General features: G+C 37.4%; 1 protein-coding gene across 1 annotated transcript; it reads right to left on the bottom strand.

Moving 5' to 3' along the window:
* Positions 1–10,966: 10,966 nt before the first annotated feature.
* Positions 10,967–130,269, bottom strand: TTC29 (tetratricopeptide repeat domain 29; the record flags this gene model as incomplete). Its single annotated transcript, XM_084285767.1, has 10 exons — positions 10,967–11,004; positions 56,188–56,419; positions 60,687–60,810; positions 66,318–66,409; positions 81,940–82,025; positions 82,931–83,143; positions 100,992–101,177; positions 111,805–112,028; positions 126,222–126,305; positions 130,178–130,269. 10 exons carry the CDS (start codon positions 130,267–130,269, stop codon positions 10,967–10,969), a joined length of 1,371 nt encoding a protein of 456 aa, XP_084141893.1.
* Positions 130,270–233,261: the final 102,992 nt, after the last annotated feature.

The following is a 233,261-nucleotide window of genomic DNA, read 5'->3' as shown; positions in this document are numbered from 1 at the left end:
TGCTTGCGGGGAGCCCCCCGCGCCCCCCCGCCGCCTTCCCCCGGGCGAAAGCAACGAGGCGGTAATGAGAGCGCTAAGCAGGGCTGCGGGGGGGCGGCGCTGACAGCCGGGCCCCGCAGAGCCCCCCCCGGCGCTGCCCCCGGGGACACCCCTGGGAGCCTTTGTCCCCCCCCCCGGGCCTGGGGCTGGGGGCACCCCCGCCTGTGCAGGTGACCCCTGATGGGTTTTGTTGCTCTGGGTGCAGTTTGGGGGGGAGCTGCTGCCCCGCTGGCAGCTCGCCGGGGTGTAAATTTCGCTCCCTGCCGTGCTGTCCCAAAGCTGTCTCGCTTCGAGTGCTCGCATCCAAAGCCTAAACTTCTCGTGGCATATTTATGTGGCTGACATTTTCATTCACTCCCTTTATTTCTTCATGCAGTTTTGCCAGGCTCCGGTGGTGCCGGTGTGCTGTGGGGCCCTGCACGCACCTAGCGCCGCCCCACGCAGCCACGGGCCCGCTGCCAGAGCAGGGGCACAGCGCGGGTGAGAGGGGGCAGGAAAGGGGGAAAAATGCACCAGAGGTGAGTGGCAGCGTATTTAACCCGTGTCCCAATGGACTGGATGCTTTGGTTGATTTCTTCTTTTTTTTTTAAAGACTTTTTCCAGAGTTTTACATTTTTTTTTCTGGGCCTTCCTGGCAATTCTGCGCTTCTCCCAGCCCACGGTGGGGAGGCCGAGCAGCGCTGGAGCCCAGGAGGGCGATTTCCCCTCGGATTCATGCCCTCTGCTTGGATTCTCGGGCGTGCAATAAGGCACAAACTCTGACCCCTGCTTTTCTCGGGGATGGGGCATTAATAAAATCTCTTGCCTGGGGCAGGTACGTGTGTGATTTTCTGCCTTTTCCCTGGTGTGGGGCACACATGGGGCCTGTCCCTGCTGTCAGCTGCCTCGCTGCACAAGGGCTGTGGGGATGCAGTCACGTTCAAGCTCTTTCCCTCTCTGTTATGCTTATTTGAAATAGGCCAGAGGATTTAAAAACAGAGGTGGGGAGAGGCAGAGAGAGGCACAACCACGCAGGCAGGCAGGCACACACGGTGCGACCCCACCGGCCTTCCTGAGATGTGGCCGTGAGGGGAAATGTCCGACACCGGGGGAACCTCGTGTGCTCTGTTCTGCCCCGGGACAGCTCCTGGGACAGCTCCTGGTACGGCTGTCCTCACCCTGCCCCTTTTCCCTTAGGAGTGCTTTAAGGACCCTCACCAATAGCTCTAGAGGGTCTTTGGCTTTAGGAGAGCTCTGACCGATGTTTAAGTTTAACCAGGACAACTCAAAGGTTAAATTGCAAACAAAAAACTCACTGCAATTTACTTGATAAAAAGCAGCAAATACAGCACCAGGGCTACTTGGTTCGCATCCTTAGAAAAGACCCCTTAATTCACACACCTGCAAAGCCTGAACCTCTAGGAAGGAAGCAGGACCCCCAAACCCACTCCCAACCCCCAGATTCCTCCCTCCCCAAGGCTGGTGGTGTCCCCAGACGCCAGCGCTTTCCCGCCCCGTGGTGCCCGGGCTGCTCAGCTCAGCTTCATGCCAGACCTCCCCGCGGGCGAGCTGAGCTGCAGGACAGGCAGGGGCCTTTCAGCTGGGCCTGACAAAACTGTCTGAGGCTGAGTAAAGAAAACCTGAAGCCATTTAGCACATAACAGCACCCTGCACATCTGAAAGAGGAAAAACACCTGCAAGGACCAGAGAAAGGAGCAATATAACAATTATTGTGCTTCGGTTTCAGAACAGGCTTTCTAGGAAGAAGGCGCTGCTCCAGCTCTCCGCTCTCTCATCATTTAGAAATGACAAGCCTTTCCTCGACCCAGGGAAGTGCTGTGCTCAGGCTGAGGCCAACTATGATGGACCAACATCTCAGAGCATGTATATTTCTTTATTTCGAGGTACCTCAGAGCGCTTCTGGCTGGCATTACATTGCATCTCAATCTTATTTCTGGCGAGGCAGAATCACTCTCACACACTGTAAAACAACATTGCTCCTGCACACTCCAGGCAGTGGGCTGGAACCGAAGTGCATACATGCAGACGGTTCCTTTTTGTGCCCACAACCTCTGCGAGGCCAGCTGTCTGACACGGCCCCATGCATTAGGCATTGTGCTGCCCTGCTGACACCCCCAGGTCAGGAGCACTCCCCTCTTCTAAACCTGAAAATACTCCTGGAGTACAAAACCACCAGAAGAATGTCAATTGCAATTACAACCCTAAACTAAACGCACAGGATTGCGGCCTTTTCAGCATTGCATTTCTGTGGCAAGTTTCTCCATTGTGCACCCACCATTCAGTCATGTTGGGACAATTTGTTAAATAATGTAGAGGCACTTCATCACGGCGCAACATTGGAGGTGATTTACAGTTTGGTCTTTTAGCAGCACACCTGTAAATTGCTATAAATAATGCTAACCCCTATTAAGGAGACACCAGGGTGCTTCCAGGCTGAGCGAATTAATGGGGAGGCAGTTGTGAACAATACTGGATAAAAGCATCACCAGTTCGTGGCTGATATTCAGAGCCAGTGGCGTGCCCCACAGCCAGACCTGCAGGCTGAGGTCTGTTCCCCAAGGGCAGAGCCTGGCAGTCAGTCAGCTGAGTGCTGGTACGCAGAGATCAGTGTCTCCCTGGGCATACCTTCGTTTGTCTCGAGGGCATAGCGTAACTTTTACTAATCAGCTAATTAATTTAATTAGAAATAGCTCAGTGCAGATGATCTTCTCATCTATACTAAGTCTTCACTCAGCACGTGTACCGGGTTAACAGTGAAGGAAGGCTATGAAGCAGGTAGACCAAAACCCCAGGCTATTTCACTGTAGAACACGTGCTACTATCCCACAGCTTTCTGACACCTGAAAACCACTGGGCACACCAGCTGTGAAGTTGAAAATAAGCACAACTAAACAGAACTTGCCCACTTTCCATGTGCACAATGCCGATGGCTTACCTCCCTTCTCAGCAGTACCGAACAGTTTCATTTCTATCCAGCAATGCAAACAACAGCACAATCATTTTGGAGATGTGACTCATATTCAGCTAGTAAGAATCGTCAGACAGTCAGGGAAGCCTGGTTCCTCGTGAAGATGCTGCTGCAGATGCCATTTTTTGGCATGTTTTGTGAGGGGTGGGGAAAGCTTCTGCAGAACCCCATGTTAATTAACATTGAGAAGACACAGGTGGACAATCAATGTCACCCTACTATCACCCCACTAAACCATGTCCCTAAGCACCATGTCCAACCTTTCCTTAAATACCCCTAGGGACGGTGACTCCACCACCTCCCTGGGCTACCCGTCCCAACGCCTGACTGCTCTTTCTGAGAAGAAATGTCTCCCAGTTTGGACGTGGAAGAATGTGAGAAAAGAGGATCGAGTTCCTGACCAAGGAACCAGTCATGACAAAACAGAAAATCACATGAAAAGCATTTCCCCAGAAATAGGTGATTATCGCCCAGGGATGCAAAAGAACAGCTGAAGATGGCAGAACCATGTTAAACCATGAACTATGCTTTCCTCATAGGTTCACCACAAACACTTGCATGTCAAAGGTGTTGCAAATAATTGACAGGTAGAGATTCAAAGTACCTGAACACAGGCAAGTGTTCACACAGGTGCCCTGAGCTATGCCTGGGATTCGGCTGAACCCACCCAGCTGTATTTTTGAGGTGTGAAAGCCTCCTCCTGGCTCACCAAGTTGATACCACCACAGGCTCAGCAGGCTGCAGCAGTGCAGCTCGGGAGCCTGCCACAGGTTTCACATGCTCCTTCAGCTGACGAGGGCCACTATATATTTCCAGCATCTTTTTTCCTTTGAAAAAATAGTTAACTCCACTCTCAGTTACAGTCCTGCAGATATTTCACTCATGTCTGATATTAAGAAATGTACAACAGGGACTGCAGAAATGAATCACACCATCAGATGGTGAGATTAAACCCAGCAGCTTTCAAGGGGCAGTGTATTGTCTCACTGATGGAAACACCGCAGCTCCCTACAGCGGGGTGAGGGATTTGGGAAAAGCAGAGGGAGTGACTAAGACAAGCATACTTTTTGCAAATATATTAGTTCAATTTTTTTTCTTCATTTACTTCCCCCACATCCTGGCTTTCATTTACTTTGCATAAACTACCAAGCTTCCCAGTACAGGTGGCCTCAGGAAGTGATTTTCCAGGCAGGTTCCACTATGCTGTGATTTTCTAGTCAGGAAGGAGGAGGAAAACAGCCTGGAGCAGGACTCAGAGTGAGTGACCGCAGCCAGCAGCAGCGGCTGAACCTCGCCTGCTCTGAGGCGCTTTGGTGTGCGCGTGTGCAGGCCAGGGCCGGTGCACGGGGGTGAGGTGACAGATGGCTCCTTGCCCTAAAACCTTTCAGTCCAACAGGCTCCTAATGCACTTAAAGTACTCACCGTGATCCTGGGCATCTCTCCTCCCTGTGCCGGCCACCCCTGAGCTGGCTCGGCCTAGGCTGGTTTTGTGTGAGGGCTCCCAGCCCCGGCTGTGGAGCTGCCCTGCAGGCAAGGCCATGAGGCGCGCATGGGGCTCCTCCCCTTACACCACACAACAGCTGACACAACTCTGCCTGCCTTGCTTCTGTAGCGCTTTGGTGGCACGCTGTGTACGCAGCCACCGCTTAAAAACAAGCCTCTACCACCAAGGGAGCTGCGGCTGGCCCTGGAAGCCTCCAGTCTTCCAGGAGCAGCTACTTTGTACAGGCCTGCATGGGCGCCTGCTCTCCCCTGGCTCGGTGCACATCATCCACACTATTGCCCCTGGCAAGGGGACTCGCACCCCTCCCTGCCCCTCACGTGGCTCGAGGATATTAGTGCTGGGTTTCAGTGTGACGGGAAGAATTCAAAGCGCCATAAATCCTGACCTCCCTCTGATTAACTGTCCCCATCTCGAGCAGTTGTTTAGCCATTTCTGCCAAATGCGCTGCAAAACGCGAGTGCATTGGTGATGATATCGCTCTCCCACAACAGAGGCTGGGAGAGGCGAAGTAAAAGCAAAGGCTCTAATTCATCAAAATATTCTAATACCACAGAGCTCCTTTGAGAGCATCACAGCTCCACACAAGTGAAAGCTCATTGTAATTCAGAGCATAAAAGTTGAAGGGCCTGCTGTGGTAGAGCGAGGCCTGGAGACAGAAGCCAGGTAATCCTGAACTTCCCTTATCATAAATACTTTTTGTTTTAATTTGCGCTGTGAGCCTGGCATGAGCCTGGTTTGCCCAGAAAGCACACAGCAATGTCAGGGAGAGTGATTTCCCAGTACTCACGTGGAACGGGAGAGTGTCCAATTTTCTGAGCCAACCGATGCTGAGGAGCCAGGAGGCAGACAACTCTTATGAAAGAAAACTGGAGAAAATAACTTTAAACACCATGCTTCAGGGAGGGCTCTTTGAGGATGCTTTTAGAAGCACCACTGTGGTCAAGTCCAGATTTGAGACACCTCATTTGCAAACAGTGATCCTGTGGCCAGATGGAGCAATATTTTCTGGCACAGTTCAGGAAGATTGGGGAGCAACACTGTGAGAGAATGGGTCACAGTGTAGGGGGCAGGAACCTGCCTGAGGTGCTATATCTCTGTATATGGATATGTGCTTCCCTAGTTGGAGACTACTCATGCCAGGTATGAAAGTTGGTGTTGGAAGCAGCTGATCCCCAGAGACAAGGCTTACCTCTGTTTGGGGTAGGAGATATCAGCTTGGAGCCAACTGGGAGCCAGGAGCTACTGCTGCTCTCAGATGTTCCTCCTGAGATGCACAAGCCCCCTGTGCATCTGGGTCTTCCGTGTGCTACTGAAAATCTGTTCTTCACTGTTCTTCTGTCTACCCATACAGATAGGCAAATTACAGAGCTGATTGGGAGACTGGATAGCTGCTGGAACAACTTCAGACCTTTTTCTCTTGTCTCACTCTACAAAGAACCGAGTGGTTCTTCAGGGTCTGCACACTCTCAGCTCCCACAGACTGCAGGCAGGGCCCTTTCCAACCCTTCGGATCTCACCTGGATTAGCTGTGCTTGGAAGCTGCTCGTCTCACAGTTGTCTGCCTTTCACTTGGTGGTAAAACAAACAGGTAACTTCATTGTTAACCTCGGTGAAACAAACCTACTAATTCAACACAGAGAGGGACCAGGGGTTTCAGTTACTAAGTTGCTTTCTCACCCATGGAGATTAATTTCTGCCAGCCAGCATTGCAGCGAACAGATATGAATCTGGCACTCACTTTGTCTGTCCTGCAGATGAGTTGGGACTCAACAGCAGGCTTTCAATCAAAGACACACTTTGACCTTTTTCTCTTTCTTCTCCTCTGCTAAATGATCTTGTGAGCTCGTTTAACCAACAGCTATATTGGACTTTTATGCTTTAACATTTAAAAGTAAACCTTAAATGTTTAGAAGGAGAAGTTTATTTCCTAAGGTTAAATTCCTGGCAATGTGCTTTACCTTCATAGCTGCTGGGCTTCTTTATGCTCGGGATCACTCTTCAGCAATATGCCTGTGTCAAAAGAAGACTCAGACATGGAAATATTCATTAACATGTTTATTTGTTTAGAAATGTATAGAAAATACAAAGATATTATAGAGAAATGATGTCAAACAAGACACAGTTTTTTTAATTTTTTTTTTTAAAAGTCCTCATTCTCTTCTTTGTAGTTGTTGTCTTCAGAAACATTTCACGAACTCTCAAGACAAAATCCTTGATGTGCACCATTTCTGAAGGCTGCTGAGTTCTGACCTCGTGTAATAGCCAAGTCTTACATACCTACATATGACTTTACCCTATTTCTTGCATTTTTACATGTATATCATTGTTTCTTTCAGTTAGTCTGCTTTTTCCTAGCAGGAAACCAAAATGTGGCTTTAGTAATATCTACCATCAATCTTATTTATTCCATCTATTTCTAGGTAATTATATATAGTGTATTTCTTAGTCTACATTTGGATGGTCTATTTAGAGATGATTGGATCCCTTCCAGAATAGCAATGACCTTTCTGTGACTCAAACATTAATTTTCCAAATGGGTTCACAGGTAAATGGTGAAATACCTTATATATCATCATAATTAACAAGATATACCTTATTAATGATTAGAAAACATGCTTTTCATAATTATAAACAGAATCCTTTCTGAGGTACAACCTTACCCTCTGCTAGGAATTGTTAATCAATACCATCAGATACATCTAACAGCAAAACCTTCTAAAATCCTATTCCAAAAGCAGTCTTAATTGCGAGGTCTCACATACCACAGGCAGACGCATTACTCAGATTTTAAAGACATCAATATTACCACTTCAGAACTATTCAGAGTCTGATCTGCTATAATGTGTTTGACAAGTCTCTGTTTTGAAACAGACAACTGGCATTACGGTCTACATTGATTTACCTGCTTTCCTAACTTCATTAAAGCCAACTATTCCTATAATTTCTTAGCGCACAGAAAAGCCTGCAACTTGGTTCTACCTCTCTCATGAGTATTCTTTTCTGATCATAATGTTTTGAAGGAAAGGGAATTAGAGGCTTTTTAGAAAAATGTGGAGGAACAGTAGCAATGATAATGAACCTGGCAGAGCAGAAAAAGATTCCGTTCCATATGAAGAGCTCCTTAAAGAAATCACAGTCTCCCTCACATAAAGAGAGGAAGAACCAAAGTTCCCTAGTTGGAACTAATTGGAGCTCTGATCTCACGAGTATCTGAGGAGCAGGACTATGTCTGGCAAGAGATCACCAAAGACAAGTGGCATTGGAAGAGGCACTGGTAATTCAGTCAGTGGCGATCCTTCTGAAGCAGCAGTGAGTCACTAGCACAGCCAAGCAGTGGTGAGAGCCGTGCTTTCAGCCAGAGCATGTGGGAAGTTAGGATGAGGCCTGTCCGCTAGCCATGGAGCTCTGACTGTTTCTAACAGCCGAGAGGCTCAATCCAGGAACCCATCCAAATTATAATGTACGGAACTACTCTCTGTCTAACCACCTTGCCCCATTGATTGGAAGTGGAAAGCACAGCCATTGTTTTTCCACTAAAAAAGTCTGCAAGGAGCAGAACAATAACTGCATGCTGCCAGCCAGACAGCTACTCGTCAGACAAATAGTTACTGGGATGAGAGGCAGGTACATTTAGCTCAATAAACAACATTTTATCCAGGAGCTTCCTGACTGAAGAACACAACTTGTATTTGCATCATTATAGGATGATAAAAATCCCCTTATTTTTATTAAAAGCTTTGTGACTAACAAGTATTGTTAGGAAGTATGAGAGAGCTAATGCTTTAGAGGAAGAATTCGTGACCATTTCCTCACCAGCATACAAAAATTATCACTTAGCAATGAGTTCAGATTTGCAAAGAATACTGATGATCATGGATGCTATTTAATATAGATGCGTAACAACTTTTGGGACGCATACGTATAATGTTTGGTTGTTGTAAAAATGTACATAAGGTTCAAAACCCATAAGAATTTAGAAACTTGCCCTTGAAAAAATGATAATCAGCTTTTCTAGAATGTCAGCTTGGTATACAGTATTTTTATATGTTTTTTCCTCACTACGAATGATAAATTCACATACCCTATTCTTTTCAACAACTTTCTGATAAAAGAAATTACAAATATCTAAAATCAGCATCACGTTAAAGAAGCCCTGCTATGTTTTATCAGGACTAGAAGAGTTTGCAGATTAATGTGATTTTCAGGTGTTATTTCCAGTTGCTGTATTGTTTTTCTAGTACTTTTGGTCTTTCACATCAACAGCATTAAAATATGAGGGGTAAACTGTATACTGTTATTGTTTATATTTAATTCATGGTCCTGTTCCCCTTCCTTGTATTCATTAAATGTTTATCTTCTTTAACACTCAGTAAATTTGTATGCTTAAGTATGTGCATAATTTTGTGTAGGAACATTCGTATACAAGTTTTTATCCTTCTAGAAACATTATAAATTAAAATTGTTGTCATGAGCCTTGTGTTCAGAAAATAAAGACCTCTAAGTAAAAGAATAAAAGTATTGCTACAGGTATTCGTTTACATTGTAAGCACACAGCATCTTCATCAAAAATGATCTAATAAGAGCTAGTTAATGATGTATTTTTCACCATGCCTTAACAGGGAGAAATCCTATTGTCACATGTCAACCAGTTACTCAAATCGCAACCCTGAAGAAAACCAGTGAATTGAGTTATTACTATAGCAAAAGCTATTGCTTGCTCAAAGACTGTCATAAAAACTGATTACAGGTCTAATGGACCTTGCTTCAAACTCTGACTCCGGAAACCTCCATTTAAGGACAGGAAAGATCAATTACTGGGATTCATAAAGCTTTGTTTATGTAGCTCAAAAGAAAGATTTTCTAATATATGAAATTAAAAAAGCTTGTATGAATTTTCCTAAATAAAATCCAAAGGTTCCAAATCCTACTTCGGCATATATTTTGTGAGTCAATAACCACCATCTTCTGTCCTTTAACTGTTCTTGGGGCCAGCAGTGACAGTGGCTGGGAAACGCCCCCTGAGAATGGTGAAGACCACAGGAGTCAGACTGCTGCGGGTGATGGGTGGAACACAGCCAGGAATGTCAGAACCTCAAAACAGGAGACAATTCTCCACACACCCTCCACAATCAGGGCTTCAGATTATTTATCAGAAAGAGTCTGAGCAGATTTTTACTTTTCCAGATTGTGTGAATGAACGCAGGCTTTACTAAAAGGTAAATTTCATTTTCCATGTTGAAAAGGTGACATACAGGTATTCTGCTAGATGCACTTTCACTATTAAATATACTCATTTCAGCTGTGCCTATAGATTGATGTTTCACTTGAGACAGTCAATGGCATTTCAAATGCTTTGGTTGTACAGATTTTCAGCAGTTTCTTAAGTGTGCTCAACCAGATTTTAAAGAAACTTAGTTGTGTTTGGGTCTGACCTGCATTATAGACAAGATCAAAACTGCACCACAGTGGGCCACCCAGGCTGGATCTATTCTGTTCATGTCATTGTTGAACCACAACTGTTAAGCACAGAAGCTAAAAATCACTGATAGTTCTAGATATAAGGCATCGAGCTTGTAGCTTTTTTCGTTTGTTTGTTTGTTTGTTTTTTCCTGAATGGGACAATAATTAGGGATTTAAAGCAAATATTCCAGACATTTAGAAATTGATCTTCCAAGGTATTGAGCATCTTGGATTCATATTTACTTCAGCAAGCATAAAGGATGTTTGGTATCTTAATGGAAGGATCTCGACACTTTGAAACACAATAAGCATTAGTGGTACAAACAACAGACATCCTGTTCTGTATTATTCTTTTCCTTTTGTATTTATATCAATGACACTAGCTACTTTTCATAAAAAAGATGAGGCCACCCTTAGACAGACGAGAACTTAGAGCTCTCAGGTATTTATACTGCACCACTGTGTACCCACTTAAATGACAGAATTTCCACCAAAATCCTTACTTTGTTACATGAGTCTTCAAGGATCTTCCAGTTTTTATAATAGACATCTATCAGCTTCTCTGTAAGCAAGCAGGTGTTCTCTGTAATGAAAAAAGGCAAATAACAAATACCAAATGTTGTAAGTTTATACTTGCTGATATCTACGTATTTTATGTTTGACTTCAGCATCTGGTTAATAGATTTGCTTTTGTCTCAAAGGCTTTTTTCTTTAAATTAAAAGCAGTTACAGGATCAAAGGCAATTAAATTCCAAACACAGGAAAAAGAGTAAAAAATGTGAAGGAAGTGTGAATTTGTTCCTTTATGAACAAGAAAAATATTGTTACTTAGACAAAGTAAACCAGCTGATATACAATTACCTGTCAAAATCAGGTTAAATTTTGATACCAAATGACATTTTATGAAAATCATCATATTATTAGTAAAAAAGCGTACAGATTAAGAGCAAATACTGTACCAGGAATTACCTAGAATTTGTGTCTCTGGAAGAGGCTCACAGGGGCTCTGAATCACTTGTTTCTTTATCAAGCTCTGTTATTACAAAAACAAACAAACAAGAAAGCGTGTTAGTGCTTTGGACTTAGAGCACTGTTGTAAGACAGTAAAAAGTCACAAGAGAAGGAAATCCTAGACAATAGATACAACTTTAGCTACCTAAGATACAACTCTGGATTACAGAACTGGCAGGGGCTTCTTAGTTCTCAAACAAGGTCTAGTTTTTCAGGATACGGCCAGGTGAGACCACTCTGATTTAATTCACTGAAGCAGCTGAGAGCCTCATGCAGTTTGGCAGTGCTGCCATGGGGTCTGAACTATGTTGTCCCATCCCAGCTTTACACCAGGATAGCATTAATGCTCTTCCCAGTGGAACCTCAACACTGAAGAAGTGGTGCAAGATCAGTGGGTGCCTCAAATCCAACACGTGACTATGTATGTATAGTACCAGATGTACTTGCAAGGAAATACACTTGAAAGTGTGTCTCTGACAGCAACGTGTCTTCCATTCTTGGACATATACAAAACCCAGTGGAGATGTGCGTGACAGATAGGGAATTACAGCATAAATTGCTGTTCTCATGCACCTTTTGCCCTTTTGCCTTCACACTTGGACACCAAACTGTCACTGTCTGATTAACAGTTCTATGCTCCCAGCAAATATGAAGTGTATCAAGGGTAAGTAACAGAATACTGAGCCGTAGATGTTTTCTTGGCGGTTGTTTGGCCTGTGCTAATTGGGAACAATAAAAGCATCTCATATTCATAATGATAATACATGTAAACCACCACAGATCACACCATCTAGCATCCTTCTGTCTCATTGTGTTGGGTGAAATGCAGCGCTAAGCATTAATATGTATTAATAGTATGTAAATACAATTAATCATAATAGGATGTTCCTGACATATTATCACTGCTGTTGATAAAACATAATTAAAAATTGTCCAGTCACATTTTCAGCATAGAAAGAATTGGCATCTCTGTTGTTCTTACAGTTTACATGACTCTATGTAAGAAATTGCTATACTTCTAAAAATCTCATTATTTCATTATGCTCCTGTAGTAGAAGTTCAAGCAGAGCTGTTAGTCCTTTATACAACGTAATTAGTGAGAAGTTATAGAAAAGAATGAAAACTGCAGTTACAAAGACCAAAGCTACAATGATCACTGGCTTCAGAGAGGACAAGAATTTTAGGTACCATTCTATCAAAAGGTTATAAAGGAAATGTAATGGATCCCAAGACTGCATGCCCATGAGATGAGAAAGCATTCAAATCCAAGGCATTTTTCAGAGACACGTGGACTTTATTAAACTAGAACTTCACTGAAAAGCTCCATAAGTTGATAAAGAAGCATGGCTTGGGGAGCTGAAAATTCTTAAAAAAAAAAAAAAAAAAAAAAAAAAAGCAATGTTTTTGAGTTGTTGACAAGAGAAGTGACAATGAGAATAACATGCAGAAGGTGACCCAGAAACTGTTTTTTCCCCGTGTTTTCCAATAAAGTATGAGGTAAGATACAAAGAAAATGGCAGGTGATGGGTTTGGAGACGAAGGAGAGGTTCTTCATGCACTGCCATCTCACTCTTGGAACTCCCTGCTGCAGCGTGCTGAGGATGCCCTGAATGTCTGTGCACTCAAGAAGAGACAGGGCAAGCAAACAGGAGAAAAGTCCGTGTCCTCTCCCATTTTTCCCTTATAGCTAGCTTGCTAAGGTGACATAAAATATTATAATATAACGCATCAAAAGTCAGGAACATGTTTTAAATATATTTAGGTACATATGCAACCAACAACATATTTGCAGCTGTTGTTAATGTGAGTGAACTCTTACTGTTTTGTCCATGCAGGAGTAGTAATTTATAGCAGTATTTTTATGTCTGTTTTCCTTTTATACAGTGAACCTCATGTATTTGGGCTCACTGCTAGCCAATACTGTATTTTTGTCCTAAAATAAAGAGAGAAAAATTAAATCTCACTGCATTCTTTACATCCTATCCATGATATGACAGGGTGCGCTAGATTATCCTGCTGGTGATGAGCTACAATCTATTATTCTCATTTAAAAGCTACTTGCATTTTAAAGGTCATGCAGCTATTTTCAGTTGTATAGTCTGTTGTATGACGTAATGGGGGAGGAATAAAGATGCAGTAGCAAATAATATGACTCAACAACACAGGCACGTCCCACACTTGTAGATTTTCCTACTTTTTTCTGTTTTGATAAATTAAAATCGATGCAATGCTTTTTTAAAAAACAGATGGGGCCTACATGTTTAGCCATGTATCCTGACTAGGTTCACTTGGAATGGAGGCAGTTGTACTTGGAGGTTTTATGAATATAAAGATTAATGAATTTGTACAATTTGGGCATGCAGAGCATTTTTATCAGGCATATTCCATTTAGCATAAGCAGTAAACCATATATAAGGGTTGTGTCAAAGTTTACTGAATAGGACCCTTGGTAGCTAATGTAACATTTCTCCAACAAATCAAAGGTATTGTTCTATGCTCACATGAATATACAGTAGCCATTACCTTAAATTTAAAACTCAGTGTGAGCAGCAAACACACTGTGGGGATATGAAGGCCATATTGTATCAGTGGAGTCTGCAGAGATTTTCTTCATATGGCTTTGCCTGGTTGAAATATATGTTGCAGTTGAAAGCTAAAGGGATTACTTTTGAATAGTCATCACAAAGGTTGATTATATTCGTATATCATTTAGCTGGACCCTGCAGGCTATTATTCCATTAGCTGTGCTGGCCCTGCACTGTCAAAAAGTTGATCATATAATGTAAAAAGGTTACATGCCTCTGTTAAGGTATGTGGAGTAACTTGAAACAGTAATCTTTTAAGAGCACTACGGCTTTGTACTTGAAGGTAGCTTGCATTTAAAATAAATATGTGCCAAATGGAATGGAATGGAATACATACCATGAACCTGCCTCTGCTTCCTGCTTTTCTTATTTTGAGTAGGCCATATGCAATTTGAGCAAGCTAATTGTACCAGGTAAGGTATTGACCACAGAGTATTTTTTTCAACCTCAGATCCAAATAACTGCACCCCAAAATAGCCGTGCCTTTAAGTGAAACGTTTACGGAAATTATGTTTCTGGTAAAAGAGATTTGTTGGTTATGTTTCCCTCGCACATACAAACACATGCACATTTTCTTTCACTGCTTAATAAAATGGATCTTCAGATGGTTCCATTATGTGGATGCCTTAATATTATTTTATGCTAAAACATGGACAGCACATTAGATTGAAAGCATCTTACTGTTCCACAAGGCAGAGTAATCACGGACTATCCCTAGACAGCAAATGCTCCCATTGGGAAACAATGCAAACAACACAGGCTAATGAATCATGGTAGTTATTAATCACAGGCATTTGTAGGAGCCACACATAACAGATGAACTCTCTCGACGAGGAAGGTTAGAAGGTGGGACTGAGAAAAGGACAGATCATCCAGTTGCATTTTAGAGTAAGTTTAGGGATGGGTATTTGCTTCAATACAATTATGCCTACGCCTGCTTCAGTCTTTGTGAGCAGGCAGAGAGAAACAATTCAGTCAGCTCGGTTCACTTGGCTTTCAGATCCTTGTAGGACAATTTGGCAAAAATAAATAAAGGCACACATACAAGACCCTTAGGGCTTATGGCCTGGTTAGAAAAGAGACAGTGCTTCTGTTATCAGACAAAGTTGTTTAATTCAGATTGTAAAAGCCACAGTTGGTTCTCCTTCCTATATACCATATATATTATTCAGGGCAATGAATGAATCTTTATGTGTACAAATGGGAGCCTTAAATGAACTACAGGAAGTACATTGAACAGGTAGGTTTCTCTGAATAAAGTCTTTACAGATAGGTAGAGTTATGAATGAGAAGCAGAATTTATTTTATATGCTTGTAAAGAGTCCACTCAGACTATGGCACTGTAAGGAAAGAGTGGTGTTTTTATGATTTGGATAAGAAAACTAAATGGGAATATAAGTATTTCTCTGCTTAGCAAGTTTTGTCATTTACTTGTTCATATTCAACAGTCCTCACACAACTTAACCTTCCTTTCTTTCACAGTTTGGACACATCAGATGTTTGTACAATGATGGGACTCTCTTGATCTCACATTTTACAGTTCTATTCATTATGAAAATTCTACACCAGTCTGTGACAATACACTAGAGCAGCATCTTTTGCATAAGCCATATATCAACTCGAAATAACAGCTCTGTCATGTTTGAGTGTAGGTCAACAACAAAAAGGCCAAAATGTGACAGTGTCTTTTGCTTGTCTGGAAGTTAGGGATATGCCACAAAACTTCTACACCATTATTTTTTTTTTTTTGGCGTGGAAAAATCGGATTTGAAAAACATTCACTAAGAAGGTTACTTCAAGAACCCTAAATAAAATAGCTACTAGTCTTTAGTTTATAGCTTTATCTTCATCAAATTTTACATGAAATCGAAACCATTAAAGTTTCAATAAGGCATCTCATCTCTGGCATATTCCAACCCAAGTTTAGAAGAAATTAAGGAAAGATAGTTTCAGATTTGGTATCCCTAATCTTTCTCAGTCTAAGGCAAAATTTTGGAAGCTGCCTGAATGTCTGCCCAGCTGGTTAATCAAGGTTTCCACAGTGCGAAGGAAAATTCCCAGAGGCCCAGGAAAGGCTTTCTTTTCTTTCACCCCCCACCCAGATGTAGAATAAAGATCACAGCTGGAACCTACATGCTCTCTTCTGAAAACAGGATAAGCCCCTGGGGAACTTCCTGAGACAGCCAAATTCTGAGCAAATGGGGGCTGCTCTGTCTCGGGGTAGATGCCAAACTGACCCTTGGCTACCCTGAGGAGCTGGTGAGGAAAGAACATACAAGCAGCATAAAAACACTTCCACTGCTTCCATCTCTGCTGTGAACTGTGAGCCACCACTGAAGATTGAGCCCAAAAGCTACTCAGAAATCCTTATGAAAAGAAATCCTTCTCTTGCTCACAGAACTGTTATTTCATATTCTTGAAGAACTTCTGCCAGCATTTTTGAAGATATTCCTACAGGCTTTTTACAAAAATGTGCATCTTAATGACATACGCGGAGACATTTTTAATACACGTCTTTAGAGTTATGAATGGAATCTAATCTCACCGCAAAGGGCAATGAAGCAGTAAGTGGACTGATGTTTTAGACAATATAATAACCACAACAGAAGCAGCATATTCCTGCTCAATTTGTGTGCAGTGTTACCGTCACTACATTTGTGTTTTTTGTTTGTTTGTTTGTTTTTAAGCAAGGTATAGCAGGTGCTCAGTAAATAAGCAAAATACGATGAACCACAGGTTTCAGACACAGCACTGATTCTGAGACCAAGTCACGTCCAGGTCAGAACACTGAAGAATTCCCTCAAATCACCCCAATTCTTGTCCTGTCTTGTGTGTGAACCTACTTTATGTACTTACTATGCAATGTTCTTGCATGGCTACACATAAAACCTTATGCCTTCTCCTCGACTCGTACAGACACACTGCATTAAGCCTGTTAAGTATTTGTTACAAAGGCCCAATTAAAAGCTAGAAGACAGGATCGCAGGACAGTTCATAACTATGCATTTTGTAAACACTATCTTCTACCCATTGAGCAAAATATGCCACTGAACAGAGGATCTCAGCATTTAAATCACTGGTAGTGTGTGATATTTATTTCTGAATATGCAGCTTGATGTGCCTTCAAAGCATCTGACTGTCAGAGAGTGCTTAGCACCCCTTTCTCTGAAATTCAGGTCCCTCAAAGGTGTCCCAAAGGGAGGGAAAGCTGGAAAGCAGATTACTTAAACACTTCCTCTTGCTTAATTATGTGTCATTAGCATACTGAGGATCAAATATAGTATCAGATTGCTCTGATTAGAAGTATCTGTGATTTTAGTTCTTTTTGCTTTTATCTCTGCGTTTTGACATGAGTGCTGTATGCAATTTTGTTGAGTTTCTTGTTTTGCAGATCTCATTCTTTATGTTCTGGCTTGGCTCTGCTGTTTTCTGGCCTCTAAAGACTTACCTACTCTTCCATAATTATATGTAAGAGCCCTTTTTCATGGCTGAGACTTCTTTATTTCAGCATCTCCAGTGACTACTCTGCCTGGTGGCTCACAAACTGTTTATTTTCTGAGGCCTCTATGCAACTTTTTTTTTTTTTTTTTTTTTTTTCCTGAGAAACTGTCTTCCAAGAGCTTAGCCAAAGGTATCTTTGGGTACAGAAACTGAAGCCAGTGAAGCAGAGAAAATCCAACAGTGCATCTGCTACAAAAAAAGAGGATGCCAGGGAGATTTTTTTTCTCCTTATCTGACTTTAGCTTTACATCCTCTAACACATCTTAGGCATGAGTGCACCCTCTCAGGCTAAGGAGATGTAGGGGAAACATCTGGAAGACTATGTTCTTTAAAAAAAAGATACAGAGTCCCTTACAGAAGTATCAATTTTCTTGTGAATGAGGTTTTCTAGGGAGAATAGCATTCTTTGCAGCAGCTCAAGTCTTCTTCTAAGATTGATACAAAGTGCTCCTACTTCTCTCTTCCAAAATAAATAAATAAATAAATAAATAAACAAATAAATAAATAAATCCTTACTACCTTCATATAACCAGATCCCCTCTCTCTCTTCCCCCCCTCCCAGGTACAGGCAGATCAGAAATCATGCAGTATTTTAGAGCAGACCAACGAATCACTTATCTTTGAATTGCTTTTCTGAGAAAACTCTGTTATTGTGAAGATGCCCTCAGAATGGGTGGTTGGTGCAGCCGCCACTAGTTGTGGAGGCCTTGAGAGCTGCCCAGACAGATGAGCGTTGCTGGGAAGCTGAACAGGAGGAATGGACTCCCTCCCTTCTTTCTACTCCAGCCCAAAGACTACTTTGCCTCCTTGTCCAATTTTTGTGGAGGCATCCTTTGGGCTTTCTCCCATGCTGCCTATAAATATCCATCAAGCTACCTGATTACCTCCATGCTCTCTTTTGCAAAGGGCTCATATTATTTTGATAATATCCAAGCAACTGCTTACTCGGCTGCTGATCATCTCATTTTCTCCTACTGCTATTCGTTTCACAGTATAATGACTGCAGAATATCCAGCTCAAAGGAAGTCCAGCTACCAGCCAGGTCATGCAGTACCACTCTAATACCAACAGGCAATAATGGCAACAGCTGGAAGTTAAGGTCCAGGTCTGTGGAGGGTACTTACATTCACACACGGCAACATGGGTATAACATTATGTGAAATACTTCCCACGCAGTGTCCCGTTGACACTTTGAAGGAAGTTTTTTCTATCAGCTTTCTTTGTTGCTTTTACCAACAGGGTGAGATCAGGCCTAGTTCTCTTCATCAGGAATTGGGAACAATACTTCTGTTGGTCAGACCAACACTGAGTGTTGGGTTTCTCCCTCTTCATTTTTGGATTTATGGACTTGTTCTTCCAGATAACTTGGGACAACTTGAAAGGCCACTACTTCTCCCCTCTTTACAGATGTGTAGAGAACTCCAGCTTTCAGACCAGTCATCTGGTTCTTTTGATGAGAAATAGATTCACATGAAAAAAAGATTACACTGAAAAATGGAAATGGATTTTCTGCTTTATTAGCAGTCAGCATAAGACTTGTGAGCTGCTTTGGAAAGTTATAGAACTACAGAGATTTTTAAGAACATATGAGTAGAAGCTAGAATTTAAAAATAAATGCCCTGGCTAGTCTGGGCCTGATCCTCAAGTGATACAACCCATGCAGCTTCGCTGAAGCCATGGCTATGTCAGCTATGCCAAATTGTCTCAAAACAGGTCTTTAAAAAAAATATTTGACTTCAGTAATTTTAAATTCACTTTGAATTATGCCATACTCATCGCCTCGTAACTTAAAAGATGTCACCCTGCCACTCCAGTCTTTGACTGAGTGACGAGGCTGGGATGAGAACCGATGAAGGATGCTGTCCTTCAGAGGCCTCATGCAGCTGCAGGAAGGAATGGGTTTCTAGGCCTGGCAGACGGAGAACAGAGATGGGCGATCTGGCTTCTTCTGGACCTTTGCCCCCAACACAAAGCAAAGGGAGAAAAGGAAGCAGTTACTTCCCTGTTGCTGCTGAAGGTTAGGCTGTTAAGGGAAAGGTTTCCCCCACAGCCCAGTCCGTCACATAGGCATTGGTGGAAGTTGGGGCAGACACCATTTCTGTTACAGCTGCTGCCAGTTTGAAGTGCCTTCCTAGGATGTGGTAAATCATGCAAGGTCACCAGTTCAGAAATAAGGAAGGAATTTTTCCCATGGAATAAGTCTAAGAGTGGCTGATTTTTTTTATTTTTTTTTTTTTAAAACTGTGTAATTGTTCTCACAATGAGGGAAATCTATTTCGAAGTTAACATAGATTTGTTATATCACGATTTCCCTAGCAAGTAAACAAAGTGAATAGGGGACTCCAGATGATTTCAGCTATCTGAATTTACTACTGTCCTAGGAAACCCCTTGATTGTGCCATAATCCCCTTCACGGGAGAGAGCAAGGGCTCTTTCAAATCAAAGCTGGATGAATTCCAAGCATTAGGTAGAAGACTGGGTAATGGTAATTTGATAATCCAACACTAGAGTGTACTCTGATTAACATCTGGTGCTTTGATAGGAGACCAGGTCTCCCCACTAAGACACAAACCTGCAGCTTTCCTCTTAAAATCCATGCTGGAATCAGCGCGTTCTGATCAAATCATGTTCCAACCTCATCACAAAGCTCACAAGGTGTGAAAGATAAATTAGAATAAGACACACCTGCTTGGAGTTTGAAGAGTCTTCATGCAAAGCCTTCTTCCAGCAGAAGGAATATTTCACAGGCACAAATCTTGAAAACTGCCCCTCTTCCAACAGTGGAGCCCTAGTTTGATTCTGGTGTGCAAAAATATTTATCAGGCATAAAACTAGAAACTGTAACTTGGCTTCTTTGGGTTCTGCTTAGATTTTACCTGATAATATCATGAGCTAGCTGAGCAGATTATATAATATGAAAGAATAAAAACACTAGCCTTTCGCGGAGACTTTGTTTGAGCTGAGCAGTGTTTTGTGGTGAACTCCACAGCCTGTGCTAGCATAGAGGCAGGTCAGCGCACTCAGCAACATGAACAACCATCTCCTTCACACGCACCTTCAGCGATCCCAAACTCAGCGTGCACAAAGGAGCAAGGTGGGTCATGTGGAAGCATCTCAGGCAGACAGCAGCGGGTTAGCAGTTTTGGAAAGGTTTACTTGCCTGACTAGAAATCTCTCTGGTGAACTGCTTGCCGTGGCTCTATTTAATTCTTAATCTTTGCTTCTCTGTTTAATTCCTAGCTGCTTTGGAGACCTGTTGTAACACAGCAGTTAAAAAAATATTCGCATGTACTGTTGGGCCTCCCCAAAGAGCACTAACTTGACACGTAGGCCATGACAGCTGGGCTTGGACTACTAAGAAATCTAATCCAGGGTTTCCATCATTTCAGTTGTTGCTTTTCTTTCATTACAGTTTGACTCAGCCCCTAATGGATTCAGCTTTATAAAATCAGAAAAAAGGAAAAGAAAGCAATTTATTCATGTTTCACTAGAGCTCACAGAAGACATGAAATCTCTCTAAAAATGCAAATTATTTTGTGCCACACAAGTGAGACTGGGCAGCTAAAGCTCTTAGAGGAAGGCTCTTTCCCAGGGCTAATGTTTTTATACCCTGTGATTGAATAAATCAATCCCTTTATTATCACATCTCTTTTTTTCTTGAGAAGAATGTAACCGAAGGTACCAAAGCACCCTTTTTAATTCTAACAAAATTGATTATGCGCGTTAATTTTGTTTTTAATCCCAGACATATCAAAATAAACACCATAAACATGTGTAGCAGAAATCAATCTCTCTTAAGCATCAAGTTGGTAAAAACAAGGATTTAGTAAGAATCCAAGATGTAAAAGACTAATGTACAAACTAAGCCCTTATTTATGTAATGTGCCTTTATACAAGCTCAATATAAACCTGAAAGAAACTATTTCAGGAGAGCAGAAATGGTTTACTTGCACTGCATCAAAAATGACCCCATAAGACCTCCTTTACTGAGATAGCCCAGATATTTAATGTGAACATATGTTTTTAAAGGATTTCTTGTCTTATGTCCAGTCGTTCTTGTTAATTCATGGGACAGCATACTGCAGATGTGCTCTTTTTTATGTTACATAAAGCAAAAATTACATTTAACAAGTGTAAGGTTGGTCATAAAAAATAAATAAAAATAGACTCTTAAAAGCTGGGAAATCACAAAGTGAGGCTATCAGTCATTCTTATTGAGAAGGGTGAGGACAATGTGAAATAAAACTTGCACGTCTATGAACAGACATTCCTAAAATGCCAGCACTTGGCTGTTATTTCATGTTCTCTATAGGTTGCTTTCATCAGTCCAATATTTCTTCCATTAGGGGAAGCTGCAATGTACTTTTTCACGAGGTGCCCTTTTTAGGCACTGACTTCAAATTCATTAGGTTAAAATTTTTAATTTAATTACTATCTGCAAGTTTGTGTACTTGAAAGAATAGGAAATAAAGTCCATGTTAGTTTTGGTGTGTTATACTTCTGGTTAAGACCTCTAACTATTTATTTGTTTTAACAGAAGTATTCTTCATTAACGTAATTGCAAATAAAACCTTTTTCAACGATTAGTTTTCTAATGATAATCCAAATCTACATATCCATCTGTGCACCTTACTGGTACATACACCAATTGTACCAATATTGTTGGTATTTACTCTTTATGGTACTCCTCCTTCTTGAGAGCAAAGAAAATAAGCAATATGTCTTCAAAAAATGAATGCTCTCTTCTATTTTTGACTGACACAGAAGATGCCTATCCTGCATGCAACTTTTGTAGCCAAGTTTTATTCTCCACCAAGCCTCTTCTTAAATTGGCGTAAGATGACATAGTCAAAAACTTACTAGAAGGGATTTCTAGTTAGAAGCTACTCTTGGAGACTTGGCACAGTAGAAATTCAACCCAAGACATGGAACCAAAATGGCTTTTAAGGCAGTGAGGTTAGTTTTTGTTTTTGTTTTTATTAAGCACACAGAGGACAAACAGAAAAGCTGTTCCTTTGGACCTCTCATCACCATTTGACACTATCTAAAATTGCAGTCTCACCTCATCAAGATAAACGAAGCCCACAATAACACATAAGTCATCAGTAAGGTTTTAACAGTTGGAATCTTTCCCAAAATTTGTCACTTCTAGAGAGGCACAATCCCAGCACCAGGCCTGTTATTTGCAAGATTCCACAAGGATTAATTCTGCTCTTCAGGTAATAATTGTCTTTTATAACACATGGGTATGGCCACAAAGGGGAAGGATCAGATTAGGCAGTAAAAATGCCAGTAATATGTGAGTGACTTGCACAGAACAAGACACTTTGAAGCACAACTGAAGGTCTTGTAATGTTACATGACACAGACCAGAACAGCTACACCCAGTGAGATACATCTGCACATCAGCTACATACTACTGAATTTTGGTCACTCTTTCTTACTATTCATTACTCTAGACACCCACATGAAACTCAGAAAGGGGAAGCATTCTGCAGTCTTCTAGGACATTCTCAGTTTAGACATTGCTAAGTAAATTCATATATTTTAAAAGGATATACTTCATAAACACATCCTTTTACATATTTACATTCACTGTTGTTGAATCGTACATCTATTATTGTTTGCAATGGCAGAAAGAACTCATTATTAATTATCATATGGAAAGGGAGGTTTAGTATGAAATTGGTTTTCCTATTTTATAGGGAAAACATGTTACAGAGCAATATTTACAACTCAGTTCCCTGGGAGTTTTTAAGTAATGATGCAACAAAACAGAGTATTTTATTATAACTTATTCTGAAGTTTAATTCCACACACAAGGAAAAGATTTACAAATGAATAAAGACTACAGCTATTGGAATTTCAGAAATAGTTTTAGCAGAGAAGTCTGAATTATGAGATGTGGGACATTTACTTTACTAAGAGTTCAGTATCTGTTTATGGACAGCTACATTTCTTAAGACAATGCTAATTATTTTATAAATAACACTTCTCCAAAGTAAATATCTATTCAACGAAATCAAAGGTAAACAAACAACTTAGTGTGTGCTGTATCACTGCCAAATTAGTGGTTCAGGTCTGGACTGAATCCTGACTTCGTAAAACATGGCAAGTCTCTTCCTTAACCAGTGGGTAGATTGGTTCTAAATAGTTTTGATTTTTAATAATCTGAGCTGAATTCTTCCATTAATGGCAACTGAAACACAATGATCCCAATTAAGTATTTTCTGTACAGTCAGATATTCTCTATAAAGCTTTAGGTCAAGGTTCTTACCTTGCACTTAAGCCAGCAAGGGAATTAAAAATGTTAAAAGTATATTTGTATTCCATCTCTTTCCGGCTGAACTAAGATTAGAATTGAACTTTATTTCTAAATATGTTATTTAAAAGAGGGGAAAGGTGGAGGAGGTGGGGGTGAAAAGCATACTAACAAGATCCTCAATGATCTTAAACCAGACCACTGAAGAATTAAGCTAGTAGAACTTCCCCTTTGATTTCTTCAGAGTGTTGCTTTAGTTCATAGTGAGAATAACATGAGAAATCTTTTGCAAAATCATAGTTACTTTTATTTAGTATCTGTACCATCCAGGGATGTTAGAAGCAAGAAGCCCATTCCCCGTAAAAGAGACAGTGTCATATATGAAGACCTTACTTCAGTAGGTTGATGAGGACAAAAAAGTGGACCAATGGGTTCATACCTTCCTTCATTCATTCCTACTCCTTCAAAAGTGCAGAAAATTACTGTGCTGTATCCAAATTATTTGGCTCCTATACTTAAGGCTTAGTTTTGTTACAGTTAAAGTACCTAGAATTTCTTATTTTTTAATCAACCGCTTTCTTAAAATATGTAAACATTCTTTTTCTTTTTAATTTCTCACATTGATCTCTAAGCAGAATCCTAGGGATCTTGCAGCAGAAAGATCTAGATTAAAAATCCTTTTATTGTGTATGTGTTACAACCCAAAAAAATGGAGAGGAAAAGACAAATCTGCTGTAAATACAGGAGAGCTCAGCATCTAAAATAAAAGGGATCTATGAAGAGAATAAGAAGTTTCTCTCTCAGAACTGAATCAGGCATCAAGGAATGTCTAAGAACTTTCTTTCTCCCCAGTTTGTATATTTAAATCTATGTCCTTTGAATTTTTAGGATCACAGTCCAATTGCAGCACTCTCATTATATAATCTCAGTCATCGAACTACTAAGTTCTACATAAGTCATAAAGTGTTAGATAAACTGTTGTTAGAATTTCTTCAGAACTTCACTAGTTTTAATTCCCAAATCTAGCAATGTGCCATCTCATAAATGTTTACTTATGCATCAACATTATCCTTTAATTTTAGAAGTTCTGCTAACTCGGTGTTTATTCATTGGCGTATGCGCGCAATTGTGCACAATCTCACATATACACAATCATTTCTACTAACTGTGGGAAATGGTGGGAACATGCAGTATTTAATTGTATGCATGTCTTATAGCATCAAACTTTAAAGGATACCTGTCTTGATGGTTTACTTTTTATTTTTAAATATTGCATTATGACGCTACTTAATTAACTTGAGAGCAAAGATGCCCTACAGCTGCAGGCAAGGCCTTAATCAATACAAAATGGTTATATAATATCAATCCAAGGTTATATTTTTACCTACCTACTTTCATGCATTATTCTTTTAAACATAGGTCTCAACCATATAGTCACCAGAAAATCCATCAAACTAAGGATGCTGTAGTAAAAGTTTAAAGCTAAGTTGGTGAAAAAGGAAGGGTATTTCTAGTCACGTTCTTTAAAATCTTGTAAACATTTAAAGAAGTTGTGACAACACACATCACTACATTTGTGAGAAAAAGTAATTTGGTAAAAACACAACATGCCAGCTTTAAACAGAACTTTGAAAAGCTCCCTCAACATACTGCAGAGCACACATATCTGAAAATTTCCAGACGTGCCTATTTCTGGACTTCTTTACAAACAGAAAAACAACCAACACTAAACAACCAACCAAAAAATTAGTAAAGGATCACAAGTTGAATTAATTTCTTTCAAGATCTCCCCTGCTTCTTTCTGCGTAAGCAGGCAAAATGCTTTGAAGATACAAGTCCTTCCTTTTTCAAGCACTAATGTCTTCTATTGTTTCAGTACATTTATGCATTCCACATTCCTTCTCTCCACCCCTCTCTCTCAAGTACCCAAAGACTTCCAGGACAGCTTCTCTGAACAATTTCTTCTGTTTGTTTCCTCCAAGAGATTAAAAATTTTCCTCCAAAAACTAATCAATAACTAATGCAGTGGTACTTGCCTAAGTAGGCACACAGCATAAAACGTCTCTAAGAGCAAACTGCTTCTTCCTCTCCTAATGTGATTAGGATGTTACTTCTGAATCCAAAGAATGACATTTTACTATCAGGTTAAACTTAACATCTGATAATTTAACTTCTGTGAACTGGGAGTGAAGACTCAAGTCCCCGTGAGGAAAGAAACACAGAGGAAAGATAAAAGAAAACCCTGAAGACAACAAATATGTGAACAGAAGGACGAAGGAAGAAAGAGTGGAAACAAAAAAAAAGATGTATTCGTCATTACTTTTTTTTTTTTTTCCCCCTTTCAAATAATAAATAAGATAATACTGTGAAAAAAAGCATGCGTTGCTAAAAGTTTAGTTAGCGCTTCAGGATGTATGCCAACACCTATTAGAAGCTTTCCCTGGGCTTTGCAACACGTGAGAAGCCCCAGAAGTCCCCAACATATAGTTTTTCATTAAAAGCAGAATTGGGACCTCTGTAGCCTGCCATGCCTGTCAGAAATCCCCTTGAATAGCACAGAAGAACAGAGCTGTTTTGCGGTCACTCTCTGTCCTGCCCCTTTGCCACCAATGCAGAAAGCTGCTTGCAGGTATGATCTAACAGCATCAACTGGACACTGTCACTGTGCCCACCAACAGCCAAAAACTACATATTTTTAACCTGAACTTTAATATTAACATTCACATTGCCATGATACCAGGGACAATTTTCTAAAATATAAAAGCTGAAAGATTTCAAGTTATTGGCATAAAAATATGACTTGGTCCATTGCTGCTTCTTACAATAGTAAGCAGATTTCAGGCACCACTTCTCCACAGACTGCATTTTTCCCATTTCTGTTTGTGTCCTTACAACGCAATAGTGGGAATAAGCATAGTTGCATAGTGTTTTTTTTTTCCTCTGGTGAGGAAAAAAAAAAGTTGAAAGAATACTCAAGAAATGAAATGTGACAGCAGGAAGGCTAAATGTATTCTTGGGATGGCATTCACTAAGGAAGACCGCCAGCAGAGATGTACATCAGCACCTTTGTTTTCTAGATAAGCATGAGAGGAAGAGCTCCAAATACACATCAGTAGATGAGAGTTAGAACAAACTGAGAAGTGAGTCAGGAGAGAAAATGGTATTTGCTCAAGAATTTTAAAGGATACAAACATAGGTGCTGCTTCCCTTGGCCTCAATGTCAGAATAATAGGAAGTGCCAAAAAAAGTCATTAATGAAAAATAATATACATTCCATGGGAGGAGAGACTAGAACTACAATCTGACCTCCATATTAGGTGACTTAGTTACAACTATAATAAAGAATATACGGACAGATAGGGGAATTAAAATGTTATAATAAGGGAAACAAATCAAGCTGGCTTTTGTAGAGGTCTCGTGAGGTTATAGCTCTTTTAAGGAATGAGTAAGAATCTGGATGGATGAATACTACCTGGCTGATTAGATTCCCCAAGTGCATCAGATATCTTTTCTGGATTAATAACTGTATAAAGGTATGAAATAAAGATAAGGATAGATGGACTGATTTGCACTATGAAGACAGATCAGTAGTGAATACAACAGGAATCTATAGTAGAATTTGTACTGTTAAATGTTAAAAAAATGAATAAAAATGTTAGTGAACAGCTAAGTGATAGAAATTACTGTTGATACAAAATTACACAGGGTAATGAAAATCAAAACTTTAAAGAACTTCAGAAAGATTTCATGACTGGACAATAAAGCATCACATAAAATTTAGTGCTGATAAATGCAAATTCATGCATGTGTGGAAAACAGTCTGTTATGCACAGGGAGAGTGCAAGCTTTGGTTGATAGAAAGATGACTGATGGTGGGATATAAAGAGATGCACATGTTTTTGTAAGTACCGTCACGAGGGGGAGTGGGAAATAATAATTCACTCTTTCTCTTGGAAAGAAAGTTGAGGGGCAACTTTTTTTTTTTTTTTTTTTTTTTTTTTTTTTAATCAAATCATGTAGAGTTGAGCCATGACATTCATTGCAATGAGATGTCTGCTCAAGTTACCCAACAGTTTGAAATAGACTGGACAAATTCATGGACAATACAAGAAAGTCTGTTTAACAGTGGGATTGGCATTCAAGCTCTGTGTCAGAAAGTCCCTAACTTGCAGGTTGATGAAAATGTGAAGAGAATACCAGACGGAAGTATCACTGTCAACTTGTCCCATCTTTTCCTCACCTAATAGCCACCAGTAGACAGATACTAGGCTAGATGGACCTTTGATCTGCCCTACTACCACTTTTTTTTTTCCCCCCTGGTATGCTACTGTTAGAAAAGCATGATCATTTGTGGAAACTACAGAAGGGTTAAAATTAAAAAACCTAAATAGGAATGCTTCCAATTCACTATTAAATCAGACGATTTACCTCTACTGTACACGATCCCAGGGTCTTCCTTACTCTCAAAATATGGTATTTTTGGCCATTAAAACTCATTCTATTAAACGTTACGTTTTCTGAGCAATAATGTCTGTTTGGCTTTCACTCAAAACCTACAAATAAATGATGGCATGTTAGTGCTGGTCTTTCCAAGATACCAAATGGCTATTTTTACTTGCAAAAATAACACTAATTATACCTGTTGTGTAAAGGCATTGACCCTTTTTGTACAGTTTTTAATCAACAATAGAGCATTGTCACACAAACACTGGACATTAAACTGATATCTCAACACCTTACTCAGGAGCTAGAGGGACAGCTACTTCAGAGAATACTCCTTGCTATATGTACTGAAATTGGGAACATGCTCTACTAGTTACTAAAAATCCCAATCGAAGCAATGATATTCAAAGATAGAAACACCTTTTCTTAGAGCAAGTGGAGTTTACAGGCTAGTCTTCAGCTTGCAGATCATCTGCAGCAGCCCTGTGGGAGGACAGTTTTTATAAATAAAATATTTGTGAACAGCAGTAGTCACAGCATTATTACAAAGTCCAAAAAAAGATATCAAAGGGCACTGTTGCATGTGTTGAGCAACAAGTCTTTTTTTTTTTTTTTTTTTCCCTTAACAGTTGTATACTTCTAAAACATGCCCAGAAAAAAAGAATTTTTAAGGTAGTTTAAAATACAATGCAGGACACCTTTTAAAAAAAACAAGTGACACTACTTTTGTGTGTATGTGTAATTAGTATTACCTACCAAATTAATTAAGGTTCTTACAGTTCTTGCATATTTTGCATTTGACTGAGGGTGCATTCTCAAATCATTGCCCAGGCCCTAATTCCTTTTCCCTCTATGATAGTGAAAGGCTAGGGGAAAGTCTAAGAAATACTTTTTTTTTTTTTTTTTTTTTTTTTAAAGAGATAGGAAAAATATCTCCTCTCAAATTTGGCAAACTCCTTTGCTGCCCATGCCTCACCACACACACTAGCTCTGGCTTAAGCTTCCTCATTCTTGGCAGAGTGACCTGAAGCAATTGTAGTAGCACCACGGAGACTGGTGATGGGTAGAAAGAAGTCCACAGGAAAATGAATTAAGCACTAGACTGTATCAGCTTGTAACCAAGTGTCTGTCAACTTTCCAGCCAGTGACTGTGCGCCTATCTTCATGCTTTTGACCACTATGTATCTATTGTCCTACTTGTGAAGAACTTGGGGCCAGTAAAGAAGCACTGGTCTACGAGGCCATGCAAAATGGTCCAATGGAAAGTGTTTTTAATTGAAAAGTTGAAGACTGCATAGTAATTTGCAATACGTTTTGAGGCCTGACAATGCTAACATTGTACAACTGATGTGGTAACCACTGCACTAAGTCCTCACTGCAGAAGTGGGAGAGAATTAAGTAGGTACAGGTTTCATGTTTTCTCTGGTCAAGAAAAACATCAAGGATTTCATGATTTGGGTTACAATATGGCAATGAAAAAAACTTCTTCCTGTGGTATTCTTTCCAGTATCAAACAGTTAATAGAAATTTGTGTTTGAATGGCAGTACTAAATAGTTCTTGGATAATATGCCTATAATACATTTATCATTTACATTGGGGGAAGAAAGTGATACACTAGAAACCTGCATAAATGTATGAAAACAAATTCATCAAGATACATCATTCAGCATGAAAGATATGCCAGCATTGAGTCTGCTAGGTAAGAAAAGGCAAGTAAAACAATTTGATATGCAATCTTAGTTCTCTGTACACAGAGCATTACACTAAGTTGATTCATGTGAAAAGCATGGATGAACCAAGAGCACACTTTGGGATTAAATATTACTACCAGACCTGCACTTCCTTCATTAAAACCCTGCAGGATTTTTAGTCCTTTAAAGTATTGTTACTGTATCACAGTCCAGACCTTCAGAGATGCTGATACTGGGACAAACACCTTCATTGATCTTGCCATTTCCTCCCACACAACATCATTAGCTTAAATCAAATACAATAGCATATTTTTGAGCCTTTATTTTGTATGATCACCAAACAGAAGTCTTATGAGTGGTAGTAATTTATGACAATCTCTGAGATTTTTCATGTAACACACCATGCAAACAAAAATCATTGTAAACCAATAGATTTGCATGCAGATTTGGACCAGATTTTTCAAAGAAAAACCTCTGGATCTCATGAAGCTATCAGTACCAGTATTTCAAAAACTTCTGTGAAGTTTTTTCTGCTGTACTAATGTACTGGTGTTCAGATTGTTTCCCAACAGTTATTGTCCACAACTGAGCACAACGGCATTGTTCACAGCAAGACTGGACATTAATCTCTCACAATGATGTGATTTTTATATGATTTAAAGGAAGTACCTACCTCAAGCTCCCCCCAAAAGAATTCCCACCTATTTTTGTGAATAAGGTGTACACTGACAAGGCTACCTTTGTGGCTTCAATAGATACATTTTTATCAAACATAGTTCCTGCTATGTCCCTCCTCTAGCAGTAAGTATCTTTAAACAAATGTATTCAAGAAAGCTTCCAAAATGCAGATTTTGTTCCCTGCATATATTTCAGTGTTGAAACAGAAACTACACAGAACATTCCCGGATTATATTATCTGAGCTGGGGGTCGCAGCCGCCTTGTATTCCTTTGGGTACGATGTGGGAGTTGGAGAAGACTTTAGCTGAGCATCGTCCCTAAACATTTTATTTTTAAAAAACAGACTTGTGTCTGTTGTTCCCTTTTCACTTACTCTATCTGTGCTGTAGTGTAGTATACATAATTTAACTAACCAGGGAATCTCTCTGGGCTCAAAACCACCTGCTGGCTTATATTAGCTAATTAATGGTGATTTATCCAAGTTACTAATTTGAGTGGAGCTGATTGCCTTTAGGAATTTTGTGAACGTTGTAAGAATTCTGATTATAATTATGCTTATTTGATGGGCAGTCTACTTAAAATACTTTTAAAAAAAATATTTGCCTGCCAGCTGATTTTTAACTATGCCAAATAAATGACTTCATGTTGTTTTCTACTTGAAAGCATGTATTCTGGTAGTTTGTTTACTCTGCTACTCAATTTTATCTTTGTATGGCTCCCTATAATTTTCTCTCATATTAGGGTTTATTTGCCTAGCTTTGAAACAATGACTGCTTGAAAAATAGTACTGATCTTGAACCTGCAGAGCTTAATCATTTTCACAAAAACTAATATAGCAGATTCATTTTAGCCAAACTTCTCTGTCATGCTGGCCTGATTCCCAGGGCCTGAAAGTGTGAATTTAATGGTGGTACAATGTCTGAGGTAAGAATATAATAGAAACCTCTCAGCAGTATATCTATTGGATCAGTGTAATTTCTTTTTTCTCTACTGGTCTCAATGTCTCTTAAGGCAATCTACTCTGCAGACAGCAAAGGAGGCTAGCCTTCTCTTTTACTGTGATCCCAGTGCTACTTATACTAAACAAAGAATCAACTCCCTAGATAAGGTACACAGTAGACATCTGTTAAACACATACTCCCAGAGGAAAGTTGACTCTATTAACAAATTTATTCTTTTGCTATGAATTTAAGAGGATACTACTACGAGGTCTATCCTGAAGACCAGAAAATGAAGTTATTACAATTTGGCGATACATTTTTGCTTTCTTATGTAGGGGATGAAGTTTTTTTTTCTTAACCATTTTCAGGTACTAAAAATGAGAATTAGTGTACTACATTCTCTAGGAAGTACGGAGAAGCTGGTGAGAGACATGCTGACTTCCAGTACACATTTGTAGGTGAAAATTTAACAGAACAAAAGTAATTCACCCAACTGAAGCAGTTGTTAGCAACACAAACCATGCATGAGGAATTCTACTGATTTGCACTCTTGCTGCACCTACTACCACACAAGCACTCAATGATGTGCAAATTCCTTCTACAGAAACTTCTGTGGTAAAGGAAACTTAGAATATGTCCCAGTGTAAGCATGCTCTCACAGATCCTTTACACAAACCTTTCTGCAAGAGCACTGCTTACTACTGATGAGATGGAGGAATCTGTATACAAGCTTCCTCAAATAAAGCCACAGTTAATTTCATTTGTAAAATTATACAAGTTACAATTTATAGGAAGTGTCTTTACCACCTTCAGACATGTAATGTCACATCTTTGACCAAAATCCAAGAATCATAAGATAATAAAAAATAGTCCTGGAATAACGCTTTTGATCAGAATCAACTGCACCTGACCATTTTTGACAGATACCTTTTTTTTAACATACACTTCAAAAATCACCAAAATACACAAATTTCATTGTCTCCTTAGGCTTCTTAACAATAAAGTGTATATTTCCATTGAGAGTAAGGGTAATCAACATTTCAAGTTGCTTTAAATATTTAGGTATGGGTTTCATCGCCTAATTATAAATAGCCAATATCAAAGAGATCTGACCTTAGGTTTCAGTAAGCTCTTTTCTCTTCCTGAATAATGAAAGATTTAGAGGAGAATTAATGAATAACAGTACTTTTCAGTGATTAAAGAAGCAAGAAAAAATATATCTGAAAGAAAATGATAGTTTCCAACATTTATAAAGCAAATCAGTAGCAAAGAGGGAAATAAATGCCTATCTGATACTGCACAACCTTCAGTGCCTCAGCCTCTCCAGATACTACTCGCTATGTGATTTTCTGAGTCTTTCCTGTGCTGTAAAGTATTGTGTGGTATGAAAATCAAACTCCACCATTTTCATCCAAGTTAGGCTGCCACTTATCGTTAGTTTTTTCCCCTCTCTGAATAGTGCTGAATGAAATAAACCAGAGAAATTTAGAGCAATTTTATCCACTGCTTATCTCACTGTTAAGGAAAAAGGGAAATAAAGGGCAAAGGTGTTACAGTTCACTTCTGCAGTTGCTTTTGCTCATCTACATCACAGTAAAAGCTACAGAGCTTTTGTCGACTTTTACAGCAAGATAACTAAGCTACTGTTAGTTTTTTCACTATAAAAAACACACCTTTTTTGGCAGGGAAGACAAAGCCAGCTCTCCCTCCAGTTCCTCTACAATCTTTGATCTCTTAATTCCCCTTTCTCCTTCCCCTTGATGTTCTGGTCTCTCTGATCTCTGTTCATCACTACCATATATGTCCGTATAATCTCCCACTCACAACAGCTTTAGGACAACCAGAACCTCATTCTTCATTTCTGGCAGACGTGCATTTCTTTGGAAATAAAAAACTAGGCAATCCTGTGGTCTTGTTTTAGAGCAGTTCATCAATGATGTTCTGCAGAACTTTTGATTATGATTGTGCAAATTCAATGAGCACATCAGTGAATCAGGACTGCGAACACCTGATCTACAAGATTTCACAATCATGAAAAATATGTAAAATAAAATACAAAGCATTCTTTGTCACATTATGTCATATTTTTAGCATTGTATCATTTATCCCACTCAATCGCTGGTAGTGAACATTTGAGTTTTACTTAAGTTGATAACGTAATGCTCAGTGACTTTTTTGATATGTTACCTACTGTGTGTTTAATAACACAGCCTAATTTTTCAGCAGTTAATTGACAAAGAGCATAAGCAGCTAAACCTAGAAAAGCATGAGATATATGAAGTACCTATATTTTGGATGCCATCACCAAGTACTAAAGCAAGAAATGAAGGTATGAGTTGTATACAGTAACCTTAAAGTTTGATGATCTCCACATTCTGAAAACCAATTTATTACAACATATTTGACATTGTGATATATGGAAAATGAATGCTTACTGATACTCCCAATTATTTTATTCTCTCAATTTCTACCCCCTAAAATTGAATATGCTGATTTATCAGGTTAAATATTATTCAGCTGAAGAGCCATCATAGAATGAGATGAAATTGTCTTCATATCTCTAACTCCTTCACAAAAACAAATAGATCTCGAATTCAAATCTCTCTCTGAGTATAGGGTAAGCCAAACCGGCCATCTGTAAAGTGTATCTTATTTAGGCTCTATTCACATTTAAAGCACCTAGAACAGTCCAGCATTTTGAACACAGACCATAATTCAGAAATTAACTAGGCAGCTTTGGATGTATTAATCATTTTTCAAAAAGATTTTCTTGTGTGAAAACACACTAACTCATAGCTACTGTCTTGTGCAATGTACTTATTAAAAACAGCACATCCCTGTAGCCCAGAGGGCTGACAGCTTCCTCCAAAGCTGTACCGCTGCTCTAAGCTAACCTCCAGGGGCTACTCGAGAGTGATGCAGCCTTCATCCTCTCCTACAGAGTATGAACATATCATACCCACAACACTCTCAACCTCAGCTATCCTGAGAAATGTTATTCCTAAGGTGGCTACTGAACTTCAGTTCTAGTAGAGAGGCACTTTGGCTAAGCAGAGAAGGAAAAATAAAACAAAAAACACACCAAAAAAAAAAAAAACAAACCAACAACGAACAACCACCACTACATCACCAATCACTTTCAAGAAATTTCAACCAATTTTATGAAAGAATAAGAGCATGGATTCAGTGCAGCTGAGGGCTTTTTTCCTCCTGTTCAGACACAGGTAACATTTGTTTCCATTACATCACTCATCTGTGACTTTTTAATCTCACGCGATGAAAATATAACAAAGAAATAAAACTGCCAAACTCTCAGCCTTACGACTGAGACGTGGAAGGCTTGCAGACAGCACTGAAGAACAAAAAGCACTGAGCAAATTCAGTTCAAAAAGACTGATCATATCCTGAGGTACAGCTTGGGCTTTTTTGTTGTTGCCTGTTAAAAGTGGCATAAAGTCTTTAGAGATTTTTTTCTCCAAAGATGACATTTCTCTAGTTTACTAGATACACTGTTTTACTTTGCATGAACACCCTCTTTGACATTAAGTTCAGCCTTCGGGCTAGCACCACTTATCTCTGTTTACAAAAAGCCCCCATATTTGACTGCCACGTTTATTAAGTCAAACTCTGAACCAACTTCTGTCTTTCTATAGCTCTTTTCCCCTTCTCTTCTTCCCCCAGAATGTAAGCACTCATGTGGTTTAAATGCTTGTAGGAAACTGAAACTATAAATACATTTTAACCACAAAGTAGTGCAACTCAATACATAATTTCAAACACTAGTCTCATTTTCTACATTGAAGTATTCAAATATTTAAAATAATATTTTAAAAACACAACACTAACATATTTTATATTTGCTTAGTTCACATTCAAGAGCCTAAATTTCTTGGGTTACAAAACCCTTAACAGTGGATAAAGGGAGAAAACACTGCCGATCAGATAGGATTTCTGTCGAATTCATCTTACTTGTTAGTTACCCGTGCCTAAAGTTGAAAACCATATTGTATTGAGATAAGAACACCTTTAACCTAAAAAAATAATTGCTAATGAAAAACATATTGTAACAGAATACTTAGAGGCAAGAGAAACAACCTTGTGGCTGCATAAGGACTGTTGAATGAGAAAATCTCTCTCTTTATTAACATCAGCCAGCGGATGTAAGCCTTTCAGACTCAGTATGTGTATACCAGAGTATTTTACCTTGGAACAGCTCTAAAACTGTGATTACACAGTACATTATTTGGAAAACCATAACAAGGGGAGACTGATTTGCAGGAAGAGCAGGGAAGTTTCATCAAATGGACTAAGAACAAGATAGTAGGAAATAATATCCACCTCAAAATCTTACTTTCAAGCTACTGTTGATACTTACACTACTACTTGTAAGCTACTCCTGATGCCTTTTAACTAGGATCTGTGTGCCACTCTCCAGAATGATTTGCACTGCAGCATTGCAACCCCCCTGACATATGTTTCTGCTACACAGAGATGCCATATCCAGGTGCCATAACTCATACATGATAGTTAATAGCTCCAGTGTTCCTCACAATACTAGGGCAGGGCACAAAAATGTCTTAGAAAGCATTCAGTAATTGCACCTCTCTTATAAGATGGATTTTTTTCAGCAATTGCAGAAAAAGAAGCATGTTCACCAATGCATGCATGCACACTTACAAGCGAGTACCTACAGCTCCAATTCTGTTTAGAATCAAACCATTCATTTGAGATGTTCTGAGGACTATACTGAATCACTGCTAGATACTTTAGCTCCCACCATTTCTGGCCAAAGCTGCCCATATAACCCTTCAGGTTCTAAGCAGAAAGGATGCTGAAGACACTGCCTGTGTTCTGCAGCTCCCTTAAGACAGGCTTTTCATTTGGGGGGCAATGCAGCCAAGGGAATAGCAAAAGAGGAAGCTGCCTACTTAGAATATACATGTTCTCTTGAGGATTTCTTTGAAAATGTACCTGAGGAGGAAAACGAAAATAAAAACTTGTGCTGTGTAGTCAGTATGTTCATAAAAATGCCATGAATAGCAACAGAATAGCAAGTCATATGAGTGACTTAGGCCCCAAAGAGATGCTGCTCTGGAAGAAAACACAGGCAGAAACTCAGAACTCATTTACAACTTGTAGTCCTGGCAGTCCAGAGCCTGATAAAGGCAAGAGGAAAAAAAAAAAAAAAGGGCCAGGCTGGAAAGTGAGCAAACAACATATGGTAGTGCCTGTGCAGTTCAAGCAGGACAAGGCGGGTTTGCCATTCTGTCCAGACACGGGAAAGGAGGCATGGGCAGTGGAAGGAGGGAAGAGCATAGGCTGCAGCTCTCAACTCTAATCCCAGAAGGCAAAAGTAGATTTCACCCTTCAGTTCTTCATAGCTTTCCTTCACATTAAACCTGAATATGAAATTGATTCTGGGCTTCTCAACAATAGGCAAAACTGAATATTGTTACCCGAACAATCCACAGAAAGACAAAATTCAATATTTCAGTAGCCTCAGAATGGTTTCTGCAGAGGAGAAGAGGAGGGATAAGAAGAGAAGAAAGAACTGCAGAACTTCCGGGGAGGAAAGGATAAGGGGATGAATGGTGGTAGGTGAGGACTATCTGTTCAGTTATCTCATAGTAATACTTGTTCTCCTTAAGCCAAGAAATATTTCGGAAAGCTATTTTATAAAAAACATCAACATCTTAAAGCTGACTTCACTGATAGGCAAACTGAGGCACAAGAAAGTTGAATGATTTGCCCAACCTCTTTTAGTAGATGAATGCTTATTGCCAAATAAAATGCTAATCAGAAACATCCTTCCAGTAACTGCATTTTTCTACTTCTATTTCAACCTACCACGGACAAAGAGAAGAGATCAATATCTATTTTCTCCTCCTCTTCAAACTCCACATATCTGAAATCTGCTATTGGGTCTTCCCTTGGTCTCTTGTGTAGACACAGCTCAAATCTGCCATTTATATTTTCTCTTGGTCATAATGTTCAGTTTGTTCAATCTTTCTGAATTCTTTCTCCAGTTTGTCTGCGTACTTCATAGAGCACGATATCCAGAACTGCTACAACAATAAATGGAAACCTTACCAGCACTGAGTAGAGTAGAAGGGTTACATCAGGAGTCAGCAGCTTTTAATATCCTAATATGACGTCTGCAGTTTTTAAAACAACAGTGTTGATTCTGGTTAAGTTTATGATTTAGTGCCAGATTTTTGTTTGTTTTTCCCATCACCCTCTCCTCACCCTCCCCCCCCCCCCCCCCCCCAACAAAACTGGGGTTTATTCCCATTTTATAGCTATGCACTTGATTATTCTTGTTTATACACACACACTAATGCTAAGAACATTACCACACGTTTCTCAATTTGTCAAGATCCTTTTGAACTGCAATCCATGAACCTGAATACTTATGTTCCTTTCCTGATTTTTGTTATCTGCAAATTTAATAAGCATACTCTCTATTTCAGTCTCCAGATAAGGAATGAAAATACTGGATAGCACGGGCTCAGATCCCTGTAGAAGCACATGCTAAACAGGCTTCCATTTTAATAACAAACTAAGCTTTTTGTAGTCTTTTTTTTTTTTTTTTTTGGTTTATTTTGTTTTAAATCACCCTCTTGATAGTAGATTCCTATAGTCCACACTTTCTTACTTGCTTATGAGCATAGTGTATTATGTCAACATTTTCAGAAAGGCTATGGGTTCTCTCTCTCTCTCTTTCTCTATTTAAACTTCTTTATTGAGAAGCCCTGTTAATTGTTTTGGCTTGACACAATTTTTGACAAATCCATTTTGTCTGTCACAGGTTTCTTTGTATTCTCCTAGCTATCTATAGAATATTTGATTGCATGTTCCAGTATTTTTCCAAGGCAAATTTTTAAGCTGATCTGTCTAAAATGCCTTGGCTCCTCCTCTTTCCAAAAACACACATCAGGTTTGTCTTTTTTCACTGTTCTGCAACCTGACTTAACCCCCACAAGTTTACAAAAATGGCAAATGGCCTTAAGATTTTCCCAGCCAGCTATTTAAGGATGGAGTTTCTCAGGCTCATCTGATTTGAAGATTCAACTCCTCTAGGTACTCTCCAGCCTACTTTCTCATGTTCTAGCCCTAGATCTTGCTCTTTTGTGGCTGCTATAAACTCCAGTTGCCACATGATCCCAGCTGACCCTTTCAGTGGAGATTAAAGCAAAAAAAGCATTAAAGCACGTTGGCCTTCTCTAGGTCATCTATTAAGAGTTTCTCCCCTCTGTTGTATAGCAGACTAATACTCTTCTTGATCTTCCTGTAGCTTATAACGTTGTAATAGTTTGTTATCCTTGATGTCCCTTTCTGGCTGTATCTCTGCCACAGTTACTCTAATTTTATACTTTATCAGAACATGAATCTTTTCTCCTCTGCTGCATGTTCTACTTTCTCCATCATGCTTCATTCTATATGATTAAAAAAAAAAAAAAAAAGCTGATATTTCAGTACATGAAAGGAGGCATTCTTTTTGTCTGCACCAACATATGCACTTCTGCCTGAAAAATGTCACACTGTTATGAATTTTTCAGTATTAGCAGGAATAGAGGTGCTATATAAACAATGCTTTAACCATTTATTGATTGGTGCTTCAACATTATCTGACTCTGCTAAAATCACAAGTAGATGACTAGAAACTCTTCTGAATGTCATTGATTTAAATTAGATGTTGCACCACTGCTGATTTTGTAGACTTGAGTTTAGGGGAAAAAAAATGGTGCTGTGAAACAAATCCACTGGAAAGAGAGTAATATCAAAATTAAACATATCCCAGCACTGGACTTTTGGCATGTTTCTTACCAGAGCTATCGAGAGGTGGGTATAACAGGAGCAGTTCCCTCAGGGCCTGGCAACAGTGAGGGCACCATCTGGGTTCTGTGGTCTCAGAAAGTGCAAGAAGAAGGGGAGGGAAGACTCGGGAAGGGGGAGGAGAGGGAAATGTTATGAAGGGAGATGACTGCCACAGCAAGTGAGAATAAGACAGAGGGAGAGGACAAATATTTTGCTACCTTCAGGGCCTGAAAGAGCTCCTGGTGTCTCTGTCCTTCAAACGTGAAATTTATTGCTTAAATCCCAGAAATTATTTTTTCCTTCTCCAAAATACGTATGAAAGAATACAGTAAGCAGGAATGAGGAGAAAAACAACTACAAACCTTAGCCTTTTAAAGCTTATTTAAATGTTTCAAATAAACTACTTCCAGAATAGAGTTCATCCACTTCTAATCCTTACGACAGTGAAACTATTCATATGGGCAGGGGTTACTTACATAAGTAGAAATTGCAATTGTGTTTCATAATATGCTTATGTCAAAACAAACTGGTTCCATTTTTCTGCATGTTTCAAGAATGTAATATGAAAGGATGAAGAAAAGGCTTCAAAAGTGATATTATTTCTGTTTATCTCAAGCTAGAAGGAAAACAAATTAATAATTTGCAAAGCAACCAGAATGCAACCTTGAAATGCCTCTGGTCATCAATTGTTGCAAGAAAGGAAAAACAAAATGCAAAAGAAAACCAAGAATTACATTTTACAATCAAGAAAAAAACAGCTTCTATACAGAAGAAATGTTTGTTTATACTCTGCATAGATGCTGTACAAGCAAAAACCTCAATATATTAATATAAATTGTCTGAAAAAATTTGACCCAATTTCATAAGACCAGCAAAAACAAAACAAAGGGAAGCATGACGTTTATGTGCTTTTTTCCTTTAGCACAACCATGCAAGCTGAGCTGTGAAACTGTGATGGAAATATTAGAGCTGTTGTGCCTGAAAAAACGCAGTGATCATTTCATTCTTCCTGTCTTTTAATGCTCCAGGGTTTTGGAGACGAATAGGAGCAATAAGTTCACTTTGCAGAATTAATGCTGTAATTCTTTATCATAAGAGCAGAGCATTACCTCAATCTGATTTTTCTACAAAATGGTTCAAAGTCTATTTTTAATGATGGCCCTAATTTGTTAACACCTTTTAAATTATTAATCCCCTTTATATTCAAGTAGTTATTGCATGTCATAACAATGTATCTATGCAGGGAAATTTAATAGTATTTTCTACATGTCAAGAAAAGGCTTGTTCTGCAAAATGCTATTAAAACTGATAATGAGCTAAATATTTGCCATAGCAAACACTGAAATTACTATATCAATCAACTTTGGGTTCTCTTATTCAATAAACAAAATTTAACCTATTAACTTTGCCTAATTTTAGGCAGCAAAATGCTTGTTTTCAGGCATATCTTGCCCTTGACTTCATATCTTTATCATCTGATAACTACATTTGCCTGGCCAATTAAGCTATTGCTTTGAATCAGATGTAGTAATATATGCCTTCTATTCCGTCTTGAATGCAGCTGGGTTACCAGATCCCGAATGCGATTTTCACTGAGCAAATTCTGACATTTTAAAGCACGCATATATCACAGTAAAATGATAAGTTATGTTCCTGAAGACTCCTTCCACATTAAAGAAAAAAAAAAATAATAAAAAAATCCACGGGTTTTATAAGAAAGTCAAAGGGTAAAATAAAACCTTCTGTTGCACATCTCTGCCTCTTCGAATTTCAGTACCTCCACAGCTTTGTCTATGTGGCAGGACGTTTGTGTTAGTATTTTAAGAAAATAACTCCCAAACTATACAAACTACATGCTAGCATCACCGCTGACAGGCACGTGAAGGAGAGCATCCTCGTTCGGGAGTATCTAAAGCATAAATCTGATTGCTGACTGAATACCTAAGGTCCGATTCAGTGGAAGAAAAGAGGCTGGTTTCATCTCTGAAGAGCACACAGGCTGAACTGGTTTATTGCACGAGACGAGCCTTGCCTTAGCAGCGTCTGCTGTTGTGTGATGCTCTGGCTCATGCCTAAGTGGCTATATTCACCACTCCTCGCTTTTGTCACAGCAAATCGGTGTGAGCAAGAGGGAGCAAAGCGCACCCTCTAGAGGCCAAACGCGACTCCTGGCACGACTGCGAGGCACTGACTCCCTAGGCCCCCCACCCCGGGTACCGCTTGGCTCTAGGTCACCCCTTGCGCACAAAATGAACGGCGATAGTCGTGAGACAGGTATTAAAAATAACACTTTTACACTGGTTTCTGGATATAAGACGTTAGAGAGTGTTCTTTTGCAAGTGCATCCTGCACAGAGTTGCTGTCCAGATTAGCATAGAAGTGCAAACAGAAAATGAACAAAATTTTCTTACCCTTGCTTGCAGTAAGGGCCACATCTTGCTTGTGCCAGTGTCCATTGTAAAGCTTATAATAATTAAAAAAAAAAAAATAAAAAAAATCCCTATATCTTAAACTCATATTGTAGAGAAAACAAAGTGCAGTCAAAAGCCGTGCTCTCCCAGTTTCGAGGGGAAATGATGTATAATACAATAACCTGTAGTTCTTCTAACCCTTAACATCATAGAATCACAATTAAAACTTCATTGATGGAAGGAAACTTTTTCCCTCTTTTCCCAGGAAGCTGTGGAGCACAGTCCTTCAGTCTTCTAAGTAACGATTGCTTCAGAAGCACTTACACCCTTGTGTTACCCACAGCAACATATTCTCAGGCATACAGGAAACCTCAGTGTAGTCCAAGTCAAATGCAACACCTGCCTTAATATTCAGACTATGAAGTTCTGTATATACTGAAATTACAAAGTCAGGGAAAAACATTTTCTGCTTAACTAAATGTAAATGTTTATGTTGGACATTAGCAAGTCCCACACATGCATCCTCAGAGACAAATATTTGAAAATGGTTATGGATAGAGAGGCACTGAAGACTCAGTGACTACGAGAACCTGACCACAAAGCTCAAGTTCACAGAAATCAGTAATGGACTGATTTGAAATGTCTCATTTCGAGGCAACATTCATAGACAATTGTCTTCTTTTCATTAGGAACAACACTCCGCAAAACACACACATACACAGTGACATCTCACAGAAAAAAACAAAACACAGTGCCTCTCTGCAGTGCTTGGAGAACACATAAGGAGAGGAGCTGCATCCTTTTTCTCAAGAGAGGGTCCATCCATCAGTCTGGAGCACTCGTAGTAGAGTGAGATGGCTGAGATCGGTAGAAGCAAATTTAAGAGGCATCTTTCTCACGTGGAGTGAAAGATGTGTGGAAGACCAACTAACCGCCTGGCTGCAGCTGCTTCCACAGGATCCTCTTTCTGTTCAACTATGACAGAGCCTTCTTCCCAAAGCACAGTCTCCTACAGAGGACTGCTTGCTGGATGCAGTTTGAGTGGGTTTTATTGATGATTTGATCTATTTGAAAATTAATGCTTTTTGTACTCTATTGTCTTAGCTATAGCTTCGGCAGAGGACAAATACAGCCTCAGAGATTTTTCATGAAAGAACTGTATGCAAACAATAGCCTTGCCAGCTTCTAACTGGGGGAGAATTGCATCCTCCGTAGGATGCAATATTTTACTAAGGGAGGCAGCAATGGTTAAAACTTAGGATAGAAAGGAGAGGTGACTTTTAGAAAAGAATTTGACTTGAGAACCTGGAGCTAGGGAACCACTGTAGATGAGACTATTAGAAGGCGGCTTCAAGGCCATAAAACAAACAAACAATCAAAAAAACACAAAACACCTTAAGTTGCAATAGCCGGAAAAATATGGATTGATGAGAAGGAAATAAAAGTATTTGATAAGGGCTAAAACACCATCTATTTGGCTTGTAAATATATTTTGTTTTCTCTTTATAAAATGGGCAAAACAGGACTCAGAACAGCTTTATGAGAATTGAGAATTGTGAAGGCACACAGCAGTACCATAATTTTCATTTAATTAAAGATATGGATTTAATTACTGAACTCTGAATGTGGAGAAAATCAGAGTCTGGTTCCTGAAGTATCTACACAGTCTAGAATAGAAAAAAAAAAAAAAGACTGTTCAGATCTCACATCTGGGGCTCTAGATGAAACATCTGCAATCATAAATAAGAACTTCCAACACTTCATTTTAGTTCAGTTGCATCTCTGGTAAGAGATGAAATACGAGTGGATTAACTCAACAAGATGAATTCAGAAATTTAGCTGCTTCCCTACTTCAGGAACTTACATAAAGGGAAGAGCCCTGAATTATGTAAGAGACTTTGAATAACAAAGCCTCCGAGCACTTAGCGAGACCATTTAAGAATAAGCAGCAACCCTTCCCTCTGCATTGGTTGATTTCTTGCTGGTGAAGCCCCTCGTCTTCCTGCTCTTTTAGAATAGATACTAGCCTACTGATTACTGAGCTCAGATGAGTGATACGGACTAATCCCACAGGGTAATACAACTGGAAAGTACATAAAAAGAAAACAGGATCCTTGCCTCTATCTTCTTCCAACAGCCATGCTCATAAGAAGGCACTACATTCCTTCATATCTAATCAAATACCTCGACTAAGTAACCCTAATAATCTTATCAGAAATCACCATATTTTGTTTTTTTTTTTGAACTCCAGCACATCAGATAAATCCTTTCTTCAAGGTAACTGCAAAACTGGAAGGAATTAATTTAATGTCCTTGTTGGATAGAACAAATACTGAATTTGAATCATAGACATACATAATAATAACAATTCACTTCAGATATACAGGAAAAACTTTTTTTTTCCTTCTTTTCTTGCATGATTTTACTCTTTATCAAAGATTGTTCATGCTGTGGATGCTGTGGAAAGCCCATCACCAGATATCTTTTTAGAACAGGCAAGACAAACTTCTTTTGGAAACGACATATATTGGCTCCTGCCTTGGGGCTGGAGTAGATGACTTCTTAAAGTCCCTTCCGATTACTATTTTTCTATGATCCTATGTTTATTGTTCTGGCTCATTAAATTCCACAGTTCTGGAAAAGACTAGAAATGATGCTGCCAAGGTGATTTGGGTATCTTCAAATTAACCCCACAGGCTTTGGCACTGAGAAATGGAAAGACTGCCAACTGCTCTTTGCATTTTCCCTAGCCTGCTTCTGATCCTTCTAATTGGCATCCTGTCAAAGTAAGACTGAACTTGTAAACCTCTGTGTTTAAATGAATCAAAGTCACATAATTTACAGAAAAAAATGTTAGAACCAGATAACTTAATAAAGTTCATACCTATGTGGAAACTGAATGTGGCTTTGATTGTCCCATCCAAATGTATCTCAAGGAACTAAAACCTCTGTCCCACCACCTTACCATATTCAACTCACGGATATTTGCATCTTCACAAGTGGTTAGATTCCAGCTTTCTCCATCAGATGTTTTTTTTTCCCCACTTTACAGACTCTGAGGACAAACCTTTTGCTAAGACTGTCATTAATATGTACCAAAAGAAACCCTGAGAGCATACTCAAAGAGGCGGGTGAAAGGTGTTTTACAATATACGGAAACAAATTAATTGAGTGGAAATTAATGTTAATTATACTAATAAGCTTAAATGAAAATATCACATTACAACTGGAATAAGACAACAGAGTAGCAGCCTCTTTACTCAGCTTACACTTTAAAAGGCTGCAGCACATTTGCTTCTGTATCAGCCTTATCACCTATGCTCAGCTTTAACTGCCGTTACTCATATATAGGTAAGCTGTACGGCAGTGAGAGCCCCAAATAGCAGGCTAAGTTACTGCACACGCATAATGCCTACCTCAAGAGTTCAAGGTGTCAGCGAGTCAATAGCACATTACACAATTATGCATGTAAGAAGTACTTCAGCAAACAGCATCAGAAGAAATAGCATACTGCAAATGCCATAATATTATTATGCCAATGAATAGCACACACGATCACAGTCTCTCTCTGCAAATATCAGATGTCACTGTACACAATTTATCTGCAGCAACGAGATAGCTTCAAATTAGCACTGTAAGGCATCCAAGTTTTCCTGAATTGATACTTAGTTCACTTAGGAATTGGAAGGGACAGAGAGGTGTCACCTGCGGTGTGAAGACCTCTTTCCAGCACTTCCAAAAGGCTTATACTGATGTCTTCTTTGCCCTAACCAAGGTGAGAGAGTAACAGACTCCTTTTGGTTTTATTCTGTGGTGACAAAACTGGCATGGAGAAGGAATTATACGGCAGTCTGCATAGTATTACTTTATACTGCAGATTGTACAGAGTATTACCAACTCCAGATGGCTCAGGCAACATGGGACTTAATTTGAAAATAAATGTTGCAAGAATTTAAATGTACAACTGATATGCAAGATCCTAACGACCTAAATGCAAGATCCTGGATCTGCCACAATGTACAACAGTGGGCCTACTGAGTCAGCCCAAACTGTATGTTTTAAAATAAAATCGTAGTGGGACTTAAATTAAAAATATAGCCTTAGCATATGTAGCCTACAAAAAAAAATAAAAAAATAAAAATAAATAAAAAAGCTGGAAGTACTGTTAAAAGCTTAGGGTTACCTTGCAACCTTCCAGAAGACAGTGGAGCCTGTGAGATGAATTGATACAGAGATGCATCATTGCACGTATGCAACGATGTGCATATATGCATATATCCTGTAGGTACAACTGAGGATCAGGGTTCAAAAAGCCCTGGAAAAAATCTAAACATCTGGGTGTAAACAACCTAGACCTCTTACTCAAATGGGGGAAAATAATCTGGAAATAATGCTTATTCTCTCTTAAATGAAAGATTAAAATGGATTAATCATTGACTTCATCCATTTGCCAATTGCTGACAGCTGTCAATACAGGGATTTGATTTCTTTATCCGAGCATCACAAACACTGCATTAGTATCTTCAGAGAAAGATCGTGACTGTGAGAGCTGCAGTTTCACTGCCCCAACTCAATTACTGCATTCTTGAACTGCAATGTATTCATTTGTGGGCACTGGGGCAGCCAGTGGGAGGGTATTGATTGGAGTATAATGTCATGTGTAGCAGCGAGAGTAAGATGAAAAGTGTTTTCTGCTTAATGGGTTGGTATTAAGTAGGTGGGAATGGCTTCTAATTAGCCAACAATTGCTGTGTTTCTCAGTTTCCCTCCTTTCCCTCCTCCTGTCGGTCACCAGCTGCCAATCTCTCTCTCCTTTTCCCTTTTTGTGTGGAGTTCATTGCTCACTGCAGTGAAAGCCTTTGTTTAAAAAAGAGGGCTCCCAGGGTCTCATCTGCCAGGGTACAGCTTGCTGCCTGCGATGAGTAGCAACTGTCAGTTTATTTTATCTCAACCTTTTCATCATTCTGCTGAAACTGGTCGAGTGAAACCACCTGAGAGACCTGAGGATTCAGTACCTACAAGTCATTAGCCAGGACTGCTCAGTCTCTCCCCACACAGCAAGTCAACTGAACACTGCTTAAAATGTAGTCCACTTTAACCCCGTATTTTCCTATGGACGTATTCGATCTCTCTGTGCATCGTCCTGATTTTAGAGTTCACCATCATTCCTTAAACATGCTATAACTACAACTAGCAAGCAATGTATTTTCTAGTGCTTCTCAACACAAATACTCAATGGATCACTCTTCAGAAATGCAAAATAGAATACCCTAAAATCCATTTATTAGAATACCTTTAATCTGAACCTCCCTCTTACCTGAACCTAGGTTACATCCCCCAGCATGAATGCCACACTCAGCAACTCTCCCAATTATTTCAGCCCCTGCTTACCCAGAAGTTTTGATAGTGCATCTCAGATGAAAGGGAGGAATTCTGCTCTTAGTTACACTCGTGCAACCCCCAAAAATCAACAGGATCTTAAGGGCATAACAAAAACAATATTCAGCCCACAATTTTGGGTATATTTGCAGCATTTCCCTCTCTTTGCCGTCAAGGTCCTCTCTCTTTGCATGTACATATAAATATATGCACATATATAAAATAAACATGCACATCCGCCTTCCAAACAGCTAATATAATTGCAGTACAATCATTAAAAACATAGTAAAGTATTTGAGAAAAAAATATGTTGTTTTAAACTAAAATCAAATAAAATTTATACAGATAAAATTTCAAAGTTGTTAGCCTAAACAATCTTGCTCTTGGGATCACAGCTAACCTGCTGCGGTTATTACTAGCAGTTTTCATACAGCAACAGAAGGGTTGCTGTCCCTCATGCAAACAGTGAGCTCTTTCAAGGTATGAAAGAGATAAGAATGCAAAACCAGTTATCCTCCAATATTTCAGTTGATTTCCTAATGCTCAAAACATTCAATGTTTAGTCTGAATTCCATTTGGGCTGCAGCATAACTGTGCATATTGAACAAATACCAAATATATATAATTTTCTTTATTATTATTCACAAAACTAAGCTAAAGGTACCAGTGCAGGTGAGCTCACTTCTGGGGAATGGCACATCTCAAGATGCTGTTCAGCAGACTGACATGCTCTGAAATCAAAGGGCTAGACTCCACATCACCCCCAAGTGACATTTTCCACTAGGAGAACAAGATAAGGAATTCAGGGGGCTGCAAATATTGCACCCAGGATAAAAAGTCAGTGGATAGCCCAGAACTACCAACGTTGTACAGCAGGCATTATTCTCCCCTCCTGGTTTTGACCAATTATAACACTGATTTTCCTTGACAGTAACTATTGGGGCACCACCAAAAGCTCCTATTCCTCAGACTCCTTGGGTGCACAACATGAGCAGAGCAAGGCTACTATACGGCATATTCACCCACCATTTTTCAGGTTCGGTTTTACATCAGCAATGGGTTGAATGCACATTACTATCACTTAGGTGCTCAGGTAAGATGTGTAGGCACAATCGGATGTGTCTAAGCAGATCTCACCATGTTTGTATGAGTTGTGAAGGCGTATTTCATACTGCCTAGTAGTTATAAAAAGGACATGTTGGAGTATCACCTTTCTTAGACATTATGTTATGAATAAACATCAGGTTTAGATGTGAGAGGTGCTGGTCACTTGCAGTTCCCCTTTCAAAAACTGTTGCAGAAGATTAATTCCCCACAGGAGCTGACACCAGCTACGTTGTGTTTGACTAACATCCAAAGCAACTACACTTCAAAAACATGCCAGATTTTTTAGGAAAATTAATTGTACCACTGTAGCAGCCATGGAAAAATATGAAAAAGCACTGATTCAAAACAATTTTGAATTGGCCTCCCCTAATCAAATACTCCATCTGATACTTATTAATGTCAGTATTACAGAATAACAGCTAGATGGTCAAAATGATGTACTTAATTGACACTACAGAAAATGCTGTATAATTACTTGGCTCTGCAGCAAGACTTGTATGAACCCTTAAATGGGAGTATTCTGTATTACAGATAATATCGAATGCTTAACTGAGTGAGTAGAAACAAGTGCATGAGCCTGGGGGCATGGTCATCTACTTAAGCATGCATGTGGATCTTCAAGCTAATTAATCACCTAGTTGTATACTTAAACCTGGTCAAGCCATTTGCACAGGTAATTAAGATCTCTTTATAGGCTATTTTGATACTTCACAATTTTCTATTAACTAGTTTACCAAGATGCTCAATATGAAGTGTGATTCTTTCCAGGGTATTCTCTGATTACCATGTAATAAAAACACAGAGGATGAAGAACAGCACCAAAACTGTAAGCACTGACACACAACTCTTAAACAAACCTATTGATCGTACAAGCAGCACAAGAGAGATACCTAATAAAGTTCAGATTGAGATGCTAGCTACTGAGTATAGAGGTAGCTGATGTTCCTTAAGCACTAACTGCAAACACACATAAAATTAGGGCTCAGAACGAAGGTATGGAGCCAGAAAGAGAGAATAATTTGCAATATAGAATTGAAGAATGGGAGAGAGAACAAAAGATAAACAGGGCACTGAACTGACAGGGAAGGAGGAGACAAAAGGAAAAGAACTGTTTCAGAAAAATCACAAAATATTCCTAATGATTACCAGAAGCAAAATAAAAAGAGGTGGATTTGTAGGCAAAAGAAATACTGTTTCATAAATACATTAATTGCGGAAGTATGACATTTCACTGTATTAAATAGATTGGCTCTCTCTAAAAGTAAATCATTTAAATCCAGACTATCTTCAAGCCACAGTCTTAATGAAAAAAGCAATTTGTCACTTAAATATAAGAGGAACATAAAAGAATATTCCTAGGCAGGGGAAGGCATCTCAGAGAAAAAAGAGAAAAAAAAAAAAAAAAAAAAGATGCGGAAAAGAAAGCTGGTTTGGGAGTCCAAGAAGGAAGGTGTTTGATAGGCTGGCCGTGACTCCTGAGATGACCTAAGGGTTCTGTTACAGAAAATATGCACCGAGTACAGTTTCTTTGTCTTGGCTTTGATTTTCTGTGTCCAGAGATTGTTGGGGAGCTTTTGCTAGGGATGGTTTTGCAGCAGAGAACTGTTTTTTTGTTGGCCTGAGGTCAATGTTTCTCAGTTGGCACATTTGCAGATAGCATCAATAAAAGTTTTTTTTATGAAGTCTAAATGACAACAACCCTTCTCAATATTAAGCAACAACAACAACACATAAAAGTCTGCTGTTTGGTACTTTCTGGGGATCCATTTTCCCTTTTGAGAACAAGAGAATAAGGTCACCAGAGACATCTCTGTTCACATGTGCTGCAAAGGAATGGGGCTTGTGATGGCACATGTGGAGAAGCCCTGGGGCCACATCAAAGTGTGCTGACCAGTTATTCCTCCTTGGTCCTGCAATCAGCTGGGAATTGCCAAAGCACAGTACCTGCCACCTGTTCTGCTTTATGACTCTTCTCTTTGTCAGTGCATTTCTTATGCTCTGGATTGCAGGCAAACCTCAAGCTGCCAGGTAGGTATCTCCAAATCAAGGATTCCTCCAGAAGTGCTCTAATGTGGCTAGGCAAGTGCTGCCATTTCTTTTGTACCATTTAAGAGTCCTATGGGATTAGAGTAGAACTGAGCTCCTGCCATGAGATTTTTCACTCTTTAAACTGTTAAGGAACTCCAGTTTTGGCAGGAGTACTGACAGAGCAGTGCATGAAGCTACTAGTTCAGTGCATAAAGCTACGCTAAAGGTTCTGACAATATACCTTAGTTTGAACACTGCTTTCAACATTTTTTTTCCACAAGAAAGAACAATTCACCTTGTTTAGGGAACCATTTTCTGCTGATCTAGAAAGCTTGCCTGAGAAAACACAGCTGGATGCCAGCAATGTTTAGCACAGGATGGCTCTAAAGCAAATGCAGGGTGCAATTTAGATATCTCCATAGAAAGTATCAGACGGCAGAAAAATCCAGATGAGAAACCCAGATTCTGCTCTGGTTGAGATGCTCTTATGTAACTCCAGATGACAAGAACACTCATAATCACATTAGACAGAGCGACAGTGAATTTTTTGAAGTTATAACACCAGACATGCAAGAATGTCAACTCTTAGCACAGACTACAAAGAAACTTCTCTGAGCACTGAAATGTTCTATGAACCCTCTTCTGAAATCCACAATATTGCCCATCCACAGATCTGGCCTAGTCCAATCCTGTGTGGAAATTATTTATTATTTAAGGCAGTATTTAGAAAGAAATCACATGACAAATGGTAAAATGCATCCCTACAAAGCACAAAACCACTGAATGTAAGCATCCCCCCTATATATTTTCTCAGACAAGCTTCAACCATCAGCAGTAAACAGAACAAACTATTGCACTAAGGAAAACTAACGTAGATGTTTAAAATGTGTTTTCAGACCTCTTTAGCTCTTCTCTTCACATCTGGTGCTTTCCGTAGTCCAAGCAATAACCACCCTCACTTTCTAAAACTATTGAAGCATATCACTAAGCTGAATCACTCAAATAAATGAAGAAATAAATTCAGGTAAGATACATGCACTACGTAAGCTTATTTTCCAAAACACATCTTCCTAAGCTGTTCCATATCATCATCATCATCTACATTTAAGCATGCTGTCTAAGGTATTTCAAATAGTTAATACTATCTATTTAGCAGACAGGTATGTAACGATATACTTAAGTATATTTTTTCCTGTTCAGAATTATCATTATGTAATTCAGAACATTGAACTAAAGAAACTGCTCTTTCACATCTGTTGTTACTGGAATTTGTTCAGGTAGTTCTTCCTACCATTTTTGCCAGCCACCTATCTTGATAATTACTTAAGGTATTCTGCGTTAATATCAAGGACACAGCAGTACAAAAAAAAAATTGAGATTTTTGAAGATTAAAAAGGGAGATATGCTAAAATTCAGCAACTGATGAGTGTCAGATGTGACTAAGAAGCACTAGGAGTTTAGAAAATTGTAAGGAGAAAAAAATTGATAGAAGCATTTCTAGGCTTTTTTTGTTTTCCCCTATTTTCCCAAATGCGTATATTTTGGCATTTCTAACCAGTGTTTTTCCAGAAGTGAGTAAACTATTCTATTTGATAAATTCCACAACGGTGTGCAGAAGCCATCCTCTGAATTCCAGCAGGGGACACTGATGTGTTTGAGCTACTCCTGAAAAAAGCTCACTGAGAACTGAGCCTTTATGCCTCTGGCACAGGGACAGCTTTGGAGTCTGCACTTGGTCACAGGCTTGCTTTCCATGATTTAAAATCATAGCTGTTATTTACCTAAGTGAACAAGTATAACTCTCTTCATTCATGTTCATTTGTATTTTCTGAGAAAACACCAAAATCCCTTCTATTTTTCATCATTTTTGGTCATATTAACAATGTACTCCGAACAATTAAATGAACTCTCAATTTCTCTAACTTTATTGACAAAAATCATAAGCACGTGGAACTTGAAGAAGAGCCCACTGAGGAACCTAGTTCCAGGCCTATGCAGAGCAAACAGAGCAGGCTGAGAGGACAGAGCGAGCAGGCCGCCAGGAAGCACAGGCACATTCACCACATTCAAAATAAGGGTCTGAAGCACTCCCATCTTCTGTGTGGCAGTGAATGGGAAAAGAATCATGATTTTGTCTGTTTAAAGTCAGTCTAGCTATTCTATCACTGACAGTGTGCACTTTTAATTATTGTTCCTCAACAAGCTTTTTACATAACCCACTGATATGCTATCAAGTGGAAAGGTTACGAGAGCACTGACTGTGGGTTAATTCAGTCTGCACACAAGCTTATATATTCACCCTCTGTACAAGCTAACTACAAAACAGAACTTACAAACAAATAAATGGGCCAAATAATATAACAAAAATGCAAAGAGCAACTCTGAGAGAGTGCAGGCATGTGCCCAGTTCTGGTAGTCCTACCTCAGTACAGTGATATGCCAGAATCCATGACAGAACTTCAGATATGGAATATGAAGGGAAAGGAAGCTTAACACAAGCCTCTACTTTTCTACTGACATCAAGAACTATTTTAAGGATGTACATCTGTGTAAGGTATAAAGCTTTCTAGTTTTGATCAGTATGCCATATCTCTCCTTCTCCCCGAAATGTTGTCATATCAACAAACCTGCTACCACCGATAAACGTTTACTGGACAGACAAAATACCATTTATAATAGACACTACTTTAGCAAATCAAAACCAATATTCACTAGGAAACAGGCATTTTGGGTACAATGCCATAGCATAACAGCTATTAGAATGCATTTGAGGTAACTGGCATCATTTATTAATGTGTGGAAGCCCGGATTTGCAATGTTAGAGGTATTTCTGGAATTAGCGTACTTCACAAAGATGAGACAGTAAAAAAGCAGTTTATCACATTAGGAAGCACACCATTCTAACACTGGGCAATATTATCAAAATGGCACATAAATTATGTGTTTGTGGTAAGTTATAGTAGAGAAATGTTAATGGAATGTGTTTAGTGTAATTTTCGATCTCACACCTCCCTTCTAATTTTACCATTCTTTAGGGATAATCCTTTTATTAATGAATGATAAAATCACACACAAACTTCCATCTAAAATTCATCTGGCAAGATCTCTTTTCTTCACCATATTAAGTTAGCTGCATCTTTTGCAGGAAAATAACTATGGAGCATCTAAATGAACTTCTAAGAATATGAATTGATAAGATGAGAATTTGACTTTTTATACAACAAAAAGGACCCACTCATATTATGTAATGTACCATTCCTTAGCTCTGTAAGAGGGAGATGGAGAAAGAATATCAAGGGATTACATGTATGGGAGTAAGGTTAAAAACTCATTGTATTGCATTTTCCAAGCTATAGTTTTAGCTGGTGCATGCATTTTAAATCACATGGAAGGCTGCTCAGGTGTGGAATGCTAGAAATAGTCCAGATCATGCTGAAAAATGAAAGCGTTAATGGTACAAGATAATTCTATTGATCATAAGACTGCAACTTATGGTATAGGTAAGACAAACACTTAAGCAGCGTTAAGTGCTACTATAAAACAAACCAAAAAACAAACAAACAAACAAAAAAACCAACAAACCAAAACACACACAAAACTCATAGTAAAATGTGTTAAGTTTGCAAAGTTGCAAAATTGTCCAAAGTCAATAAATATAAATTGCAGTCAAAAGCACATAACATTTCTCAAGAAAACAACTGAAGATTTTTCAGCATGAGGAAAACAAAATATTTTAACTTGAACTCTGCTATTAAAAATGTTTAGATGATTTCAGGCACCCAAAGTCTTTTGCAGAGGCAAAGCACTGCCAGCTGCAATAACCTGTACCAAGAGTTTCCAGACTCACAAAAACATAATTCTTGAGAAGCATTTCATTTAATTAATATCCAAAATTCAATCCAAAATTTTCCTGCCTTCAGATTCTTTAATTATTCTTCTCCCTTTTAGAAGATGACAAATCAGGAGATTATCTATTGAAAGACCTGTGAAGTATTTTCTCCACAGAAAATATTTCCTTTTTTAGGCTTTAAGGTGGAATCATGAGAATTTTTCCCTCCTGATACTGTTGATAATTATTTTTGTATACTTTTGACAAAACACAAAAAGATCAATAAAGTCTTATTTGTTCTTACAGTGGCATCTCACTATGGCATAAATAACTCTCTTGTAAGTGAAGTCAGGTGACTGAGTCAAAATACAGCAGACAGAAATACATTCTCCTGTGCATTTATCAACACTGTTTTCTGATAATCTCATCCCTTTTTCCATGACAACTTCAGTCAAAACATCCATTTTATTAATAAATGTTGAGGTAAATTGAGTAATTAATGGTTCTTCCTGCTTGGTTATTGAAATGATTGATTTAGAAAATAAGCCTTGGTTGAAAGATATAAGGTATCTGGCAGTACTTGAATTTAAATGTTATTGTTCCTCCATCAGCCTTAGTATTTCTTTTGCTTAAGACTACAGAAACTACTTTTATTTTTTGTCACAGAAAAATTATCCAGTCAGGACAGAAATGAAAACTTATTACTTTCCTTCTTCATTTCATTAAATTCCCCTGCAGATTAAGAACTACCATTGTATCTTGTCTTCAGCTATTTTACCCTCAAAAAGACTGAGAAAAATCTAGCAGATTATCGATGTTGAGCTATTTGAAAGAGCTAGAAATACCATTCTATTATCATAGTAGGAATTTCCAAAGTGATGAGTTCATCACAGCATGCACAGACATTCTGCTGGAAGATAGGATAAAGGCTGTACCTGAAACTCAGAGCTGGTAGATCTTAATATTGAATTGGTGCCAGGTCATGTTTTGCCAGACAAAGATATTAAAAATGTAGTGCCAGTACTAACTAGAGATTTGGCACACAAAACATGAAGAATGTTACAGATTGTGCTGACAGTGTGACACTATGTTTTCCTGGATGTAATCTGGGTATCATGAGAGTAAGCTTGGAGCACTAATGAGAAAAATGATATTGAACTGGAAGAGCTGCTAAATATGCAGTAGCCACAGGGTTCCTGGAGTTTACTGGAACTAAAATGAAAACTGTAATACCATAAGTAACAGAGGGTAAACTAGGCAGAAATGCTAAAGGAAGAGACTCTCAGCAGGCAAAACTTATTTCTGCTACCATGCTTGCCAGGACATAAAGGTTTTTCTAATCATACTCTTTTTATCCCTGATGTCCTGTTAAAGAGGAGCAAGAAACTTGAGATTAAAGGAGCACATACCATTTCACGATATAAATGAATACCACAACTAACTGGAGAAAGCAATGTGTAAAAGGCTGAATGGAAAACCTTGTCAGGTGCAAGAAGTAACGTACATGTTAACAAAGATCATCCTAACTATCTCTTCAGGGCTCCTGGTTTTTTACTGTTTACCATTGTCAATTTTTGTTGGTCTCGTATTTATTGCACCTAAAGCTTATGAACCCCATGTGGAACATGTAAAGTTGCTTGACATTGGATTCTTTGGCCATCTCTGATAGCATTCTTGCCATCTTCACTACATCCTGCACTAACGGTCTAGAAACTTACTATGCCTTGCAGGAGATATGAGCCCAGTTAACTTTGCCAGCCAGCAAAGTCTGTTCATGAGAATGCTGAATATCCACTTGTTCAGGAGAAAAAAAAAATCCCAAATATTTATGATTTTTAGTCATAATATATAGTCAATATATAGTCATTCAAAAAGAAATGCATTAAAAAAGAACTGCCCTGTTATCATCATGGGAACTCTAAACAGTTTTTATCTCTTCAGCATGCCAAAAAGAAAGAAAAATTTTACCAATGCCAAGAGGTCTACTCCACACAAAATTTTCCTCCCTCCTGTAGTTGAAACTAGGGAATTGGAGAAATCACAAGAGTTACTTCCCCTTTCCCCAATAAGGATGCCAAAAATAAAACAGAATGCTCTTCTGAATTCATTGCTATGTCTTCTATGTTAAGCAGAAATTACCTCTTACTTCAAAAAACAGAGAAATTGCTTCTGGATGTACTTGAAGAGCTGACTGCAAAGTAAGTTTTTTTTTTTTTTTCCTAAGTTTAAAATTATGATATTTGACTGAACTAACATATCACTGTTTGCCCAGAACTGTGATGTTTTAGAAAACAGTACTGAAAAGAAGTTATCATTCCCAGAAACTGTTTCTCCCTCATATATTGTATTTAAACCTATTTAATTCTGTCTTTAAAATAAGCACACAAAGGAGTAAATCTAACCTCCATTCAGTACAAGGGTAATCCAATAAGGTTAAACCCAGGAAATAATTTAATAAAACTCTACAAGAAAAATGACTTAACCATTGAGAACAATACAGCACTAATGTGTTTCATAACCAATGTCTTACCGACTGTGAGAGGGTCAGTGCACATGTCACTTCTGTTCTCCTTCCATGCCAGCAGGTACTTGAGGCTGACAGGATCTTCTGCTTCTATATAGCTGTTAAACGCCACCATCAGTTTATGAGTCTTCGCAATGCCACAGTAAGTCTTTGTTTCCCCCTCTAAGGGCAAATTATTTAAAATGCTTGCTGCCTCAAAAGCTTTAGTGAAATATTCAAAAGCTTTATTGTAGTTCCCCTAGTAAAGAAGAGGGAAGAAAAAAAAAAAAAAAAGGAAAGAAATAAAAGAATTGTAAAAACTGCTTGCAGTCACTTGTATTTACCTTGATGTTAAAACCTGCTCTCCTCACACCTGAGATGTCGCAGCTGAGAGGCCAGCCTACAGAATGACTCATGGCATGGTATTAACCAAATCACTCTCCCTTGGTGTTTCCTAACCTCTAAAATGCAGAAAGCAATGCTCATATCTTTTTCAGGAACTAAAATGTTTTTAGCTGTCTGTGTAGTATTTTGATCACGCAAATCACTGTATCAATGCTAAGTATTAACACTGATTTCAGTCAGGCCTTTTAGCAATTTTCACTGTTGTTTCATGAACAACCCTGTGGGAGGAAAGGTCCTAATTTACTACTGTGATACTAAATTTTAGAAAAGAAATCTTAAGAATGAAGAAATAAAACCAAAAAGATGATAATGAAATGAAGCACTGAGAAGAACAGAAATCAAAACTTACAGATTTATGAGAATGGTAGTATGCCAAAAGATAGGGATATTCCTGATCAAACAAAAAGAGAAACAATAGGAGAAATTTGTCAACCATTCCTAAATAGAAAACCCAAAGAGTTTATCTCTTTATCTGCAGCCTACAGAAATCTAGCATTCATGTGTCCAGTAATGGTTGAAAGCATTTTGAGTTGGTATCACATAAGGTAGCATGCAGTAACTTTCTGCTCTAGTATTCGTATTGTCTAAGGTTTAGTATCATACGGAAAGGATCAGATGACAATTTTGGCAATATACTCTAACAAGCTAAAAATAAAGGCTTTTGCAATGCTTCGAGGAATTTCAAAGGGACCTAATAACACTACCTGTGTGATTATGTGATAGCAAATGAAATTGATTCTTTAGAAAAAGATAGGTAACTTATGCTGCCTGAGCTATTAATAACTTTTACTGGATTCTCACTAACTCATGCTCAAGAAGAAGGCCTTGAAATAACATGGGCAGCTCTGCAGTGGCTGACCCTAAATGCAAAAGAGATCTAAAATTTATTAAGGTCAAACAAAATATTAGCACTCATCAAAAATACAGTGTAGAAAACTAGGATACACTCTTTATATAAATAAGCAATATATTAATAAAACTGGACAAAATAAATACGGGCCAAACAACAAATATAAATGAGGAATAGATGTACAATTGCTACCAGATGTAACAGAAGAATAGGAATTAATTGAATCTGATTGAAAAGCAGGAAAATTAAAAATAATTCCCGATAGCTGTCTCCCCTTAATAGATTATTTGTGGAGAAAATCCTGATCACAAGCTTACAAAGTGGAAAGTTAAATGCTCTTGTGGCCAAAAAAAAAAAAAAAAAAAAAGTCAACAAACAAGACAAGGGGAAAATAACATATCGGGAGCATGGCATTATGTAACTGTTCATCCTTTACCTTATTGTGAAGGAATCAGTTCTGGCTATTGTCAGAGCTAGAAAAACTTCTACGGCTATTCAGACTAAATATAGCTGGCCCTCTCCATGGAAGATGCCTCCTAGCTCTCCAGTTTATGAGGAATTCTGCTGCCCTGATGGTGCAAACTCCTGACTGAAAAGTGTTTTCAGAGCTGTCTTATCCTTTAACTCTCAGCTTGATTTAGAAAAATTAAAACTCCCTTCTGCACAGAGTAAAGAGGACAGGAGCACAGACTCCACTTTGATACCTGTTGCTCTTGATACCACTATTGGGGATCAAAATTTGTATGACTGTTAAAGGGTGTCTGAATTTAAAAAAAAAAAAAAAGGAAAAGGATAAGGATAAGAGAAATTCAGATTCTGTTTTTATACATCAGCAGAGCAAAATCAGGCATATGAGGACTCAGCAATGAATAAAGAACAATAAGCAGTAGGGTAATAATCAGAAACGAGAAACATCTACATACTGTACTCATGAAAACTATAATAGGTTCAGTGATACAATTAGTGAGAGGAATGCAGCAAATCAGACTAGGAAACTCAAGAAAAGTGAAATGCGAAATGACAGCGTTATACTATCTCCATCAGAGTTCATTCATATTAAGTAAGGAACCTGCTTAAACTGGGAGAAATCAGAGATACTAATGTATAATATAAAAACAGGCATTTAAAAAATGAAACATACTGGTAAACAGTCATGACTAAAAAGCAGGAACTTAGTGTACAGCATTAAGGAAAGACGATGGTGACGGAATGGTGAGATGACAAAACTACAAAGAAATAGCAACAGCATGGACAGAGCAAGGTGAATTTAGTCAAAGCCACTTTGGGGAGGATAGTAAGTTATATCCTTGGTTTACTAAAGGTCCCCAAGGATAGATCTGGATATAAATAGAGATATCTGTAATTTGATGATACAAATGGTATCACCAGGCGAAGTAACAGAGTGGAATAAAAATACCCTAATAATAGCTTAACTTAGATAATACTGGCTATGACAGCTGACACCAACCAGGCAGTGATCCACGAGAAAAAATGTTAATTAAGACTCAGTATTAGTAAACATTGCTGACCTTGCAGAAAAAAAGTAGTATAGAAAATTGAGAACTGTAAAACTTTTGTGAAATCTTTTTGTCTATTTAAATTCTATATTTTACATAGGTTTCTAAGTCTCAGTCACTATATATTTTTTCCCTTCTATTCCCCTAACCCAGTTCAAGGCAGCAAATTCTTAACTGAGAAACACAATTTAGGGAACAACCCCAAAGAGGTTAATTATTAAAATATCACTTCTCGTATAAATGATTATTAGCAATAGTGTCAACAAGCAGTGAAATATAAAAGTAGTTAAACAGAATTTTGTTATTTGTTTTTCAAATTTGGGGTAGAATATTTAAGGACAGTGTCACACCACCTTCTACTTCAAAGAAAGTTTCAGGTCAATTTAAAGTTATTTTAGCAAGTTTTCAGAATTTCAAACTTAGTTTTCAATGGAGATTCTACATTTATGCTAAGAACTTAAGCAAACAGAAGTCTCCAGCCTAACTTGGAGAATACGGAGTCAGACTTTTTTCTACTGCTTGTGCAAAGGGTCAGTAACTTCAGTAACTTCAGTCAGTGAGAGTTCTGCGTGAGAACAATCCTGAAAATAAAAAGACATTTGGGGGTAGTGTAAAAGCAAAGGGGCAAGTAGCCTGACATATTACACATAGAAAAGAAAACCTGTAAAAAATTGGGCAAAAGTTAGTACTTAAAAGCTAGAAAATGTGAGATTTACAGTTGCTCCCTGTTTGCCTTCATACATACACACTGAAAACAGCACTTTGCCAGTAACATGAAAGGTCCAGTTCTGAAAAGTCCAGCATGATTTGAAAGGGTATTTATTTTTTTTTTCTTCATAGTGAAAGTGTTTCCTAATTTCAACATCGTCCAGCCTGCAGAGCAACTTCTATCTATTACCAATTTTATCTAAATAATTTCATGTAGCACTTCAACTCTAAAATAGGTGGTAATGGGTTCAACATCAATCTTTCACTTCTGCACCTGTATTTTTAACTCTTTTGATTACAAAAGCCAAGTGCAAGTTCTGTGTCTTTGGAGGCTGCACTGCACTGAATGAACGGGGAAGCTGCTACCCAGGCAGGCTGCCAACAGAACTGCTGCTTCTGCAGGGTCCACCCAAGAAAGACAATTCAGAGACTGGCATGTGGCTCAGAAAGTGGCTCAAAAAACCTTAGGAACCACAATAAAGGGAATTTCTTAGTTGTCCCTACCCTACCTTAGCATTATCTGAATTAAATAAGCCAAATCAAAGCTGTCAAGCTAGATGGAGGTAAAAAGAACAGAAAACCCTTTTACTACTGACACAGATCTTTGCCAAAATATTTGCTTCTGGCACCCATTTCATAAATTTGGCTGAGAGAACGTAAAGAGGAAACCAAGCTAAGATTAAAAACTCCATATTCATTTACAGTAATAGTATAAATTCATTTAAAAAAAGGATTGTTTTCAATGTATGATATACACTGAAATAATTGATCCATGATTTTCACAACACTGAAAGTTTCTTATGATCTGAACTTGGAATTCTCATTCCCCCATTCTAGAATGATATCACATGTATTAAATATGTTGTGAAATTTTCACCCTACCCAAAAACTTAAGGCACGTTTTTAGTCACACATTATTTTCTCCTTTGGTAACTCTTATAAGATACAATATCTGGATCAAACTCTGCTGGTCACCTCATATGCAAAAGCAGATTTTTATGAGTTAAACTCAATTGTTTGACATCGTTACTACAGCCAGTACTTACTCTTTCATTGTAAATGTTCCCAAGCAATACACATGCATCCACCAGGCTTTGGCTTAGATGCGTATCCTCAGCAACCTTCATAAACTCTTCCAAGGACGTAAGAGTTTCAGCCACTTTTCCTTGACTAAAGCAGAGGACAAGGAACAAAAGTATTTATTCACCCAGATGGCTTCTCCAAAGACTGCAGATCTATCCCCCTATTCCAAATCAACTCTACTTTGTGATGGCTCATCTGCTTTATGGTGAAATACGGATTGTAGTTTCAATATGGGTGTCTAGACCCTACCTGTACTGAAACCAATGAGACTAATCCACATGGAATATCTGAGGGCAGAAACTCCTTTGAGAGAAACAGAAGTTTTCTTCAGAAAATTTTGCCATTTTTAAGGGCAAGAATGAAAACGTAGGTGATGATTTTACAGGGTTTTTGGAGTTTCCATTATTTTAATACTTTTCTTCTACTGAACAGCTGATGACATTTTCAGTACAACTGGACCTCACATCCTGAAACTGGACCTCACATCCTGAGAAGGGTAGGAAGTAGGAGTGCTAGCCTGTCATTAAGACTTTTTGTGCTCCTGTCATTTAGAGGTGCCATTTCTTGCTCTAGAACCCTGGTGGTACAGCAGCAGCACCATACGGTGCTGTCTCTTAAGTCTGGGCTGACAGCCTTCTCTCAGGTGTAATGCTGCACTTTGGCTGGGTGGATCAAAGGTTGCTGGAGTCACACAGGGCAACCTATAAACTGTGGATTGCAGGTGTCACCTCCAAATCCCAGAGAGATCAGAGCAACCCAAGGTCACAGCTGAATCCAAGTTGAAAATTGGCTAATGTACTTTGACAATAACATTTGCAGATTTCCCTTTTTTTTTTTTTTTTTAATAAAGCTGTGCACACTAACAATATAAGATCTCTGCCGTATGGTTACAAGATATAAGATAGACATCTGGGTTTGCCTTGTAAGTAAGGTACTACGCTCTTTTTCCCTTTAAGGCTGAGGTGTTACTGCAGCTGACCTCAATATTAGCCATGAACTTGAGTCACTAATGGAGGAGTGCAGCATGTTAAATGTCAAGCCACCAAGCCAGACAGAAAATACAGTCTCTTAATTAAGAAACTCACAGAAACAAAAGTTTCTGTAAGTGATAAAGAACTGTGATTTATTTTCTATTTTAAAACACCTTCAGGTTATATTCCTGCAGCAAATGACTGTCTGGGTTTTATTTATATTTTGTTTTTTATTATAAACTATGTTAATGATATGTGTTTTCAAAATCTGGCAGAAGTCTGCAATTCCCTGTTTTATGAAACAGAGTAATTATAATAATATAACAGAGCCTTCCATTGCACAGGAAACACAGTAAAGCATCACTGCAAATTTACAATATTGCAGTGATTATGTGACTGAAGTGATCTAGACTGCTACAAAAGGATGCTAAAACACTGGAAACTAACGTGTTTGAAGTATTCATGAATATGCTACTATAAAGCTTAGTTGTCAACCAGCAGAGCTGGATTTAATAAAATTTCCTAACTTATGTATTTAATATGAAAATATTAAACATACTTTACTGTAAACATTTACAAAATGTCAAAAAAAAATCTAAATTTTAGAATTAGAAACATATTTTTTCAAATCTATTTTTTTTTTTCCTAAGAAGAGAAAATCAAATGTTTCCCCACAGAAATCCAGCATATGATTTATATAAGTTAAAGGACAAGGTTAAAGTGTTAGACAAATATTAATTCCAGTTTTTCTAGTTTTCTATATGCAGTGCACAGGTGCAACTTGAAGAGCATATTATATGGTATAATCATTAAATCCATTCAACCAGACCTTTGAGAGTTAAAAACATATATTCTGAGGAAAAGGACTCCTCGGTCCAAGGAATGAGAATGAAACAGTGCAGAATATTTGTGTATCAAGGTGATTCCAGTTTCCAATTGGGAAAACAGGACTGTTAACACCCACATCCCCTGACAACTGTCCAATTATGTATATCACACTTGGCCTACTGTTTGCAGTAGAAGTAATCAATAAAGGATGTGGTTGAGTGAACATAGATTTTGGTTGAACCAATGCATGAAAACTTAATCATTTACTCAGAGTGCAGAAATCAAATAGAGCAGGGATGAAACAGCCACTGAGGGGTTTGTTGATTGTGCCACCAAGTTTGTGGGCTAGAGGCTGAAAGTAATAAAGCAAATGGAATCAGTGACAGGAGAAAATGTAAAAAGGTTTTCTTAATTTCATGAATTAATAGAAATGTTTTCATGTATTTTTGGTCACTTTTTATATTTCACATAAAAGCTTATGTTCCATGTGTAGAAAATATAAAAATTGCTAGGGCATATAATGTCTTTCAGGCAAACAAATCAATTTGATACGTATCGGAAAGATGTTTCTCAAAGCTAGAACTTCGCTTACACCAACTAGCAGTCATTTGGTACACTTCAACAAGCTTTTGAAGGAAGTATTTTTAAAAGCACTACTGCTTGAGATATTTAAAGTATGCTAGAAGAATTACTGGAACACTTTATCCTGCACAAGACCTGATAACACAATAAACAGGTCTTTCCTACTCAAATAACTAATATTTTATAGTTCCTTCCAAAATCTACATGTTATTTTATACAGCCATATACTTTCTATCTCCTTAGACATCACCTTTCTAAATGCATAAAATGCAATTTCCTATAGATATAGCCATTCATGATCCCACAGAACAGTTATGATGACTTCAGCAGAAGAGATTACATATCTACAGCAACTCATTTTCCAGTTTCATGCTAAAATGCCCTATGAGATTTTTACCCCTATTAGACTTTTATGAAAATATGCACCTTTTATAGGATTGCTCATGTGATTGAATTGGATGTATAAATCATTTGTCCACAAGAAGTCATTACCATGGTGGACACTGGCAGAATAAGTCAAGAACATGATGCTATTATGTCAGATTTTTCCCTGGAAAATGACATGCCTAAATGCACATGATAAAGATTTTCAGTTTGCCATGGTCTGTGGAAACATCTGCAGCAAAGATTTCAAAAAAAAATCCAAAGACATAGACAATTTCTGAGCCATCAGGGAGGGCTCAGCCACTTTTCTCCAACATGTCCCAGTCATCTTTTTAGATCAGGTTAAAAAAAAAAAAAAAATGTAAAAAGTGATCTAGCTGAGTCTGGAGACTGTGTCACCTACAGTAATTATTCATGCATTCATCCAATATTTTCTAAACTTTCCAGAAATTGACTCATTTGCTATATGTCAGACAAGTAAATATCCAAAAGTTTAGTAAGATAAACAGAAACTTGTATATTTAACTAATAATCTAAAAGCCTCTCTTTTCTTTAGCTTTTTTTTTTTTTTTTTTTTTTTTTTTTTTTAATTACATTAAACTGTTTTTTTTACACCCTCTTCTCCTCCAAGCAGTAAGGAAGAACAAACGAACTAAACCAGCACAATCTTATTTATGAAAAATTCTGCTGTTGAGTTTTGAAAAGTAAGTTTGTCTGGAAAAAACATCATATTAGTTTACAGAAAGTTTTCTATTAGGGAGCATTACACAGCAAAAAGGAATTAATCTAGAAGGACTGCTTAAGAGAAAGATAATGGAGTCACAGAATATTTAAGGTTGGAAGGGACCTCTGGATATCATCAAGTCCATCTCCTTGGCTCAGAGCAGAGTCAAACAGAGGAGGACCGTGTCCTGTGGGATTTTGAGTAATTTTTGAAGGATGGAGACTACACAACCTCTCTAGTTCACCTGTTTCACCATTCACCCTCACAGTAATTTATTTTTTTTCTTGTGTTTAAACATGATCTCATGTATCTCAATTTGTGCCCATTGCCTCTTGTCCTGTCACTGAGCACCATGGAGAAAAGCCTGGCTCTGCCTTCTTTACTGCTGCCTGAGAGATACTGGTAAGATCCCCCCTGAGCCTTCTCTCAGCCTCTTCTTTGAGGACAGATGCTCCAGTCCTTTTAACATCTCTGCAGCCCTTTGCTGGACTTGCTCCACCATGTCCATGCCTCTCTTGTACTGGGAGACAGAATGAATGCAGTGCTCCTGATGTGACTTCACCAGCCCGTTTCTGTAGCCTGGAGAGATCCCTCTGGATGGCTGCACAACCTCCCACCCAGCATATCAGCCTCTCCTGCCCTATTTTGTATCATCTGCAAACATGCTGAGGGTGCACTTGGTCACATCATCCAGGTCATTGACAAAAATATTATTCAGTATTGGTGTTAGTACTGATTTCTAGGATCCACCACTTGTGTTTGGCCTCACTGGGCTTTATGCTAAATAAATGCAGGTGCTCTTATTCCAGAATACCTAAATCAGAGAGAGGAAATTAATATACAGATATCTTGGTATGTCCTCTTGGCTATCTTAGGCCATCCTCTACCCAGACTCCTGCTTTTTGTAAATACAAGGAGCTCGTGAATACTTCTGAGAGCTCTGACACCTGACTTTTACTGTTTCACTGTACCATGGGAGCCAAGTATGTAAAGTCACACATTGCAACTTGCTGTCCCACCAACTACTTCTTTCTCAGTTAAGCTTAAGTCAGTTCTGAAAATTGGACATGGTCTTCTAAGTCTGTTTTGCAGCTTTTTCAACATCTTATCCTGTGTGCTTATTTAGGAAGCTCAGAATATGAACAGCCATGAACTGCATATCATAGAGATGAAATGAGCTGATTGTGGCTGATCCCTATATGCACTGAAAGGTCAACGCTCCACACAATGAATTAAATCTGGTGGCAAGTCCTCCTCAATAAACAATTTGCTGCTTTCTATCATGTGTCACATGCACTGAAGTCCACAAACATGTGACTAGTGAAGGATAAACTGCAACTTTCCCTTCAATATCTTTTTTTTTCTGATGTCATGATAATTGCATTATACTGCTTTATGTCAAAATTATTTGTGTAAGAACTTAGAGTAGTTACAAAATAATTCACCTGGAAGAAGTTTGTAATACCAAATGTTGAAATGAAAACAAAGACAAGCATCTTTTATGGCACTAAAGAACATGGTTTAGTCATGGGACTCAGTAGGTCAGTCTGATGATTGAACTCGGTGATATTGAAGGTCTTTTCCAACATATATGATTCCACAGTTCTATGACTCTGTCTTATTTGCAACAAATATATGTCTAGTTAAACATGCACTAAACAGAAATGCCTCCACAGAAAAAGTGAGGTAGAACAGTAAATGGAAATTTACAGAAGTCTGGAAAGATTACAGTGGGGCATCTACTTAAACATGCTATGTTCTTAAAGTTTTTCTTTTTTAACCTGGAAAGTGTGTCTAGATTTCTATTTTTCAGCAAAATCTATCCCAAACTTGTGAGAAAAAAATGAAAAAAGCTCTCAAAATACGGAAATAATAATAAAAAGCGCATACTACAGTTTATAGGTAAAGAAAAGCTTTAGATCATACACTTAAAAAAAATTGTACCAGCTTAAAATAACTTTCGATGAAAGGGTCACTTACTGCAAGAAGGGCACTGCTTAAAATTTAAGCAGTCAGTAATGGGAAGCGACAGACCTCTAACAATTTAAGTCTTTCACAGTTGAATGAATCTGCACTGACAGCCAGACAAGGATATGCTAACCTACCTTACGAGGATCTTGGCTATCATTTCATATGCTCTTCCTAGGCCAGAAGAATCACACAGTGCTGTGAAGATTTTTACAGAGGTGTTCAAAATCTGTGAAGCAGGAAAATAAAACTCAATAAATACAATGATAAGCATTTTCACATTTTTTTTTCCAATCTCTGTGTCCACATGAAAAACAAAATTAAAGTTTTTCCACCTACACTTTGTTTTTTAATTAATTGTAATAAGACTAGGTTTTTGATCATTACTCATAGTTGTTTGAAACTATGTAATAATTACTAATTAAAAAGATAAAAATTGCATTTAAATCCCTACATTTTGGTGCTTTGCAAAAACCAGAGATATTTCCTAATTCATGATATAAATTTCCTTATCCATAATTTAAAAGATTTCAAGAGGCTGTTTTTATGAATTTCTATGAATCAATACCTTAAGACTATGTTCTTTGCAATCAGAGTTGTAGCAAAATACACTGAAATACAATTTAATATTATTTTTCTTTCTTTAAAGTGTCACTATGAGAACTTTTTTTTAGTACAATTCAGATGCATAAGAATTGAATAAATTATAGGTTACACATTTAAACCAGATTGACTTAAAATATTGTAGATAATTTTGTTATATTTATGACTAATTATTCGTGCACACTAGCGATCTGTTAGTATTTGTTGTGAATATATTCTCATATCATGTGTTCTCCCATAACTGAAGGCTTACAGCTGCTGCATAAAAACATATGATCTTAATTTAATTTAACACTGACGTCACCTGTATTGCATAATTTCTCTTTTCATCCTTTCTTTTTCCAATGGTGATGAAGGGAGAATACATATAAAATTAAATCGTATTCTTTCCTTCTTCCCTTTTTGTTGCTTGACCCAACCTATTACACACATGAGAACACAGGAAATCTCCAAAGACTATCTATGGAAATCCTTTTTGCACATTTCCAAGAAAGGAGTAGTGAATGTCATTTACCAGCTTTGAAGGGGGATGGGAGATGCACAGGGACATATGACAGTATCCCACATGCCCCAAGATGCCTATTTATGCTGAGGTAAAAGATAGGGCACTTTCTATTAAGACTGCATTTGCTGTCATTGGCTAAGTGCATGGCTCAAAAGAAGACATCTTGCATGTGCTAACCCTATGGATGTCACCATTTCTACTATTGTTTCCCTTACTCAGATTTCCTTGCTCTTGAAGGTCTTAGGTGTATTGCCAGACAAGGCACTTATATTTAGTTAATTAAGCCCTGGGTTTACAAAAAGCATGGCTTATTAATATACAACAGATGATTTATCTTCCCTCAAGTACTTTCTTATCAGTGTTGTGTTCGACGTACATCAGCATTGCATCCTGTACTTGAAGGTCATTGTCAATTGAGTTATCGATGAATGATATGACAAAGAGAGTGAAGGCACTACTATTAGGAACTTGTCATATCAGTTCAGACCTGGCCCTAAACTGAATGCATACACACAGTTGTGAAGGCCTGCAGTCTGTCCTTCTGATAATACAGGCTGATAAAAGTAATGTGCCAATGTGCCATAGCCAGGACAGCTGAAATAAAAAGTTGGTTTACTATGTCTCTGCAACAGCTGCTAAAAATAAGTAAATAAATAAATAAGCAAACTCACTCATTCATATTAATTAATAACACCCATTTTGGTCCCAGCCTACTACTACTACACAAATTTGACATTTCATTATTAACAACGATGAAATAAAAATAATTAAATCATCTATATGAAAGGGAGGAAATCTGCAGATTACAATGGAAAATGTACTCTTTATGTCTTCATTGCAAATAACTCCTCCAGCTTCAGGTAGTAGGTAGGGACACAGAAAAGGACGCATTCTTGGTGGAAGGGAGCTGTGTAGTGCTAGTGCCCTTTAGGCTATACTTGCTCAGTATTCATTTATATGGAGGATGTGAAAAGGGGCCTCATCACCTAAGGTGCATGCCTCACCTTCAGCACCCAGGACAGAAAAAGAAGTAGAGCAGGATAAAACAGTGGATTAACATGTTAGCATTAGAGGACTTAACCCAAAGCCTCTTGTACTTACAGTACAATTTTGATTTAATTAAAACCAAAAAATTATAGAATCTGCATGCTGGCAAATCAAGTGGAATTGATGCAATGATCTCTGCCAGAATCTGTGAACAGCCTGAAAACACCAAATGGACACGAAAACATCCCACTTTATTTTCATGGGATATTAACAACCAGTCCATCTATCTGGGTTCCTATGAATACCATATAAGAAAAGACGTGCTTGTGGCAAGAGAGTTCAGAGTGGGCATGGCTGGGCCATTCATCTCTCAGTTCTCTGACAAGTGGATAAATACTGGGAACACTGACCGTTTCGATCTATTGGAATTTATATGCTCCCACGAAAAGTTGTTTGGGATTTAGACGTAAGTATAGCTCAGAAACAGGTTCTGAAAAAATATGTATATTCTTGCCAATCTGTGCAGAGGACAGTGACATCCAAAGAAGAGGTGGAACATGTCAATAATTAATGCTGAAAACTCCTACACAAATGTGCAGAGTGAATATGCAGTTTTACTGCATTTGTGGTCTTAGGGAATACAGCTGTCATTACAAAAAAAGGATGGAAAAACTGATTCAGAACAAGCATCTACTTGTTAAAGGAACATGCTTCTGCTCCAGTGTTACATAGTAAATATTGTGCATTAAAATGTCATCGTGGTAATTTTCCTCCTGGTAAGAAAATGCAAATAAAAATATAGAACATTGTGTAAAGAAATACTGAATGGGACTACATAAGAATTGGTATTATTAACATACATTTAAAGAGTGGGTTTGGGTATTACACAAATCTGGCTGAAAGTCAGACAGTTCACAGAGATTTAAAGTTACTGAAGGGAAGATTTATTTATTTATAATGTACCAAGAGTTTTGAGGAAAGAAGCTGTTGCAATAGTTTTATCCTGATGATGCTAGGCTCGCCCTGTTATAAAACTGCCATACTGTTTCAAAGACAGCTTGATGCTCCTACAAACTAGTGGGAAAAGATCACAGTACATATACAGTTGAACAGATAATAATTATGTATGTTTTGACTTCAGAAAAAAAAAGGTAAGTAACAAAATAAAAATGATAAAAGCTGCACTGATTATGGTCACAAATTACATTTTTGGCTCTATGTGGCCAAGCACAAGAACTGTCTCAAATTTCCTACTTTTGTATGTCCACAATGGAAACATGGGTTAAAAAAAATAAAGTGAAAATCAAACTCAAATACAAAAACGAACACTGGGTTTCAAGTACCTGTTCTCATTCATGCAGGATTTGGGAAAGTGGCAGAATGAAGACTTCAACTTTGCCTTGCATGTTACAGATAACTGTTCTAAATGCCATCCACTATTATTTTTGGCATATACAGGTAAAAGAGGGGAGAGGGAGGAATAATTTTTATCACTTCAAAAAAAGGAAATTGAAAAATCAAAAATAATTCTTGTTTTGCTTAGCACAAAAAGCTGGATATGGGTGCATCTGGAAGGAGGATAGCTACTATGGAAGCAGCTATTTGTTTACAAAAACAACCCTCTTCCTTTGCAAGTCTGTTGTGGCTACAATTTGTTATAGCATAGAAATAAAGCAAAGTAACAAGCTCTGCTTAAATCCTCAAAGCAGAACCTGTTTGTGGCACAGCTCTTGCACTAATTCTCTGGGAAGTGCTGAATTTCACATTTGCCTCCTCTGCCAAGAAAAGTATCAGTCAGATCTCAAACCTAAATAAATTTCCTTCTCAGTTACCTCAGCATTATGTTAGTGTGACCCTCCTGGGGTTATGCCATTAGCATAAGACAGAATCACAGAATCATCTAGGTTGGAAGAGACCTCCACGATCACCGAGTCCAACCTCTGACTTAACACTTACAAGACCTCCACTAAACCATATCACTAAGCTCTACGTCTAAACATCTTTTAAAGACATCCAAGGACATACACCAACCCCTCCCCAAAATCTCACCTTTTATTTTTCATTGTTGTCACACCTACAGCCCTTTTATATATATGTAAATATACAAGCACACACCTCATTGGCGTATACTGAGGACTCAAAAAATGGGATGTAGGCTTTGCTAAATCTTGATATGTACATCTGGGCATAATGGATGAAAGAGCAAAAATCGAAGGTATGAATTTATGTTGAATAAAGAATGTCTATCCAAGTCAACACAAGATTAATGTTCCTGCCAGTATTTTATCATTTTGGTAAAATACATTACTCTGACAAAAATGTGATGGGATGATATTGATTTATAATACTGTAACTTTAAAAACCGCAAAAACATAGTTCTGCTCTCAGCTTTGCACTTGATATTGTTGTCAAACTTTATTGGAAATACATTTATTTTGATTTCTGAAAATCTCTGTTTAGCCATTTCACAGCTGGTGAGCAGTAAAGATGCTTCTGCCTCATTTACAGATCTTGAACATGAATCAGACAATCAACCGCACCATTAGTCAAAGAGATCACTAGCTAATGATTTCTGACAGGCACTGCAGTAACAGGCCGGGGCCCAGCCTGGGTAGCAGCACCTGACAGTAATATTTCTGGAGCCAGCAAGAGGGGTTGGTAGACAGACAATGCAATCGAGTGAGACTCCTGGCCTCATACCACTTAGTACCTCTTACGTACTTTCAGAAAAAAACACATTGCCCTACCTGCCACTAAATAATCTTTTCCATACAGTCCAGTGAAAATAAAAGACAATAGAGCTGTATGCTTGGCATTTTGCAGTTTCACAAACTCCTTCCCTTAGCTCCCCCTAAATGCATATTTAAAAGTACAGTGAGGATTTTTAAACAGCTCATGCTGCAATTCTGACACTTCATCCACTCTAGATCAACAGAAAAATCAATCACAGGTTCTGTCACAGAGTTGCCCTCTGCATCTTTTGTATTATCCTGAATTCACTACACAGTGAATCTGCCAAGCTTTTGGAGGCTGAAGTACCTGCACAACAGAGAGAGGGCATATACATTCATTCAACTGCAGATTCTTTTACGAACCCCACTTATAAGGAGGTTCTATAAGACACAAAAGTATTCTGCAGGAAAACTACTTTGGCTTTAATTTCTTCTTCATATTTCTCAGGTTTCCTCCTGAAACTGCCATTTTTTATTTTTATTTTTATTTTCTTTCTATGCAAGAGACTTCCATTGCACATGGAGCTATAGGGCATTTTATTTATAAAAGAATACTAACACATTTTTTTTGATTTCTTTCCCCCAGTTTTCTGAATCTAAGTTTCCTGCTTTATAATCAGAGTTTACCCTTATTGTAATCATTTGGATTATGTTTTGATACCAGTGCAGTCTTAATCGCCACATTTCAAGTGGTGAACATGCCCATGGCTGTCCTGAGTAAGGTCAAAGACTTCCACAATACAAATCCAGATGTATCCTTATTTTGGCAAAAACAGTATGAGGGAGGTTAAACAGCAATAAGAAAATTTTATTGTTCATTTAATGTATTGATTATAGTAGAGTTTGTTAATCCCGGGAAAATAATAACACCAACGTCAACTGAATGGCAGGCCTCACCTTGCTAAACACTGAATGTATTTAGGTGCAGTGAGCATCCAGAAACAGTATGCTAGACTGTCTGCATGCTCACAGTTAAGGGATACTAAAACTGAATGCCATGTTGAGAAAAGGGGGAGTAATCCCTGATTTGGCAGAATTCTTCTCACTAGCGCGTAGACTTTTTGTTAGTACGTGGCTATTACTAAGGTGTTGCCTGGAGGACACACTCCTGGAGAATTAATTGCTCCATACACTCCTCTTCCTTCCCATTATACTTGGCCATCAAGTGTAATATTTACCCTGGTGCTCTACAAAGTTGCACAGCCATACATGCCTCAATTTACTTATGGCTATATCTGCTTGATGGATTACAACCCTAGGGAGGTTAACGTCTCACTCATTTCTTAATAGTCTATCAGGATAAGATCTAGGGTTCTAGGTCTGTATCAAGTATGTTTGTACACTTCACATAATATTCAGAGAACAGTTGTTTTGCTTCAGTTCTTAATGGACGATATGTAAATACAAGCAACTCATTAAAAAAACTCTCCACAAAACCATTTCAAGCTTCTATTGACTTCCATGAGGTCAGAAGTTCACCGTCAATGCTATGTTTTGCTGCACAGGAAACTTTAAAACCATGAAATGTACAGATGATTGAATAAATGTTAACTTTTGTCCTCATCTTTCTTACTTCTTCTGTATTACTGTTGTTAATTCTGGCCTTCTGTACCCCTTATAGTAATATTAATTCTGATTCCCTATATCTATGACTTTGTAGGAATGTAGTCATCATCTTACTATTTACTATACTTCACTTCATAGTTTTATTATAATAATAATAATAATAAATCAGCGAGGTCCTTTAGAGTAAAAACCTACCCAAACCTCAAAGCCAGGTATTCTCATTTATTATTATTGTACAATTTGAAGCCTTTACTGCAAGAGACATTATTCTAGTAAAGGTTGTTGCAATCTTTATTTAGTACTGGAACGTAATGTTTTTCCAAACCAGCCATTGTTGGCATATTTCTTCAAAATAAAGCATGGCTTAACAGTCTGAAGTGAAGAAGCTTCATCTGTTACCCTTTAACAGCAATATAAGAGGAAAAAACAGTTTATGTATCCTTTCCATCCTGACAGATGTGACAATAGCTGGAAACACTATGCCTGCCAAGAGCTTTTATCAAGTATGTTATAACAACTAGTAATAAGTGTAAATAATAAATGGCTACGATCTTATGGGAAACGGTGGCAATACTAAACAATTTTTGGTACTTGCTGATGGGAGTCTGCTAGTCTTGGAATTCCCTGGCTTCCCAGTAGAGTTTTGGCTTGACAATAAACAACAGTTTAATACTTTATCTAATCCCAGCCAGGAGGTAAGTTCAACAGCAAGCTTTTGCAGATGTTCACATCCAATAATCTATCCATAATTGATGAAACAGGGAGGTCAGATGTAATGGTTGCTACTATTCCAGCAACAAATAAATGGTTATTGACAAAACAAGTCAGTGTGGCGCTGAGTGCTGAGCAGTGACAAGCATGAAACAGTGCTGAGACAGAGGTAGTGATGTGAATACAGCCCTTCATCTTGAGAATTCCTCAATATGATGTGTGGCATGAGGGCCACTCTGACACATAAGCAGATGGAGGTGACTTGTAAAGGAAAAATGAGATTCTACAGGCACATAAAAGACAAAGGCAAAGGCGGAGAAAGAAATGAGAAAGGGGTGGACAAGACTGGATATTTGGGTAAGTGCAACTATTGTTCAGAATTGTTTTTGTATTAGCAGCACTGTGATCCAGATGTCTGGACTGCTTTTATCATGCTGCTGTGCCTACATGAATGTACCTGGCTGTCAGACTGCCGTAGCCTCCTAAGACCTTAATAACTGTACTGTATGCCTGTGCATGCTTCAATGCTCATTACTTCTTAGACAAAGTACCTATAAATATCCTCCTTTGTGCTTATTAATATCTAGTCCATTTGTGAACTAATATTTTTAATTGCAAAAAGTTTTCCTAGCTAAAAGCAAACAAACAAACCCTTAGATTTGCATAGCACTATGGAAAAATATTAGAGAAACTAGGAAGGTATGCAAAATATGTAAGTCAACTAATTTTTTTTCTGCATATGTATATAGAAGTCAAGCAAAAGTTCTCATTCAGCTGAAAACCTCATATTCTTTAAATTTTAACCCATGTGAGAAATGTAGTAAAAGAATTAATAGACTGTTTTTATTGACTGAATAAAACTTGAGTCATTTACATGCAAATAGTCACTTGAAATCTTTTGCATCCATTTCAGTGCTAAAAGATAGTATTTTTACAATGTTTACTGTGTAATATTCTAATATGAAAAACAGCAGAATGAAATGGTGGCCATTATTGCTATATGTAGTCATAAAAAGATTTCAGACAGAAATACTTTAAATATTAATATTACTAAAATCACTTAAAGCACCAAGGAATGTTAAATCGATTTATTTAGAAGTACAATTTATTTCACACTTTGCTACCAATTCTTTTGATCAGCTCTGAAATAATACATAAGCTGAAAGCAAAACAGCAAAACAAATTGCTTCTAGCAAGAAAGCTGCAAGCTTTAGGTTTTAAAGTGGCACACTTCAGTGTTTTAACATCTGAGGTTATTTATCTATCAAAGGGCAAGTCTGAAATTCTTCAAAATCAGACGACTGATCTGAGACCTCCTCTTCTCCAACCTAGCCATCAATGGTTCTGATCAAGCAAAGTTGTTAAGCATTTGCTTACAGCTGAATATCAGTCATCTTGATGAAGTCAACAGGAATAACCGTATTGAAATTTAAAAATGCATTTAATAAGTAACTTGCTGTAGCTTGAACTATACCAACGTGAGAAACCAATTTAATTTCAAAAGCCTTACTTTATAGAATTTTTAAAAGCCTGATCATTTGAACTAAGCTATATGAAGGAAAATAAAGCCTCTCAGATGATGAATGTATTTGTATTTAAGAACTGAAATTCCAAAGTTTGTACAGTGTGGGTGCCAATGCTCTGTTTCTAAAAACATATGAAAGGCCCGACTTCTCTAAGTAAATTATCTAATAGAATTAAAAATTTCTTAAAGTTTTTCATCCATTTACTGCAGCTCTAGTTATAATACGTGTAAATTCTCTAATCGACACATTACTGGCAGTTCTTAAGATCTTTCACGCTATTATTTCTCAGATAATATACAGCACTTAGATGCAACTATCTCTTTCCCTCAATTATATGCAGCATTTAGGTTCTTAAGTTTAACACACCTAAGCTAGAAATCCAGCATAGTCTAAAGCAGATGAAGTAAATAACCTCTGTAACATCTCTATAAAATACAGTGCTTTGTCTTTTCTTTCCCTAGCCTGTGGGAATGAAACAGATGGAAACTTGTATATCATCAGTTATTTATTTATTTTATTTGATACTGTAGGAAAAAAAAAAAAAAAAAAAAAAAAAACAACACAACATCTTAAGTAGAAAATATCTGCCTTAATCCTGTATTTTAAGTTATGGAAAACAGCAGTTAGAGTTTTAGAAAAAAAACTCAACACAGGTAAATAGATGAATTGTAACCCTATATCTCATAAAACAGACACTGTATAGTTGTGGGCACAATTTGGCTCCTACCTGGCCTGGAAAAGCAAAAGGAAGAGCTATCTCCACTGGTCATATCCAGCACACAGTACTGCTCCATCCTGTTAGCTATGCCAAAGAGGTAGGGGCAGAGCAAAGGCTCCATTCATGACTGCCAACTGCTCTGCCTTCCACGCCTCGGTGAAAAATGAATGGGAAGATATTGTTATTCCCTTGCAGAGTAGTTTGAGAAGATTTTATAATTTTGTCCTCAACGTTTGAGCATGCTCAGCATGTCAGAGCTAAGCAAACCTCCAGTAAGTGACATTTTGCTTCTTTTGAGTTCAGACACCATAATAGCAAGCTACAATATTATGGAAATGATTGGAATCTTATGAATAGTTCTCTTGATCTTAGGATAATATCTGTTACTACTATTTACTTGCTTCGGCACTAATATTCTCATTAATGTTGCACACCAGCCCCCTCCAGTTTTTCTGCTAACTCACACAGTGTGTGCACGCATGCATGGACACAGATGCACGTGTGTGTAAGGTAATAAAAAAATATATATCTTCATTTCATAATAGATGTCCTGGGTCAAAATTTTACAAAAAACATAGATAGAGTTCTAAGTTTGGAAAATGTCACAACTTCTAAGTTCAGGATGTTTAATATGTATATTTTAAACAATGCTACTTCAGAACTATACATAAAAGCAGTAACTTTCAGACCATTTTGGAAATAAAAACAAACACACAAACTGAACAACGTCCTCCTCACAGAGCCCCAAGAAGTGGGGTTTTAAACTCATATTCAGATTCCTGAAAACACCAGTGGTCACATAGTCCTAATGTTTGAAAAAGGTCTTATAGGTTTATTTAATGGAACGTATGGTCACATCTGCAGCTCACAATCTTCTTGCTCTTTTGGGGTGTATATATGATCACATTTGAAGTCACAGTAGCCGAGATGAAAGTCCACACTTCTACTGCATTTTGGTAGCCAGTCTTACAGAACATGAGATCCCATGAAGAGGAAGGCTGATAAGTCAATGTTGCATTTACCTTCACTGTTGCTATGGCAAGACATGCTAATGATCTGATAATCTTTTGATTGGCTTGTAATGCATGAACTAATAGTTTTGCTTGTTTTACATATTCCATTTTTTTTTTTTTTTTTTTTTTTTTTTTTTTTTTGTAATTTGACTACTGTAATTCTGCAACACTTCATTTAAGAGTGTTTTCTCACAAAGTGTATTATTGTGGTATATTTATCTTGACAAATCTCTAATTTACTGTGGGGAGCTATCCTGATGCCATTAACCAAGCAGAATATAATTTGAACTGCAGGCTCAAAAGAAAAATAATACCATGTTCCAAGGCAGTTGTAGTGGACACCATATCACCAAGGTGTGAGTTAGTCTGGTACACAGAAAAGTACTGAAAGAAAACAATGTCATTACATCTCAGAGCTACTTGCTATTTTTTCCCCTAGTTTTAATCAGGTTTTCAAGAAACTGGATCAAATAGGAAAATGATTATCCAAATTAAACCAACAGAAGGAATTCATCCTTCACTAAGAGACTGACAACTTCCATATCCAAATAATAAAATAAACTTTTCACTTTAAGAATTAAGTGCTAAATTAACAAAAAATTGATTGATTGATCAGACATTCACTTATTCTCTGAAGTTTCATCTCTTCTTTAGGATTCTCAACTCAGTTAATTCCTAATTTCTTACTTCCCTCAGTATTTGAGTCAGTGTATTTTGTCAGGGCAAAGTTCACCACCAGTACTAATTGTTCCCTTTTTTTTTCTCCATCCTATCTTCATCAATGCCTAGCAGTAGCGGAATCTCTCAGAAACAAGAAATTTAACGTTGCAAAACTAGCTCACTAATTCCAGACCCTCAAGAAGAAAATCTTTCTCTGTACATAATCCACTGTCAGAGTCAAGATCAGTCAGAAGTGCTTACTTTCAAGGCTGACTCAGATTTTTGTCTGGTCTTTTATTCCTTAGATATGAAAAATACAGAATTTATATACGAGTACAGTTTTAAGAACAATTAAAAAACTGATTCAATAAAAGCAAGGCCTCTAGAAATGTTGAGAGCTTTTCTTAAAATTGTATGCTAAATGCCTTTTCAAGCACGTGACCCTATTTGCTATGCTGAGAAGGTTATACTTCATCAATAATGGCTAAATATCCACTATAAATGGATAAAGGACAATCTGACTGATGAAAAAGAGGAAGTCTGAAATAATTTCTATTCAATACTGTCTTTTGACATTTTTTCTGAGCCTCCATTTAAGTGTTTCTTTCTGTAGTGAAAACAATGAAAGCTTAAATCTAAACTCAGTTTTCTATCCAGACACCATCCGCAGAAACATGTCTTGAAGTTCAGCCTCCTAGCAATGCACTAGAATAGTAAGCAAACCTCAAAGGAATGATGCTCACTATTCTCAGCCACCTTTTACAATGCATGGGAGAAAAGAGAATAACATGCAGTCTACTTTTTTGAGTACTTTTACTTGCTAAGATCCTCCTTGATGTGCAAATTCATACAGACACATGGGCATCATCTATATAATTAAATATAACAGATGCAATTTGATAAAATATACTATGTACAATCACTTTAGAATATCTGTATCCCAGATATATTTACTTACATTCTCTCTACTTGCATGAATTAAAACAAAATTTTCAGTTGTTTTGATACAGACTTCTTCAGAAATTAACTTTATGGTCATAAATCACCTCTGATTACTTTAATAGGGTCATTTTGAATGTGAAGATGCCTTTATAAGTTCATAAATTTTCTTGATAATTTTATGCCTGTGGCTTGTATACCATAATTCTGACAATTGATGCACGTGACATTATGTCATAAATTACCACATTATTTTGGCATGAGTCTCAGTGCTCAAGAACACCATCTCTATTATTTGAATATGTAACATATCTGAAAGGATACATATATGCAGGATTCAACATCAAAAATGAAAGAACACTTTGAAATAAACAAATGTTCAGAAAGGTACGAGAACTGGAATCTTCCTGATAATTTGAGATGCGACTAATTGAAAGAGAAAAAATCCTTGATGCCCAACACTTTGAAGCATTCTTGATTCTAGTATATATATATAAATATATATAAATCCCATATCATTAGGTTTCAATACCTTATGTAAGATTTCAAATGACATAAACGTGTCTCACTTAATACTGCACTTGTTATTTAAGCATAAAGAAAAACAAACAGTAACTTTCACTTTAAGGTTAGTCTAGTTGCAGAACTTTCCCTGATGAAATCTATAATGCTTAAGATAAAATCTATAGTATGAGTACTTTTAACATTTTGTGTCGTATTTGGGGGAAAATCCAATAGTCTTGGTAATGATATAAAAAAACAGATGATATAAAAACCATTATGAACATAGCCCACTGATACTGAACATAATTAGTTCTTAGGCTTTTAAACTTGCACATATTTATGTTTTTACATCTGAGAGTAGGTCCACTGAAATCAATCAAATATATCAAATAAAATTAAATCAATTTGTACAGATTATACACCAAATCAAATTATGTTAGATTATACAGCAAATAAAAAAAAAAAAAAACCTTCTCCAACAAAAATAGCCCATTCAATACAAAGTGACTGCATATTTTTGATGTAATAGGCTGCAGCTTAATCATTTCAACCTTTAATTACTGCATCAGATAATGAATATTTTGAACATATGCTTCTCCACTCTGGAAGAAGACATGAATGAAACAAGTTTATATGCATGCTATGTGTGTGTGTGTGTGTTGGGGGAGGGAGCAGCACACTGAACAGCAAAAGGAACCAAGTGGCAACAATTGGAGGAAATGGTATCTGTAACAGCTGCTCCTTTCAGATTCCCCTAGAAGGAGACTGCCTGAGGTGGACCACAGCACAAAAGGATAAAGAAGATGAAAACTGATGCAAAGCAGGGAAATAACTGCTGAGACCCCTGAGTCTACACCCGAGTAGTCCCAAGCTGTGTGGCAAGACCTCTTTAGCATGCTACAGAAGCTGGTGATGAACTACATATTACCATGAGGCAAACTGGCTCCTAGCAGTATTGTCTGCATGTTATGTGTAATGATAACCAGTAGTCCTTTGGGAGCAGGATGCAATGATTTCATCTCTGTAAGCATCTGAGCTCCCCTTGGATACAGAGACCATTAAACTGAGAACAGAAGGGTAAATTTTAGGCAATGATTTCTAATTGGAGAGTGAAGACAACTTGTGCTCAACAGTACTGTCAACCACTGATATTTTACTGCTGTCTATATTGATCACTGCTAAGCACAAAAGGAACTGAAATGTTACCCCTTTTTCTTAGTCCTATAATGTACAACATATTTTCTGAATGAAAGTACTTTATTGGTTTCTTATGTAGGATTATTGGAAATGTCACTATTTTAGAAATCCTTATTTATATTGCAAAATATTAATATTTTCATTACAGGTAAAATACCATTGCATACTCTAATAAAATTTATCTATTTATGTTTTGTACTCTAGAGAATTTTCTTCCCTTTTAATTAAAGCGCATATTGCTTTCCATACCTGTCAACTGTTTTTGTAAGGCTAAAAACAATAGGCACAACCTTTTATGTATACACTTTAAATTAACAGTAGTAAATTACAAAATTCAAGGTTCCATAATATTCCTTAAAATAAATATACAAATAAATTCTGTATGTTAAAAAAAAAAAAAGGAACTTCCAAGTGATTCCTGTAACTTTTTGGCAGGGGACATGGGGGAGCGATGTTGGGAAAGGAATAGCTATAAAATTTAAGGAAAATGGACCCTGAGGAAACAATGCCAGGGCATCTAATATTTTTGATACTTTCAAGGGTAGTTATATCCCTTTTATAGCACAGAGACTGTACAGTCTTGTTCATTAATGAATTTATACTGTGAAGAAGAGATCAAATGTGCACGATGGCTTTGTTTAGCCTATTAATTTGTCTTACTGCTCTTCATCATCCACGCAACTTATTCTGACTCTCAGAAACTTAACAAGAAAAGTTGATCAGGTAAAAATACCTTCACACTTGTTGGTCAAAAAACAACGCAGATGAAACTCAGCACAAAAACAACTCTATCCTAATCTGTCATACTGTATTTCTTGGGATCAAGTATCCTCTCTTTATATTTTACAACCCTTAGATATAATTTCATAAAATTTTATGCAGACTTCTCTTTCTGAGATATTTTCATGTTCAGCTACAGACTTGGACTGAAAGTGATGTGAGAGCAGATTCTCTGGCTTCTTTGACTAGAAATTCACTATCTACAACATAAACATTCTACTTTCCAGAATTCATTTGATTTAGAAGAAAAGGCTATCAGCTTTGAAGAATTATATATAAAGATGGTCAAAAACTTTTGGAAAAATCATATCACAATCATTAAAAGCATGTAAGGGCATATTTCAAGAGAAATCTAGAACCCACCCTACTCAGCAGAAGCCAAGTAAGCAATCCTTAAACTCACACTCAATTCACTCTATTACTTCTACTGGTCTCCTTCTGAGAAGGATATACAACCACACACACAAAAAAATGCTCTCTATGAAACATGCTCATTTATAAAATACTGAATCACTGCACAGTTAAAGAAACAAACAAAAAAAAATTGTCCAGCTGATTAATTACAATAATCATGGATAAAACATTCAGACAAATACATTTTCCCACATTTTTAAGTGGGTCATTGAAAACCAAGACCTCTCTGATGACTGGCACAGACAAGTCAAGTTGATGCTTATCTTTCTTCTCTCACTGACCTAAGATGAACTACAAGAACCCTCCTTCCAGAGTTGTCACATGCGGAATTCTCACTGTTTGAATTATCGTGTATGGGAGGCTCACGGGAAACACGTGAACAGGAACTTGAAATCACGCCTCAACAGAAGAGATTACATCAGCACTACAGCTTTTCACACCAAAAGTAATTCATATTTGTTCTACATATTCTGAAAAGTTCTACGTGTGGATTGACATAGTTTTAATTGTTGCTCACAAATGTGCTGTACCAAAATACATTTTTTTTTTTTTTGGGGGGGGGGGGAGGAGGGGTTGTTTTTAATAAAATCATAGCTAAATTAAACTAGGCACAATTATTTTATGTGTGTAAGAATACAGGAAAGAAAAGCTAGTTACATGTAACTTGAGTTGTCAATTTATATTATTTCTACAGAACCACGCCTGGAAACATGGACTGTTCTTGAACTCACTGGAACCAAAGTTGCTTAAGCCATTTGGATGTTTGTCTGCAGAACTAGATACAGTTATAAAAGGTCTGTGAGGCAAACCTCTACACACCTTTTCTGCTATACAAAACTCCTAAGATGCCAAGGAGGCAGTGAAAGGCATTGGGAAAATTAAAGCAACTTTAAAATAAACTTACTGATAATGCTGTCTTTTCTTCTCCAGCAAAATGATATGCCAAACTTAAGCAATATGCAGCCTCTCCTTCCATCTTTTTATCACCTCCTGAAGAATAGATTAAAGTTACAGTTACCAGTGCAGTCTTAGCAAAATTTCATTAGCACAGACAGGTCTTGCAGTTTATTAAACAACATGTAGATATTTACATACTACAGTATTTTTTTTCCTTTCCCTTACCTTTACCATTTATATCTTTTTATCCATCCAAAACAGAGCTGCTTCTATATAGATAATTAAAAACACAGGCCATAGATTTAAACAAAGTTCAACAAGAAAGTTCTACAAAATCAGGGGAAATATCTTTCAGTAAGTAATAAAAGTAAAGTAGTATCTTTCAGTAAGTAATGCAGAACAGTCAATTTAATGTGTTGTTCTCTGATTGTGAACTGTTTAATAATATAAAATATAATAATAAAAATTTTCCCTTCAGAACATGGGCATCTATTAAAAAATAATTTGTAAACAAAAACAAAGCCTGTAGAAATGAACATCTAAAAACATCTTTTGACAACTAAGTAGTAGTAAACTATCTAAAAAGTCTGGAAGATGGTGCTTATTTGCAAGTAATAACTAACTATGTAAAATGAAAAGGCAGACACCCAGCAGATAATATCACTCAAATATTGCCAAATCAACAGTGACTAGATAATAAAAAAAATCTCAACTTCCATCAGTGACCTCACTGTCTGATTATGGATTCACTGTTTAATACCATAATATTTTCCCACAATATCGGGTTTTTGGAATTCCTTTTAGGAATCTAAACCATTCTTTGTCGTCAGCAAGGTCTTTCTGCTTTAGTGAGATCTGGAAGCGTAATGATAGCAATTGCCTTTGACTTTCAAAGGAAATAATCACTCAGTTGAACACCTGACACTTCCTACTTCAATCCTGGGAAAATCATGGCATGCACATCAAATAGAGGAACGTGAAAGTTATTCTACACCTACCTGCTTTTGCCATTACGAAAGCTTTTCTTAGCATTTTGATGGCCTGTTCTTGTTCCTTGTTTTCTAGCATTTTGTCTGCTAGTAATGTATAAATTCTCCAAAGGTGCTCACATGCCAGTGAATTGTAAGTACGGCCTGCCTCATCCTTCCATGTTGAGCCCTCTGTTAATTGATAAAATGCTTCATAATGCTCAGCAGCCTTCATGACGTGACCTGAAAAATGTGATTCATAATTACAATCAGTGTAATCAACATTTTGAGAAGTTATTAGTGTATAATCATTTTTTATCGCTAGAAAGTAAATTGCATCCCAATCATTTCACAGATATTTCAGAAATCTTCAATGTCTAACTATATCTAAGGTGCTGGAACATACTGCCAAATTTCAGCTACTGGTAATATTGCAATTTAAACTTTTCACATTTTAAATTAGTTTTTCTTTATAGATGTTGAAGGTCTATGATCCCAAGGGTATTAAGACAGAATTTTCTAGAAAATACATCCATTACAGATTCATGAAGACAGCCTTTGTGGATCTCAAATAAAAAAAAAATAAAATAAAATAAATCACATGTATGCATAAGCCATCACAGCTCAATCTGTTCCTCAAGTTTCCTTTTCCATAATGAAAACCTGTTGCAATGTGGAAAACAGAGGTATCAAAACTGTGGAAAAGAACCTTTATTTAAATAAATGAATTGAAGAAAGACAAAGAAAAACAAAGAAATTTATTCAAGGATTATTAGTAGACCAACTCTGGTGAGTCTATGCTGTAAGATTACTGGAAGGGCATGAACCATTAACACATTAAGTATTGAGTCTGGAGTAACACACTTTAAGGTCTTCAAATATAAGCTACTCAAACATCTTTAAGGCGAAAGAAAGTTTAATTCACTTGAACATGCAATTAATTCCTCCCTCCCTTGCTAGCTTCAGCTAGCTTTTTACATGCAGTCTAGGAGATATCCAGGCTTTCTGGACAGTGGAAATTCAAAGCCCCTTGAAAGAACACGTTTTTTTTTTCTTATACATAAGGAAACAACGTTAGAGGAAAACTAGTAGAAAGCAGGTAAGCTAAGACCATTAGCATACAAAACACATTCCGGACAAAGTACCTTGTTTTACTAAGGATGTTCTATAGCAAGGGAGAATTGCGAAGGTAACCCTTCTTTCACCAGTTTTTGTGTGAGAGAGATGGAGGAGTTACATCCCGTGCATAATCAATATATCAATTATTATTTCTATTAAAAGCTGAAACAGGCAATTAACTAAGTTTGCTTAGATGTGCTTGCAGCTAACACCTCCTCTGAAACATGATCCATAAAAAATGGATACTGTTTTGTAGGCTTTTTACAGTGCTTGCATTCAAGTTACAAAAACAACTGGTAAAGAATTGAGAACCAAGGATGGAAGAAGGATCCTGTTTTCTATTTGTACGAAAGGAAGGGAGAGAAGTTCAGAGAACGGCCTGCTTTAAGCACTGTAAGGCAAAACAAGGCTAATCCCCCAGGCCTCCAGCCAACCCAACAGTACTCAAGAGCGAAGTGCCAGCTGCGAGGGAGGACATCCTACAGCCAGCCTTACTCGGTTCCGCCAAAGCAGAGGACATGTTTTGAAGAGAAGGCCCAAGATATTGGAAAAAGTCTTACTGCCACAGTAGGTACAAGACCCTGTAAACTGACAGGAAAACATGTATATATTTTTTCCAAAATATCACATACTTGACACAACACCAAACAAACAGAAATGCAAAGTGAGATTATCATGACCAAACCCAGCTTAGTTTAAGGATTGAGCGCTGGTAGATGGAACAGGAAATGGAGATGCAGATGTGCTAAACCCAGATCACTTTCCATTCTAAAGAGAATTCCAAATTTTATTTGGGTTTTTGCCTACCCAGATAACTTCTTAGGGCAAGTCCAACTCAGAAATCAACAGAATTGCAGTTGTCCAAGTTGCTGAACATAGATCTTAGACACTAATTGAAGAAACTGGTATTGGCTTTCTAACAAAGAATGGGAAGGTAAGTTCAACAGGTTGATCTAGCATTCTATCCACTTGGATACTCACAAGAATAGTGTCCTCCTTGGAATTCTCCCCAAAGTCTACAAACCAACGAACTGTGTCTTCCAAAGGATATAGCCATGCATTTATGTGCTCTAGTTTTACTACACCTGTAAAGGATTCTCTAGAATAAAAGAGTTTAATTCATGTATAACTCAAAAACTTCTAGTAAGAATAGGAAACAGTAAACAAATGAATGGTATCACCTGGACACATAATTTGAAACTGAACAGAGTATCTGAGTTTGTCCTAAGACACTTAAATATAATCTTTTAGATGGACATTCATGTTAACTACATGTGCATCCCTCAGAACTATTGTTTAGATTGTCAGGACGATCAGACATGGTAATTCCTATCCATGCTCCCTCACTTGCAACATCCCCTTGAGAAAGTTTGTCAGTTTGGAAATTGAGCTCATATATTCCATGTACCCCATAGTTCTTAAGAGCTGGCCTAACCATAAGAGCTTTGAGCTGGCATCCTTTTTGCCAGATCTCAATGAAAACTCTTTAGAGGACAGTCCATATACATCAAGCTTCAAAACACAGAAGTAGTATATTCTTTTTTTTGTAGCACTCAAATGGAACTAAATTAAAATACTTCATTAACTACCCATAAAGACTGTGATGTAAAAACCAATGCATTTACATCACAAAAATGCCAAAACGATGATGAAAAGAAAAAAAAAAAAAAAGCTAATTTTAAAAATATTTGCTAAAACAAGGGAGGGATGGAATTCCTGACCTGAAAGCCCTTATACAGATAGAAATTTGCTGACTGAAGACTCTTTCAAGAAATACTAGCAATTTTACTAGCAATTTGCAACCTGCAGACCTCTCAAATTTGTGGAGGGTAAAACATTTCAGATATCGAAATTCATTTCTCCATCAAAATCACCTGAAATCCCTTTTTCTCATTGGCAAATGACATACCATACTATTTACTTAATCAATAATATTTATGTGAACCTCAAATGCTTGTGGAAAGATAATGTCTTCAGGGGGATGGCAGGTTTATTTACTCTGATGAGTTCGTTCAGTTGGAATTGCTCTGGCCAGCACATTCTGATTTTTAAACTCTTAACTATTGTAACTGTTAGGAACAGGCAGAGGTGGATGCTTACTAAACATTTTGAAAAGCATTTCTGAGAATAAGAAAAAATAATCTGAGCAGTGACAACATAGAGTTTTAAATGACTTTTGTTGTCAATTAAAAAAAAAGCATAAAGAAAAATTACAAGAAAAACAATGAGTAGGAAAATAATTTGAAATAGGTTGTAGAATTATATCCTTTATATCTGTAAGAATTCAAAGAGAACATCCAAAATTGCTTCTAGGAAATCCATATTTGAAAATTCTACTTGCAAAATTTGACAGAAAGGAGTATAACTATTTTCAGTTAACAAAATTAACAGCAATTACATATTTATTCTTCCCACTGCCACACAGAAATTAGCTCAGTGCATACTAAATGGAAGAGGTATCAAAGATTCTCAAGATCCAGCTTTATAAAAGCAATCATAAAGCAGAAATGAAACTCCTACAACATATACACTATCACTAGTAAAGTGTTATAGTTCAATGGAACTCAGGGCATAACAAAAGAAACCCTATCTGAAATAGTTTAATCACATATGGGAAGTAAACACTGTCATAATGTAATTTTGGGAGTAAAGAATCAATTTTAAACAATTATATCAAAATGATATAATTGACAAAGACATGACTCAGCCAGTAACGTATCAAATTTTGGCAATGATGCTCATCTTCACAGCAACTATGTATGTATGAACAAAGATTTGTGCTACGGCTTTCATTGAACTTCGTTGCTTATAAGTCAAAAAATAGATTTATTCATTCAAACAAAAGAACTCAATGTAATTTCATAAATACTGAAGAGAAACATTTTCATATTATCTGAAACTTCTTTTATAATTCCTCTTCCAAAAACCTACTCCAAAGTATACATTTGTTATATCAAAATAGATATTTTCAGGAAATTTCAACCAAAATGGTGACTTCTATTTTGCCTTTTTTTTTTTTTTTTTTTTTTTTTTTGAGTAGAAAGATTGACTAGATATTAACACAAATGGGTTTAAATGTGAAGCTGCCATAAAAGCAGGCACATAAATGTAATTCTCCCAGCCGCTATTTTGATGCACATTTTTGATTCCATGAATATTTTATGAAATGGCCCAAACTAAAGCCATATAACATTCCTGCATTACTGATGCTTGCGCCCGTAAGCTACAAACATTAGAGGCATGATTGAGTGCATTAAAATGAACTCATTCAGCAGTGCATTGATTACTTGAAGGAGGGAAGAAAAAAAAAAAAAAAAAGAGTTACTCCCACTTAAGAAAACAGCACACAAACCTGAAGTTTTCAGTACAGAAATTAAAGATAGCAGATTTGAATAATACGGTATTGAATAAATAAATTCAGTGCAAAACTGTCTAGAGTTCTTTATACACAATTCTGACATTAATTAGGTGAGATGTTAATTAGGTCCACAGATCGCTTCCAGTAGTGCACAGGTAATTTAAAATGTCACAATCTGCAAAATGCAGTGACTGACCTGTTCTAGCTCCATGCCTCAGCAGTACTGAGAGCACCTAATGATTTCCTTTTCTACCAGCTTGTACATTTACCAATGAAAATAATGCCACATAAACAATTGCATAAAAAAGTGACAGATCTGTTAGGTACATTTCTTCAGCAGCACTGGTATTTGCAGAAAGCACATTTAATTCTAAATTGTAAACATTTGTTGAGGACTTTAGAAAACATTCCACTTCAGCTTAAAACAACAACCAAAAGAAACAATAAAGCTTTACATATATATTGCAGCATATTTTAGTTTAGAAGTAGGATATCTTTTGTAATCATTTCTTTCAACCATACCATGTGGACATAAAATCTGCTTGAAGCAACAGATAATGGTAGAAAAAAAAAAAAAAAAGGAAAAAAATGTTATTACCATTTAAGAAGATATAGGTTTACATTTCATTTTAACTGCTTGAACTATTTGTATTATTTTTATTTCTGACATTCAGTTATGATAACTATGCTAGCACTATTCAGGCTGAAATTGTTAAAAATCTTGCAGTTTCCAATGTGAGCCACTATCTACAGAGTTTATAAGTCTTCAACACGCACTGGATGGTCAAACAAAAAACTCATAATAACCAGAAAAGCAAGTTCTCATTCAGTAAGTAGCTGAACCACCCTGGACTCCTGAGGTCAAGTTAACTGTACGGAAGTCACTGGAACTGATCTTAGATGCAAACCCCAAGTTTATGTAGCAATCTGCAACAGCAAGACAAAATTATGAAAAAGATTTAGGATAAAACTTTCCCCTTCCATAGTCCTGCACTGTCAAGATAAACAGTTATTGTCATCTACTATACAGGAGTTGACAACATTGTTTAGAAAGATGCCACAGAGATTTTTAGCAAAATGACATAGGCAGTTAATAAGAACACTGTAACGAACATGCTTGTTCATCATAGCATATCCTGACCAATTTCCCACTTTGACAACACACCAGTAGCATAACTCTACTTATATAGAGTATAATATACTCCTCAGAGTATATATAAGAGGCTCTAGGTCAACTGAAAGCTTGCCAGAGCATTAGAAATCTTGAAGCTCGAAAGGAAGGAGATAGGAGGAAAGCTGAGCACCACACAGCCTGGGATATGGCATTGGTGTACTGAGACTGCAATGCAAGAAGATGGTATTTTATGCTCACTTGCCTGGGCCAAGAACTGCCGGGCTAATCCTTGGTATTGCAATGTAAAAATAAATAAATAAAAATATTATATATATGTATATATATATATATAATTTCTGTTGACACTAGTTAAGCAACTATCTGTTGTCCAAAAGGAAAAATAAAATCACGGGAATCCAGTGAGAGCTAGATCACTATGTACAGTGATACTGTATGTATCACTCTAATAGGTCCATGTCCTTCTTATTCTGGTGGTCCCAAAGCTAAACACCTTACTCCAGGTGGGATCTTACAAGAGCAGATAGAGACAATCCCTTATTGTACTGTATTACAGCATATCATCTATGTAAGATATTAAAAATGCTTTAAAAAGATGTTGTTTAAAAATTTTTTTTAAGGGACACCTCATAAACATACCACCACTTCTGGTGCCTGCTTGCCTGTCTGTCCCTAATTCCTTCCCCTGGTTCTGCTACAAAGACTGCAGACAAGGAAGGGATTCCCACGTGCTGAAACAACAGCTGCTTTGGGGATAGTTTTCTGTGGACCAGCAAGAGGAAAAACTGGATTAACAGAAGGGCACATTAACAGATGAAGAACTGCTGTGAAAAAACTTATTCTTAAAAGAAAGCATGGCAAGTACAGGAGGAACAGGCACTGGTGCAGAGGAGCCCAGAACAAATATCCTTCTCTCGCCTTTTTCCAGCTACTACACCGAATTAGAGAATTTTGTACCCTCAACATTCTTGGTTAGCTCCAGGCCTTCTTAAATTGCCTCTGGCTCTACATAAACCTTTCTAATATTCTCACTAGGAGACATACTGCTACTTCTCAAGACCTATTGCCACAACTCACAGTAAGCCTACAAAGAAAATCTGGTGTCATTACACGATTTCTCCTGAAAATGTATGTGCACACAGCTTGCATGTACTTCACAGAGTGGGACAAAACTGACAACATACGGACACACATGAAAGATGATAATAAATCAAAGAGTGATTTTACACTAAATGTAACTCTTAAACGATTCCAGAAGTTAGAAACACATCTATAAATACTTGCTTACTATCCGAACCACATTATTTTACTGATTTTCCCCTTTGCTTTAGACTTACTTAGCTTACTTAGGAAAGAATAATGCTTTGGGGATTTTCACAGAAGTTTAGGTCTGCGATGAAATCTAGCATCTCTGAAGACTTTGCAACACTAATTGTATGTACTGTTCCAAGACCAGTGCCCAAATACAGGGGAAAAAAGAAGAAAAAAAGAGAACAGGTCACATATGAGAATTCTACTAACTCTTCTGTTACACATCCATGTTCAAAGGAACCAACATTGCAAATTTTGTTATACAATTAAAATTCCTTTAACTTTTTAGGTTAACATATTCTATGAAAGCAGCATTTGTCAAATGTCTTCTTCTGACTTGTTTGATTGTACATAAATACTATTTGATATAAATCAACTGTAATCTAGAGGAGAACTTTGCAGACACAGTGCTGAACAGCAGCTGAATACTGTTCAGTGTACCCCTTTTAAGAGAATTTTTGCTTCCTGGTAACATTCAAGACTTCGTTTTCATACTTGCAAAGCATCAACAGAGTGCTTCCTACCTACAGAGGCTATATAAAATGCAAAATAAATTCAGAAAGCTCACAGTTTAGGGCTACAGCCTCTGATTATGAGCAGGCCTGCATTCAGTGAGATGTTTGAACTTCATGTTTCACGAATATTTCAGTGTTCATATGCAGGTACCAAATGCAGAGAGAGAGGTGAAAATGCAATGATGAACAGTGAAATATGACAAGTTTTGTGGTTTTATTCTTCAGGGCTTTTTTTTTTTTTTTTTTTTTTTTTAAAACGTTGATATAACCAAATGAAAACAAGTTATATCATTATTTATATATCCAAAAAGGATATATGATCATTATCTTTTAAATACAGAAGGTGGCACTGAAGCAGATTAGTTTCATTTGAAATTGCATTTTTGCTAACTCACATCAAATGCTTAGCTCAGTTTAAATAATTTTTTTAGTGATTAGGTTTTATTCAGATTCTACCCCTACTCCACTTACTTTCCACAACATCAAGTTATAAACTTAATATCAGATGCAATGCTCCCGCACCAGAGCTGTTGTGTAGATAATCTACTTCAAAAGGATGCTTGGAGCACCAAGGTTGGACTAATGACCTCCTGAGGTCCCTTTCCACTTGATTTATATGATTCTCTGAAGAGTAAGATATATTTTTATTAATAGTTCTGTAATGTTTGTTTTACATATGAATTCTACACATTACTGATAATGGCTGTGGAAATGCAGTCCCATTGACAATAGCTTTACTCCAATCAGTTCTCAGTTCCACAGAGAAGGCACCTCTGGAAATAGCATCTGCTCTATCAATTACTAAAAGGAAACACTCCTTCAGGAAAGTTTATCTAATGTGATGACAACTGCAGATTCAGCTGCAGTATTCCAAGACCTTGCAAAGCTTTGAAGAAAAAAAAAGTAAAAAAAAAAAAAAGTGAGTGGGCAGCTTTGAATGAAGCTTCATCTCAGAACTACTCATTAAGCAGTAAATAATTAAAATACCTGGAAAAGACAGGTAAAATACAAGCAGAAATGTCAGTAATAGACATGAAAGAGAAGAATTAAAAAAGCAAAGAAATAATTCATTTGAAGTTTTAATAAAGTTTCATTTGCAGTCTTGTTTAAAGATATATCAGACTTTAGGGATGTAACCTAATTACATTTTTATCCTAAGTTCTATTCAAAGACCTTGGACTTTGAATCTTTAACACAGATCAAACATAGTATAATTTACTCATGGCTATCAATACTTTAAAAAGATCTCTTCATTAGATGCCATAGTCTTATGAACACGCACATAAAGCAAACAGGACAACATTTGATACAACAAACTTTAATAAAGGACACAATTCTTATTGATATGTATATATAAACAATTAATGAGTGCTACACATTATATTCAAGTGCACATAAAATGTTTTTTCTAAAATATTTCTGATAGAATAGCTTTCAATTTTCAATGTAATAAACAGTAATATTTTCTTCAGTAATGTTAGGAACTATTTGAATTGAACTTTACAATCACCAAATACCTAAGAATACTTTTTTTTTTTTTTTTTTGGCATATGTGATAGAATTTATATGGAAAACACAAATTACACAGGTTAGAATTAGCACTATTGCGGTGCTATGAATATTTTGAAAAGCTTTTCATTACAAAGAATACAGACTTGTCCCTAGGTGTTATATTAAAACAGAAAGATTCTCCATTTGAAGAATGAGCATAGGAACATGGTAGTGTTGGTGAAAGGATTTAGCAAACCTGATTTTCTTTTCCTAATGCAAAGAATATTATTACGCACAAGGAAGTGGTAATAAATATTGCTTTAAATCAACTGATGGAGAAGCGTGAAGACATTTTCATGGTATTAATTTTCAGAAGTGAAAAAAAAGAACCCTGCAGAAGTCTTGCTGAGTTTTGTTACTCAAAACATCTTCATTGCCTACCAACACTTCTTAAAAAATAAAAATTATTTGAAGAATATTTTTTGATCAATTCAACAGGCCCTTTTTGTTTTCACATTGTGTTTTCATAAGCTTTTTTCAGACTTTCTTTAGAGTATACTAATTTGAACTGAAAACACACAATTTCTGTAACTTCAATTTAAAACAGTACCTGCCAATTCAATACTAGTAACAACTGTGTAATAATAAAATGTCATTTATCTGGGAACTACATTCTGTACTTGCACGAGGATGAGCTCAATTATTTAATAAGCCTTTTAAATCTGTCCTTCCCAAGAATCTATCTGGATTTATGGCTGCTTCTGTCAGCCACTGACTGACAGAGAAAAGCATTGTATCTGAAGTCTTGATCTCCTAGTAATTTTCTACTTAAAGCATTTAAATTATTTACTTATATTTATTTATACATTTATTTCTATTTTTTTTTCCTAGCTAACTCATGCATTCAATTCTTAAGCAATCAGAAGAAAATATAACTGCTTTATGAAATAGTGCAAATGCAGAATAACAGAAGTTACAGTCAGTTTATATGATGAAAAGTAAATGTTAAAAGTGTTTAAAAAGGTCAAAATGGACATGCAGAACTCTATTTCCATTAAGGAAACACTTCTTTCTGAAGTTCCCTAATGCAGAGACTCTTTTTAAGTGTATGTTTCTACATAAGCTCAAAGATAAAATTTAGCAATGGGTATATGCAGCCAAAGGTACAGGATTTGGAAACCTGTGAATAAGTTCTCAAATCTGAGCTATTTGTAAAGTCCTTTTTCTGAAAAAGTTGGTTGGGATCAATCTTAGAAATTAGCAATCTGGGATACGCAACTGGAGTGGGGGATATCATGTCAGATCAATGGTATTTGGTTACTTCTGGATGTGTTTTGTTATATAAAGAAGAACTAAAAGTACAGATAATCATGCTATGCGACTTCTACAGAACAATCACTAGAAACAGACATTTTTACTTAGTCTACAAAGGAAAAAAATCTATGTGACAATGCTGTCCCCCAAGTGGATTAGGAGTGAACTTCACCTTCATTTGTTAAGAATTGGTAAGAAGTCCACAGCAGTCAACAGCACATCCACATAAATCTTTCAGTTTATCACAGCACACACTGAATCCGACCAAGTGCAGGTATTACAGAAGCAAAAAGGAAGCGGTATTGTATAAACACAGAACAAGAAGTTGGTTCCAGCCTCAAAGGATATACAGTCTAAATCAGTAGACCTAACATTCACCTTGTTTAGACCACTGACATGTTTTGACCAGCACTCAGGCTTCCTATAATACTAATTTAAAGAAGTACATTGACATTTGTATCTTTAAATCCCTTTACTCTTTTTGGTCAAAACCATGAGACTCCCCAGTATAAAGACAAAGAAAGAAGAAAGGAAATAATGAGACTAATCTCTTCTCAAAAATCACAAATTTACCTGGCCTTCCTTACCAAGAGGAATCTCACAGATGCAAGGACAGGTTAAACCAAGAAGGCCTTTATTAGCTGAGCTGCTGCTTTGACTTTTGATTCTGAAAAAGAAACATGATCCATTTTAGGTTTCCCTCCTCCACTGGCAGACCTGCACTTGTGAATACAACAGTATGGACCTCTAGATACCAGCTATACACCCTACAGTGGAAACATAGCATTAAAAATGCAGGTTGGCTAGTTTATCAAATGCAGCAATATTGTTTGTTATCAGTAACACTTCTGCACCCTGTGTAGTAAAGAAATTTATCACTTCATAAATGTTGTCCCACTGGTTTATTTTATTTACCAGCCATTTCTAATTTTGCAATCGGACGGTAAAGGTGCACTTTTCATTTCTACATTATACAGCACAATGAGGATTTGCTGTTTAAACAGACTCGGCAGACCTGCAATACAGACAATGGTATATAGTTATCTTAATGTAGAAGGTGCATGTGGGCCATCCATCCCCCAGGTTAATTTTATTCTGGATATCCTTAGGAATCTCCTAGCAAAAGACACTACATGATAATATAATTAAAACAAATTCACAAAAATTACTCAAAAAAGCCTGAGAATTTTCAGAAGCAACTTTAGGTTTTGCCTTTATACATTTTTTTTTTTTTTTAGTACTTCACTTAGCAACATTAGCATTTTTATTTTTTATTTTTTAAATCTAAATATAAATTATTTCTGCCTGAAGGCAAACCAGTTGGGGAAATTTGCTTAAATGGGCATATTTCCTCTGCATAGATACTCATGAACATATGCTGAGTTTCCCTCAATTATTTATACATTACATTTTTTAATTGAAAAGCACTTGCCATAAACAATTAAAAACACAAAATCAACAATTACTTAGCGATGGATTAAATAGGGCCTGCTAAGAACAAGAAACAGTCAGTTTAGTTATTTTATGTTCCAAAGCAAAAATATGCCAGGAACTAACTTCAATTTGTTGTTTACCAAATAAACTCAGTAATTAATAGTTAAACTTCAAAAGCTTGAATCAAATGTCCATTAAACTCAAAAGGAATCTTTCCACCAACTTTTGCAATGCCCTGATTAAAACCTTTAGTTTCAACAGTATGGTAAAATGACAGGTAGAATCCTAATCCTTGATCTTAATCCAGATCTCGAAAGTCTATAAGAACCCTGCTTTCGTACATAACAAATTCATTATTTTATCAATTCCCTTGTGTTCAGTAGGCCTTTCCACCAGAAAAGTCTCTACCAAATCCTAATATATAAAATAGGCTGTATTTATTAGATGCAATTTTTTTTTTTTTTTTTGGTGGTGGAGAAATGCTCGGCTCTAGCATAGCATTGCCCTGACTGAAAACCAACAGGAGCTTAACATTGCTTACATTTAAGGCAGAAATGGACCAAGACTGAACACTTAAAAAAAAACTCTATTAATTTGCAGAACATGACAGGTTTTTTTTTTAAAATGTCTAAATATATTTCAGAAAGGACTAAGGAAACCCTGATCAGGAATTCTTTAAGATTTGGAATCTAAGAGCATATAAAGAAAGATGAAATAGGGTTTATGGATTAGCTGAATGCCATAGCTAACAGTTTTGCGTGCTGTACCTTTCTCTTACTTGTTCTGCCTGCCTTTAGTGCTTCTGGTCTGTAAGCATTTCAGAAAAAGTATTACCTACACTTTTGTTGATCCTTACGTGCTAGCAGAAAATAAATCCGATGACTAAGCCACCACTGCATTGAGATTAATGGCATAATTTTCACACATCTCGCAGTTCTCGTACCAGGGGATATGCAGTTTCTGGCATGGCACTGATTTACACTTGGAATTTGTTGGGGGAAGTTTTATTCATTAGACTCTACTGTGAAACTTACATGATTTTTCAAAACTAGTTACTTAAATGTACCCAGAAACATCTCCAAGCACGGCAGCCAACAGGTATGGAAAAGTGCAGCTGTTCCAGTAAACTCCTCGAAAACAGTGTGGATGCATGAAAACTGCCTATTAGGAAGTACTTGCAAAGCTCCTAACTGCCAAACTCTATGCCCATAAATAATTGCAAGGGAGGGAACTGCAAATTAGCAGAAACTAACAGCAAGTGTGGGACTACTAGCATCACTTTAGCACTATCCTGCACTCCTGTGTCCACCGACATCCCTGGATGCTCTTTGGTTTATTAATACAGGAACCAAACCATGGCCTGTGAATATCTACCTTCATTGCTAATGCCTGAAAGGTAACTGTTGAGATCCTTGCATCATTTGAGGTTGGGAGGATAGATACTCATAATAAGATCATAGTGATGATGTTTTCTTTGCTTCCTCCAGAGTTCTTGATGTCACTCTACCTGCTCCACTTTTTTTTACTCCCGTACTTTTTGTAGGGGTTTGCCTTAAAGGAAGAGTGCTCATGCATCTGTACTAGAAGAACACCATCAGATATGTTCATTAGTTACCTTTAAGCTTGTCTCACAAAGGAGAATTGCTTGACATTAAGGCTGAAATTTTGGTATCTGGACTACTGGCTTTAAAGCACTGGCTATATAGATATACATATGTACATACCTATACACCTATATACAAACACTTTCAATGGCCATGATGGTTGCTTTCAGAACAAGCACACCCTCAGATGTCTGTTTTTATTACATTTTTTGAACATATGGACACATTCCATCTGATCCTGTTACAACCTATTTGAAGTAAATAGCTCCTATAAGTACAAATTCTTTGTTTCCCTTTGGCTCCTGTTTTTACTCATATAAGTTATCTGAAATTTTCAAATGCATATATTTAAGTTCTACATCATTTCTTGCATGATAGATGTTAACTATTTAATACAAAACAGAAAGCCCTCAAATATTGTAATGATGAGCACTGGTAATATAAGAACACATACAAGCCAGCACTGGCCATTATTTATCAATACACTCAGCCTTTATTTCTTCTGTAAGATACAACAGTGCAAACCTGAACTTTTTAATTAACGTTAGCAGAAATTACACTAATAAGTTAGAACTATCATAGTCTGTCCTCAGACTATAATAATTTTATTCTGTGATATACAGAAGAAATACATGCATTTATAATGAGGATTCTGATTATTTCCAAAAAGACATCCAAAACACAAGAATAAAAATATTTTTTGAAATTCCTTTTCTTTCTTTTTTATTTTTATTTTTTAAACTGAGATTCTGCCATGAAGCCAATACCTACTTGAATGACAAATAGTGCTGGATTTAATAAAACAAAATACAAGAATATGAATTGCCTTTTCAATGCGCGTGCAAAAAAAAGTGACATCATGACATTTAATTACTCTATAAGAAAATGACTAGTAACCAAACTAATAATACTATATAATATCAGCTCCCTGAGGAAATACAAACTATGGGGTAAGTACAGCTAATTGAATGGTATCATAACCTGAACACTTCTGCAATAATCCCTGAGTAGCTTCTCATCTGGGTAACTCAGAGACCTAATTTCACAAATGCATTTTTTTAAAAGAGATAAGAAAACTCATTCTGCAAAGAACCACCACTGAAATCATGTCAGCTCCAAGCAGAATATTCTATTCTCATCTGTAGCAGGCTACTCAGTTATTACTGTTTTCTTTCCCTTATGTACTCACAGCTACTAATCATCTGCATCCAAATACGATGGCTGTAGTCTATACAACTGACACTTCAAATATTTAGCTTTGAAGATTAATGAACATCAGATTATATCCAACCTCTAGGACAGGGACCAGGCTGAAAGTCAAAGAACTTCAGATTTGATTACACAATAAGTACTCACATTTATTGATTCTCTTCTAAGGCAAACAACAATTTTTACAACAAGCACCTATTTAACTTCATACTCCCAAGCATATACAGATGACTTCCATTCGCAAATAAAATACTCACATTCATGTATGCGTACTATTAGATGTTAATATCTTGTACCAGTTCTTTTCAGTTCCCTCACTCAATAGAGTAAGACTAACATCTCATTCTTTTAAAATTTTCCTCTATTCCTGGCTGCATCATTAATCAATGGAATTAATAAGGATATGATGATTTAAATCAGTTGAAAATATAATGTAAATGTTAGACATCATTCACGTACATATAAATACTGGAATATGTGTTTGTATGTATGTACACATACACATTCCCATATATGCATATTCGTGTACACATACACCCCTATACATATATATCTATTCCTGTATATATGTATATATCCCAAGAGGAAGAAGGCATCTGACTCCTTCAGTTCACTATCAAATTAGACTACACCATTATAAATAAGTGAAGAAAAAATATTATCATACAATTTACAAGCTGTGCCTATTTGTTCTAAAATCAAAAATAGTGTGTTCAGAATTTAACACATGACACCATTAATACTTATGTAATTTTATACAATGCCAACTCAACATCTGCTCTTACAATTTTTCTGCACTCAAAACTTGCAATTTAATATTTCACCCTCTGAAAATACAAAGTGCAAGGAATACATCTGTCTTTTTCTCAGTGATCCCTCAAAACAAATCCTATGCTTTCTCTCAGTTCCTTGATTTTTTCCACCTCTCCCTATGGAAATAAAATATTTGCAAAAGACAGATGCTAAGGATTTAGTGGAACTTTACCCTGGACAGTGAGAAATGCACCTTGTTTTCTCTTTCCTTACCAATGTTACTACAAAGCTTTTCTTCTGGAAGTTTCTAATATTTAACACCAGGAAAATCAAATTCTCCCCCCTCCTCTAAACATTTCTAAGTGTATTTAATAACTTCACTTATATACTTTTCAATAGGATTGAATGCTTAAAGATATGTAAGTATTCAACAGTTTTTGCTTAACACATCTTAAAGGTAGGTAATGTTAAAAAAAAAAAAAAAAAAAAAAGTTTGGCAGTGGCATGGCAAACAGTTGTGAGTCACACTCTGTATGAGTCCTTAAAGATATATAGGAATGTTTGCTTTTATTTGCCATTTTATAATTTTATGTTACAGTAACTGAAGAACCATGTGAAAAGGTTGCAAAAAAATGAAAAATAAAAAAAAATCCAGCAACTTTAATCATTTTATTCTACTGAGGATCAGATAACCTAATTAAGCATATTTCACTCAAAATGAAAATGGCTTGGTTATGACTGGCTGGGCTTTAAGCAAGTGTTATCTTATCTACTGGGAAACTGAATCTAGCTTAGCTTCAATTCCTGGAATAAAACTGGAATAAATAATCAAACAGATTATTCCCAAGCATGTAGATAAAACATGAAAATGTATGACAACCAATGCCAATACATCAAGAGTGAATGTCATCAGACCAAACTTCTTTTTAAGTTAGTAAAGTTTTTCTCACTGTCATAACTTCCTCGTAAAGCATTAGGGAAGCATAGTTCACCTGTAACTACTGATAGGTGAGTGCAAATGGGTTGGGAAATCCTATAGATACACACTGGTTATCAGTAATTCACTGTCAGAACAGAAAAAGGCACTCAGTAAGTTGCCACCGGTCCCTGTCCTAGGTACAGTATAATACTTAGCATTTTTTATTAAGGATCTCTATTGCAGAATCAAAAGATTATTACATGTTCAAATGATATCAAACTGGGAAGAAAACAAAGCATGTTGAAAGACAACGTCAGAAGTCAAAAACAATCTTGACAATTTCTAGTAACTATCTACAAAATGCTCAGTGCAAAAATTAACAAACAAAACGTATTTTTAACAGGCAGGAATAACTGGTGATCCCAGAATGGCAAACAGAATAGCTAATTAACAGTTCTTCAGAAAAGAATTTAGAAATTACTGAAGTTCATGAACTGAATATGAGAATGCAACTTATGCTAAAATGAACAATGTGGATGTTATACATGAAAATACAAATAACCGCGCAACTTGGAAGAAAAGTAGTTCACTCCATTTTATCTATCACTGGGGTATGAACTCCAATTTTAAAACTGAATCCAGTTCTGGGTGTTGCAGGCAAGATATGACAGATACAACTCCAGTTCAGAGGAAACAGCATGAATGACTACCAGTCTAGAAGACATGAGGAAATATTACGTTGGGATTTTTCAGCTGTAAGAGAACATGGGAGGAAACAAATAAATAAATAAAGTCACAACAAAAGCTTACGGATTTTATATGTTTCATGTCCAAGTCTTTCCTGGGGAAAGGGGAAGGTAGGCCATTATTCAAAACATACCCATTCTGTCAGCCATTTACTAGAATTGCATTATTTACACAAAATATTTCAGTTTCTGTGGATTTTTTTTCCCTGAGAAAAGCCATTCTAGGTGAGAAATTGAGCATAAGCTGTGCTCAGGGTTGGGAACATTTTCAACCCATGAAGTAACACCTCTAAACAAAAAAATAATGACCGTGCAAATCACATTTGAATAAATGGTTAGGAGAAAAAGTGTATTCAGTAATTAACACTGGAAGATAGGTTTTATTCAGTTGCTTGAGTCTCTTGATATAATACAAAGATAGGAAGATCTTTTTCATACACATCTTGTTATACACAACACAACCCCTCTGCCATTAAAGGTAATGTATTATTTTTAAAATATGGAAACAAAGGTAACAGTTACCTTAATTAATACCTTATATCACTTTCAGAGATTCACAGTCTGAAGATACACAAATGGAGAAATGGAGCTTAAGGTAAGGTATAAAGCTGAAGCAAACATCACTGTGGCAGTCATATACAAATATCATGTGATCCTCAGGTAAGAGAAACAGAAGATTTTTTAAAGAGTACAAAAAAAATGTAGTCTGTTTTATCCAAGTGTAAGTTTTCCATCATTGAGGCAGGATTAAACTAAATTATATGTTCATACCTCTTTTAAGTCAAACTAGTTTGTATAAAAACAGATGCCACTCTACTTAACCACCTGTGGCCTGAAGCAGCATTACCAGTCCTTGTCAAAAATACACAAAAGGAAATACATTTAACACAGAGGACCTCTGTGCTAAATGGATGTTCCCTTTAAACTTAGGCTTTGGTTTTCATCTGACTGAATACTTCCAAATGTTCATGGAAAGTAAACAGGGAAAATTGGTCTATGAATAATTACAGACTTTGTCTACTTGCTACTCCAAAAATAAGAATTGAAATAGCTTTTAAACTTCTTTTAAATTATGGTTGCAAACCAATTTTACACAGAAATACAGTGCCCTTTAACAAAACACAAATTACCAAATAAGACCATCTTAATGCTGACACAACGTAGTGTTATGAGCTCAGTGACTTACCTTGTTCCTCACTGATGAGACCCGCGTGTGCGTGTGCTTGTGCTCGTCTTTTCCCGCCATCAGTTTTTATTAGTTGAGCAGTGTTAAAGCATCGTTCATGAAAGTAATTCCTTAACCATTCATCCTCAGGGTCATTGAAACAGTAGGCCAAGTTAAGCTGGTTATCATACACCTCCCCATAGTGCCCTTTAAAAACAAAAAATAGTCAAAATGCTAGTTTTCATCAGCTTTCACAAAGCTTACACATTACGGCAATCACGAGATAATGAAAATGAAGGAGTATTTATATATCCAGCACACAAATACTACCAAGTTCTCCTACATAAAAAGGAAATATGATAAAGGGAAAATGACAACCTTCCAAATTAGGCATAAATGAAAAGTTAGTCTAGCAAAACTGCAATGAATTGCTATCACGTGTTTACAAACACAAAACTTAGTTCAATAAAACACACAAAACCTCTATAAGACTCATTTAAAGACAGAAGCCAGAGTGAGCAAAAAGACCCACACATACAGTTTCTACTGGAGAAGTGTTTGAAGCACTGAGACCTGAAAAGACACTGAATGCTTTCAAAACAGGTCTGAGGTAGCAACCATGATGATGTAGATAAAGAACCAAAGAGAGCACTCTGCAAGTGCCCCCCACTAATTTCATACCATTTAAAATATTTAAAATAAGACTAACAAGAAATGTTTTGAGTTTTCTATCTACTTTCCCATTTTTATTACATTATCACTCTCTCAAATTAAGGACCAACTGCATTTTTACATCTTGGCCTGAAAAAGACAGTCCACCAAGGTATTGCTCTCAGTAAACAGGGAAAGCAGAGAAGATTTAGACTCTCAGCTCTCCTTTACAATCTGAAGAAAAAAACACATTTAGTTCCCACTCTAGCAGCCAGCTAAATGAATACATACTACTCCTCATATTTATAAAAACAGTGCGAGTCCCACCTCTAAGTAGCATTAAAAAATTATCAACAAATACATTATTTACAATTTAAAATTACAAAATGAGAGTGCCTATGTAATTTATTTCTCTCGCATATAAAACAAAACAAAAACAACCACAAAACCAAAACCACATGAGATTATTCAAAAGGCCTATTAATTTCGATTAGAGAACTTAAACTTACCTGGTAACTCTTATAATAGTGCTACTCCCTACGGGTATTGAAGAATATGTTCCCTACGTGATGCTGAAGAATCTATGAGATAAGAGAGCATAGCACGTATCTACATGTATATGTTTCACTGTTAAACTTACTTCTGGTACACTAAATGATTTTTCTTTCCAAACTCTGCTTATGTTAGATGTGAATGTAAATAATTCATTAAAATTCCATTGCAATTTTGGTTAGTTTCTTATTGTGTTTGTGGCTGTGAAGCACAGCCTGTTCTTAAAAACAATTCTCATGTAGTTGGGTAAAGAAGGAGTTAAGAACCACAAGTGCTGCTGCAGGTAAGAGAATGTTTGGATAAGCCAGATGTGTGAACAGAACGGCTTTGCTTTCGGGAGTTCTGCAATTTGTAAGCTTTGCTCAACAAAGAGAGAAAAGGGGAAAAAGAAATAAAAAAAGCTTCTCTTACTCCTGATCTGGAGCACCACACAGAAATAAACACGCACACAAAAATACATTAATACATTGATTTCAATGCAGGCATGATCTCACTCGAAGTCCAGATCTTTTCAAAGCACTTTAGATCTATGACATTGTATCAAAAACATTTTTATCAGAGGATGCAGTTATTTTTTTTTTCTTTTTATTTTTTAATCTACAGGAAAAATTGGGGAAAATCCAACTTTCCAGAAGGACTAATTTCATGACTGTAAATTCTATCATCAATATGAATCCCTTGCATTGTTTAGAACACACAGTGGTAATTACTCAGAAAAGTTGTCTAAACCACACAGAGGAGTGCTTCCTCAGCCTCATCTGCAGTATGTTCTGTCTCAAAAACTTCAAGTTTCTATTCAAATATATGTAAGTAACATAAAACCCTCATTCATCCCTCATGACATCCCTCATGTCATTGTGACTAAGTTCTTTGACTTCAGAATGTCTTGAAAAAGCCCTTCACTGTGCTTTGTGATGCAGTAAAAACTTTATTCTTCTGAAGGAATTCCTTTACCACCAAATCACATTTGCAGTCTTCAACAGGTTTATCTAATATTTGTTTCTTCTCCATTTTTATCTATTCTGCCCATTTTGGAGAACATCTACTTAATCTTCTGCATCTCTCTGAAATCAAGCTGAAATGGCTTTGCCTCCATTCTTGAGCACTCGCTTTTTTGTCTTCTGGTTTATGAACTAATCCCTCTCCTTCAATGGTAAGCAATGGTTTGGACTTAATATACAAGGATAGCTGTGCGTGTGAGTGTGTATTGCTGTGCGTGTGCTCATATGCATGTATATAAAAACATAAATACATGTGTGTGCGTATAAGAGTTGAGATATATAATTGGGATACACCCAACATAACCACTTCAGACATAGCTATATGTTTCCTAGAGTCCCTTTCCAGTTGGTGAAGAAAAGCAGATACTGCCTGGCTCTGATTTTCATCCCAATTTAAATATCCATTGTGGCACAAGATCATCTCCAAAGTAGAAAGCAGAGGTTCCCATGATGATTACAAGCACACAAACATAACCACTTAAACACGATAAATATAAAAGCTAATTATAATCACTAACTTAATCTAAGGTAATAATAATACACATCAGATATTGATTACAGCAGAGTGAAAATGAACTTAGAGGATATCAACAAATGCTTACGATAACACAGCAAAAGGAAAGAATTAGATTGTCATTGGGGAAGAACACTAGATACAAATTTGTTGCCTTTGAAATCTTTGCTACGATGTACCAAGGCACTAATGCTACATAAAATTATGCAAATAACTTCAGGTAGTGCCCTACAAATCTCAGGAGATGGAACTGACCTGAGGCGGACTATTGCTACTGCCACAGCTTTGATTGAATGAACTTTAATGTGACCCTCCGATGACTATCCTGCCGGTGAATAACAATGAGAAGTGCACAAAGACAACCATTTCTCTGTAATTGTCTTGGACAGTGGCTGACCAGATACGCTGGTGTCACAAGAAAATAAACCCCAAAAGATAGATGTTTAAAAGCCGTATTGTCTTCTGGATTCAAAGTCTCTCTGATTTACAAATCAAGAAATTCACTGAGATTATTCTGACAGTGGCAAAGCCAGTATGTCAGACTTAGCGAAAGTGAACTTTTATCTCCCCAGGAGAACAAAAATATTAGAATAGGTAAATACTGTCTTCTACAGAATCTCCCATAGGTAACTCAGTCATTAAAGCTTTGACCCCTCTGATTTTGTACAGTAAGTTCTCTGCATCTGCTAATAGATTACACGTAGAGAAATTTTTTATGTATATATTGATGTAAAAAAAAAAATCTGCACCACTTATCAGAGAGATAACGACACCACTGGAATATGATACCAAATGAACAGAAAGAACTCTGAGTCACACAAGCAATTGTAAAACAGTTCCTGCAAGACAAACTGTTCTTAAATGAGTAAAAAATTAAGAATGCACACAAATAAAGGTTCAAATGGTGTTCTCATTAATCTTTTGAAAATTACATCTAGTCCATGGAAGGTGAATCCAGGTTTCCCAGAAGACACGGGATTGAGAGAATGCTGTAAAGAGCAGCAGAACGGCTGCCCAAAATGGCAGCTGAGCAGAACAAACCAAACTTGATGGAGCAGATGGTGAAGTCTGATATTTTGTGGTTTTGGACATAACTTAAAATCCACTGAGAACACACCTTATAAGCAATTAGCCAGTGTAACATTTTTTCAATGCCAAATTACCAAATTTAAGGCAGTAATAATAATTCACAAAAATTGTGTTCAATTGTTTTTTAAAACAAAACGTCATCCCACGCTGCAATATTTATTTTGTACATTTTTGAACGTTTTCATCACAGAATTATAGAAAATTTACTTTCCACTTTGATTTGTACTTTTCAAAATATTTTATTTTCATTGTCCTTTGCAGTGGAAAACAAAACAAATCATGTTGAAAGTGGGTATCTATGCACAAAAGGAAAATATTCCTATCAAACTTTACTGGTATCTTTTTGTTGAAAAGAGATTTAAAAATCTCTTTTCTGCTTAGGGTTTATATATATGTATATATATATGTATATATATATAAATATATGGTTTAAACATTAAACCCTGTATATTAAACACATACAGGATTTCCTGCTCTGCATCAGAATCTCTTCAGGTGCATCTCAACTGACACGTAAGGATCTTTTCTTGTCATGCTTGAGCCATAGCCCCTGGTCAGCCCATTGAATAATATCTTGGTTTGTTCTTGGGCTATTATCAAGAACCCTTGGCAAGCAAAGGAGTGCATGGAGCAGATCACTCAGCTCTGCTTGTTGGCTGTGTTCAGCCAGACAACTGTTGAGTAGTGCAATGCACAGGGATAGTGAGGTGGAGGCTGAGTAGGAGTAACAGAATTGGTATGAAAGAAAAGAAACATACAGAAGATCTGCAAGCTGTGCTACTGTGAGTGGTTTAGTACAACTGCTGCCACATCTGTCTGTATGATCTCCTTTGTGACAGGATGTAGGAGATGAATTGAAAAGAAGTACAAGAGTGATCTTTAGAATGGAGATGAAAACAACATCCTGAAGAGATCCTGGCTTGGCATTTTCCCTGAAGAAGATGCCGTTGTTAACAGAAAACAGAACTTGTACTTCAGAAACTCACCTTTAAAATACAGGTATCAGAAATAAATATTTCAACATCTATCTCTGGCTGAATATTTTCTACCAAAGGAACCACCAGTCAGTCATTTGTTCCTGCCAGACAAAGGCTGTAGGGAAACTTTTCAACAGCTGATAACACTCCTCTTCCACTTCAGTTACTTGCTTTTAGTGAGTATGACTTAATTATAACTGACCATTCACTCTTGAAGACATGTCAAGGAACGGCCTAAGATCATTTAAGTCACTAGGAGCCATTTCTGATGTCTGAAAAAGACATCATCACTACTGGAAGTTTCATTTTTCTCTTGCCAGAGAGATCAATACCTGTGACTCAGTAGCAAGACTGCTGATGCTGTGAAGAATTCATATACGGAAAGATCCAGGATGGAGGCTCTTGGACTGATAAGGAGCACGAACAGCAACAGAAATAAACTAATAGTTTATTTCTACCTAAATTCATACATAGCAAAGAATCAGTCCCATTTTGTCCCATGGTTCGGGACAACCATGCCTCTACTAATGCAGCTAGAAGACCACACTTTGATTTCCTTTTTTTTTTTTTCTTCCTAGAAGTTTTTCCATAAGCCACACTCAGTGAGTGAAAACACACAAATGCAAATGAAGAAAGGTTGCTATGGGGTAGCATGCTGACACACAATCAAATTGCATGCAGAGCCTCCGTTTCTTAGATATCGTGAAGCAGGGCACACGCAGGGTGCAATCCCCTCCACCCCTCCCTAACGCTGCTAAGTACCTAAGCAGAATATACTCAAAGCACAATCTACACAAAGATGCTGGGAAATGGTCAGGATATAATTTTATCAAGTAATAATAAAGCTCCCTAATGATAGCAACATAAGACAATTCAACGGGTAATCTGGGACACTAAAAGGGGACTCCAAGCCACTGGAATGAAAACACGCCACTTAAATTAGAGGCACTCAGGCACTACTTAAAATGCAGAAATGCTGCCTCTGTTGAAGTCAGCTGGCTATATTTTGAGGTCTGGCTTCTTTCCAGAGCAGAATCATTTCACTTTCTGTAAGCTAATTGCAAGAACAATAAATTCCTCCACTGGTCTCTATCAACTGCTAGCTTTTCTCTTGTGAAACAGTATTAAGTAGATAAGGACAAATCTGCTTGGAAAACAAAAGTATTCCTTTGCCCATATACCCCCAAAACCACAGAGAAACTACCTCCACCAAGCAAATATTAGAGGAGGGTTTGGTATGTTTATCCTTTTTCTCTTCTCTCTTTTTTTTTTTTAAATGCACAATCACTTTTTTTTCCTTCTCTCCACAATAGCATGGGTAATACAGTTATTGCAATGTTTCAAGCCCAGCCTAAGGCATAAGCGTGAAATCTTACAGAAAAAGCATTTCACTGTAAAATGCTAAACTCTATTTTCAACCTTTAGTGCCTCAGACATAGAAAGATTTTCTAGTGTGAACACATCAAATACTCATGCTTTCTTCACATACTTTAGGAAAAGTCATCTTTTACAACAACAACAAATGATAATTCATGCTGTCAAAAGTTTGCTTGCTGAAGTGAGGAAAAAAAGCACTGTTAGCAGCTCCTCCTAATTGTTTGTGTCTGATATTCCCTAGAATGCAGGTCAGCAGCTTGTAGCACGCGCGCAGATTTAGCATTTGACATACCACAAAGGCAGTGCAGGCTCTAAGAAAGGCAGGTTGTAATTCCTATTATTCACTAGCTGCCCCAACGATCAGCTAATAAGCGGTGTCTTGCCCCTTTGAAGGCACGTCCATGCTGACTATTAGCTCTACACGCTGGATTTGCCACAGAGAACAGTCATCTGCTACCACGGTGCTGACTGCTCCATACACATCGCAGCCACTCACCTGGGGAACTTCCCATTTCTGCTCCCCTGTGCCAGCAAAGGAAAGCCAACGGCTGAGAGGAGCCTTCCTTTAATTGCTCCTGAGCTGTAACTTGCCTTCTGTCCCTTTCATCTGGTGGGGCCAGAACACAGGTAAACCAGCCCACGCTGGCAAGCACTGATCATATGAGCTCTTCGTGGCCTGGATTAGTCACCATCGGTAAGGATTCAATTAGGGTTCAGCCCCACATTTAATACACAGTTCAGATGTGATCTGAAGAGCAAAGCTTTACAAGCCCTTTTAGAATAAAACTAGGACTGGTGACCCCTAATTTGACAAACACTAGATTTGGCACACCATCCCTGACAGGCTGCTGACCCCAGTCTAAAATACTAGATTGCACTGTTCAGTGTCAATCTGCATAGCAACATCCTTTTTTTTTTTTTTTTTTGGCTCAGTGCTAACTAAATAAAGGTAGCTAGGCAATAATTTGAGGAGATGATTCAAAAAGCTTAGTGAGATTTTTAGGTACAAGCCTAACAAGTAAATTAGTAATGCATTTTAAAACAGTAAGACAGACTGTAGACACCAAGTAACAATTTGAAAAATCAGTTATATGGTAAAAGGTGTGCAAACAGCAGTTTAAAGCTTCTGATTTCACTTCTAAGTATTATTATCTGAGGAAAGGCAACACTCATCATCATAATAAACTCTTCTCCCAAACAGGCATGAAATCAGGTGCTGTTCAAAAACTCCAAGAGGTGAATTTCCTTTCTTCCTGCTGTTTCCCTACAACCCACCCAAACATGCAGAGATCTAGGGTCAAATTTTATCTGCATCTTAGACAGACAAAATGGATAAAATTAATTCTATTTATCCAGTGCACTTCTGTAGGGTATGGTCATCATTTGTTCTCAGCATGTCAGCAGCCAAAAGATACTTGGTTAGCAATCCTCGTTTTCAGATCAGGACGGGACTGTGGCTTCAAACTCTCTCTCCTGCTAACTTTCAGAACAGTCCCGAGTAGGGACTAGGGAGCTGTGGCTCTTCAAAAGGACAGTAATAACAACCTACTGACATTGGTATGCCTTTAAAGGACAATTATAATTTTAAGTGAAATTACTCTGGGCAGTAAAACCAGGCAGGCAATTGGGCAGGCTATTTGATGGCCTCAAAATATATATTTTCTTTTTGAAAAAAGACATTTTCAACAACATGTATTAAGAAATAATGGCGTACATCAGATGCTGAGCTATGTAGATTACTTTGGCATTTATCCTGCAATTTTCTTTAAAAAAAAAACAAAACAAAACCTAAAAATATACATATTTAAACAGGTAAATGCCTTCCCCTCCCTGCCCCCCCCTTTTTTTTTTAAACTACGGGGACCAAAACTAGTAAAGTAGAGGTTAGTACATGATAACAAATGATGATAAAGAAATAATTAGAAACAACTCTACTCTGAAGTCAGAAACATTTACATTACTTGCATCGAAGACAACCAAAGAGGAATGCAGTCAACAAGTATTGCCAATATTTCTGCAGGGCTCTTTGTTTGTTTTTGGAGGGGTAGGTTGGGGTGTAATGCTGTACCTAGGGCAAAATAAGTCTGTCAGTTATGAAAATGAAAACAGAGAGAACATTCACTGCTGTTTCCAAAGCTTAATGGTATGGACAACATAACATTGGTAAACAGTCACAATTTTTTAAATGAAGAAATAATGAGCATAATTGCTCTTTGATATTAACTTCCACATCCTAATGGACTGCCTTGATACATCCTGCCAAAGCAAACAATTTATGTCCATCATTGCAGAGTCTAAAATTACAGACTATCAGCAAAAAGGAAAGATTTACATATCCCACCAATAAATATGGAAAGTGGATCAACAAATACCTAACTTTCTCTACGTAACAACTCTGAAACTCTAAACTTTGGAGCAGCAGTTCTAAGCAAAACTCACAACGAGACAGCAACACTGTGATACAAAAACATCAGGTGAGAAAGCTAAAGAACAAAAGGGAAAGCTTTTTCCCGACATCAGTAATGTTTCATTTTCCACTTAGCACCTCAGGTTAAAATAAATAAATAAATAAATCTCTTCATGAAGTTTAAATTTATCAAAGAACGTACAAGTCATACAGATTTTTTTCATACCTTTACACCTGCAATCTCTTCACCACAACTGTTAGCTCAGGACAGCATACTTGAGACAGGTATGTTTTCAGCTAGCCTAATATTACTGACATCAGCCACATTGTAAAACTCTCACTGTTCACTGCCCCAAATGTTACTTTAAATGCTTTAAGCCGTATTTGGCTTGAACTGTAGTGGCTGAGGAGCAAACACAGGTCAGCTGCTGTTATGACTGCTATGCCGTAGTAAGTTGCAGCTGAAGGATGAAGCCAACTGCTGAACACCTTTTAAATGGTTTCAGCTGAAGTTGTCATGAGATTGTAAACCAGAGCTCCAACCAGTTTGATTAGAATCAGACAGCAACTGGATTAGTGGAACTCCTAAATTAGTATTTGATGAGCTGTGTAATCCATATGTTATCTTCACAGCACTACTAGCTCCAACAAGCTGTGATACAAATAGCATCCACCCCTTTGTCTGCCTCACTTAAAACAAAGATTTGTGGAAAGGTTTACACTGAAACTGGCAAAAAATCAAAACTCTCGCTATCCTGATCTTGCAATTCAGTCCAAATGTGTTGCTTGAACACTTGCCAACTCCATTGGCACATTCTCATTACTTTCTTTGCTTTCATTTTAACCAACTTGAACAGGCAAAGTGTGGAAATACTCTCTTCCAGAGACAAGACACAATCAGTCAGCTGATGGGCAGTATCCCATCTCTCACAGAGCCCAGCATACAATGACTGCCAATTTCAGTGAGAGAAAGGGCCTCTGCTTTCCACAGGGGCAAAATCAGCACAGTCAGCACCTTGCCTCTCTGGGAGGGAATTCCCCACCTCTATTGGCAAACAGCAGTTAATAATACAGAAAGAGATCTTGCACTGAAGGAACACAAAATATGTGTTCCTTCCACAAAAGATGATCTCCTTGAGCATCTGCTGGAAGCAGGTCCATCAAGAGGTGCCTTAACTACCACTTTTCGAACACCAATGTATTGGCACAATGCTTACGTACGGCAGAGTAGTCTGGGAGCAAAACCCTTTCATACTCCTGCGAACAACATGGGTCTGTGTTCAGGTTGTAGTCATACTCAAGATAAACTTGAATATTTCCTCCTATCACAGGCTGGCCAGGATTGTACTGAATTAAATAAAGAAACACAACTTTTTGCTTTTAGACTAAACATAAACTAAACATGTTAAATGAGTGGAAAGCTGTCTTTTCTAAAATTAAGTTTTCTGTTCCTAAATTTCAGCAAGAAAGCTTAGGTCCCAAACTCTCAAGCTTTATTTTAGATTTTCCTCTTTATAGCAATCAAAATGTAACTTGAAACAAGCCAACTATAATGAAATCAACTCTGCTATGAAACAGAATTGTAGTTAGAGCTTTACCTGCCTCCATTCCTTACAATTATTCCAAGGGAGAAAAACAGAGTAAGTTATGTTACTATTTACAGTAAAGCAAAATGATAAATATAAGTGCTCAGTAAATAGTAAGCAACAGAAAAAATACAGTAATTTGGAGTTATGTCTTCACTAATATTTAGTAATTCACAGGTGGCATGTTACATCTATGTGCTGTATTTTATTTGACATGTTCACAATCCTTTTTAAGTCAGTCACAAATCCAAACAGTTAGCAGACAGTGTATTTAATAAAACCAGATTTATAAAACTATTACTGTTTGAAACAGCATTTCACCTATTAAATTTTTCTAATACAAAACCAGCTAGTCAAATCAATAGAGAAAGAAAAACAACAAATAATGAAACTGTGAGAAAACATTTGAGGTGTTATCAAAGCTATAAATATATTAAACAGTTCTGATATTATAATGCACTCTCCGTGTGTTTTTTTTTTTTTCCCCTCTCCAGAAAACCTCTCCCGATATCTGCAGTTCCTAATCATTTATTCTATAAATACAGCTTAGTTGACTAAGGCTGAAATGTGCTAAGATGCAGTAACGTTTCAAATTCATACATGAAACAATTTGGAAGCTTCCCCCAGGCATTGGCGGCTGCGGCTCCCGCTGCTCTGCTACCCACAATCCCCCCATTTACCTGCTCGCTGGGCTGCCTCAGCCCTGGTCAGGAAGTGGTAAAGCTGATCCAGCTTATCAGGCTGCTCCTCCAGGGACTTCTGCTGCCATATGGCTGACCCAGGCCCTGCAGCCTCCCTCAAGGCATTCCACTTCTGTATCAGAGTGAAGAGCTCGGAGAAGGACTTGTGATAACCCTGTCGCAGCATGTCTATGCAGATGTTCTCCTTGTATGAATTCCTGTTACTGGGAATAAGAAAGACGGATTTTAAGCCTTTAAACCTGCATTCTGTTCTCCACCTTACCAAATAATTACAGATACTAAAACAGCTTTCAAGATGAGACCTCTGCAGTTCACCAGCAGGGAAGGGGTATATTTTTCCCTTCTCAGAAATCATTCTACCAAAATACAATTACAAATATCCTACCCTAGGGAAGTAAACATGGGAATAGTGAATAAATATCCAAATATATATTGCAAACATGTTCAGAATATACTGACATTTTTAGCTGGTACTGTTAAAAAAAAAAAAAAAAAAAAAAAGGTCGACTGATGGGAAAAAAGATATGTTTACATCAGTTTATGAAAACACAAATTCTTAGTTTGCTTTAAAACACTGCAGAGAGGAAAAGATGAAACATCCTACATGTCAAAACAATGTATACATTCAATAGTTTTGCTGTAGGATACAGTGGCTTGGTTTAATACGTCAAACAAATCCTGTGTCAGAAACACAGTTGTTAAATGTTATTTTGCTTCTCTTTAGCATATAACTTCAGCTGGGACTAGTTCACATCCTAATTTTAAAATCAAGCGATGCAATGATGAATTTACATCAAAATTATCCAATTCATAAACTCTGAAAAGATATACTAATCCAAAAGTTGTACAATCAAATATTCTCAAGAGTTAATATATCTTTTTAGATATTATTTATGGAAATAATCAAAATATTTCTTTTATTCAGCATGAAATGATTATTGTGTCCCAACCTGGAGAAAGCTGAGTTCAATGGGACTACCTGAAACACTGAAGCGTAAACGTAAATGTTTGCAGGAGCAGCTATCTAGTTTGGGAAAACAAACCCTCATCCCAGTAAAAAGACAAGGACCTAAATGTGGTAATTTTAATTTGTATATTCCACTTAAGTTTTCTATTTGTTTTTAAGACTGTCTTTTAAGACAGTCTTATTTAACTACTATTTCTTAGAGGCATTAAAATAAATATGGAATTGTGAAAACTGAGATTTGCAGTGTATGCAAGAAATTCAGATGACCTCATGCTGAACAATAGCCCAATTAGAATAGTATTTCTAGCCTAAGAAGAACTACTGCAGTTCTTTAACAATCCTAATTAGAATTGAGATTATGTAAAAAAAAAAAAAAAAAAAAGTCTTAGCTAGATGTCAGTCAAGTAAATGGTAATCTGAGGTGCAAGAACTAAAGAATCTGCATTATTTCAAGTTTAATATCATTATAAAAGAAAAAGCTATTAATTACTCCATAAATTCACATTAATCCTTCATTTGTATTTCTTACATTTTAGTTGCAGAACTGAACACAAAAAACATTACACAATTCTAAAAGGTACATGATATGACATAGACTAAAATACTGAGTGTATTTTTTAATGTATACGTATTTCAATATTGAAAAATGCAGTGTTTACGTGTACAAGAGAAAAAAACATAACTATTCTGTACCAGAAAAACATTTGCAAAATTTATCTTAGAAAAGTAAATGAGAAGTATCTTTAATCATTTACACTATATTTGGCACATACCAGGTTCTCAGTATACAGCTTCAAAATACCATGCAGATATTATATTAATAAGGTACAATATATTATCTACTCTGTATATGGAATGCTTTTTTCTTTTTAAAAATTCTTTTTAAAATGTGTTTTTTTAACAACAAAAAAATATATATATGTAAAAAATTCCTAGCATCTTCAAAAGGCCTAGGACTGAATCCTACAGTAATATCACCCAAAGCATTGGAAAAAATTCTAAATAGCAGACGTACATACATGCATCTTTATTTATCTATATGTGGTCTATACATTAGTATATGTGTGCATGCATTATATGATCAGATGTGTTAGAAGCAAAGAAGAAAGTAATTAGCTGCTAAAACATCTTAATAGTAACTGAACAAAACATCATTCCGTTCATTTTTAACACTCAATGCACAGTACCAATATTTGTATAAATACAAAAACTGTGTCTGTGTAAGATGTTACTTGTTGTGGATTAACGCACTTGATGTCAAAGCACATTTTCTGCACAAGACAGCATTATTAATGAACCAATACAGGAAAACAACAAATGCAGGAAAATTTCTGTTTAAAAATTAGTTTCACCATTCTTTTTTAACAAAAGGCCACGCAACTTAATATATTAATTGAAATAATGCTGAAGTTACCAAATGTACAGAGCACATTTCTTCTTTGCCAAAGATAACTGTGTTGATAACTCTTAAGCAATGAAACTATCTTGTGTATAGCCACTCAAATTTTAGAGGCATAAAGATAAAAGTTATCTCACAAAGCTATAATTAAAAGCAGGCAATACACAAAGAGACAAACAATACATTTGTTTCTTTAAATTACTACAACACATCAGCCACAAGTGCCTGATCACATGAAAGATACAGAAAGGCCAGAAATGAACGATAGTATGGGGATGAATGTTATTAGTGACACCTAAGAGAGAGCTTAACACTGCAACCGATTTCTGAAATTGGTTCAGTTATCCGAGTGGATCCAGATGGAAACACCAGGCTTCTTTCTCCAACAAGCAGTCCTTTTGAACAGAGGAGCGGTGTCAGTGACAGAAGAAAACTGAAAAGTTCTTAAAATATCTTTCAGTATCTTGAAATAAATTATAAGTCCTCAATCCTCAAAATCCTTTTCGTACTGCTTTTTATAATATTGTGCAGCATGTAAAATAAGAGATTAAACACAATGCCTCATGTTTTACATTACTGCACATTACTTTATTCCTAACATCAGTATCAAAAATGGATACCCAATTAAATGTATGTGATTTATTTTATAAAATCCAACTGCTAACTTTATGGTTCTAGTACATTAATAAACTAGTTTATGCTGAGCCTTTTGAACCTTACTACCACATGTATTAATTATGATATATTACTAAAACAGCAAGTTTATTTTTCTACATCGCGTCCACGCCGATTTTAGGTTTCCTTTGAACAATTATGTTACTCCGGGAAGCAAAATGAAAAAAGACTGGCCTTTCATTTGGTTGAAGCGGAGCCGTTCAGGAGGTTTAATGGTCTCTGGGGGCATCTACTGGAAAACTGGAAAACTGCAGGCCGGACAAGTTAATCAGGCAGCTGTCAGCGCGGTACGGCGCGGCGCAGAACAAAGGGAAGGCGCAGCACGGAGCCTGTTCGCGGGGCGCAGCCCGAGCAGGGCGCAGGACAAGAGCCCGGCTCCGCTGCCTGCGCTGCCTCCCGCTGCTCGCTGCCCCAAAAGCACGGTGCCAGAAACATGCCTGCACTGCGCGCAAGCAAGCAATTAAGCTAATCAGATTATAAGGAGTGCATAGCTGGGTAATGTTCCCCGTGTTTCATTTTGAAATTGAACTGTAAGGTGAATATAGACCTGAAGTCCTCTTTCCCCTTTGAACGACCATATGCGCATGTTGGGAGAAAGATTTCAAATGCACCTGTAAAGACATCTTATTAATAACAACAATATCTGTTTTTATGATCAAACAGAAGCAAATAAATCTAAACCAGCAGATTATTTATTTTTAAATCGTGAAAGCAACAGATGAAAGCCGATACTTAACGCAAACACAGAGGAACAGCGGATGCTCAGCACTGTCTGATTGCACACTCGTCTCCCTCATCCACAATCTCTCTCATCTTTCATCGACATCCCTGTTGATGTTACTAGATACTGGTTCATCCAGGTTGGGTAAAGTAGTGAAACGAGGTCACTTTACTGATCTGGTTGGGTATTCTGCCTTTGGCATACACCAGCAAAATTCTGTGCACTTGTGGGGTGGTGTGTGTGTGTGTGTGTGTGTGTGAATCAGCAGCATTTCCAATACCAAATAAATAAGCACTAAAGTTAAAGCTGCCATTTTATTAGGACCATGTTTTAGATGGCACAGGTAGAAGCAGCTATTGAATGTAGATCTGCGAGCTTGAAAAAGCACTGCTACTGTTAACATACAATGCCCTTTAAATGTACCAGGATATTGCTACAGGTATTTCACTTTACTTACACTACACAACTACTTATATAATTTTCTTTTATTATCATTGCTATTCAAAACCATCCAGAGCCATGCTGAGAAATCTGGCTTGAGCACAGGAACCTGATTCTGATCTGCACTTCCTGGTGCAAAAATCAGAAACACAAATCTTCACTGAGGCTAATGAAATTACGCTGTTGTTGCCACCTCAGGGACCTTCCTATGTTACCGTACTGTACTTTTACAAGAGTCTTAAGCAATGTGTGGAGATCAGCAGAGTATCATCCTACTTTCCCTTTAACTTCAAATCCTACACAACAAAGCTATTTGCTTTCTATCCTTTACAGAGAGAAAAGGAAACAGAAATTAAGAGGCCAAGTGACAAATACTGGTGTTAGGAATAATCAAAATAGTCAATGTATCATAACAGAATTTGTTATTGTGAGCTTAACTCTCCATATCTCCTGTCTGATGTGGTCAATTACAGACATGCAAAATAGGTAAAATGGCTACTAGTTTCAGACGCCACTTTTTTTTTTTTTTTTCATATTAAGGTTCGTATCTTTAAATTCTCTAGGATTTAGTTAGTACTATAGGTTAATGCCAGCTGCTGATTACAATGCAAGTGTACTGTAATTATCTCATTTTGTAAAGTACTAAATGGCATAGATTAAACAACGATAGTATATAAAATTAAAATGTATTAACAATGTAAAATAATTACTATACCAATGATTGTACTAATAAACTGTATTCAGATAGATTTCATCCACTTGGGATTTCCTCTGTAGCTCAAAAGTTAATGACTGATACAAATGCCTTAGATTGGGATGACAAAATTAAGAAAAAATAACCAAGATATTTTTGCTTACCTTTATTTAAGCAAGTACTAGTTATTATACTTATTGCCTATAAAACTACATGAAAAAATAATATAAATCAAGTATGTGAACACTTAGCTACTTTATGCTTAACTTATACGCATACACACACGATATAAATAGGGACGTATTAGAATTTCCTCAGTAAAATTTGGAAAGTGTATGCATAAAGTAAAACCAATTATACTATAGAAAGCAAAAAAGATAAGCGTGCCATAAGTGCTTAATATTTCAGGCTGTTCTGCCTAAGAATCAAACAAAGAGTTATCATTTATTTACAGCTGGACATCCAAAAAACCTTAAGAGTTTTTTAACAGTTGGTGAACCACGTCTGTAGTGAAGTCACTTTTGCAGGGCCCTGTTGAAGATGAGAAGTACTCATTTAGATGCTTAGTAAATATGGATGCTGAAAGATTTCACCAGTTCAGCATTCAGTGATGCTATGATCAAGTGTTACAGTGGTATTAAACCATTCACTCACACTGCTAGAAACCACACTGTCATGCATTTGCGTTGCAATCCACCAAGGTTAGGTACATACCGAACTTGAAAAGATATCCAAGTAGTCAGAGTATCTGAATTCAGTGGGAAAAAATATAAACATGAACACCTGGGTGAGTCTAGCCCTCAGTGTGCTGGTGTACTTAGCACGTTTTCACCACATACTGTTACTGATACAAGGATATTTAACTGCATGAGGGCACAACCCTCTTTAATCCCAGTTTAAAGGCTGCCTGCTTAAATACTTCTCTTTTAATGAAATATTTACTGGGTAGTAATATGTTAAATTGTAGAATATAGCAATCTCATTAAAGAAAGATATGAAAGTACAGTAAATGCTATTAAGTAGTAATAGACAGTAGCTTACACATGAGAATTTTTGATTACTAAAGCTGAGATTAATAGGATGTTTTGGGATGGGGTGAAAGATTTTAATTCCAAATTATGAAGATTAAATAGCTAGTGTCCTACTATAAAAAGCATAAAATCAACCAACCCCCCAAATGTTTTGTTAAGTGGTCCCTACTCCAAATAGCAAATAAAAAATATTGCATAACAATTTGTACATATCATCAGAAGTAGGAACATCTCCTTGAAAATGAATTATGCAAAAATTATTTTTTTAAAAAATAAGGAAAGGATTGTGGAGTTACATATTCAGAACTGTTAATGTAAAGATGAAAATAAAGTGTATCAGAAAATAAATATTGTACCCTACACACAAGTACAATAACTTTCAGCACAAGTAATGCAGTATTTTTTCATCTATTGCCTCGCAATCTGACTATTGTCAAACCACGCTTTAAACTAAATCATGCAATCAAAGGTGGATGCATATCCTGTCAGTAGGATCCCACAAAGAACACACATATTGGACTCGCTTTCTTTTGTTCAAAGCTACACTGCCACTTTAATACTACATAAAATGAAAAATTAATCAATTATAAACATCAAAGGATGACATAGAAGAAGTATTTTAAAATGAATGTGAGTACTGTAATAATTAAGAATCCTCATTAACACAGAAAATGGAGATATAAATTTAGCAATGAACTTTTGGCATATTTTGTTCCTAAACAGAAATGCAATGAAAGCAATTAAAAAAAAAAAAAAAAAAGGTGCTAACCCTATAAAAGTGTTTCTCATACAACAGTGCACACACCTGTAATCATTACTTTCTATTTTAAGCACAAGAAGAAAAAAAACATTATCTTCATTAATCTTTCTGCTTTTCTTTCTAAATTAATTACGCTCATTAACAAAAAGTAATTCCAACCATATTTTATGGACAGTTATTTATCAAAATGAACTATTTTTTAACTTTCCCCTCCTAATTCAGAGCTGACCTAATGGACCAAGAGCCAGGAATTTCTGCAGTTGTCTTTCATTATCTTTGAAAAAGATAATTATCATTATTTTCTCTCTGTGTCATTTCAAGCTTAATCATCATCTTATGATTACCATAAAACACTATACAAGGCTATTCATTTACAATCATACTATTGCCATGAACAATTCCCAGAGTATTTTTGCATTTGTTTATGATGACCTACTCAGTCTCAGTACCAGAACTTACTCAGTAGTCTAACGACAAATAGACAGAGATTAAGTGTGAGGGAAAGAAAAGCAAGGATTTTACAAATTCAGAAGGATTCACTGTGAGAATTATTAGGAAGTCATGACTGCATCAAGGCAAATTGGACTGTCTTTCTTTATTTCACACTTTTTCATATGTTAGAGATGCTTCACCTTTGTGGAATATTTTAAAAATAGACGTCAGTTGTGTATAGCTTGTACATTATCTCCAGTACTAAATATTGTTGAACTACTGAGAAATGAAAGCACTAGAAAACCGTAAGACCAAACTTAGTAAAAACAACAAGTTACATAAAAAAGAAAAACTTCAGCTCTCTGTGTTCTTCTTTATTAAAGTATGTCATGTATTTTATCTTTGCAAGAGTTTGATGAGTTTTTGCAAGTAAAATTCTGTTTCCTCTATACTTGCTAATAGTCATGAGAATCTGTAGTTTGCACCTTCCCATTAAAAATGTATTGTATTTTTTGAAATTATTCACCCCGCCTTTTATCCAGATCATGTCTTTGAAAGGAGGAAGTAGATAATAAATGGAATAATTCATGATTTCCCATTAAATATGAAACTTTCTTTTGCAGAGTTTAGAAAATGAAGTTCTACATAATGTACAGAAGTTGATTAGAACTTTTTTTTAACCTTTTCAAGAAAAACCTTTCACATTACACAAATGTACAGAGAAGTTTCTTTAGGAAAGGCAAACCATTCACTTCCCACACAGTTCTGTTCTTTAGATCACTGTCCAATTACACTAAATCATATGTTTATCAGGCCTCAAATTCACAGAGATCATTCATCTGACCAAAAAGAATGTGTGCCTCTAAGTACTAAAATCTCTTTTTGAAAGTTGTTTAATAAACATTGAATCCTGGTCGTGACAAGTAAGATTGTTAGGAATTATTCAGACAGAAAAAAAAATACATATTTAAATAATATTGTGAAAGCAATGGCAAAGAAAATTAAAATTTATCATCTAGCTCAATAAGTAACTTGTGCCATCTCCCTTTCCACAAGCATCCTATCAGCAGGGAGTTTGGGATAGAGCCTTAATTTAAAATTTCTTTTACTGTGAAAGACTACATTTCTCTGCTTTTGAATTACATTCTTCCTTAGTTATTTTAAAATGAAGAATCATCCTTGTGAAACGTAAATGAGTTGACACAACATTCGACCAGTTCTCAATGTGAGTAATGTGACCACAGGTTATAAGGTGCTCTTGGGTCACATCCAAAGACTGGTATCAGCAAGAACAGCAAAATCTTACTAAGACTTGACTATGAAAGGCAAAGACCAGTTGACTTCTTGCTCCTTTTGCTGCTTCTTTAGCTGCTTGGAGCTCTCCACTCTCCCTCTGTCTTCTTAGTATTATACAAAGAAGGAATGGAAGCAGCTTCAATGAGTCCCTCACTATAGCCAAACACTGTGCAATCAAGGACTGAAATACAAGGGGAAAGCAGAATTTGCACTTACGTGTTAGCTGATCTATGTCTGAAATCTCCTTTTGCAAGCTTTTTGGTAACAGCATTTGCATCTTCTTCCTTGCCTTAGCTCCACACTAATAAAATATCTTTACTAGCTTTTATTCTTAGCAGTGCCTCTGTCCCTTGAGACCCTCACTCCTCAGTTTTACCTCCTAAACCATTTTGGGGTGGGGGAATTCATAACACAGAAGAGGTCAAATCCACCTTACAACACAGAATTCCCAAACCTACATTACGCGTGTCCAAATTGGGAAGCTCCTGTAAAGACGTCAGGTTGCTAAAAAGAGAACATGGCAATATAGTAAGCTGTCAATGAAAAAAGAGGACCCAATCTATTTGTTTAGGAAAAGATACCACAGGTAACCTATGAAGACTAGTCCACTAATTTATTTTGTGGAAGTGAAAGCAACTAGAAAATCTGGATTAATCAAAGACCCAATCAGTCATTTGTACTCAGCTTCCTTAAAGGAACAGGTCCATTAACACCAAGAACAATGACAAATACAGAAACAAAGCTAAAAAGGAGCACAGGAACTGTCATGATTTAAACAACTGATCAACACAGGACAAGGTCAGAAGAAGCCCAGTCTAACAGCAGGGTTTAGTAGTCTGTGATGGCTGTGATGAAAATGAAGACTGTGATGAAAATGAAGGATAAAACACTCTTCAAGCTAGGCCTTCTCCTCTCCATCAGCCCACAAATCCCATTCTTCTCCCTTACTGGAGTCTCTGGAACACCCTGGCTCTAATCAGGTGAGGAGGTTCCTTCCTCTCTAGTCCTGGAGGACAGATGGGGTTAAATATGCAGAGACCAATGGGTAAAACAGGACAGAAATCCGTTATTTCTTCAAAGTTATCTTGAAGACTTGCATATAACCCCTTGTTGATTTTCTGACATCTTTCTTTTTTTTAACCTGCTCTAACTAAGATTGACATTGAAAACAGCAGGAATTTGGTAGGGGAGGATAGTTAATAATTTGTCCCTTTAATTCTTTAACTGAAGAATGGAAAAATAATCTGTTATATAGCGCTAACATAAGATTCAAGATGGATACCAGGTCATTTTTGTTCTGGACTTGCCTTTTTTTGTATAAACACCGCCTCAGAAATTAGAAGATGTGGAAAGGTACATTCACTATCTGATCTATTTTACACTTTTCAAAATGCAATAGTTCCCTAGTGTGGGATTCAGCTGATAAAACATACATGTCTACAGCTGAGCTGCTCAGCCGGAGTTCAGTATATAGGCAACAGAGAGAAACAGGTACTTCAAAAGTATAATCCACCTTATTCTAAAGCAGTTGTCTGAAGATTCAAAGATGGGGTTCAACTAATCAAGAGATTTATTCTTACTTACTTCCATTGATTATACGGGGTGATTAACCTAGTTATTTGGATCCGAGTTAAACTTGTCTGAAATCCCCTTTGCTCTTTATGCAAAGCAGGACATAGGTTTCCAGAAGTAAAGAATTACTATTATAGTCACTAGTCATCATTCCTACAGCAAAAAATATTACATTCCAACTTTCTTATGTTGAGATGTTGTCTTACTCAAAGAAGCACCACTTTTCTATAGCAGTCGGAAGAAGAAAAAAAATTGTAAAAGTCTCTTTAGACAGACTCTAACAGTACCTCATATCTTGTAGCTCACTGCAGGCGATGGCAATCATTTGACTGGAAAAAGTAAATAAATGACAAAGCCCATTGTTTAAGAGGGCTGTTTAATACTCACCTGCCTTTGAAATTACCAGAAGCCTGTCTCATAAAACATGAAATTGCTGGGGAATAATTCCAAAGTTTGGAGGACCCATACAGCCTTTGGAGAATTACAACATTATATTTAATTAGAGAAAGAAAAGCAAAATAATACTTTTAACTCTTCCAGTCTCTACTTCTGGGGATAAGTCTGAGAATTTGAAGGCTGAGGGCCATGCTCCGGACATAAAAGCTGCAGAATTTGGAAGGTGACAGCATTTCCATAAGAAAATCTTGCAGAAACCTACGAAGAGTCAGACACCCACTTCTATACAATCTGCAGACCAGCCTTCTCATGAATTCTACGTAGAACAACTCGCCGTTATTCAAAATGCATATACAATAATTTGTCTCCTGCCTGAAAAAGTAACATCAAAGTATGTCTTTACAGAAAGAAAATTATCAGGTTAAGCTGTCCATAACACACTGCTCAACCACAAGACAGAAAACACAAACTCTACTGTTTCTGCTCATCTAGGTCAGCCAGTATCTTCTCTGTATAACTGAGAAGTCATCTGACTACCAACGAGTCCAGAGTAAGGACACTAGAAGTCTAATCCCACCATCTAATTCATAGAAATACATCCAGTAAAACCAGTAATGCAGTATTTTTGTTACTACCAACCACAACTGTTCCTCTCATCAGAAAGATTTCAAAATGTTTCTTTTTAGTCTTTAACTCCTTTTTGTTAATATGGTTTTATCCAGATAGTTTTAATTTGCATGAAGAGAAGAGAACTGTAACTTGATCTTTCTGGCTCTGACAAAAAGATCAGGAAACAAGAATAACATTATGAAATTCTGGACCATTCTAGGCTCTAATTTCATGTGAAGACTCAATCCTGGAATCAATCTTTTGATGGAAAATGCCTTACTTCACAGTTCATCATGAACCTTTTGACACTTAGATCAGTCATAAGAACAAATTTTAATTTTTACTGCAACCTGATTTCAAGCCATTAATGATTTGGTGAGTCAAGACTAAGAACAGTATTCAGGGAAAGCACCATGAAGGCCAGTGGAGTCAGCCAACCTTCTCACAACTTACAAAAGGCTGTGGCAAGAACGCGGTCACCTTCTGCATTAATGAGAACCTTTTTTTTTTCTTTTTTTTTTTTTTTCCTTTTTTTTTTTTTTTTTTTCAGCCCTCCCCTCCTCATTTCTTTTCCATTCATAGCTTCTTGCACCACATTTACTTCTGACTTCAGGACACGAGCTTAGAGAAAGAATCAAAACAAAATCAATAAAAAAAAAAAAACAAAGCAATATCTTGTTTTAATGTAATTGAAGTACTATCTTTCTTTAGCATTGTTTTTCCTTCCTCCTCTATCACATCATCCTGATACAAAAAAATACTACCAAAAAACCTCTAAATTTCCCCAACAAACAGAGATTATAACATAAATACACTTAGAGGAATTCTCATTTACTGAACTTCGGAAGAGAGAACAATACTGTATAATGGAAAAGTGACTGCAACATCTTTTTTCCCTTCAACTACAAAGTAGCTTACATAGTTTTCAAAGAATAACATGCAGCACACAATTTTAGGGAACAATTTTAATGAATACTGCTTTTTTCCATATATGTAATACTATGCTTAAATTCCAGCATTTAACAGGTAATAAACTCTTATCTGCCTAATTGGCACTGAAAAAAGTAAATGAAGTTTAATAGTAAGCAGAAGTGTGACTACAAGAACATTTTGACAAAAATAATTGCTTAGTAACAACATGGATGTTAATTTAATAAATTGTTATTAAATAATAATTTATTATTAATTTCCATAGGAGCACGAAATTGCTTGTAAATATTGTCCTTTCCAGTAAACAGTAAACAAACTAATTTTATAACTAGAGTACTAGGAGCATATTAGCTATTTTTTTTCCACCCACAAATTGCCAAGACTTCTCCCACCCGCATACCCTAGCAATTGTCAGCACAGGGGATGCAGAACTCACACTTGAGAATCATTAATCAGTACATCCTTACACTAATGAATCTGCATTTAAACATGCAGTACCACTGATCTGCACATGCACAACTGCAAATCAGTGTGGAAGAATTTGCTTTAGTTCAAAAAAAAGTAAATTTCTGTTAAAAATCTTGTTAACTTATTTTGTTGACCAAACTCCACGACACTATTGCACTGGCTAAAACTAGTGGCTTTTTGCTTTAATTTTAAAGCACTGAATGACAATTCTTCTGGAAAAAATAATAATAATAAAAAAAATATATATATATATGTAAACAAAAAACAAACACAAAAGATCATAACTCCATTACACAGTATTTAAAACTTAAAGTCTATTCACTAAATAAGTATTGTCTAAGTATCTCAACAAATGTACAAGTAATTAGGTGGCAAAAGAAAGACTCCCTACTCTTTTATACAAGGGTACAACAATCTACTTTTGGAATGAAAACTATTTTAAAGCTACACAACATATTATAAGCCCTTTCTCACACTTTTTTAATGAAAAAATCTTTTGTCTGTAGAGGCATACAAAACGTAACATTGATTTTGGTAATATTATTTACAGATATGGCATTGCCTTACTTTTAAATTGGCTCAAAATTACAGTTGATGCACCTAGTTTTTTACAAGTATATTAGCCCAGTACTAATGTAGCTGTGTAGCTGCTAGTTTGTTACTTTTTATTTTGTTATTTTTTTGCTTTAAAGGTTTACTGAACAATAGTTGTAAACTATATACTACAGAAATTTTGTAACTGCTGAGTTACTATCAAAACATGAAATTCTAAGAGTAACTAAAAACACAGACCATGAATGTAATCTTTCAAAAGGTGCACTTACAAATCTGCCTAGAAATAAACCAGAACGTATATGACATTTCAGTTTTAATCATTAAGAGGTTTTTATAACTTTGAAAAACAGCATGTTAAGAAACACTAGGGAAACTGCTACAATGGCACCCCACTTTGCCTTGGTATTGCAGGACTTCGATATTCTTTGAGCGTGGAGCAGATAAGGCTGCTGTGAGGCCAGGAATAGTTAGTATGACAGCATGATCAAAGTCTACACAGTCTGCTGGCTAAGTATAACACGGTAGGGTTTTAGGACAGTGCTAAAGTTATTACCCCCAGACTTAAAATACCCCTGGTATTTTTCTAGATTCTCATTTGAAAGTGCATTATGAAGGTTTGCAGGTACATCCTTAGGCTAGGAGGAAGAAATGAAGCATGCTGGCCAGCTGGTCAAATTCCTGTCTGATTAATAGAATGTTTCTAATCCACAAGGGTGATCTTGCAATATTAATTGTTAAGGAGCCTAGAGCCCTTGTATGTGCATCTTTTTATTATTTAAATATTGAAATAAATAAATCATCTCACTTAAGCAATTCAGATTTGTAAGAATTATTTCATTAATTTTGATGGTGCTGAACCCCAGCTCTGTTAAAAGCCCCCAGAAAAATAAGTCAGTTGGTAGTCTCTTGTAACATCTGAGTGTAAACACCTCAGCTGCAAGAAATCAAAAATTATATAGATTTCTTTCATTCATTGGGTTTTTAAATAACTAATTGTGTATTAAATGCTTCACCACAGAACTCAGCAGTTGGGCTTTGCTAAATAATAATTCAAAATTACAAGAACATGTATGTCTATATACTAAGCTTGTACCCCAGAGGAGATATTTCACAGAGGCTCAGAAGAGGAAAAAAAAAAAAAAGGTAAAAAAAAATAAGCACAATTTCAAGTATAATTACTGACACAATCTTAAATACAGCATTACAAATATGATATAAAACCTTGGTAAATACACAAATTAATAAGGCCAAGGAGTTAAATGCTTTGATACATTTAAGATCAGGAGAAATATCCATCATTATTTAATAACAACTTCAATTTTTAAATGCCAAGTTCCACTAAAAAGGGTAGGGCCTAGGGAACTTTAAATTTAAATGATTATGATGACTAGAAACAAAGGAAACAATAAACTTATGGATGTTAAAATGCCTCAAAAAAAAGCCAACTTACGCAGCAGCTTCTTGTTTTGACAACCCTTTGATATTCTTCGCCAAATAATCATCTATGCCATCTTTGTCTTTGATCAAATGAATCCTAAATTTAAATGAAAAAAATTAAAAGAAACACTGTGAGGTGCTAACATAGACTTCTGCAGCATGTATAATATATTAGCATTGCCAAGTAGAGCTAAATACTGAAATATTGACAGAGTAATGTATCAGACATTCTATAAACACATACAAATATCTTTTTAATTTTTAGGTCTGTAGCTATTTCAAATCTTTATTTCTGCAAGAAAAAAAAAAAAAAAAGAATTGGTTTAGCTTTCACAGACCTGGTTATGTGATATTTCTGTCTAAGCTACAAGAAATTGTGTTAGCTAAATCAATAACAATTAATTAGGCTACCCATATTTAATCTGTTTTCTAAATCAGAGCCATTACATTTTTGTGTTATCAGTATGGACCAGAGTGGTCTAATTTATTGTGTATTTCACTTTTTCAAAGAAAAAAAAATCCCCAAATCCAATTCAAATATATCTTCCTTAGTGCAATGCAGAGTTTTAAGTCTGCTCTCAGCTGTCCACTATTTGAGCAGTGCATTACTAAAAGTGCTCTGCTAGAGGGGTAACAAGTGGGCAGTGGCCAAAGAAATGGCACAATTCCTAAAAATTTCAAGGTGCTAAGATCTAATTTTAAAATTTGAACTATGTATCATTTAATCTTTCATTTGAGCCAACATCTCTACTCTGATACGCAAAAGATGCCTTGAATTTTAAAGTATAATATGCACTTCCTGACCATAAAGTGTATTTAAATACATTCTGATATTCCAACAGCAAAGGACATTAACTTCATAAAAGTAATGTGAATTTATTTTTGTTCTTTAAAAGACCATAAAGATTGTCTGGTTAACCAATCAAAGATAAAAGAAATTCAACATTACTGTTTCACATAAATCTATTACTTTCCTCTCTCTCTCTGTCTGTATTACATTGCTGTCTTTCATTATAGGCATGAGAGTAATTCTTTTCATAACATTCGCTAATGTAAGCATCCCGCTCCTTATTGCTCTGAGAATACCAGAGACACTTCATGAAGTTCATTTAAATGAAAACAAAAGAGCTAAGCAATGTAGAGATATTTTGATATGTCTGTATTTAAAGCAATGTAATAGTGAAAACTTGCAGCACAAATAAGGCATTTCAATTTGTTCCAGAATTTACTACTACTGAGACACACCAACAGAGGCTTGTGCTTTCAGGCAGCACAGAACACAATCCATGCAAATTGCTGCTGGCCACAAAAAACACACACCTCATAGATACTGCCATAAAAATTCAGCAATAATCAACATCAAAATGTAATCAATATCAAAATTTTCAAAATAGTGACTAATTAGGAAGACAGCATCATTAGGACAAAGATAAGGCAGTTATTATATATTTTAAACTGATGTAAAATATATGTTAAGATACAATAGTTTCATTATACCAGGTAACAAAAACATAGTCGCTCAGAAATACCAGTTTTCAAGTAAGTATAAGCTATTCAAAAAATGTACCTGAAAAATAGCATGTCTGTGTAATTAAATATGAACTATTTGGTAGAAAATGCAAAAACAGCTGAACTTTGTGCTTTAAGATTGCAAAAATGAGCCTTTTTCAGACCACAGGCACATAGAGAACCCACCAGATATAGAAGGAAAAATACTAAAAGGTTCAGACCCCCAAACTGAAATGTTCAACTCAAGATACAAATTTCTAGGCACCACTTTCAGCTTTCTTCAATTTAATCTATGCTGCAATGAGAAAAATAAACTCAAACTGGAATAAAGGGAAGACTTATGTCTTCTCACTATACTCTCAAAGATATTTAAATTGGAAGCAATCAGGAAAAAAAAAACAAAAACACAGAACCATACATGTACATGATTTAAACTGTTACCTGCCTTACAGTCAAGATAAAAATTCCTGAATTCTGATTGGGAACACTTTCTAACTTAATAAAAGAAAAAGACATATGCAGCCACGGTTAAAGAGAGCAAAAGCAACAACTTGCAAACTAGCTGCTGTTTACGTATGCCTCACCACAGCCTGTGTATCGGACTGATGGAAGTAAAAGACAAGTATACATAGGGGAAAAAAAACATAGTAGATAATTCCATTACCTCCAATAATCATTACTTAAAATATCTTGTTATATGCAATGAGAATTAAAAATAATAGAAGTAATTAATGTGAAGAACTGACTCTGTGACTTAGAATAGACATTGTTTCTAATAGAGGAATGAGTTGAGGATGGCACTGGCTAAGAAGCATCATTTCTTTTCTTCAAGAAATTGTCACTTGCTTCTTCCAAATGGTTTAGACTTATTTCTCCAGTGTTCAATTATGACTCACTATATTTCATAAATAGTTTATATAAAAGTATTCTCCACCTGTAAATTGAATCTTATTTAAACCACTCCCTTATTAAAAACAAACGTATTTTAATCCAAGGGACAGCTATTCCACAGTTAGCATTTTATACCATGCATTATTTTAACTATTTCTGTTACCAGTTTACAGAGCAAAAATAGCTACTGATTATTACTAGAAATAGACTTCACAATAAATACACCTGGCATTTTAATCAAAGAACAGTACAAAGTTGCATGAAATACGAAGGACACCAAACTGATTCTCACATAACTCTCTATCCCCACTGAATATTCTGTTAACTTAGACTCGAGCTTTCCCAGCATTTCCTATCGAAGAAAATGGCAGAGCTTGTCTTGTTCTAATCACTAGGCACCTACAGCATCGCCTCCACCATTACAGAAACACATTTCTTTTCTGCAGATAGGCACAACTTCTACAGAATTGCTGGAGAATTATCTTCTAGAATACGAAATTTCCTAAGCAAAGGAAAGAAACAATCCTAACTCTGAGGTAAGCTCTCCAGCAACATAGTTACCAGAAAAAGTGAGGGCTGCAGAACACGGCTCCAGCCATACAGATTTAAATTATTAGTTTTTTAATGTCTTTTAAGATGCACATAATTGCATTTTCTCATTCTATCAATGTATGAGAGAACATCTGCCAGTATGAAGCCCTGAATCCTAACTGCTTTAGACATGAAGAAGCAGCTGCTGAACTCACAGATACCCCAGACCCGTGAGCCAAAGGGCAATGGGGAACACTCAGACTGGGGAAAAAAAACAAAACAAACAAACAAACACAGAAAAAAATGAGAAAGGAAGATGAAGAAAATAGCCACAAGTCTTTCTGAAATGGAGGCAATTCCAGAAAAAAAGAGTATAGATTTTCAGGACTACAATTATGGATGATTAACTAAAGAATAGATTTGTTTTATTAAATAGTGGAGCAGAATAGTAACTGGGAGACCAGTACTAACTGGCAGAGAAACAAAAATGTATAACTAATAATTAGTAAAAACTAATAACTGGGAGGAGAAATAGAAGCTGAATGAAAAGCCATGCAGGCATGTGTAAGAGGATAGCTTGAAAGGATTATGGCATTGTATTTTACTCTCTCGATTATTAAGTACAAGATAATGTTTTTTCAAGACAGTTTTATTCATTATGTTTTGAGATACCAAACTGTTTTTTTGTTTGAATAAAAAGAAAAAAAAAAAACATATATATATTTTTTTAATCCAAATGAGTACATTTCCATTGACCTTCATTTGCACCAATGAAAGACAACACCTACTAATTGGAAATAACATCCTACAGCTCTTGAAGGGGGGTTGAAAAGTTAGGATGAAATATCAACCTTAAACAGAACACATTTACTTTTTCTTTCCTTTTAGCAGTGAAACTTTCTTAACAGAGGACTTCCTTCTCTTTGATTCTTGCATTTTTAAACATCACAACAAAGCAAGTGTAATTTTGCATATTGGCATAACTGATTGAAGTTATTCATGGTAAATACAATACTCTGAAAGAAAAAAGGCACATACCTTGCAAAGTCTAATGGTGGGCAAATGGTCTGCTCTATGAACCTGGGATGCTCCCATGGGCTTTGTATGACTGCTTGAGGCAGCACATTCATTTCAACTAAAACAAACACACACCACATTATTTTAAACAATGCCTTCGCAATGATCCGGTTTCTTTTTATGTCACATCCCAGTTAACTCTCTTTTATTTCCATTGCATTGCGTGTAATGCTGGGCTCCAGTTCCCCACAAATACTTTCAGGCCTCAGCTTTGTCTCATTAGACCATAATGCATAGGAACAGTTGCGATCTTACTTTCAAAGGTTTTCTCTGTTACGTTGGACTGTTCTTCATTTACACAGAGACAAGCAATGCAGGAGTCTTACTTGCATGTGATTCCCCATGCTTCCTCAAGCTACGCAGGGCCAAGTATTAATAATACTCCAAGTTAATACATAAGGTGAAGACAGGATCGAACATGCAGTGTGCTATGCAACAACAGGCACTGCATTAACATTCAAAATAACGCATAATTGCACCAGTAACAACCATTTGAGTAGAAAACCTAAGTAATACTACAGTTGCAACACAGGATTTTACTTAGAAGCACAAACCCCACAGTTAGGTAGACTCGTCTAGCTTGACATCCTGAAGTACATAAATGCTAATAGGACTTTTTTGTCATATAGAGCTACTGTGTTTTTTCCCCAAGTATTCAGCCTACACTTCATACCATTAAAGTTTCAGCTGCCAGTTCCTTCATTTTGCATGTCTGTGATCTGAGGACGTTAGCAGCAGGAGCACCCTTACTTTTAAATTTGGTTTAATGTAGGTATTGCATGCCCTGCTGGTAGGCCTCAAGGCACAAACTTTTAATAGGGATGGGAAAACAGAATATAATGGGGTGGGGGGTGTTAACTATTTGCTACATTTGATGGAGGGAAATTTCTTTTACAGGAAGAAATAGATATGAATCATCTTGATATGGAATGAGTGGTATCAGACTAGCATAGTATTTTATATATTAGCCTTTTGTGGAAAAAAAAGTCATTTCACTGCTGAAATATTTTGCTACAGCTATTTTGAAGTATTTTTTGTACTGTTACTTAGAATGGAGTAGCAATAAACAACTATGAATTGAAAGGATAACATAAAATGTGATATTTCCTTTCAGTCATTCTTTGAGGTTTAGTACTAAGGATAAGTTTGTTACAGAAATAAAGATATTATTTATAAATAATTCGCAATTAGAGGCAGCAACATTTTACACAAGTGTGCAATTGAAAGAAAATAAAATACCAATAAAAGCATTTAGGTAATTCATCAATATAAAAGATTATGCTTCCTATAAAGAATGTCAGGTTGGTATCCACAAGCAATATAGAAAGGAAAATCTCCTTCTAGGAAGATGCTATTGAGTGAAGAGTAGCAAGTAAACTTTGTAACAACATTGAAGCCCAGAGAAGAGGCAAAGCTCTCTACAAGCCTCAGTTTTGAAGAAATGGGTGGAAAAAAAAACACAAACAGACCAGGGTTGAATGGCAGGTGTTGAATTTGGCAGGCAGAAGAGCCAAGTAACTGCAGCAATGGGGCAGGAAACTTAGGGGTAGCAGCTGTAAGGAGGCCCAGAAAACCCTGTCAGCGCCACTGCAACCACCAGAAATATCTAGTTTTAACTAACAGGTAGGGGGACTTATGCATCTTATTTACTTAACCAAACACCTAGGGAATGCAACAAATGACAAAACAGCCCAGTTTGGCACTAAGGAAGCACTATCCCTAGCTCCTCCTGAAATCAGTAGGAATCTGCCTGTACTCTGGAATCACCCCAACATACACTGAAGCTAAAAGGCCAGCTGATGGGAATGGCATTTCCCGGTGTATTTTAGGTGTCAGAAAATAGAATCCCTAGTTCTTCCTACACATTTTTGAAGCATGCTTAAGTCTAACCAGAGGATGGGTATTTCCCAAGGCAGAGAACAGCCCAGAAGTGGCAGAGCTGCATCCAGCCGTCCACAACAGACCTGTAGCCAAGCTGCTTCGGTATACTGAAAGCACTGATTTGACTTATTAAAAAAATCACTATGTTTTAAAAGTCTACAGCTTTTTTGACTTAATTTATTCCAGGTAACCTGCATCGGGTCACAGCCCAAGGCAGCATTCTGTCCCCCCACACTCGAGCCCTACTACAGCATTTCCTAGCCTACCAACTATGAGCCAGGAGCATTTTTTTCCTCCCTCACTCCTTCACCCCCCTGCACAACCTAAACCCTAGCGCTACCTCAGCCCCTCAAATACAGAAATAAAGCCACTGGGCTTCCCAGGGAACGGACCTCTCCTCATGGTGCGGCGCACGGCGGTTACCGGCCCCCGGCCGCGAAATGGCGGAGCCGCCCCGCGGCCGAGAAGGGGACGCCAGGGCCGGGGCCCCTCGGGCTCGGCTCCAGTGCCGCGGCCTCGCCACGGCCATGGCAACGGGGGCGGGCAGCGCTCAGGGCCGCCCTCCTGCTGCCGCCCTGCTCGAGCAGCAAGGCCAGGTTTAGACCGTGTGAAAGCTGTGAGGAATGAGCGCAGCTCAAGTTTTTAGACGTTAACAGGTCTCTGATGTCAAAACTGCGGAGGGTTTCTGGAGTCCCAGCTCGTTGGATGGGAGGGGACGCTGGTGGTTGTTCCATCCAACCTGTACGAGCAATGCTCACAGAGAAGTCTTTGCCCATCTGCAGTGGAAAGGAAAGGCAGTCATTAGAAAATCAATATACTCAGGCTAACTGAAAGCTTCAGCTTCGTTGGAGCTCCAAGAGAAGCATATTTCAAAGCTAAATAAGTTTCTGAAGCTGGCAGGCGAAGAATCAGTGGCAATATCTTATTGATACTTAAGGGAACATTTATACGTAGTCTCTTAGGTTATATAAGAGACCTTATATAAGGTGATCACTTCCAGTGGACAAGCTTTTTTTCTTTCAGGATCTCTTGTCTTCTCAGACATACTTCAGGTCTTTTGAGCAGTTAAAATGAGCAAGCAGAGAAGCCTAGACCTAACCTCTAAGAGACATAATATGAAGACTGGGTTTGGGGAAAATTCTGTCGAGGAGAGCCCACAGCCTAATTTATTGTAGCAAAGGAACTTCCTTCTAAGGGACTGATCAGCTAGGGAGTCTGGGAGCTTCGAAGAGTTGGAACTACTGAGAAAGAACCAATGAATTTTTGGGAAGTGTGAATGGAAATGATGAGAAACCATGATCAGGATGCCAAAGAGTACGAAGAGCACAGATTTTTCAGTAGCCTCTGTTCTGCCGTTGGAAACTTGACCCCAGAAGAAGAGGTCATTTTTAGTACAGATTTGACCTAGTTTTTATTGCTAAAACTGGTTGGAAACCTGGCATGTCAAAATCAATTGTTACGATCTATTTTGGAAGGATCAAGTGGACAGAAAGCACTTCAAAAATGGCATTACCTGCTTCTGAGTTGATGGCAATCGGAAGCAAATGATCTTGAATGTTCATGGGTCAATGTTCTAATGGATAAGTCAGAAGTTGACGGAGTACTTAGCTGATATCAAATCACACTAGAGAACAGCATGACCTATGCCTTACCCATCTATAACATACCGGGAAAACACTCGTGTACTGTGGTGATTTTCAATCTGAGTGACACATGCTGGAGGTCTCATACTGCCAGTGTTAAAATGTACTTGGAACTTCAAAATATTTTAAATGTCAATTTCCTAACTCAAAAAGTGTTGTATCCAACACAAGGGAATTCTATATTAGACCTCACCTTGACAGATAAAAAGGAATTGATCACAGAACTAAAAATTAGTCATAGCTTAGGTATAACTGATAATGATTTGATCACATTTGTTATGAGCAAACAGAATTAAGTCCAAACCAATAATATATACACTTAATCCTTTGAATGGCCTTATTTTATGAAGGTGAAAACTACTATAAGTCTTTTGGGATAAAGAATTGAATTTGAGATGGTACAAGGTTAATTGGAAACTGTTTAAGTATGTTAGCCCAGATACCCCCAAAGTCATAATCCTAAGGAATACATATTTCAAAAAGCTATGTTGGTTAACAAGGAAAACTTCTATGAAATAGAAGAAATGGGGTATCATACTTGTGCACTGAAAGTTAGAAATTGTAGAAAATGACTACAGTCACAAGCAAAATATGGAACTGCCAATATAAAACTCAGTAAATAAATAATTTGGTAGAGGAGAGGTAATTTCTATTAACATGAGCTTCTGCAAAAAAAAATAAAAAAAATAAAATAAAAAAATCGATCCTGGCAAGCAGACTTTGTTTTCATAATGAAGCTGCGGGTTTCACATATAGATTTAATTAGACTTCAGCAACACATTTGACTTACCATACGTATTTTTGCATGAAGTGCTTCTATACATAAACTTACAAAGAAAACTTACAAAAAATGGGAAAAAAATGGCAGATTTAAAATTACTGTTAATGTTCTGGAATAATACCTGAAGTAGTTCACAAGCAGCCATTTTACACTATGGGTATGTCTGCTGTGTTAAACATATATAATTCATTTGACTAGGAAGCAAAGTAAGATTTCTTTTTTTATGGAAACATGTTCAAAGGATCCTGAGTGCCAAACAATGTGTAACTCAGAAAGGACACTCTTTAACAAAGAATCAAAGGCAGTCACTATCTGTGTAGTAACATGAAGAGGCAATATCCTTTCTGTGGTTAAGGATGAAACCAATTGCTATTACAGTGCTGTGTTGTAGCACCAATATAATTGGTCTAGAAATGTTTGGCAGGCAACTTCTGAAGGGGAAAAAGTATCTGTTCATGGAAAAACAATAAAAGTATTTTCACTTGCTAACAATTTTTGTTGTTTGTTCGGCTTTAATGGCTGGATGAAGATGTGATTACTTATATATTGTTTGTGCTTAGATGCAGCCATGCCAAAAACTTATCAAGGCATTTCTGGATAGTCTTGAATACTGCTCACAACGATAGCTAAGAATCCCTGCACTATTTCTTTATCCATACTAAAAAAAAAAAAAAAAAAAAAAAAAAAGCACTAAAGTTGATAAAAAATCCAACAGTGTAATGATTCTTGTATGTACTGAAATTTTGTAGGCTATCCCTCATCTTCAAAATCATAACTATCATCTCTCTGCTTTAAATGTACTGGAAGGAGCATCATATACATAGCTTGCTTTTGACTCCTGCCTAGCTGTCCATCTTCACCCCCTAATAGTTTTGATTTTTTCTGTTACCTGTTAACCTGTCTGCTAAATATATATATAATAATTGAACTGTCCCTACTCCTCCACTCTAGAAGAGGGGGAAAGAAAATGGGAGTTGGGGAAAACTGAAGTGATCATGGAGAAAAATATGAAAAGAGAAGAAAATGTCAAAGTGTCAAAAATGCAAAAATGGGGAATGGGACGGTAGCAACGCTGAGCATTCTACCAGGCAGCAGTCAGTGTACAGACATGTACAAAGTACACAAGAAGTACAACAGCTAGTGCAGGCTGCTGTGGAGACATGACAGGATGATGGAACAGGAATGATCTCTAATGAGGATTTCTTAATCAAACTTCCTCCTCCTCCAGGCTGAGAACCAGCATCAAAAGGAGGTCAGTGAGGACATTCTGCAGCTCTGTGAGACCTCGGATGGCACACTAAGCTAGGTACTGCTTTGGCATGAACTTTAACCAAAAGGTGACTGTGGCACTATGTTGTTCTTCATACCAGATGAAATACACAGAAACTAAGAAAAACAGAGAATTTCTGCAGTCAAATCTTGTAAGATTTTGCAGTCAATACTTCTAACCTAAATTTTAATTGTTTTGTGTGAAATTTCTTTAAAACAAGTAACTAGAAATCTACCACTTCTCAAAAAGGATAATCTTTCTGAAAAAATGATTATTTTTTTTCTATGCATCTTTTCCTTATACATGTGAGATGTAAACAGCATTTCTACCTTTCAATGTTACTATGTTAGTGAAATGTGTAGCTCACTGTAGTTATCATACGCCAAGGACCTCCAAAAATGTTTTTTTTGTACACACAATAGGAACCACTTCCCTAGGTATTTTACAATATTTTTCTTTCATAGCAGACTCTTCAAGACTGCATTTAGGGGTTTTACTCATAATCAGTCTGTGATACCCCTCTGGTTTCTTCAGAGATGAGCATGAGGAATTTTTGAATTAGTATGGAGCCCAGTTCTGCCACGTGTTGATCAGGTCCTTTGTCAGTCGATAATGGTGATTGGATGGAGTAAATGTAATAATTAGCCACGTTAAGCAAGTCTTACATTTTGTTCCAAGGAAGCCTGTGCCAGGCAAGACCTGGAACTGCTTTCTTTGACCGCAGTGAACAACTTTTGCATATAACAGTTATGTTTCCTGTAAGAGCCATCAGTTTTAATTTCAGAGCCAGTGGTAATGCACAACTAAAACTGGATGATTTGGCCCTTATTTTTTTCTTCATGGCAAATACATATTTAGATCTGAGTAAGTAGTATCACGTTTACTAACGATTTCCAGTGTTCTTCTAATGTGGCATTTGCATCCTGTTCAACCAGCCTCAGGAATGTGTCACCATGCATCTTCTCTTTTAGCTTTTTGTTTGAGTGATGAGTTGGAGACAACAGTGCCGATGAAGATCAAACAAACTTATGGTGTAAAAGTCACTGCAAAAATCTCTAGTCTTGCTGTTCATTATATATATTTTATGCATCCATATACTAGATCATTGTCAAGCGCCATTACTGGCATAATAGGTTTAGGAAAAAGCCAAATATTTGAAAGAGAATGCAAGTATCCAAAATCTTTACTTCATGGTTCTTGTCACGTTTCATATTGCTGTGGCTTTCAGCTAGTACTTAGAATGAAGTCTTCCACAGTAATATTAGAGCAACAGGATTAGACACCATCAGGCTTCTATTTATCAGGCTTTCCATTTCTCTCAGCTTGCATAGTTTAAATACTACAGTGGGAAACTAAGCAAAATAGGACCGTGTTAACAATGCTCTAACCTGCTGGTGAGCATTTATTTATATATGTTTTTCCATTAATTTCAAATGAAACCATTCATATGACTAACAACTTGGTAATGTAAGTAGCAACCCTTCCAGGTTTATCTCTAAACCAATAGGTGTAAGGGTCGATACAGATAGTAGGAGGATAAATATAATTATGGTTTACTAAAACAAGCAATGGTTATTTCATTAACAATCTAGTATGAGTGCTTATGAAAGTATGGAATGTGCCTTGATAAGAATAGGTACTAGGGAAAAAGGCATGCCAAAAAAAATAATTTTATTTTATTTTTTTTAAATTTTACAAGAGTAGCATTTCTTCAGCTATTGAATTAGGGGATTGAATGGCCAAAAAATTCTCTTATTCAGGCCTTATGGTTCTGCATGCCTCAAAATTTGAGTTTTATGTTCTTCAAAAGAGGGTAGAAACATTTATTTGTAGTCCTGGAAGTACCAGAGATACCATACTTCAATTTTATGGCTATTAGAAACCACAGTTGAATTCACAGAAACCTAACAAATTTCAGAAGTATCTAAACCACTAATTATTTAATCTGAGAGACATGTGTGAGAATAACAAAGAGGTGGCATTGTACAAAGGTTTTACTGGCATTTGTTGAGATCTTTTAATAAGCTTACCCATGAATGATGGGGCTGCAAGTAACAGTGCTTTCCAAAACTCAGGCTGTTAAGTCTTATGTTGTGCCATTGTAGGTCCTATATTCTACATGCATTAGAGAGAAAATTGCCCCAGCATTGCTGTTTTGCTGTTTATATCTTTTCTTCCCCTTTCCGCCCTACCTCCCAACCCTTTCCATAAACTGAAATGCATCCCATTAATATCTGATCCTGGTTTTGTTTACTTATTTTAGGTATTATTATTCATAGATTTATGGGTATGCCTCAGATAGATTTGCACCTACTGAAACATTTGCAACATTATCATCTTATATGGTTTACCTGTCTAGAATACCTGCATAAGAAGTTAATCAAACTACATCACTGACTCAGCTCGTAAGTACAACTTTTTCATCACCATAACGGTATCAACGTGACATCCAGCTTATCATCATGAATTATGGGGGAAAGGATAAACAACCCATTAAGAAGTTAAAGGCCCACAAAGGTGCAGTTTGATAAAGGATAAAAAAAATCCACAGGGTACATATAATAAGATCTCTCTCCCCTGAAGAGTGATTATTATCTTTCTTTCATGAGCGTCAAAGACCTGGAGCTTCTCAGTGCCTCAGGCAAGTGAGTTTGAAGGTCTCCTTCATGACTGAATGGAAAATAGTAATCAGAATTTAGGTTAAGACTGTTTATTCTGTACGGTATTTTTTAGAAAATGTTTTATGTGTAGAACTGATGTTAATAACTGATAGAAACAGCCACTGTATTAGGAAACTTTACTGTGTTTGTTGTATTCAGTATGTCATCGTCTATCTCATCTGGTATGTGTTGGGACAAGCTTTGTTTCATGGAGCACTGGGCTAAATAGCTCTGCCTAATACATTTATTCCCATTTAATTTCTGCAGTCTTCAGTCTGTAATAAATGGAAGTCTGTGCAAAAGAGTGGTGACTTACAGATAAAGATATCTTTATAACCCCAAGAGAAATATGTTATTCTTAAATAAGTTTTCATTTCCTAAGACAAAATATCCTTACTGTATTGTAATTAATTAAATATGTCCTTTTCATGCTAATAGAAGGGAGTAGTATTTACATTTTTTTTCAGATTCCTCTGAGTGAATTTCTTGATTCTACACGAGGTATGACTTGTGGCTGAATCAGGATCTAAATTAAAGGAGATACAGTAAAAATTAATGACTTAAGTGATGACAATAGAATTATCCTGCACAGTTCTCTTCCTTTTCTGTTACATTATGCCTAAGTTGGTGAAAAAAATCATTTGACATCATCAGAAAGATTGCCAGCGAAAGGTTCTCACATTCATTATTGTTGAAGAGTACTTTTTTTTTTTTTTTCCCCAATAAGCTGGAACTCAGAAATTTTGTACTTGGTCCCTGAAGATTGTTTAAACTTCTATTACACTAAATGGCTCTTAAACTTCTGTTACTGATTTCTAGTTCTGGTGACGCCCATTGATTGCTTTTCATCTTAAGTCATCTAAATCGTAAACAGTGACAACACTGACAAGTAACTACATATTATTTATAGATAATATTTCAAAATGGAGCCTAGCCTCAGACCTTTGTGCACTACTGCAGTGTAAATGATAAATAACAGTATGTTAGCTGCACAGAACAGATGCCTTTTGTGGTCAGTAGATCTGAAATTCTCTTTCTAGCTGACTTCTGGAACACTGTCAGTGACAGCCAGCATTGCCTTTGGCCTAATCCCTGTTGGCCTGTGATTTATATAACTTGTTCATGTAGAAAGTACCCAGTGGAGGCTTACCTACGTTTTAAATGCCTACCTATTGAGGTTTATAACTTTAAAGTAGCTGGAGTGAAAAAGGCATAGAAAGGTAGTATCGAGGATAAAAATCACTTGGTGTTGTTATGTAGTCCTATGACATTTAGTGTATCATGCCAGAGACAGTTAAAATCCTTCAGGGCTGTAAGTCTATGGATTAATGGATGTTTTTTCTCCACTGTAAACTCTTTTGTATCCATAAGGCTAAGAAATGTTGCTCTGTAGGTATAGGAGATGTTTAAATTGAACTCTGGAAACTGTTTTGGGGATGAAAAGTACCATGTAAATATATCCTTCCACTTTCAGGACTTACAGGTACTTACCTTCAAACTGAACTTGAATTTATCCATTGTGATAAAAGCATTGTATATATTAATGTAATTTCATATTAGTGTCTGTATCAAATTATTTTGTGGAAGTTTCTGATATATTAGATTGTTGTTATCAACCAGCCAAAACAGTGACACTGAAATTCTAATGGAGGCCATTTTAACATTCCCCATCAGTGACATGAATATAGGCTTCATTTATTAATTGTAGCTGATTAGCCACAAGGCAAACATTTAATTAAACCTTGAGAGACAATAACATTGCACATAAATTATCCATTTAAGAGCACATAGGTCTTTATATTTCATTAAAAATTGTTTAACCAATAACCATGCATCTTAAGCTCAATCTGTGTTTGCACAGATTTGAAGTCAGAAAATCCCCTAGTGCATTGCTGTTTTTTCAGACATTTATTTCTTGATGCATTTTGATTTGTATTTACTTGCCACTTGTTCATGCTGCTTTCCTGATTAGTGAGACTGTCACTCAAGTCATGTATTAACAATTGATTAAAGAAGTCCAACCAAAATTATTTACTTTTTCATTTATTTCAAAATAGTCTAAAAGGTACAATAGGTGCTCAAGGAATTGTTAAAAGTAGAAATCAAAACAAATACAATTTTATATAGCCATATATTAAAGTCTTCTGCTTTGTATTATTTTTGTCCCTATGCCACTATTTTCTATTCTTTTAGGACTGAGGAAATCCTACAATAACACATGCTTGTTGTATACATTTTTCTAAAAGCACCCATGCTTTGCTTGAGTTTGAACAGATCATTATCTGCTCTGTGAAGTAACTCTAAGAAGTGCAAGCACCCTCAAAATAATCGTGGTCAGGCATGGCATAAGCCTGGTGAGCAGGTCATTTTTCTTCAGTGAATGTTGTGTTCTGAACACTACATGTTCTGAATAATGTAGACTGAGGCAAAGACATCTGACAAGTAGTTGAGTAAAAGAAAAAAAAAAAGTAAATAAAAGTACCTGATAAAAGAGAAATATGGTTTTGCTAATATAAAACAGTTTCATTTTTTCATACAATTTTAAAACTTGCAGCCCAACCTCAAAGTTGGGTTGATACTAAATACTATTTTGCTATCTAATGGTGTTTTATAAGGAATATAGGGGAGCATTATGTGAGGTTTCCTTGATTTTTCTTCAGTGTATTTTTGTTGATTAAAAAAATACACAAGTATCAAAAACATTTGTATGTATTGGACAGTGCAAGTTGTCGTGGTTCTGCTCGAGTGGGCAGCCAAGCTCCACCACAGCCACTCTCTCACTCCCCCTCCTCAAAGAGGAATGGGGAGAAAATATGTGAAAAGGGCTCAAGGGTTGAGATTAGGACGAGAAAATCATGCAATAATTATTGTAACGGCCAAAACAGACTCAGCATAAGGAGATAGTAAGATTTATTGCTCATTACTAACAAGCTAGAGAAGTGAGAAACAAAGGAAAGAAACCAAAAGCACCTTCCCCCCCATCCACCCTCTTCCACCTCCTCCCCCCAAGCGGCGCAGGGGAACGGGAGAATGGGGGTTATGGTCAGTCTACAGTGCTTCTCTCTGCCACTCCTTCTTGGTCACTCTCGTCCCCTGTGCTGTGGGGTCCCACCCACGGGATGCAGTCCTTGATGAACTGATCCAGCGTGGGCTTCCCACAGGCAGCAGCTCTTCCAGAACTGCTCCAGATATGGGTCCGTACCACGGGGTCCATCCCTCAGGAGAAAACTGCTCCAACCTGGCTCCCCTACGGGCAGCAGCTCCTGCCAGGTCACCTGCTCCTGCGTGGGCTCCTCTCCACGGGCTACAGGTCCGGCCCAGAATCTGCTCCGGCAGGGGTCTTCCACAGGCGGCAGCCTCCGTCGGTGCAGGGCCACCTGCTCCACCGTGGTCTCCTCCACGGGCTGCAGCGTGGAACCCTGCTCCACCGTGGTACTCCATGGGCTGCAGGGGGACATCCTGCTTCACCATGGTCCTCACCACACGGACTTCTGCTCCGGCGCCTGGAGCACCTCTCCCCCTCCTTCTACACTGACCTTGGCACCTGCAAGGCTGTTCCTCACTCCCTTCACTCTCCCAGCTGCTGTGTGGCGCAGCGTTTTTTTCCCTGTCTTAAATATGCTCTCACAGAGGCGCAAAACAACATCGCTTATTGGCTCAGCTCTGGAAAACAAATTGGCCCTTCCCAAACATGGGGCAGCTTCTAGATCTTTCTCACAGAAACCACCCCTATGGCCCCCTGCTACCAAAACCTTGCCACGTAAACCCACTACACAAGTATTTCCTGAAAACAAATCGAAGAAGTTCTCATAAATGTCAGTGCCAGTCCATACACCTGCTGCCCTCTTTATCTGGATTTTGTCTTGGCAACACTTAGATGAGGGATTTTGCCTTTCTATTTACAAAGTGTCCTATTTTTAGGAGTACTGGAAAAACAGCTTCTACATCAATTGTGCAATGAAAGCACTTCTGAAAATCATTTCTGTAGGGTGCTACCAAAGTTTTGCCAACAATTACTAGGGATAAGATATCAAAACCAGACAAACTACTTCTTCATGAAAGAAATTGCCCAGCTTAAGGACATGAACGCCATCAAAGGAGCCAGTAAAACAACTAAACCTCTTTTATCAGGTGGACCCTCCAATATCCCAAGCCAACCTTTTTCTCTTCAGGTTTAGGAACAGGGACAGACTGTGACTTACTGCCTTATTTATCTTTTCCCCCTCTTTTGGAAAGAGTTTTATTGTAGATTTGGAAAACAGAGGAAAAACATCTAGAAAGCAATTATAAAAAAAAAAGTAAGCAGACAAAAAAGCTGAAATACAGTAGATTTGCAAACTGTCTGTGAAGTTAAATGTAGGTTACTCCATTCATGTACAAAGATATTTAGATGGCAAATGGAAACTAGCTGCTGTGAAGCGTATCACATTCATATATAATTGAAGCACCCCAGAGTAAAATAGTGAGGCACAATAGGTGACAACTGATAAAAACAAGAGAGGAAGTATAAAACAGGATACAAAACTCAGGGGAGTATAGAGAATATCTAACACTGGCTGAAGAACCTACAATAACTGTATCTAAATTACCAGATGATACAAAAATAATAACTGAGCTGCTGAAGCCAGAGAATTCAGTGAAATGCTGCCAACACACACAGCTTCTGTTGGAATGGTACTATGCAAACCAGCAATAAATCAGTAACATTTGTCTGATTTTCTTCTTTACCATGCGAAGGGAAGATTTTTACTGGTTGCAGGATGTGCAGAATGGATAGCACCAGTTCCCCAGCACAAGCCACTGTCCTGCTGTGCCTGGAAGAACAGCTTTACTCATTTGCTATGGATCTGCCTCAAAATAAATTGTTCAGTGATGGAATTGCTATTTGTTGCTGTTTATTGTCCCTCAATCTGCAAGGATATCTATGTATAATTTAAGGTAACACTGATCCAGTCAAACCTTACCCTTTTTCTGCTTGCTTATCTAATTAAAGTAACATCTTTTGGAGAATGAAATTAAAGACAGCAGCTGGCAGTGACAATTTAAGAGCATAAATCCTGGAAAACATATATTGCTATGGAAATGGGTATGCGTGCAGTTGCAGCAGGCTTTGACGTAAAAGCCTTTGTCTTGTGGTGTCCACATGGCCAAAACTGTTATTGTAAGTTCTTTTCAAAATGTAAAGCAGAAGTTTGTATCAGAGAGTTTCTTACAAATTGGGCTTTGTGAGAGCACACTGTTTATTGAAAATGCATTTTGTTGGCATTGATTCTTCTGTGGACAAACTTCTATCGTAACTGTAATACACTTGTAACTGTAGTACAAGTATGTAGCATTTTTACACCGGAATTTCCTCAGATTCAAAGAAATCAGGCATATTGTCTACCTTGCTCTATCTTGGCCATCGTTTTCACAAATATACAGGCTTTCTGAATTTTAAATCTCTCAACCCCAAGAAGGTGGGATGATGCAAATGACTCCTTGCTTGGGACATTACTGTGAATCCAAAACCTGTGTAACCATTTGTTACCTTTATGTCATAAACCTGTCAGTCTTTAGCTCTGTCCTGGATGTTGCCAGATACATGCTCCTACAGTGTGACTAATGATAATTTGTTTGAAAAATGTTATTTAAACAGCTTCAGTTAAGTATTTTTGCCTTGAAACAAACCAAACTGAAATTTCTGTTTATTAATACGGCTCAGCTGGGAGATGGGTTAAGGCAGTTTTCAAGATAATTTGAGTTTACTGCAAGAAAGATTAGAAGCTAACATCCATAATGAAATTCAGCATTATCTCCTGCTGGATGATACACTGTGATGTCAGCACCCGGCTGCCTTTGATCTTGGGATTGTTGAGAGGTCTCCACAACCCAATATAGAGGATCTAGCCAGCAAGTACCTGTGCCCGTGCTCATTGAAGTAGCTGGTAAAATCATAGGACTGCATCCCAAAATATGGAGTGTCTTGTGGCTGGGGATAGAATGGAAGGAGAGAGCTAGAGATGCTTAGTCTGGGTGTTTGGGTGCTTGTTTGGAAATGGCAGCAGTGTAACTGCATTGCTAAACCCTAGCTAACCAAGGAGGCAAGCGTGACTGATGGAATGTATTTGGGATAGTGGTGTTGGGTGGAGAGTTTGGAGAACAACTAAGTCGCTCCTGTTGGCTTTGCAGAACCAGCCTTTTCTGTCATAGCACCTTAAAAAGATCAGGGTTAAGACTCTTGCATAATATAGTTTTACAATCACCTATGTTTATAATTTTAATAGCCTTCTTCTTGTCTGTTCTGTAAACTTTGCATCCATACCCTCACTAGGACTTCATAGTGAATCCTCATGCTTCTCAACCTGAAGACAACAGGTGCTGTACTACCTTTTGGTCTCTGAATACACTCTTAGCGTGCATTTCCTGCACTCTCCCCTGAGAGTTGGGCCCCTGTTATCCAGCCACGTAGGTAGGACTCATTGCAAAGATCGCCAAGGGCTTTTCTTAGTAATTTTTTTCTCACTAAGTTTACATCACCTTTTGAAGAGGGAGAAAATTCTGTATCATACAGACAGGGAGTAGGCCAGCAGGGCTGCAGGGACACCCAGAACCACTGGAAGTTTACTACATGGCCAGAAAGCAGATGGTACTGCTTATGGCACAGCTGTGGACATGTGGAAGCACAAGATCAGCACTTCCATGGTGCTGCCATGAACACACCTGCCTTTTCTGCCTTGCCTTTGGGAGTAACAATTACCAAAACAAATAACCCAGAGTTATTTATTTTGTTCTTCCTGGGAAAAATTTAGTCAAGGTCCATTCATCTGAGATATCTTATTTATGTACATTGCTTGCTTTTCCATACAATTTTTTGTACCATAAATCATTCTGCGTCTTTCCTGCACATATATCCACAGTATTTTACTCATTATTTTCTTTCAAGCATTAGCATCTTAAGAGGTACAAAGAGCTAATGTCAGGTGTCAGTTTGCATATCCTTTTTTGATTCCAGCCTTATGCTCTGATTCAGGCATTCCCACTGCTTATTCCAGTTACATCTTTTGAACTTCCTGTTGCCATGTAGATAATTGGGTATCTTGCCCAATCTGTTTCTATACAGAGTAAATGTGCCACTCCTGGGTTGTAAGTACAATCTACGGTCAGTCCTTATGCAGTATTTATGCATGTCTTTCCAGAAAGATTATTCTGATGTTAATTTACGCCACTGAAGAGCAGTCAGCCATCACTAGTAAATTAAAACCTGTAGGCATCAGATCTGTTATTTCATATTTTTCAAAATGATGACAACTAACAACTAAATGATATGTGAGTAACACATCTATTCCCCACCCCCTCTCCCCCCCCCCAAAAAAAAAAAACAAACAGCGAAACTCCTCAAATCCTGTCAGTGACAAACAAGTTTGCAATTTTTATGGTTTTATTTCTGTGAACTTTCCCAGGGTTCTACTATTTATGAAGTGCCAGATACCTCGGGAAGGTTGGGGTTGATGTAATATGTAACAGTAAGAGAAAAGATCTTGAGACACACAACTTTTTCCACTTTGTTTGCCAGAAATTTGCAGGCACAACTAGTAGAAAATCTGAAACATTATAGATTCAATATATTATTTGGCAAAGACTGCTGCATATATTTCAAAATTGTTTCAGCATTATAGACCAAAATATCATTTTAAAATGTCCCAGTGGAATAATTAGAAACTGTATATTATACTATTGCCGCACAATTAGTAAGAAGAAACAAACTGTGGCCATGTAATAGAATTTTAAAGTTCTGTGTTTATTATCTAATTACATCACTGATCCTGTAATGCAAATAACCTTAGTAATGTGGCCATGCAAACCTCTTAATTTGATTTCCTTTTTTTTTACAGTTATGTATTCTTCATGTTGCATTACTATATGCACTGTTTATTTCCCTAATTGTAACGAGCACTTAATTAATTACACTATAACCTCTTGAATCTACAGGCCAACTGTTGCGTCTTTAGTTAATATTTTAAAGTTTCATCTTTTTCCATTTTTCCGTGTGTCTTTGATGTTTTGTTTCTTACCCTTCTTGTTTGGGTTCTCTGTGGAATAGTCTCAGAATAATCCTGCAGTTCTCTTTTATGACTGAAACTTTGCATTTTAACAGTTGTCTGGAGATACTTTCTTCCTTGTGAAATATCAGTTTTAATAACAAGAAAAGAAAAATGCCATAAATCTGCACTAACCACATAAAGCTGAAGTCTCTGAGAGACTGATTAACATTGAGACTCTACACAGGTTTTTCAATAATTAGAGGATGTGCTTGCATGGAGCTATGACTGCACTGGCCTTGATGCCATTTCCCAGGGCAGACAGCAATTATTACAGCCCACAGTAAATTTCCTACATTCTCTGCCTCCAGCCACTGAAGATCTTTTTGGAGTAAAGGTCTCTTAATTTTCTGCACTCTTGTCATCAGCTTGGATTAGCAACATGTTCTGCTTATTTTCTGCAGTTGGTTTAGAAACAACTGACAGCTGCTTTTCTGCTGCAGTGTTTTCTCTGCATTTGAGGCTGGAGAGATCATGATCATAGTTTTGATTACATTAACACAGCAGATAACAGTCCTGGCATTTTCAGCAGGGTGGCTAGAACCAAACTGTTTCCACTATCTTTGGGCTCAAGTTAGTAGCCCCCACTCAGCACTCACCAGCTTTGTGGTGTAGATTCTATTTATTTATTGTTCTCAGATTTTATCACTTCCATGTTTCACAAATGAATTATTCATTGAGGGAGAGGCTCCTTCTTCACCTGGTCTATATATATTCAGTGCTTATTTCAACTGGAATTTTATTGTATTATAAAAACACAATCTATAAAAGTGACTTAACAAATTTAGCATTAAAAAAAACCCAACAATATATATACTTGTTGCTAGTAAAATAAATGTTAACTGGTTAAATTTAATGGTTATATTGCTCTTTAATTATACAGGTGAGATCCCACTAGAGTTATTAGTATGGAGAAAATATCCAGATGGCTTTTGGTAGCAAAACATTGGACTGGGCTGTGTAAGTTATTGGAGCTATTGCTGTTTCCTGCAGAGTTCAGATCCCACTAGAAGAACTGGCAGATTTACATAGTGTGTCTTCATGGGGAGGTGTTTTCACCCCTCGTCATCTGGCACACCATACACTTTGCCTCTCCATCTGATGTTGTCAGTTCATGCTAAGCCTCTCCAGCTAAGCCTCTCCAGGATGTTGCAGTTAAATGTAGTGAAGGAACTTTTTAAGCAAGAGGAGACTTTAAACACTCACAGGATCTGCTGCACCAGACTGTGTGGGCACTTCTGATATAAATTCATACACATTCATCAATGTTTCGAGCTGACCTGTGAAACTTTTTCTGGGGCAGACTAAAAGGTGTGGGAGCCCTTAGCATCTCCTAGTTATTTTTCATCCCCAGCTGAGTCACAAAGAACAACATGTAAACACATGGAAACCTCTACATAAAGCAGAGCTCTAGCTCTCCCTGAGCATACCACAGAACTAGAGCCGTGGCTCTTAGCTGCTTTACGCCAGTTAGATATAAACTTTAGCAAATGTTGAGATGTTTTATATGTGAATACAAGGGGTGTTAGGGTTCTTACTGTGGCTTGGATATCATGTCAACATGTATGTGCAGGTTTGCTCTAAACAACTACTGAACACCACAGATGCTTGCACAGAGCTTTGTGCAAGCTGGGTGTAATGGAGGCAGACAGTAACAAGACCTGAACAAAGAATGCTCTTCAGAAAGAAGAGTGGAATATAACATCGATTAGAGAAATTATTAGAAAACCTTTAAAAATGAAGCATGTGGAAACTGAAGATAATGTTTCAAGAAAAAGAAGACAAAGGAGAGAAAGGTCGAAACGGGGAAGAGACATTGAACAGGTAATTCAGAGAAATGTTTATTAAAAAATATTTATTGAAAAAAAGAGATCAGGAATTGCTTAGGAAGGAAAGAAACTAAATTTAATGGAATGGGAAGAAAAAATGCATAACTAATGTTACTAGAAGAAGAAAAGTTAATTAAAACCTGTTTAGTAAACTTCTAGAGAGAAAACAGTGAAAACATTGTCAGGACAGGTATTGGCTGAGAAAAGAAGATTGAAAATGCAGGTAAATGGAACTGAATATCCAGTGCACTGATATCAGTGTTGCCAAGTACAGCAGCTGGCAGTTTTGAAGACAAGGTGAGATGTCTAGAACATATGTGACATGTGAACAGACTTTTCACTCTCAGCTAGTTTCACTAGGATCAGTTTGAGTTATGAGGTGGAAATATCCTTATGAAGGGAATACCTTCTTACTGCTGTACATGCTCCACATGTTAAAGAGATATTCAGTCAGGCACCATTTAGAAAGAGTAACTATTTTTTCTAGCATTTCTCTTAAGGAAGGAAAATATAAAGTATCCTATTAGCATATCAACTCAGCTAATAGCTGTGGCTGTGATTTGTGGATTTGGGTACCAGGGAAATTGTGCTCCATTAGAAGAATCCACTGATCCTTCTGCTTCATCCTTGTCTAAAAAAAAAACAGAGGAAAGAAGTAGATTCTGAAATGGAGAAGAGTCCTTTTCCTAAGCCAATTCACAAAGAAGAACTTACACTGTTGCATCCAGCGGAGATGAAAGGAAATAGACAAGTAGACAGTATGAGGTGAAGAGAAGGCCCTAGCGTTGTATGGCTTGGAGCTGACCTTTCCCAGACAGCATTGCAAGAGCATCAGAGGAAGTCTGATAAGCCAGTAAATGCAGAGGCAGCCTATTTCTTCCTGCCAGAGATGGGATGAGCTGAGCTTCAGGTGACTTGGTAATGTGACACCAGTAAGTCCCTCTTAGTCTAAGGTCTCAAATGAGATTCCATACAGAGCCCTGTTCCCAGTGGAAGGAACTTGTGCTCTGGCACTACACACCCTGGACATCACGCCTCCAAAGCTGTCAGTGAAAGGTATAATTCCTACGTACTGCAAATTGTTTCTCCAGGCTTTAAATGTTTACATAACAGTAGTTCCTAAAATTGATCCCCCACAGAAATATTCTTCTTGCAGAAACATTCTCTAAATTCTCTAACATTTATTCCCTAAACATGTTAGTTGTTATTCTGTACTTCTAAATTTTGTGCCACTAAAATGAATCCAGCCTTCAGAGTGGCCTCCTTCTTTAGGATATTTGGATCCTTCTCTGGATTTAAAACTTCATCTCAGCTTTGAATCATTTATTCTTAATTGAAAAACACAATTTCTGAGAATATGAAATATTGTTTATCCCCTCACCACTACTTTATGAGCACTGTGTACAGCCTCTTTTTAGCTTGGCTCTTTCTCCTTCAATATAGCATGTCGCCATCATTCACCTTCAGTGAATTCTCTCCACACTTTCTTGTCTAAACTCCACTGTAACAAGTTACACCCATGTAGCATTGCATTAGGCTGCATTCTAAGGTGCAGATAGGAAATCGTTAGCATTTCATTTGTCTAGAAGGAACATCGGTGATCTTAGCAAAGATAAATATTAGGTACTAATCTGACATTAATTTCTGCAATTACAAGCAGTATGCTTCACAGCTTTCTGTGTATATATTCCAAATTCCAGTGGCTCATACCCTTTAAATTAAAAATATGTTTTAAAATAGCAAATGAGTAATGTTCAGAAATGCAGGGCTAGATTCTCAGCTAGCATAAAACATTGCTCTGTTAGCTATGCCATTTTATGCCAGCTGAGAACATGGCCTATGACCTCCTTTTACTTATTTTATGATGTGATGGAAATAGAAACAGTTGAAATTAATGAGATTTTTAGACTTAAACTCTAAATAAATAAAGTCAGGAAAAGAAGTGTTTCTGAGTTTATGCCCATTAGAGAATGATTTTAGGAATACAGTATTTTTTACTTTCAGAATAGTTCTGAGTGCATTCCTTTTTAGTTTTGAAGTTATTGAGATCATCATTAATAATACAATAAAAATAAGGGGTGTTCTAAACAGATTAACGTATACATGTGCATTTTTTACATGCATGTAATAAGCCTAGCAGCTCATCACCATACTGTATGCCAAATTTTAATAGAATTTTAAAAGGGAATAAACATTTTTATTTGGGAGCAACAAATAGAAAGTAAATTTTAAAGAATAGTTTAGTATTCAACCATGTAACTGTATTTTGCTTTGAAAAGGGGTACAGACTTTATATAACTGCTTCAGAGCAGAAGCTGGTAGTAACCGGAGGTGTATGAAATAAATGTCCAAAGGGGGCAAATTGTGTCATAACTCTGCATTATGAGATGCTGTCTGCTCTTTCACAGATCAGAGACATGTTATCACAAATAGAAGATATCTGCTTCTGCCTGATTATGTTATGTTGTATATGTTATATATATATGTTATGTTATATATGTGGTTATGTTATATTCTTATGAGGATAAATAAGTGATATTATATAAACAGTGCAGAAAATGTTTAAGTAAATATGATATTGCAATACAGTATTTTAGGATAAAAAAGTTATTAACAAAATATTTGACCATAATGTTTTTGTTTCAGGATAGTGTGATAGCGCTAGCGACAGTGCAATTAAATACAATTAGGAAGAAACCAGTTTTCAGACTAGAATATTGAATGAAGCCCTCACAAAAGAGTAGTTCCTCTATTTTACATGGTCAGATAAAGTGATGTGCTCCCTGTAAACAAGAAAAGTACAATCTTTCCAAGGATCCCAGGAAAAAGATCATGTGGATTCCTGCCTTGCAAAGCTCGTGCTGCACCTTCCTTTCTGGGCTATTGTTTCCAGCACTCGCTGGCTTTAGTTAACCAAGGATGCTGGCACATGATAATGAACTTACGTCTTTATTTTACTGTGCAGACAGCTGCTCTGAAGTTAGCATGATATGGGATTCCAGGAAGTTTATTTTTTTAAGGCAAAACAGGTAATGATAGAGTTTGATGTTAAAATTGATGAAACAGACTATCTAAATAGACTCTTTCAGAAATATGGGCAGGAAAGAAAACAATACACCAGGGTAAAGCAGCACTCAAGACAGATTGATCAGAGGGAGCAGAAAAAGGTATAGTTAGAGCTGAAGACTGAATAAATCCTCAATCTGTCTAGTGTTACTCTGTAAAAGAACGGTTGTCAGTGACAAGAGTTAGGAATTTGTAGAAGATGGGGTGACCATGGTCACATTAAAGATACTAGAAAAACACACAGTTGAAAGTAGCTGAGAGTTTAGATTTTGTCAACAGGATACAACAGGATAAACAGATAAAAATCAGAAAAAAAAAAAAGAGGTGGAGAGGAGATACCATATCACAGATTGGGGATAGTGATATTTTTCAAATTCCACCTAAGTTTTGAATTTACCCTCAAAATATATAAGAGAAGATTTAAGAACTGTAAATAAACTTGATGGAAAAGTATGTTTCATTTCTTAAGCACCAAGACATATTCCCTCAGAAATTTCATGTCTAACAGGTAGCTTCTATGGATGTTTTCTGTCTAATTTCCATACTGTCTTTGCTCAGTTTACCAGCCAAAATAAGTTTTTGGTAATTTTAACAATGTAGATCCTGTCTAACATGCAAAATTATATTCTGTTGGTTTCAGACATCATTCTCAACAATATGAAACAAAATTCAGATCCAAGAATGCTTTTTGTTAGTGATGATGCCAAAAGCACAAGGAATGCAGTCAGCCTCTCCCAGGGCACTGCAAGTCAACACTCTTCATCGCTTTCTTTTCTGTGGATTCTCAGACGCTAGGACCAGCTACCTACTAAGTGCTGACATTGCACTGGAGCAAAGGAGCTACTGTGAATTTTGATAAATCCATGTAAGTAAATTGCAGTGTTGTCCGCTTCACTTTTTTTTTTTTTTTTTTTTTTTTTTTAAACGAACAAAGGTAGCCCTCACAATTGCAGATAGCACTTGTGTTGCTGCTCTCAGCAGAGATCACTCTTTCTGTTACACTGGAATAGTCTCTGTAGAACACAGATATTTGGAGTACTTTTCTTAGCTGTCTAAAAAGATCTGGGCATATTGCCCATGATTTGATGCATGTGGGGTTTGCATTCCTACTAATGCCAATTCATATTTTTTAAACAAAAGTATTTAATTCTGTAAATACTTGTAAATTTCCAGCATTCTTTCAGTATGTCAGCAAAATAACATGAAGAAATGAATTACAATTTAATAGAACTTCTAAAATGACCTCTCTAAAGTCCTTAATGTTAGGTTAGAATAGAAATACTCCTAGGATGTTCAAGAGCAACAGGATATAGAAAAGTAGGTTGAAAATACAAACCCATTTCTTTAAAAGAAATAGTATACCCTTGCTTGGAATGCTACAGTCGAATCTGACAAACAAATCTGAGGAAGATGCACAGATGAAGAGGGGACTCTGGAAGGCAGATAAAATTGTCTTATTACTGGATTTGTCCCTACTGTACCATCTAAAAACCTTTCAAATTTTTAAAATTAAGACTATTGCTCCTTATTTGTAGCATGTTAGAGAAACAGCTTATTTTTTATTCTGTACACACACTCTGCGTTGCTAAATCGGTTGCTAATTCCTGTAATTGAAAGTCTTATTTATGCTTACTTATTAGATACTAAGGATTAAACACTGAATTATCTGTAGTTTATATATTTTATTGATTTAATTAACTTTAACAATAATTGTATTTAAAAATTCTTGGCTATATGAAGGTTTTTTTTTTTTTCTAAGACTTCTGTCCTGGTGTTTTATGAGTGCACAGTGCACATCTTACAGTAAAGTTTCCTTAAAGCATTAACTCCATGTGATCAAGGCTTAGCTTTCTTTATGAAAGGTGAGGAGAAGACAAAAAAATTAACAAATTCCTAATAAGCTGACTATGTCTAGTTTAGTGTACAAACTTCACTGTGGTTTAAAAAGATGAAATCAATTAAATCTTTTTTACGTATCTCATAAAGTAGGGGTTATTTTTGGAACACTCATTTTTGGCCCTTCTGCAGTTCCCAGACAGAAAATTATTTTGAAAGGATTCATAAAGGTGACCTCTGACAGATTTCATTGTACTCCTCACTGCATGCTATTACACAGCACAGTATCACCTTATTTTTTTTTCCACAGGATTTTTTGACTGATAAGAAAATAAAGCATGCATAAAATCAGTACCCCATCTTTCTTAAGGGAATCATGTATACATGAGGATTGTATGCAGCTTTTCTCTGCTATTTCTGGAGCACCCCAACTTTATATGAGCTTAATTGCATTATTTAATTATTTGCATTCTATTTTGTTATTTAGTAAGCTCCTAGTTGGCATGAGAAATAATGAGAAGGCTTTCAGAATGCACATTAATGCAGGATTTTTTTTTCTGGCTGACATTTTCTATAGACCTACAGTACAAGTGTCATCTGGGAAAATAATATTTGTCACAAATGTATTAGCAGGAGGAGTAAAGTAAAAAATAAAATAAAATTAAACAAAACCAAGTTGTTGTGTATTTTTTCTGTTTTCTTTCTTTCTTTTTTTTTTTTTTTTTAAATGGAGAAGCTACATTTCCTACACCATTGCTAATATTGCACCAGTGACAGTAGGAACCACTTCATTACTGACCGCTCTGGCAGTACGCAGCCAGAGCTTTGACAGAACAGTCAGTGCAAGGGGCCATCTAATACTGTGCAATTCTGTTTGAGCCTGGAGATTTGAAAGGAGGATCTGCCATGAAAAAGGAGGTCCTTTCCCATGCTCCATCGTATCACTGAGACTTAAAGAAAACATTGGAGAGTGAAACAAATTGAGAGTTCATTACCGAATGTAAGGAACAAACCAGGTAAACAAAGAATCACAGCTTTGGCACCAGCAGGGCACTCGTCTGCCAGTCTTCCTGTGCACAGCAAAACAACTGGTAGACAACACAGACATCCCTACAGCAAAATGTTCTTATGAAGTGACCTTAAAGTGCTTATTTTTATACCTGGCAGCTTCTGTATCTCTGTATGTTGCCACAAGTCCTTTAAACACAAAACCTACAAGCTGCATCTCTTCAAATTCCCACCACAGTCATTAGCTGTTGCTCTATCACCAGTGGAAGAAAACTGACTAAAAATTAGGTTGGTATCGCCAGTCCAGATCTTTCTATGGAGACTGTCAGAGTTAAGAACTTCCTTAAGTCAGATGTGTTTTGTGGTTGAATTTGAGAGAACTTCTCAGCCTAGTATGAAACATAAACATTGCTGCATCATAGCAGAATCAGGATTTTACAGCGATTTCTTCAGCCAGAAGAGAAATGCCTCAACTTCTGAGTGTCTTTCTAGTGTAAATTACTGCTATTCAAAATGAACACGGATTATTTTACTTTGAACAGAGATGATCCAAATTGTGTACAAGTAATTCTTCTTTTAAAATATCCAAATCAGACACTACAGTGTCAGCTTTGTTGCCAAGAAGATACCTTTCTTCTCTCTCATCTATTTCTCTTGCTTTTAGAATACTCTCTTTTCCTTCCTGGGCTCTGCTTTTGATCCAAGAAGTCTCGCAGCTCAAAGGAACTAGCCTTCAGTTTGATGTTTTGAAACCTTGCTTGGCCTCAGCCAAGTGGATCTAACAGCTTGGACACCCCTAAGGGTAAAACAACGTCCAGTGGAGCCTACCTTTCCACCACTACTTTTCTATCCAAACAGAGTGCTTAACCCATACAGTCACCTGAATGATGAGGCCCTTTATGTTTAGCACCTTCTCTGGATAGTTTAATGTGAAGTAATTCCATTAATGTTTCATACTCTTGTTTCATTATTTTTTTGAAGGAAGATCGTAATATTAAATGTTTGGTCCCTTCTCTCTTATCAGTTCAATTAAGGTACAGGAGTTACATCCACAAAGATGTCCTCCAGCAAAACCAGAATTAACATCTGATATTTTGAGGATTAGGGCAGCTACCAAACTATAAAAACAAAAGGTTTTCAAGCTCCTCTTAGATATAACTCACAGAGAGAAAAAAAAAATGCAGGTATTATTCCTCTTACTAAAGAAAATTATTTCAGCTTGTTGTAATTATAAATTATTAGTGTGACATAGAATCCTCTCTTTAAAATAGACCTTTTGACTAGGAGAAAAACTCACATCAGGTCAGTGTGATAGGTCCTTTCTCAAGGATCTTTCAGCCATTGCTTTCCATGCAAACCTTTGTCTCTACTCTTACAGCATCAGCTCTTCTTTCCACTTCTTGACAGTTTTCTTTCTTCACACTTGAACCTAACTACATTGAAATCACCATGTTGCTACCTAATTGTTCCATTCCAGTCATTTTTAATGCTGCTTATTGACAATATTTAGTTTCTAAAGATTTCCCCTGATCGACTTAACTGCATGGACGCTGTGTTTCAAAGTAAACCATGTCTATGTATTTCTGACTTTGGATGATACAGTCCATTGTGCTCACCGTAACTTTATAGTTACATGATACAGTCAGAATGAACAGTCCACTACAGCAAGTTTTAAAAAACGGTAATTATGTAAAATAAGCATCTACTGCATGTGGAAATTGTAGTAGATGTAAAATTCCCAGGAAAGTGATTCTCCCTGTGTGGGGTCATAGAGACTTGAATGGGGACCTGAGAGCGAAGTGCTCCAATAGCACTTTAATACAAGCAAGGTTCACAAAAAAGCCAGTTTCACCAAGTCTTACTGCATACATGTATAATGCAGCCGGGTAGCGGTACCAACTGCCTGAGAGTCTTACAGAGGCCATGCATAGACTGTGTATTTCTGTCCCCAACCTCTTTCAGGTCAGAGGTTGGACTCGATGATCTTGAGGTCTCTTCCAACCTTGAAATTCTGTGATTCTGTGAAATCCCCACATCAAATGTAGCTTAATCTGGGACTGTGCCATCCAGCAGCTTTCTTCCACCACAGCTTTAAACAGGCTGTCAGAGTGCCCCAGAACGATTCCCTCTGTTTGTGCAGGGACACCAGAAACCTCAAATACTCTCTGGTCTCCCCCAGTTTCCTCCACATTATGCACAGTATTCCTTCATCCTATATAGTGCATGCAAAGATATAGAGTATTTGGTGGTGTTTTTCCTTTTTTTTTTTTTTTTTTTTTTTTAATATGCTGTGCCTAATGAGAGCATAAATTCCTGTGTGTATGTTACAGAGTGTTCTGTGTAATGCCAATCATTCCTTTGACTTTATTGCCATACTCAAGAAAAAAAGTTTCTGATTAACGAGTCCTTTTACCCATGTGAGCAAAAAACGAAGAAATACCATTTAAACCTAGTGAGTTGCAGAGACAGGCAGAAGAATCAGCATAGCGTTGTTCATGCATTTGACTTACTTAAATCTATCACATAACTAAAATAGTGAAGAAATACTCTTGCTTTACCTTCTAATAGAGCATTGTGTTGTGAAATATTTTCATCTGCTGAAAACATTTTTTTAAAGTATAGATAAAGGTTGTATATTTACAGAAAAAAAAAACACACACACACAAAAAAAAAACACAACAATAAAACACTTGCTTAAGCCTTTGCATCAATGCCATAATTGGAAACACTTTGTGAAAACATGTATTAACTCAGTAAAATACAAATGAAAACTGTATATTAATTTTCTCTGCCCTCCTGTACTCATGTTTTATTAACTTTTTAATATTACAATGTATCATGCTAGCATGTGCTACTCTTCCAAATAAGGTACTGCTTTTACTTGGTTTATGAAAATAAATGAGCATTTCAGATTAGCAGTTTGATATTGAATGAAAGCATTGAATATTTTTTTCTGATATTCCCTGATTGTTTCAAGGGCATCGTATCGTACTATAAGGCTGAAGATTCTTTCAGCTTTCTTCTGATGAAGTTGCTAATTCCTTTTAATTTTACATGGTATCTGAAGACTTTAAATTTTATTGTTACTATCACTACCAGATTCTAATATCATTGAGAGTAATAAGACTCTCAGTAATTTTTCTGAATGTTTCTCTTACAAAGTACAGTGATGACATACTCCTCCTCCGCCTCATTCCCTTCCCTGACTAGAATTTTATCAGAATACAAATGTTAGGGAACTCAATGAAAATACAGTTTAATGCAGCCAGTTAAATTGCCTGAGAGGAAACAGTGAATACAGCTTTTTTAAAGCCTTTCCCCTCAGGCCATTAACTAAGAAACTGGTCACTAACTGCTGGTAACAAACCATTTTGGAGGGATTATTGCTATTACCAGTATTCAGTGGTTTATGGCTACATTTTGTTAAAGACATTAGGAACTGTAACACGGATGGGCCCACAGTATTGGAAAAATCATTCTTTTCCCTTGTGATTAACAACAGTTTTTCTTCCAGTCAAGATGTCTTGAGTGTGCATGGTGGGTTCATTATTTGTCATATCTCTCAATGCTGTAAAATAGGCTTTTCATTATGGCCAGGATTCAAGTGAAAAGAGTGAAACTATAATACTGGCTTCTGCGAAAGTATGACTCATGTAGAAACTGTATTTTAACTATTTTCAAGAATTGTTGCTGCCATTGAGAACTGGTTGGCAGAGAAACATACTTTCCCTTCCTGTGATCAACTGTTTCTTGGTGAAGGCATCTGCACTGCTGAAGCAATAAACAAGGGGATGGTATTCATTTTATATAACTATGTAGTGTAAATTTAGGTGTAAGAAAGGTTAAGGGTTTTGATCACTGTTTCCAGCACTCCACAGTTAGTTTGGTTTCCTAATTATTACAGTTTGCATAAACCATAGTATTAGCAAGGATGGGTCAGCCTTACCATGATGGAAAGCGCAGAATCGTAGGTAGTTCAGTGTGGTAATTAGGAAAAGTTCTGTGGAGCTCCAAAAATCTTTCTTTTGTTCTTTTTTTAAGGAACTCTATCTAAGAAGATATTTTGACAGCTTAGTTGTATAAATGATATTGTTGAGTTAGAATACAGATTACAAACACGTTATTTGCATGAGAAATGTGTTTTTCACTCCACTCTATCTGCCTATCTTCTAATTTTTAAAAAAAAAAAAACATAGATCAGAACATATCATTAGCTATGCCTCTTAGTGAACCTGACTTTTCTCAAGAAATTTACATCTTTCTCTCATTTTCTGTTAAGGTTTCTTACCCTGTTTTCTCACCTAAAGAATTATAATGAGGTAGAGTGAATGAGATCTATGGGGAAAGCAGTGGACCTAGAGACTAAAGGTAAAAGGATGATTGATGGTATGAAATTACCATAAAAGTACAATCAGGATCAGATTTTAAAATGAATTTTTAAGCAGCCTAAGAGATACTCTTTGATTTGTAGTCTGGTGGAATGGATAATGTCTCATTCAGTGGATAAAGTTTCTCACTGTGTGACTTGAGCTTTTTCTGATCTTTCTGACTGGGAGTAAAATGGAACCAAAGCCTAAAGTGGTTTTTAATGCTGAAAATATCAAACACAATATTCTTAATGTCAAAACCTAGGCATAGCAGGTGAGAAAAGAAAAATAAATATAAGAAAATTATAGTGTTGGTATTATTGTGTTAGGTTAAAGCAGCTCTCTTCTTAAGCACCCACTTGATCTGTAAAGCTTTTTAAGCGCAAGGTCTTATAAGATAGGGTCAGATCTTTATGTTGATCTGGAAAAAAAAAAAAAAAAGAACACCACAAATATTTAAACAGCTTAATATTAAAACATTTGTGAATTTGTTAAAAAAGGCAGTAAATCCTACCAAAATATTCAACCACAAGACACATACTAAAATTTATGTCTACTTGAGCAACACATAAATCTTGTGATCCCTGTGTAACAAACAACAATTTACATTGCTTTTGAATTCAGTGGATCAATTAAAATTTTCATATATAATTCCATCAAATATTAAAATACATTTAAGAAAGTTTGAAATTGAAATTAGGACATTTTTATTCTGCTAATTTGATATGTACATGAAGCAATTAATTGGCTCTTTAGGACTGATATTAGAAGTTAATATGTTGTTGCCAGTCTTCTTTTGACAAAATTTTTGCAATTGTAAATTCTTGGAGTTTTTTTTTTTTTTTCCTCCCACTACTCTCTGGTTTTATTTATTCAGTTGAGAGGGTTTAAATATGATGGTAAAAATTTACAGTTGGGATTTTTTTTGGTATGGTAATTCTCTCTTCTTTCGAGTAAAAGGAAATTTTAATTAATTTACTTTCTACTATATATGTAATAAAGAAGAATGTGTATATCACTTATCATACATCCTCAAAGGATTACATTTATTGTATCTATTCCTTATTTTGTGGCTGGGTATTATGATATTAAAATTAGAGACAATATTTTAAAATAGTTTAGCAATATAAAAAAAAAAAAAAAGATTTCCAACAGTTGCTTTTTATGACAGTTTCCATTTTTTTCCCTCCTACTGACAGTTCCCATAATGACTTTAATCATATAGTCTGGAAATGGAGCAGGTTACTGAACAGCAACAAACTCACTGGTCAATGTCGGTGTCACTTTTCTGGGAGCAGGACTTTTTGAGCATCAAGGAACTAATTTTAACAGCCTGCTGGAAAAGTGTTAAGTGCATTAACTCCCTGTCAATCACATTTTTAGCATGCTGGCCAAATTATTATTATTTGGCTCGAGACATTCTATTGAAACTTATTTGTATGGTATTCTTATCTGTGTACCTTATGTGACTAATGATGATTGTTTATGGAGAGCTGCCTGTCCAATTATTTTTGAAGGAACACAAGAATGCAGAATGACTGGAAGCATCAGGTTTTTGCCAGAGAATGCCTCAGGTAAGAGGAGAATGGCTAGAGGCTATAAGGAATCACAAGAGACAAGTCAGAGTCGTAAATTGGGAAACTGACATATCTCATCTAATATACTTGCTAACTAGGCCTTTAAAAACCTTGACATTTAACTAAGTTTGTGGAAAAGTTATAGATTTTGTCCTTTTCTATTGGCTATAACTCATTAATATGATGAACTGAGGTGTTTATAATCATTACCAGCATTAGCAGACTAGCATATGGGATCATTTAGAGATCCAGTTAAGCACCTAACAACTGCTCAGTTGTTTATGTAGGTTGTGCCTTTTTCAAAGTCAAGTCAGTCAAAAATGATATTGCAAGTTATTTACCCTTTTGGTACTTCAGTGTATGAAACGCGATGAAAGAATACTGGTATTCAGCTGAGGCATTTAAATAATGCTTTGGAAGTCCTGGCCTGCTTAGAACAGACTGCAATCTTTACTGTAAAACAGAAATTTCTGATGGTTCCAAGAAAAAAAAAAAGGTAGTATAAAAACAAACTTCTCAGAGAATGCTGCCTATTAAATCAAATTGATTTAAATACATTTGGGACTAAACAGCAAAGTAAACTTCATCTTTACCCATTAATGTTTCAAGGATAATATATCCTGCGTAATTAAATGCATACCCTGCCCTGAGTCTGATCCTGTTTATACAGATTTTTATCTGGGTGAAAATGTCTGATTTCTGTGTAAAAAAAAAAAAATAAAAATCAAGCCACAGAATTTTGTGAACAACAAAAGGAACTCATTGCAGTATGAAAAATGGAGATGATCATATAAAGGTAGAAGGAGGCACTGCAGCACAAAATCCATAGCATTGTAAATGTTAATTTTTGCATATTTTCCTGTCTGAAGAATTAATTTAAAAACAATATACTTTGTAAGCAAGCATTTTTATGCTTAGGAATTGCAGTAATTATTAAAAAAAAACAAAAACAAAAAAAAACAGGGAACATGTGGAGGGAGCTAGTCAATGATGGTGGGGGAAGCCGGGGAGAGCTGTTAGGGATTGTTTTCCCAGGGCAGGAAACTGAAATTCAGTAGGAAATGGCATTTTGACAAGCGCTTTGAATTTCCAACCAAAATGGAATCTTTCTCATTTAGTGGAACTGGAAAGTAGTTAATTGAGACAAAAGCCCCGCCTTAATCTTATACAAGAGCAATTGTATTGACTATTACAGGCTTCAAGTTAACTCTTCCAGCACTAAAAATTCATTACTTTTACCTAAAGTACTTTGGAACATGAATAAATTATACTGTAACATATTACAGTAGGAGAGAAAATGACTAGTACTGTTCAGATTTTGTGACGCTTTCCATGCTACCCCCATTTTCAGCAGCTCAAAACTTTCTGAAAACTTCTGGCTGCCAGGTGAAATTCTCTAGCTTAGGTTTCTGTTGGATGAAAATTAGTTTTTGAAAGTTTGAGGCACTGCTTCCATTATTTCTGAATATGCATGAATTAAAACATGTGTCCCATTACTCAGACATTCTTGTTCCTTCTGCAGCATCCTGTTGCCCAAACGGAGGAATGTTGAGGGATCATTATGCAAAGTTGTGGACCACAAATCAATAATTGCATCTCTACCTTTGAACAGATTAGTTACTTTTGAAAATAATGAAAATCTTAGAGGAATTTCCATTTTTGCCTGGTGTGCTGCTGCACCCCCTTAGCTCTTTGTCCTCAGCAAAGTTTCTCCAATGCACCTCTAGCACATTTTTCATGTGATAATTGCAATGACCAGTGTTCTTTAACTGGTCATTTACAATCAACAATTACTTGGCAGTATTTTCAAGTATTTTCACTGGTCTGAGACTGCTCAAGGCTGCATGTTGGATTATTCTCAAACAAGACTGGATGTAGTGGAATGAAATCACAATGTTCCAGTAGGTGTAGGCTCCATGAAAAGGTACAGATGTAAGGAGTGATCCCATTGTGAATCACTTCACAGTTAGTTAAAGAAATAAGTGTAAGCAACCCTGAGAAGACATTTATCCTTGGAAAAGATGAAAAGAAAATCTGACTTTTCAAACTGTTGGTCCCAGCATCTTCAACTGAGAAATTCAGTTCCACGGTTGTTCTGGCAGGCATGTTTGCATAGGTAGCAGATTCCTATATGTTAGTATTTACATTAGAAACTTGGCTACGAATTATTCCCAGACAGTGAGGAAATTGTAGGCATATAATATCACTCAACGTCCACAGAAAAACAGTAAAAAATTTTAACAAACTGCCTGCAGGTAATCTGCAGGACAAGAATGATTGTAAAAATGATTCGGTATATAAATGCTTTAGGTAAGAAAGGAAATAATTCCTGTTTTAAGATACTGCAAATTAGACAAGCAGTCAAGACAAAAGGCAGGCAAAGCAGGTGTGAATGTATACAAAAATATTTGTGTAGAGTACTGGTCCCTTTACCCAGTAAATGTTACTGGTCACCTTCTTTGTGAACAGAGCACAAGAGGTATGTGAAGCCAACTGTGAAACCTCAGTCAAAGTGTTCCCTAGTCTACAGATACTGTCTTCAAAGAACAAGAATTTCACTACGAAGAACAACATATAGATATAAATACACAATAGATGGCTCTTGTTTCTGCCATACTGGTCTCTGTCACTAATACTCTGAAGAGTATTAGTACTTATATATGTAAAGCAGCTCTTACAACTCGCTCCTACTTCTGTCAGAGAATATTTTTCCTATTACTAGGAACTCAACATGAGGAACCCTTCGTTCCTGGTCAGTATAATTCCTCCACTTCCTGTAGGTCCTGTGGGCAGAAGACAGGAAATGATGGGTATCCCAGGCATACTTTACTTCCCTGTTTCCGTCTTTATCGTAACATATCACAATGCTTCACAGACCTCCTCTAACTCTTGATTAGATCTTATCCACACATCATTCTCATTCACTGACCTGAAATTCACTGACCTATTATTTTATTTTGATGTCATGCAACCAGTATTTTATTTCTGCTTCCTCAAAAATGCTTCTGGTGCTTACCTCACAAGCCAGAAGTTGTGTTAGCCTTGTCTTAAGATGTTCAGAGTCAAAACATTATTTGAAAACAGAAGATCTGGGCATGGTCACTGTCTGCCTGTCACAGTCTTTCCAATGCAATGCAATGAAATGCAGCAGATTGATTCAGCTATGGCCACTGGAGCTTGTAGAACAAGTGACATACACTTGGGTTTTCTTGGTTTTTCTTTCTTTCCAAGTCCTGCAAGGCTCCTTTATCATACAAACTTAATGACCCTTCAGTGCTACTCAGCTCTGGACATGGGGTCATTAATTTAAATCAAATGACTAAATAAAGGTGTAAAAGGAAAGATCTACTGCAACCACTAGAAACAAGCACTTCTGAAGAGATGATGTGGGAGGCAGAACATCTTCACTCCAGAGTGAATAAAAGGATGAGGAAGAGATGCTTTCTTTCCTCCTTAATGGGATTATTATCTTAACAGATGACACTTAGTTTATGTGAGCCACACTATGCCAAGTTAAAAATGACTTTTTATGCTGGGCCTAAACTTGCGGTTTGCCTCTTCTGTAATGCTGTAGACTAAAACCTCAGGCCTCACAGTGAAAATTCTAGCTCCAGTCCCAAGCTTCATTGCTTAGATAATATATCTTGTTCCGGAATTATTTTATAGCTCTTCTATCCTGCTTTCTATTGGCTAATTGATAGGAATAAGTGAGTAGAAGTTAATTATATGCAGTAATAGCAGTAGTAAATTAAACATGAGATATGAAATATTTTCACTACAGTAAGAGGTACAATCTGCTACTGTGAAGGTCAGGGAAGTTAGCAAAGAAAGATACTACAAGATACATACAGCATATGAAACAGATTTGTAAGAGCATTTTCTGGAAACATGTGTACATGACTCTTCCAGCAGCAAGTATAGTTAATAAAACAGCAGCTCAGTACATTCAAACCCTGCGAGTGTCTAAGTGCTCTAAATGCACTGGGCTGCCCATATTGTTTTCAGATTGGTGGTTCTGTTCAGCATGCAGGCTTAGCCCTGTGCTTGTAACAGCTGCTGACTTCAGTGGGGCCTTTAATCCTACACATGAGTATATATCTTTCTGCTTTACAATTCCAAAATTTATTTAATCAGATCTGAGACATGTGCATCGCTGGACATGAATGGAATAATTACAGAGAAGGAACTGGAAAAGCACTTGGAACATTTGTTGTATTTTTAGCAAAACAACACTTGTGGATACACTTATATTTCCATTTTCATGTCTTATTAGGGTCTGTGAGAAGAGAGCAACAGTGTGTAACCAGGTCTGTATAGGTCTTCCTTGATTCTGTCTTATATGAAGATTTAAGAGAGCGGAATGCAGAGTTGGCAGCCATGGCACCCCCTGTGGCTTTGTGTCTGCATGTCCAACCTCTGTGTGTAGAGAAGCTGAGCTGATGAGTTGATGTTGTGGCATGGGAGAGTAGAGAGACAGTGCGGGAGGCTCCATGCCTCCTGTCCCCTTTCCCAGCAATGCCCCTGTTGCACTTTGTTGCACATGTCTTTCAGTATTTTGGGTATGGAGAGTCATGGAGAAAAGTCCTGTTTGATTCGGTCCTGTGGAGCCTCAGAGAAGTGTCTGAAGGGACATACAGGAGGTTTAAGGTTGGAATTAGAGCTGAGATGTAAGGTGAGAAAGCAAAGAATTGAGGAAGAGAAGACCAGGCCTTTGGACTTAACAACAACAACAAAAGGAACCTCTTAGAGTATGACTAGGCAAGAGGCAACAAGTCTTTGTCCATAGCAATATCTGTGATCTACAGTTCTGGATTGTTAGTTTTGATACATGATACATATGATAGTTGTTGCATGTCTTGATTTTGACTCACTTGAGTTAGGGACCACTTTTAATAAAATCAGTCACAGTATTTTAATCTATGTATGTATTATCTACTGAATTGCTTCTAATTAGTTCTTTATGTACTCTAGCAGTTTCAAGACAGTTTTAGTCAGTGTTGGTATAACATGTCAAAGTAAGAAGTGAAAAGGTTGACAAATTCCTTCTAAATACTTACATTCTGCGCCGCATTTAAGTGTAAAGCCTCACTTTAAAAACAAGAAGTCCTTTGACCTCATGTGTTTTTTTACAGTATTTTGCATTTTCTATATATGCAGAACTTGAAAAAGTATTTCTGCTGAGCAGATAATACCATATTTAAAAAAAAAAAAAAAAGTGTTTGATTTATCTCATATATGCCATCCTTACCTAAGGAATCCCCTGGGACAGTAGCATCAAGTTCAGTTCCACTTTCCTGACTCAGTCACTAACTTGAAAGAAAATCCTGTTCTAGTCACATAATATTTGGTGTCTAGTAACTTTGATTTTATTTGTAAATAAATAAGAACACTTTAGAGAAATAGACATTATTTTTAATGGAATCAGTTATGCCTGAACATAGGCAATATCCTGTGCTGGATGAATGAGGCTGTCAAACTAGATGCAACACAGAAGTCCACTGTGTGAATGGAACCATAAATCTGATTTATTTTTCTCTTCTCCTCCTGTAATGGTGCGCCTGGCACTACTGTGCTTGAGAAATCTAGGCTTGGCCCCTTAAAGTAACTGTGTTGAACATAATGGTTTATAAATAACACACAAACATCTTTGCAACATCCAAGACAAGAATCAGCCGACTTCCCTTATTTTGTCCCAGTCAGAACCTCATCTCCATGCATTGTTGGTATATCTGCAAGTAATCTGACTGGTTTACAATAGGTTTTACTGGTAAAAACACTCTTAATAGCCTTCTTTTTGGAAAATAACTCTGGAACTCTGACATCTCCATTAGATTCATGCCCATTTTACGGAACCAATGTTCTTCCAACAGCCTCTTATGTTCTCCCTCCTTTTACCCATTTATTGCTAACAAAGCAGCCCCAAGAGCCAATTTATCTGTGTCCCAAATCATTATTTATGTCCCAAATAATTTAGTTGCATCAACTTTATTATTTAGATCAGAGTAATACTTAGTTACTTGTGCAATTTTATTTTTATCAACAATGAAGTAATTCTTAAAAAGGCAGTTATGTCTTTAAAACCTTCCTTCAGTGGTTCTGCCTTCTGTCTAGGAGATACAATTGCAATATGATATTCAGTATACTTGGCTATCTAGGAGGTACCATTTATTTTCTTTATCGATTAAGAATAAATGATTTCTCAGAAAAGAATTGTAGGAAGTATACATTACCTTTTCTTTCCCTAGGAAGAGATGCTTGCAGCAGTATATGGGAAAGGATACCATTTAATGTCTTTAAAAACTGTTTATCTATTGCAGGTTTAATAGCAACCTTCTTCTGGTAGTTGAAACCTTCTCTTATAGCTGCTCACAGACCAATGTTTAGCTGATACTGATTAAATCTAAAAAAGCAGCTGACCTCAGTTTTCCTTTACACAATTATATTTTCAATTCACTCTTTTAAAACCATTCTTTTCCTAACTCTTGTTTGGTGCTTAGCACCCTACCCTGCTACATCCCAATTTACATTTTTCTAAAGTTCCTCCCTCAAAAATAGCAAAAAAAAAAAAGATATTCCCACCTCCATACTATGAAGAAAACACATATTACCCATTTCTCAGGATGATCTACGCCAGCACAGAAGGGAAGCTATTTTAAAGCCCGTGCTTTTAGCCTTTGCGTGTTGGACTCAGCAGTAACTTTTCACCAACATCTGTCTGTCATGAAGCAGGAATGTATTGTTATCTCCATTGCTATTGACTGGAACAGAAGCACAAGAAAATGATTTTCTCCAGCTCATACCAAAGGGTTATCACATAACTAAGACAGAGCCTGAATTCCCTAGTCTTGGTAGAAGGCTTTAATTGCACATTACATAAAGTTGCTAACTGAAAGGATATAAAGTTAATAAAGCCTCTTTTTTATCATTACCTGAGGAGGAAAAGAACAGTTTGTCTTACTTTTATATTATACTTCTTATTTTACATAAGTCTGTCTTAAATTGCCTATGTTTTAGGGTGCCTGACTGTATTGGGGTTGATTGTGGGGGCAAAGGCAACTTTCTGAATACTGATGGAAAGGTGATTTTCAACTCCGCTTTAGGAGTGGCAGGTGTCAGCATGTCTCTGCTTTACACAGTCAGTTTGCACCTCTCACTGAGGGGGTTGTTTTGTGGATCTATCAAAAGAACGGAGCTGGGGAAGTAGTGTTGATGGCTGCAAAGCTTTTTGTGTTGGCTTATTTGTGGGTAGAATAAGCCTTCTCCTGTCTAGTGTTGCTAGTGCCCTTCATTGGATTCTGGAGATTGCGACTAATTAAAATAAGAATCGGGTAGTCATTTTTCAAAACAAATGGTAAGCCTATAAATAAAACATAACCTGACTGCGAAGTCATTATTGTAGGGAATTACTATGTTGCCATATTCATTACAGCATGCAATAAGATCCACATGTTTGTAAATTTATCTTATTAGTTCATTGGCATGGTTGTCCTCCCAGACAACTTTTCGGACTCTGTAAGTATTGTGCTTGTGTCCTAAATCTTCAAATTATAATCCAGGTTTTAATACTGACCATTGAACTGCTGATGATGTGCATTGCCTGTGGTGAATATAAACAGACTTGCTGGAAAATGAACACCAGTTGTTTTTTTAAAGGCATCTGGCAGATTAATGGAGCATCACTATTATTATCTGAGTGGAGGGCAGGACACAACTCAACATTTTCTCAAGTCTCTTGGGCCAAAATCTCTCGTGTCACTGTTGCCAGGCAGATGAGCACTGTAGCACACTTATGATGAGGACCGACCCATCATGCGATGGTCTAGAGCTTGTGCTGTGTCGTGTTATCATTTGAGATGTTGTGAGTGTTCGACAGGGTCACTTAGAGTAGACCTTTCATCTGATTCATAGATGCAAAAAGCTGTCTCGGTGAAAGTGTTTTCAGTGTCTAGACTTAGCTCTTCTGTGTTTTTCTGACTGCTGTTCTTATTGTGATGCCAGTTTAGGAGGGTAGTTGAGAAAAGCCACTGACAAAAACAGATTCTTTAATCATGTTGGTCTTGCTATCCTCTAACAAGACTGACAGTCAACAACTGAGTATGCAATGACCCTAAACCCTGTGGAATGATTAGCCAAAGGGTGTCATCAGTCATACACTCCTAAAGACTGAGAAGTGGTCTACTTAGCTGGGGTGCTGTTACCCATTTACCTCCAGTTACTCTTCTGAATTAGCCCAACTGGAACAGGACACTTTGAAAATGAAAAATCCACACTGTCATCTGTGTCATTTCATATGTTTGTAAGCCTGTATCTACTGAAAGCTTAACTTTGAAGACCACAAAAGATCAGATAAATACCACCTTTATAATTAATGCTAATAAAAAATACAGAAAAACGTAAAGTGCATCTCTTCCCTGTTATTTTCTTTCTGATCTAATCACAGAATCACAGAATCACAGAATCACAGAATCACAGAATCACAGAATCACAGAATCACCGAATTTCTAGGTTGGAAGAGACCTCAAGGTCATCGAGTCCAACCTCCAACCTAACGCTAACAGCCCTCCACTAAACCATATCCCTAAGCTCTACATCTAAACGTCTTTTGAAGACTTCCAGGGATGGTGACTCCACCACTTCCCTGGGCAGCCTGTCTACAAAGACAAAAACACATTTTTGTCTTTGTAGTGCTAGATGATTAAAAAGCAAGTTTTGTTTCTCTCCCACTGAAATGGAACAATACCTAAGTACAGTCAAAAGATACGTTATCCTTAGCATGCGCTTTACGGGTGGAAGACAGTAAGTAACTGCTAAAAGCCACATGTAATGCTATACAGCTTTGCTGCTTTAACTGTTTCCTCTTTCTGCATCTCTTATGAAGTATTTAAAAGATTTTACTGGTATTCATTGCCATGAGACTAAGCATGCTGACCATTTTCTATGCATAATCTGTATTTAGTGTTTAAGTGTTAAACTTAACAGCAACAGGGTCAAGTTAACACCTCTGGCTTTGGCATCTAAAAGCCATAAATAACAAACAACTGTAGAATTAAACTCTTCAGTGTATTTTTATCTCCCTTGTACTAGAGCAAAGCAAGCACTTCCCTGAATTATGGTGTAAGAATTCCCCCACCTTTTCTGCATACATGTGGGGTAATCTGGGGAAGCAGAAGGCAACTGGAACTTCAGCTGAGCCGATCTGAAGCCATACTGCTGAATAGTTACATTACTAACTGAAGTGTTCACTGACATTCTAGCAAACGCCTCTGTGGTGACCCCTTGGAGTGAGAAGGGTTGTCTTTTTTTTCTCCTATTAAATGTGATATGGGAATTTGTGTTGGGACTATATTTAAGAACTCAAATGACACTTTTTACTGAAAACACGCTGAATGGATTTAAATTATGTGATTTGAAAATCATTTTTTCTAGGCTATTTGTCACCCTTGCGTCAATTTTGTGTGATGAATCCTTGGGGAAGGCAAAGGAAGTAAATTGCAGAAAGGGAATGTGTAAAGAGCCCAGTACAGTGAGAGCTCTGACAGCCCCGTAGTCATTCAACTCACTGTCTCACGGGGCTGTTGTGTCCTGAGATCATGAGCACCACCAAAATCACCAGGCATGGGTATATGGGTGCCACTTGGCCAGATTCTTTCCAGGAATCATTCTCCCGCAGTCAGTGAACAGACAAGAGGGGTGAATGTCGATAATTAATTATAGTTTACAGTTCAACGCAATTAACACTTTAATTTGAATGAGTAACGTTTTTAATGTGAAGAGGTTACTGTGCAATCCCATTTTTATTTCATACTTATTGCCATATGCTGTATGTTTTGTTCTTTTAAATAGTATTAATATTCTCTTTGACTGCCTCATATACAATAGCACATCTCCCTTTTGATTTATAAAATATGCTTATGAGACCAAAAGCATGTACGGTATTAAAATACATTAGACAAATTGAGCCACTGTCAATTAAAAGACTCCTCCAAAAATTCAGTTTATGGGCTCAACAAAGTCTCTTCAAAAAGATCAGCCCTGAAGCTTCTGGGGGAACAATCTGGGGCTTTTTTGGTCAGCAGGGAGCTGAACTCTGAGCTCTCACTGCTCTGTGCGGTTCATAGCTGCCTAAATAGCTTTATAATTCAAGAATTTCATCTCATCTGAAGCGTCAAAGTAGAATACAAATAGAGAAGTGACCTTTAATCAGTAACCCAAACCATAAAACTCATGTATTTGGAAACAATCTGGAAGCTATTGCAAGCTTCCCTGCTAGCAATCCCACCACGGCAAGCAAGCAAGCACATCCTGTACTACCTGAAGAGACATCAGATTTAGCTCGGCTTGAATGCATTACAGGGTGGAGATGAATCTCCAAAAGGAAAATGTATATTTTTCTTTGCCAAATACGTGTATGAAGAAAATATTATTGGCTCCTGATATTATTATTTGTCCATCAAAAATAGTGAAAATCACAGTTTGCACACATTTTCTGCAAAAATACAACTTCTTTTCTATCAGGTATATTTTAGCAGAAGCAATTTCCTCATATCAAAAGGCAAAAAGTCAGGCAATCATTATAGTGTTGTCTCTCTGCACTTCACATCCTAGCAGCAATTGCTTCAACACGTTTTTTGTTGATTTTCACTTAAATAAAATATTCAGTTCTTTTTTGATGAACAAGAAAGCAAATTCTGTTAATGAAAAAATTCAAAAAGATCCCATTCAACTAATGCAACACAAACTACTTTGTAATTATAACAATGAGAAAATTTTCTATTACTTTTTCAGAAATATGTTTTGCATATTTCCTACAAAACAGATATACAAAAAATAATCCTTTGTTGCTGTCATGATACCCCGGCTCCAAAGATTCTCTGTATACTGGACCAACATTTGCATGTGGTGTCTGGTAGCTTTATTATACTGAAAAAGCAGGAAAAATACAGAAGGATGTGCAGTATAATATGAGTAGGAGAAAAGAGATTTTTAGCTTTCTGTATTTTCTTTGTGAGGCTGAGCTGGCAGCGTTCATGTTAATTTAATTCTGTGATTATGTTTCCTCAGTAAATATTTAGTCCTGCTGTAACAGATGATTTGGGACTGTGTTGGCAGGAAAAGCTTCAGCCTTCTTTTTTACTTTCTGCTGTTGGTCATTTCAGACAGCATTCAGGGAATGTGCATATTAACAGAAAAGGCACTTCAAGCGCAGAGCTGCTCTTGCTTTATGCTGCTGTGTGAGGAGCACCTTCACTTCCATCACTGAAATGCACAACTGGTTTCAGAAGGGCCCAGTCCCTTGCAGGCTCACAGCCATGTCTAGTTATTTGTTGAGACTAAGGGGTTCTGCACGCACCCTTCCACCACGTGGGCCTGGGGAAAACACAACTCAACAGGAAGATCCACATAGTGCCAGCCAAGGTACAAGGAAAAGAGCCGATCTGCAACAGACATCTCCATTTGCACATCTCTAAATGGGTACTACCTTCATAGAGCATCTTTTGTCTATTTTGTTCCAAGAAAGAAAGCCTGGATGCTCCAAGAGTAAGTGCTGATTGTCACAGTGCTGCACACACATCCTGCCCACTGGCTATCACAAAGGTGTACCAAACACGAGTGCTGGCCACAAGATCCAGTCATGAAAACACACTTGCTAAAGAATACATGGCCTGAGCATAGGCTAACGTACACAGATGAACTAGGAAAGATATTTGCCCAGGAGAAATTTCTGACACTTCAGAGTTTTGGTCTTGAACCAGAACAAGAATGAAGCATTTCAAAATTTGCTACTAAATTCCTCCAAGCCTGGGGGAGAAAAGATTTTGAACAATTAATATAAAAATATAATACATTAAAATAAAATATATTGTTTTATATAACAATATATAAAAGCATCCTACAAAAATAGAATATTAGTCTTAAATGAAACATAATACTTTATGTTACCAAAAATCCTAAATATATACTGATAGAATCACAGTGAAATAAGAAAATTAGAATAACTTGCTTTAATTTGTTTTCATTGGGGGAAAAAAAAAAAAAAAAAAAGTATTCCTGCAAAATATTTCATCTCTGCCCTTTGTTAACTTTTCCAAAAGAGGTTTATTAAAGTTTTCTCTCCTTCTATGCTGTTTTCACTGTAAAAAAATAACACACTACAATGCTTATCTTTTGTGTTTCTGTAACCTGTACCCTAGAAGCTCTTTGTGCACTGTCTAGCAAAGTGATCTTGGCCTACAACCAGTGCTTGTGTGCAACATGGTAATGCAAATAATACATTTTAAAACTTTTTTTTTTTTTTCCAAGTACCAACAATCTGAAGGTGATTACTGGAACTGTGAGAATATTCACATCCAGAAGGGCTGTGCAAGGTAGTTTTGAGAAAAGTAAAGTAGGAAGATATCCAATTAACATTCAAAATAATGCCTCATTACTCACAGCTCTTCTCCTTCCCCTACAAGTAGCAACAAAACAGATCTCATCTTCTCCCTGTGACATTTCATGTCAGTTAAATTGAGGAGTCTCCAAAGTTTCTCAGTGGGGTTTCTTCTGCCAACATACACATGCATACACAAAATCCACATAAAAATTAAAATTAAGAAGTGGAGAATCAATTATACAAGATCTCTACAGCAAACATGGATGTCCAGTTCCACATTTCATTGTGTGGTAAACTGCTGCTGGAGTTTCTCAGGAGGAATCATCAATATAACCCCAAGAGACCAAATGACTTTGCGACTGGCTATTTATCTCTATCTCACTTATGTCAGGAAATTTTGTACTAAAAGCATAACAAATGGTTCTTGAATTTGTAATATCTAATTCATGTGATATAACTAACTGCTCAGTGATATATTAATGTCAATCTCAGTTAAACTGGTCTAATTTTATTTCAGTTGCTACCAGAAATGAATGTCACCCATACAAACTGTATTCATTGTGAATGCATTGAGTATAATGTAGTATGATGTTACCTTCCAAAAACAATTTAAAATGGTTTTAATATATACATGTACATGCATGTTACTGTGTTAACCTGTACTAGCCCTCTAGCTAGTGAGGAATTAAACCAGTAAGATTAAAAAAAAAAAAGTATGTTTTAAAAGCTTTTCTCTTCAGATCTCTCAGTGTAAGAATGGAGGATGAAGCTGTGGATATTTCAGTGGGGGCAGTTGCTAATATACTGCTGCAAAACTGAGAAGGACACTGCAGCTTGACAAGGAAAGGAGAGGACAAATGGTCAAAGCAAATGTTACCAAAGAAGAATAAGCAAGAAAGGGCCTGAAATGATCATATGCTTGCTTGCCTTTCTATGGCATTCTGGTTCAGATGAGTTGTATCATAAACTGAATAAGGAACACAAATGTGGAAGAGTGAACATGTTTTCTGAGGGGAAGGAGAGGGGAATGTACCCCATGTAGGAAAAATGTATGTAGGCAAGGTATAAGGAACACCAGTGGAGAAGAAAGTGGGAGCCATGAAGAACTCAGAGGTTTACATAGAGACTGTAGGTCATGTAGCATGGAAGTGGAAAAAAGAACTCTTACGGGACAGGCCAGGCCAACAACTGAGAATGAAGGACATGGTTCAGAAAGAGGAGAAATGAAGCATAGACAAAGCTTATTTTAGTCGTATGAAAAAAAGGATGAAAATAGGTGGCAAATAGGAAGAATGAAAATTTAAAAAAATATTAACAGTCAAAGGATTCACATGGTAGTTTTTAAATCACGATTCTGATGTAGAGCATGGCTGTGACAGCAAGGGTGAAGTACAGGCTGCCTGCAGGATGCCCGCTTGCGTGCAATTGATCCACCACACAGACGCTCCCTTAAGCAGACTTTGTGTGTTCTGGTTTACAACTGAAATTTATAAATAAAAGAATTCCCAAGTCTTGAGGTAGCTAAATAAATTACAGATGTAAATGAAGCAAATGGTTCTCTCTTTTACAAGATCTAAAAGCTGCAGGCCAGTTTCTGTAAGTGCCATTGGCATTCAGAGGAGCTTAAAGCCAGTTCAAAGTGGAGATTCTGGATTTGCTCTGGCTTGTAGATAGATGGAAACTGTTAAATAGCAGTGTTAATATTGAAAAAGGGGTTAGACTTTTCTTAAGAAACTTGAAACAATAATACTGAGATACATGATTTTTTTCTTGCATGCCTTGGGCAGATACTACTTCTGAGCCTTATTTAATGCTTCAAATACATGTGTGATGTTTCAGAACTGACCATTTGGCTGAAAGATCAAGTTAATCCACACATCCATGACTGTGCAGCATCATGACTGTTTTAGCAGTGGGTTAACAAAGGATTATTACCTGCAGTCAAGATTTTCTGGAGACTACAAATAAAATTTAATCTCTTCTTTAATCTTAAAATCATCTCCATTCCTTCCACAAAGCAAGAGATTTCCCAAGGAATTGTGATACAACTTCCTAGGACTCAGGCCCTAATTTATGGGGACAGCTATGTCTTGTAGGATAGGATAAACTGGCCACCTGTGAAAAAGGTCAGATCCTGTTTCACTACATGAAAGCAAATAAATTTGCTGCAGGTGGAACGCTGAGATACGAAAATAAATTGTTAGAATCTTTGTTTTAATGTGAATGTGCCCAACAGCAACACCCAAACTCTTGTCAGTGTGATTTCAGGAATTATGATACCACTTCAGAAATGCTCTCCGCACTCTGCAGCCTTAATTTCCCTGCAGGTACCATCTCTACTGTTTTATCAAACAACCTTCAAGGCTTTTTTACATACCTCATTTGCATGTTTGCTGGTCTAATATGTTACCTGTTCTGTGTGTACATGGCCTTCATACTGTAGTTTGTGAATGATTATTTGCTGAACAGGGCTTCATAGTGTGTTGACCACAGCGTGCAAATGTTGTTTACATTTACATCAGTGAGGGCACACAGAGTATGAGAATTGCCACAATTTATTAAGTGAAACTTAGAATCAGATTAAGTGTATTCCACTGCGAGGCAGCACTAAGCAGCACTGCTGCCCTGCCACCCAAAGAGAAGCTAATTTTGTTTTCCATTTTATATTATGTTTCAGGGAGCATGTAATGTCTTTCATAGTGTGCTATATGTTTATCTCATGAAGGTTTACAGACAATAAGAATCAAACAGCGGCGTGGCTGCTCCAGCAAAAGTGCTAGGCTAAGTAAAGAAAATTTCCACTGTTCCTCTAACCAAACCTGCATTGTTGCAGACGTGGGAGCAGGTCCCCTCAGACCACAGGTTTGCCAGTAAACTTTGTGCACCAGTCTTGGATGTTTCCACTCTCAGTTCATGCTCATGCAGCAGAATTATTTAGACAAGCTGAGATTTTCCCGGTTTGGAATGGGAGGGAAAAGTGTATGGTGCTGCCAGGCAGAAGATTATATCTTCTTTTTGGTGGAGGTTTCAGGCTCTTCAGAGAGCTTGTGGTTGTGGCTGTCACTCTCTGCCACACTCAGAGGCTTTTTTTTATTGTCCCTGTCAGTTAGCAGCCCAAGGTTACTGCCAGCTCTCTGTCAGTGCTTTGATTTTTGTCAGCTATGGCCAGGTCCTTTTAGTTATCTGCTATCTTTTCAGCTTTGTTCAGCCTGAGCTCTACTTGTCTACTAATTAGCTCTTTGGAGATTTCCCTTTTAAAACTCACTATCACAGAGGACAGGAACCGTTCAAAAGTTTTGTGCTTCATAGAAATTCCATATTCATCCACATCCCATACAGCCATCTTTTTAAAATTAAAAGTGGCAGGTCAGGCCAATTTAAGGTATATAAGCAGCACAGCCTGTAAAAAGATACCTTTAGGTTCTTGATCAGGTATGTAGATGAATGACAGAAAAAGAAAAAAGGTTTTCACTGCAAGGACCAAGGTATACAAATAAAAAAGAAACTATCATTCTGTGTAACATATTCTCATTTTCTTTATCTTCTGGTGTGCAAATATTGTGCTAGCTGAATATAAAAGTAGCACAACTTTAGGGTACAAAAAAACCACACTGTAACAACATCAAGAGTGGTCTTACATCAAGGAGGGCCCTGAGGATGTCTTTGTTGTCAACTTCAGAAGAAAAGAGAGGAACAGACGAGGAAACTGGCAGAAGGAATAGATGCCAAAGAGAACTCAAAGGATTAGGTCCGGGTGAGGTGATCGGTATTCGAAAACAGTCTGCCTTCTGGCTCTGATCTAAGGGAATAGGCTGGCAGCAAAGCCAGAGGGCATAACAGCACAAACACACCTTCAGCACACTGCTGGAGGCTTGCCTCAGTGCCTTAAAAATTGTGGTAGCAATTAGAAATAAAGGTATATAGGAGCAATAGGTGAAAGTGCTCTATTTATGAATAAAAGTCCTCTTTTTACATAATACTCAGTCTACTCCTATCTTTTTCTCCTTCTTTTTTTTGCCACTTAGTACGTTTTTCTTGTGGTATCTCGTCGATGCTGTAAGTTGCGCCTACATTGCACTTACATAGTGTTAATGCCTGGAAGATGAAAGTAAAAACCTTTGAATATATTAATGTTATAACACAGATGTCTTACTTTTTATACTCTTTTTTTAGAAATATGGTGTGGTTAATAATGATGCAGATTGTGCTGGATGGATGAGCAGATGAAACAGGGGAATACAGATTAAATAAAAATTTCTTCAAAGCTTACGTTTGCTTCATAATTTAACTTCTGTACTTGTCATGATAGCAGTAGCGAGGTGCAACCACGCATAATCACATTGTTCTAAAATATCCTGGTGAAACAGAACAAACCTCATCTAAACAGCACTGCCACACTTGTTCAGATAACTGGAGAAAAAAGTAATTAGGAAATGTCAGCCCAGCTCCATGGCTGATGCTAATTAGAAATCTGAAGTTACAATAAAAAGTACACAAAACAGTTTTACAGTTGAGAACCAAACATTTCCTACTGGAGGCAAGGCTGCAAGAGAGGCCATTGATTAATCTGTCCAGGCCTCCTTTTCGACACACCAACTCCTGCAGGTTGGGCCTGAGCTCATATTTTTCTTATGCGTTGGACACCAGAAAGAAATATGGATTCAGCAGCTTTGGTTTTAATGGGGAAGCTCCCTTCTGCTCAGGTAGCTGCTGGTAGCCTGGGTGATGTGTGGCCTCCTCCAAGCACTCACTTGCATCTGGGAGCTGCTCTTGCTCTTTAGATTTCGGGCTCTCAGCGATCCAGGCATTACAATGAGTTCCCGCTATATAGGTCCTTATTCTGTGAACTTCTCACGTATTTATACTTCTACTATTCTTCAGAAATACCTGGAGTCTCTCCTCGTGTCTGGCCAGACTGACAGAATGACAAACATTTAGTTGTTTCTCATTTTTATCTTTTGGACTTTTTCAGCCTCTCTTAAAACTATCTCATAACTTCTCTGACTGACTGATTCTGAGAGCTTTACACATTTTTTCTGTTTCTTGCAGGTTGAAGATTTCACACATATCCTGCTACAATATTCTAATTCTGCTGCTCTCAAGGTTGGCTGGATACCATAAGCTTTCTGGTAATCTTTTAGATTAATCCAAATTAGGGCATTTGTTTCATAAATGTAACAGTTATTTTAGACGTATGCATTGAAAGCATTTTTGAAGCCACTTGTACCAGCTTTAAGGAAAATTCTGGCTTGTCATGCTCATTTTCAAATTGATTCACAATCTTTGAACTGCGAGACTGATCAGGTCAAACTTGCGTTTTGAAAAGGCAGTGTATGACTTCCCTAATTTTAATTCCATCGGGTTTGATATAGGATACCTGGTATTCTTTTTGAAGAAGCAACAGCCCAGATACTTTCTCATTGGCATCACATTATTTGCTTATGCCTACTTGCAGAATCCAGCATTTGTATGCTAAATAGCTGGTCTCTTGCTCCAAGGTTTACATACTGGTCACAACAAGTTGAAGCACTCACATCTGTATTGCATCTTTGTCCAACTGACACCTTAAATGTTTGGAAGCAATTTAGTCAGATAATTTGCAGATAGGAATAGTCTCTCAGTCTCTCCTTCCTCACTAGGAAAATGACATACTTCAGGTATGGGTAGCTGCTGCATTGCTTTATCCTTTCCAGGTTCAGCCTCTGTTCATAACAGACAGTAAGTGACCACTGTATAATACTGTTGTCAGTCACTGCTCATCTTTTTTCCCCTTACTTTGGTTATGCCTCCCCTGCTTTTTCTTAGAAGCAGAAGGACGTTGCAAACACGATCTACCTTGAGTTTTTGCTAACTTCAAATTAATACACCTGAGAATGCTGATCACCCATATATTTATCTCAAGCAGTCCTCTTAGCATATTTGGCTGACAGCATTAATATTCTTTCACAGCAAATTTAATCCAAATTGTCTGCCTCAGCCACCCACGTCTACTCTATGCTGTGCAGAGCAGGGTAATTGCTTACTTAATACAAAATTGCATGGTTGTGAGACAATCTGTACTTTTGCCAACTTAGATATAATTTCCTCAATTGCAGGGGTCTGTTACCGAGCTCATCTCAGTACCATCCTGTATAAATGCATTTCTCTATGCATATGCACTTTGTCAGTTTTTCACCAGCTATTCTGCTGCTTACCCATCTGAAGGGCTGTCTCAGAACTGACTTTTCCCGCTTGCATATACTGAAAACACTGAATGCATCAGCTGAATCATTTTATCTAGCTCTAGTACTGTCTGACAGACATAACAGTCCTTGAATCTCAGTAATCTTTTAATAGCTTTGTTCTGAGATGCACATTTTGCACTTTGACTGATTTTATTTCTTCTGTGTCTATTTCATGGATTGTTCGTCCTATTACAATAATGGAGGCAACACATAGCTTGCTGTTGAACAGTGATTAAGCTGGTCAAAAATTGGGTGAAGATTCACACAAAACTGTAATTACCGGTGTGTTTGCAGTATATGTAACTTGAGAATTTTCTGGGAGGAAATTAGGTTTAACTAGTAGGAAAAAATAAAAATAAAATAAAAAATGGGTGTATTATCTGTTTGCAGATCCATCCTATCCCCGTGAACCGGTATGTGTTTCTGCACAACTCCTGATGATACACCGTGCTTTAAGGCTGCATACAGTGTTATAGAATAGCCCTGTACTTCCCAGTCAAGGTTTGTGAAGTCTCTGACTTCAGTACAATCACTCCTTTTGTTGAAATAAAATGCTTTTAATGCTCCTGGCCATAAAGAAAAGTTGCACAATACGATCTAAATTAAATAAAATCACCGAGGCCTGCCTGAGTTTGCAGAGAACTGCATTAACATTTGTGTGAGAGAAAAACGGGTTCATTCATCTCACTGCTGTGCCAAACTGCATGTGAACCCCACCCCAGCAGAAGAACAGAACTGGCCCTCAAGACGGGAGTAGACCCAAACTACCACTCCTGTTACTCCTAAAAAACAAGGCCGTGGCTTTTGGGGTGGCGAGGGCCATGGCAGCAGGCCACAGGGCCAGGCCCAGCGGGTTGCCAGCAGGGGGGTCAGTGAGAGCTGCCCCCAAGGGATGACACTGAGCTGCAGGTCCTGCTGCCAGGTGCGATTACCCACTTCATTGCCGTTTATTGAGTGAAATGGCAACATTTTTCCCCGGGCATGGAACCCATGTTTGAAAAACAAAGGTGAATTTTAACTGTGAACTGAAAGAGATTCCTATTAACGCTTTTCTTTTCCTCTGCAGGCAAACATCTATTTTGCTGCAAGATGACTACTGAAGAAAAGAAAAACAGAAAAAAGAAAAAAAAATACCTGAAGACGAAAACCAGCAAAGCTCCCATAGGTAAAATTTTTGTTGTTTAGCCTGCCATATTTGAAGTACAACATGGGCTGCTTACTGGGGAAGCAAATAGCTGTCATGGGGAAGGAGATCAGATGAGACCGTGTTAACACGAAACATGCCTGCTTCCCAAGAACTTCATTAAAGAGAGTAGAGAGTATTTCTCAGGGCTTCAACAAATATTGAAAACCCCAAACCCATGCTTGAGGCATGTAACTATTAACATCCTTACTTTACAGAGAGGCTAAGCTAAGAGAGAAGCTTAGACTAAACATTTGTAAGTGCCCTCCAGTTGAGGGCCAAGCTTGTATTTACATGTACATCCATTTTGGATGTCCAAGTCTGGATTTCCTCTTGCTGTGGTTTTCTTCTTACAGACGATGCTGGGCTCCCACAACTACAGCTAAGACTGAGAAGAGTAGTGTCAATGCTCAGTGTCACAGAAAATTGAATTCAAATTATTTCAGGTAGAAGTCCAAATGTTAAAGGTTTCGGTGCAAGAAACTGGACTCTCAGCATCTTATCCAGGTCACTGAGTTTTGATTCCTCTAGCTCAGCACTCCTGCACCAGGAATTCACAGTGCTGCCACCGTGCATCTATGTGAGCACAAAAAAATCTTCAATAGGAAAGGCCAAAGGGCAAACAGCTGCTGCATAAATGCTTTGAAAGTTGGTCTCTGATGTGATGAATGGTTATGGGGACATCTACAGTCTTTCAGATAGATAAGAGCCTGCTTCACTCATTCTCTGAGCTGATCAGGCACGGATTACTCCACACTGAAATCCTGCAGCCATGGCTGGTGCTGTGATGAACCCAGAGGCATTGAGCCCTGCAGCATAGATCAACAGCACAGTAAAGCTATCACGGCTGTTTGCTTCATCTGCTCCAGACTGCAGGCAGAGCTTCTTCTTATCCTATTGCAAAGACTTCACAGACATACCCTAAACAGCGGCTGTTGTGTTACTCCCTCAGAAATTCAGAAATATAATGCTACAGATGACTCGTCTTTCTCCACTCATAGTGGGTTTCACACAAAGAAAGGAGTAAAGACCAAGATGGCAAAGACAGGAAAAAAAATCTGAGGACTGCCCTTGTGCACATGTAGACAGCTGCTAAATGTAGCTGCTACTCTCCACTAACTTCATGGTCATTTTTTTAGTCTTTCTGTAAACATTACAGCACAAATGACTTCTAAAGCAAGGCCAAGGACATGAATGTGGGGGCCTCAGCTCTATGCCAAATAATTTGTATATCCTTTTCTTCTCTGTAAAAATGAGTATCTTATTTTTTTCAAAGAATGAAGCTTCTCTGTAAGGTGAATAGTGCTGTGGGAAGAAGGCACAGCAGGAGTTTAAGAAACCTGGGAGTTTTCCACGTCACCAGTGCTGTGAGTGCAGCAAAATAATTGAGATCCCTGTAATTAATAAAATATGAAGTCTGTGTAACTTCTTACTTGGTATATATATACAACGATAGATTAAAAATGGTGATTTCTCCTGATTTGTACTGCAAAGTTAAAATGGCATGCTTTACTTTTTTGAGCAGTTAAAAGAAGTCCCTCAGTAAATACAGTACATACAGTTGACTGTTTTTTATTTCCTAAGTCAGCTAAACGTCATTCACGTGGCACTGCATAGCACGTAATGTTTTCACAGCTTTATCTTTGTTGGTTTGGTAAATAAGGAAAGGAGTCCTTCCACATTTTTGAAATGGCAGCAAAAACTGAAAATCTAAACAGTGGCATTGGCAGCCCCTATGTCAGACCAAATGATGGAATATAACTTGAAGCTGAGACCCCCATATCCCCCACACATTTCCCCTCTTGCCTTATCCCTGAGCCCATCTGCATTACAGCCTTCTGCCAGCACAGGTGTGCCAGGGAGCAATGTGGTGAATGCAAGCTTTGACTAATGCAGATGATGTGTTGGCAGCAAAGGTCATTTATGTAGCCAAAAACTATTCTAACTCTGCTTTCATCAGCCATGAATACAGTGTTAAAACAGAGGGGTAGGACGATAGTTTGGTTTTGTTGTTGTTGTTGTTGTTGTTTTTTTTTTTTTTTTTTTTTCTGCAGAAATGTCATCCTCATTTAGAAAGCTTTCAATACAGGCTTGATTTTTTCCTAGCTTAGAAGCAGCCTGGAAGAATGTATGTGGAAGCTGCTCTTTTTAAAATTTATTTGCTTGTTGGGCATTCCTTCTGTACAAAGCGTTTCTTGCACCCTTCTGAACTGTCCAACCTTATTGATCAAGCTGAGGTGCTTTCAGCCTGGAAAATTTGTACGCACCTGAGTTAGGCACCTCTCTGATGAATTAAATATTTTACCTGTCGTCATTTAAACCCTTCTGTATTTCACAGTTTGTTTCATAGGTCTATATTAGTCCTCAAGTTATCCATCTGCTCTCATGTGCTAGCAAGCATCGGCGCAAACTTGACCAAGGAACATGTCTGCACTGACAAACGCAAGACACCACAGCCCTATGCCTTGTGGTGGATCCCCTTCCAGATCCCAACACACATGCACAGTTGCAGGGCCCAAAGCCACATTTTCAGAATTTCATTACAATTAATACCCAGCTTCACAAATGACTGCACTTTTTTTAATTGTACTAGATATATTCAATTTCCTACTTAGTGATTTAACCAAGTTACCTCCTGCTTCTATGCTAATAGATAGATGGGATGAGATAAACTCAGCCTAATGCTAATTCAAATTAAACACCGTCCAACCTATGGCTCTAACAGAGAACTTGTGCACATGTTTGATAAGAAGAGGATATACCTTTTCCGGCATCAGAAAAGCATGTAGGGATTTCTGTGTACGGTTGCATGAGATAATGAACCCGTTCAGGAAGAGGAATTTTTCAATGTTCAAAACAAAATTACAATCAAGCTGACGTGTATGTGATTGTACTTCTACCCCTCCTCAGTGGTTTTCTTAATCATCACTGTACTCAGGAGGAAAGAGATTTCTGAAAGAAGAAAGGGACAAATCCTTTTTCAAACTAGAAAGAAAAAAAAAAAAGAAAGCCAAGCACTTTCACATTAATGTAGAAAATGCATCACCTTGCTGGCTTCCATCAGCATGTCATCTTGACAATATTGGTGTATTTTCCTGGGCAAAGCAGTTACATGCTAAGAAGGCAAAGGAGTTCTCTACTCAAACTTGCAGAATATTGAGATTTCGTATCTTCCATATTCACTTTTGGTAGATTACTACTTAAAAAACATTTTTGTCTCCCAAACAATGGAGTGGAACATGAAAAAGGTGAAAAGTATAATTAATATCAAGTAGGATATGTAAAAACACAACTTCCCTGTGCCAGAGAAGTGATGAGTTTCTACCTGGTCCCTTTTGGGCTAAGCTGTTTGATCAGCTTCCCTCAGTCTCTGTGGATGTCCTTATACTAGTTTAATTGAAGGACCCCTGTTCTCTTTTTATTTTTGCTCTATGAAAAATGCATTGGAGATGTCTTATAATGAACTTTGATATGGTGAAATGATAATAATGTCCTAATTATATATAAAAATGTAATTACACTTGCTACTATTATAGAAAAACTCCCTTTATAATGAAGTGTTATGTTAGAAAAAAAGATTTCATTATAGGCGGATTCCTTTACTTGTTAATTTGGCCTGTGATTCATCGCTTTAATATTAAAAAAAAATTCTCTCTAAGTTACTTTTGATGTTTCTCATTTACGGTTCATTTCTCTGCTCTGGCACCTTAAGATGCCAAAATTACAAACTTATTTAAGATATACTTAAAAATGCACTAGTTTTTTTAAAAGAAAGATGGGAAAAAAGGGGTAAGAGTCCTTTTTCTGGTAAAAGTACTTTGTAATAGAACATGGAACCAGGTTAAATATCTGTGGCCATTGTTTTGTGGACTTATTACCAACTTGCTGTTAAAACCATTTTTCCTCAACACACAATTAAGGAAAGATTGTATCAAATACCTAAAATTGCTAGTGAAAGGGAAGATAATATTGAAAATAGCCCATTTAGAATGGACAGTTCAATGAGAGAAGCATCCAATCGCTTCTGAGAGTTGCAATAAAGTGACAGTCCTGAACAAATAAGCTTTTTGTAATGGGAAACAGTATTTCCCAAGCTGAAACATTTAATGGCTGTGAGGTGACAGAACGCCCAACCAACTCTATTAAACTACATTGTTCCTGTAAAGGAACATCTCCTAAGATTTATTTTTTTAAATGATAAAAAAGATCTTTTAATAAAGCATACGGCTCAGCTTACATCATCCTTCCAAGTACTGAACGTCAGTTTCCTTTTGCATGGAAGTCCTGCTCCCACCCTTTCTCTCCTTCCTCCTCTTTGCTGAATTCAGGGTGGTCTCCCTAAACGGGATCTTCCTCACTGGCCAGCAGCTTGCAGGGCTCCAGCCCTTGCCAGAGTGCGAAATGGATCTGCCTTGCGATGGTGCATCATAGAAGTAAAATGTGAAGAAGAGGTCCCTGAACTCTACCAGAGGCCTAATGAAAGATAGTTTTTCCTTGCCTCATTTCTGTCTTTAGACTAACACAGCAATGACAACAGTTATTTATCTGGGATAAGCTCTATCTAAAGCTTATATCTAAAGCTATTGTATTCTGTTTGAAGTGTATGCTTCATCATGCTCTCAGCTCTTGCTGAGACATCTACACGTGTAGAACTAACGTATTGTTTTCTTCATAGTTCACATCCCATATCTGCCTTCCCGCCTGTATATAAAGATAGACTCTGAAGGTCCATCTCTTTGTGGGTTCAGTAGTGTCTTTTTTTTTTTTTCTCATTGCACATTCTTGTAAAGCTGCACAAGGCAAGACCCTCAAACCTGCAAATCTGTGAAGGTTCTTGCACAGAACATTTAGGTAAGAAAAGTTTTTATCCACATAATCAAAATGAAGCAAGGAAAGTTATTTGAATAAGGAAAAATCCAGCAACATTTACTCTTTAACAAATATGAAGAAGTGGATATGAAAACAAACGCTCTACCTTATTTGAGATCACATCAGTCCAACCATATATTTTTATGTGCCTTGGTGATAAATTCAGTAGTGTCTGTTATATTCATATGTACTTATTTATATTATGTTGTGACAGAATTGGATCTAACATTTTATTCTTATTCTTTGCTTTCATCCTGCCAATTTGAGGAGCTCCTACCAACAATAAAAAATAAAAATAATAAAATACACCGGAACACTGGAAAAGCCTTCAATAAAAAGCCACTCTTGCCATAAGAGAGGTTAGTGTGGGACAGGCAGCTGTTACAAAAAACTTCCCTGGGAAGGGGGCCACTCCACTGTGCTGTGTGACACTACTGTCTCACACTCCCAACAAGGCTGTACCCTCCTTTTAGAATGCTAGACAAGATTATTTCTTTTACGGTTAGAAAATTCACACTAAAAAAAATTATTCCAACCTGCAAACTTAAAATATTATATAGAAAAAGAAAAGCAGTCTAATAAATACTAAGCACGACTTGTTGCTACACTTTTGTCTATAATGTGTAAAAAGTCCTGATCATCATACATGAGCATTTAGCAGCCCCAGAGTATCCTATATTCAAAACACCCTCCCAATGAGTCCTTACAGCAGCCCTGTGTAATACAACTTAGTGAGTCATTTCTTCACAGTTATAGCACTATTCTCTCTTCAGAGGCAAAAACGTCAAGAGGGCTGTGAGGAAGGGCAGAATGGAGACTACAGAAACAGAGCAAGAGATGTAGTTTGCAATAGAGCAGCAAGTGTGGTTGCAGGAGATGCAATCTCGTGCGCTACCACAATGCAGAATTTCCCCCTCTTTTCTTCTTTGTTGGAGAAGCACTCACATGAATAACTGCAGATGAAGCACAAGGTGGCATTAAAACTGGTTTTATAGCAGAAAACTACTTAAAATTTTAATCACGAAAAAAAACCCTGAATTAATAAAAAGGGTTAATTCATTATGTCCCCTTTCAGCTCTGGGAAGAGTAGGTTTGGGTTCCTCTGGTGTTTTGATGGCAAGGAGGTATTTGGAGTGTTATTTCAGATCATATTAAAATTACTAGCAGATGAGTGCTGTATTTTCTGCTTGGTTAAAAGCACAGTGAACCATTTAATGAAAGCTAATTATTTCCCTGCTACTCCCAGCGATGCAATTTCTGATTTTGAACAGGTAACCAGTGGTGGAGGAAGTCCTTGCTGACAGCTGTGCTTATCCCCAGACCCTTGCACGGGTCACCTCACCTCGGCAGACTTGCCTGGCAGCTGAGCTGATGGGGCTATGGCAGGTATACAGGGCCAATGGCCACAGAGCTCAATGGGCAGGTGAAGCTAATTTACTGACAATACTTCTGGCAGTCCAAGATGCTAATGCCAATGTACAAAGCATTTCTTCTGTTAGCAAAGCCCCACATAGTAGAGTAATCACAGTGATTTCTGACAGAAGGCACACCTTTGAAGGCTTTAAGATCCTTGCAGCCTTTAAAAATTTCATTCTAAGCTAGCCAGTTGCAAGATATTTCAAAAGCTTAAGCTTCCCATGATCAAAGGCACTCTTGAATAACACTATTATGTTCTCCTCCTTAAATCCTGTCTACTTGGCAGTGTTGGTGAGGAATTCGGCAATTTCTTACTTCCACTAGTGAAGCATATTGAAACACGCAAACTGCACACGCACAGCTCCTCAACAGTGTCACATATTCTGTTGATCTACATCTCAGGATCTGACAATGCGTAGCACTGTGTTTAGGAAAACAGATTGCTGTTTATTCTATCATTTAATTTAGAAAGCAGGAAGGTGATTAATGTTCAGTAATGTAAAAAAAAAAAAAAGTAGTTACCACTTTGTTGTCACACATTTTGAAAGTAGCATCTATTTGAAAATAAAATTGGGGACCAAATTTTCAGTCTCTGACAACATTTGTTAATTCAGTTTTGCTTGCTGTCTTCTCTGCAAAGGTAGGCTGTATTCACAGCTCTTTGCAGGTGCCAGATGGTTTACCCTGTCTTCTCATTAGTGTACACAAACACAAATTTTACATTATAGAAACCAGATGTACGTTCGCATTGTTCACATAGCCAGTTTTGACAATAATTAATGCTATTAGTGACAAGTTTGTGGTAAACCACACAGCTCCTCACCTGTACTTTATCCATACAGTCTTGTGACTCGTTTTGACTTGGTACCTTTTTGGGGGAGGGAGGGATGGGGAAGCTGAAACAAATTGGCAAACACTTAGGAACAGAAGAACCGTAAGGAAGCTCCTCTGTAGCCCCATGTCCTTTCTATCACAGACACATGAAAACTACAGAAATATAGCAAAAGCAGAAGTGTTCCACAAAGTCTGATCAGTGTCACTCAATCCTCTTCCTTGTTTTCAATAAGACCTCTCCTTTGAAGAAATGTGCATTTGCAATAAGGTCTGTACAGATAGCAAAGCCAACTATATATATATATATCTATATATATAGATATAGATATATGTATATATAGTTGGCTTTGCTATATATATATAAGGTAGTAATAGCTTCAAAAGCCTTCCAGTCAATCCGCACTGGAGCAGGCTTGTGTCCTATAAAATTCAATTTTCACACATATACTCAAAAATATTTTGACAGTTCATTTATCATATTTCCAAGTAGACACATGCTGTAATGCTCTTAAAAGACAGCCTCTACAAAATGACCTTTTCTACTTACTATGTTCTACAGACTAAAAGCACTTGCCCTGAACTTTAGTTTTGCTGAGATCAATGAGAGTTGTGCTATGGATTCTAGTGAATCCTAACTTTCATTTTTATATTTATGCAACAGGTAGGATTTGCACCAATAAACCTTGTTTTATTTCCGCATCTAATAATAAGGTCAAAATAAACTGAGAAATCTTTAATATTCTAAAAGAGCACTTCAGTAATTTTTGCATTTCTCCGTACTCCAGATAGAGACCATCAGTGACAGCAAGACACAATTTATAATTCCTAGTTTGCTGAACCACAGAAGAGTCTTGCTACAAAGTCCCAAGGGCTTCAAGGTCATTCTGTTACCCAGCTATTATTCTTGGAAAACCTGGTCAGGAAGAGATAGAGGATAGGATAAGTGCATTTGGCATCCTGATGAAAAACTTTTATTTCAGGTGTAGCTTAAAGTAAAACTTTAAAAAAAATATTAAAAACTCAGTGGGACAACCTTCCTGTGTATCTTATGCCAACACCCATTCTCCCACCACAGCAAGGCAGGCTCAAAGCCGTAATCACTAGCTGTTTTTATGTCAGTTTCCTTTGGGGGGCCTTCTTTGTCACCATCAGGACTTCTCAGGCAGACAATCTTTGTCTCAGTCTCACCCCCACCCCGTCCCCTTTTTACTTCATATAATTTAATATAAACTATTTTATCTCTCTTTTTGTATGAAACATTGCTTAACATGACAGAATGTGCAATTTATCTGCTGAACCTATAAGATTACACATCTTTGCCATTACAAGAAATGCAATTTCTCCTCTTGCCTGGAGAGGAGGAAGAGAATGAGACAAAAAACAGGTATATTGCGGCCAACTAGTGGCTCTACCCATGGGATTAAGTTTTAGGAACAGCAAGAACAGGAAGGCAGGAGTTGTTCTCTCCAAGGAAATGAGCTATTGGGAAAGCAAGTGATCAGACCCAGCTTCCTTTCCTACACAGGTCTGTGACCTACTGCTATCTATTCATATTTTGCTGTAGTCTAACCCTGATCTTGGCTTCTAATTCCTTGGTTTCTTCAAATATAATAATTTTAAAATTTCGAAGTATAAGCAGCTGTGGCCACCTCTGTCAGATTTGAATCAGACCCCATACTCTGCATGCAAAATGAACAGCCAAGCAAAAGCATAAGCATTATCAACTGCTAGCATCAACAGGTTTTACAGCTATTAAGGTAATACAAAACGCAGCTGGTGCTGTTTTCATATGTATCTGTTCATTACAAGCTTTGACTTTTTAATTTTTTATCTCATCTGAAGCCATACTACGGAACATGTGCTGGTTTTGGATGTACCAGCAACCCCCGCTGAGCAAAATGGAGAAACAAACATCTAGGATGCTCCGCCAGGTTAATGCTCTGACATTTCATGTTTATCCCAGAACTGAGCTGTGTGAAAGGGAAACATGAGCTGTAAGTCTGTTCCTTAGCAGTTTGGAAAGCATATCAAAGAACACCTTCAGATGAGATGAGCAGCCTTGTTCAGCCATTAATATCTCCTTCATTTACCAGGACCAGCTTCTTCTTATAATACTACCCATGCAATTGTGTTTGTAACTGAACTCTTCACTGCGGTTTTGTGCATACAGGAAAGTCACCCACTAGAGGTAAAGCCTGCATAGTCAAGGATCACCACCTCTTTGCTTTTCCTCACCAAACAACACTGAGCACTGACCCAAATCTGTTGTAGCCAACAAATCAAGAGCTGTGAGGAAATGCTAATGGGGTATTTTCTGGCAATCACATTAAAGAGACTTTTTTTTTGTGCATATCCCTTCCAGCCCTAACAAACCACCACTGAATGAACAGTGCAGATAGCTACGAAGTTCCAACAACACAAACAAAAAAGCATGAAGGTTCTCAAGGTGTGGGAGCAATGTCAGTTAGCTCAGTAAGGGAGCCCAGTTCATTTTCTAAGTCCTGACGTACCTAAACACTATCAGTGCATACAGGTGACCCAGCTGTGCCAGACCTAAGTCAGTTTTTACTTTAATCTTGGAGTCAAAATCCTGAAGAAACATGTCAGACCACGTATGCCAGTGGATGCAGATCTCTCACCCGCCTGAGGTTGTTAAAGTGATAAAAAATCCCGAAACATTGTAAGCAGAAGCTCAGCAGTGCAGCAGACAGTCACACACATGCATGGCTCTTCAAATAAAGCTCTGCGGTCAGTGCTGGCGAGTCACCAGACACTTTCACACATTGTGGCATGGGAGTAGCACCCTCTTCATAGCCACACTAATGAACTTTCCATGACTTTAAAGTCATGACCCAAAGAATTACCCAGCCTGTGGGTGTTTAAGGACCATGACACTGGCTATAGATAGTCACTTGCTTTGCAAACAGTTTATTAACTAGGTTTGGAGTTACTAAAGCTGTTCATAAAGTGAAGTCCTCATAGCTTGATTAAGGGCAGCAAAATACACTATGAAGTTTGCAAAGAAGTCAGGTGTCTGATTGATCTCAGCTGTTTGACAGCTGGGAAAATCAAGCAAAAAAAGAAACATATCATAACGGAATATTATTTAACCATTCCAAAATGAGAAATTGTATGTTTGGGGAAGAAAAATATCTTACACTAAAAAATGGGGAATGAATGGGGAAGTTGTGGTATGGCCACATCTTGAGAAAAGAAACAACAGTCACCAGGATACATAATACAGCAGCTAATACAGCAGCTCCTGCATTTCATCATAGAGCTGCAGTGTTCAAGCAAGGGAAACTGCTTTTATTGGCAGTAAATCAGGAAGTCAATCAAGTCTGCACAGAAGCTTTGCTAACTTCTGAAGAGTTAGTCATTGTCCATTGCTTATTCAATTTTGACTGTTTCACCTGATGAATATTCATTTTGAAATGCTGGTTTAACATGCATGATGAAAGTGGGGTTGGGGAGGGTCCAAAACACATGCTGATCCCAAAACCAAGATCTTTTTTAGGAAGTATTAATTGATAATTCCAGTTGCAAGTAATTTCTTGAAGATTTTCACAGAGCTCTTTTTCTTGCTGCAAAGAAAGCTATCAATATGCCTGTAATAGACTGGAATGTCAATTCTTTTTAGCCAGAGAGAAGTCACAGAAGACAAGCATTCCACCCCAGTATCTATACAAACCACAGTCTGAGTCGCTACACAGCAACATGTCGTGAAAAGCAATATTTAGCTAAAGCACTGATCCTGCCATTTTTAAATTCTCTTGATTATTTTTTTTTGTACTTCTTATTCAGAATTACGGCAGCTTGAGTCCTAGTCTTTGGGGAATGTCTGTAAGACATTTCAGTGTCTGATTCTTCAAGTACCTCATTAGGGTGATGAAAAGCCACATGATGAAGGGGCAGTGCCATGCTTGAAGAGCTAGGGGTTCCTGTTGTCTTGAATTATTAACAAGTCAATATTTAGTGGACTGTTCCTGCCTGCCTGCCTACAGCAGGTGGTACCCCACTGCCTTTCACTTGGAAAGCATCTGCTTGCTCTGAGCCTCCCCAGAGCTTGCTACAGTCATTTGTTCGATTTAAGACAGACACTGTCATTATTCCGTGCAGCACTTCACAGAAATATTTCCTACTAAATGCTTGAACCATCTGAGCAGCACTAGGCAGGCTGCAGGCTTCATTAATAATGCATCCATGCTTATCAATAGATTTAGACAACTGGTATTTAGAAGCTTCTTCAGAAGGAGTGGTTTTTTTTTCACACCAGTTAGCTTCATTCTGTCAGCTCCTTGATGTAGACATTACATCCAACTGAGTTCTGAAAGGCAGAGGTGCTAAAATTGTATTTGAGCTGCTCCCTTGCTTTGGAGCACCACTTGACTGATGTACCTCTTAAGATCAACCCTTCTGTTGCATTATTCTTTGCTGGTTTCAGGGTTTTGGAGGAGGTAAGATTACTTTTATATGGAACAGAAATTTGCCTTTATCTTACTTAAAATTCACGGAAGCATTGGCTTTGTATTCTCAACAAATTCAGCTTCCACTAACACTTCCGTGGACTCTGCTTACAAACAAGAGAAGATTCAGCATTAGTTACCTTATAATTTGCAGAGGAGTTGCAAACCCTTTTATCAAAGCACTCAGGATACTAAAAACAAAGCAAAAGATATCAGACCCTTTTCAAAGAGCAGTGTGGACAAAGTAGCTATTGCCCAATTTAACACATGGACAAGGAAAACAATGATCTAAGAGAACAGCCTTGGATAGCAGTGTCATGATTATAAGGCAAGATACACTTGGATCCCTTCTGGTTCTGCTGGCAAGCCTTCCTTGACATCAGCTTTGCCCTGCACCACCCTCACTGGTGAATCCCACAACCTTCGGATGAATTTCTGCAGTGCAGTATTCCTTCTTGCTGGGCTGACTGTATTTGCTAACCACAAATAAATCTTTCTTTCTTTTTATATACATGTATGTATTTTTTAAATGGAGCAGCCAAGCAAAGGGTTAGAGAAACCTAATATATGCAGGTCTCATCTATACTGTCACCTTGCTTGTAAGTTTACAGAAGTCACTTTCAGCCATGTTACCTCTATCCCTGCATGAGGAGAAGCTGACGTTTGCTGAAGTTTCTGCTTATTCCTCTGTAGAGATACTCACCTCTAGCTGCTGTGAACAATCCAGCAGCTTTGCATTTTTCTGAAGACCTGGAATCTTTCTTGGTTTCACATCCCTTTGTCCCCAGTCCCCAGCCTGTGTAGCTTTCTTGGAGCTGGGCATTTGCTAATTAATGGCTTTCAGACTAGGGAGATAAGCAGCCTTTTCATTGACTTTCTTTTGCTTGCCATAATTCCTTGATTCTTCTCAATAGGGTTTTTTTTTTCCTCCCAACTATAGTGATGAATTAAATCAGAATTTAGCAGAAAGTATGGAGATATTAATAAACAATGGCAATGTCCAAAGGTTGCTGCCAGATTAATTCCAGATTGTTTATGCTATAGATTGGTTTTAGTGTAAAATTGCTGGTTGGTAATGAAATAATTACAAATCACTTTGTGTTTCTGGGCTAGTAAGATTCACTGCACATGCATGGATTAGTGAGTGCACAGGCACTCACATGCACATTAAATTTAATACCTCTTGGATCTACCAGAGTCACATCAACATGGAGCAAAACTACATGCGAGCAGGTCTCAGTTTTCCAAAGTTTAGTTTATTTAATTACACAGGCTACTGGCAAATTTAGGACCCAGTCCTGTACCTAGTGATCTGAGAAATACCCAGCTGGCACCAGAACTGGATGTTGCCTGTACGCTGTGCTTTGTGTCTAAACAAACACTTACTGAAGCGGTGATGTTGGCACATGACTGGAGGCTGTCACAGTCAGTCTCGGTGTTTGATGAAGTTCATGGGAAGTTAACATTTGTCCAAAAAGGCCAGAATTTGGCTTTAGTGAATAGGATGACTTTCACACTGGAAACAGGGGAAGCTGAGCTGCAGCTGCTGCTGTGCTTACAACAGAAGTTCTCCTTTCAAATATCTGTCAGGAATTGAACATGTAACCCAATTCGGTGATGCTCCACAGACAGAATTCTGATATGGGAAATAAAGCCTCAGCTCTTAAAAAGCTTTTTTTTTTCTAATAGCTTGATGCAAATAAAAGAGAAATGAAATTATTTCAATCACAACGCTTCAAAACAACATGAATTACAGGGGATTGAACATCCATGCTGAATGGACCTCTTTGGAAGGAGCTCATACCCTGTCCCTGTCCACAGCAACTAAGTCACACATGACTTCTCCAAAGATGTAAGAGTTTATTTCAGAAGAACAACTTCTGAATCAAAAGGCAGTTCAGTCTCTTTGCCTCTTAATTCCTTAATTTAGCTAGGAATTGCCAGGGATAACTAATTCTCATCTCCATCCCCCAGTAACTATGCTGTTGCCAAAAACTTGTTTAATAAATTAAGAATGATTACTTAAGAAGAAGTACTATAAGGTACAGGAAGTCAATGTATTAATTATGCCTTCTTTTAATTACTATTATTTTTTAATTCTGAAGGAATAAATTCCCTTATGCTATCATTATATCTGTCTAACAGGGTAAAATTCACCTTTCATGTGGAAAGTAAGTGCAAGACCTTCTGCTTTACCTATATGCAATCTTGATAGATACCTTCCTATCCTCAGTGGACAGAGAAAAAGCAGTTGACGGTCGGCATGTGCAGAAGCAAAGAAAGAGCAAAAAGCAAGAAATCATGTATAGTCTCTATTTCTACAAATTCAGTGCCTCTAAACTGTCAGGAAAAAAGGGCAACTCTGCTAAAGCAGTAGCCACCTGGGAATAGCACTGATCTCCATACTTTAGCTTGAAGATGGAGAACATCTAAGTCAGTTTGTTCTTCATCAGGATAGTACAATTCCTGTCCCACCAAGGAAAATGATTTCACCCTCAGGTGATTGGCTTGATTTTTCTGCCTGCCATCAAACCAGAATTAAAATTCTCACCTTTTATAGTCTTTTTTATTGTTGTTTGTTTCATGAAGGAAAGGAAAGGAAAGGAAAGGAAAGGAAAGGAAAGGAAAGGAAAGGAAAGGAAAGGAAAGGAAAGGAAAGGAAAGGAAAGGAAAGGAAAGGAAAGGAAAGGAAAGGAAAGGAAAGGAAAGGAAAGGAAAGGAAAGGAAAGGAAAGGAAAGGAAAGGAAAGAAAAGAAAAGAAAAGAAAAGAAAAGAAAAGAAAAGAAAAGAAAAGAAAAGAAAAGAAAAGAAAAGAAAAGAGAAACCAATAAAATAAAGCTGGTTTAATAATTTTTCTGGAGATTTTAAATGATACTCACTTTATCAAGGCTGATGAAAATGACAGTGGTGTCAGAGGGTAACAGGTTGCTAATAAATACAATAGTTTAGGAAAGTGCTATTCTTGTCATGGAAAAATATATTTTGAGAAAAATGATACTACTGTAATTCATTTCTGAAAGCTACAGAGACTTCTCAGATGAGGAATGCAGTTATTAAAGGCAAAAGTACACAATATGTTGTAATGAAATGGTTGTGCTGCACACTTCATTAAACGTTTTGTGAGCCATCTGGGAAATTCCAGCTCTCCCCCCTCGGAAAGAAATGTTTTACGTGGTTGGATCACTAGAGGGAGCACACGGAGCGAGGCTGGCACAAAACCACACTGCCTTGGTGACTCCAGGCTGCGAGCAAAGTGAGCACGGGAAAGATTAAGCAAGGGGCTACCGCAATGTGTGTTTATTCTTCTCCTGCAAGAAGTATGGTTACAGGGTTCATTGAGAAAGGCCTGAGCGCTCGCAGCTATCAAACAGAAGTTAACCCAGCAATGTTCTCGCCGAGCGACAGAGTTGGGAAAAAGCTGACAGGCTGCGTATTGCACGTGTCCATTGGAAGAAAACTGGCTGTCATACGAGATGCTGAAAAGCTTAAAAATTCAGAGAGCACAGTAGGGAGTCTTCCAGAAGGATTCAAAGAACTGATATGTTTTGGATGTGTTGACTGCTTGATTTACAATATTTAAAGGTGGAAAATAAAAGGGAAGAAACAGTCAAATTTCATATGAACCTCAGAAGAACAGGAGAAAAGAAATGGCTGAAATGCAGATATATTGGAGTAACTATGATATTTGTATGATCACTTCAAAAGTTAGTAATTTGTGTAAAAAAAAAATAAAGAAAAACAAAATTCTAACTCTGCTTTAACATTATGAGAACAATTGTTGAAATAGTACTGTTCACAATGTGTGTTTTACCTTTTGTTCACTCTAATCCACCACTCCTTTTCAAAGAGCAGCAAAAGCTACATTGCAGACAGAAGCAATGCAGGAGAAGCTGCCCTGCTACCACAGAAGCAAGCCAGTGAATTGCTGAAGTGCAGTGTCTTTAACAGAACGTAGAGCCATGCAGTAAGCTTGAGGTATACACCCAGCAGTGAATAAAGCAAACACAGAGATGTTGTTGTATAATGTCCCAAGAAATTATTTTTTTCTATGTAAATAGTGGAAATGTCTCATTTTGCTCAGTGTTTATCAATGCCTGTAGCCCATGAACTTCATTTTTTATCCTTAGCCTGAATTGCAATATGCTAACTTGAATAAATGTAGCATAAAATACAGATTGGAATTTTAAATGAACACTTTTCTTGGCATTTTAAAAACTAGTTTCTTAGAGTAATTGCACTAATAGGTACCTCTGGCCACATCCGTGGACTTGCACTCGGGAGGCCCCTGTGGATATGAGCAGCACCGGGCACCAGAAGTGCACCATCTGGCACCCCCAGGCATCGCTCCGTTTTGCATTGAGCCCAGTGAAACTCTGCGCACAGACCGGCTGCAGCTCGGGTGCATCTTGCTCCCTGCTCCCCAGTGGATGGGGTGGCAGTGGCGCACCCTGACACACTGTGCTGAGCACTATGCATGCATGTAAAATACAGTATTTCAGTCTTTAACATTTGTAATAAAAGATACGCACATATAATAAAACTTCCTGTCTCTTTCCCTCTGTACGTGTACATATATATATACATAAATATGCAACACTAAGTCTGAAGTATATAAAGATTTTACAGTCATTCACTCACAAACTGACAAAAACACCTGCAAAACTAAAGGAAGCACCTCTATTAAGGTTGCTCACACAACCTTCAGTTTCTCCATGAAATGGCAGTATGGTACAATCTGGAAATGTCATTATCACTTTTTTTTTTTTTTTTTTTTTTTTCCCCTATAAAATCACTGCCTCATTCAGCAAATGTTTACATATTAAATACTGTTCATTGAATGGATCATTCCAAACCTTATTCTCACACACTCCCCATTCCTGCACTGGGAATAAAATTACTGATTTTTGTGTTACCAAGTCAGTGGTGCTTTACAGCAAGAATGCATGCATTTTCATATATACCACCTCCACCAGCAAAAAAATATATATTATTATTCCTGCTTTATAGATGGAGAACTAAAATTCATCTTAGTTAACTGAGGCCTTTTTTTTTTTTTTTGGTCCTGTAACTTTCTCCTGAATTTACTATTTATCTTCCAAATGGGACAGTAAAAAAGAGGCAGGAGTCCTACAGACACAAGTCTTGTCTTCTCCCTTTTTCCTGAGCACTGTTCATCTTGGCCATGGCATTGAGTGCAATGCCATGTGAAATCTAAGTTAGCCTAGACCTGTGACTAGCATCCAAACTATTTATCCTCCTCCCAGCTGCAAACACAAATATACATGCTGGTCAGACAAAATCAGCTTAGCTTCAAGCAGATTATGCATGAGTCTGAAACGCCTCTCTGGCACAGGGGGGACAAGAACAAATTAACGATACACTGCAGAGAAATCTGTGAATGGCAAACTTTGTTTACTGCTATTTCCCTAGAAAATTGAATAAGCCTCCTGAGGGGGTAATTACAAAGTATACTACGGGTGCAGATTTTGGAAGAGGGAGAAAGCAGGAGGAAGTACTGGGAACCCAGCCCTTCTTGGAACCCCTCTTGGGGACAAGGAATGTGCTCCCATGTTACGAGGTGGGCGTGCCTGTGCACCAGTTTAAAACAAGGCATCACACATCCCTCTGCTTCCCATGTGCATGCTCCTTGGAAAAGCCCAAGGAGGATAATTTTGCCTCCCTGTTCAATTTTTATTTGCAAAGCTAAAAAACTCTGCAGAGAACTGAAGTGAATAGCAAAGTCAAGTGTAACACAGCTTCTGGCCTTTCTCTCTTCAGTTCTCAATCTTTTGACCTCCACAGCATAACTCTTCCTTCTAATCCACCCCCTTTTACATTCCCTACGGATTCTCTTCTTTCTTTTAGCACACAGTTTAAGATGGCTGGCCTTCCTGGGAGATCTTCCATTCTTCCCTACCAGCGTCATCTTGCTTGCTGATAAAACTTTTCTGATTCAAAGTTGGTATATGCCCCCTCCATGTTCAAATCCACAGGCTTATCAGTACTCACTAAATAACCTCAATTTCTCAGTTTGCCTTTCCAAGGTCCCAGAAGTACAGATTTATCTTCTGCTTTTCTCAGAAAGAGAATTGAACAAAATTGCATCTGCTCTAAGCTGCTTTAAGTTAAGTTTTTATGTCCATCCCCTTTAGATCTTGCTGCTCAGTGAAAGTAAGCATAAAACATCATTGTTTTTTTGCTGGTTCATTGTTTGGTAAAAAAACAACCAACCAACCAACCAAAAAATCTAACTTCATTCACTTCCAAGAATATCCTATCCCTGACTTTCTGGAAAATACATTTGGAAAAAAACAGTCGGTATGCAAATGCCCAAATTTTCAATGGACTATGTCTTAGTATAGGAAATTAAAAGTCCCCCAGGAGATCATAAACTCCACTGTTACTTTCTCCACCTCCCCCCCGATAAAATTAACAAACCTGCCCAGTTCTGAACCCTGGATATTTCTCAATATCCCTCTTCCCAGTGGCCCCATTTTTTATTTCTCTGACAGACAACACTATCTCCCTGTCTATGTATGTATTTCTCACTTTCCTAATCAGTTTATACCCTTCGATTCTGGAATTCAGAGTGTGCCATGTCTCAGGCTCTCATGAGCTTCAAATGACCTAGCAAGAAATGAAGGTTGATTTTATAGGCACAGTATATGAAAGCAAGCAGTGTTTACAAACTTTATGCTTTACTACATATGCAGCATAGGGATTATATTTACCAGACAGGGAAACCAAAAAGTAATCCATCCCCAGTCCTTGCAACAGGCCCCTTCATATTCCATGCCTACGTTCCTCTGTGTACCTATTTGCATTGCAGTCCCAGTGGCCTCTATGTTACCATTTTATATTGAGAAGCCATAGGATCAGAGAGGTGCAAAAGAGAGCGGCAGTGCCCAGGGAGAGCCTATTATTCTTCTCTGCCTATTCAGAAATGTTAAGTTCCCTGACAGCAATTAAATGCAGTTAATACCAATACTGCCTGATGGTACAATACATTAAGGGAAATCTCTGCCAACATCGCATCAATCCCCTTGCTCCCACATCCATCCCTAACCTTATGGTCTTCCCAGGAGTATCTTTTAATAGGATTAGGAAAATAATGTGAATTAATCTCATGCTTAAAGACTGGAGGATAACATCCAAATGTATAAAGGAAAGAAATTTTGCTTCAATCTAAGGGATGGTAACACACAATTATTTGTTTTAACATTAGTAAGAAGGCAAGATCCTACTTGACAAAGCCTCTTGCTGTACAAAATCCACATTTTGGGCTGCTCAGTTAAGAAAATGTCTGCAGTTCCATGAAACCTTAAAGCTCTCTGTGGCATTTCCATCCTCATCACTCTTGTCCTAAAAGCATTTGCCTTGACATCCCCTACTGCTGGTGCCACCGCACGCTCGCAGGCAAGAGGGCACAGTCTGGGCCCCCGTATGCTGAGATGTGAAAAATCAATTGAATCCCCAGCAGATGGAATCACTGGTGCAGAAAGTGACTAAACACCAGCAGTTATTCTGTGATACCAAAGGCTTGAAAGTGGATACTGCAAACACACACTACATGAAAAAAGTTGATTATATTTAGAATAACTGCTTGCGTGTTATTTTTCTGGGGCTCTGTCCTTCTACAGAAATGTTAGTGTTCACTGGTAAATTAAGAGTCTCTCTCCAAATATCTTTTTGCTCACTGATAACACACAGATACAAGAAATGATAGGATACACACTGATATACAACATTATCACATTAGTGAAACATACAGAATATTTGCATTCCCATATCATTATGCTTTAAAAATAGAACTGACAGCAGAGTCCTTACAGACTGTGACAGGAAACACGATTTGTATATTTATTCCAAACTCTGTGAATCTAGGTTCTATATATTTATATTACTAAATAATATCTAATTATTACATTCTGTGCATAGTATCTATAATATACAGTTCAGTCCTCAATACACATAAATCCAGCCTGTTTCCTCTTTCTTTATATTTTTTTTCTTCCTTTTTTCCTGGTCATTCTCTGTATTTTCTACTCATTTTTTCAGCATCTCCTCACCTCTCTCTACAATTCTTTGTTTCTCTCTTTCAGGTCACATATTGCCTTATATATCTGTGCTAACATCCAGCTGAGCTGCAGTGAGGATTTTCCTAGTGTACTCTCTGTTTGTGTCAGTCCTATTATAATATACTCAGGATGATATATTACACTTGAAAGCTTCTGGTATAAAAATAAAGAAGTCATATTAGCTATTCCCAAAAGAATGTTAATCATAATCCTTCAATCATACTGATAATCATATTCGTATTTGGAAAAAAAAATCTTTCTGTGGTTGAGCATAGGAATAAATGTCAGAAGATACATGTTCTCTTGGCTTTCAGACAAACATCTTGTGGTTGTAAGGAAACTGATTTTGTTTTCTAGTTTATCTGTCAAAATACATGAATAATACTGCCCTACTTGATTGGGTGACGCTTGATTCAGCTAATGTTTCTAAAGGCTTTGAAAACATCAACTATGCCAGGTTAAAAAGGTGCAAAGTATTATTAGCTGTCAATTATGTTTTATAGAAAATGCTGTGGCTGAACATTCATCAGACTACTAAACTGGTAGAAAGAAGAAAAACAGGGAAAATAACGGCTGGTTTGCAACAGAATATACTAGAGCTGGAGTGCAACAAACTTTTGCATGAAATCTTCTGAGTCTGCACAGACACTCATGCAAAGCTCGAAACCACAATTTACACACACAGACAGGCTGGTCAGAGTGAAACTTTCCAGTTTTAAATTTTCTGTCTTTCTCTGTAAACTCTATGCTGTAACTATACTGACGCTAACGGTATGAGGTCAATTAACTTTGATCTACATTGACAAGAGGACTAGCTCCCTAATTTACTGGAAAGAATAAACTTCCAGCAACCTTGAACATTCCCTGTGCACCACTGTGTGTGCTTCTTACCAGACTTATAATTGAGCACACTCTAGCGGTCTCCAGCATGCTCAGAAAGCTGTGTGCAGAAAAGTATAGCCAAACAGAACAAGTGAGTTTGTACATTTACTTCTGTAATATGACGCAAAGTTTCAGCTGTGGACAACTCACCATGGCCTTCCAGTGCTTTGAGAACCACTGGCCTAAAGACTGATGATATTTGGTACTTGCAAATTTGACGATCTGTAGCTTGCTTCCCAGTGAGATTATACTGTTTTAAAAACCAGCCAGGGCAATTTATGGAAAAAAATGCACGTCACTAGATTAACCAGTTTGAGATCATAATTTATCTCTAATGGCCTTTCTCTGACAAGGGGAAAACAGAAGAAAATGAAGCTGATAGAGCTGTTCTAGTAATGTCAAAAGTTGGCATTGTTTATCAGTCTTTAACTTGAAAGCAGTCCTTGTCAGAATAATGATAAAGGCATCATAGAAATTTTGCTTTTCATCTGTCTGACATATAAATCAATGATCCAGAAAACAAATCATTATATATGTATTTCTTTTTTTTTAAAAAGTGAATACAAAGCAAGCCACCTTGTCTACATTTTATATTTATCTTTGCCAGAGTTAGTTACACCATTTCTCTGAGCACACACAGCTGAAACTGCTCTCTGCTCCCAGTTATAACACTGACCCCGTTTAGAGGGCACATCACAAGCAGCTGCACTGAAATCGGTAGCCTTTTCCAGGGTGTGAGCTGACATAATGGGCGGCTTTCCTTTCCCTTGGGAGCAACCACTCTCTTTATCACTAGGACAAATGACCTGAAGGAGAGGCAGCCAGGGCTAGACACTCTGTTTCCTTATAAGTGCCAGATCAGATCATAACACATTACTGTGACTCACCGTGTTAATGACCACGCACTTCGATTTGCAGGGAAAGCATGAAGATGTATCGGACTGAAGGCAAGCCCTGTGCATGTCACAGTACACTTTCTAGGCAGGCACACTACTTTTAAAACTTTGCTTTGCCTTAGTAAACAGCTTTGAAATTCACAATTACAGACAGACCAAACCACTCACATTATCAATAAGTGAGGCTTACCTTAGAGCAATCGGGATCTGTTGAAAGAGTGTAAATTAATTTTTTTTTTCACATCAGGGAAAGGCAGTTTTCAGCTCTCAAGGGGGCTCCGCCTGGATTCTTCAATTTGCCTTTTTTTTTTTTTTTTTGAGTGCGGGTCCTTGTCCCTTGCAGGGGGCAAATGCCAGCAGCTTTATATCCTTTCTCAGAAGTACAAGGCTCCACCTCACTCCTCCATAGTCCTGAGAGTGGAGAAGGATTACTGAGCCTAAAAAAAAGAAAAACAAATCTTTTTCAGGGTTCAATGAATCAGAAAAAGGGAAACAGGACTAGTCCATACTTTGGAGAAAGAAAAAAAAAATATTCTACTGTGGGAACAATTAAAGGGAAAATAAAAAAGAGAAGTTAAGAAGGAAAATAAAGATCAGACAATATATGAGACAGAGAAAAGACAATGGAAACAAAACCAAGAGATCAGAAACAAGAAAGAGAGGGATTTAGTGATAAAAAGGAAGTACTAGAAATAAAAATATTTACTATCCCATTGATGTATTTAAGATTATTTTTTTTTCCTCAAAGACTTCTGTTAAGGTTAACTATTCAGTGAATAGAAAAGCTTCCTGAAAAAAACAAACAAAAAACCCACCACCTCAAAAACAAACAAACAAAAAACAACAGAAGAAAACAAGAAAATCTGAAAGAGAATACATGTGGAAGGAAGGACAAATATAAAGGAAAATGTTAAGTAACATAGAAACATGGATTTTCACACTAGTCACCAGTTCATCTGCCCTGTAATCTCAGGCAGCCATACTTTCATCCTTTTGGAAGCCTGGATGAGAATTGCCCACCAAAAATTCAGTTCCTGTCAGGCCGTTACACACTTAACAGAACACTGAAGTAAACAAATTTTTTGCTGCCTCAAAATAATATTTCAGAGGCAGAGACCAAAGCAGAACGCAGTACCTTAGGTCCCTTCAAAAGAGATTTTTTTAGGTTAAAATTCTCAGAAAGTCTCAGAAAATATATCCTCATGCTACACAGGAAAGCAAGAAAAGTCTTTTTTTTTTTTTTTTCCTGCTAGGTTTCTGGAACCCTGATTTTCTGTACATAACCAACGAGAAATAAAAAAGAGGAAATGAACTGAGACTTCAACTCAAACCCCTTCAATAACACAACTTTTAGGATGCATCATCTTCCCAACAAAGGTAGTCACAAAATTGTATATATTCCCCAATGCAGTGTTCAGACATCCCCCAACCTAGGAAAGCACTCAGATGTTTTGCCAAATTCAGAGAAAAAGAGTAATGGCTTTTATTTTAATTAATGTTGTTCTTGTTAATGGACACTGTCGTTATTCACAAGTCTAAGACCTCTGCGAGGAAAGGCCCTGATTCCTTGAACACTTGTTTCCAGTAACTCTCTTTACCTGAAATATTCTAAAAACAAAACAAAACAGATTTCAAATCCCAATAACCTATTGCAAAGAAGCGAATGAAGAGCTGTGGGGGCAGTGGATGAGGCAAATCACCTGTCTCCTTCCTGTGCCAAAGATATTCACTGTTCACTGCTTTTATGTGTTTGTCCTCTGTACTAAATTAGTTTAAACCACATCTTTATCTTTTACTATTTGAAAGTCCTTCAGTTGGTTTCCATCTTAAGAAAGCTTCTTAGTGGAGCCATTTTATATTTACATAAAGTGCCATAAATAATAGTCAGATGGAGAAACAGAATAGCTTTGGTAAAGCTGGTTACAGTTAGCACAGTTTAGCTGGCTAAGTCTTAGATTTTCCAGCACAGAAATTAGGAATCAAAATGAAGCTTTTCCAGATGTTACTTTTTTAAACAGCAAGTTAAACAAAACCACTTAATTTTCCTTTAAAAATTGATAATGTTTTCTCAATGCCCATTGCATAATGTTATAGGCAAGACAAGTTCTGAAAATAAATTTTTATCTGATATGAACAGCTTTTTATGGAAAGTCTCACAAAAGTGTTTCAAAACAATATACACCCCCAGCACATAACAAATTACCAAAGCCTTGTGGTTTAGTCTTGTTTTCACTATGAAGATGATAAAGAGTTCTGCTTACTCCCTTTTCTTCCTGTTGCCTTCATATGCCTGCATGGAAATTCCTCTTAATCACATTTATATGGAGCAATACGTTTCCTTCAATTTTTAAGAAACTCTCTGTAGAGCTATTCGTGAAAAATAACAGTCACAAGAAGGTGCGGAGACAGCAAACAAGAGAAAAGGAATCAAACTAAAGTGAATTTAATGTAAAGATGGAAAATATTAGGAATTATTATTTCTAGTTTACCATTTATGATTACTTGCAAATGAATGTTCCTTTCTTTCCTTAAAAAGATCTGTGTTTAAAAAGGCCGTTTATATTAGAAATCAGTTTGTATGTCTCAGGAGAAGGATGCTGGAATTCATGTGTGTGTATGTCCAGGTCAGAAGAGTTAGAAGTGTGAGTTTTATATATAGGCATACCCATACATATACATGTAGGTGTATGGTCTTGATCCCCAAAATAAAACTGGAATATAGGCACCAGTACATTTCCCTTTTCCACACAACACCTACTACGTGTCTGGTTTTGAGCGACGCAATTAATCTTCCCTAGAGTCAGCAGGAAATAGATCCAGTAACAACAGTTGAGGAGTACAGAATATAGATCAATCCTTGTTAAGTTTATATTTGATGTGAGTGTCATGTTAGAGAAAATGCACGAGCACAAACCCTCCAGGAACAGATTGCCATCACTGTATTTTTCCCAGGCAGCTCCATGACACCTATTTTCAGGTGTCCTGATGCATCAGAATTACCTTCAAACACATTAAAGAGCGAGACAAAGAAGCAGGCAGGTCAGAGGAAGAGAGAGGTTGGATCTTTCAACCCCAAGGAAGAAAAAAAAAAACCAAAAAAACAATACTTACCCTCACCTTGGTAAATTACCCTGTTTCGTATTGTTTTGCAAGCTTTTGCTTCCTTCTAAACTGTTGCATGCATTGTGCTTTCCTTTACACCTCTGTATGAAAGTTACTGCCATTTACCAGCTTATAGTGACATGCTACATTTGACTGAGCATAATTTCTGTCATTTATATTAGTAATAACATTTTGAAAGAGCTTTTCAGCTCGTTTATTACTATTTTAAAATGAAAAGATAAATGCAAATGTTTTATTCCAACTTCAGAAGCATTCATGTTGATAACATTAAAAAAATATATAAAAATTAGCTAAAACAAACAAACAAAAAATAACAGTAGCTAAAAGGGAATTTTTTTCCATGCCAAAGGTACATTTTCTAAGCCTGTTATATAGAGATTTTAAACATCTGTGCTATTCTTGCCAGTTTTTTTTTTTTTTTTTTTAAGCCTTTGACTTTTATGGAAAGAATATTTTTACAGGGTAGCTGTGATAAATAAATAAGTGCTGGAATTTCTAAGACTACAGATGATATGGATGATTTGCTGATGCAAACTGAGTACAAATAGGTTGCAATTGCTTTTTTCTACTGTTTCTATAGACATTTGATAGCATGCAAAGCTTCATGCTAGTGATTTGGACATGTAAGGCAGCATTTAGATACACACATTGCCCAGAATGAGTTATTTCAGAAAACTGGACTTTGAATGTTTTCTTTTCACTACTAACAAAGAGTGCTCAGAATTACATAGGCTGGAGACCTATTATACTCAGCTGTATCTAAAAAAGACAGTTCTCATCTAATGAAACCACAGATCTTTTGTTCGCTCTAAAATATGATATAAAGGTGATCCTTTGAATTAAAGATAAGTAACGCCGCAGTGATAGTGGCTGAGCTGAATTAGGCTAAGTATCCACATGAACCTATGGAAATGCATGTTTCATAGCTGTGGACAAAGATAATGGCATGCAAGGAACTGCTGTTCCAGAAAATGATGTAGCCTTTCATCCTTAATAACCAAATAAAAAATGGGAAGTCAGTACTTGGGAGCTACTCTAGCAAGCAGATCTCCAGGAAACAAGGTTCCCCACAGACTCTTCCTTGATCTTAAAGCTTAACGTGAAACATTTATATGCACGTAGCACCTGGCCAGAAGACGTGGGAAGGCACTTTTATCACACTGGCTGTATTTCTTTCTTAAATAATAGATTTCCTCTTCTCCCCACCCCCCTCCTGGAAATGAAATACATGCTCAATAATGTTTCTCTGCATTTTTTTATTATTATTTTAACACTTTAAGAACAACCAGATGATTCTGAAAACCATTAACACCCTCAAATCATCTGATGCTGAATGCATTGCAGCTTTTAGACAGCAAAAATATGTCATCAAAGCGAGTTAAGTCTTTTCTAAAAAACAAAACAACAACAACAACAACAAAACAGCAACAAACAAACCACCAGTGCTAATAATAACTGAATGCTAACCTAGTAGCCACAGATCTTTGACATACGGGCATGTGGATAAACGATGCTCAGACTAACTAGGTCCAACTGAAACCACACAACAGTCAGTCGAATTAATGCACAGTGTTTTCCTGAAGACGTTACACAGAAGCGAAGAACAACGGCATGGAAACCTTCTGTCACTGCTCTCAGCTACTGCCAGCTTCACAGTGGTCAACTCACCGGGGTATCATGCAAGAGTATCAAACATATTACGTGTATGTAAACCTGTACATGTCATGTTTACCTCTTCGAGCATATTCTTCAAATTATCCTATTTTTTGTCTATATCCTCAAGTAACAGCATGGTATCAGTCACATATGCAAACCTTCATGATAACAGCAGCATAAAGCAACATCTAGGTACCTTCTTCCACTGAAGCCAGTGGAAAAACACACTTCATACCAAATGACAAGCAGCTTAGAGGAATGCTTCTGCACTTTTGATGTAAATGGAAAAGAAAAAAATTAAAGGGGATTTCAACATGGCTTTTATTTTTTTTTCAGTATTAGTATTTTTTTAAATAATAATAAATCCCTAAATATATTCTCAATTAAGACCATCATCTTTTGAATGTACAAGCTGAGAAAATAAAGACATTTTTTAAAATGCAACATAATTCTTCATATCTTTTTCAAACAAAAAACTGATTTTGCTTCAGCTTTGCAAATGCATCCAGCTTTTGGCTGAGAATGAACCAGAAAAGAAAAAAAAAAAATCATGCATTTTAAAAGAAACTATGAAAGATGGCAGCATCTTGCTTACTTCTCTGGTCTGGGATATGCAGAGTTTGGACACCCACATTTAGCCTTAAACCACCTCTTGCTAACTGCACATAAACTTTCTTACCTGTTTCAGGATTCCCAGGGAACTGAAAAATAAACCTTAAAAAAATCACAAGGTCACAGGAGGAAAAACAGTTGGAGAGACTGAATGCAACCCAGGCTGTAACAAATGCACTTTGGTCCAAATAAAGCAAATGAGAAAATATTGGAACATTTCACCATCATTTTCACTTCACACTACATCAAATCTCTTAGCTGTAAGTTGTAAGAGGAGGATTTGAAATGAGAAAGAGAAGCAGCTCTCTTCATCTGCAGCAGAAACAGAATGTGAAATACCTAAAAACATTTGGGGCTACTACAGCTGTTTTAACAGCACTCATCTCACCAGCTGATTTTTCTAGATTTGCGTATGTGTAGAAGAATAACAAGCATTCCTCTTTCCTCCTTCCCCCGTGTAAGGGTGCATTGTTTCCAATTGACATTTTGGAAACTGAGGCACTGTAAATCCTCTGCACAAGCCAGCAGGAAATCGGTGCTCCCCCTTCTGCTCACTCTGATACCTTGGAAGTCTTTAAGAGCACTTGATGACTTCCCTTCACTGCTCAGGAAAGAAATTTCAGAAAAAACAGAAAAAGCGCAGCTGCTACTTTTGAATCGGACAGCTCTGAGTTTGGGCAGGTCAAGCTACTGAAATGAGCATGGAGATAGGGAGCAAGCCATTGCAACTGTAGGTACTGTGGCACCTGGCCAACCCTGCACAACGCTGCTGCGTTCCTTATGCCAGTATATGGAGAAATGTAGGTGCTTTGGAATGCGATTCAAACAAGCCCAGCACGATGAGCAGGGAAGCCACTGTATTTTATGTCAAACAAAGGGAAGTGAGCATGGCTCCAGCTCAGAGAGCTAGAGCTTAGCGAGCAGGTGGGGCACAGGTCGAAATTCATTCAGAAGGAGGAAGGAATCACATCCTGGGCAAATATTGCAACTACATGGTCACTGAACAGAAAGCAGTGTTCACTTTTGTTCCTCATGTATTTTGCAAAGCCTGCTTCAAGAACAGCACAAGATGGGGCACAGGTGCTGGGACAGGCAGAGAAACCCCAGCTTTGTGATTTTAGATGTGTCTTCCCAGTTCTGTCTCATTTGAAGCAGTTCAGTTCTTAGAGCTTTAGATGTCTTGGGACTTCTAACATAAGTGAATGTGGGCACACATAGAAGCTGGGCAAATTTGGTGTCCAGATATGTAGAATCTTGTGAAGTTCTCACAGTGGGACACAGGCAGTCCAAAGGGCTACCGTAACTCCCTGAATATGAATTTAGACCTAAACCCTTGCTATTAAGGTTAGCTCATTCGGCTTGCTAAACACACTTAAGAATCCCTAGCTGCTTAGCATGAGGTTGTTTCCTGCCCTCACTAAGCAAGCACAGAAGGAATTACAAAGCCCTGCTGCAGCACTTTTACAATTAGTCCAAAGGCAGGGTGTTGGTACATCCTTTTCAGGTGGGGACAGCAAACATTGCATGAGCACAGCAGTATTACTTCCTCCAAAGCAGCTGAAGAGGAGCTGGCAATGTGTCCTGCCTCTGCACTGACCAGTCTGTTAACTATAAGGGACTTGAGGAGAGAGGCCATGCCTGCGGCCAAGCCGTTCGTTTGGCGGTCGGTATGACTCTTGGACTAGCTCAACTCCTATGTGACCCCCGTATCAGTTTCTCAGTCATGCAGCTATAAAGTGGCAATTCAGAGCACCTCCATGTTTCCTCACCATCAGCCAGGTCTATTTTCATTGTAAACATTGGGCAGCGGATGTCTTCTATTATTCATAGACTTAGGCCAGATGGGATCAGAACACCTTCTCGTCTGACCTCCTGCATACCAGAGGCTGTTATGTGTATCTACAATACACAGAGGGGAGTTGATCACAAATGGGGTCTCCAGGTGCTCTTCCAACAGAAGAGAAATAATAATATTAACTCATTCAAACACAGCCATCACCTTCCTCCACCTGGCCAAAGCACTGGGCCTATTTAGAATTCACGTAATTCTTTTTAATTTCAGTAAATCTAGCAAACTTCTGTGTTTCTTCCCTACTTTGAATTTTTCCTTATTTTTCCTGCTCTTTAAAATGGAAGAAGTTACTGAAAGAGCTCATAATCATTAAGATATTTCAAAGAAAAGACACACTTGGACACCCCAGTTCTTTAACTACTGATGATATGTGCTAATGCACTTAGCATGAATGAAATTGTTTCTAAATTAAGTATGATACAGTTTTAAGATAAAATAAATTCTGGAAAACAATTAGACTGTCTAGTCATGAAGTATAAAACAATATAAATCAGACTTCTTTAGAAAAACTTGCCCCACTTATTGACTTCTAAATATTATAAGACTTACCCAAGTAAGGTACTCATATTTTCATTGTTGCTTAAATGAACAAACAAGTTACTCTGGTTTATCCAAATCTTTACTTTCATGCACCTTCAGATGATGTCATCAGTGGCTTATTTTTGCTTTCTGTAGGTTTACAAAGGAAGTATTTAAATGGCACTCAACTACACCCAAGAGAGGATCAATTAAAACTCAGCATAATGGCAATAAGCTTACTCCTCCCTTCTGCTGGAATAAAAAAGAAAACTGCTCAACCCAAAATCGTAGCAGAATTTTCACATCTTCTATCTTGGACTAGAATAAAATAGCACAAAAGAAAATAGTGCAGCAAGAAATCTGATGGAAGGTATATATGCCTGCCTAACATATTCAATTAATAATTGTATTACACACTGCCCTCATGTCAGCTCTCAGAAAACAAAACAAAACAAAACATGATATTGAAAAATGCAGTGATTCACATTGTTTCTCATCCAAGTGTGTGTATGTGTGTGTGTTTCCTCAGGCTTTCCAATCCTTGTTTAGAAACTATGATCATCGCAGTGTCAAAATTCAATTTATCAAATCCAATATATATTAAGGGAATGAAACATAAGGGCTCACAGCACGTAAGAGTTCAAACAAGATGATTTGATCATTCCCACTGGACTTAAACCTGCGATTCTGTTACACTTAGTACTGAAGTGAAGGAGCTAGAAGATACACTATCCTTTTTCTGTTTCCTTGTAACACAACCAAGCTGATTTGACTATGGAGCTCCAGACAGCGTAAGACTGTCCTCAACTGCACTCCCTCCTTATTCAAGAGCTGCAGGTATCTTCTCTTGAGGACTTCTTTCAGGAAGAGTACACTGAAGAAACTAGGTAAATAAAGTTCAGCAGATCTGAAGATAAGACATACCTAACTTAAAAACAGACAGGACAATAACTTGACTTGCACTGTGCTTACATTCAGAAAAACACACTATAATTGAGGGCTCCAAGACTCGAACAGGCCCTGTTATATGGGACAGGATGAGGGCAACTGGTACTGGAAGTGGAGGAAATGAAGAGTGGGAGCAGGGGAGCAGCATAGTACCACCCAGGCTGAGTCTGACATAGGGAATAATCAAGAGATAACAGGAAATTTGCAGGTTTTGAAATGATATCAGCTCATCTATTCTAACCCTGGAGAGTACTGGGCCCCAAAGACAGCAAACCAAGGTGAACTGAACCCAGACAGAATGAGCTAAGAAGTTGGAGAGAGAGCTGAGGTTTTTACAAACAATGAAGGAAGACAAGATGAAGGATTCAAGGAGGAATAATATAGGGAAGAAAACCAGGGGCAGTGGAAACAGGACACAAGACTGAGACAGGGAAATAAGGAGTAGTATGACAAGGACAGACACGTTCAGTCTTTGAGGATCTGGACAATCAGCGATGACTCCCTTCCAGTGATCTGAAAGGTATGGGAAAATTTCTCCATTCCCAGCAAGAGGTTAGGGAATCCAGAGAATTCATATCCCTTCTTCCTTTCTGCTGACAGTCAGTACAGAAAAATAAGTCTCTGCTACCACTGTCAATTACATAGTTGTCTCACGTAGGAGATGGTTGTCAGATGGATCCAAAGATTGCCATCTTTCAGATAACCCCTGTGAGTGCTGTTACGATTCCACAAAATAGAGTTTGGTTTTCTGTTTGTTTTTCTAAAAACCTAGGGAATGGCACAAAATATTAAAAAGAATATTGTGTTTGCAATGAAGAAATTCATAAGATAAAAAATACCACAATTACAAATGCGTTTTCTCTTAATGTGCTCTCTTCTGTGCCTATTCCTTATGATATACACTGCTCTACTGTGATCACAGCTGCATAGCCAAGGCAACTGTTGTCTTTGTAATCTTCGTTTCATTTCTTCTTCTTTTTTTTAATAACTCAGAAGACAGGTGGCAAATTAATGAGAGAACTGCAGGGAGGAAAAATAAATATTCCTAGGGTCAAGGCAGTTGAATGCTGCCTGAAGAATGAGATCCTGTGCCTGCCTCTGTATGTGATACATGGCAGGCCTTTGAACAGAAACCTTCGCTAATGGGATGATCACCACTTCTCTCACTTTTTACTTGTGCCATGTAAAACATCTGGCCAAGTTTACTGAGTCCTCACAGCTGCAGCTGCAGTTCAATGTATCATAACATTTTTCTGAGTACCTAATATGGTATAAAAATGCAGGGTGCTTTGAAGAGCATTTTGTAGACATCTCAATGTGACCACCAAAATTAATGGCAGTTCTGCCTGTGCTGATTTTCTATAGATACTGTAAATTTGCAAAAGTGTCCCCATGGATCACCAATTCAGTCACCATAACAGAGCACAAGTAACGCCTCTGCTGAAGTAAAGATGATGAAGGAACATACTGATATGGTGGAAATTACGTAGTGTGTTTTACTATACATAATGCGTTTCTACTTCTGTAAGAAGGAGAAAACACAGGACGTACAAGCAATGTTAAATTTAACATATGCTTGATTTTACAGTGTTAACACTTAGTTTCTACATTTTTTAACTGCAATATCCTATAGACAATCTCATCTAAGCAATTTTGAAGAATATATAGGGAAGAGCCAGACCCAAAAGAAAACAGTGTAACCCTTTTTGTACCAATTTGGAAAAAGGTGTAAGCTGGCACCTTACTTCCAGCCAGTTGCAACACAAACTTCAGCCAAAGACAGGGGCTGGACTAAGAAGAAACACAAAAGCAGCTTAATTGAATTACAGACTAGTTTTTTGAAATCATCACAGTTCATTTCAGTATGAACAGAACCAAGCGTGTTCCTGATTTCCATGCACGCACAGGGAACTCAGTGGAGGACATGGATTTTCGAGGCTTTGCCTTCAGACCCACGCACCTCCAGCTAAAATCCACTGCAAGAGCGCTTCTGGGAAACTTTCCACTCGATGACCCGCGGCAGACACGCGTGGGGATTAATGCCAGGCGTGCAGACAGTCCCTGCTCCCGAGGCGCCGCCTCAAGCCCCTCACCTCTTCCCCGCGGCCTGCCCCGCCCCGCCCCGCCGCCACAGCGCGGCCGGGGGCCGCAGAGCACGGCCGCCATCTAGCGGCACGGGGAGGCCGCTCCCGCCCGAGCGCACAAAATGGCGGCCGGCCGCCGGGGTAAGGCGGGCAGGGCGCTAAGGTGTTTCGGGATAACGAGCGGCACCGGGCGCTGGGGGAGCGGGGACGTGCGCTTTTAAAGCCTCCTCTGCTTTGGCCGTGGACGCCAATTTAAGGCGACAGACTGACATAAACCGTTATTTTTCTCCGGATCAGAAAAACCGGGAAATCCTTGACTCCACAACCACTCCCGTGTTGGATTAAAAATAATAATGAAAACAAAGCAAAAAACAAAACAAAACAAAACAACATCAATAAAAAAACCTTCTGCACAAGAGCTTCTTAATGAAGAGGCTATGAGATATTTTCTAGACATATAAGCAAAATATATTTTTTCCTTCCTATCTTAGAAAGCCGAATCACTTTTTCTGTTTCTGGAAAGTTTCATTCAGCCTGATGCTTGCCAGGGAAACCTGCCATGGAAGTGCCAAGGCCAAGTGGTTCCAAGCTGGCAAGCAATCAGCTGCAAACAGAGCCCCAAGTGGGAGTGCTGAGCAAATACGCACAGATAATGTTACTGCTTCTTGCTGTAGCCTTCCAGGGCTTAGACGAGCTACACAAGGAAATCGAATTGAGTATGTCCTGTTTTGCAGCCCAAATGTCTTATTACACCCTTGAAAGTTAACCCAAAGTTTCTGGAGAGAAATGTTTCCTTAAAATCTAGTCCTACTTGAACTACCTTTGAAAAAGCAGGAAATAGTATGTATGTGGCTAGAACCTTATGAGAATTCACTCAATGTAATGAGTGTATTAGCACATGAAATCAAGGAAATACTAAAGAAATTTCTGTAGCTGAAGCCAACCTTCTCTTTTGTGAACACAGGTGCCCTGTGCTTATCTGACATCCACATAACCTGTAAGGCTTCTCTTTCTTTTCCAGAGGAAAGTTTGGAGGTTTATACTGTCACGGGATTCAGAAAAAAGCAAGGATGGCTGTGGTGGTTTAAGCCATAACCACACATTGCTACTAGTCCTGTTTTGCTTCCTTCCAAACCTGTTGTCCCCAAATCTGATTTATGAGAAGGGGATACATGTTTTTTCCATCAGTGCATAAAACTAAAATGTTGGGCTTCGGATTGCAACAGTGGAGACCCAAGCATTTCCTTGACTCAGCTTCAGGAGGGGAAACCTCCAGCAGAGACACAGCACAGGCAGCTGGAGTTTAAGGGCACACCAAAGCACCACATTAGGATTTACCAGGAGTTGCCTGTTAAACCTCAAATCAAGGAAGTTCAGGGAGGGCTTTACAGGTGTCCACCTGCCATGCTCTATTCTAGCAAATGGCAGAGAAGGAGAGGAAGGAGTTTTAGAAAATTGTGTAATGTGTTTGGAAAAAAAAAAAAAAAAAAAAAAAAAAAAAAGCATTGCAAATACTAATGCAAGGTGCTACCAACCCCTTTTGGTCAGATTTAGCATCTACTTCACAGGAAGTACTACCATGTTCCGTCTACATGACTGTTTGTCTTGAAAGCACTCAAGGAGGCCCAAATGAAAGATTTTCAAATACTTGCTGAGTCCCTCTGAAAAGACTCTCCCTTGACTCAGCTAGCAGATTTCTTATGCACAGAATAGAAGGAGACCTCTTATCCACACATCACAAAGCTATGCATGTTTGGGGACAGAAACTGAAAAGAATACAGCAACATGAAAACCAGAAGCAACCATAACAGTGAAACGTTTCCTTCTTCTCCTAAAAGCTAATAATAATACTAAAGCACATGCTGGGTAGCAGCAGTCTGACCATGTGCCAGAGGAAAACAAATAGGACAAAACTAAAAAAAAAAAATGTCCAAAGCATTACACAAGCCAACCCCTCCAGGAGTAAAAACAGCCCTTTGAATAACTGAACACTAGGTCCTGGCATTAGTTTTTAGAGTTGTTATTTTTCTCCTGTAAGACTGCAGTAATCTTGAATGTCTATGTCTTGAGAATGACTACTTCTACCCTCTTCTGAGGTCCGTGCAGTGGTCTATTTATAATTGTGGGATACCAGTGCTAGTGCATCATGACACATGGCCTCTTACTGGAAATGTTCCTGGCTGATTTACTAACAGTACGAGCAGATGACATATCCTCCAAGAACAAGAAGTACATTTCTTAGGGAGGATGTAGGAAAAAGAAAAGAAAAGCCTTGAGATACATAGAAAGGTGCTCAAAACAAAAAAATTAAAAAAAAAAAAAAAAAAAAAGGAAGGAAAAAGTCTCAATTTTGAAGGCAGTTATCCTCTATTAGAGGTAAGTAATGGAGTGAAGCTATAGACCAAAGTGTCTGTCAATTCTGTTGCATCATCTTGTATGTTCTAATGGAGATAGCAAGGGTATATACTTTTTGAAGGTGAAAACTATTGGTAACTACAAATATCAAAACCAAGGTAAACAAACCTATTAGGCATTTTAGAAAAAAATCGTTCACAAGGCTGCCCATCATCACACAACAAGTCCACAACACTGTTAAAAGAAACTCATAAAACTGATTTCAGCAGAAGTTTGAGAGTTCTTCTCCCCTGCAATCCACCAGGAAGATCTCTTGACAGAACCAGAAAAAAAATATATCCTACTGGGATATCAGCTGACACATTTTCATTCTTCCACAACTTTCTCTTTTCCATTCCCTTGAGTGCTATATCAGTCAACACTTCTCAAAGTCCACATTCCCTTATCAACAACCAGACACTAGTGTTCATGGCATCCTCTTGCCAAAGGTTCAGCAAGTTTGAAGCATGCCTTATTTATTTTGGAGATTTGATAAACTGTGATTCTTGGCTCTCAGATTTCTGAGTTTGGGAACAGTTTTATTTACCATGAGCTCTGAATTAAATCTATAAAATTTCTATGAAAATGTGTAGAAGGCCTCTAAAAGGAGAGCTGTACAGCACTGCTAATGAAATGGTTATGGACAGTGTCTGTTTAATAATAAAAACAACTTGAGCTAGCATACTGAAGAGTAAGCCACACCAGTGCTGATATGACTGGAGTGTTTGTCACACTTAGTGATAACAGAAGCCTATTTATACATTTCAGTGTACAAACCAGGCACTCTGTGCTGAGCGCAGGTAAGAGAGTAAAAATACACAGTAATGAGTAGTCTTATCCTTTTTAAATGGTACTAATGGGTCACACGATCACTTTCAAGGTGTTTTTCATTGAGTTTAAGTTACTCAAGGGAAATCCACAGCATTCCAACCATTGCAAATGCTTCTGAGTATTCACATCTCATCCAGTGAGAAAGCTACTCTGCACTGCATTGTCAGCAGGAAACTCTTAGGGTTTTCACAGGGCATCCTCGTGTCATAGTAACTACTCAAAGAAGGGCATTCATTCACATGTGGTATTCTCCTCTGAAGCATCTCAGCACAGGTTGTCTACTGTATTTGGAGCTCTGCTGTCAGAGGAAGCTGTTATTTCAGATAGTAGCAATGAGGGAATTGCTTTTTCAGAGGCCTGTGTTTCATGATAAAGGAGGCTGTTGCTTGGGAGGAGCAGATTATCATTATAAATATCGGCTTCATACACTTACTCTTCTTGGTAGTGGTTGATATCTGGAGTGCTAAATTAATGGACAAGTGTGGTAACTACATCCTATATCGTAAAATCAATAAGTTAACTAGTCTCCTTGGGTCCTTTAGTCTAATATAAAGTCTGTATTTCCTTGTCTACAGCAGAAGATATCTGTCTGGGGAGGTCACATTACAGGAGTCAATAATAGTATGGAAAGCACTTTGCCTCAGTTTGAAGATGGCATTTTAATCAAAGAATCATTTCTCTAAGGAAATCAGAAAGAACTTCTGTTTAACTCAATGTAGGCAGCCCCAAAGACACTACTGATGCTTTTTGCAAGTAATTTTAGCAAATAATATAGCCAAAATATTTAGGCTGTACAGGACCACACAACAGGAGATTCAGGATTTTTCAGGCTAAGAAGAACTTGCATATACCAGGGATTTGCTGCTGCTTCTATTTCACCAGGGTTATTTAGTGTTGTTTGTTTGGGCTCTGCTATCTCCTTTCACTGTTATGCAAAGCTCTCAGACATGTCAATAACATGAAACCTCTTGCCTGCAATGTTTTCTTCTCACAGATGAATTCAGTACCCATTATTTTGGAATAAGGACTGTACCTCCCTTTCCACTACATGTTTTGATCACATATGTATTTAATCTATAAGGTGCAATTGTAGTAAATGCATATCCCCACTGCCAGCAGTTCATCAGAAAACATTGAGCTCATTGCTGCTTTAATTCTGCCCATGCCTTCCAAACACTGCTAAGAAGTAGTTTCAGATGGACATGGAAAGACTGAGGGCAGGAAAAGTTTTAGAATGATATGGTCTTTCAGGACGGAGAGGTAGGATTCAGGATCTGATTCAGGATTCAGCCAATGCTCTCCTGAAGGACCGGTACTGTGTACTTACCTGCAAATTAAAGGCTGGTGGACTTCAGGCCTTCTAGGGAAGGTGAGCCAGAAACTAGTGATGATGATTTACTGGGGATTCCTTCTTCCCTCCCCAAGCTAGTGTGCTGCTGTCTTGGCACTCCTGATTATGGATATACACATATCTCTCTATATACCCTCTCTTGAGAATTAACCCTGTCTTTCAACCCATACTTTCCAGTGTTAACAGTAATTCACAATGGCTTTCCAGGTATCAGAGTCAGCATTTTGCTTTCAATGAGGCATTAATATTTATTAATTTTTCAGTATTGACATGATGATTCTCTCCAGTCTGACCTTGGGCCAGGTGTGCTTTTTTGGCACCTTCTTCCCACGTGCAGTAGTCCAAATGCCTGGACGATTTCTGATCAGCAAAGAATTACCCCAGCATAGCCCTGCCTAGCACAACATGTAGCTTCCACGTGCACAGCCCCGTAAAGGGGGGCAGCTCTCCCATTTGAATATAAAGCGCCTGCATGATTTATGCAGACACCGCAGGCCAAAGAGCATCAATTTATCGGCCTCAACACTGGTAGAAGAAAAGTCTTTCTGAACATCCTCATCTTTGTTGGCTCTAAGTCTCCTAATTTCCCAGCTGCATGAAAACCACGACATCCCAACAATTCTTTGCAGCTGCTGAAACTTTAACCAAATATATTTTTGGCACTGCACAAGGTGTCTATTCAGAAACTCAAGCCAATGATCCTCCGAGCTGCTGAAAGCCTCCTGAAGCCTCCACCCACACACCCCTTCCTCTGCCCTGTCTGTACAGTGAATTGTAACGAGAACCATTTTTTTTTTTTGTCTTTTTGTTTGTTTGTTTGTTTACAAATATCTTGCTGTCTTCTTTCTGGGTCTATAATGCTTAAGTCAGTTTGCCATCAATTATTTGATGAATTACCAGCTTCACATCATTCCTAGAAGATTTAGTGGAATCCAGAAACACCTGATGCCTATTGAAAGCAAGGTACAGGGTATGACATTGACCTGCAGATAGGGACATTACAAAACTTACTGTCCTAGCAGAAGGTCTAGGGTGGAGTGCAGGAGGACTCAGCACTCTCCTAAATTTACACTGCTCAGTAGACAGAGAATTCCTCATTTCAGGACATGAATAAAATATAGGAACCTCAGTGTGCTACTCCCAAGGTGCGCTCTGTTCAAGTCATACTCTGCACCTACTCTTCCTGTTCCCAGCACAACCCATGCTAGAGCAAGGCCTAAGAAAACACCCTGAAGGGAGTTATTTTGAGCTTTCTCATTGGGCCTGCAACAAGAACATTTAAGAACATCCTGATTTTCTTTCAAATGGTTTAAAGAGATTAATCTTCTAAGGATTTCCTTCTTTCCTTTTTTTCTTCTTTCTTCTCAATTTTTGATTGGCTACAGATTAATCATCATGGCTAAACAGACAAATGTTAAATGCCACTTTTACTGTTAACTGATACAACACTTCTCTGTTTATTCAGAAACAAAACAGATAACTGTCAGTGTCAATAGAATTTCTAAGTGGGTCACAGCATCATATTTTTCCCCAAATTGACCCAGAGAACACTCTAAACATCTGTCCTCAACAGTTTTAAACTGTCCTCTGGCATTAAGTTGGCTTTCTCTCCATGCTATTCTTTTTTTAACTCAGAACAACTTTTTCCAGTCATCCAGAGGAATCTCCAGTAAAAACAGGCAAGTCATGAGTTGATGTTCTTGATATTTTTGAGGTTAAACAAACATTTTTTATTTATATTTATTACAAATAAAGGGCCAGTTCCTCAGCTAGAGTAAATCAATGTAGTTCTTACATATTGCAGTGGACACTGCTGATTGAACTGAAACTTCATCTCACATGCTTTAAGAGGCTGTGTGTACATCTCAGTGAAGAGGAAGAGGAGGGCTTAAGTTATTTTTCTTTAAATTACACAAATAGTTTAGTTTTAGCCAGCTGTGTTTTCCTTTTGCAGTCAATAATACTGCTTTCACATCACAGTTTATCCTAGGATTTACACCCTCATTTAAAAAGACCCCAAACTTTTGCAGATGCATATAAATTTGCAAGTTTTAAAATATACACATGGACACTGACACAGTGCCAGTGAACATGGATATGAAAGGGCTCATGTATGAAGAGGCAGTGGTTAACAATGACCTAAGAGATGAGTATATGGCCAAGTGAATTAAATTCCAGTAAGAAATCATTCTCCAGTTGCACTGACTTGTAACTGAAGTGAAGCAGATCTGATGTTTTCTACTGCAAGAGTTCTTTTCTTTCTTTTTTCTTTTTTCTTGAGCTTCTTCTAGGTTTTTGATATGGAAACAATTCTTTTTCCTGATGCCTGCTCAGCTCAGATCCCCATATAAAATAATTTCCAAAAATAATTTTACCTAAATATTAAAATAATTTAATTGGTCTGCTACTGCTTATTTCTGCTGGTATAAGGTCAGTTTCAAATACAAGAAGGAAGTCTGAAACAAGAATCCTGGAAATTAAAACATTAATTTTCCCCAATCAGCATGAGAATCTTAGGAGAAAGGAGAGGCTTACTATTCCAAAGAATTCAAGACTGTGCACTAAAAATTCACACAAAGTCAACGGGCATTGTTCATGTTAGTCACTGTGTGCTTTCATGCACATGCCTGTACCTGCTAATGGAGCTTTCCCAAAGATTTCAGGGCCATGCCTTAGTTCACTCTTTGAGTCCTCAATTGCATATTTTGAGTCCTCTACTATTGTTCTCTTTGACAGGACAAGGGGTAATGGTTTTAAACAAAAAATGCGTAGGTTTAGATTAGGTATAATGAAGAAATTCTTTACTGTGAGGGTGGTGAGGCACTGGAACGGGTTGCCCAGAGAAGCTGTGGCTGCCTCATCCCTGGAGGTGTTCAAGACCAGGTTGGATGGGGCTTTGGGCAACCTGAGTGGGTTGCGTCTAGTGGGTAGCGTCCCTGCCCATGGCAAGGGCTTGTAACCACATGGTCTTTAAGTCTCCTTCTAAGCCAAACCATTCCATGATTCTAAGATTCTGCTACAGAGGAAAACAACCAACCAACCACCACCAACAACAAGCAAATGCTTAACAGACTAACCTTTGTATTATATGGTTTACTTGTTTTCTAAAATAAGGTAAATTCTTACAATATTTTATGTACAAATATAATCCTATTTAACTGATGTTGGTTATCTAGAGCTTATTTTTGCTCTCTTAGGACTTCTCAGTGCTCAGCTGGCATCTGATTTTAGGGTTAGGACCTGAAATTAATTCCCTGGCATATCTGGCTGCCAGCTGGCACACACAGCTGTTTGGATAGCAGGTATCTTTATAGATTGCTCTACTCTGCTGCTGAAAGCACTTTTTGATTCACCTCCTGCATTTACTTACTTGAAGAAGGCTATCATTCTTCCTGAAGAACCAAAGATGGAAGTTAAGAGGAGACCCTAAAACTACGGAAAATACTAAAGATGCTGCCTGGAAAAATCTTTGAATATCAAGTGTGGGTCTTGATTTAGAATGTCTGTCAGTGCTTTCTGGTCATTACTTACCTGGGAGGAATATAGGGAATAGATGTATTGAACCTGAATATGCTATCAACTCAGAGCAACTGCCTGTGCGTTACAAGGCAGAAAGGCAGAAATTAACTTCTTTTTTAAAAGAAGTTAACTTCTTTTTTAAAAAAAAAAAAAAGATTGTGAAAAATTGGGAAAATGTTCTGAAAGAGCTATGGAATTTAACAGAGATGCTACAGTGCTCAAGTAACAGCCACAAAATGAACAGGATGAGCAACAGTTGGTTAAGGAAAGCTTTTCTTTAAAGGATGGTTTAAAGGCAAAGGTTTGTATCAAAATTCTTATAATCTGCAATTCAACAAATTTTCACCTTTTTTCAAAAAAAATTTTTCAAATTTTCAAGTGTGCACCTAGTGTTTGACATTCATTCTTGTGTAAGACTGACAAATAAGGAAGGATAAATTTAGGCATGTATTTCCTACAAAGGCAATATTTCATAATTTGTTTTCTGGAGGGTAAAAAAAAAACAAAACCCACAATCCTGGAACTAACATGAAATCCTAACAAACAATGCTGCATGTCTGTGAGGGTTTTAAAATTATTTTATTTTGTTCTCTCTCTCTTTTTTTTTTAACGTCTTTTAATATTTCTTGCAATCTCTGCATCCAGACATTGGGAAAGGAAATGAAAACTGTAGTAAGTAAAGGAAATAATAGCTCTTTCTTCAATCCTCCTACACATGCATAAAAAGAGGGTATGTGTAGGAGGAACATAAACATGCTAAACCCCTTGCATTCCCCCTTGCTCCATTTTCTCCATCCAAAAATCAAAAAGTTCAAATGAAACTTGAGAAGCTTTAGTGTAAACAGAAAATCTCAAGAAGTGTCAGAGTTTGTTATGGGAATGAGAAATGAGTGAATTTAAAAGGCCTTCCAGTGTGCATCAGCTACATTAACATCCACAGATCAATTACAGTCCTGCCCAGAACTTTAACCATGTACATATGTTAAATCACCAGTGATCAAAATATACTGATATATGCAAGTAAACTGTCTTTTGCGCATTTCTCGGGGGAATTAATATATGACACTTAAGACTAAAATTTGCAAAGTCTATATTTCAGTTTTGTCACTGTTTGTGTGTGAAGTTGGAATGCTATTTTATTTGTTTTACAGATAAAATATTCTACTTAAACTGCAAACACTATGTAAACATGACCAATCCAACAGATCATACATTTCACGTATGACCAGTCTTCTTCACATACTTTTTCTCTCATACTGCTTAGTTACTGGGTGTTTGCATTATTCCCTGCAATCACAACAGACACAAGAAATATCCAGAAAAACAAACTTAGACTGCAGTCCATGGCAAAGTCAAATTTTAGCAAAGAACTTTGAGGTTGACATGACCGCCAAAATAACTTACTGGAAAAGCAGTGCCTTTTGTCAAGTTCATCTTCAACTATTTGCTATGAAACTGAAGACTACATTATGCTTATTGTATCATATAAGTTGACAATTCGTTTATTGGAGTTATTTAATGTCAAAATAAATAACATTTTCCCTTTCATATTAATTTTCCCAGGTTCTTTTTAAAATAAAATGTTCATTTTGGACTATGACAGCTAAAATAGAAATGCCTCTGACAAGAACGTGGCTTTCTAGCCTGTGGGCAAAAATATAAAATTGTTGTTAAACTGGAGTTAACCAGAAAATAGATGGTGAAAATCATTTGTGAAACTTTTGCTAATAACGTTTGTCCAGTGACATGCATTGTAACAGCACATGACAAGGTACACATTACAGTGCTATAGCAGCAGGGTTCAGGAGCATTCTGCTGACTGAGTCTGAAGACCAAATACTTTTGGTACCCAAGGTATGTAGTTGTTATGCCATCAAATACCTTATTTCCATATTTATTTGTGTATATATATGTACATATATACATACAATCAATATACTTCCGGTATGATGATTAAAACACAAAAAGTTTTGTAATCTTCTTAATGTTCATTTAATCTCTCCGTTCTATCAAGTGTAACTGATTGAGCAGTTCCTTTAACATTTCTACCATTTGTTTCTCAAAAATACTGGCTGTTTGAACTAACCGGTCAAATTATCTTTTGAAGCGCATGGCAATATGACAAAATACCTTACACTGATACTGCAAGGAACAAATCTGACAATTTTATTCCTGGCTACAGCAAATTTATCAAAAAAATCTAAGCTTGCAATAAAATTGAAAAGAAGTCAGCACGTAATGAAAACTTTTAAGCAGGCACTTCCATTTTCCCAGCAGGATGCTCTCACCCCTTCTGTCCTTGTTTGTCAATATTTACCTCAGTGTTACTAGTCCTTGTGCAAGATATGAAGGAATGGGTCCATAATATTCTAGCTTCCTAAAAGATTGGGTTGAACATGAGCCATCTCAAATATTACCCTAAACCCTGAACACAAACTTTAAAAAAGTTTAAAAAGCTAACAAATCCCCACATTTCCTGATTTTTAGTATGACAAAAGGTTCTTACCATGTGGAAAATGTGGTATATTTCCAAGTAAAGCGAGATTGTTAGAGATTTACAAAGCACAGAGGATCTATCCATTTATAAAATTATCACCTTGGAATTAGAGCCAGGAGAGGAATGCTACTAAGTGTGGGCTACAGTCCAGGGCTAGAGATTTAAGTATGCTGGACTAATTTCAGATTTCTTTTAAAAATAAGAAGCTGGTAACTCTTCTTGTAAGGAATCAAATTTCTTCCTCACTAAGAAAAATAGTAGCCAGTTATAAGGTTGCAGTTACTCATGGTACTGCAAATATGAGTCTGAGATGTGTCACTACAGCTCATAAAACTGTTTACCACCCATTTCTTGGTATCTTGAAGTATATTGTGCAAATTCATTGCACAAATATCAAAGCACACATCAGATGATCCAATATTGAGCATTCTTAATTGCCCCTGGTTGCCTTCAAGCACCAAATAGTGCATGATTTTTAATTAATTTATTTTTATTATTTTAAATAAAAATGAATTGGCTAAAATGCAGCATCATTACAGCTGTGATGGTCTGAAGATCATCACAGCAATGGGAAGAACAGTATCTTCGGCATTAGTGTAACTAATACAGTTGGAAAGAGAAATACACAAAGCTTTGTGAACTGAAGCCCAATAACCTCTTTTCCCAGCGATAGGGGTCGTTGTTATTAATAATATTTATACACAAAAGCCTTGCTTTATGAAGACAGGGTAATAGCTTTGTTTGTAGACATGGGGGAAAGAAAACTGGCTAAAAGACCACTGATTGTATGTGTAACTGTTCTCCATGCTAAATTCATCATTCCTAAGTCACTGCACAATTTTTCAGAACAAAGCATTTTACTTTGTGCCATGACATCTATGATCTTAAGCTTGAACTTATATTCTGTGGTGTTAGAATCCAAAATCTTGTCACAGGGAGAAGCTTTTCCTTCAGTTTTCTCATGATGATTTATGTAGCTGAGTTTTAAGGAACATTACTGTGCAGTTAGTGAATTCATCATTTTGCTCCTTTTTCCAGCATTTCGTTTCAACAGAAATAACATACCCCATGTTTCACCTCCCACTGACCTTCGCCATGATTTCTAGAAGCATATTGAAGTCAAACAATATCTTTATGATTATTGTTCATCTTTGTCTGAGATGTGGCAGCCAGCTCATGCAGAACATTTAAGAGCACCACGACCAACTGTTGTTTCTTGAACTGTTTACTCAACATGGTTTAAAATTTTCTTCAGCTCTGGCTAGCCTCCTATGAGATTTCTGTCTCGAGCCAGAAGTGCTGTGGTCTTTGGGGGCTTACAAAACATTAGTAGCCTTAGAAAATCTAGGCAGTTTGCCAAAAATTTTTAGCTTTGTTGAACTGTGGTGGAAGGTTAAGCATTTCACACAGTTTTGTTTCTCCCTTCCCCCAATTTGCCTTGTACTTAAAGTCCCCTTGTCAAGAAATGAAGAAACTTCATAATAGGATGGATGGAACAATTTCCAGCTATTACACACCAATGGTAATATTGCTAGAAATCTGAAACAAATGCTAAGCTTAATCCTTCTGTGCTTAAAAGAAATGAGCATATTTAACACATGCTGGGATGTCTTTATATCACATGGTATCAATTTTTTTTCATGGGCTACTAAAAAAAGTCCCAAACCAGCTTTTTGCCCTCTGAGAACTGGAGTGCAAGAAGTGAGCTGCTCATGCCAAGGGGCAGGATTTGCAAATTTTACTTGAGTGAAAGAATGTCTTTGTTTCCAAAAACTACTAATGCACATATCATCCAGTACAAGCGTGTTTCCAGACATGCATTCTAATTTACTCATGCTTTGTGGCAGGAAAGGTCCATCACTTAAGAACCAATAGAAAGAAAAAAAAAAGGCAAACTTATGAAAATTAATGTTTGAAAGCCCCAGGCTATGTTGTCCCATTGATTTTTAAGATTAAAACAACAGCATGTCTCCTTTCTGAAGTGCTCCAAATGATATATTGCTTCAGAGAACTGTCTAAGTGGACAAAATGACTTGAAATCCTATAGTGAGGTACAGAAATTTTACAATTCAGCCCATGAGTCAAACTAGTATGCAGCAAAGTGTCTTTTGTTAGTTTGTTTTGGCAAGCGTTATTTTGTACATGATTACACTGATATGCTATCATGTGTGCACTCTGATGTGTTCTGTGGGGGAAAAAAGCGTTCTTGGTGCAAGGTCTCTCTGCTAAGGAACCTTTGCCAAGAGATGTGAGCAATGGACCCTGTTTGTTCAAGAGACAGAATTCCTGAATTAGACAAACATTAATTCATGTGGTCTCTCTGTGTTCTACCAATCTCAGCTAGCAAATTTCTAGGTACATTTAGACTAAAATTTGCAATGAGCAAATTATGTACTCATCAGTGAAAAAAATAAATGCGTGTGTTCTTGCTGCAGAAGTGTATACAGAGAAAGGGAACCTGCCACACCGCCCTTCAAAGCAAAGAACAAACCAAAATGTAAGGTCAGTAACATATTTTTCCCCCCATTGCGTACCTCCTCTTGGCATTTGGAAAGGGTTGTTCCTTTTTGATCTTCTGGGCTTAGCTGTAGCCTGTAGCAGAGCTAGGAGCAGTTACATTAGTAGGCATTCACTTTTTTTTTTTCTTTTTTTTTTACAGGTTGCAACTGTTGCCATTGCTTGTGTCAGCCAGGATGGGCATACACCCTACTAAATTCTGTGTGAAAAACACTGCATAAAAAATAGATGCCTGTGTTCTTGCCAGGATGTCAGTGGAACAGCAGTGGGTGGGACTTCACATCTATAGGCCCACTGGCAGCTTTAGGGTAGGTCTGTGAAGCTGCAGAGAGAGTGCAGCTCAACCTGGCCTTAACCAACAACTCCAAATCTGTTGGCCAGGCTTTGCATACTATAGATGCTCTCTCATCCTCAGTCTTATATCTTTGCACTTTCCCCTGTTGGTAATGCACACAAAAAGTAATACGTGCTTCTTTTCTGGGCTGAGAGCCTGGCCACCACATTAGTAATTTTACCACTGCTTGAAGCCTGTCTAAGGTCGCATATGGTATGTTTTCCAAAATTCCTCCAGAAATGTTTTTCTTCCTTTCTTTCCTTTTTTTTTTTTTTTTTTTTTTCCTTTCATTTTTCAATAACACCTTTCTATAAATATTCAGTAAGTAAGGGCATGCTTTGGCACTTTTGCTCAAAGGGAGCATTTTCATTTATATCAGCAGGAGGTTACAGGATTGCACATGGCATATTTAACTGTGAACTGTTAGCTCCGAGTGGTAGAAGTTACAGGCAAAAATATTTCTATCAAGTCATTTAGGGGTGTAACTGCCTCTGGCTTTGATGGAGCTATGTGATATTCCCTAGTTCACATACCCCCTTCTACAGTATTATTTCTAACAATACATTTCTTTCCATTTGCTCACTCTTTATCCCAGTTTGCAGAGTTTCTGAAAGTGCTAGTCTTTCACTGATTGCATGTAGTATAGTGCAGTAAAATTGTTCTGTGTTCCAAATTTAACACTAATATTCAATACAAAGGCAGGGATCAGCACCATATCCTCATGTGCAGCCTCTGCAGAATACATTATTCAGTTATATGTCACAAAAAATGCTCGTGTCTGTCTCAAGCTAGTCGCCAGACAGGATGCAAAACTGCATGAAATATGCCTAAATACTCTGGGGATGAGCTGTGCCTTGGACAGATTACATAGAATTGTCACTATTTTGAACAGTAGTTTATATCACCACAATACTTTGACTATACGATACAAAGATCTTTCAGTTTAGTTTGCTTGACTGATACTGACAAATGTAACTGAAGTACATAGCAAAATCATCATTTATATTGTAATCCTTACTTTCCTACCTCTTGCATAATCTAGTCACATTTTGGAATCTTGCTCCTGATGCTGCATCCCAGATAACTGCATATGTATATTGCCAGGAATAATATTCATTAATGATTTACAGCTAAGATTCTAAAAGAAATCATATGAAACAAATATATTGATTATAGCAACAGCAAGCCTTATAATAGTTATGTAAGATTAAATATATGTATAATAAATTGTGTGGTTCTCCCTTACTCCATCCCAAATATTTTTACAGATAAATAGGTACATTTCACCTTAGTATAGCTTTTGACTACACAGAAAAATCTGATATTCTCTGTTCCTTGAGGCTCACTTCTTAGGCTTTATCACAGAGAATATGTCTATAATTGTGGCATTTAAAAAAATTAAAGCTATTGATGAGGGGAATCAAAGCAAACAAGCATATTGATGAGAATATTTTATATATAACAGTATATTGGAGAGGTGGGAAAAGGGAATAAGCCATTTGTGTGAGAGGCTGAGCTTCCATATAAACTGTCTCAAAGTGGTTTGAGGTTCTCTGACGCAAATGCAAAAAGTGAAGCATTTATGTTAATGAAAAACACTTAGTCACTTGACAGTTATTAGACATGAAAATCTAACTGTGTTATAGTCAGTGAATATCATTGGGTAAGCTCGCAAATTCATAACATATTCAAGCAATTTACATGAATAGTTTAGTCTCAAGTATACAGAGCAAACTCAACCTTTGCTTACTCCCAACATCACCACTGAAATGGCAATATTTGCTCAGGCATAAACAAGGTATCATAGGCTGTTTTCAGTAGAGGAGTTTACCATAAGCAAATTCTGTTCTGATCTGCATACGTATGACCCTAACGATGTCCAACAAAAAAAGTTCAGTGCATACAAGAGACAACACTTAGACTTTATTTGCTGCACTTTTCTCAATATCATTGCTAACAAAGCTCATGGTTACAGTAGTCAGCACAGGGACACAGACTGTTCTGTGCTCACTAGGCACTGTTCTTGTTCACCTGTTGTTTCCTAGGATGCCACACAGGTGGTTTGTATGTGTCCACAAATGGTCAGGTGCAGAGATTAGGTAGGGTGGCACTTAAATCCCTATCTGCTGTGCACAAAATGTCTAAAATACATACCAAGATCTTGCCCCTCCCAAAGATTATGTGGTCATCACATATAAAAGAGACTAATAGTGAGAAAATTCACCCAAGTGTAAGATGCAGAACCAGAGCTGCCCTTAGTCTAAGGGGGTTCAAACCCAGACCTCCTACTTCCTCTTCACTGCAACTGAAGAGGAGTCACAGAGCGTAGGAGAGACACAGAGCACCCACGATCTTGTGCTCTTTCTGGCTTGAGTGTCAGGGAAGCATTATCCTGCAGTGCCTGTAACCATGGCATGAACCTGATGAGCAAAGGGAATGCCTCAGTTCTATTCTCTGCCTGTCTGTCACAAATTCCATCCGGCTTGTAGCTGATCTCACCTTCCGTCAAGTCTGCTATCAAAGATTCTTCCTTACTTTGACAAGTGAAAGGTTATTCTTGAAAGAAAGCTAACCAAAGAAATAAGTAAAAATTAAGCTATCAACATGCCTTTTCCTTTTTTTTTTTTTTTTAATTATTTTAGGTGATGAGCCTAAATAAAATCAAGTCTTACTTTTTCCACACAGTTAAAAATGCATTTCATTCATACTCTCCAGTCACACTGAAGCTATTAGGACACTTACCCTAACCAGGAAGCCCACAGGGAAAGATTCCTGTGTTAAATGTATAAATATTCTACTCCTGCAATTTTCAAGTTGTTATTTTCCCCATAGTACTATTCTAATTTCAACATAAAGGCAAAAAAAAAAAAAAAAGGCAGCATAAATCAAATCTTCCTGGATAGAGAAAACAACCAAATACCATGTTCTTAAAGAGATGTGTATATCCAATTACCGTTTCAAAGTAACAAATAATCTGAAGACTTATAAAAGGAATAAGCAAAACACAACAGTTCAAACAAAACAAAAATATCTCAAGCATGCCTTTTCTGTATTTCACTTTGTAGTGTATCCTGCAAGACATAATGGATAATATACGCCTGTCTCATCACTTTGGTAACTCAGTTCACCTATCTTGGTTTTACTGAAGAGGAAGCTTTGGAGACTAGGATTTATTTATCTTCTCGGCTTCCTTTCTGTTTATAGCACTCCTTTTTAGGGATGTAGATATGGAATGTTCATTCTTTATTCAGTAATGTGCGTAGATATATTAGAAGGACAAAAGAGAATTGTGCCAGTAGCCTATTTAGATAGAACAAAACCTGAATTTAAAATAGTACACAGCCTTGTTTGGAAGTAACATTTCTTGATGGTTAGCATAACTACAGGAGGAAAAGATCTGTTAACTCTAGGAAGAAGTAAATACCCTCCCTCTCCCACCCTTCAAAAAAGCAACAAAAATAAAACACATGAAAACTCCAGCTGCCAAGACACAATCTTTTCATTCATCTTGCTCTATAGGTATTCACGATGCTTTCTTGTACTCTTTCACAGGAAGCACAAGAACTGATTATAGCCCTATAGCCTGTTTTTTCTCCTTTGGTATATCTGTACTGAACTAAGCTGTGAAGATAAACTGGATGCATGGGATGTCTTGTTGGAGTGGTTATAAAAAAGTTACTAGTAACACATTTTTGTAAAAAGCTGTTTTGGCATATCCTATATGAACATCCATTCCTGGAGGTAGTTTAGACCAAGACAAGGTAAACATCCTTCAAGACCCAGCTGCCAAATTGTGTTGTAACACCAGAAGTTCATCACCAGTTTGCAAGATTCATGTTTCGTCCAAGAATCATGCTCATGCTTTCTCTCATGGCATTTTTTCTGGAACCAGCTCTGAAAAGTTGCCACATCTTTTCTTTCAAACACTATTTCATAGTTTCCACCGGGGGACAATTAACTCGAATCATTACACAGCAAGGGGCAAGCTGTGCTATTTTGTCCTGACACAATCAGATGCTATATATCATAGTATTTTTCTTTTTCCAACATGATTATTCTGTATTCTGACACACATATTTGCCTTGGACATCTGCTATGTCTCATTCCTTCCTAATCCTAAGGGTGGGAGCATACTTCCATGTGTCTAATACAAGTTGTCTCTAGGCCTTATCACAACATAAACAGCCCATGAGTGCAGTGAGCACTGCTGAAAGTAAGAAGTGTTCCTGTAAGTCATAGCTCTCCTAGTGTTAATGTATCATTTCCATCTAATTGGTCCTCTGACAATAGTTTTTACTAAGCAAAGGAAGTCAGTCCTTACAGTGTGGGGATCTCAATGGTCTTTTAAACCTCTGGGATTTACTTTTGAGTTAAGTAACCTATCCTTCTTTTAGTAGAAATGCTAATGTTTTCCTGAGGATTATGATGAATGCTGCAGACCCACTCATAACTTCAGGGGCAACTGTAGGTCTAATAAACAATCAACTATATTCTTCTGAGAATTTGGAATTTTTTCCTACTGTTGTACAAAAGTAGCTATTTACAGATGGCTATTAAAAGCCTTCAAAAGTTTAAAACTTGTGCTAAAAGCAATAAAACTAGCAATTTTATTTTGGAGAGCAAGTTTCACTTTGAGTTGTCCAGGTCAACTGTAGTACATTTAGACATTTAAGTGGTCTTTAGCAACATGATAACCTATTTGCATATTTGCATATTGTCTAGATATGCAAATGGGATAACATCACATACACATTTGTGCAAACTCACAGACTTGGAAATCCACCCCTTGACCTGCCTTATTGTACCAACCTCAATTGCAGTTGCGTAGCAAAGCACTATTACTCATTCTCTTTGGTTTCTTTATGACTTCAAGCCATAGTCTTACTGGAAATTCTGCCTGAGAAAACTGAGTTTCCAAGACAACGCTCTTAGCCACCGTTGCCTTTTTTTTTTTTTTCTCTCTCTCTCTTAGCCAAGAAGTGAATACCCATCAATATTGCTAAGGCTTTACAAACTTTTCCTTGCAAGCAGCTGGTTATAAACTTTGCAGAGAAGTTAATTGACCTTCCATAGTTGGCAGTAAAAATTAGCTGAGAGTCAGTAAAAACAAATACTTCAAGAATATACTTCAACTAGAAATCAGAAGAACTGTCTAATATCCTTAAAACACAAGGATAACCAACCTCCTCCCCATATTTTGTCCCTTATATTAATGAGGGCTCTGCTGATCCTCCCTTAGGATCCATGAGTCACCAACTCACTCTCCTGTTTTGGGTCTTGTTTTGAAGAATTTTTAAAGCTATAAATACAAGGTGCTTACTGGAATCAAGTTACAGGCAAGTTTCAGACCTACTGGTTAGTGGCTATGTAGAGCCTACTAATCATTGCAAGCGCAGAGGGAAGCCTAGGTATGCAACTTCAGGAATTTATCCTCAGTGCACCAAGCCAAACCTGACAGCCCTAGTTTTCTCGATGCCAAAGAACCTCACTGGTTCTTATTGCTAGTATCAGGCTAAGAGTAGGCAAAAAGAGCTCTTTTGTTCCTCAAGCACATTATTTTGTACAGTGAGCAGCAACACAAGCTGCTTTGTCATGCTCACAGATTGGAAAATTGAAACAAACCCCCTTCAACCCTTCCCCTTAACAAATAAAAAAACAAACAAACAAAACCACCACCTCACCCCTGCAATATACATGTGCAACTTTGCTTTGACATCAGACATCACATACCTGCAAATCAGTCTGTCAGATCAGAAGCTGCCTCCTTAACCTTGTACACATGGGTCCTATTTAAAACAGCTCCACTTGCCTTAGAGCATTAAGCCAGGAGGAAAAAGCTTGTTTATGTTCACAGTCAAATCCACAGTCCCTGCACCAACCATGCAACGACTTACTTATCTTTTGAATTCGAGCTGTTTTCCTTCTATCCCGTCATGCCATGACAGAACAGGCCAGTTTTTGGGGTGATGAAAACAACTCGAAAATTAATCAGTCATGCACAGGACATTCAGGATTTAACTGAATGCTTTTCTTTAGACATGCTTCTCCCCTCTATCCCCAGGTCAGAGTTATTCACATAGCTTAGATGGAGATGCGCGCTTAAATTTTCCTTCCTGATATATAACCATTAAACCGGGATGTGTAAACATGGATTTTTAACTTCTAGACTACAACCTGTACAGTATCAGTCCATGATGACAAACCCTTCTGGAAGCAAAGTGACCATGTGACTCATTTGACAATAAGGACTGTGGTATTCATAACTACACAGAGCATAAATAAGATTTATGTGAAAATACTTTACTATGAACAGGCCTCAAATCCCTTGCCCAGATGAATGGCTGGACCATGCAGAAGCATAGGATTGGAAGAGGATTTCAAAGAGATGCACAGAGATATTGAAGAAAGATTGTCTTCAATTTTTTCAGTCCATCCAGAGCCCTCAGATCATTCTCCTCCTGTGCAGTATTTTTGTGGCTAGTGACCTGTGAGACTACAGAAGATTTATCTTCAGTACAGTGCAGTTTCCTACAATTGCACCACTCGCAATACTTCAAGTAGAAGTGTGGCCTCTCGCTCTCACATCCGTAACAGGATCTAGCCACTTGTCTTGAGGGCAGAAAGAAATTATTTTCTAAATTTTATGGGAGCCTGGTTCATTTTAGGCCCTCTTCTAGAACACAAAGCATTTCTTCTAAAGATATAAAGGAAAAATCTTAAACATATTCCAAAACATCAATGCAGAGCTTAAATATTACAGGTGATACAACTAAACTTGCTGCTTTTTTTTTTTTTTTTTCCAGTTAATGAAGAAAGATGGAAATTTAAACTGGCTGTCATATAATAGTAATAACAGTATATGCCACAGCATATGAGAACCAGGAGGGTGTTATGCAGTGCAGTGGTTTGCTTACAGAGATAGATCATATCAGTTTGATGGAGTGACTGCACTGATTAATTTGGTTTATTGCAAGCATTCTCCTAGTACAATCTCAGTATTACATTCTTTGCCTTGACAGAGCTTTGATGTTCATGTCTAGCCAGGTCAGATAAAAGATGATGCTACCATATCTCAAAAATCACATTCTACTTTAAGACCTTCTTTAATGGGCAGGATTTAAAAACAGTTCATTTGGCTCTCATAAATATTCTGCTACAGGAAAAAGAATGTTATTGAGTCGCACATACTGATAATAAGAGACAACAGCTGGAATATGTTTCACTAGAGAGACAACCCAGCAAGAATACTTAAAGCCCCATGCCTGACTTTAAGTAAGGGAGTGTCCTTGTGAAAAAAAAAAGAAAAAAAAAAGGATTTAGCTCAAATGTTTGAGTTAAGCAAATGTTTCAAATGTTCCATTAAGACTACAAGATTTGCATTTCTTTGTCTAAGTTCAAAGTAAGCCTCAGTGAATTCACAGAAAGTTTTTTTTTTGTTATTCATTTGTTTTAAGATAGACTCATACATGGAAATGATTCTCCATCAGCACAGAGCAGGTAAGTGCTAGACAGCTTCTTACATTGGGATGAGGAGTGGTGGAAATATACTCCATCATACCTGAACTGTCATTACCCTATGTAAATGTGC

The sequence above is a fragment of the Netta rufina genome, assembly GCF_964035555.1.
Source record: "Netta rufina genome assembly, chromosome: 4".
Classification (NCBI taxonomy): domain Eukaryota; kingdom Metazoa; phylum Chordata; class Aves; order Anseriformes; family Anatidae; genus Netta; species Netta rufina.
The sequence above is the reverse complement of the archived record's forward strand: the minus strand, read 5'-3'. Positions and strand labels throughout refer to the sequence as shown.